General features: G+C 46.1%; 8 protein-coding genes and 1 long non-coding RNA gene across 15 annotated transcripts in view; 5 read left to right on the top strand and 4 right to left on the bottom strand.

Annotated features, from left to right (window-relative positions):
* The window catches only part of LOC146197620 (acetylcholine receptor subunit alpha-like 1), a 12,587-nt gene extending 8,608 nt beyond the window's left edge, over positions 1-3,979 (top strand). Inside the window, exons 5-8 of the mRNA XM_084596502.1 lie at positions 97-381; positions 2,024-2,299; positions 3,156-3,380; positions 3,782-3,979. Of these exons, the coding sequence (XP_084452628.1) occupies positions 97-381; positions 2,024-2,299; positions 3,156-3,380; positions 3,782-3,979 (984 nt within the window). The remainder of the gene's footprint in view (positions 1-96; positions 382-2,023; positions 2,300-3,155; positions 3,381-3,781) is intronic.
* Positions 3,980-12,309: 8,330 nt separating this feature from the next.
* On the bottom strand, positions 12,310-31,384 carry LOC146197621 (uncharacterized). 2 transcript variants are annotated; one of them, XR_014705673.1, is made up of 5 exons: positions 31,216-31,384; positions 26,197-26,285; positions 22,253-22,329; positions 15,111-15,248; positions 12,310-12,591 (listed from the first exon to the last, which is right to left on the bottom strand). It is a non-coding gene; the product is annotated as an uncharacterized LOC146197621 (long non-coding RNA). The 2 variants fall into 2 exon arrangements; XR_014705672.1 differs by lacking the exon at positions 31,216-31,384 and adding an exon at positions 29,176-29,335.
* Positions 31,385-45,690: 14,306 nt separating this feature from the next.
* RpS6 (ribosomal protein S6) lies at positions 45,691-49,921 on the bottom strand. Its single transcript, XM_084599529.1, has 3 exons — positions 49,803-49,921; positions 49,249-49,380; positions 45,691-46,324 (listed from the first exon to the last, which is right to left on the bottom strand). The coding sequence occupies exons 1-3, from the start codon at positions 49,806-49,808 to the stop codon at positions 45,722-45,724; spliced, it is 741 nt and encodes a 246-aa protein (XP_084455655.1). The 5' UTR covers positions 49,809-49,921; the 3' UTR covers positions 45,691-45,721.
* A 165-nt stretch (positions 49,922-50,086) lies between these two features.
* Positions 50,087-99,230, top strand: LOC146197623 (segment polarity protein dishevelled homolog DVL-3-like). Of its 3 annotated transcripts, XM_084599526.1 has the most exons (16): positions 50,087-50,921; positions 55,358-55,427; positions 58,106-58,173; positions 59,607-59,662; positions 60,524-60,571; positions 62,256-62,367; positions 62,515-62,605; positions 68,386-68,455; positions 73,341-73,428; positions 76,525-76,653; positions 77,600-77,883; positions 79,124-79,258; positions 83,454-83,621; positions 85,000-85,194; positions 96,357-96,428; positions 98,622-99,230. In XM_084599526.1, the coding sequence occupies exons 1-16, from the start codon at positions 50,761-50,763 to the stop codon at positions 98,669-98,671; spliced, it is 1,797 nt and encodes a 598-aa protein (XP_084455652.1). In that variant the 5' UTR covers positions 50,087-50,760; the 3' UTR covers positions 98,672-99,230. The 3 variants fall into 3 exon arrangements, with proteins under 3 accessions (XP_084455652.1, XP_084455653.1, XP_084455654.1); XM_084599527.1 differs by lacking the exon at positions 96,357-96,428; XM_084599528.1 differs by lacking the exon at positions 98,622-99,230 and having other exon boundaries at positions 50,737-50,921; positions 96,357-98,598.
* A 1,644-nt stretch (positions 99,231-100,874) lies between these two features.
* LOC146197624 (DNA damage-binding protein 2-like) lies at positions 100,875-152,921 on the top strand. 2 transcript variants are annotated; one of them, XM_084599530.1, is made up of 9 exons: positions 100,876-101,416; positions 106,645-106,845; positions 115,721-115,866; positions 117,805-117,904; positions 122,260-122,443; positions 129,974-130,116; positions 131,510-131,671; positions 147,139-147,184; positions 152,059-152,921. In XM_084599530.1, the coding sequence occupies exons 1-9, from the start codon at positions 101,111-101,113 to the stop codon at positions 152,097-152,099; spliced, it is 1,329 nt and encodes a 442-aa protein (XP_084455656.1). In that variant the 5' UTR covers positions 100,876-101,110; the 3' UTR covers positions 152,100-152,921. The 2 variants fall into 2 exon arrangements, with proteins under 2 accessions (XP_084455657.1, XP_084455656.1); XM_084599531.1 differs by lacking the exons at positions 147,139-147,184; positions 152,059-152,921 and adding an exon at positions 134,654-134,738 and having other exon boundaries at positions 100,875-101,416.
* Positions 152,922-153,065: 144 nt separating this feature from the next.
* heix (UbiA prenyltransferase domain-containing heix) lies at positions 153,066-161,547 on the bottom strand. Of its 2 annotated transcripts, none has more exons than XM_084599532.1 (3): positions 161,077-161,547; positions 159,599-159,691; positions 153,066-154,260 (listed from the first exon to the last, which is right to left on the bottom strand). In XM_084599532.1, the coding sequence occupies exons 1-3, from the start codon at positions 161,150-161,152 to the stop codon at positions 153,347-153,349; spliced, it is 1,083 nt and encodes a 360-aa protein (XP_084455658.1). In that variant the 5' UTR covers positions 161,153-161,547; the 3' UTR covers positions 153,066-153,346. The 2 variants fall into 2 exon arrangements, with proteins under 2 accessions (XP_084455658.1, XP_084455659.1); XM_084599533.1 differs by lacking the exon at positions 161,077-161,547 and adding an exon at positions 160,538-160,998.
* Positions 161,548-163,205: 1,658 nt separating this feature from the next.
* LOC146197626 (peptidyl-prolyl cis-trans isomerase H) lies at positions 163,206-165,441 on the top strand. Its single transcript, XM_084599536.1, has 7 exons — positions 163,206-163,550; positions 163,775-163,839; positions 163,904-163,972; positions 164,034-164,076; positions 164,134-164,226; positions 164,301-164,388; positions 164,462-165,441. The coding sequence occupies exons 1-7, from the start codon at positions 163,467-163,469 to the stop codon at positions 164,569-164,571; spliced, it is 552 nt and encodes a 183-aa protein (XP_084455662.1). The 5' UTR covers positions 163,206-163,466; the 3' UTR covers positions 164,572-165,441.
* Positions 165,442-170,634: 5,193 nt separating this feature from the next.
* On the bottom strand, positions 170,635-280,222 carry Hmgcr (HMG coenzyme A reductase). 2 transcript variants are annotated; one of them, XM_084599534.1, is made up of 21 exons: positions 280,007-280,222; positions 262,396-262,458; positions 214,598-214,787; positions 213,082-213,193; positions 211,241-211,328; positions 204,873-204,957; positions 201,180-201,285; positions 200,915-201,021; positions 200,535-200,654; positions 193,279-193,394; positions 192,181-192,341; positions 187,300-187,499; positions 185,293-185,640; positions 182,706-182,791; positions 182,076-182,253; positions 178,109-178,215; positions 177,797-177,860; positions 176,055-176,195; positions 171,997-172,155; positions 171,114-171,265; positions 170,635-170,797 (listed from the first exon to the last, which is right to left on the bottom strand). In XM_084599534.1, exons 2-21 carry the CDS (start codon positions 262,452-262,454, stop codon positions 170,710-170,712), a joined length of 2,667 nt encoding a protein of 888 aa, XP_084455660.1. In that variant the 5' UTR covers positions 262,455-262,458; positions 280,007-280,222; the 3' UTR covers positions 170,635-170,709. The 2 variants fall into 2 exon arrangements, with proteins under 2 accessions (XP_084455660.1, XP_084455661.1); XM_084599535.1 differs by lacking the exon at positions 262,396-262,458.
* Positions 280,223-280,817: 595 nt separating this feature from the next.
* Positions 280,818-288,358, top strand: part of LOC146197628 (uncharacterized) — a 21,726-nt gene continuing 14,185 nt past the window's right edge. Inside the window, exon 1 of the mRNA XM_084599537.1 lies at positions 280,818-281,249. Within this exon, the coding sequence (XP_084455663.1) occupies positions 280,954-281,249 (296 nt within the window). The 5' untranslated portion in view covers positions 280,818-280,953. The remainder of the gene's footprint in view (positions 281,250-288,358) is intronic.

Consider the following 288,358-nt stretch of genomic DNA (forward strand, 5'->3'; position numbering starts at 1 on the left):
TTTGGGAATTCTCGTAAATTACTAAACCTGAAAACCGAAGGTCGTACCCAAACTACATTTTAAACAGAAGTGAATGGCACTTTCCTTGTCTTGCAGGTGGACCTGAAACACGTGAGCGAAATTCCGGACACGAACATTGTGCCTGTGGGCATCGACCTCACCGAGTTCTACCTCAGCGTCGAATGGGACATTATGGCCGTGCCGGCCATGAGGCGCGAGAAGTTCTACGCATGCTGCGAGCAGCCCTATCCTGATATCACTTTCAACATAACGCTCCGCCGCAAAACTCTCTTCTACACCGTCAACCTCATCATTCCTTGCGTCGGCATCTCCTGCCTATCCGTCCTAGTCTTCTACCTGCCATCCGACTCAGGAGAAAAGGTCTCCCGCTTTCATATACCGCTCTAGAACGATCTCAGAACAAAGGTCTAGTAGACCTGCAGCCATGCGTTAGAACTGCGCGTTCCAAATTATCAAATTATCTAATCGGGAACGGAACACAAGGTTTTATTTCCCCTCTCCGTGTTAACCATGTCAAAATCAACACAGACAAATGGAGAAACAGGTGACACATTTTTCTGTGCTAGTTTTCACAGCCAAAACTGCTGCCTTTTTTTTGCACTTCACTAACAACAAACCAAAAGTGTCTGGATGTCTTCGAGCGCGATGATGTTTTGAGCATAAATTATGTCCCCTACATCGGCGCATAACACGCCCTTCTTTAGAGCTGTCTTGTATATAGACGCTATACTATAATCCGGCAGCACTGTGAACGAATAAAAGAAAACAATGTTGTTGTAGCCTAACCCTCGAACATCAGCGCCATCATAACCGTTTTGACATCGTTAATGAGCAGGAAAAAACTTCTCTCTGCCAGGCAAGAACGCCAGAGGTCAAACTCGGCATTATTGAATGGTGCGGAAATGGAAGACATGCCTTCTGTTGGAAGGCCTTATAGTGAGTAAATTCAATATTTTAGTTTCACGCCGGTCGTCAAGAGATAAAAAACACTTCAGGCCAGAGACTGATCTACAAAATAACTAATATCGTGGATTTCAACACCTCATACCCCGAATACACGGGGTATGAGGTACGCCGTCTTTGAGGACTTCGATGAATTTAAGTCACACGAGGTTCTTATCTACGCCCGAAAGCTAACCTCTAAGTTGGTGCCATAGCTGTGAGCAGGCACGCCCGGTAAACCTTTGTTAACACTTGGAGCGCAGAAACAACGAAAAACAAGTAACCAATTACAATTACTTAATCTGAAATGTAACGGATTGCTATGGCCAGTTATAGAGCTACGAAAATTAGGTGAACAGTTACAGAGAAGCAAAACAATTGCTACTACGTTAGTTTCCGTCTGCCTTTTGTTAGCACATCACAAATGCCCAAGGAGGATAACGCTGCATGGAGCGATTCGCTTAATGCGTAGTGTGTTGCTGTATGCGTGTTTCACTTGGAGTTGTTTTGCGAAGCTTTCCTTCGACACTGTTTCTCCTTCCCTTATGAACACGTCAGTAGCGACACTGAAGGGTGTATCTCGATGTTCACACCAGAGGATAGTGCGTTGCCTCATTATATCGAAACCTTCCGCACCACCTGGAAGTTGAGCAAAGCGCCGCGCTCCGCTCTTAAAGCCCAAGCTCGCATTTCGCTGACAATCCGCTGCGCCGTGGTAGTGGTATGCAATTTGCTAAATGCGAATTGCGGGAACAGGGCCAGTCGGACTTGCATGCACTCAGTCGGCCTCGCCTGTAAGTACGTCTTCCCCGCAGCTCTATGGTCGTTGCTCAAGCACGAAGAAATTCCGCGCTACGTTGTTTGCCACCGAGTTCAGGTTCTCGAAGTTATGCGACTAGCCACAACTTTGTCTGGAGAAAAAAACAAAGAGTAACACGTCACAATTAATTGATTACTGAAAAACGTAATCGGACTGCGAAAAACAGAATTTCTTGCGAGTAATAAATTCTTTGTGACTCGTTACGTGGTCATTTACCACCGCACCTTTGCCTTTGTGCAGGTGTCGTTGTCGATCTCCATCATGCTATCGCTGACGTTCTTCTTCCTGGTGCTGGCCGAAATAATCCCGCCCACGTCCTTGGCCATGCCCCTGCTGGGCAAGTACCTCGTCTTCACCATGATTCTGGTCACAGTGTCGGTGCTAGTGACCATCGCCGTGCTGAACGTGCACTTCCGCTCACCCTCGACGCACCGCATGGCACCATGGGTGCGCCGTCTCTTCGTGCACCTTATGCCAAGGCTGCTGCTCATGAGGCCGCCGCAGTACCGCATCGAGGTGAGCCCTGCTTCCCTCCAGGACATCTGGGTCCCGAGAAAGAAGAGAGTATTTTTTTAGAGGAAAGGTGGAGAGGTCGGCCGGCGGTAAAAAAGACCGTGGTCTGCTACTGCAAACTGGGAAAGGGGGGAAGAGGAAGTAAAAGAGAGGCAGGGGGTGTTAAACACACTGCCCCTAGGCCACGCAGGTACTTTTGTAGAGCTTGGTTAGAACGTAGCATCTGGAAAGTTGTGCAGCATACATCATGTTCCTTTTAACAAGGACGAAACGTACTGGTCGGCGGTTTCTGTGACACCACCTACCTTAAAAAATTAGTTACTTGCAGTCGTGTTTGCTTACATTAAACGTGTGAGACGTCAGCATTGATGTGTGTGTCGTGTGGTTAAACTGTCAAACTTGCCTTATGAACTGGTATGTAGCCTACTTTGACATGGATACCAAGCCTGGCCCTTCGCGACAATTGTAGGAGATGCACTGACATACGCCGCGCTTAAGCGGCATGAACAGCAAAGGGCGACAATATAGCGACATCATCATCAACATCTGTCATCTACTGAGATAAGCCATGCCACACTAGTGCTTTCGCACGTTGCAGCCTACTAGGTTTAGGCACGTTAAACATTTGCAATTTGTTCACCCCTCAGTAGAGCATGTGCCCTGAACCTGTGCAATCCTATCGATTCAGTTATATAAAGCAACTTTGTGCACTATTTTTACACTGATCTGTCCTTTTATGTTGCTCCTTATTTCTTAGATTACGCGGACAAGATTGTCTACTCTCTTTGTTTATTTTACCACTCACTTTCCCCGAGTACTTCCCTTAGAGGGCAACTGAATAGGATTATCTGCCCCGCAGGTTGAAGAGGGGACGGCGGCCAAGCCCCCGCACCAAGGCAACGCCCACTGCGGGCTGCATGTGGACGACCCGGTGATCCTACCGGAGCCGCTGCTGCTGGCGCGGCCCCAGGGGCTGCATCAGGCCGACCCCGTGGGAGACCAGCCGCCTGGGGACCTGGAGCGCGCCATCCACAACGCCATGTTCATCGCTCAGCATATTGACAATAACGACGATTTCGAAAGCGTGGGTATTTTTCATCCCCCCCCCCCCTCCTCCACGCAGAAATGTTTAGCACGTGTTTTGGGAATTTCACCAAACTTTTCTCTTTTCTGCGCAATAAGTGAACTCGTAGCTAGTCCAAGTGAAACAACAGAAAACTGCAAAAAGCGAAAATTAATAAGTATCCCAAATGGGCAAGTTACGTTGCATTATAGGGCGATCGAAGGTCAGATCCTCATTCTGCTCATCCAAATATGAACTAGCTCTTTTATCAATGCACTGATACAGCCATCTCAATGGTCATATTGACATTTGTACCAAAAACAAATGTTCCCTTTGTTTTTACGATTGTGTTTCGCTAAAACAAACATGCGCGCGGGCCTCGACCTAAAACGGTGTTCCCTTCCTTGCTTTCCCCAATGCAGATCCGAGAGGACTGGAAATACGTTGCCATGGTTCTCGATCGACTCTTTCTCTGGATCTTCACTATAGCCTGCGTCGTTGGAACGGCAGGGATTTTCCTCCAGGCTCCTTCGCTCTATGATCAGAACGACCCCATCGATGTCAAGTATTCTCAAGTGGCTCGTCGGATGAAAAAAGATTACCCATGGACCGACGTATGAAGAGAGCCGTGCCGAAGTTTCCGTTTGCAAAGTTCTTTGAAATGCAGCAGGACGTTTTTGCAAAATACCGCACGTGTTTTCTTGCAGCGCGGTGATAAGTTATAATAGAAGTGCGATCGCCTGCCGACGACAGCTAGAAAGAGCAGAAATTCTCTGAATACGGGAGATTTATTATGTACGTGCGAGTACTGACTTTCACAACAGGTCCCTTGTCCTTAACACCAGAAATTGAGAATATGTCTGTACATACCTGCTCAAATAGAGCTTCTTGTGAAATAGTAAATTTCGATGGCTGTCTCTCAAGCTCAAACTTGGCGCGTTTCACCCACACCTATCACAGAACACCGCCTTTAGAAAGAGAACGTAATCTATCGACAGACGAATTAAGCCTTATTGTCGCAAAGAAGCAAAAGAACACAGGAAGAGGTGGTAATTTGTGAGAATGATCTTATAGGCTACGGGGACCGCGCACTTTCGACGAGTGATGCGATAGTCGTGACATCCGCTCCTATCGCATCGAGTGCCCCAAAAGTGGCGTTTCGTCACTTTTCATCACCACTATACACTGCAGGAGAGCATGAATATGTCAGCTCATCAGGCCATACAGATGCAACGTCACAAAGAAAGATAAAGCTATATTTCGTTCTCTATCGCTCGCGCATGCGTCTGTCAAATTGACAGCCTAATTAGGACAAGGAATAAGAAGAACGAAGACCTAAACATATACCCTGCGAGGACCGACAAGATGCAGTGTAGCATCGAATTTTATAGTTAGCAAGCAATTCAGTAACATTCAGCGTGATCACATGTTATTAACTTTACCTGTCTGATGCTCGCTTTCGAAAGTATGTAGACGATCGAAAAACGGGTGCTATTTTTGTAATGAAGTCTAGAGATCATAGCTAGCTGAAATCGTTCCCCTACTTCAGAGAAAAATTACCGCAACAGCTGTCCTTTCTTTTTGTTAGGAGCCAAGCATCGGTCGGATTTTTTGCCAGGACTCGATCCACAGTGCACTTGGTACATGGAACATGGATTGCAAGAAAGCAGTTCCAACGCTGCACATCCTTAGAGAAACTTTCATTACGACGATTTGTTAGTCCGGTTGGCAGCAGCTGTAGCGAAAACAGGAACTGCTTTGAGAATGCACAAAGAATAACGTGAAAAATTGTGTGGGTTCAAGTATGGCTTGGACATAGTGATAGAGCGAACGCTGTGAGTGTTGCAGCGAATTTCTCTGCGGACACCTGCAGATTTAATGTGCCGCCGTCACAATGTTCGAAAGAACCTTCTGACTGTTGTCGTTCGCCTTTACTAACTACCGAGTTATCTGCCTTCTTCTTCTTTTACTTCTTCTTTTCCTTCTTATTCTTTCTCCTCTTCTTCTTCTTTCCTCCTCCAACTCCTGGTCCAGCTCTCGGTCTATACCACGTGACAGTTGCTAGGCAATGGCACACGGGGCCATGCCGACGGCTTGAAACCTTAGCGTAGTGTAGCTTTCGCTTCAAAAGGTCTGATGTGAAGGAGATGGACAGCGGTAGGCGACCTTGCATTGTTTCCTTTGAAGACCTGCACGAATGTACCGGGTATGTTCTGTTTTTTTGTTTTTAGAAATTAGACAGAAAAACTTTATTTAGACGAATAAATACGGGGCATGCAGCCCCCGGTTCCCCGCGCGACCCCATTGCACTCACTGTTAATATAACTAAGGTTCTTAACACTGGCCGCCCTGTCGGTGACGACGGTCTGCGTGGCCCGGTCCTCCGCGCACAACAGGGTCTCCCAGTCCTTCCAGGCCTTAAGTTCTCTAGGCTCCGCGGGGAAGTGCCCGCGTGAAGAGGGAGAATGCGGAATGAAGAGGAAAAGGATGCAGACAGGTGTGAGGAAGGAAAGATGGTAGTGGGATATAGAGTCACCACCAGCATAAAAAAAACTGGTCTATATCGCTGCAGGTCAAAGGCCTCTCCCATATTCCTCAAATTATCCCGGTACTGTGCCAACTGCATCCGCTTGACCTCTGCGAACTCCTCAATCCACTCACTTGACTTTCTGCCTCCCTTTGATGCGCTTATATACGTTCCCTTAATATTAAATTTGTTGCCCTTTTCGACCATCGATTATCCTTTCTTTGTACTACATGCTCTGCCCCTGACCATTTCTTCTTCTTGATTTTCTCTAATATGTCATTAACTCGAGCTATTTCTCTGACTCACTCTGCCCACTTCTTGCCTCTTAACGCTTAGCAAGTACTCGTAGGGAAATACTAGCAGCTTACTGGAATCACTCAAGATGAAAATATATAATTTCATCTTACTGTACTCTAAAATGGGGTGAAATGTGGAGACTAACGAAAACGGCTCTACTTAAGTTGAGGATAACGCAGAAAACAAAAAAGGCAAGTCAAGGCTTATTTATTTTAGATCTGGTGCTATAACTGAGGCTTAAGGCTCACACCAGGTAAGAGGCTGGATTCTCTCAATTATAATTCGCTAATTAACTAAATACATCAATTATTTTTATTTCAATAGATATGTCGCACTTGCAGAATTAGAGCTCGTCCATTGAATAGTAAAACAAAGAAAAATCATTTTAAAATATTGTATCCTGCGTTGCAAGGCCCACAGATGTCAGCCTGATAGGCGGTTTCACACCGTAACACAGCACCGAGCGCGTCCAGCGTAGTTCACTCAGCCTCGGCGCTTTGATGACTGATTGCTAGCGCAATGACTGCGCGCATTGTGTACCGACGCGGTGGCTATCAGCGAGGCCACGGTTGAAGAGAAATTGACAACGAATTGTCGTATGTCCGTACGGATCTCAGGTGAGGCCAGCAGAGCGAGGAAATCTTGGTGGAGCGATCTACATCACACCGGGGAACCAGATCAATACTACGGTGCGATTCCGCTCATCAGGCTGCTATCTGTGGCCGGTGAGCCTTGTAACACGAGCCATAGTTTTTTTTAAGAAAATTTTTTTCTTGCTTGTACGAAGTAATCAAGTGAGGTCACGGGCGCTATTTTGTGGTGCAGAGCATCGCTTCTGCAGTTCCAGCCAAAGCAGACGGCGATAAAGCGAAAAGTTAACTTTTTGCTGTGCTACATGAACAAAACAATGGCGGAATTTGTGACGTAGATGCATTCTCCTTATACTATTTGGATGACGAGATTAAATTCGGCACATACAACAAACCTACTAAAATAAGCGCCTAAGAAGTTAATTAACGTTTATAAGACAACTAAATGAAGCATTCTGCAGCTCTTGGCGGGTGTCTTCCGCAGCCCCGAACATATAGCCCCAGGGCTAAAATAAATGCAAAGCCAGTTTTGTTCTTTTTTATTTTTAATTTTGGACCTTCTGACAAAGAATTACAAGGGTTCAACGCTGCTGAACCAAACATTGAGCTAAAGCATTAGCTGCGGTTGACCGAGCGTTCTTCTCTTTTTCTTCTTACTCAGCCCACATATAAAGCCCCGCTTTAACCAACCCATATGAACGTGCCTTAGTGGCCTATAGGGGTAACGTGAATGATTCTGACAAAACCGTCCCATATGAAATGAGAGACCCAAGTTGACAGCTCCTGCCTACCCGTGTGCACGTGGGGTGTGACGTCACAGCGTCACGTGGGTAAGATGTAACTGCGGCCGGGTCACGCGAAGGCTTGAAAGTGCGAGTATTATTGCTTTCGCAATAAAAAAAAACACCCTGGGTACTAACTCCGACTTGCCGGGCCAGCTTCGCCGGACTTGTAGCCAGCTCATATAATGTACCTCTACCGCGCCATAGCGGGCGATTTCTCACTGACTGCAGATGTATGCTGTAAGTACCATGAAATATACATCGGTTAAATGTGTGCACGTGGGTTATACAGCGCAGAACACGGACAAAATATAGGACACACGAGCACTGAACCTGTTGCGCTGTTTTGCGCTTCGGTCCTGCTCATGGATGTCAAAGGTTAAGAGCTAGTTTGTGAACTAGCCTGAACACTTGCCTTACCGTACAGTAAGGGGGACATTATGGACATTGTAGAGCTTATTCATTAGACTCCGCGTGGACTAAAAACTAATCTTTTTATTTTAGTGGGCTTTACTACATTACCAGAGGGCCGTCGACATGATCAAACGTGAATCCTCGTTCTGTTTCTTTATCGGCAATGTGGCTCCAAATATTGCTCAAAAATACGCATCTGGAAACTCTTTTATCTGTCTTTCACATATTGCAGATGACATTGTTTCCATTTTTATGCATACATCAGGGACACCATTTGTGTATTTGACGACATATAAGAAGTTCACGTGATCCTAGAGACAATATCACGTGCGGCGAAGCCATTAAGAAATATTTAAACATTGGACTCATCATTGATGCTGGCGGCGGATTCGGGATGTGTGTGTTAGTAATGCATTGAGCTTTTCAAGGTTTATGTGTTCTGGTGAAGGAATGCCTGACATTTTTGTGCACTCGAGTTACGCCTCTGCGAATTTCATCGCGAACATAAAATTTGAGCATAGCTGCCGCATGCTATGCATATATTCCAACTCCTATTAATTTACGCGATACACTGAATGAGGGAAGTATTTAAGAAAGCGAAAAAGTAGATGGGTATTGGCTTCAAGCTCGACCCCCCCAAATTCTTGTGCGGGACAGCATGGAGCTCAGTGATGATTTAGCGTCGCACATCTTAGTGTAGCAAGCTTGTGTGGGACAGTGTATTGCTGCCGTGCACTGCACAAGGCAAAGGGCAAGCCAAAAAGTTCGACGAGGCACAAACACGAGCCGTCAGAGAAAACACCTTGAAAAGGGTACAGGACTAAGAAATAACTGAAAGTAAGGAAGTGCTGAAGTTAAGCGTAAAGGAACAGCAACAACAAAAAAAAAGCATCTGTTATGCCACTTTCGTAAAGCGGGCCGTGAAACTAAGGGAGCCAGAAGCCAAGAGCATGGCGACGCGTCGAGAGCACGAATGTGCTCCTCTAGAATGACGCTATACCGACTACATTCGCTCTCGTGACGAGCCTGCAGAGCACACATCCCCTAATCGCCTCATTGCGGAAATCGGCTGCCTTCGAAGTTGGCCATAGAAGATTTTATTAAGATCGCGCAATGCATGGCTGATGTATTTTCTTATAATTATATTAGTCACAGCCTGGTGAGTGGAAAAAAAGGCATCTGCAATTATTTTACTATGAATTGGAGGTTTGTTGCTACAAAAACCAACAAAAAGGCGGTTAGAGTCGAGTGAGGAAAGTTGATAGATGGATAGGGTATAGCGAGGGCTAAGCAATCTGCAACCGGACGGACGAGAATGTGCAAGGAAAACCGCTCGGAAGTGAGTAGACCGTAAAAGGACAAGGATTACCGTGACCGATGAATTCGCAACCAACAGATGGTTGTCGTGAAACCCCAATTAATAAAAGTATTACAAGAGCGGAGTAGCAGCTGCTGCGAAACGCGACGCCTGAAGGGAGACGATAGCGGCGGTGCGTGTCGCGCTGCTGGAACCGCAGGAGAGGGACCGGTGAGCCGAAAGTTGAAGAGAAATGCACTCCGACGTAGTCGCAACAGTTCGCCGTCAACGACAAACTTGCAGTGTAAACAAAGCCTAGCTACAGCGTCGTCGTTCTTCACTGCTCCAGCACACCTTCGTCGTCTCTGAGACTGCGTAACGTAACAATATCAATCACATTGCTACTCAGTCACGATCAAAACATGGTAAAGTGTGACCAGACAAGAGTCACTGAAAGAAACATTATGCAAGCCTTGTAGCAGAGGCACAAAGAAACTGTGTAGCATCAAAACACAAATCAGTCAGCATCTTCTTCAGTATTTTTGTCATCCACCTCGTGCTGTGATTCACGCACATTTCTTGCAGCTGATAGCTCATTCAGTATGCTGTAAGTATAGTATCAGTTCCAAGAGTCAAGCAGCCCTCTTTGGCAGCTAATAATCATTACATTCTTTGCAGTGCATCTTCAGCCCAGTTCTGGTCACCGTAATGGTGTTCACTGTAGCTGGCACAAGCCTATTTTGCAGCCTTATCTCTTCAGTAAGTTCAGCTGTCCAAACGATCTCTCATCTTCGGCGTTCGAGCAGAATGGGACTAGCACTGAGAAAAATTCCACTAGTTCACAAAACGGGTTTTTGGCAGAAGTCTTACTTCGCACCAATGTTAATCTATGGAATATTTGTTGATGTAACAGTTATGCTTTTTCCATATTGGCTTTCTGAAATCTATTTTGACTGCCGGCACACCTACAACTTCTATCAGTAGGCCTAGGTAAGGCTTCAGCACACAACACACGTTTTCGCCTGACAATTAACTATCCCACATTTTGTGTGTGTGTGTGTGTGTGTGTGTGTGTCAGAATTCTTAAGAACACTCTGGTGCACATGCTTGATGAAAAAAACCAGAAGCTTGATGCACTACTTTCTCATTACATTTTCGTCTTTTTGACTAAAACTGCTTCCCAGACAACACACCAGCATTGCAGGGACATAGGTATGAAATAAGATGTAAATGGTGATACCTGGCGGCAAGCAAGACGAAAGTGGAAGGTGGTGGCATAGCATGAGGGCTCCTCTCACGCCATGGCCTATCTTCTTCACAGCAATAGCATAACAACTTGTTTGTGTCCTAGGCTTGCATTATAACTGAGTCAACCCTCAGCATGTAGAGTTTTTGGGTTGCGTCGCCCATGACGCCGTAGGCACAACAAGCACGTGCGCCGCGGGCTCTCGGCGCATGCCCGGTCGTTGCGTGGTATCTGATGGATGGTGGCCGCAGCATAAAGGATTTAGTAAACGGCAGACCCTCGGCGAAATCTGACCCCAGGAAATGACGCATGACTTATAACGTTAGTTCAGCAACACCAAATTAATGGCGCCACCAGCACTGGTAGCGCGCGCGCGTGCCACCGGCGCAGACCAAAGCAGACAGCGGACGGGCAGTGCCTTCTACGCGTGCCGCGTGTTTGTTCGTGAGGATGGACTGCGTATTTTAACGGCTTTCTTGGCCTTCGAAACGGAACTACTGCAGTTTATTTATACCTCAAATGCCCCTGGTGGGGTATTACATGAGGGGTGGGCTGTTACAGTTCATTGGCGAGTCTTTCAATGAATGCTTTGAAGTGTGCTGGATGAGCGAGGTGAACTGCATCGGCAGGAAGGCGATTGCAGTCCTTTGCTGTCTGGACGCAAAAAGCATTTAGATGTGCAGTGGTATTTGCGGATGGCGGGTATACTACTTTATTGTGATTAAGTCGATGGGTTACGCGGTGACAAGGCATGATGGCACAGTTTCCTAGTAATGAATTGTAAAATTTATGAAAAAGGCACAGCCGGGCTATTTTGCGGCGTGATTGGAGGGAAAGGAGATTAGATTTTGTCTTCAAATCAGTAACACTTGAGTGATATGAGTAGTCTGAATGAATGAACCTTGCTGCACGATTTTGGATGGATTCGAGGGTGAGGAAAAGGTTAGACTGGTGAGGGTCCCAAACTGCGCATGCGTATTCCAGTTTGGGACGGACGAGTGTTAAATAGGTCAGCAGTTTGACAGAAGGAGGTGAAAGTCGCAAGTTACGGCGTAAAAAACCAAGCGTGCGATTGGCGTCTTTAGCAATGTTAGAGACGTGAGTAGACCAAGTGAGGGAACGGGTAATGGTTACACCAAGATATTTATAAGAGTCAACTGCGGAAATTTTAGAGCCAAATATATAATACGAAGGTGAAGGAAAGGACTGTCTACAGGACGGCAAAGTGACGAACGTAATTTTGCCGAAAAATGCCGCATTCCAAGCAGTTTATGGCGGACCACGCCGGCCGGTTCCTTGAATTACGCAGCTCGTGAACAGGTGCCGGCGCGCACGTCATGGGCCATCCAGTTTGTGACAGCCCGGCAGCTTTCAGCAAAGGCAAGGTGAGGAATGTTCTTTGCTTGCTTTGCTTAGCGGTTAGTTTTGCGTTGAGCTTTACTGTTGGGGTGTTTTTTATGGCCTTCACCAGCGCACCATTTCTTTCATGTGATGTGTGTTGGGCGGGTAAAACCCAACGAACCCAATTAAAGAAGGCGTTGCCTTCTAGTTAAAAAAAGAATATATGAAATATTTACAACTACGCAACAATTCCTTTCTGTGCTTCAGTACAAAAAATTTTTTTGCACCAGCACTAATCGGAAAGCTCCAAAATGCTAGTATGTGCAGTGTAAACATTTAAAATACATACACGTACTTTGTCCAGTGTAAACATTTAAAATACATGCACGTACTGTGCTTCAGTGCTTGTACGCATGTGTGTTACAAATGAGCACACAAGTGCAAAAACAAGCAAAGTGTATTTACTTCCACACTGACCTCACATGAACAGTGTCCAGAGAGAAAATAGCCCCAGGTAGAAACACGCTGTTCTTCAGGCGAGACCCTTTCATGATTTGAGGTCAGGCCGTCATTCGAGCAGGTTCCAGGCCTTTCAGCTACTGTCCCAAACACTGAACACAAGGTCAGTAAGAGGGGCAAAGAGGAAAAATGTCCAGCAAGGTGTCATGCTACAACAGAAGGCACCAACCATTTGAGCCGGTTTGCACACAAGGCTTCACTTCCATGCCGTTGGACAACCTAACAAAAACAAAGAAAAGAAAAGATCAAAATCGCCAACTTTTGAAATTACTGCGATAGAATAAAGCCTTCTAAAACTGTGGTAGTGCAGCCCAACTTTGGAGCAGCGCAACTTTCCTTCTTGGCCAAATTTAGTTTTCTGCATTGTCATGTAAATCTGACAGAAAAGATTCATTTGTTGCTGAGAAGACGGGACATTGAATAGAACAATTTCCCACCACTCTGTTCAATTAAAACATATGCCAATGATGACAATGACAGGATATCCTCAGCTTGAAGTGAATAGCAGGACGGCCTGTATAGCCTCAGCGATATGCTTAAAAAAGGGGCCTTAGCATCAACACAGTTTCCTTGTGGAAAAGGCCGGTGGATTGCAATACTTTATTTCGTTCTACCTTTTTTCACTCGTGGGAGCTCTGTTTTCAACGAACGTATACTTCGCCACTAGAATGACAATAAACTAGCAGGGACAATTTCAGTTTGTCTTAAGAGTCCCTTCTAGCATAACCCTATAGATACATATAATAAGATAGAAATATCAAATGTTGCACACAGTTCCTGCTTCAAAGACAGACCACGGTGCCAGGGTAACTGGGTCCTTGATACACAGCAGCAAATGCTTCCATGGTTCTTTAAGCCAAGGGCCCACATACCTCCAAGCATGAAAATAGAAAAAACAATGCTTCTGCTGAAAAGACATGACCAACTAATCTTCCAAAACAGACTTTTCACACGGGCTGCTAAGTTCGACCTAACGCCGCCTTGCCTTCCAAACCTACCAGCAAAAAAATGTTCAAAAATCAATTTTTCTTGGATGCCATCGAAATGGCTTCTACATCACAATTCAACCACACAGGCACGATGCTGTGCATTGAAATCGGTGACATAAGCAAAAAAGGCTGATAATGAGCTTTGATTGTCTCATCTAAGTTGTAATGTCAATTAGCAGCTGTTTAATTATAATAAGGTTGCATACTACATTGCGGTATCTCAAAGAACCTAACAATGGCTGAACAGAAGAAGCCAGTGCATCAGAAAATATGCAAATATCGCTCAGTACGATCAATCCTACTGCACTGTCACCTCGACCATAGTCTTTCCTATATTCACTCCACAATGTGCGGATGAACTCATTTCTAAAGTGGAATATCCTAACTATGGCATTATATATAGACAGACTGGCCCATATGTACACGTACATACACGTGATCCTGAAGCACGAACAATGACATTACATAAGCTACACAGGCTGGCCCACATGTACACGCACATATGTGATTTTGAAGCAAGAACAAGGGCGATGGAGAACAGCACTAATATATGTACCATAGTAGGATACAAAGAAAAAAGTGGCAGATGTCACTCGGGCGATACCAATTAAACACCGGGCGATACCATTGGTTGCAGAGCAAAGAAGGCTCTGCCGCCAATGGTACCACCCGATTTTCATGATGCCACAGTCAATCCTTTTAAAGCAATGGTGATCCTATTTTCATCTGCCACACCCTCGGGGGGCGAGCTATCGCGTCTAGGAAGAGCACCGTGCAGCCACATGATGCATTGTAGTCCTCTAAGGGGCAAAGGTCACAAACAGTTGCCACATTTTTCCCAAGATACAGTGTGCAATTCTCGTTTCTCTCAGTGCACTGCAGTATACTCTTCCTGACAGCTTTAAATGGAGCCTGAGATGACTGAGAAGCATATCTGCCTCTCAAAATTCCCCTCCTCTTTAGGCTAGTCGACAGACAAATGCTGGCAATTCATTTTTGAGCTGACAGCAGTGAGGCCAGATTCCAAATTAATGGCAAACTGATTAATAAAACTTCACAAACGTTCGGCCAATCTGTACAGCTTTGCCTAGCCAAGTTTTGCTGGCGTATGTAGTCTCTCTCGAGCCTATGGTTCGTCCTCAGCTCATTTTCGAATGTCTCACTTGAACCCCAAATCTTAATACAGAGAGCAAGACTGGGAAGCACATATATCACGCAGGATTCTCGGTTACGGAGTCTCCACGAGAGCCTAGTCGTAATGAAGATGAAGGGATAAACAGAGAAAGTAGCAAGTGATTTTGCTCTTCTCGCGGTTCACCACGTGGTGTTCGGTTTCTCTGGCCATGGCGACCCCAGGTGAGGCAGTCGGAGAAGATAAACTGTGCCGACAGGGGAAACGAGAGGCACCTTGACAACAGAAGCCGTGAAATAAGGCAAGGAATTAAAAAATATGCAGTAAGAAGCAAAAAGGCTACTTTAAGGTTATTTCACCGAAGTAAACATATTAGCAACAGGAAACAGGACACTAGCTATCCATGCCAGAAGCCTAGCAGTTAGCTTGTTCAATACATTATATGGCCAATTTGCCCATATTAGTTCGACATATGCAGTATAATTTCTGATTAGGCACCAACATACGGGAATAACGACACAGACAGCAAGGAGAAATGACATGCAAGTACAAAGAAAAGTGGTATACACAATGCAAAAATAGAAAAGCGGAACAGAAAAATTCAGCTAGGCACTCACAGCCCAAATGCAAAAAAGCAAAGCCAAGGTGCCTGTGGTAGGCCCAGAAAAGGCCTAATTTGCTCGGGGTCATTTCTGTACAGCAGTGACCTTCTGCACAGGTTTCCCTTGGCTGGCCTCCACAGCTCGATTGACGACCTAAATGACAGAGCAAACAGCAGTGAAGAAGCTTTCTTACTGAAAAACAGATGGGCACTTTGCTGATTCCAAGCAATCACAAGGCCCCAAGCAATAGCGTTTGATTTGAACAAAGAATGAATAGCACTACATATCCCTCTTAGACTGGTGAACATCATGCAATTTTCATTATTAAGTGCCACAGTGCCGGAAGAACCATGTGCAAGGTAATAACTGCTAAAAGCATCTCCTTAAATAAAAAAATATATGCCTATTAATTTACCTGATTAAACATAATTAACCGAGAGTACGCTCTGTTAAGCATGGCTACACATCAGCCTGACGCTTGTGCTGAAGTGCTGACGCACTCAGACCAGCACGCACCTCATTCATGGTGATACTGAGCAACCAAGCATCGGCGAAGCAGTTAAACTCCCACCTAGTCATGTCGTATTACTGCAGAGAGCCTCCGGGTAAGTGCCACAGCTGCGCCTCTACGCAGCGGATCATGCAGAGTGCCTCACTGACCGCGCCTGCACTCTAGCAGCTCAAAGTCAAACACACAAGTGAATGACCTTGGGATTTGCAGGGCAAAGCGTACAATAGAGTACCTCACTAATCGCGACCCCGCTCTGGCAACTCAAGGTCAGGCACGCGAGTGAGCTACCTTCGGAGTTCCAATGCGAAGAGTACAGCCCAACGTTCCAAAAAATCTGGTGCAGTTAAGCTTAATGGCTTGGTGCATCAATCAGCATAAGCTGATAGAGCACTGCTCTGCGGCAATAGCGATGGCAAAGCAATGACTACGTTGACAATTTTTGGGTGTACGCGCCAAGCGCTAGTGGCGCTTTTATGAAGGGCTTTTGTCAACACTGCTCGTTACCACTGCTCCAAAGGAGGGATGACGCTGCTTGTCTTTTTTCCTGTTGTGGCAATACTATAACTGCGACGCTGTTGTTCTGCGCCCCTTACAATGCAAACCTTTGAGTGCCACCATAAATTAATAGTAGATATGTAGATCTACCCACGCCAAAGCCAAGCATTTGGGTGGCTGATTAAAACATTAGTTGTGGTTTAGCTCTGATTAACCCAAGTTGAATTGCGAAAGCAACGGCGGAAGCTTCTTTTGCCTGCTACATTATTCCCCTATCACGCCCTATCAGTGTAAGGTGCTACATTGTTGGGGACACTTAAGCTCATACTTTAAGGGTATGGACGCGAGAGCGTAACCTACCAGTCCACTTATAAAGCCATGCTTCAACCAAATCGTGTGGACGTGCTTGCGTGTCGTAGAGGTAACGAGAATTCAAACGGTTCTAGCAGGCTGACCCTGATATCACCTTCCTATATGAAGAGCGAACCGAGTTGGCAGCTCCTGTCCGTGACATAAGGGTAACGTGAATGAAAATGTCATGGCAGGCTGATTTTTTTATGGAGCCGTAGCTACGCCTCTTCACGGCGTAGCTGTGGCCACCCGATGTCTCGCTTTGGCTGTCGGAGTATTGCTTCCGCAATAAAACAATCCTCCCTCCCGTCCCCTGGCGAATGCGGATTCGAGAAAAGAGAAACGCTTGTCAAGTGGGAGAGGGTCCTGTGTTTTTCTCTGCTGAATTTCTGGACTGAGGCATCCGGTGTGAACACCCGTCTGCGTATTAGCAAACCATATCCCGCAGGAGCACTCGAGTAGACGACGCTTTGGCTCTGAGCAGCGCCACCTGGCGACAAATAGTGTACATATTGTCTAAAACGAATAAGAACGCCTTTAAAGGCCACGCGTTCCCGTCGTTCTTGTGCCGCAATTGATCAACATCACCCATCTATGCACTGATGCCACTGAAACATCTGTTCGACTCCTGTGTTGTAATTTTTTTCTGAATTTTTTTTTTGCGCCACAATTATATTCTGCCTTCAGTGAGTATGTTACCTTTAGGTTGCGTTCAGAGGCACCTTTCAGCAACAGTCGCCGTTTAACTCGCTCAGAGCATCATCTGCTCCAGTGCGCTTACGGGATATGATTTGGCAATACGCCACTCGTGTGTGGCAAATTTCTGGTGGAGCGGAGGTAGTAAATTTCTCGCCAGCACTGCTGTTTCAGTTGGCAAGGGGTTTGCCTTTTTTTTTTCATTTTTTACTGTTCCCCACTCCGGGCATCAGACACATCTACATATACCTTGCAAGCTGCAGCTTTTCCACGCTCAGTCAAAAGTGGCTTAAGGGCTTCATGGCTTCATTTCCTGTTCCTTCACTGGTTATACCAAGAGAATCCCTTACACTTCAACAGATTCCGCTCAAGCAGCAAAAGGCACAAGAACGCTCAATACTGCACTCAGTGACACAAATATAATGACTCGAAGCTGGGGAATCTGCACAGGTGCTGCTGGATGCAAAGAGGAGGCAGACTAAAACAGTGACAGCTGTCAATTCAAACGGTCTGTTTGCGACTGTCATAACCTGAAACTCCCTTTTTTGTCCTATGTGTGACTGGCTGTAGAAAAATGTTTTTGCAGCATAGTCCTCTGCAATGAAATCTTCAAAAACTGCTTTTGAAGCACAGATAATTCATGCAGACTAGCCAGCCACACATAGGACAAAAAAAAAAAAAGGAGCTTCGGGTTATGACAGTCGCAAACAGACCGTTTGAATTGGCAGTCTACTGACTAAATGGCCCCTGCAGCACTGTTTTTGCAGGTGCCTGCAATGATACTCAAGCCAACAGGCAGTAGTCTGTTGATTCGACTAAGCTGTCCACTTTAGAAGCATTCAAGACACTAGGCCACACTTTGGATGCTAGGAATCCTTAGCTAAAGGCTGAGAAATATGAAGGCAGCAGCACAGCCACTAAAAGCTAGTAGTTGAATTAGAAATACTACGGTATCATATTTACTCTCGAATGAACCCACTCGAATAAACAACCCACTTCCCAGTTTTGTCGCCGAGAATTAAAACAAAATTGTTAGTCCTGTTAGCATATTCATCAGTTTAGCGCCATCGTCAGTGCGGTGGACTGTGGCAGCATCTTGGCGCACAGGGAAAGGATATTACTCCAGCGCATCAAGATATTGGGCAGTGATAACATCATGGCTTGTTTGTCTTCTGGCTTTAGCTTCTGCGGTGGAGTTGGGAAGACGAGGTGAGAAATGAGGGTGACTTGCAGGACAAACTTGGCAGAGTTAGTTCCATGACACTGCATGCCTTTGACGGAAGTACCGGCAGTGGTTTTCTGGGCGCACTGCCTGAGCTGCTGCGCGACCAGGCCTGTTATTCAATATGGCTGCTTTATCAAGCCAGGATTGTGGCAGCACTGTCCACTGCCACAAATAGCAACGAACACCTTTCGAAGCGAACATGATGCTAAACACCGCTGTCACAATTGCGCCCGACCGCGCACTTCCGTTGACTGATGCATGTATATAGATGGCCTGAAGACGACGGATGGACATAACTGAAACTTAATTTCGCAAAAAATAACTTTTTTCCCATGTAACAAACCCTTACCCCAAATTTATGTCAATTTTTCTTGAAAAGGTGGGTTCATTACACGAGCATAACTACTGTATGGTAGTTATTAGAAATGCGCCATGCTATGCTGAAATAAAATATAGCCTTGCAGCCATAACACGGCAGCAAGCAATATCTGTTGGTAAGCCATATGACCTAATTCCACTTTCAGCTTAGGCGCCAAGCAAGGCGTAAGACCCAAGGAAGAATTTGCAATCCTGCTGGCCTCAACCAGCATTCCTTTCAAGGTCTTGCTACGTTTAAAACTCCTGCCATGCCGCTGTGGCTTTTGTTGCATCACAGCGTTGCTGTATGAGTTACATGCATCTTCAATGAGTTCACTGCCAAAAGGAGGAAAAAATGGCATTGTACCTTACAGCTGAGACTGCTTTGGTCCGATTCTGATTTAAAGAGAATACCCCAAAGCAATTCAGGCTGCGAAGGACGCTTTAGTGGAGGGATCCGAAAAATTTAGACCACCTCGGGTTCTTCAACATGTACTGACGTCAAAGCTAAGAGCAGCAGTACCACTAAAAGCGGCATTTTAAATACATTAAGAGGAAACCATTACATGCCACAGCACTCTAAGGTATTTCAAAGTGAACATGTCCACGATTTGCAGCATTTGTTTTTAACTCTGCTTTCTAGCTCACAACACAAGTCTGACCACAAAGAGGATAAGAGTAGCCGACAATTTAATGTCAAGAAATCACAGGATTAAAAACTCATAGCATCAGCTTTCTTCGTCTCCTCTCCTCCGACCATGACGTCTCCATTCGCTTGCAGCACTAGTTTGCTTTTGGTTTGGATTGCTAATGGAATGAAGCAAAAAACCGCCAATACTTATAAAGTAGAACTTTGATCATATAAATCTCATGGACATTTGGAGCAACTCAGGAAACAGTAATACTACTGCTTTGACCCGCCGGGGTGGTGCACTGGTAAGACGCCCGACTACTGTGCCGGAGTTCCCGGGTTCGAACCCGACCACGGCGGCTGCGTTTCGATGGAGGCTAAACGAAGAGGCGTCCGTGTGCTGTGCGATGTCAGCGCACGTTAAAGATCCCCAGGTGGTCGAAATTACTCCGTAGCCCTCCACTACGGCTCCTCTTTCTCTCTTTCCACTTTCACTCCCCCTTCCCTGACGGCGCGGTTCAGGTGTCCACAGAGCAAGTGTGACAGATACTGCGCCTTTCCCTTCCTGTGAACCAATTATTATTATTATTACTGCTTTGGAGTAGCTTTGAAGCAATAAAATAAGTTTTGGAGCATTCTGTTCATGTGTTGAAGCATGTTTCTAGGGTCAAAGGTCTTTGATAATTTTAGTTTCTTTTCCCGACATAATAAATCCTCAATTATATTAAATGTTCAACGCTTTTCCGACTATGGATGCATCTCTGAGAAACAAGACAAATGGCTAAACATGTAAATATGATTAAAATGAAGCAGGCTGACCTAAGCAACAGGTTGTAAGAGATTATTAGCAAACAGAACACTTACTTTTGCATTTCATAACAAAACACCAAGTTTTAAAATAAGCTTTTGCTTATGGTAGGTTCCAGAATGGGGTCTACCATTTCAATGTGCTCAAGCAGCGCCACTAGATTAAAGTTTCCGTCAGTAGGCACATTTCTGCTCTCTATTTTATGCACATCCATACTAACTCTACGCCTGCGCTGAGTTAGCGCCTTTCCATTCCTGTGAATCTTTTACTTCTACTACTAATTGGTTCACAGGGAGGGAAAGGCGCCGTAGTATCTGTCACACTTGCTCTGTGAACACCTGAACCGCGCCGTAAGGGAAGGGGGGATTGAAAGTGGAAAGAGAGAAAGGGGAGCCGTAGTGGAGGGCTACGGAGTAATTTCGACCACCTGGGGATCATTAACGTGCGCTGACATCGCACAGCACACGGACGCCACTCGTGTGTTGCGCGATGTCAGCGCACGTTAAAGATAGACACAGTATCTGTCACAGTTGATGGAAGGGAGGAAGGTGGGAGTGAAAGCGGAAAGAGTGAAAGAGGTCACGCAGGGCCTTTGACGTGTGCTGACATCGCACAACACAGGGATGTCTCTCCGCTGAATAATTGGTTCGCAGGACGGGAAATGCGCAGTATTTGTCACTTGTTTATGCGGACACCTGGACCCGTATTCCGAGTTTGCGTCGTTATCGAAAGTGTCGCTATCTCCCTGACCTCGAGTCATCTGATTGGTGGAAACGCCGGAACATGATGTTGCCACTTTTTCCAGTTCCGCAGTGGCAACGCCCAGTTCCGACGTTTCGACCTATCAGATGACTCGAGGTCACGTGAGATAGCGACACTTCGATAACAACGCAAACTCGGAATACGGGCCCTGGACCGCGCAGTAAGGGAAGGGAAGAAGGTGGGAGTGAAAGTGGAAAAAGAGACGGGGTAATTTCGACCACCTGGGGATCTTTAACGTAGGCCGACCTCGCACAGCACACGGACGCCTCTTCGTTTCGCCTCCATCGAAACGCAGCCGCCGGCGGTCGGGATCGAGATCGGGTACTCCAGCACAGTAGTCGGGCGTCTTACCACTGCAACACCGCGGCAGGGCAATGTCTCTCCGTTTAAATTAAGTTTTGAGCTAAGGATTGCACAGTATACCTTTCTGTGGACACCACGGAATCGTGGGCAACCACACATTATTAGGTCAAGGTCACTTGAAGACCAAATTTAGTGCCACGCGAAAACTGGCTCTGAAGACAATGAATCAACTGGCAGTTCGCACCTGCCCTGTCTTTTGTCCCTTGTCGTCCTCGTTTCATTTCACCGTTGTATTCGATTCATGATGGCAGTCATGCAAATAACACTAATGCAAATCATTTAAGGGCGATGAGATTAGCATAATTTGCACACCGCACTACTGGCAATCGCAGCGTTTGCAAGGTGTGCTTAGTGCTCAAAGGTGCTATCGTGGCTTGCGCATTTGTATTATTTTCAGACACACACAAGAGTTTGGAATGCCTAACAATCTCCGCATTACACACAAATTTTCCAAATTTGTATCATCCTGAAATTAGCATCAACCATGCTTATATTATTGAAATTCTATCGCATTTGAAGCTATAAGTGATATGCTGCGCAACCATCTCAAGCTAGGCTTGAAAAAAACGCAGAGCAGTCTGTCACAGCGGATGGATGCCAAGTATGAGGACCGAACAGAATCTGCACTGCTAATCTTCAAGAAAAGGAACTGTGCTACTTTAGCATCTTCTCCATAAAAATAAAACTACAAAAATCCATATCACTGAAAAGTAATTCGTCGTCTTTTGTTAGATTTAAGTAGATCACCATCAGGAACCACTCATAATGTAAATGATAAACATTCCTCACTTGGCGTGTATACAGCAGGACAATTTAACATCAGTACCGACCAGTGTGCCATCATTTCCATAAGTAGAAGGAACTCGGAAGCAGTCACAGTAGTATTAACAAAAAGTGCATTCAAGGCAGCTCTACATTTGTAGCCCAAAAAGTGAACATAGAAGCAATATTAACTTACTTCTGTGAAGTCAGGAAGGGCACCCTTTGCAAGCATGGAATACACCTGGACACCATTGATCTCTATTTCAAAAGATGCTGCAACAAAGATACAAAGTTAGCCTAATTGTTGGCAGTTCCAGTCCTTACAAATGAAGTGGTAAAAACCCATACTGATGAATGCAAGGACACAAAACTGAAAGCACCTCAAGTTAGAACATAAGCTATGAATTTAGTGCTTAAGGCATTGCAATGCAACAGCAAAAACTACAAAGAAAAAGTTAATAATTACCCACTGCCTGAAAAGAACAAGTCTACTGAAACCTACAATGATGCCACGACTATGATATAAGGGCAAGCGCAAATGTGCCCATACATAAGGTGATAGCCTTTAAGCTCTCATCGCTGTCAGCAGGACTGATTGATTTATAGGAAGGGAAGGACATGGTAACGGTCTCACTTGTTTTCTGTGAAACATCAACCGCACCGTAAGGGAAGGGAGGAAGGTAAGAGTGTAAGTGGAAAGAGAGAAAGAGGAGCCGTAGTGGAGGGCTACAGAATAATTTCGACCACCTGGGGATTTTTAACGTGCGCTGACATCGCACAGCACACGGACGCCTCTTGTTTCGCCTCCATCGCTGTCAGCAAGAGCTGTCGGCAGAGGCTGTCCTGTCGGCAGAGGGTGTTACGCTTTCGAGAGGGAGAGCTAAAAAAAAATTGAGAGGGTCTCTTAGATATCTCTTAAGAGGAGAATGGCGAAAGCCTACCCTTCCTATCCTATAATTTGCCTCCCATCGTTAGCCTCTTGTCGGCATTCGTTGCAGTGCTACATATAATTATAATTGTTTACAGGAAAGGAAAGGCGCAGTATGGCACTTTCTCCGGCAAGTGTGAGTTTGGATGGTGCACCATCGCTCCTGTCGCGTGGCATTCCTTGGCGCGCGTTCAATGTGGAATTGCAGATGGCAGGAACGCTAGACAAGATGAGACTTCTTTTATATCTAGTACTTGGTTTACAGGAAAGGAAAGGCGCAGTATCTGTCACACCTCCGGCAAATGTGTTTGGACGGTGCACCATCGCTCCTGTCGCGTGGCGTTCCTTGGCGCGTGTTCAAGTTGCAGATGGCAGGGACGCATTCCGCTTCGGCCAATCAGAACGCCGCAAAAGCGGGACACTTTGTCCACGACAGCATGACCCATTAAAGGCTTTCGCCTTAATATGTTAATAAACCTTATCTCCACCGGGAATCGAACCTCCATTCCTTGGAATCCCCAGCCAAGCGCTTTACCACTGTGCCCCTGGGGCCCTATTCTCGACACACATGGCCGACGTTCGGCGCCATTTTGTTTTCTCTGATTGGTTCTCAGAACAGTCACGTGTTTCAGAATACGTAACCTGATTGTGTGCTTACGTAACCTGGCACCATCCTACTGCACGCGTCACGCCTACGTCACAATTTCAACAAAATGGCGAATTGTCGAGAAGATCGGGCCCCGGATCGTGAAATGCTCTTAATAATTCCCCTTGTCTACCGTGAGGATGATAGCGAGATTCCGCGCGTGAGAGATACTGCGCCATTTCTTTCCTGTAAGCGAATTATAGAACGCCGGTGAACTGATGCGTTCGATGAAATGCTGGTTTTGTTCGACAAGGGGTGCGCGATGTACTACTCCCTTGATGGGGCTGGGACAGGTAGGTCACAGCGTCATTTGAAATTAATTTACAGGATAGAAAAGGGGCAGTATCTGTCATAATTCTCCGCGGACACATGTACCACGCCGTATAGGAAGGTAGGAAGGTGGGAGGGAAAGAAGAGAGGGAGATAGAGGTGCCGTAGTGAAGGGCTGCGACCCACCGCGCTATAATGGCTTTCGCCTCATCGCACTTTAATGGTCCAAAGTGCCCTCTATAATTTTGTCGCTCTTGTTTTCCACGTGCGTTTCCTATGCTGATCTTTATCTTTCCTAATGGCCTTGTGGCATGCTTACAAATGACAACCACAAAGTGGGAAGTGACATGCTAGCTGCTTAAAGGGCATAGAAGGGCATTTTTAGGCCCCACATATCTCAAGCACTTCAACAGGAGATTTGAAATAAGCTGTTATGGCCAAGATATTAATGTGCATGTAAAAAACTACTTGCAGCGATGAAAAACAAACTAAGACAACAGGGGAAGTGAAGGCAACGATTACAACTCCAGATTATTTCATGAAAGCCAATGACAACATGAAATCATCATCATCATCAGCCTGACTATACCCACTGCAGGGCGAAGGCCTCTCCCATATTTCTCCACTTGACCTGGCAACATGAAATATGCATATGCAACACCATGTTTCCAAAACTTTTTGATGTTGCAAAAACCTTCTTAAATCATATTCCTACTCCCAGTGAAAAGAAATCGTCTGCCCTCAAGCAAGCATAAGATGAACCTGCAAGAGGAGCAAGTAAGCCATTCAAACTGAAATAGAATGCAGTAAGCTGCATTTTGGTCTTCAAATGACAAAGAAAAATATTATAATTAACTAAAAATTCAATTTATAGAAATGAGGCTAAAAAAGCTGGTGCGAACCGTATGAATCACTGTAATTTAATCTAACGATAACCTGTATTTTTTTTTTCCTACATGTGAAATGAAAGCCAAATAACAACGACGGTTTTTCCTGGATTCGTCAAGTGCTTTCCTTTGCAAACACTGTTAGCTTAAACGGTGCTCCAAAACTTTAAAGGCTTCTACCATCCTTTTCGCATTGCGATGCAGTTGGAATGGTGCAGTTTCACAAAATAACCCCATCGCGTTTTGCTCATCATGATTGCTTCCCAGCTACCGAAACACCTAAGCACATACATATATTTAGTAAATTGATCCGTGATCTTTGTAAGCATTTACTACGCTTTAAAAAGAGCCTGGTTGTATATTATTTTCCTTTTCTTCTTTTCCTTTTATTACAGTGTGTGCAAATATTTTGTTCTTTTTGTCTAATATGTATTCAATGTTACCCTGATGCCTTTGTTGTTGTTGTTGTTGTTGTTGTGGCTGTAGGAAGAAGGAAAAGAAAATGCACGGGCCTGCTACTGGCTCTGTAGCTGAGCCACCTCCGCTGCCTCATGCAGATAGAAGAGAATATAGAGAAGAAAGAAGAGGAAGAGGGAAAGAAAGACGCTCGCCGCAACAACAGCCGTCGTCCACCACAAGCGGTGGCGTGTGCAATGACGGCCTTGATGCCTTTGTACATGTAGGGGCCAAGGGGTCGTCAAACGCCTTGCACTTTTTTATTCCGCCCTTTTCATTGTTCTGATGAATGTATATATTGTTATTACTATTCGCCGCACTACCAACGGGGTGAAGCGCGCTGTGCAGTGAAATTGAACGTGCCCAGCCCGCAGTTCGAGTATTGAAAACAGCATGTGAATGCAGGCAAGAAATACATGCATACGCGAGAGAACAGCGCGACGCCGTCCATAAATATATACAGAATAACAGTGATGCGCCAACCAGCGTCCAAAGTGGGGCAGCTAGCCAATAGATACGCGTGCCCGATCACAGCCGCGGTATCACGTGAAGTTAGGTGTAAGTGAAACTATGCTACTTAGTTATATTTCGGGAGTGGGGAATTGTCGAATGTCGTCGTGCCTGCCGAAGTGTGTACAAAGTGCATGGGCCCCATTTTTTCATACAATCCAGGTTCGGGGAGGTCTATTTCGGTGACCGCTGGTTGTGTGGGTCGTACCTCGGTGCGATCCCCCGTTCAAATTAACCGGAGCGAGCCGCCCATGTCCGAATTAGCAAACGTCCGACGCCTTAAGACTCAGATAAGCGTCAGCCTGGGCCGTTCTCCTGGTTCAAATTATCCAAATTTACAGAGGTCAAATTTTAACAAATTTTACTTCACATAGTGACTCCATACATGCAACTGCAGTGAGTATTCAAAATGCTAACAAGAGAAGATTTTGCAATATACGTACACTTGCGCCCCACATTGCCGATCACGGTGGCATTTGGAAGTTTGGCGAGGATTAGACGCTTCAGCTCATCGAACTTTGGTCACCCGTTACTGAAAAAGAATATAGCCACTGAATTAAAAGGAGTAAGTATATTATTAAACAAAAATATACTGATACCAGCGGAGAAAAATTATCCTGACGACAAGTGCTCTAAAAAGTAAATTGTAGAACCTCACTGCGAACCAGCTGGAAACAAGCAAAATGTATTTTAATGGTTTGGTTTGGTTTTTGGGGTTTATCGTCCCAAAGCGACTCAGGCTATGAGACATCATAGGGGAGGGCTCCGGAAATTTTGACCACCTGGGGTTCTTTAACGTCATTCACATCTTGGAGCTTTACACCATAAATAATACAACAAGGGTGCCGCGTGAACACAGCTTCAATGTTCCCTTGTTAGAGCTTGAAAATTAGAGCAAATTTTAAAGTAATATCACAAACCATGTGACACTGTTTACAATGACTGTTTCAAACTATTCTAAATTTAAGCAATGATAAACATGAACTGCATAGCTGAACAGGTTAGGTCAACAATTTCTTTTTGTTTTCTTTGCATACATGATTAAAATGAAAAGGCAAGTTTCCTTACTACATTTATTAAGGACCCTGGCCATATTAACCACTTGTACTAAGTGGCGTGGCAGTTCCACATTCCACAAATTCCTTAGTGTTACTGTGAACACTCACGCAAACAAGAAAAATAAGCTGCTGCGCTCAATAGGGCCATCTACTATAGTGGTCTATCGCTGTCTTGCACGAGATTGTAGGTTTAATCTTGGCTGCCTCAGCTAAAACGAGATGAAAATAAGTACATATATGCATGGAGGTTAAGTTTCATAATAAACAATATGAACTATATCAAACCATCAAATATAGAGTGCCTCATATCCTATGTGGCATGTTGCTTTGGCACACAGTTCCATTCCTCGTCCTGTACCACTATATTTTGCCAAAGTAAGAGGAGGTGTCAAGAAAAAAAAAGGGGCACAAAATTAGAGAAAAAGATGTTTCCTGTCAGGGACAAGATATTCTCAGCCGATTACTTTCAATAAAAGTCTCACAAATTTTTCCAAATTGTTCAGCCATGAGACTGCATTTCTGCTTGTGTGCTGAATCCAACACAGTGCACATGTGCATTCCTGAATGCTTTGCAGATATTGGCCTGCAGTGTGTGGCACTGAAATATCTCTACAAGTTTGCCAAGCGGATGGCAGCATTATTGCGATTGTTGCTCATGATATTAATGACAGATGGTGCCAGCTTGCTAGCTGATTCCTTCATGCCACCTTCTTCAACTGATCAAATGGCAGAAGCTGAAAGCGATGCACTTAAAATAAATAATTTCAGAATATGACATGTGCACATGCAAATCATAATGGTAATGACACACAGAAAAAGGCAAGTTGTCATTACATTTGGCATCGTTTGTCATAAATGGAACACGAGATGCAAACAGACAGGCCTACAGAACATAGCTCCATCCACATAACATGAGATGCCGCTCAGTCTGTGCTAGTGCACTGATACGATGACACCATAACTTACCCCTTGGCCAATGCAAAACATGTGTTCAAAATGGAGCGGCACTGTTCATGACATATAGCCTGTATGCAGACTTAATTCTGACTGCATCGGTTACGGACAGTTTCGCTTCCAGTCAGGCCACCATGAAGAATTCCCTTTCTCACTTCATTAACATTTGAAAAAATGTCAGCCCACAGTCATACCAAAAACGTTCGAAATTAATGTGCATAAAATGAAACCATATTCTGCAAGTGAAGATATTAAATAAAAAACAAAGCCAGCCCTGATTTACCATGAATATAAAATTGCATTATTGTGTACTGCAGCCTCTCAATAAGCATCCTAAATTCAACCCTCTCGATTATGTGTGAGTTATACAGGCTACAGCTCTAACTCTATCGGGTATCCATCGTAATTAGGCTTCAAGCAATGCAGCACTAGAAGCGAACAACAAAATGTTCTCAACGAAGTACAGCGGCACATAATTGAGAATATTTAGATGCTGTGTACTACTAGCCTTCCATTTCCTGTCCGGGGCAGTTAATTCGTGACTAAGAAAACGAGAGAATCTGTACGCCCAGAAACATGACTAGTACAAAGCATAGCCACATGTAGCACTTCTAGTCTTCTTTGGCCTGCTCCCTTCTAGTGTTCTCAAAAGAGCCAGCAGCAGAAACTTTTGGTGATTACATCTCGAACAATGAGAACTGGGCCAAGGCGAACACAAAAATCTTTTGAGAGCAGTGCAGATTAGATCGGAGAAATACAAAAGCCTGAACGTTGCTGCTGCACAGGATACATCACGCACCTCTCGAATAGATTTTGCTAGCAACACCAGGGCTCATGCTGCACAACGAAAATTTCCTTTTATTAACGCACGTTCGTTGCAGTGCTCCTGCAAGTGAGGGATTAGATGGTACACCGTTGCTCCTGTCACGTGGCGTTCCTTGGCGCGCATTCATTGCAGTGCTCCTGCAAGTGCGTCTGGGATTGGCGGTACGGCATCACTTCTGTCACGTGGCGTTCTCACAGCCACGTGCCATTTTTATGCAACTTGACTGCCACATGACATGACTGTCACGTGATACTTTCGCATCCAGGTAGAACAAAAGGAAGAAGATGGTTTGCACAGTATGAAGAAGAACTGAACAAGGGTGAATGGGGTACGCCTCAGTTCGCAGATGAGCCAACGTTTCAACAAATGGACTTGTCTTCGTAGTCACGTGACATACTCAATGGTCGTTAATGACACAATGACTTGTGACCATGACTCTGTACTACAGGGTGTTGCACAATTAGACCCGCGCTGTAGAATGCTTCTCCCAGCTAAACCGCGGAATCCTTGCAGTTCAGATTTCGCACAGAAATCGCATTTTGTCGCTAGTATTTTTTAATACTAAATTTGTTTGTGGTACTTGCCTGATTCGATCAGAAGAAGTAAAATATTCCCATCGCCTGCGGCGGCGGCGACGCCAGACGAACCGCTGCCCCAGTGATGGGACTGGTGGCGCCACCTCATGCTGCTTACAACAACTCAAACCTTCTGCCAGAAACGCTCGCCCCCTCTTTTCCTGCTACAGAGTTGTTGTTAGCAGCATGAGGTGGCGCCACCAGTCCCATCGCTGGGGCAGCGGTTCGTCTGGCGTCGCCGCCGCCGCAGGCGATGGGAATATTTTACTTCTTCTGATCGAATCAGGCAAGTACCACAAACAAATTTAGTATTAAAAAATACTAGCGACAAAATGCGATTTCTGTGCGAAATCTGAACTGCAAGGATTCCGCGGTTTAGCTGGGAGAAGCATTCTACAGCGCGGGTCTAATTGTGCAACACCCTGTATTAATCGCTGCCTTTATATACTTCACCACACTACTCTTCGATTGGCTGCTATCACCAGCTGATGGAGTCACATCCAGCGACTTATTTTGCCGGTACTTCCGGTCCCCATATAGCCTAGCTATAGTAAGGCTTTCGCCTTAAGAGGGGACCCTGGCCTTAAACCAAATTTTTCTATTTATGGACAGATTGAGAACCTTTCAGTTTGTGCATTTTAGTATCCCGATTCCAAAACTACGAACACTTAATTTTCATCAACAGCAAACAGTTTTCAATACAGCAAAGGAAGCATGTCTACTGCTTGGAGGAGCCTTGGTAATTAAACACAAGAATTTGTGGAGAATATTTCTATTTCTAAACGTTCTAGAGTCACCAAGGAGTGCAATAAACAAATGAATATTCAGGGATACTTTGGATGGAAGTTACAGCTCGTCAGACTTTAAAGAGAAAAGGTTCGTTTTGGCGACTCACACAAATCATTTATTTCTAAAATTTTCTTGACCAGTTAGAAATCTAAAGATAATGTTATTGCACAGCTGATGCGTTTATCTTTCCAGCCAAAATTCGTCATAGTAATAGCTGATGTAGGGCCAGATATATATCTCCTCCATAGTGCCAAATGTTTCAAAATTGCAGTTTTGAGAAATTGAAGAAAAATGTATTGTCAAAATTTTGAAGCATCAAAGCTAACATCAACTAATTAAAGTGGGTTCTGAATGGCTTCCGATTTCAATGCGCCATTTACAATTGATATAATTATCCTCGAAATAATGAAATTGCCGGCGAACGGAATGCATGATCTAGAGGCCGCCACCAAGACGAGTGCGTTTGCATCGCGACCTCTGCAAAGTTTGCGCTAAGTTCTGGCGAGCGAAAGTCATTCTCACATTCCTGCTGCAATCGCAGTCGGCCTGTAACTAGTGGTATGCACCCTTTGCTCGTCTTGCACAGCATAACATTCAAAAACAAGTTTATTAAGGCGAGAGCCTTTAATGACTCATACTGTCGTGGACAAAGTGTGTCCCGCTTTTGCGGCGGCTGTCGCGTGGCGTTCTTTGACGTGCGTTCAAGTGTGAGATTGCAGATGGCAAGAATGCTATACAAGATGAGACTTCTGCAGGAAAGGCGCAGTATCTGTCACACATTCCGACATAAGTGTGCGTTTGGATGGTACGCCATCGCTCCTGTCGCGTGGCGTTCCTTCGCGCGCGTTTAAGTGTGGGATTGCATATGGCAGGAACGCTAGACAAGAAGTCTACATTAGACAAGAGGAAACTTCTCAGGCATTCGCCTTTCACTACTTTAGTCTATAAAGTGCCTCATAATTTTCTATCCTGCAAATTAACTGTGCTAACGCCTCCTAGACATCTGGGTCTGCTTCTGTTTGCTGTGTGGTGCGGCGTTTGAGGAAACGGCAAATGAAAGGCGCCGCACGGACGCCTGGATCGGACGCTCGGCGGGGTCAGCTCCGTATATGCATGAATCGCCTGGTCACGTCATAACCTGTCATGACGGTACATCGCGCGCCCCTTGAACACAACCAGCCTTTCATTGAACGCATCTAAGTTCACCGGCGTTCTATAATTCGTTTAGAGAAAAGGAAAGGCGCAGCAGCTTTCACTCACGGAATCCCGCTATTTCGACAGGGGTTTTGGATTCTTCGTGTCGCGGGACGCCGTTTCTAGACTGCCGCTACGGCCGGCCGCGGCACTCTTCAGAACAGGATCTATCCAGGCGTTTAAAGCTGGCCTAGGCATCACTTTCTCATCTGCACCATCGCAATTAAGGTCCGTGCCCGGTAGGAACCGCCTCGACAAGATCGTGCCCGCTCCTCGATGTGGCGCTGAGCACGACCAGCTATGCTACGCCGTTATCAAGCCATCGCGGAATCGACGCGAAGCGTCGACCGGCGCTTCGTCATTGATTGCAGATAACCAGATGCGGCGATGAAGCGTCCCCGGCGCGTTTGTCTCCACATTTCATATACTTGTTTAGGCTAATAACGAAGAGCGAATCTGAATAATTTCGCCCTGTGGTTATGACGAAGAAATGGCGCTGCGCCGACTAGGCCTAACCGAGCGACCATCTCAAAATGGCGCCGGACGGCGGGCGATCGACGCCTCCAGCTAACCAAAGCTCGCCATTTTGTGCGGTGAGAAACAAATAGCAGCGCGTGTTTTACACGATTTTGTTCCTTTGTTTTCCGCTTCGGTGGGCACGGTTATGGTCACCAACCGAAATATAGGTATGAATCGCGATCTTTCGATCGAGACCAAGATTATGCTCGCGGAGCACGTATTTCTCGAACAGCTGGCGATCGAAATTTGGCGCGATTGAACCTTAACTTAAAGGGTCACGCGCGCAGATTCTCGTCTTTGGGACGCAATAACGCGCGAACTAGGCTGTATTTATCAACAAAACTTAGGAGGTAGCAGCGGAAAGATCTCAGGGATGACGAAAACGGAAAGATCGAAAATCCAATTTTCTAACTGATATTCGGCCGCGAAGACCCGGGTCCCCCCCCCCCCCCCCCTCTTACGTATAACTACACTCCAGCTCTTTGCTATTCTTACAGTGCATTTGTCTTTATGATCCAACAAAAAAATGTTTTGTGCCACTCTGTCCGTCATAATTTGGGGGATAGGAACCGCGACTTCGTACGGGAGACGAGATATTGACAGGGCTTCGAACAGGAAGGAGACGAGATTAAGTCGTCCTGTCCATTTATCGCATCTCGTCCTGTTTGAAGTCTTCTATGCGAGCGCAACTCGTTTCGCTTGAGGTCAGACGAAGCACAGGCATGCTAGGTCACGTGGATTAAATGGGGGACTGGGCGTGCTGCGTCATAGGACCGTGTAAAAGCAGAAATGTCGCGCCTGCAGTAGCACTCTAAGAAGTTACTTAAGCTGCTTACGTGTACAGAACAGCAAGGTAAATTTAGGGCCCGAATTAATGAGCGGGACGCCGCAAACAATTGTACGTGGCACTCACCCGTACTCAATAACCACTTTCACCGGTGTAGCTCCAGCTGCCATCGTCGATCACAAACCGACGTAAGTTCACAGAGAGATGTCTGCAGAAAACAAACCAACAACCAGGAATATTAAACCTCGATTTCCTGTCTACAGAAAAGCAGCAGCACAGCCCTACCTTGAACGATGGAACGCTTGCCACGTTCACGAAACAGAACGCGAACACGCGAACACGCGCCAAACCAGGGGCCAAACGCGCGCAGCTGACAAGCCTGGATGGATGGGTGGATGAATGCTGATGGCCTTACTCTTTGTATCGGGCGGCAGGCTGCGCCACCTATCCCCCCCCCCCCCCTGCACACACTTGAAGGCAGCTAATTTGCCGATCGGCTTCGTGATTTAACCCCTCCGTCTTAACTCGATCAATCTCCCAACCTCCCCTTGTCATTTGTTTATTTGTCCGCCTTCCCCGGCAAATGCCAACAACTCTTCCGGGAAGGGCAGGAACTATGTGTCGGGCTTCCTCCAAGCTGTTGGACATCAACCATCTAAATTTCGCCCTGTACGTTTTCGACGTTCTCGGAGCACCGGACATGAGCTACCCTATGAGTTGTCGAAATTTTCTTCATGTCCTGTTTTCTTGTATACACGTGTTTTTCCTTGCACTATTTCCTGCCACATTTCTCAGTGTGAAGAAGTCTCCCGGGAAACCACTCTAGAATGTAAAAGAACATGGAAATTGGTTTATAAAAGAGGCACGTAGAGTATCTGTCACACTTCTCGGTTGTCATCATGAACCACGTCGTAAAGCTTCCGAAAAGAAGGCGGGAGCACGTGTCGTACTCAGACTAGCTGAGACATGCGAACTGCCTCTGCGTATTCTTCCCAGTTATTATGCACCCCCATGGAGAGGAGTTTCTCCGTAGAGGTGCACATCGGGAGTCCTAGGGCTCTCTTGATACATCTTCGGATGAGAGAGTCTAATTTCCTTTTTTCATCCGCTCTAAGATTTAGGAAGGGTGTAGCGTAGCACACTCGGCTAAAGATGTAAGCCTGTACTAGCTTCAATAGGCTTCACTCTGTAAGGCATCTGCCCTTAAGGGAGATTCTCCTAAAGATGCCTAAAACTTGCGACGCGTAGTCGTCTAGCTTTTTTATGACGCCGTCATTGTATCCGTTTTCCTGGATAAAGAAGCCCAGGATTGTGATGTGTTCTACTTTAGGAACGGTTTTACCCTCGAGTTTAATTTCGAATTTTGAGTCTGTGTTTCTCCTAAGGAATCTAGGATTGTAGACGAATAGTTCCGATTTTTGCGGTGAGCACGAGAGGCCCCTATCGGCGGTGTAGGCAACCCCCGTGTTCGCTGCCTCCTGCAAACGCTCTTCTATGCTCGCGTCGTTCCCCTGATTAATCCAGAGGTTTACGTCATCCGCGTATATGCTGAAATTTAGACCCTCAATTTTCTTGAGGGCCATGGGGCGTCCTCTCATGGCCACGTTGAAAAGGAAAGGCGATAGGACAAAGCCTTGGTGCTGGTGGTGGTGGTGACAAACGTTTATTGATCCAAAAGGGGTGGATGTATGCATCGGCCGGATCTATGAACATCTAGCCCTTACAGATATTGGGTGGGGTCCCTAGTACGGGACCCCAGTGGCGTCGGCCGCTGCCCGGGCGCGCTCGACCAAGGCGTTTTGGGCCTGCAGGTCATAGCAGGCGAGCAGGGTCGCCTCCCAGTCCTCCCGAGTGGGGTTGGGGTGAGGAGGAATAGCTGGGTTGGATGGGCAAGCCCACACCATGTGGTAGATGTCCGAAGACTTCTCCGCACAGTGCGGACAACTGCCCGTGAAGGAGGGATTAAAATGTTTTAGTGCTGCCGGGCACAGCAGAGTGTTGGTATAAAGACGGAGTAGAAGCCGCTCCTCCGTCTTAGATAGACCTTTACTCGGGCGAGGGTAAAGGCTTTGACAAGATTGATAATAAAGAAAAGAATACGCGGGTTCGAATTCGAGATCCTGATCTAGGGGGTCGAGATGGGAAGTCCGGAAAGAGAGCGCACGGGCGGCGGCGTCGGCTGCCTCATTCCCCTCGAAACCCATATGAGCAGGAGCCCATGCTATTTTCCGGTAAGCGGGGTCCCCGGTGTAGGTGCAATTTTGAAGTAGTCGGTAGGCTAAGTATGGCGCCCAGCCTTGCTCGACGTTCCGACAAGCCCCTGGCGAGTCGGAGATAATTGTTTTAGAATCAGTGTGGGTAGCTGCCAGCGCAATGGCGACCTCCTCCGCGTGGGTTATGTCACGGGCGCGAAATGTAAGCCCGTTAACAGTTTTGGACTGGTGGACTACTGCGGCCGTGTACCATCCCCCATGGTGGGGGCCGGAGGCGTCCACGTAGTAAATGCCGGGTTTCGACACATAATGGCGGCCCAGGGCTTCCGCCCGCGCCAGGCGCCGGCCATTGTGGTCTTCACGTGTCATGTTTTTAAGAAGAGGGCGTACGTGGAGGGCGCATCTCCACTCGAAAGGGAGGCGTACACGATCTTCCATAAGGGTGGTATGTTGGATGTGTAGCCGGGCAAGGAGGCGGCGACCCAACAGTGTCTTAGAAAGACGTGTGTATTGGTTGGTTAAGTGAGCCTCTCGAATCTCCCGGAACGTATTCACCATGCCCAGGCCCAGTAGATGCTGGTTGGAGGTGTTCACGGGGAGATCGAGGGCTCTCTTAAAAATTTTGCGCAGGACGACTTCGAGTGCATCCTCGTCTTGTTTTCGAAGGTGGAGGTAAGGAGTCGAATACAAGATTCGACTGGTCACGAATGCATGCGCCAGCCGCAAGGCGTCTTTGCACCGCAGCCCCCCACGTTTGTTAGAAACCCGGCGGACCATGCGGCCCACCTGGTCCCCCACCTTACGGAGTTTCGCCAAGGTAGTGTCCGACAGTCTATGTTGATGAATGAAGAGCCCCAGTACCCGGACTTCTGTGCGTTCAGGAATTGATCCTGTCTCTAAAAAGAGCTCAATTTCGGCCGTACACTTTGGTGAGGGGCGTATGTGTACAAATTCAGATTTTTGAGGGGAGCATTGAAGGCCGCAGCGGCGAGCATAACGGTCCACTATGGTTGCCGCTTGCTGCAGGTTGGCCTCAATATCTCCAAGAGAACCTTGCGTGGCACAGAGGGATGTCATCGGCATACAGCGCATGCTGCACACCAGCGACAGCACCCAACTGGGCCGGCAGGTGCATCATGGCCAGATTGAATAAGAGAGGAGACAGCACTGCACCCTGTGGTGTTCCTCTGGTTCCAAGTTGGAACAGGCCATGTTCGGTGTCCTGGATTTTAATGTAGGATTGGCGATCTGTCAAAAATTGCCGAATGTATCTGAACGCGTTGCGTCCGCAACCGGTTTGTGAAAGATGAGTGGGTATTACTTCATGAGTAACATTGTCGAAGGCTCCTTTCAAGTCTAAGGCGAGTATGACCCTGTCGTTGTGAGAGCATTCGACCGGGTCAAGAACGTCCCGATTAAGTTGTAGCAAAACATCCTGTGCGGACCTGTACGGGCGAAATCCTAACATGGAGTCTGCGAAGATGTGTTGATTTTCCATGAACTCGGACAACCTGTCACGCACCATCGTCTCCGTTAGTTTGCCCGCACACGAGGTTAGAGAGATGGGGCGAAGGTTGTCCGTGTTGATAGCCTTGCCAGCTTTTGGAATGAAAGTGACCAGAGCAGTCTTCCAATCGATGGGGAGTGGCGCGTCCCCAAGCCAAATTGAATTGATATAATCCAATGAGGACTGGTAGGCCGGGTCGGGTAAGTTAGCTAGTAATTTGACTGTAATTTTGTCCCGACCCGGGGCTGTGCCACGTTTCATTTTCGCCAAGGCCGCCCGCAGATCGTGAAGCTGGAACGGCTGATCCAGCTCAGCGTTTTCAGAACCTGCATAAGAGTGCGCCGGTCCGCGGGGGTCCTGGGTAGTGCACAAGTATTGGTCCCGCAACTTGTGCGCTAGCTGAGTTGTGTTGCCCTGAAAGCTGTGTATGGCACGTTGTAAATGTTTCTGAGTTTCTGTGTGTGTCTGCGTTGGGTCGATAAGAGCGCGGAAGAGCCGCCAGGTGTTCCTGCTGGACATCTCCCGCGCCGCCGTGTTGCAACGATCCACCCAGTTGGCGTCTGCGAGCTGGGCCGCATACTCGGCCGCCTGCTGGGTGAGCTCGGAAATTCGAGCCTTAAGTTTATTTATGCTTTTGTCGGCGCCACCGGCGGACAAGGCAATGCCGCGCTTCCCAGAAGCCTTGCGGCGTGCCCTCGCTCCCTAGCTCTAGAGCGGGGGACTCGATGTCTTGGAACTTTATACAGACTTTTTTGTCCGACAGAAAGTCCTTTACGTAATTGTAAGTTTTCTTGCCTACAACTATGTCGATTAAGCCCGGGAGTATATAGGCTCGTGCTTGACGTTATCGAACGCCTTTGTAAAGTCTAGCCCCAAGATCACTTTAGAATCTTTTGACTTTGCGTCCAAGATATGTTTTAATCTGAGCATCACGTCCTGTGTGCTCAGTCCTGGCCGGAAGCCGATCATTTCATGAGGCCACAAGTCATTTTGTTCCATTTACTTTGTGAGCCTAGCCGGCATAACTCGCTCCATGAGTTTCCCTACACGTGAAGTTAGGGAGATTGGCCTGAGATTTTCAAGTTTGGGGGGACTAGCCCGGCTGCGTTTTAGTAAACCATATCCCGTAGGAGCACTCGAGCAGACGACGCTCTGGCGCGTGATTCCTCTGAGCAAGCGCAGCCCGGCTTTGGGATTAGTACAACGTTCGCCTGCTTCCATTCCTGGGGTAGTTTCCCGTTGGTCCAAACTCCCTTCATGCACTCTGTAAGAGCGATGATGGAGTCATCGCCTAAGTTCCTGAGGATCGTGTTTGTGATACCATCGGGGCCCGGGGCCGATTTAATTTTTACGCTGAAAAGTTCTGCCCTTACCTCAGCCTCCGTAATGGGAGCATCGAGTATCTCGTTCGCCGCTCCCGTGTACGCCGGGAGGGCGCAGGAGGTGGTGTCTCTAATGTACATTTGGTTTAATTTATTCATAAAATTGGCGTCTGTGCCTTCGTACGCGTGTCTAGCTTTAGCCAGCAAGATGCCCGATGGGGTTTTGGACTATGTTGGATCTAGTGGGTGGCGTAGCAGGCCCCATGTCTTGGAAAGGCTCATACCCCTGTCCATTTCATCGCACGTGTCGCACCAATTTTGTTCGCATAATTTAATCGCGTAATTCCCAATTTCTTTGTTGTGTCTAGCTAGCCTTCTGCGACGGTTCCTGTTCCATTTTTGGTTTCTAAGCCTACGTTCTATGTAGTGTTTCGCATCCCACATGTGGAGCAGTTTGCTGTCGGCAATTTCTGGGGCGTCGTCGCCTCTCCAACGTGTCGCTTGAGGATTTTCGCCCATTCCTCGATATCCGTAATTTTGCATCCGGCCTTCTTTTTGTCTCTAATTTGTCGAAAGCTAGCCCATTCCGTAACCTTTGGTTGGTGGTTCCTGCGCGACTTTACGCCTTTTCTAAGGGCAGAGGCCAGGATAAAGTGATCGCTTCCGAAGTTCTGTTCCGTATTTTGCCAGTTTAAATCTAATGCGTTTTTAGAGAAAGTTAGGTCTGGCGAGGTGTCTGCGCTGACGCTACTCCCCACCCTCGACGGACGGCTGGGGTCCGTGTGAATGGTTAGTCCTAGCTCGCGCGCGTCTTCCCATAACTGTCTGCCTTTCACGGCTTGTTTAGCGTACCCCACTCCTGGTGTGCCGCGTTAAAATCTCCTGCTATTAGTAGGGGGCTCATTCCAGCCGCCTTGATCGCTTTGCGAAAGAGGGCTCTGAAGCGCATCTTTCGCTGCCGCGGGGTGGAATATATATTTAGGAGAAAAATGCTGGGTACCTCCTTTCTCCCGGTTAAAATTTCTAGCAAGATTGCCTCTATGTCTTTAGAATTTACATTGTGCTCTATGGCTGCAATGTTTTTCGTAATTAGCGTAACAACGCAGGATTTCGCTCCTCTATCACTAATGAATGACTGATACTTCCTTGCCCGTCTCTTGAAGAGCAATGGCTATCGGTTTTTCATCTATGAGCTTAAGGTATTGCTGCACAAGAGCTCACTTGCGTTGGAAGCCTCGGCAGTTCCACTGCCAGATGAGAGATTCACTTGTTTCTCCTCTAGCCATCTTGAAGCTGTTGGAATTTTTCTTTTATTTTTTTTTTGCCATTCTCCGATGGCAACCAATTCTGCTCTATGTCTCTGGACCTCGACCGTAAGGGCTTGGATCTGGCCTTGAATCTGATTTATTGGACCTATGATCTGAGTCATGAATGCCTCTAATTTTGTCTCAATTTTGGCGTCTATTCTGGCCTCAATTTGGTCTATCCTAGATTCTATATGAGTGAATTTAGCTTCGAACTTAGTTTCTGGTCTCTTCTAGTGCCACCAACGGATTGATGTCCTCCCCTTTGCGTTTCATCGGGGGTGGTCTAGCTGGTTCTACTACCATTACCTCCTCCGAAGACGACGACGGAGTTGGTGCCATGGGAGGCGGCGGGGGGGTCGGCATTGACATAGTTATTGACTGCGATTTTTGTGGGGAGGGAGAGGGGGATCCCTCGTTTTCAGGTTTTTTTAGGCTTATGTAATTCTTGAGTGAGCTTTTAATTAATTCCTCAAGCTCATAAATTCTATCTAAGTTTGTCAATTTCCTTATCTTTCTTATCTTTAGGCTGGGAAGCCCCGCTAGCTAAGCTTACATTTTTTCTGTCTCTGCTGGGGCTCCGCCGCTTGCTCCCGGAGTTGGCCAGGTCCCGGGAGCTTGAGCGCATTCTTCCGTCGCCGTGTCTGGAGCCGGAGCGATCTCTGGTGCTGAATCGCGATCGCGAGCGGTCCCTGCGCTGCTGCTGCGGCTGCTGCTGCTGCTGTGGGTGCCGTCCCATGGTCTCCTCCAGGCTCGGAAAGGAGTGTCTCTGGCGCGGTAACCCTCATTGTTGCCGCGTCTGTCCTTGGGGCGACCCCAGCGGAGATAATCTGGTGTAGGGCTGGATGTTTGCTGCTGCTCGTTTTGCTGCTGCTGTAGGGCGATTTTCTGTTCCTATGCGTTTCGCCTCCATCGAAGAGCAGCCGCCGTCGGTAAGGTTCGAACCTGGTTACTCTGGTTCAGTAACCAAGCGTACTTGACCACTGAGACTGAGTCCCCTCAGCGGGTACAGAAGCGCACCAGCACGCATGTCAGCGGCATGCTTTTCGACGCCTGCCGAAGCGAGCAGTTAAAACCTTGACCTCGAAGCTGTTTGAAGGTCATTGAGAGTGACTTTGGCTTTACCTCGCGTAGTAAAGCTATCCTTTCAAAATTGCGAGAGCACTGCAGAATCTGCACTGAAGAAATGCGAAAGCCTGAGCTGCTGCACAAGGTACATCGAGAGCCCCTTATATAGCGTTTTCTAGCAAGGCCAGGGCTGGTGCCGCACAGTGCCTGACTGACTGAAAAACCTTATTGAGCAGAGATAAGGGAGGGGGATGTGTAGGTAGAGGTCCCTAGTCCGGGTCTCCAGCGGCTGCCGCTGCTATCAGCGCGCGTGTCACGATCGGCCCGTCTGGCTTCTAGTCCAGAGCTGGATAGGGCAGCCTCCCACCCCTCAATAGTTAGCACTGCATTTGGGTCATCGGGTGGATTGTGTGGGCAGGTCCACACCATGTTGTGCAAACCTGCCTTTTCCTCGCAATATTTGCATTTGGGATCGCAGAGCCCGGAGTGCATTGTGTTTAAACGGGCTGGTGTGTTATATGTACCCGTCTGTAGGCGTCGCCATCTAACTTCCTCCGCTTTGGAAAGCCCCTTGGCTGTGGGTGAATATATGGTACTACACCATCGTAGCTGCACTGAAGAAGCATTTAAACCCGCGGCCATCTGAAGTCAGCAGCCGGCTCGATTCCAATGACGAGACTAGTTGGAGGGAGAACTGTAAACTGGCTGCCGACTGCAACTTTGGAACAATGTCTATACGAACACAGCAGCTACTGAGCAGTCAGCCAAAGCAGTGTCGTCGATATCGCTTGTTAACCCGACTATGTTCCCATTAAAGTCATGCTTGGTGACAAAGCCTTACAAGAGCGTCGGTTCGCTGGAAAGGACCTCGCGTTCTAGAAAGCATGTGACGACTCATCGAGACAGTGCACCAGACAAGCTGTTCGCACAACCAGAGCCGCAACACGAAGGTAAGTTTGGAAATACTTGCAAAAGTTCGCCGCTGTTGGCGATAGCTGTGACGAACAAAATACACAGACATGCCGGTTTCAAGAAGTTACGTGCAACTTTTAATTGCTACCGGCGTGGACACCTATAAAAGGCCTGCATCACTATAAAGAAGCAAGGGAAAGCAGCTGTTTTACATAGCCACAGCGCAGATGCTTCAATTACGCAATTTGGGACGTAACAACGTGTCAGCTTCGTCAATACTGTATGACCTTGACACCGTTGCAAACCCCAGCACACGATCTAAGTAACAACTCACTTGATCATGAACCACCGTTTGGTGCAGTTCGAAATGAATTCCGAACCGGAGCGGCGTGTACCCTCACCAGCGAGGACATCTTTCACACAACGTGGCCGGAACAACCCCGAAGACACGTACCTGCTAGGTCATGGTCAGGACAGATGTCAGGGTAGCGCCGGCGTTGACGTTCGGTGAACTGCAAGCTGCCACTTTTAGTTGTTATAGGCAGCAAATCAAGAAGGTGGTGTGAAGTTCGGTGAACTTTCGCGCCATTCGGTTTCCCGTACAGAGCGTACGAACCGAGGTAGATACTTTCAGATGTGCACCTGTCCTCGGTCACGGCGACTACCAATTTGGTGGAACCGCAGAGCGCTTGTTCCCTTTGTGCAGTGTTCAGTGTTGAATGTCATATCGGGGACCGGTGGACGTTTTCTTTTGTATGTATTCTCGTATTGCTACGTGCGCATCTTTCCCTCTACTCATGTGCCTACAGCCTTTGTGGGGTAGCAGGTGTGCGGTGGCTGACCGGTGCGCGATGAAGCGCAATGGGTCATTGAGCTGCAGGTGCTCAAGAGAAGGGCTTGGTCAAGTTGAAATCTCCACATAGCGTTTGAGCCCTCACTGACAACTTTCTGTTTTGTTTTTTTATAAAGACCTTCAGCTATTGTTCACGCGACATACGTTGGTCCCGCATGCACATGTGCGAAAGAAAACAGGGGAAAGCTAAGGTTCGGAATGTGGTGACGTCAGTGTCGTTCGTATGTTTGGTTGGGACCTCTCCTTTCCCAAGTGTTTGTTTAGTTAATATCCTTTCCCCAGGCTTTGATTGGTGAGAAAATTTGCCTGATTGCTTATTGGTTGCTGTTCCCGCCAAAGGCGGAGACAGATGGCTTAAAAGTAAGCGCTCTGGGTTAAACGAGGGCTGATTTCGTCCGACCAACGGATCACTCATGTAAATAGTTTTCTCCTTGCTTGTGTCTTCTTGTTTTATTTATGTGTAAATAAATAGTTAATCTTTCTGTCGTGCCATCAAGTAACGTGATTGTTGCGAGTCTGAATCTTCAATTTATTAACAACATCGATATCGTCAAGTGTTTCCTCACCTGGCCACATAAAGGGGAAACTCAACTGGTGGTTCGGCGCACTCGTGACAGCGACGAAACGACTGTGGAATATCTCAAAGAAAAATATAAAACCTTCTTCTCGGACGACGTTCCGGGACACAACATTCTTGTCTACCTGGGCTCGCTAAGCGATGGTATAAGCAGTTCTTCAAAACAAGGTCATTACCTTTTGCCCTGACATGTTCAGCGGGGGTGAAAATTGACAGATAGCAAGAATAGGGCACCCTTGATCCAACATAACAATTTCTCCTCGCAAAGAATCTGAAGGCCTTTTGTTGGCTCCCTGAAGTTTTGTACTCTCTTAAACCAGCTTTTCGACTGCTTGAACTTGAATCATGTTGGTGATTTTCAGTGAGTATAGTAATGAGTATTTTGAAAGTATGAAGTGTGACAGTGTTTTAGAAGGCCGTATTTGTAAACAATTCATGACCTCATGCAATGCATTCTTCATTAAGAGTAAAACATGCTTTCCAGTTCCGTAAAACTAAATTTACAAAGTGTAAATTTGGGGCTAAATGTAATTAAAAATTAAGATAAAATAATAAAATAACAATAAAACAAAATGAAAAGAATAATAAAATAAAAATTACCTGGAAAATAAGAATTAGGAGCTGACAAAAAAATAGGATAAGTGTTGTGTGTGCGTGTGTGTGTGTGCGTGCGTGTTTTGGTGGGATTATGTATAAATGTCGTTCGTGATAATAAATCTTTAGTTGAAAGTCAGCGCTCGTGTTGTGTGTGTTAACGTCCTCGTTTTTTTCGCTCTGTTAAATAATGGATAACAACCAACTCGCCCAGCTTTCTGTTCTTCTTAAAGGCATATACCTACTATATGTGTCGCATATCTGTGACTGACAGCGAACGGTTACTCGAGCATTAATTCGCACTATTTTCAGTGCATCGTTCACTGCCAGCCCTAGATCTACCAGCTTGCATTGCACATTAGTTTGTTCCTTGTGGGCATAATTGGCTCTTTTGTTTAAATGCAAGCAAAAAATTAACTGGTAGTAATTCTATCTAGCTTGAGTGTAGTGCATAATAAAATTTGGAAAACGACCTCCATAATATGCAATTTTTCACAGGTTTTTTTATAAACGTTAGGAAATAATTAAGGATTACACTAAAGGACAATAATCATATTGCTATTCAACCACAATCAAAACATCGTAAGGTGTGCCTAGACAAGCGTCGCTGAAAGCAACATTACGCAAGCTTTGTAGCAGCGCTTACAAGGACAGCACTCATCCTGTGGTTCTGTTTTGGTGCTTGTCTTTTGCGCTGTTTTCTATTCAATTTGTAGCAGAGCCACAGAGAAACTGTGTGGCAGCAAAACACAAATCAATCCGCATCTTCATGAGTATTTTTGTCACCCACCTCATAACGTGATTTACACAAAGCGTTTCTTGAAGTTGATAGCTCACTCAGTATGTTGTATTATTAGTCGAGTCAGGTAGCCCTCTTTGGCAGCTGGTAATCATAACTAGAGCACTGCACGGGCCTGATTTTCCGGCCCGGGCCCATCGTTTGAAACCCGAGCCCAGCCCAGGCCAGGACGGGTCGAGTTGGGGTCGCCGTCGTGACGTTCTTCCTTGCGCGACGGTATGGACTGAGTTGAGGGGGGAGAGGAGCATCAATTTCGATGGCCCACATCTCCAGGGTTAATAAAAGCAGCTTGAAGAATTTTTGCTTTATGGCGACGATTGATGGGATGCTTATTGCGCGGTTCCTGGTTTCCGTAATCTCTTCATGGGCCCTGTAAGCTCCGCCGTTAAGGGAACAGTTTGACGCGATAGAGCGTTTCACACACACGGACCAAGGTTTCTCAACTTTTTTTTTTTCAATTCTTCATACACTGATACTTGGCATCATCATACAGACTTTCCATTCTCACCAATTTACACCCCTGAACGCATCTTTTTCAATTAGTTGATCAATTACACTGTTAGTACAAGCATATTACTTTCATTCGAGCAATTTGACACCCTTGAGCCACTTTTTCTAACCGCTTAAATTATTCCAGTGATCACTTTTTAATTAGCATCAGCATTTTTTATAAGCATTCCGCCACCTTTGAAGTCTCTTTTTCACCTTCCATTTTTAATTACTAATAATCGATCCATTACACGCTAAACTTTCTTAATTAGCATAGTCAATCATTGGCATTTCGACACCTCTTTCTATTGAATTTTATTTGTCCAGCGGCTTCCGCTCTGCTCGATAATCGCTCCCTAGTGACCACGCAAGATCCCGCCGCGTGCTTTCCCCCAGATGCGCCCCCTCCCAACTTTCATCACCTGCTAAAAACTATGGTAGTCAGGTTGACCTAATAATGTAGTGCTGATAAACACAACTGCAAAGCAGATGCAGTAATTAGAGAGCATACATATGACGTGCCAATAAGTTCGAAGTCACACTTCAACAATTTGGTGCAATTTCATTTCAAAGAAGTGTCTGTAGAAATGTGGTTTTACAAAACCAGTGTAGTTGTACACACACGCACTCCTTTCACTAAGGCTCCAAAGCCACTGAAGTCACAGCATGCTGCCAGCCTCATGCGCCTAACAGAATGTTGAAACAAAAACAGGTAATGTAGCAATTAGTCACCCTACACTGGAAGTTTGACAGGGAGCATCTAAAGTGAACTGTGCAGGCATCTGTCAACATCCAGAGTGCATTTTCAGGTAGCACCTTCATGCTTTGTAGCAAGGTTCGAAACTTTAGGGGAGTGCACTCTAGGGAACCTTGCTGTACAAGCATGAAAAGGGTTACATAAATTAATGCATAACAGCTCCTTGCAGAGTGAAAGACATTTCGCATGCTGCCATTTCATTTGAACAAAAGCACATTTCTTGTACTTCCCTGCACTGTGTAGCAGTGATCAGCTTTTAGCAATGCTTGCTTTGTGGGGCTTAACGTCCCAAAGCGACTCAGGCTGTGAGAGATGCCATAGTTGAGGACTCCGAAAATTTCGACCTCCTGGGGTTAACGTGCATTGGCATCGCACAGCACACGGGCACGTTGCTTTCGGCCTCCATCAAAAAGCAGTCGCTGAGGCCAGGATTCGATCCGTCTTTGGGCACAGTAGTTGAGTGCCGTAACCACTGCGCCACCCCTGCGTAGTGCTTTTAGCAATACATCTCAGCAACTGCTGGCACAGTTCCCAGTGCCATCCACTTCAGTACACACTTAGCACATAAACCAGATATCCGCTAAAGCCATATTTATGGCTTTTTGCAGGGCAGCACATACACAAAACCAGGCCTGACATACCACTTATGATACCAGGCCTTTCTTTCCATGCAGTTTAGCAAGAGCAAACATCTCCATTAGGCTACCCCAAGATCACATCACCAGAGCACCACAGGAGAAAATTGTCTGGAATGAATCAAATGGCAGGCTTGTGGTTACTGGCAGGCTTGTGGTTACTGCAAGCGATATATACTTCAAGCAAAGCAGCCAGAGTCACAGATTCAAAGCCTGGTATTTATTTTAGTGGCCTGCTAGGCCTGGGTGGATGATTGGCTCTGGCCATGGGAAGCAGAGCGGCGGCGGCGGATCTTGTCTGCCCGCTTCTCCTTGGCCTCCTTGGCTCTCTGTGCCAGAAGGCGAGCATAGTCAGCTGCCTCCTCCTTGCGCTTCTGGGTGCGCCTCTTCTTGAGAGCAATACGGCGACGCTTGTGCTGCAGCATAGCCGGAGTGATGAGCCGCTGGATCTTGGGTGCCTTGGAGCGTGCCTTCTTGCCCTCCTTGACAGCTAGAGGGCGGCGCACAACATACTGCCTCACATCATCCTCTTTGGACAGGTTGTACAGCTTGCGGATCTTGCTTGCCCTCTTGGGTCCGAGGCGGCGGGGCAATGTCGTGTCAGTCAAGCCGGGGATCTCCTGCTCACCCTTTTTCTTGACCACCAAGCTGATCACGCTAAGGTTGGAGTCAACAATGCAGCCACGCACAGACTTGCGCTTGCGCTCGCCGGTACGACGCGGCCGGTAGCATGAGTGGCCCTTGGACAGCAGCAGGCGCACACGGCCAGCTGTAAGTACACCTTGCTTCATGGGGAACCCTTGCTTGTCATTGCCTCCAGAGATGCGCACCACATAGCCCTGCAGAATTCATTACACGCCATTGCACACACCATTCAGGCACCACACATGAGATAAATGTCGCAAAAGAATCCAATGCATTAACACAGTCCAAGATCACAAAAAGGAAATAAACCTTGGCTAAAGGTAATTTGCCTAGTATTTTCCAGTTTTCCACATGTCTTGCCTTACCCACATGAAAACAGCACGGAATAGTTTGTACTCGAATATAGCCATTAGCAACATATAGTTATTCACTGCAGTCTCCACTCTATTCTGAACGGGGTCAGTCATTGAAACCGCCACTGAAGCTAAGTGGCAGGCCGTGCGAAGCAAGCTCCTCCTGTGCTTGCCTCACTTTGCTTTGATACGTGGCCACAATCGGTGCAATGGCACTTTGAAGATGAAGACAGCGACCATGTTTAAACTAAGAGTGGACAAACTTAACCAAGACCCTTGCATTGATCCCCCCTAAGCACTTCTTTGGCCTAGCCACACCGACACTCACCAAATTTTGGAATTTCCTCTCCTCAGCAAAAAGCTGCCATCGCAGCTATAGGTGAAAGCCACTGACATACAGCCATGCGGCTGCAATAAAGTGTTGCTGGCCGCCATATTTGTAGTGGCAGATAAAACTCCTGCTTCACAAGCATGCTGTTCTCAAATGCCGCATTTAGACTGCAGCCTTGAATGCGCATAGAATTTTCAGTCAGTAGTTGCTGTGTACAATAGATGCTTGTGCCGTGAATAAATGCCGCTTCAGATGGGCAGCTACGCTAGTTACTGCTATTCAAGCTGAGGTCGACAAGCATGCCCAACGACAATGTGGGCTGAGTTCCGCTCTATTCCAGTAGATCGTGGCCAGTGCTTCTGTGAAACCGGAGAGCCGGATTTGGGAATCATTATTAGCAAGATTCAGCATACCTGCTTACTGGATGCCTGCAGTGTATGCAAGCAGCAGCAGAGGGGATGGTGTGGTCAGCACGCATGTGTAGGAGTCAGCTGGTAAACTGGTATATATTTATGTTAATATGTCTCCACCCTGCTAAATCTCTCTACTGTTACCATATCGGAGTACTTTCCTTTCTTTTTTTACATGGTCGCAGCAGTGGACTCACAAAAAGCCTCTCATTACAGGCAAAAAAAAGTTCATTTTTTACACTGTGTGCCGGAATAGACGTGAAAGTACATAGTAGCTGATTGCTGACAGTCTGCACTTAATATAGTGACAACACAGCACTTAAATTTTATGATAAAGCTTAGGTAGGGAGGCTGCGGTGCCAAGTGATGAGCTTTCACTATTGCCCTAGTGCAAACCCTGATCTTCCATCATTTAGAACAAAAAGGAAAACAACCTGGTTGCCCACAACTTCAAGAATAAAGCATATGTCCTAAGAATAGATTTCAAGGCATAATGCAGGATGAGTTAATATGTTTCCATCCGAATTTCAAGGAAGTGTTGCTGCCCGTCATGTAGTTACTTATCATCCACTTTATGCACAATGTTCGCAGGTAACCCTGAGATTAAAGTCTGAAGCAGCATATCTATATTGGACAGCTGGCAATCAAAGGTTCTGCACAGGAACGCTGACAACGGCGATGCAAAGAGCACCACGGACCTGCCACACAGCCATTGTGCAAGGCCTCCTTCCCTGTATAATGCACTAAAACCACATGGGGCTTCCTGGGTTCTCGGGTGAGATGCTGTTACTGACCACTATCCGAGCTTTGATTATTGTATAGAGAGGAACCCAATCCACAAACATTCCCTGCTGCAACTGTTTCTCGACCTTGGCTCGAGCAGTGCGAACCTGCATACCCTGAATGGTGTTTATAACGCATTTTTATGCAGCTACCATGCACAGTGACTACTGGCCTAATTTTAGATGCATGTGGACTACAAGCAGCAATATGGAAGTGATAAGCAAGCCATCCTAATGCAAAGAAAGGATACTTGCAAAGGAGGAGTGGCAAGTTTTTATGCTATGCACACAGCAAGCATGACGGCTGACAGTGTGACATTGGCGTGGTACATCTGCGCACTAGTGCAAACAAAGTATATTGTGCGTTTTCCCATAAGCCATGAACTCTAACTCTGTACATACAGCTTAATGATTAATGCACCACTATAGAAGGAAACATTAACACTCAAAGCTGAGCAGTAATGTCCTTCAGACTTCGAAAGCCCCGTGTAGTGCTCGTGCAGTACACTACCCTGCAAATGAAGCTAAACACTGCTGCTGGGTACTATGGGGTATGCTGGAGCGTAGAGCCACATCGACAGGCCAGATGGGCATAAGCCCTTTACCAGAAGAGCAAGGGCTGTTTTGTTCTTCATCCGGTGTGTACTGCTCAAGCACTCTTTCACAAGCATGACAAGACTTTACTGGTGCTACCCATACAAATAGTTCTGCCAGTGTTGATGAACAAATCTTATTTCAATATGCAACTTGTGTAAGTATTACAGCGACCATTTACTTTAAGCAAACCTTTTAAGAATAAACTAATATACTCCCCTCGACATATTGTGGATAATGTTTTAATTGAAATACGCTCTTTTGCATGCTGCTTCATACCAGTTCATAACAGTGCCGACTGATTGGTTGCTGTGAAGGTATGACATGCGCACGATTAAAGTTACTAGGAGCCCACCTAAATTTATCTGGCAGCATCCCTTCACAGGCAGCTGCTGAGTTGTGTTTATGTTCAAGTGCAAACCAAAACTATGAAAATTACTGAAGGTTTAACAAGCGAAGTGGCGCTATTTTATATTCACAGGAAATTTATGGCAGTTTGAAGGCCTTCCCAAGTCAGCGTCACGAAGCACCTAACGGTTTAAAACTACACCCTATTCGTTTGCAGCAGCTTTACAGTCTTAATGTATAGCATGGGCTATTTCAGCAGCTTTAGAATTTACACGGGCACAAAAAGAAAAGAAGACTCACCTTCCATTCATCGCCGAGGGAGTCGGCCTCGACTTCCTGGCCCATACGCTTTTCATAGAAGATGCGTACTTTCTTTTCATCGTCAACTTCGATGAGTTTCTGGCACCCGGTGGCTGGATAGGAGATGTTCAGCTACACAATTACGAAAAGCAAAACAGAACGCAGATCATGGTACTGTCAACAAATCTGGAACCAAAATTGAAATGGCAAGAACGCATCAGTCGACGCAACACAAGTTATTACATTTAACGTTCAAGCATTAACAAATACAACAAACACAGCAATAAGTTCGAACTGGCAGATGCAAAATTTGGTCCGTCGCAACAGCAACATTTTCCTTCTGCACTGATTACTGGAAAATAGCAGGCAAGTTAAACCCGACAAGCACACTATTCAGAACAGGCCCGTCCGGCAATCCGAAGAATCACAGCTATTAAGAGTAAAATTGGCATAATATGTCATACTGTTTAAACTACAGCCCTTCTCTTATACCAGTATGACTGATATTTTCAGAAATGAAGATTTATTTCATAAGAAAATTTCAAGAAACTCACCTTCATCTCGCTAACATTCACGCAGAACGCGAACCCAGACACAAAAAGGACTGCTGCTGTGTGCTCATTTGTGAAATCAAGTAGGGGTTATAGCAGATGGCGCTAGCAAAGTTTAAAAACAAGTAGCACATTATTTATAAATGAAGTTGTCTCTGATTAGTCAGATCAATTAAATAAAGCTATAATTTATAAAAATATATACATTTACATTGTATAAATTTAAATAGAACTTTGCGATTTTTAAAGACTGACATTGACTGATTGCGGGAGTGTGCTAGGCGACTGATGTTAGGAAAAGTGTTATGTTCTACTGCTGCATAAATAATTTTAGCACGAAATTAAAGTTCATGTGATGTACTACATGCTGTGCGCGCGAACAAGTCCGAGTTAAAGCTCACTTTATCCGATTTATCCGAGTGGTCGCCGCCGCGGAGGTCGCAACTTTTGTCCCTGGCGGACGCTAGTGACGCTAGTGCAAGTGACAAGACCAACAAGGTTTGCTCCCGTTCGAAGCGCGTGAGTGAGTGCAGCGGTAGAGCGTTGATTATTTATGTTTGAGAGCGTAAAAGACTTTAATAACGCGATTGTTTAAAAGTCAGAGCTAGAATAGCGTGAACTGCGTCTGAACGACATCGGCTTGTATTCTCTCCTCGCTCATCGGCGGCCCGGACATTGCAGCAAGAGTCCGTCCCACAGTGATCGGAGTGCCTGGTGTTGCGGTTGTTTGCACTGCTAGTCTTGACGAGGCGGATGGACGCCACTGCACATGCGGGCTCCAGCTGACAGCTGATGTTGGACGGAAGGGCGACCGTGCTCTCCGTTACGCGCGGGCGCCTTAAGGTGTGGCTTGTGATGGAGCTAGCCGTCGTGGTCTGCGGAGTGGTGTTCACGCACTGCTGAGGCTTATCGCCATATTGGCGTGGAGCTCCTTTGAGATGCTAGTTTAGCGAGTCGCGAGATGGAAGAGACCAAGATCATCTATCACATCGACGACGAGGACACTCCCTACCTCGTCAAGGTCCCTGTGCCACCCGAGCGCGTGACGCTCGCGGACTTCAAAAATGTCCTCAATAGACCCAACTACAAGTTCTTCTTCAAGTCCATGGATGATGATTTCGGGTAAGCGGCTTGAAAACACATGCCGGTCCAAAATGCACGCTTGCGCTTACCCCGCTAATGTTCCTCAGCTTCTGATGCTGATAGACTCGCTTTGCCCTTTCACAGCCGCCGCTGCGTGTGGTGCACTTGAGACAACGCGCAGATACTTGAAGCATGAATCACACTGTCGGTTGCACGGTTTATTCGTATTCAGCGCTAATAAATTGTGCACGTATGCAATGTGTACAGAAAGTGTTGACCAAAGGGCACCCAAAACACTTTCTGAGCATAGCGCAAACCGCTCACCGATATATGTAGAGCACACACTACCTCGAAACCGCACTTTTCTTGAACGGCACTTTCGTGGCGTATTTTCTACATGGTTTGCGCTAGAAAGTAAAAAAAAAAAAAAAAAAAAAAAAAAAAAAAAAAAAAAAGTCTTCCGCGAGTTACATCATCAAAGTGCTGCTTTTGTATATTACCTTGGCTTGTATTGCCATGAGACCTGGTATTTATTCCACAAAGTGAAGTAGTTTAGAACTTTTGCTGTTCTTGCGTGGAGCAATCTAAAATAAAGGCGATCACGTTCAGTCATGACTGACCAAGCAGGTGCAATCTATGGTCACAAATTTTGACATAACTATCATATGATGGCATCAAAAACACCACATTCTGAATAACACGAAATAGATTGCATAAAAGCTACAGGTACGTAGGTCCATCGGTGTTCCATGCACATTTTTGCCATCTTTCTTAGTGGCACTGTCGCTCAAATATGTGGCTGTAGTTAATCCAAACCACAGACTACAGACACTATTTATGGTAGCAAGTAGCAGCCTTGACATGTGCAAGTCATTTATAAGCAGACATTCTGCTTTAATCAAGGACTTGTTGCTACTGTGGAAAGCTTTTTACTTCAGCATGTTTATTTTGAAGATTGGTCAGAACACTAACTTATATTATGCCTTTCATTATTGACTTTGTCACTAATTTTAATGGATCTGTGGTATTTGACCAGCTGCCATTGCAGCTATAGCAGTTTTCAAAGCTAAACCAAACACAGATTTGCTTTATCCATGTGTGGATTTTCGTCAGCTAAGGAGGTGAAAATTGTTGCAGCATATGAATATACTAATAAGTGCAAACATTCATGAATGTAGGGATACATTCTATCTCAATTTTCATCTGAAATAAAATGGAAACAAAATTTAACCAATCCTAACTGCAGTGACTTACACCTTGATGCCAAACCTGTGTGTATAGACCTTTGCATCGGGTGAGGCGAATGTCGAAACGCCTTCTCTCTGATCTATTGCAAACCTGTTCTGCTACTGCTTCCATCATGTTGATATCATGGACAAACAGCAGCCCAGCAAGCAATATGGTGACGCCAAAGGAGCCCTTTTTGCAACAGTTTATGTGCAAAGTTGTTGATGACTGTTGGTAGACAAAAACTATACTGTCTATGGTTACAAACTGAAAAAAAAAATAATAATAAATAAATAAATAAAAATAAAAGTAACCAGTTTTGCTCCGATCACGCAGAGCCTAGTAAACCTGAATCCAACAGTTGTTTATAAGTGCCTATATTAATCACCTCTTCTACTTCGCTTTTACTGTTTGACCACTATTTAAATAAAAAATTGAAAAGATAGTCATCAAAGCAAAGTAGTTCATCAAATCCCACAAACTGCACTGCTTATCCTACAGCGCCAGCGTCGCATCACACTGCTAGTTTTCAGATAAGTTCTTTTCACCTTTTGCTAATTGTAGCTCAGATGCAACAGCCATCTAGCTGCACATTGCATGCAAGAATATTGACCTCTTTTGGTTAAAACCAAATATTGAAAAACGAGTTTGGCATACATTTTTCGGTGTTTATCCCTTTAAACCAAAAAGTCCAACCTCTAGCTGTGACATTGTGAAATACCACTTCCCTTTTACGAATTCATTGGTGGATATCAGTAAAAGTGCATTCTCCCGACTGCTGTCCTAAAGGGCAACTCTGGAAGATTTTTTGAGATTTTCAGTTGTTGATTGAATTGTATTCCTTGGACCTTTCTGTCTCTTTTGGCAATGAATTATTTTTGAAAATAAGTTAGAAAACAAAGCTACAGGAAACTGAAGCCTAAGCTAGGTCTGCACCCAACGCAAGACGTCATGAATTATCAGCGGATGATGTCACACACATTGCCAGGAAAGCTCTCATGCGTGCATTAAATGACTAGAGTGGTGTCTGTAAGCTGCAACTTCAGGTAATGTTTCTGGTACGACTAGAAAAGAGCTCTAATTTTGTTCATTTTCCATGTAGTGAATAATAATGGGCAGGTAGCCTTGATGTCATAAATACAAGGTTGGCAGTAGAAATATGTTGAGGTCATGAAACTGAATTTTTAGAAGTCACTTGCAATGATACAAAATGGCTCCTGTCTTTAAACTGTGGCATACAAATACTGAAATATGAAGAGGTATAGTTATTATATTAAGTGTTGACCAGTAGGAAAGTAGAAATCTTTTCAGTTTGTCACTTAGTGTTTGGATAGCTTTGGGCTCCTTGCATTTGTTTACTTGTTCATGTGTCAAAAAGCTGCATGTCTTGATATTCAGTGAAGTGATTTTGGGGTACATTACACTGGTGCTTGTTTATCTGTCAAAGGTAAAAATGCATGAAACTCAGTAGCCTCCAAGAAACTGAAACTGGCTCCTTTTGCCACTTGCATCCAGGCATCAAAAAATATAGTAGTTAAACTCAGTAGTGTTCATTACGCATCGAATATTTACACTACTGTTCACTGCTTCTCCAAATATCCTTACAAAAGTATACATCCAAAATATTCAAATACCATCGGTGTTGCTGTGGCTCGGTGCTACACCTTGGTAGTTTGTGGTTGTATTGTGAAACTAACTGTATGTGTGTTCTCTATAGTTACACACATAGGTTCCAGGCTATGCAGTGTAGCTGTAATAAAAACTGGTCCTCCTCAGTCACATGGCTTCAATAACTATGTAGCCACCGGTGCCTTCTTGCTTATCTCCATTTAAATGTCCATATGTGAAAATACTAGAAGTCATCTATAGCAACCATAGTTCTTCATAACAAAAGTAATAAAATTTCCATAAAGAAAGGTGAGGCAAGGAGACACGGCCTCCCCAGTACTATTCGCCATTTGCTTAGAAGTATTTAGAGACTTGGGAGCAGATAGGGTTAAGGGTTGATTTGTGATCTGCAAGTAATCTGCAATTTGCTGATCACATTGCTTTCAGGGGATGAATTGCAAAGAACAAATCATGACCTAGGCAGAATAAGCAGAAAGGTAGGTCTAAAATTTAATTTGCAGAAGACTAAGGTAATGTTCAATAGCCTCGGAAAGGAATAGCAGTTTACAATAGAGAGCGAAGCACTGGAAGTGGTAGGCGGATATGTATACTTAGGACAGGTAGTAACCACAGGTCTGGACAGTGGAAGGGAAGTAACTAGGAGAATAAGATTGAGAGGGAGTGCATTTGGCAAGCACTCACTGATCACGCCTAGCAGCTTGCCAGTACCGCTCAAGAGGAAAGTATATAACAGTTGCATCTTACCGATGCTCACCTGTGGGGCTGAGATATAGAGGTTAACAAAAAAGGGTTCTGCCTAAGTTGAGGGAAATGCAGAGAGCTATGGAACGGGAAATGATATGTGTTATGTTAAAAGGTAGGAAGCGTGCAGAGTAGGTCAGAGAAATAACTCTAGTTATGATATTCCATTTGGTTAGTTTATGGGGTTGGACGTCCCAAAATGACTTAGGTTATGAGAGACGCCGTAATGGAGGGCTCTAAAAATTTTGACCACCTGGTGTTCTTAACGTGCACTGTCATCACGCAGCACATGGGCACCTAGCTTTTCGCCTCCATCGAAAAGCAGCCGCCGTGGCAGGTATTCGATCCTGCATCCTTGGGCACAGTAGTCGAGCACCCTAACTACTGCACCACCGCGGCGGGTGACATTCTAGTTGGAATAAAGAAGAAGAAGAAATGGATGAAATGGATATGGGCAGGGCATGCAGCGCAAAGAGGGGATAACCGGTGTTCACTCAAGGTAGTGAATTGGATTCCGCGGGAAGGAAAATGTAGCAGAGGTGGCAGAAAATTAAGTGGGCAGAGTGAGGTTAAGGAGTTTGAAGGAGTCAAATGGATGCAACTAGTATAGACCTTTCCGCGAGCCTCAATGAAACTGGTTTGACTGAGCTGTGGGGCGGGTTCGGTGGAAGAATTCTCAATTTTCACTGTGTTATTAGCACAATCCAGCATCCAATATAGCAGCTGCCATGACCACTTTTGTGGAAAGATCTATAGGACCGGTTTAATTAGAGGGATATAGGAGAGACCTTTGCCCTGCGATGGGCATAGTCCAGCTGATGATGAAATATATTGTTCATGTTTTTCATGTCTCTGTTGTTCTGTTCGTGTCATTGCAGTGTGGTCAAGGAAGAAATCGTTGAGGATGACTGCCGGTTGCCTTGCTTCAATGGCCGGGTAGTTTCATGGGTGAGTGATGTGCTATTCATAATATACAGTAAAGTCTTGCTAATTCACTTTTGAAGAGACCAAGAAAAATACACAAATTATCCCAAAGTTCAAATTATCGAATGTCCCTAAAGAGCAGGAAACTATTTACATCACGGTAATTTTATCTAATGATAATAATTGGCTCACAGAAAGGGAAAGGCGCAGCATCTGTCACATTTGGTCCCGTGGACACCTGAACTGTGCTGTAAGGGAAGAGAGGAAGGTGGGAGTGAAAGTGGATAGAAAGAGGCGCCGTAGGGGAGGGCTGCGGAGTAATTTCGACCATCTGGGGATCTTTAACATGCACTGACATCGCACATCACACCGATGGCTCTTCGTTTCGCCTCCACCGAAATCGAACCCGAGTACTCCGGCACAGTAGTTGGGCATCCTACCCACTGCATCATTGCGGCAGGGCAATTTTTTGGTTTTTGTCTAGTGACCCGCAGAAATATGGGTGTCTACATTTTAGATGACAGCTAAGTTAAAATGATGTATCATGGTTTAACCGAGTGCTTTTCTTTGAATGCACAATCCAGAATGTTGAAAAATTATTTCAGAATTGTCAGTGTCTGCACGGGCCCTTTTTCAGTTCAAAGTTGTAACATTGATGCCTCTCAAATTTCGAGGATACTTCACCACACTGTGCCATGAAGAAGCACGTACGACGAAGCATCCTCAAAACGAGACTAGTGAGTGTAATCAAGGCGTAGTAAAGCACATGGATGTATGAGATAAATATATGTAGTTTTTTTAATAGACTTGTGCCATCCCAAAATAAAACTGAAACACCAGTGACATGCAAAGCATAAACGGCATAACTGGCCGATGCATGTGCCAGAACGTATCAGTGGGCTATCTTTGGACCATCGGGGACTTCAGATCATCGTCGCGCACGGCGGACACCATTGTTGTAAGTCATTCAGGTTCAGAGAGCTCTATTTGGATGACCGCTGGCTAGACGATCATATCTCAACAGTTGTGAGCCTACTCATGTCCGAAGTAACGAGCACCCATCATTGTAGAGTTTATGGGCGTCGGCTGGGGCTGCATTTTTAGCTGGAATTATTCATCTCATTGAAGTTTGTTTGCACTATAGTAATGCAAATCTATTTAATTTCTAGCTTCAGAAATGCATATTATGTCCTCCGAAAACCATACACTGTGGTGACCGACTTCGTGGCAAAGGTTATGCTACATATTCAACTATTCGGTCGTTTCAGCTTGTATAGGTGGCACGGCAGCAGTATGGCATGGTGAAAGAGCCAGTAATAGCACCGCAGCCATGTTGTGTGTGTCTTGACAAGTGGGGCTGTTTTTTAACGTGTCATCAGCAGTATGTCATCATAAATAAGAGGCGTTGCAAGAGAGTGGCTGCACTATAGACTTGAAATAAATATTCATTGACATGAGCATGCATGGAATCACTAGTCTAAGTGCTGCGATACTCTCATCAGTGATAATGCATGTACTAAACTTGCCACAGTAAGATGCAACAAACACTTCAAACTGTAGTTTCTCTGCAATTTACTCTTTTGTGACATATTTCTGCCCAGCTATCATGTATATTTATTTGTTGCTGCCCACATACCAAGTGTGTAATGGTTAGTCTGCTGCGTGTTAGTCACATATGCTCTAATAGTCCGGCCAAGCGAACCTAATCAGGGCTTTGGGCCCCTTTGCTTGGTGGCAAGAACAATATCCATGCTTTGTTGAACATCGGTTTGCACATTATGGAATAGCAAAAGATTAGTCGCATCTTTTATGCTCCAAACCACTGCAGTCGGCCACACCATGAACAGCAGTCACCAGCTCCCTGCTGCAATAAGAGGCCGCTAGTGTATGCTATTGTTTGAAGCAGCAGCCAAAGGGTCATTTAAGCTTAATGGAACAGCTTAAATCGCCACTTGAAGTGTATTTTTCACTAGCAGGAGAAAAGTGCCTTAATCGAGTGAGAGGAAGACATTTGTCAAGAAATGTATGCGCTTACTCAGGCTCATTGTGCAATTCATATCGCTATATAGCAGAGATGGTACAGCCAGAAAGGCACGGTCGTGTATTTTTTTCATTTTTAATTATGTTTCAATAAACCACTTGATTATGAATCACAGTCGACTAAAGCTGAATGACAATCGTAAATGAGCGAAAAAAAGAATTCCTTCTCTTGCATGTCCACCTTGAATGACATTACCAATATGCTGCATATCATCTGTGTTTAAGCACTGCTGTGCTTTTGTCCAGCTGTGGCAGCATGATATTGAGCCCCCATCTAATGCGATTTGCGAGCATGAATGCATTGAAGACGTGGCTCATGGCGTCAACAAAATATGTCGTTGAGAAATCGCGCTGGTCGTCGGGTCGAAACGTCTTATAGTCCGGCCAAGCAAACCTAATCGGGGCTTTGGGCCCCTTTGCTCGGGGGCAGGAACAATATCCATGCTTTGTTGAACATTGGTTTGCACATTATGGAATAGCAAAAGATTAGTCGCATCTTTTATGCTCCAAACCACTGCAGTCGGCCACACCATGAACAGCAGTCACCAGCTCCCTGCTGCAATAAGAGGCCGCTTGGTGGCACCACCATTGCTGGAACAGCTGGCCAGTAGAAATAGCGAGTGCGCTTGACACTTACCTTGATGATGCCTTTTGAATTGCAGCTCGTTGCAGCAGATGGGAGTAGCATTGTCTCTGAGGGAACCGAAACACACCGACAGCGTCCATTTCCGTGAGTAACTTAGTTTTTTCCACGTAGTTTTATTTAAGATTGTGAAACCTAATGTGATCACAAACAACTCCTGGCAAAGGCATAGAAAGTTGTTTCATGGTAAAGGTGCTAACTCTTCATTCGGTATTCAGATATCTTCATTCGGTATTTAAATTAAGGTGTAGATATAGATATTAACATTCATTATAGATTTAGAGCATATGCTATGTACTGGTGGTGACAAAGTTTAAGAGGCCAATGACTAGCAACTTATTGTTTGTATAATAGCTTTTGAGTACATAGTTTGCTCAGGAAGTTTGTGCTTTTTATCGCTGAAGTTTCCCTAGTTTCATTAGCATTGATTTAAAATAGTGGGCTACTGCAATGCTGGCTCTAAGTTATTGATCCAGCCTGACCTTATCAGCTAACTACAATTAAAACTCGATTTAACAAAGTTGAGGGGAGCCGCAAATTACTTCGTTAAATTGAGTGTGGCATTTTTCAGTCACTTAATTCAATACATTCGATTATATGGTGCAATGGTAGCCACAAAGCTACCATAGTATCATTTTAGCTAAGTGTAATTGCGGCCTGCAGAAACTACCGACTCCACTAGCGCATATGAAAAGAAACAGCAAAACTTGTTATTTCATCAAGAGCCTCAGGGAACTACAAGTTTATCTCCCAGCAAAGAAGTAGGTGATCTTTGCTTGCCTGCTCTTTGTAAGCAGCATCCACACAAATTCCTCTTACGTTTGAAGTGCTTCCAGTACGTCTTTTTTTCCCCTCGTGTGTTTTGGCAAACTGCCGCAGCAGATGAAGGGCATCCACCACTTCACCCACCATTTGGTGAATTTAATTCTAACTTAGAACTCTGGTTTAGACTGCACAGTTTGGTAAAAGTGGGACGAAGGCGCTCTGCGATCTTGATGTTGACTTGCTATCAATACATTTTTCGTCGTTTTTTTACTAAAGAGAACAAAAGGGACGCTTTTTTACATCATTTTTCAAAAGAAGGTTTATAACATTGTTAAGCACCATGAAATCGGTATCATTATTTTGAGTGAGTCAAGGCGTTGGACCCTATGGGCGTCTGAATGAGAATCAGGATATCTTTGTTAATTCCAGAGTCTCATTAAATTGCGTTTGATTAAATCGAGTTTTGACTACACCTTTTTCTATTTAGTGTACATGGTTTATTATAAATTTCACGTTCTGCTAATGACTATACAACATTTCCTCTTAGCTTTCTGCCTACATTGTTGTGCACAACAGCAACTCATTCGTAGATGTTTGACAGTTTCATTTTGTTTCTTATAAACACGTCAGACTGACACGTTTTTGTTAGCAAATAACTATTACACTTCCTCCCGCATTTTTTTTTAAAGTGTACGTAAGAGGTTTGCATGATTTGCCATGTTGTTGCGTTGCACTAACTTCAAATGCATTTGCAGGGATGTAGCAGAGACCAGCTTTACAGAATCAGAGTCTGCCATCAGCTCCCATAAAGGTAAAATAACAGGTCCCTGTCAGATGCTTTTTTACCTAGTAAAGGTTGCTTTTCAGAGTCTTCATATAGTTTCGATGTGTTGCTCTCTTTTCGTCTTCGAGTCAGTCCACAAAGCTCTTGTTTCTGTTTTTGTTATTTCCTTTGTTCTTGTTTTCGATATTCCAGAACTTGGTCACTGTAAGTTTCTCTGGGTTCTTTTCCTTCCTTTCTTTTTCTTTTTGCTGCATTTACATGGCTTCCTTTTAATATCTACGTGGAACTGGCAGAAAGCATGTATCGAAACACAGTTATGCTTATGAAGGTAGGATGCCTGATGAATGGAGCGTAGTGTAGCAGTGCACATGTGGTACATCTGTACATTGTGAACTGGAGGTTTAGGATCGTTCAGAAACTTGTTATTTGTCGCTTTGCAAATTCTTTAAAGTCAAAATTATTTGTTGCAAAAATTACACAAACAGCATGCAGAACTGTACTGCCACCATGCTGTTTACGTTGAGGGTTATCTTCAGTCCAAAAAAACTGGGGTGACATAAAAACTTCCTTCGGAGTTACTAGTAGCACAAAAAATTATCAGTGGGCATAAGAATGAAAAAATAAACAAACACCCTGTAGCACTCAAGATGAATAACAGGCAAAACATTTACCCTTTTTAAAGCTTGGAATTTAAGAAAATAGGATTAAAAGTTTTGGAATACCGTTCAAGGAGCATTCCAACAAAAATATGACTTTTCTTTTGTTAACTTACAGGATTGGTCCTAACCAAGTGTTGTTTCGTTTATGAACCCGGTTAATGTCAGTATTTCCATAGTGCTTAGCAGATAGTGCTACCATTCTCTTTGTTTACCAAAACTGCCCCTGCAGAGCACCACCACCACCACCAACGGGGACCAGGGCGTCATCGAGACAAAGGTGGGTAAGCAGAACAAGCAAGGATTCTGCCCTTTGTCTTAGTTAAGCAGGAATTTCTTAGAAGTGGCACTCTACATGTTTGGAGGGAAGAATTAGCTATACCTGAGTGAACGTTGCTGTAAGCATAAAGTGAAGTTTTGAAGTTGGTTCTTATGAAAATTTGCACCTGTGGTGCCCCATCAGGGATGTTGTACAGCCTATATCAAAAGTTAACAGCTCAGAGGGTTTGGTTATAAGCTGTATAATATGACATCTATAATAATCGTGGAAGTCCTAGCCATTGGAGAGGGTAGAACGAAAAATCTTTCCGTCGGCAAGTATGGAAGCCTGGGAATGCATTATGAGCCACATATTATTGCTCAGAAGTAGGCCCCCTGGGCTGTAAACTTTTGATAAAGGCTATACATTGCTGCGGAGGTTGATTATTCCAGAGGTGCTTCATCGGAGATGGTACAGCGAAGGCTTGACTACACAACGTTAAGGAAAGTGACTGAGGCTTTATACAGAGGATATTTACAACATTTACAGCAGAGATACTATGTGGAACTGGCTAACGAGGAGATGTTCTCTCCTCGGCATAGCCGAAGATGCAGAGCATCTAGACTTAACTCAGAACAACTGACTGGTCCCTTGGGCTTGGTTTTAAGCCCTCGGGGTCCAGCCCCTACTTCAGAAATGTCCAATCGTCACGAACGTCAAGATTATTGGTTCATGGCTACATTCACAACAAAAGGAAATCTGCTCTCCACAGATACATGCACAAAAATGCCAAATTCATTACAAATTTTACAAAGGTGAAAAGAGTCCAGCTAAAAGCATTCGACTGCCAAATGGTGAGGAACGCCCATACCTTCGACAGTTCGAGTGTAACTTTCTTTCACTGCACGAAAAAAAAAAGAATGTAAACCACACAAAATTTCACCTGCTGCCTACATTCACCGTAAACCTTGCGCTTCTTAAGACCATAAAAGCTAAAGGGCAGCATTGTTTCCCATTGTGGACTGCCGCTATCTCGAACCCACCGCTTTTCCTAGAAATTTCAAAGTATGTGACCCTTGGCTTAGTAGGGGCACAAAGAAAAGAGCGCTCAAACGGTCCTGCTGCACGCACCTGTCTCTGTGAGTACGCCTCCTTTGCTTGCTGCTCGCCACCACAGCTTTCCCTGGCACCGGATGATACCTGTTTTTTTGGATGCAGTGTTTTCGTGAAGAGACCTGCGACGGTTGTGTCATGTTGGCTCTTGTGTCCAGCCTGTGACCACCCTCGCTGAGTGGCAGTCTCCATGGCACTCAGCACTCTAATAGCTTTTCATGCCTCATCTGGCAATAGGCAGTGCCTCTCTGTCTAGCTCCCATCAGCCTGATTTTATGCTACGAGTAAGATTGCCATGACACGCTGGGTGCATAGCCGCTTGCTTTTCCAAGCCTTCTGCACTAATCAACTGTGACCTCGTCGGTCCCTTACAGTTATTTTTGTGAGGACTCTTGTGAGAAACCTTATGAGCATGCAAAGTGTGACACTGTGTGTCACATGGTGGTTAATTAATACACTAAGGTAAAAAAATTGTGTGTATGCATCAGGGAGTTAAAGTTGCTTTATTATTTGTGCTTACAGCTACCATTTGAAATAGAACCCACTGAGCATTGTGCGGGAAATTGGGTGTGATTCTGTTTGTTTTCTGCAGCTGGTCGTTCCAATGGACATGCAGCAGCTAAGCCCGGGGCCGCCTCGGTACTAACCACAAGTGACATAGAGACCACAAGCTTCCTTGATTCAGAGGATGAGACTACAAGTCGGTATGTTCTGTCAGCCTAGCACAGTTCACAAAGCTCTGAAACAGGCACTTTAAGTTAAAATGCAAGCCTCATTGACCGGTGTACTTTTTGGCGAGACGTGCCTCACATTTACAACTTACTAACTCCTCTGCTGCTTTATCCTACCAGGATCTCGACGACTACAGAAGAGAGCAGCGTTTCGCGCATCTATGCGAGGCACCGACGTAGGCGACGCAAGAAGATGCCACCCATGAGCAGGGTAAGGAGACCTCTATCTCTTGTGCTTGCTTTGTGCATTATTGCCTAGTGTGTCAGTGTGTAGGCGATTTCGATTATTTGATGATGCGTAGATTAAATTCAGGATGCCTTTTTTTGCTGCTTTTGCAAACTGTTTATTAATAATTAAACTAATAAGTGATGTTACATGTGTCCATACATTGCGGAGTCCATCTTTCTTCTCCTCTCGGTCCTCTTCCTCCCCAGGGTTGCTCCTTCTTCTTCGTCAGGATGTCTAGACAACTCTTCTATTTTTTCCACTGAGCTTGCTCGCTGTGCATCGTGCGGTGGCGGCTCACTAACAATTGTAAGGTCAGTTTATTGAAAGTTCGGGCAAATGAACGAAACATGCCATATGATCGGGGTGTAAATTAAATAATCTTGCTCTATATTAATAGGATAGGTATATTGGAAGCAGTCAAGTGGGGAAACTCTGATTCGAATTTGGTACAAAAAGTGGCACAAAAGTATCAGCGAAAAGGTATTAAAAAATCGTGAAGGAAGAGGCCAAAATCACAGTTGCATTGTTTAGAGAAAGCTTGTATTCTGTTAGCTGTGATCTCTTTTTTTGTTTCCTCTCAACTGATTTTCATTTCCGGCAGACGGATGCATGAAAACTTATGTGATCAGAAAATTTTTTTTTATGAAATAGTTTAACGTTGGTTTGGCATGATGTAACCATTGCAGTATCAAGCACTCTTGACAACAGGTCTTTTATTGGGCTGGAAGAATCCTTGTTGTTGGATATCAGTTGTCAGTCCTTTTGAGCTGCCTAATGTAGCCGTACTGCTATAGTCAGATATGACTGAAAAAGGGAGCAGGTGTCCCTCAAAAGATATCAGCCCTTCAGCCAGTGCAGTTGAGTGACCCTCTTGATGCCGTGGCTGATCCATTTAAGCCGTGATGAACCTCCTTTTATTCGCCGTACCCTGCACTCCTAGTAGTAGCAGGTCCGAGGGGATTGTTCACGGGAATGGCATTGGCGTCAGGTAGAGGGCCTTTGATGGGCAAAAGCCACATTTGCATTTGCTTGAGTTGTATCCAACTGCAGCAGATTGGCTTCCATTGAGAAAGCATGGGGTAAATGCAGACAGAATAAACTTGCAAAAAGCATCTTAAAGGGGGAAGTGGCAATCAGATCGCTAAAATCACAAAGTTCAATTTAGGAAACCTACCTTTTCAGCATATACAGCACTCTTTCTTTGTTGTAATAAAATATTTCACTCAAAAACAAATTGTAAGGGCTCCGACTAAATGTATAGACAGCACAGTGTACATGGGCAATTTATGGTAGTTTAGAACTTTCGAACTTGTTTTCTCAAGGTTTGTTTTGAGCTTATCACCTTGCTCATGGAAAGCACAGCACCGCAATGAATGCATGGATTTGAAAGCCATTTGTTTTGTTGTAATCACTGACATATTCAGGCAGTCTCATATCTATGGTTTAGGCTCGCATTTTTTTAATAACTAGTAATTAGGCCGTAATGCATTCTAACCAGAAGAAAGTGCACACTATACCCTTTAAAAGGATAAAAGGATAGTTAAAGAGGATACCGGTAAGCTGTCTAAGGAGACGAAAGATTTGATTAAGAAACGGCAGAGTATGAAAGCTTCCAATCCAACAGACCAGATCGAATTGGCCGAGATATCAAAGCTAATCAATAAGCGCAAGGTAGCCGATATAAGGAAGTATAACATGGAGAAAATTGAGCATGCTGTAAAGAACGGGGGAAGCCTTAAAGCGGTAAAGAAGAAATTGGGCATAGGCAAAAACCAGATGTATGCGATAAGGGACAAGGCGGGCAACGTCATCACTAATATGGACAAGATAGTCAAAGTAGCCGAGGAGTTCTATACAGATCTCTACAGTAGCCAAAGTAGTCAGGACCGTAGTGAGATTGGCGGTAGGGAAAAACAGTCAGACGTTCCACCAGTGACGAAGGACGAGGTCAAGAAAGCACTAGAAACTATGAAAAGGGGGAAATCAGCTGGAGAGGATCAGATAACTACAGATTTGCTGAAGGACGGGGGGGATATCGTGCTAGAAAAACTGGCCACCCTGTATACGCAGTGCCTGGTGTCATCGACGGTACCGGAAGCATGGAAGAATGCAAACATTATCCTCATTCACAAGAAAGGGGACTCTAAGGACCTTAAAAATTACAGACCAATCAGCTTACTGTCTGTTACGTATAAGGTATTTACTAAGGTAATCGCCAATAGAATCAGGACAACCTTAGACTGCAATCAAGCAAAGGATCAAGCAGGGTTTCGGAAACGGTACTCTACTATCGATCATATCCATACCATCAATCAGGTGATAGAAAAATGCTCAGAATATAACCAGCCCTTATACATAGCATTCATTGATTACGAAAAAGCATTTGACTCAGTTGAAACCTCGGCGGTGATGCAGGCATTGCGAAATCAGGGGGTAGACGAGCCGTACGTGAAAGTGCTGGAAGATATATATAGTGGCTGCACAGCAACCATAGTTCTACATAAAGAAAGCAATAAAATCCCCATAAAGAAAGGTGTTAGGCAAGGAGACACAATCTCCCCAGTACTATTCACAGCTTGTTTAGAGGAAGTATTCAGAGACTTGGAATGGGAGCAGTTAGGGATAAGGGTAGATGGAGAATACCTCAGTAATCTGCGATTTGCTGATGACATTGCCTTGCTAAGCAACTCGGGGTATGAACTGCAAATAATGATTGATGACCTAGACAGAAAAAGTAGAATGGTAGGCTTGAAAATCAATATGCAGAAGACTAAGGTAATGTTCAACAGCCTCGGGAAGGAACAGCAGTTTACATTAGGTAGCGAAATACTGGAAATAGTAGGCGAATATGTCTACTTAGGACAGGTAGTAACTGCAGATCCAGACCATGAAAAGGAAATATCAAGAAGAATAAGATTGGGATGGAGCGCATTTGGCAAGCACTCGCAGATTATGACTAGCAGCTTACCGGTATCGCTCAAGAGGAAAGTGTACAACAGTTGCATCTTGCCTGTACTCACCTATGGGGCTGAAACGTGGAGGCTAACCAAGAGAGTTCTACTTAAGTTGAGGACAACCCAGAGGGCTATGGAACGAAAAATGGTAGGGGTAACGTTAAGAGATAGAAAGCGTGCAGAGTGGGTCAGAGAAATAACTCAAGTTAATGACATTCTAGTGGAAATTAAGAAGAAGAAATGGACATGGGCAGGACATGTAGTGCGAAGAGAGGATAACCGATGGTCGCTGAGAGTAACAAACTGGATTCCAAGGGAAGGAAAGCGTAGCAGGGGGAGGCAGAAAGTTAGGTGGGCGGATGAGATTCAGAAGTTCGCAGGGGTCAAGTGGATGCAGCTAGCACAGAACCGGGTTAAGTGGAGAAATATGGGAGAGGCCTTCGCCCTGCAGTGGGTATAATCAGGCTGATGATGATGATGATGATGATACCCTTTAAAGAAGAACACAGAAATTAAAAAAGGAATTGAGATTAAAGAATATTAATACCATATACAGACTCGTAGCCAATTTTGTTATGCTAGGCTTTCCATGGGCAGGCAACATGTGAATATGCAAAAGCTTAGATAAGATAAAAAGTACTGAAGATATCACTTTAAAACCTTATATCTGACAGTCCAATCTATTTTCAAGGGAGTGTACATTTGTATCGCTCCAAGTTGAAAAATAAGATTGCTTGTCTCAGGTTCCCTCATCACGGCTGCATTGGAGGCTACACTTTGTAGATTAGTAAGAAAGAAATCCATCAACGAATTAGCAATGAGGGGAAGGGCAGAAGAATTCAGGAATCGCTACAGAACAGATAAGCTTTAACCGAGGATGATGACCTTAGCGTAGAAGCAATCAACAATAATTTCAGAGATACCATTACTGAGTGCACGGTAGAAGTAGGTGGTAGGATAGTTAAGGAGGATACCAGTAAACTCTCTAAGGGGACAAAATATTTGATTAAGAAACGCCAAAGTCTGAAAGCTTCAAACCCAACAGACAGGATAGAACTGGCAGAGATATCAAAGCTAATCAATAAGTGTTAAGTGGCCAACGTTGGGAAGTATAACATGGGGAAAATTGAGCATGTTTTTAAGAAGGGGGCATCATTAAAGTGGTGAAGAGAAAATTGGACACAGGCAAAAATCAGATGTATACACTAAGGGACAAGGCGGGCAATGTCATCACGAATATGGACAGGATAGTCCCGCCAGTGAAGAAGGACGAGATTAAAAAAGCTTTAGAAACTATAAAAAGGGGGAAAGCAGCTAGGGAGGATCAGGTAACTACAGATTCGTTGAAGACCGGTGGGGATATCATGCTAGGAAAACTGGCTACCCTGTATACGCAATGCCTGGTGTCATCGACTGTACGGGAGTAATGGAAGAACACTAACATTATCTTAATTCATAAGAAAGGGGACGCTAAGGACTTGAAAGATTACTGGACAATCTTAGACTTCAATCAAACAAGAGATCAAGCAGGTTTTCGGAAAGGGTACTCTACTATCGATCATATCCGTACCATCTACCAGGTGATAGAAAAATGCTCGGAATATAACCAGCCCTTATACTACATAGCATGCATTGATTACGAGAAAGCATTTGACTCAAGAAACCTTCATGGTCATACAGGCATTGCGAAATTAGGGTGTAGACGAGCCATATGTGAAAGTACTGCAAGATATCTATAGCGGCTGCACAGCAACCATAGTTCTGCATGAAGAAAGTAATAAAATTCCCATAAAGAAAGGCGTTAGGCAAGGAGACACGATCTCCCCAGTACTTTTCACAGCTTGCTTAGAGGAAGTATTCAGAGACTTGGCATTGGAGAATTTTGGGATAAGGGTCGATGGAGAATACCTCAGTAATCTGCGATCCGCTGGTGGCATTGCCTTGCTAAGTAACTCAGAGGATGAACTGCAAAGAATGATTGATGACTTATACAGGAACAGCAGAAAAGTAGGCTTGAAAATCAATATGCAGAAGAATAAGGTAAATTTTAACAGCCTAGGAAAAGAACAGCAGTTAACAGTAGGTAGCGAAGCACTGGAAGTGATAGGCAAATATGTCTACTTTGGACAGGTAGTAACTGCAGATCCATATCATGAAAGGGAAATAACTAGGAGAATAAGATTGAAATGGAGCGCATTTGGCAAGTATTCGCTGGTTATGACTAGCAGCTTAGCGGTATCGCTCAAGGGGAAAGTATCTTACCTGTACTCACGTATGGGGCTGAAATGTGGAGGCTAACAGAAAGGGTTCTACTTAAGTTGAGGACAGTGCAGAGGGCTATAGAACGAAAAATGGTAGGTGTAACGTAAGAGATAGAAAGCGCGCAGAGTGGGTCAGAGAAATAACTCAAGTTACTGACATTCTAGTGGAAATCTAAAAGAAGAAATGGGCATGGGCAGTAATGCGTAGAGAGGACAACCGATGGTCGCTTAGGCTAACAAATTGGATTCCAAGGGAAGGAAAGCGTAGCAGGGGGCAGCAGAAAGTTAGATGGGCAGATGAGGTTAAGAAGTTTGCAGGGGTAAAGTGGGTGCAGCTAGCACAGGACTGGGTTAATTGGAGGAGTATAGGAGAGGCCTTCACCCTGCGGAGGGTATAGTCTGGCTGAAGATGAAGATGATGATGCTGATACTTTGTAGTGATTATTTTTAGGCAAGGATGGCTTTGTGTGAGCTTGCACCTTTCATTTTTGACTCAGTATAACACAGATATTTCATCCCCTAATGAATCTGCCTTTTTTTTTTTCAGACGTCCTCCATTAGTAGCATCACCGACAGCACACTGTCACTAAACATCATCACAGTCACGCTGAACCTAGGTAAGTGCAGTGTCAGCCTTTGGCACTTGTACAATCCGCCTTTTGCGCGAGTTTTCTGCGCATGCGCGAAGTCGTAGCGGCGACCGATGGAAACACATTGAGCGGCGTCGACGGCGTTTCTCGGCGCCGCCAGTGCACGGGGGCTGGCGGCACCGGGCGGCATGGTGGCCGTCACAGGCTTGGCAAAGCGATGCCAACCACATCTGCCGCGTACGGTTGCCACTCTCTAAGCGCGCCAAGATGCAAGACGCGGTTTTTCAGGTTTCCTTCGCCGAGCCGCGGCCAACAACGATGTGAAGCTACAATTATGGCCACCAAGCGTCAAGATGTGAATGGCCGACCTTAGCTACCTACTGCGTACTCTCGACTGTGCGAAAAACACTTCGTTGCAGGTATGTATGCATCTAAAGGAAATGTGCATAATGAAAAGTATCTACCGGAGTTTGCACCAAGCCTGTAACCCACCAGTGATAGCCGCGATGAGCATTTGTCCGGCGCGTCTGATGGCGACGTATTTTGTCGTTTGTTTTCTTTATGTGCGAAGGGGCCGGGTAGCGCAGATATCACAGGTGGCTGTGTGCGCTAGACCGTAATATTTAGCATGTTTTATCGCGACTGCCGCCTGACTAAAAAGAAAAGAAAAATTGGGCGTTTGTTGTGATGCACCGCCGTTCGCAAGCCGAGTGGTTGAGCTGGTCATGAGGCTCGCGAACGGCAGTACATTAAAACGCCGTATTTTTTTTTTCTTGTTAGGCAGTCACGATAAAACATGCTAAATATTACGGCCTAGCGCACAGAGCCGCCTGTGATATCTAAGCTACCTAGCCCTTTCGCACATAATGAAAAGAAAGGACAAAATACATCGCATTCAGGCCCTGGCGCAACTAAAGCAACCACGCACCGAAAAAATCCTCATTGCAGCTATCCCTGGTGCGCTACAGCCTGGGTGAAAACTCCAGTAGGTACATTTCATCATGCATATTTCGTTTAGATGCATACATACCTGTAGTATCTGTGTTTTTGCCGCTCGGAGCATATGACGCACTTGACACTCTTGCACAACGCACAGTATTTTTTTTTTAATTAAAGGCTCGCCTTCGTGCACGCCAAAGCATCCGGATTTTGTTCCTTTGGTGTACGCAATCAGATGCACTTCGTTAGGGAGCTTGATAATCGTCGTCTACGTCCAACCGTTTGCACCGGCAAGGAAACCGCCCGGTACAATAAATGAGTCTCCTGGAGGGTTCATGCTCGTTCACTTGCAGAGTGGATCGCTCTGGACGTAGAACAGGGTTGGTTCCTGACCGAGATGCGCATCCGATATGTAGGAGATTCACATGCGTCACCAAGTTGTTGATTCCGCAGAAATCGCGGCGGAGGCAGAAATGAACGTTGGAGATCCTTTCACAACAGAATGACCATTCTCTGCGCACCGAGAACCTTTTCACCACTGCGACCACATCCGTTCTGACTCCTGAGGCCAGAAACCGGCTACAGCTCTGAATCATCCATTGCCAGAAAAATGCAGCGCGTTTCCTGCAGGTGTGCATTCCGGCCGGGACAATGCCCTTTTCACGGGGTGTGTATATGTGCCTCTTTGCCGATCTTCGTGGATGAAATCCTATAGCTGCACGGTTGTCGATGACGCGAGGAGGAAGCGACGCCCATTGCACCATGCCGGCGCCGCGGTGACCGCATTGTGCTCGGTAACTCAAGACACCCCGCGCATATGCACCGCTCAAAGTCACAGGAGACGATTCCACCTAGCTCTGCAGCATCAACAAACCCCTGGCTGCTTTGCCCTTTGAGATCCCTCTCTCTCTCTCTCTCTCTCTCTCTGCCCCCACGCTCTCCTGTCTGCCGAAAACCTGCACGCTGAGAGCGTCTCATTCTGTCACGTCGAACACGGCCCGCGCTACACGCTCTTACAATACGAAGATAGCATATGCGTACGTGCGTTATGAGTGGATTGTGAAAAAGCTCTACCTTCCCCCATACTGCGTGAACATGATGTTCTGCAATCACTGTCACTACTTTCCGCTCCGAGGCCAAAAAAGGGGGGAAGCTTTCGCTTTCTACCAGCGTTGGCGTGGCTATTTCGTATGGTGCGCTTTCGCGTCGTCTGCTACACTGCCGCTCAATGTGTTTCCTGCCCGCTCCCGCATGATGGCGCCACATCCTCGCGCAAAAGGCGGATTCTGAATGCGCAAAAAGTAGAGCAGAAGGCTGCTAGCATCACTTTGGTTGAAGAAGGCACATGCATAGTGACTATCGAGGTTTTTCTGAAAGCAAAGAGTGGCAAATACGTGCTCACGAACACATACGCAAGGAAAAAGATATGAGTAAGAGGGGACATGGGTCTTAAAGATAATTTTGTTATTTACTGCACAAATTTAGACTTCACAGAATTGGTAAGCTTTTTCTGCTAATTTGAAATAGGCAAAAATGTTCCTCCTAGGGTAATTAGTTCTTAAGATATTAGAGAACTATTGCTATTGTCTGCTCAAGCAATAGGAAAAAAAGATCGTCAACAGAAATCAATTTTTAATACAGAGGTATATACTATAAAGTGAAAGGAATGTAGTGTTGGTAGCACATTTTTTATTTTCACCTGTAAATTATTTTGTATATTTTTTTGAAATTCATATATAGTTGCCATGGCTGTGAGCGCCAAATTCAGTGGGCTGCTAATTGTCTAATATTAACTCAATTTAAAACTGCTTCCAACACTGCGTTCCTTGCATCTTGTTGTATCTACCTGTATGTTAAAAATAAGTTTCTGATGAGCATTCTTTCTCTATTGTTTCAGTACGCAATAGCAATAATCTTCTACTGCCCCTAGAACTAATTGTCCTAGAAGGGAAATTTTTGAATATTTTAAATTACCAGAAAAAGACCTAACAATTCTGTTTGGCTTCACAGAACTCGGGCAGTAAATAATGAACCAAGTTTTAAGACCCACGTCCCCCTAACAACTTGGTTATGCAGTGGTTTTCTAATTTACTGCTCTACTTTTGCTGCTTGCATTCCTGCGGTAACATTCTAGATTAAAGTATTTTTTTTTTTTGAACTAAGGGCTGCTTAAAACGCATTTTCTCACATTCTGGGCCAAAGGAGCTTTTGATCCTCGTTGAACTAGATGTGCATTGATCTTTTCTTTCAAGTGTATTTGAGGCAAGCAAACGTTACGCAGACCATTTTGAAGCGCAATATGTTTTTTATTGTGGGCAAATAATGTTTACGTCTGCTGTCAGTGGTGATATTCATGAGCAGTTATTCTCGTGAAAGGCAAAAAATGTTTGGTATGCTTTTGTTTTATTTTTCCTTAGTATCAATCACTTCTATGGTTATTACCTTTATCACTTGTTATGAGGTTATTGCAGTTGTTGTTAGACATGTTTCTTTTTAATGAATAGTGTTTGTGTAACATGTACCGTAGAATCTTGGAGATGTAATCATAGTTGATACCAGTGTAGTTATGGTAATGAATTTATAGAATTTCTTGTCTGAAGTAAACTGTGTTAAGTGTGCAGAATTTCGGGTGACCACTTGGTACGAGCACAGAAGCATCAGCATGAGGCTTTTATTCGTTTTTGGTCATTGAATCTCGAGTAATGTGAATATTTTTAAAGGATATGTCGATGGCAGGATATAGGGCAATGCAAGGTTGTCTGCAGAGGTCAATTTGCTTCGGAGTAAGGTCACCCGCAACAGTAAATAACTGCCTGCATACCTGAATTGCACGAATGACCATCCGGTGAGCGACACACAACACAGAGAAAAAGGCAGGTGGCTAGGCCTGCTAGGCTGCTGCATATTAAACCGCAGCTTTGTCGGGGAGCTAGGAGTCGGCTCTAGATATGGTGTAGTGATGATAGCTACTGTCCTTTGGACATACACACAAGAAGGGCTGTTCCTGTATTATGTGCGTTATTCTGAAATATGTGCTATATTGAAATTCGTAGTTCTGAAATATTTTTACATCGAAAGTACTGTAAATTTAGTGGGGATTTTTAAAGTATTCGTAATGCTGAAAATTTCGTTAATGTGGTGTTCATAATAAGAATTGACTGTAGTGCTTTGTTTTACACCGTCAAGAACGTCGAAAAATTGCCCCAAATCGTAAGTTCTTGCGTGGACATTTTCATAGTGCAGTACAGTAGCAGTTGTGCCTCTTCACAAATGGCTCTGCTGGGTTTTGAGGTCCTCGCAACACGATTGTTCAATGTGCTTACTGAAAGAGCAGAAGAAGCACATGGATGCAAAAGAGAGACATATGCGTAGACATTAGAACGTTGTGAATGGCTTTTGTGTGCACCTGATGGCAGTGGTGGGTGGTATGAATTTAAGAGAAGTGAAACTGAAACTATGTTGCGGTTTTCTGTTTTGGCAGAAAGGGAATTTTCACCATCGCCACGCCTGCCATAGCATGCACACCCTGTTCTATGCAGTTATCATTGGGAAGTGTACGTAGATGGTTGCTGGCTTCTCTGGTTGTACCTCGATGTCACCCTTCATCCAAATGAACTGATGCGAGCCTGCTATATCTGAACTAATGGGCATCCGATGCCATAGACATAATGGGCGTCAACCGGGACTATAAGTGCAAGAATAGTTTTGCATCACATCATGCAATGACTTGTGCATTTTTTTTCGTCTTCCTACTGTTAAATTGATCATATCTATGCTGGTGGAAACGTAGGCTCATGCTGTTGCACATTGCTGATGTAAGCAGTTTATTTCCAGAAGCCACGAACTGTCTTGGAATGGGAACACAATCGGGGTAGCATGGCTGGAATAGTTAACAGTGCGACACTTTTGCATATTGCACTTTTTGTTACTAGTGCAGTCTTTTTTTCCTCATGTCTGTGTGCTATGTTTTCAGACACAGTCAACTTCCTAGGCATCAGCATTGTAGGCCAGTCGAACAAAGGAGGAGACGGAGGCATCTATGTGGGCTCCATCATGAAAGGGTGAGTGCAGTTTAACTTTTCTGCAGGCTACTTTCTCTTGTGTTGCGAAGGGCAAACTGCATTCAGCAGTGACAGAGGAAAAAACCAGAACCAGCAGTGAGAGGAGCTGGCATAGGATTCTCATCTTATTTCTGATGTGCAGAATTATTTACTCTTGAAACAGACGGCCGCTCTCTTCAAAGCACCATTGCTTCCGATGTGGCTCACATTGAAACAAAGTGGCCCGGGCACCTTGAGGCAATGCTTGGCACGGCCTGCCACTTTGCTTCAGTGCTGGGCCAGGTCGGATGCATTGGAGCTGTGAACAAAGCGACCACCCGCTTGAATGTTCACACTAGCAGTGGACGACCCTGTACTTATGCTGGTGCCTGTCTGCGTTAGTTGAAAAATCCTCAGTTCTCCAAAAACACAATACAGTGAAACCTCATTATAACGAACGGTTAAAAAATCGGAAAATAGTTCGCTCTATCCATAATTCGTAATATAAAATTTCGTAAAAAATACGCGCAAGAGCAGCGAAATTCAATCAGAGAAGGCACAGCAACTCGGAGGGTGCCTACTTGGGTCACGTCCATTTATTTACGCGCAAAGAACTGCGTTATCGCGGCCTGCTTTTTTGTGTTGATCGCATTTTGTTTCACGCCCTGTTTCACAGTTTGCAAACACTCAACAAGGGCAAACCCACTGCTCTCAATAGCACTGCAGTGGCGGCGCAGTAAATCCAATGCAGCAAGCGCTTCTTGTGAAGTCTGAATGTTCTCATCATCTGCAGGGTCAGCCTGAGCTTCGTCTGCGGGATGTTCAGAAACTTCCACAGCGATTTCGGCGTCCGTCAGTACAGCCGTGGTCGCCACGATGTCGTCGCCGCTTACAAAGTCCTCTACACTCATTATTGCGGGCATTTCACCAACAAAACACGAAAAATCGAGCTCGCAGAGCTCTGCTCCTGCTTCGTCGGGATCGTCCCCATCGTCACTTGATGCGCGGACCTCTGCTGGAACAAACCCTGCGTGCCAAAAGCAGTTGGCAATCGTTTCGCCTTTCACGCTGTCCGATGCCGCTTCAATGCTCCCAGCAAGTCGATCTTCAAGTCCTGCTTCATAAGAAGCTTCACGAGAAGAGTGTTAATCAATCTCCTCTTGTAAACTGCCTTGAAGGCCCCTATTTTATCTTGAGCTTGGTCTCAAGATAAAATCAGATAAACGTCAGTGCTGCTCTTTTTTTCACGTTCACCGCCATCACAGCACTATGCACACTCGCGCACCACACTCGACACGACGACCGACGCAGCCACCGCTGAACACTACGGCGGCCACGCCGCGACGCCGCTGCTAACACTAAAAACGCGAAAGACGCAAAAACCAAAAAGGCAAAAGCAACATTCAATCACGCCGCTGTCAGCGATTGTGAGATGCGAACGATTTCTTATGGCCTCCGAGATCACCTCCGCGCTCACAAACAGGCACGCGGGCTGATCTCGGAGGCCATGGATTTCTTGGGCTGTCACCTCCCAATGCCGTCGTGGCATCTGTGGCGCTGTCAGCGCCTGCGAGGTAGTCCTGAACGTTTGCTGCGCCGCACAACACATATGTAGTGCAAGGAAGCCTGCCTCCTGCTATTAAAGTGAGGTAGTGCTTGGCGTCACGAAGTTCGTAATATCCGTTTTATGCCGAACCGCGTTCGCTATGGGAAGTTAAAAATACCTGTGTTTGACAAAATAATTTCGGAAGAGTTCGATATATTCAATAATTCGTAATATGCATGTTCGTTATATCGAGGTATGACTGTACTGTCGAACTTGAATATATTGAACTCGAAGGGGGTTGCAAAGTTATCTATATATAAGTCAATAAATTCCATATACTATATTAAAAAAGTTGTAACAAAAAGCTTATTTATCATCCAGATGCAATAATATTTTATACCTGGGTTGCATGCAGTCTGCTAGCATGCTTGAAAGGCACCACTCGCTAGGTGTTGCTAGGATTAATATGCTTCGCGTCGAAGCCACAGCAGATGCTGCTTTGGAACTAGCCACAGCCTGTCATAGGATGTCTAATCAGTTGTCGTATTGTGGGTATAATACCTAACAGTTCACAGAATTGAAGGTACTGTTGTCTTCATCACGTATTAATGATGTTACACGAAGAATGCGTACAAAAGGCTAAAGGCCACACTCAAGCACAGCCCACATTTATCTCAGCATGCCACTAATGGCTGACTAATAGCGACTAATGGCCAAGGCCATGCAGCCAACACATCTTCACTCACGAAAGTGAATCAAAGAGTGCCATTAAGAGAAATGTCATTTGCATGGCATTTCTCAAAGGGACATTCAGTGAGTTCAATATAGCCAACAATTCAGCATGTCAGGGTTCAACATTTCTGGGCTCAGCTGTAGCGCAGGAAACATTCTTAGTAAGTTGCTTGTGTTATGTTAGGATGTAAAATCAAATAAATCTGTTTTATTTGCTCTCACACTCAAGTTGTGTTTTTGTTTTTTTGAGAACCATAATCGTTTCACATTGAGACAAGTGTAACAATCATCACTGTATGATTCAGAACTGTTGAAATGTGTAAGACAGTCTCTAAACCAAAATTAGATTAAGTACACGTAATGGGTAAGAAAAAAGGAAGGTAATTACCAATGGCAATTGTGTCCTTGCTTCTTGAACTAAAAAAAAAAATGTGGTTTAGCCCTGGTTAACCCTAGTTAAATTGTGAAAGCAACGGCGCGGCGGAAGCTCCTTTTGCCTGCTACATTATTCCTTTATTACGCCCTATCCGTGTAAGGTGCTACATTATTGGGGACGCTTACGCTCATCCTTTAAGAGCATGACGCCAGAGCTTATGCTACCAGCCCACATATAAATTAGAAGGGTTCAGTGCTGCTGAACCGAATGTGGTGCGAAAGCATTAGCTGCAGGTGACCGAGCGCTCTTCGTCATCTTCTTCGTCTTCTTCTTCTTCGTCTCAGTCTTCTTTACGGCTGTTCAAGGTCAAACGTGGCCCTTCCCGGGACTATGTGACGGGATGAAACCTGCCGTAGTATTGCTATCGCAATAAAACATGATGAGTACTTCTTGTGGTTTGCAGAGGTGCTGTTGCCTTGGATGGTCGTATCGAGCCGGGTGACATGATCCTCCAAGTTAATGACATCAACTTTGAGAACATGAGTAATGACGATGCTGTCCGGGTGCTTCGTGAGACCGTCCAAAAGCCTGGGTGAGCATTCAATGAATTTATAGCATTTTATCTATTGGAAACTTAAATGGCCCTTTTCTGCTGACTGTTTTTGTTTACTTCATGGTATTGGATACTGACAGACACATTACTGCCTTCTCGTTTTCTCCTGCTGACACTTGCGGGCAGTTGGTTGTCTCCTAGTTGTCTTTCGTTGTCTGTCTTGCTACACTGAATGCCACACAGAAATAGAAAAGTCAACTCACAACGTGCTCACACCGTCAGCACCAAAAGAAAATAAATTCTGGCACAGGATATCATGACCCCATGCTGTAAAAATGCAGGACTGCAGTACGAAAACTTCTGAGGTTTGATTCAAGCTGGTTTGAACTCCAACAATATGGCTTTCATATGGTAGAACCTACATATGAGACTCTTAAAACTCACGGTGGGCTCTCAAAAATCATCTTTTGGACCTTAAATTGCCAAAATCTTGCTTATGAACGCAAATAATTGCTGTAGTGAAGCCAAGGCTACTTTTTAAGTTCTTATCAACAGCTAGAATATTGAGCAGCACTAAACTTTTTTTTTTGAGCCCCAAAAAGTTTCGATTGCTCCACTGGTTTGGTATTTTGAAACATTGAGACAAGAGTTCTACCCTGAAGTCATTGGAATCCCATTGTTGCTAATGCCTTTTACTGCTCACCACCTAGTCTGTATTGCTTTCCCTTATTTCCAGAGTACCAACATGACAAAAGTGTGTCTTTGCAGCGATGTTGAAACATGCAATAGAAGTAGCTAAGTGAACCGAGGCTGGTTGTTACCTAGGAAACGTGTACTTAAGTAGCACATTTAGAAAGCAGGCATGCATCGATTCTCCAGTTCAAAAAGAAAAAAAATGAGTGACACCAATATAGATGTCCCCCTTTATGCGGGTCATGGTCAAGCACTCTGGTGTGCTGTTCTTGACACCCACTGCTCCTTGCAGACCCATCAAGCTAGTGGTGGCCAAATGCTGGGACCCAAACCCCAAGGGCTACTTCACCATCCCACGCACGGAGCCTGTGCGCCCCATCGACCCGGGGGCCTGGGTGGCCCATACCGAGGCCGCGCGAGGCTCCTCTTCGGCTGTGGGCCACTCGCGCCTGTCGTTGGCCCCAGGGCCCTCCCTGCGCCAGCCGCTTCTCTATGATGGGCCTCTGAGGCCGCCTTCAGTCTCTACCCTCACCTCCACGTCCTCCTCAGTCACTTCATCTGTGCCTGAGTCCGAGAGTGAGTACCTGCTGCCTTAAAACCAAAGTAACCTAACCTAACTTGAGCACACAATGCTCATTTTGCAATGGAAACTATTATTAAGAGCATATTTGTTTGTTGGCATAACATGAAGGACAGACAGGGAAGGGGCGGGTGACAGTTATTGTGGCATTATGGATATTTTTGGCATCCTTCATATGCGGGGGCATGAATTAGTTCATGTGCCATTCGCGCCTGTGCGTATAGAGGGTACCAAGCAGTGGTGCAGCATATGGCGCATTCAGAAGGGGCACTCAGAATCCCAAACAGATAGTTTTAGCACACCTGGGGCTGAATTACACATCACATCGCAGATACTGTTACAAATCTGCCTGAAACTAATCGCCTAGCCCCACTCATATTGGTCGATTCTGACCGGTGACCCATCACCAGTAGGACCGAGGGCTGATTGACTGGCTTGTGATAGTTTTTGTAATGTGATCATTGTGTAATTTGGCTCCTGTACTGCTAGTATGGCCAATATGGTAATGTGTCGGCATTGCTTCTTTGCCATATTTGCTTAGCCGCATTTGCCTTGTTATTAGTCTGGTTTTTGCATGCTGAACTCTTCTCTCACATGTTGCATGGGCGTGGTAACCAGCAGTCAATATTTTATTATTATTATTATTATTATTATTATTATTATTATTATTATTATTATTATTATCATTATTATTATTATTATTATTATTATTATTATTATTATTATTATTATTATTATTATTATTATTATTATTATTATTACACAGCCACCCTGTGCATATGCCATTCTCATATTGAGGACAATCTTTCATGAACTCTCTAGGGGACACCACATCTTGTGAAGAAGGTCAATTCTTTGCTGGGAGCATGAGCTGGATTCACATGGCTTTCAACATTGACTGCATTCACGCCTTCGTCAGCCAACGATAGCTATGGAATCTGCACCTGCATTCTCTCGTGTTTGAGTAGCTGTTGGTGATTCTAAAATTTTTCATGCATCTGTTGAGTGTAAAATTTGTAAAATGCTGAAAGATGGCGTTTTGCTGATCATTCTAGGAGTAGATTTAAACAAACATTGCTCGGTTTTCTTTTTTTTTTTTTTATTTATGACATAAAGGCACTCTTGTGTACAATTTCTGCTACATACCTGTCATGGTGTAACATGGTGTATAGTTGAAAGCAAGTCAGATTGCTCTGTTTTATGCTGAGCTCTGACCAGGGGCAACGTTCCATGCAGGGCAACTACAGGAGCCACCTTTGACTGTGGAAACTGACATGGAGACCATTGTGAAGGCCATGGCTGCTCCCGATTCAGGCCTGGATGTGCGAGATCGCATGTGGCTCAAGATCACCATCCCAAAGGCCTTCATAGGTCAGCAGTTGTGGGAAAAGATTACTAAAAGAGCACTTAGTGGCCAACATGTCTTTGCATGTAACTAAACACGGTAGCATGGGTTGTTAACTCGACCCCGCGTCAATTCAGGAAGTCAGACAATTTGAACTAGGAGTGCGATTCTGGCCGGCAGCCATTTAAGTCTATGGTGCTAGACATTCGTTAATTTGAACAATGGACAAGGCTCGCACCGGTTTATCCAGAGAGGGCGTCACATCGTTCGTTAATTTGAACAATGGACAAGGCTCGCACCGGTTTATCCAGAGAGGGCGTCACATCGGGTGCGACGTGCGAGGCTAGCGATCGCCCAAGACTTCTCAAAACTTGAAACGCATCAAACAGATGCTTGCGCACCCCAGGTGTGCATGCTGTGGCAGGTGAAACAAAAATCGGAAGTCTCCCATTGCTACTGTATTGTCCAGCTGAATAGTTTTCTTCACTTTTCTTAAATTCATACCTTCTTGTTGCTGTCATTGGGCACGCCTACACATATTTTTCTCTTTTTCATCCATGGGCTTCCTCTGCTCTTCGAATACGCTGAACTGTTGTGTTTTGAAGACTGCTGTGCGATCAAGCATCTTCAAAACGGAATAGAATGGACTGTGTGGGGACACATTCTCAAAACACAGCAAGACCACTGCTACTGTGTTGCAGTGCGAAAAATATTGCGGAGAAACTTAATGATTATGGAGCTACTCTTCGACATTCCTGACAGTGTGCGCAATCCAAAGCACTTGACGAAATCGCTGTTGACAAATTTTCTACCCCGCCGTTGTGGTGCAGTGGTTAGGGCGCTCAACTACAGTGGAACTCCATTCATGCATTTTTCGCTAGACCATGGAGAAAAAAACGGAACAGCTTGGAAAACACAACAATGAGGAAAGTTCTGAAAGTGAATGAAAACAGTGTAGCTTTGATTTGAAACTATTTATTAAGCTTAAAAACAAAAAACTTTAAAAAATCGAGAGTGGTGGATTGCCATTTATTTTGCTCACTGAAAACCACCATGTGTTTCTGAACAGCCTGGAAGAGCGTATTGGTGTCAGCGTTGATTTGAGGTGTGACATACCTGCGGAGGATGTACAGAGCTGCGACGACTTCTCCAAAGCTCGGTCCTGTCAACCTCTCGGAATCAAGCAGCTCATGCTCCTCGTCATTAAAGTCAGCAGCGTCATTTGTGACCTAATTAGCAACGATCTCAGCAATGCTCTTGCACCCTGATGTCACGGCGGCGGCATCCACGGCGACGTAGTCGTCATATGTGACTCCTGTGGGCACCCAGCGCTTTCATAGCCTCAGCTAGCTTTTGATCACAAGATGCTACTTCTGACTCTTCAGCCTCTGTGACAGTTCCCAATTCCCCACCTATGCACAAGCCACACAGAGCGAAGCAGTGCTGTGCTGTTGACGCGCTCGCTGCAGTCCATGCTGAAGCAACTTGGTGCATAGCGTCAAGTACTGAAGTGGCCATAGGTTGCTGCCAGTGATTAGTCCATCCGAGACAGTTCTTCACAATGCATTTCTTGCAGGCATGTTTTAAGTTCATTATTATGCCAGCATCCAACGGCTGCAAATGGCTTGTAGTGTTAGATGGGAAGAACACAAGGTTCATGTTCTGAAGAAACAGCGGGTCTTTCGGGTGGGCAGCACAATTGTCCAGAAAAAAAGAGAACACTTCTGCACTAGGAACCCACCTTGATATCAAAGTACCAAAGATATTCTTTGAACAAAGAACCCGTCATCCATGCACGACTGTTGCTTCTGTACTGACATGGCCGCAAGCGAGTGCTCTTCAAGACCCATGGGTTCTGATATTTTCTAATTACCCCCGAGCCATCCATGTTACACCAAAGAAGCACTGTCAATCCGTCTTTGCTGCATTTGCCTCCATGGCATGTTTCATCCTTCAGGCTAATGACTGATGGTTTCACCTGAAAGTAAAGGCTCGTGTCGTCAGCGTTATAAATGTTTCGAGGCTCATACCCCTCAACTGTTGCGGACAGGGTGGCATTCTAATCATGGACTGTTTCTAAGTTGACATTTTGCTGCTTCTCCGCTTACCATCTTATAAGCGATGCCGTACCTCTTATGAAAACGGTCAATCTAGCCATTCGACGCCACATAGTCGGTGATGCCCAATCTGTCGGACATCGCCTTCTCACACAGAATTCTCCCATTGAAGTTGACACCGGCAGTGCGAGCTTGCTTAAACCAGATAAGAAGAGCCTCGTCGAGGTTTGCATACTTGGCACCATAAGCGTGCTTAGCCTTCGGGCTTAAGAGCGCAGCATTCCCCTTTATTTCGGCATGCTTCAAGATGATGCTGTTAAGCGTAGAGGGGGGCAGTCCAAAGTCTTTCGCAATATCCACTCTTTCCCACTCTGGCTGCCTGTCGACTGCGTTGGGTATGGCTAGCTTTTCGTCAAGGGGAAGGGCTTTCCACATGCACGACGCTATTGATGTCATCAAAGCATGACGAAGACGTTGAAAGTTACAAGTTTGATGGTGGCGGAAAAAAAAATGTGGGTTTGACCAGGAGGCACTGGTTCGACGTTCACGAGGTGTATGGTATGAACATCTAGTGCCAGCCTCTCCAACTTGCGGGTGGCTTCTTGCCGCCAGTTCTATAGCCAAGCCTGGTCGACTTGCCAAAAGCCAAAATGGAAGCTGGCACGCGTTGCTTAGGCAGATTCGGGGATCCAGGTTGCACCGTATTATACGGAACCGTTTTCACAGCTACAACGTAAAGCTGGGTTCCCAATACATTTCATCCTATGGAAGCTATGCCGGGACCATATGAAAACGATGTAACAGCCGAGAAAATGCAGCTGTGAGGAATGTAACAGTGGGGTTCTACTGTATTATGCCCAAGGATGCAGGATCGATTCCCGGTCGCGGCGGCCGCTTTTCGATGGAGGCGAAAAGCAAGGCGCCCATGTGCTGTGCGATGTCAGTGCATGTTAAAGAACCCCAGATGGTCAACATCTCGCTGGAAGCCTGATGTTGATAGCGCTGAATAACGAGTCCAAAACTGCAAATTGAGGCTTAAATTATGTTGCAAGGCGGAAATGTGACGTGATAAAATTGGGGAAAAAATTGTTCATATTATATGAGAGGTTTTACGGTATTAAGCTATTTAATAAGTTTCTTCAGTTTCAGTATATTTGGGTTTGACTCTGTATGAGGGAAGAAGGAATCTAAAGGTTGTACAAAATAGCAGTTAATGAAAAAGGGTTGTTTTTCATACTGTGTAGTGGGTAATGAAGGAGTGAAGGTGTTAAAGAGCCTGCCAATTACTTCAAAAGTGGCTATAAAACGAGTGCAATATTCAGAGTAAATGCCATTGAGCATGCAGGCCGCATACCGGTCCTCAAAGTTAAGCTAAAGATTGCAAGTAATTCTCAAAAATTTCCCATTTTCATGCAACCACCAGTGCCAATCTTTCGCATAAATTCTGTCATTGAAGATCATAAGGCATGCAATGATGTAGTAGCAAGGGGCTGCCGCTAGCTTGCAAAAATCTGCTATAAGCTTGGTAAACAAAGCTGCAAAGATGTGCACAGTCAGCAGGAAACTACATACAGCACATCTCTGCTTCCTTTCTCTCCTCTGTTGTCTAGCGGGGTTGATGAGCAGCAACTGAGCTGTGTTTGGTGGGTGATGCTGACTGCTCTCATGTGCTGAATACGGTCCCGTCCTGTAGTCTATATTTTTTTCACTTCTTCCGGTGTATACATTCGAAGACAATTTTCAATTGCTGACACCTTTGGTGTTACCTGTGCCAGGCTGGAAATTCTTGCAGGGGGATGATAGGCGACTGAAAATCAATAAATATTTAAACTTCTCATATCAACATTATGGAATCGTTACTAAGTGTGCGTGAAAATTCATAACTTCAAACACCAACCAAATGTGCTAGTTATTCTGTTCTTATATGATTTGAAAACTGTTGTAGCATAAATGTTAGCAAATAGTACTGTTGAGAAGAAACTGCAAAGGATGCTCTTACTGCCAGAGCAATAGCTATTGCCTGCCTATTTACCAAAGGACTCTGATCAAATCAGTCTGTCTGTCTTGGCATTTTATGCCGCCTCCTACTGTGTGTAATGGTGCATACCGGCAATATTATTAGGGTTGCAACCATTGTATAGTAGTAAATCTTTTGTCACTGCAGGTGTGGATGTGGTGGACTGGCTCGCGACACATGTGCAAGGCTTCCAAGATCGCAAAGAAGCAAAAAAGTTTGCCAACCAACTTCTCAAGGCGGGCCTCATACGGCACACCGTCAACAAGCTTTCCTTCTCCGAGCAGTGCTACTATGTGTTCAGCGACCTTTCCCTTGGTGAGACCTTTTTCCTCGCATCCAGGTCAAGAGCCAGTCATTGTGATGGCATTGGAGAAAAAGTGCGCCCAACTACCACTAACACAGCAGCTTGTCATTCTGGAAGTTGGCTGCTTTTTTTTTTATGGCTTATTGCAGGGGTCATTTATAAACTCCTCAGGGGAACCCCAGCGGATTTCAAAAAGTGCTGGGCAACTCTACCTATGAATGAAAGAAATTAGATTATGTTTTGCGTTAGTATTTATTAAGAATGAGCATTCAAAGTAACAGGACTTTCTTTGCAGAGCTTTCCGGTCAGAAAAACAAAAACAGGACTTTCTTTGCAGAGCTTTCCAGTCAGAAAAACAAAATGTTGGCTGTGCTCAGCACTTTGGACTACTACGCAGTTCAGTGCCAGGATTGACCTTGGACCGTCTTGCAGAGAACTCTGTTCGCTACACTGCTGGTCGCACAGAATCGTTGAGCACATGCCCAGCATGTTGAGAAAAGCCTCGGAAGCAGTGAATTTCCTCAATAAGATGAAGGGACATCATTTTTCACACAAAGCTTCTGTTTGAAAGTACTGATTCAAGTGTCAGTGCTGCGGAATAATGAAAAAAAGGCTTTGTTGGTAAGCAGGGTCAGTTGGACATGATGATGCCACTTTGGCTGCCATGCTTCCCTTGATCCCTCCATGTTGACAGGCTTAGTGTGAAGTTAAAAAATATTTGTTCATATGGCTGACAAAAAAAAAAAAAAAAATGAAAAGAAACTGACCCTGAAACTAAAGTACAGTCTTTTTGCAACACACTGGATGGCATGACTTGCCGAGTGCCTCGCTGCAGTGGCTCAGTCGTTACGGCGCTCGACTACTGTGCCCAAGGATGCAGGATCGAATCCCGGTCACAGCGGCCGCTTTTTGATGGAGGCGAAAAGCAAGTCACCCATGTACTATGTGATGTCAGTGCACGTTAAAGAACCCTAGGTGGTCAAAATTTCGGGAGCCCTCCACTGCCCTACCCCACAAACCAAACCAAACTGTTACTTGACAAGTGGCCCATATTCTTGGGGCATTTATTCCTGTAGTCTCGGCGGGGTAAACATTGAGGTGTCCATTTGACTCACCGTTCACTCCGATTACCATCACGCGAGAAAACTTGATGTCTGGGAATGCGCAGCAGAGTTTTTCATTGCGTAGACATCTAATTGCACTGAAAGGTATTGCTTACGCCTCCTGCATTCTAAAGGATGAATGAATGGGTTAACGCAGGAATGCAAAAACTTGAAAAGGGAAGGGGAAATGAGAGAGAGGAGCCAGGCATTTCACTGTGGTTGGTTGCTGTTCATCACGTGAAAGCACTGCACGGCCATGCTTCATGCGACCATATCTTCTGTGCAGACATGTGCTCACTGCGATTGCAAGAGGAAGAGGAGGAGGGTGGAACGGGGGGCATGGTGCCGCCCTGGGGATGCTTAGGGCCACTCCTGCCGGCAGGGTACGTGTGCGGAAGCACTGCAGCGCCGAGCGCTGCAGAGACACAGCTAGCCTCCTACGTCAACTACGCCCGTGAGGGAAGCACCCATTCGGGATCTGGTGAGCGCTTTGCCTCCTCCCAACTCTGTCTCTAAGAACTGGGGCTACAGTCAAGCCAGACTCTTCGGAGCTTGTCGCCACCAAGCTCAGAGTGCTTATGAATGTTGGCAAGTCAGTTGTAATAAACAGAGCTCTCACACCTGCGTCATTCTTTTCACTGCTTCCTAGCAGTATACACTTGTCGTCGTCTCACCCTGTGTGAAACCATGTCAAGGCATAATGGTAAAACAACATTTATTGCATTTACTGCATTTAAACAAGAGTAAACATAATTTTTTGCCAGAGGGCTTCATTGACATGCTGATTTGTAGTCATTTCCACCTGGGTTACAAGCTTGCAGTCCACACTTAAGAAGACATCAAACTGGGGGATGATTTCATTTTAAGGGGACAGAACACTGGAATTTCAGCATCGAATTTCTTTTACGCAATGGAGAGATTGCTGTCTAATGTGCTCGATTCCATATCAGTAAATGCATGCGCCCATTTTTGTGTAGCCCGATGCTGGAAACCGTAAGCAGCTATGCGATGACGACTGGTGGTCGACGAAAAGGATGTACCAAAAGCAAATATAAATTTCACTTGCCAGTAAGTAATTAGACATTTTTAGCGCAGAGCAGCATCCTTTTCAGTTTCCGCACTCAAGGCTGTTGCAGCATGCCTTGTCGACGAAAGCTCTAGTGGCTGCTATTACCGCTTCATCCACGGAATTCAAACACTGTGGCACCATCTAGTGACAGAAGCTGAAAGCATAACACTCACAATGTGAAAGGAAGGGTGTTTTTTATTTAAAGACGCACTATGGAAAGCGCAAAATATAATATGACAAGCACTCCTAGAAGAAAAAAAAAAAGTGCACTTAAGAAAATCAGTGATATTTTGCAGACATGTAGTCACGTGGGGTATTACAGTGATAGTAAGGTTTCTCCGCAAGATGGCACCTCGTACAGCCACTTTTCTTTGATATTGTAGTGCTCAAGCTATACCATAGGAGGCAAAATCTTTTCATTTTCACCATAACCTCATGACATATTTTGGCCAGTGTTCTTTCTTTTAATTTAATTTGGGAAGCTCCAATATTTTTAAGGCAATAATGAGCATTAACTCAAAGTATAACTCCTTGGAACAAAACCAACGTTTTATTCATTTTAAAATACAGCGTTTTTTTTTTAATTCGCGGGCAGAGAGTTTGTCGCTTGGCGATGTCACATGAAACTATTTCCTTAAACCATGACGTCACGGGTGAGTTGACTGGCAAGGCTTGCTAGAAGCTGCCATTCGCTGTGGCCACTGCAGCCATGATATCATGGACACACTTCAGGTAGCTGCAAAAGTCTGTTCGTGGGCTGCCCTGTGCGGGCTGTTGTTACATAGCTCGCCGCCCTTCTCGGTTAGGCGGCCATTGCCCATCAAGTACAACAACCGAAGTGACGCAGTGATCGGCAGAACGAAGCTGCATTTACCAATATCTTATTTATATAACGTGGTTTCGGGAGTACCGGAGTGTCGTCCAACGAGGCATCAACAGCATGGTCAAACACTGCACAATGGCAGCACCTCCTCGACCGCCGTAAACACCGCCGCTGTGGCCCCCCCTCCCACAACACGTGCGCGAACGACACGGCGGATCGTTAGTGCCGATGTCCGAAATAAAGCGTGCTAAAATTTGTTGGCGTCTGGAATACGGAGCCGAATACCAAGTATGAAGCCCTCGTGAGGATCGCTGACCAGCAGCAAATTGCTGGTAAGAGTGATAGCCGTGATACAAGCAAGTTTCTGCTCAAGCCAGCTGCTGCTGGTGCATTTCGGCTCATCCGATCTGCTTGTACTAGCTCAGCGATTAATGCGTCGCCAGAGTTAATCCTATGATTATTTTACTATGGCAGGATAGGATTTACGATAAGGCAGTTTCATAAGTAGACGATTTACGACGCCATTGATCAGTTCCAAAATGCCGACCGCCGTGGCTTCGAAGCGAAACAATTTAGGCTTAGTGACGGCTAGGGACGGTCACGCACGGCGCCGTCGTTCGCCGCGCTCGCGCGCCTCACCACCGCGGTAATTGTGTAACATACCTCAGCCTGCTTGTGGCATCCCGTGCTGCAAGTGTTGCAAACTCGTGTACTTTCATAGCTAAGGCCACGCATTTTTTGACGTTCTGCTCAGCAACAAGCTATTCAAATGATACTAAGGTCACCAAGCTCGGTTTGCAATAACCGTGGTTAGTAGTGTAACAATGGTTTGGTCCGCCTTGTAACATGGGCTAACAGCGGGTTCGCGTAACCGCAGTTACACTAACCATGGGGGCTGCTCGAACTGGCGAGCAAGGACAGGTTGGGGTTGACACAAGTACACCAGCGAGCGAGCGCGCGGCAACCGGAAGTTCGTCGAAGTGACGTATTTCTGGGCGGAGCTTTGAACTTGCTTGTTTTCTTCATTTTTTTATGACTCCCTTCGGCGTAGGAGTTGAGAGGGAAAATTGGAAGGGCCATTTTTAATTACCGATATCTCTGGTGTTGCAGAAGCTAGACTGAAAATTTTTGCGGGAGAAGGATGGGTGGTTCAATATCTATCAGTGTTATGGCGTTGCTTACTCTTCTTGGTGGCCATTTCTGTGGACCTTTAACCTGCCAACAAAGCAACTCCAATACTTCTAAATGCCACTCATAATACAGCGTGTCCACCACATGTTGGGAGAGGAGTACAGTTGAACCCGGATATATCGAACTCGAAGGGGATCGCGAAATAGTTTGATATATCGAAAATCCGATATACAGATATTGGCTTGTGACGGCACTTACGATGCGAAAAAAACGATACCGTATTTGTCGCGTAATCAACCCACTCGCATAATGAACCCACCCTCCACTTTTGCACCCGAGAATTTGAAAAAAAAAAAAATGCGTAAAGGCCAGCTTGCTCACATGCAAGTGATTGAGCGATCGCAGCGACGAGCGGCAGCGACAGAGCGAAAAATTTCAAACTTGTTGAAACTGCGTCCCTCTCGCCACTCGAGCCACCGCGGTCGCTCAAAACAAGGTTTCTGAGCCGCGAGCGTTTTCGCTTGCATGTCGATGGCGCGCGTCACCCCGTTTCAGTGCTCTCATCCACAGCTCATTTCTTGGCAGCGTGCCAAGATGCTGCACAGCAATAACGTCCGGGCGCATTTATCTTTTGATAGCTCCTGCAGTGGCCGGGAGCGAACTTGGCAGAGTGCCCGTGATGGCTTGATTACACAAGCCACGCCGCGCTTGGGGCGGGCGTCATGATCGCAGCAGCTGACCGCGTGCTTTCCTTGATTCATACATCCTTGCAAATTACGAGCGCTGCGACGGAGAACAACGAGAGAGTAATGACAAGGACAGGCGCTTACTCGTTGTTACTCTCTCGTTGTTGTTCTCCGTCGCAGCGCTCGTAATTTGCAATCATGTACCAACTAGCTCAACTTTCCGTATTACTGCAATTCATACATCCAGGATAAACGACTCCCGCAAAAAAAAAAAAAAAAAAAAAAACTGCCGCCGCTTAACGTCCGAATAACACAACGATAAGAAAGAATGACTCTCAAAAACAAAAACAAAAAAAAGAGACAGCTGCCGCTTCTTAACGTCCGCAGGCGCCATAGCCACGTCAGCCGCCGCACGCAGAGGGTTCACAACACCCACTGGAGAAAGCGACCGACGTCTGTCTGAAAACGGGCTGAGCTGGCTTGGCGCATGTGTAGCGCGTGCTGAAGGAGAGAGATAGCTCGGCAAAAGAATGGGCACTCCCACGCACATGGCTTGCAAACGTCATGCGTTGGTGCGCGGGAAACGATAACTGCAGATGCGTGCGCCTTTGGGGAATGGGCGCGGAGCTGCCCAGACCAGCCATCGCCGAACTGTTCCTTCTCATTCCTTCCGCGCATGGCTTGAAAACGTCACGCGGCAAACGGCCAAGAGTGATGCGATCGTCTTTGGGGAAGGCACACTTCCAGTGCGTGGTGTGGAGTTCGATATATCGAACGATCGGGGAAATTAAGTTCGATATATGACGCAGCTTTCCTATACTTTTACATGGGATTTTCAAGGGGATATTTCGTGAGTACGATATAACCAAAATTCGATATATCCGGGTTCGATATAGCCGGGTTCGACTGTACTAGTAGAAGCATTTCCATAGAAAAAGACTTGGCATAGAAAATAAAATTTCCTTCCTTTTTTACTGACTGCTGCCAGATTTCAAGTAAACGCATAGCGTTGTTCTCTTGACAACACCTACTTTCTTGCTATTGCTCTCCTCCTTCCTTCTCGCTATCCTCACCAGTCCCTTTTCTCTCCCGCCGGCCGCAGCTCAGGTGCGCCTGTTATGCTTAAGCTATTAGACAGCAATTGCTGATGCTGGCAACATTCTTTTCTCTTTCATTTTGATTTTTTTAAATAAACCACTACCACTATTATGATAAAAATATATTCGCAACACAGAATAGGCTTAGACACAAGCGCAAGGGACAAACAAAAAAGGGCACATGCTACGCACTCTGAACTTTATTTTAAAAGGTTTGCCAATTAAATGCAAACAAAGCTCGTGGCATAAAGGCCAATCACAGTTGTACAAAAAGGCTATTTCATTGTCAAGCAAAGGTAACGACGACGTGCTGACGCGGTTGTGAAATGCTGTCATTACCTTTGCTTGAGAATGAAATGGCCTTTTTGGACAACTCCGATTGGACTTCATACCACGAGCGTTATTTGTATTTAGGCGGCAAACCTTTTCAAATAAAATTCAATTGGGAGTGTAGCACCTACTTGTCTTGTTTGTTCCTTACATGTCTTTTGCGGTATGAATTTTTTGGACCATGGATTGCAACCAACCACCGTGCTTTTGCTGTTACCACCATCACCAGCATGTGCATTGATGCTTCCTGTGTGTGTCAGATTCGTTTTTCTACGCCTGTCATTTATTGTGAGATAGATCTCATCTTACTCCCATCATTATACAGTGAAACCTCGTTATAACGAACAGTTAAAAAATCGTAAAATAGTTCGCTCTATCCATAATTTGTAATATAAAGTTTCGTAGAAAATACACACAAGAGCAGCGAAATTCAATCAGAAGGCACAGTAACTTGGAGGGTGCCTACTTGGGTCACGTCCATTTATTTACGCGCAAAGAACTGCGTTATCGCGGCCTGCTTTTTTGTGTTGATCGTGTTCCATATCACACCCTGTTCCACAGTTTGCAAACACTCAACAAGGGCAAACCCACTGCTCTCAGTGGCGGCACAGTAAATCCAATGCAGCAAGCGCTTCTTGTGAAGTCGTAATGTTCTCATCGTCTGCAGGGTCAGCCTGAGCTTCATCTGCGGGATGTTCAGAAACTTCCACAGCGATTTCGGCGTCCGTCAGTACAGCCGTGGTCGCCGCGATGTCGTCGCCGCCTACAAAGTCCTCTACAGTCATTGTTGTGGCCATGTCACCAACAAAACGCGAAAAATCGTTCCAGGTTCATCGAGCTCGCGGAGTTCGCGGAGATCTGCTTCTGCTTCGTTAGGATCGTTCCCATCATCATTTGATGCACAGGCCTCTGCTGGAACAAAACCTCCGTGCCGAAAGCAGTTGGCAATCGTTTCGCCTTTCACGCTGTCCGATGCCGCTTCAATGCTCCCAGCAAGTCGCTCTTGTCCTGCTTCATAAGAAGCTTCACGAGAAGAGTGTCAGTCTCCTCTTGTAAACTGCCTTGAAGGCCCTGATTTTATCTTGAGCTTGGTCTTTAACGTCAGTGCTGCTCTTTTTTTCACGTTCACCGCCATCACAGCACTATGCACACCCGCGCACCACACTCGACACGACGACCGACGCAGGTGCTAACACTAAAAACGCAAAAGACGCAAAAACCAAAAAACCAAAAGCAACATTCGACCGCTGCCGCCGCAGGCGCTGTCGGCGATTGTGAGATTCGAACGATTTCTTATGGCCTCCGAGATTACCTCCCTCGGAGGCCATAAATTTCTTTGGCTGTCAACTCCCAATGCCGTCGTGGCATCTGTGACGCTGTCAGCGCCTGCGAGGTAGTCCTGAACGTTTGCTGCGCCTCACAACACACATGTAGTGCAACGAAGCCTGCCTCCTGCTATTAAAGTGAGGTAGTGCTTGGCGTCGCGAAGTTCGTAATATCCGTTTTATGCCGAACCGTGTTCGCTATGGGAAGTTAAAAATGCATGTGTTTGACAAAATAATTTCGGAAGAGTTCGATGTATTCAATAAGTCGTAATATGCGTGTTCGTTATATCGAGGTTTGACTGTAATAATAACCCCGCGCAGTGCACATGATACAATTTTCTTTTCTTGAGATTTTGATGTTACTTCTAAGTGCCTATGTGCCATTCTAAGTACAGAAAGGTAGTTTTTATATGCTCAAGCAAACCACAAATGCATTGATATCTATGCAGCCTTACTATTTGTTTAACCTTTGTTTATCTGATATTATTGTCATGGCGCGTACTCTATGTCATCACTTTTTCACAGTGCTGTGGAAGTTAGGAGACCTCTTCGGTGCATCACGGTGCATCATCTACACATTGTCTGCTCGCAGCATATGCGGATGTGATTTGAAAAAGAGTAACGAATATACAGTTGAACCCGGATAATTCAAATTTTGGTTAAATCGAACTCATGGAATATTCCCTTGAAGATCCCATGTAAAAGTACAGGAAAGCTGCATCGCATATCGAACTGAGTTTTATCGGTCGTCGAACTCCGCACCACGCACTGGAAGGTGTGCCTCGCCTTCCCCAATGACGATCGCATCACCCTCAGTTGTTTGCTGCGTGACGTTTTCAAGCCACGTGCGGAAAGAATGAGAGGGAACAGTTCGGCGACGGCTAGGGCAGCGCCGCACCCTTTCCTCAAAGGCGCGCACATTTGCGGTGATCGTTTGCCGCGCGCCAGCAGGTGACGTTTGCAAGCTATATGCGTGAAGGAACGAGAGGGAACTGGTTTGGCAATGGCTGATACGGAGCAGACACAGCCAATGCAGCCGTGGTGTTCGGGAGAGGGGAAAAATGTGATAGAGCGAAGCACGAGTAATTCCCATTCTTCTGCCAAGCTTTTTCTCTCCTTCCTCTCTCATTCCCGGTTTTCGTTCACAGCAGCACGCATTACGCATGCGCCGACAAGCCAGCTCAGTCCATGGCAGACAGAACGTCAGACACTTTGTCCAGTGCATATTGTGAATCCCCAGCGTGCAGCGGCTGCACATCTTGTGTCGTCGTGCTGAACGTGCGTAAGCTATGGCTGCGACATTGTAAAGCGTTGTTTTTTGTTTTGTTTTTTCTTTGCGAGAGCCATCCATTTTTGTTGTCATGCTGAAAGTGCGGCATAGCATAAATTATGTCGGCTGCAAATGCTAAGAAATGACAATTTTTTTTTTTTTTGTGAGAGTCGGTCATCTTGCATCTATGAATCAACGAAAGCATGTGGTCGACTGCGATCATGACACCGGCTTTTAGCATTGTTTGCTTCAAACGGCATTTGCAGCTAGCACGCTTTCCAATGATTGCACGAGAGTTGTCCATCCTTGCATCTATGAATCTACAAAAGAATGCGGTCAGCTGCGATCATGACACTGGCTTTTAGCATTGTTTGCTTCAAATGGCATTTGCAGCTTTCACGCTTTCCAATGATTTTAATTTTGTGGCAGTAGACTACGCGTGGACGACGGTTGTTACCAACGCGTGTCTTTCTCTCTTTCTTTTTTTCTTTCTTCTCTATTTTCTCCTCTGCCCGCACGAGGCAGTGGAGGTGGCTCAACTACAGAGCTAGTAGCAGGCCCATGCATTTTCTTGTTCTTCTTCCTACAGTCGCAACAGTGGACTACGCCCGCACCAAGCACAGCGTGATAAATTGAATCAGGCTTTTGCAATCAAGCCATCACGGGCACTCAGTCAATTTCGCTCCCCGCCACCATGGGTGCTAACATCAAAGTATAATGAAAAAATAAACACACCATACCATTATCGCTGCACAGCATCTTGACTCGCTGCCAGTAAATGAGCTGTGGATGCTGCGGCCGAAACGGAGGGACGTGCCACCGACTGGATGTTTCACATGCAAGTGAAAACGCTTGCAATTTTTGTCGCGGCGACGCAAAAACCTGTTTTCAGTTGTCATGGTGGGTCTGGCGACGCAGTTCCAACAAGTTGGAAATTTTTCGCTCTGTCGCTGCCGCTTATCACTGAGTTCACTCAATCACTTGCATGTGAACTGGCCTTGACACTTTCGTTTCCAAATTCTCAGGGGCAAAAGTAGATGGTGGGTTCGTTATGCGAGTGAGTTGATTATGCGACAAATGCGGTATAATTTCCATGATCACAAGTGGTGTCTCAAGCTGATTTCTGTATATCGATATATCGAACTATTTCGCGATCCCCTTCGAGTTCGATATATTCGGGTTCGACTGTATATAGGCACTGCTTATGTACCAAACCCTAGACAAATGTTTGGAACTTTAGAATACCATTTTGCCTGACATTGTGCTGCTTTTAATGTCCATGCTTTAGTTCATTGTATGCAAACGAAGCTGTGATGGTGACGACGACGATGATGATGATGATCATTCCATTTATAATGGGTGGGCATGTGATAGTGCTCCAGCCAAAACGGTAGACGAAAAAAGAAAGTGAACTTCAGCCTAATGGTGCCATCTGGTCATTCGGACAAGAACTTTTCTTTTTTCAATGAACCGACTTTCTTCTTTAGTCCTGGGAGAAGCAGAATCACGCCCAGAATAAAAAATACAGGAAGTTTAATGTTTGTGAATGTTGCTGTAGTTGAGATGAGGCAAAACGAATGCCCGATGCGCCATTTTTGGCCAGTGAACTACAGAAGATCCTAATAACAACTAGGAATTGATTCCGAAGCGAGATGTCCCGCTTCAAGGCATGGCGCCATGTTGGAAGTGTGGTTCAGCATACACAACCGTCGCAAACACTGAACTCAAGAAATAGCATATGTTACGCAAGTTTTTGTTAAGGTTTGACTTAATAAAGCATTTCACGAACGCATGCTTTAAAGCATGCTATTCCTAAGGCTCATCTGGCAATTTATACTGGCACTGCATTCTCCAGCGTCAGAACGTCTCCTCTGCAGTCATCGCAACTTTATTAGTGCTGCAAGGAACTACTGAGCTGGAGTATAAATGTTTGTAGATGACGTGCTGCATCTGAACATGTGGGCAGGCTCTGACCTGTCTATGGCTCTTTGATGCTTTTTAAATGTTTTTAAACCAGGTTCATTGACTCCACTTTTCAGTTACAAATGCATAAATCTTGGTTTCACACCGCAGCATTTGCTAATTTTGTTACCTATTTTTTTGTGGACCACTTGCCACCTTGATCCAACATAATGTATTCTGCTTGTTGGAAAGTGGAATATTTTACAGCTGTTTGCTTGTGCCAGAATTGCCAAAAATATCAGCTTGAGTGACTACCCGGCACATTGCAGAGATAAAACATGAAGCCATATTCCAGCATCTTAAATTTTCATTAGATTATGCCTGCTGCAGTAAGTGTAGCAATGTCTTTAGCGATGTCATCTTCTACCATAGAGGATCGTATTAACCCACTCATCATGACTTGTGTTTGTAGAGCTAGTGCATCTTGTCTAGAAGTATGCACATGGTATCAAATTCTTGGCCGCAAAGCATACGTGATTGAAAAAAAATAGTTGCAAATTGAATCGAATATATTAAAGCCATTCTAAGTATTTTGTGATCATTTTGAATATTGTTATTACTAGTTCAAACTCAAGACAAATGGTAGTAAGGGGAAAGGTTGGGCAAGCTGAATCCGATTCGTGATATAGTTATTGTCAAAAATGAGGACCGAGGTGGGAGAGACACAACACAAGCGCTTGTGTTGTGTCTTTCTTTCTTGTTGGTCCTCGTTTTTGGCGCTAACTACATCATGAACCAAGACAAATGTTTTCCTCAAAACACAGCTGTGGAATGAAACATTGGTGTTAAATTTTGCTTTCAACCATAACCATTTTTATACTATACCAGTGAAGCCTATAAGGCATGAATTTATTTTAATAGTAAACATTGTTTACATTTCTTTCGATAGCGTCTGCATTCAGCAAAAAAATTCCAGTTACAAGGCAGCCATGACATATCTGCAGATTATCTTCTTACGCAATGAATGGCTCTGGCAGGCTGTATCTATTATCTCTGGACCTAGGGTACTATATCGGGCATTGCTGGTAGAATGCAACTATAGACAGCTTGTGAAGTGGATGCAAGAGCAGCAAGCAAAGCTGCAGCACGAGCCTCACATGACCATCCCTTCCATGCTCTTGTCCAACATTTGAAGACACACTGTCAGCTTTTTGAGTGTCACCCAAAATGCACCATTCATGATGACATGCTGCCTGTTTTGTCCTTGCATACTGGTTTTCCTTGATGAACCCAGTGATTCTTATTGTAGTGATTTGAAACTACAGGGTTGTTGTCATTCACACTCACAGCCAACTGTCATAGCATGGTGCATTGATGTGATGTGTGTTGCTGCTCTTAGTTTTCTGACCCACAAGCGGCGACTTGGCTGCAGGCTCATTGATTTTATGCAAGCCCTAATAATGTTGTTCTTGGGCTTTTGCTGCATGCTGGCAGCCAGTGATGTGAGAAAAGGGCAAGTTGATTCTTGTTACAATTGCAGGATATTTCCATTTTAAAATCTTACAGTGCTTTGCTATGAGTGCAGATAAACAGGAAATTCAGAATTCCAGAGTGTTAAGAGGTTCAGACTGAAAGTGTAAAGTGAATCGAATCAAATAACTGATGCTGTTTCAAAAACTATTCAAAGTTTCAAATATTCGCGCCTCCCTAGGTTTGCCAGAACCGCAGATGCCTTCACTGTGTAAATAAATACTTTTGTATCCGTTACAAAACTCTCGGAACACTTCTTTTTTTCCTTGTCGCCAGTTAATCTACTTAACGTTAACTTCACTAAGCATTTAGTGATAGGCATCCCTCCACATGAAGACGTGATAACTATTTAGTATTATTAAGGTATGTTACCAGTCTCCAGAACTCTAGTAACCTTCTCATCATAGACTTGGCAAGTTTCCTGCTAGCTGCTGTTTGGCAGAGGTCTTGTGTAATGCCTGGTGTGTGGCGGTAATGCAGGGGGCAGTGGTGGACCACCCGCGGAGCCTAGCCGCAGCGTGGACGGTGCGGAGGGCTCCCAAGAACTGACCGGTAGTAGGCAGTCCTTCCGCATGGCCATGGGCAACCCCTGCGAACTTTTTGTTGATGTCATGTGACATGTGCATGAGCATGCCCCAGTATGTCCCATGCCATGCAAGTACACCAGATAGGCTTCTCAAAGACATACTGTATTCTCTAGAAAGTTGCAATACTTTACATGAAGCGCTATTACTGCCGCCATTTAGTTCCTCCTAGTATACATAGTACTTCTCATTACAGCTGCTCACAGAGGCTGTGTGCTGCAGAACTTTTTTACATTGGTCTACTTCAGAGGCCAAGCTCTGTTATCGTTTTATGCTTGCAGAATCAGTGCTGTTCGAGGAGACTCAAAGATAGCATGACAAGTAATGTGTATGCAATGCCTCCTGCATTTAAAGGTTTACAAATTAAGTCTGTAGTTGTGTACAGTGCTTCAGCCATCTGCCATCTATGGCTACAAAGTGGTCTTGATGACTGCTGATAAAGATTTAGGCATGTGCATGCAGAACATAGGAACAGTTGTTCCTATGTTGTGAAAAAGAAATAGGAGGTGCCTGCCGTGTACAAAGATTTTGTGTGTTGAACACGTGTGCTACTCACCCAGAGCTTCTCGTGCTGTCCGCAATTTATTGTGCATATATTTTTCGTTTGGTCTAAGTACAGGTTGTGGAGTTTGAGAACTCATTCCCAGGCCGTTTCCATACCTTAGTTCATAGCTGGTGTACTGAGAAAGTGAACAGTGAGCTGCCAAACATTTGGTTCTTTAAGGGGTAATTGCTATTGTTCTCAGTGGCCTTCCATTTAAGAAAAAGAAAGAAAAAGATTATTTGTACTGTACAAAACACAGCTAGAAACTATGTGCAACAAATCAGATTTCAGCTGATTCCTGTTGTGTTTTGGCAAGTTTGAACTGGTCTTTTGAGTCAGATGGCTGACACTAATTGCAAGTTGTCAAGCATGTACATTTTCTAAATGACTGTTTCTAATGCTGAGGCAAGCAGCATATTCATCCGCATTTGAACAAACTCTCGCTATTTTTCACACAGGTTTCATAGGGCCTGCGCTTGCGATTTAGGGCAACTGAAGAGGTTTTAGAATTCGGCAAGGTGAATGGGGTCGAATGCTTGAAACTTGCAGGTAAAGCATATGAACTGTTTGTGCTATCTTTTGAAATGGTGACATAGGTAATCGCCTAATAAAGCAATGCCGGCATTCAGGCTTTTCTGCAATGCACTGCAACAGGCTGGGGGTTGCTTGAAGGAAGAAAACCGATGCCACTGAAGGCAAAGCCCACAAAGAATTGTTTGGTGGCATCAGGCGACGCAGGGCAGCATGTGCATGAAGGCAATAGAAATCTGAAAATTTGGTAGCAAAGGCAATCACCACGAGTTTCTCCTTACTGATTGGGACATCACTATGGTTTCGGCAGACACTTACTTCACCATTTTAAATGCTGCCACAGAACTGCTTGGCACTCTTTACCTAGAAGCTTCACATGCTGGAATCTTTGAATCTTGTTGAATTCTCAGAGAACCATTTCAAGGCTTTTTAAATCCTCCTGATGCACTTTTGTATACTGCAAACTCTAGTTCAATAGCAATGCAATATATACTCGAACAGCTAGTGGATGGCTAACAAGCAGGTTGCTGTAAGGGTGGGACTTGGAAGCCCTGGTTAGGCATCACAGCAAAACACGTTGGTGCCCACCCTTGTCACAAGTGCGTGAGAGTTGACTCCTGTAGCCACGCATGCAAGCAGGCTTGAAGTGCATGGCTACAGTGCTCTGCTAACTTGCCCAATTGCTGTTAGGCAAGAACAAGACAACTGTTGCCATTGGTGGCACCATCACTAGCCTTGGTGAAGTGGCCACATTCTCTCATTTAGTGCCAAGTACCTGCAACCAGACTGCATTTAGCATTTCAGGTTTTCACACAGCTATGGTTGTGCTGTGGTGTGCTGCCACTCAAAGAGAAATAAAACTTTAAAGACTATGTTCCTCTGTGTGATGTTTATTATGCATGCATTAGTTACATTAACCCTGTATGATTGGTGTAGCACTTTTACAAAGCCCTTGCTTTGCTCTGGCACTAACCTGCTTGTTTTTATTCGGTGCCAACTACAGTCCTGCATGCCTGACCTGTCTGCTCGGGCACATTGCACGCTCTTTGGGGTCCTCCCTAACCGAATCCCTTGCCTGCTTTGCAGTGGAAGAGGATGGCTTGGAGTATCAGTACTCAGACAAGGGCTTGGTCTAACGCCTTAGCCATCACGTGGAGCCAGGGGCAGCACTAGACCATCATCACAGGACTGTGGCAAAACTGACACCTCTTCTGGCAGCCAGCACATGTTTGAGCCCAATGACCTCCCACTGTTTTGCTGTCTTTTCCATGCACAGCAGCGGGGCAGCCCAGGCGTTTTTTTTTTTTTTTTTTTTTTTTTTTTTTTTTCTAGAGTCCTCAACTGGCTGCAAGTGGCCATAGCAAATCATCACTGGGCAGTGGTTGTGACTCTGTGGTGGATTACGGCACTCGTCGTATTGCACCCGTGCTGTGCTGATGCAGCCAGCCGTGCGTGTGTGTGTGTGCATGTTTGTGCCAGCTAGTATGTGGGGACATTCCAACTGGCACAATTACTACTCTCGCCATAATGTCTGTTGACCATTGTCTGGTGCCCATTTGAATGAATGCTGCAGACCGACAATTTTAATGTGACTGTTTTTAACGAGTGACCTTTTATGCAATGCTCATCACAGAACATGAATAAAAGGTTAACACCCTGTACATATGCTCTGGTCATATAATATTGACACACCGCTGCCCATCTTCTAGTGCCACCAAGTGGCCGAATGTCTTGGCGCATGGCTGAGCGTCGTCCTCCTCTGTCTCGAGTTTCGCTTGATTAAAAAAGAAGGCAGCTCGCTTGTTCTCCTGTTTGCTACGTGTGTTGGTGACAATATGGTCTTCAGCAGGCTTCTTCACATGCACCACAAGTGATAGGATTCTCCAAAGAGAAACTGAACCACCAAAAATTTCACGCGTTAATTCTTGCGCATGAGATGAAGTGGTTCAGAGTGGACCTCATGTTGTACACACTCTTATCTAGAGGTCTAGGCAATAGGCACGTGCCAGTCATAGTTAACTGCACCTTCTAGAATTTCAAGAATGCTTGGTAACCTTATCATAGTCTGAAATTTGAAATCAGGAGAGCATGGGGTCTGCTACGCAGGAAGAGCTATTATGTATATCTTAGTGCGAATGCTCTACTTCACAAGGTCTAACTGGCTCACCGAATCTGTACCTCTCCAGATTGGCCCGAGTTGGAAGCACTACTCTGGGTTCACTGTTAAGATGGATGGGTGAGATCAGAATCCAGCCTTCCAGGACCTTTGCGTTGAAGGTTAGACTCGCTGCCCAGGATACATAGCATGAAGTAGCATGGTTAAAATGGGGCTTTATATCTATGTTACTCGTGGAAACTTGGGCAACATGCATAACAGTGCTCCTCGCAAATGTGCCTCTGGCAGAGGGTGGAGAGAAGGCGGTGACAGCGTAAAGTAATCTGCCATCTACCAAGATGTGCTTAGTATAATGTGCTTTCGCGTATTAACTAGGTTTAGCCATGTTAAATCTCTGCAATCTCTTTTTTGTGTGTGTGTGTTTTTAAAGTATGGCAAATTCCAATAGTTTTATTTTCCAAGAATTACTGCATTACAGTATGGCTAATGTTTTGTGTGTGTTTTCGAGATGGCAGTCAATGAAGGAACAGTGTGGTGACAAAGGACAGGACAGCTCAACTCCACTTTGCTGCATATTAATCAATGTTGAAGCTGCACGTGCACTTTTTAATGGGTTCACAAGGTTAATGGGGTCAGGCTGCTGACTGAAGGAAATTTAAAGCTGTGATTTGGTATCGCAGCTGACCAAATTGAACTTATTACAAAAAATAAGTAAATAAAAGAGGCACCTTTTAGGTGGGACTTCTAGATCTCAGGCTAGAGGAGAGAGTATATTCTGCATCACTTGATGCTTCAGGGGAACAAGCTGTCATCGCATACCGGTGCAGTTGCAGCAGTGGACTACAAGGTAAGTACAGAGATGCAGCAGCTTTCAATGTAGTCATAGTAATAATTGCCCACAGCTTCATTAAAACTGCCAGGGATGTGCAGATTTTGTAGACGTTTTTGATACACTGTCGGCGATTAAACTGCTTCCTAACGCTTCTTTTTGGAAAATTAAAATGTGCCGAATTACCGACGCTTATCTGCGATTAGCATATTGAGCGTGCATAATATATTTTTTTTTTCCCCTTTCATTTCCCTTCATGCGGGACCTATATTTGTTTATCAACAGTGACGGAAACTGCCTAGAGCATATTTTTTTGTCAGCCGCATTCGCAGGGTATTCAAGCATGGGCACTTGGCCTTGAGCTTGCGGCCGCCTAGCAACCTCGGGACGCGCGTGTATTGCGCAAGTTGTCCTCGACTAGCCCGCGCGGTTGGTGGTTGGCGCGCACCGCGCACGCTGGTGGCCATTCGCGTCGAATGGCGTGTTTGTACTTGTCCGCGAAAGCAGAAAGCACGTGGAGGTGGGCAGGTCGCTAGTTTCGTCGGTTTCATCATCTGGTCTTTGTGTCGGAGTATTGGCCCTAGTGCGCTGTGTGTACGTTGTTTTAGTGAGCGCAACTGGCGCAGCACCATGGAAGAGGCTGGAGCAAGTCGTCGCCCAAGGCGGCACCGACGACGCGCCATAGTAGGCGACGAAGAAGCAACAGCACCAACCGCGCGTCGTCGGCCGCCAGTCGCAGTTTCTGCGAGTGCGAAAAAGAGTGCTGGTAAAAAACACGATGCCAGAGGAGACAGTGTTGATAACAGTTCCAAGAAAGGTGCTGTCAGAAGAAAGCTGAATGTTTACTCTAATGCTGCGCAAAAGAAGAACAATCTTGTTCAGTGCTTGAATAACAGCTTGCTCCGAGACAGATCTAGCGACCAGCTCCTGGGCAAGGTGAGCACTTCAACTTTTTTCGCGCGCTGGTTTCGCCGGTCTTAACTATACATATACGCTGTGCGCGTTCAACTCATCTTGAGTCTTTTTCGGCGAGTCCCCCCCCCCCCCCCCCCCCCTTTTATTTTTTTCATCGCAATAAATGATGAAGGATATGAGAGAAAGTACAGTTTAAGGACACAGATACCTGGTCGACTCAGGCGAGCCGGACGTCAACGACTGCTAGGCACTTAGGACGAGAGGAACGGGATGTGGTTGATAGACAGTGCGGCCGGCAAGAGGCAGTTAGTGATCTGTATCATAGTACTATGCTGCAGGTGCTGCTCTATGTGTTGCGAATAGCTAGATAATGTTTAAAGGCTGTGGAAGCGATCAGTTGAGGATATGTTCAATAAAGCGATCAGAAGGGCAGATATTGAGTGGTTTATACGTGTTCAGTGCATCTGTTCTCCAATAAGCACTTTTCAGGGACTTTTGTTTGGTTCCCTACACACAAAAAAGAAAAGTTATGGAATTACACACTGTATTGTGTTTTACTAGCAACACCACGTTTTTGATTAGTTTGTGACCTATTGTGGTATGGAACAGCTAGACAGCTATATATGTAAGAAGTTACAATTCAATTTGATCTTATTATAGGATGAGGGTAGTGGGTGATATGTGATGGTTTCCTTCCTCTGCTTGTGTTCCTATACAGACAGGCCGAGGGACTGGCATTGGCAGCACAGCATGTCCTAACCACAGCGCTGTTTTCGTTTTCTAAGTGAATATAAAGGGGGCGATACTCCACACTTCGTGCAGGACTAAAAGATTTTGTTCTTCCTTTCATGTGTTCCACCCACTACTATTCGATAATCTGGCTTAATCTTACATTACCCTAATTGTAAATTTTTCATTAGGTGCCTACCTTTCTAAAGGCTGTAGTTATGCATCATATCACTGTTCTTGATAGCATATATGTATTTTCTCAATTACCGTCTTTCTCTCCCACATTCTTTGGTTGCCAAATGGTCACTCACATTGAGTGGCACGCCTTCCGCTGCACTATCTTCCTATTCCTTTGAATATTAAGATGCCCGAACGTCCAGCATCTTCGTGTTGCTTTCTTCCAGTAGCCAGCTATTGCATAGGTTTCCTCCCACCGCCCGATCCAAGCCCCAAATTCTCCGTTTATGGCATCGCCATGAGTGCCAGTGTTCTTTCTGCTTCCGACACTAAACCACTCAACGTACCTACCGAATCTTTACTCTGGGCGCCATGATAGTCATCCACTGCACTTCCTTCATTGTAGTGCGCTTTGCAACAGTCTCAACTCTGCATTGCATTGCCAGTCTCCATGGTCTTTCTTCAGATACCTCTTAGGCACAAATCCCACCCTAACTTCCACTTTAGCTAAAGCACATTCCCAAGGGACTTCGACCCCTCCCCTTCGACCAGCTTGCTTCTATCTATTCGCTGCCCCCTCTTACCCCTTTCTATCTGTCCTGCACGAGCAAACTTCACCCGGATCTAGACTGCCCTTTCACTCTACAGGACCGCGAAGTGGATTGGCTGCTTGTGATACCCATTCGGCTCTCGGCGGGAATAGAGTTACATGCAACCTCCTGCACCATGCCAAAGAATTCCTCCTCCAGACTTCCAATGAAACCTGGGACAGCAGTGGCCTCCTTGGCTCCCCGACCTCCTCCATCCTAACTATGATTCCTAAGCTGAGCAACCCTCCCTCTCTAACCTCCGCCCTATCTCTTTGACATCATGCATGGGTAAAACCCTTGAGAAGATGGCTCTGACTCGCCTCTCTCATTTTCTCAAGATGAGAGATGAGTTCATTTCTCATTCTCTCATTTGACTTCCAAAATAATGTCAGTGCTCAGGACATGTTCCCACTTCTCTTTCACGCTCCTCCACACAAACTTGTGCTCTCGTAACCATTGATGTCCGCAAGGCTTTAGATGGCGTTTGGCACGACTACATCTTGTCACAACTTTCTTCTCTTGCTAGTGACTTCCGCATTTTATTTCCTTCCTCTTTAAACGAGTGCTCACTTTCGAGTAGATACCCATTTGGCCTACCCCCATCAGCTCACACAGAGCATTTCCCAAGGTGTAGTTCTCACCTTTACCTTGTTAAATCCGGCTATGGCCTCTCTTGCTTCCTAACTAACATAAATTCTCGACCTTCGCCACATCTTTTACGCCAACAGCATCATTCTCTGGTGTTCGCTCAGCTCTCCAGGTCACGTGCAGAATACCGTGCAACATGCCCTAGACCTCATTGACGCCTTTTTCACCAATGCTGATCTTTCTCCTGCTCCGGGAAATTATGAGCTTCTGCTTCTCAGCCACTCTTTTTACCAGTATACTGCTAACGCCCTAATCTCCTTCCATTTCTCTGGTACTGCTTTTTTGATTGTCACCAAGTGCACAGTTCTTGGCTTGCTTTTTGCATCCAGTCCAGAACATGCAAACCCTCCACCGCACCATTGCCACCTGCCGCTTGGCAACCCACTTCCTGCAGCGTCTGGTCATTCAACACTCGGATCTCCATGAGGCTTCTAGCAAACCTATCCCATTGACTCTTCCACTGCCCAGCTGCCCAGCAGTTGGCTCCTACCCCTTGCCTTCCATCACCATCTGGCTCGACTGACTTGGTGCTGAAGGGAAAGAACAGTGTCAGACAGCTAGCCTTCACTGTAAAGCCACAATTTTGTCCGCGAGTATAGTCACCCAGGCAGTCGACATGCTCAGACTGTAAATTTTGACCTTATGTACTACTGCTTCTTCACATTTACTTTTAAATAGGGAACATAAACGCCACACTGAAAAATAGCCTCCTGTCTTCGCCTTTTTCACCACAAAAGCCATTGTCAAGAAGGAATACACACACATACGCATGCACTAAGCGTCCCAGCCAAATGTAACCAAGGTTTTAAAAAAAAACAGTATGTCTTAGCCCCAGTTAAACAAACCAAGGGTTGTTTGCGATCTGCATCATTGCGAGCTGCATGGCATAGTTTGCAGTAATATTTTTGTTCTTCATGCTTCAATAAATAATATAGACTAATTAGATAACTAATTATTGGCTTCAGGGCCAGAGTGTCACTACAGAAGTTGTAGTTTTAAAAAACAGCTTACTAAAATATTTGCAGCAAGCTACCATTTCCTTAAAGTAAGTTTTATTGGCATTAAACTACAATCATACAATAAAAAAAGCATAATAGTGGTGCCACTTTAACGTTCCGGGACATGGCTCACAGAACAGAATATACTTATTTTTAAATTTCTTTTTCTGAAGTGCTTTCCCCGATGAGGCGCTGTGTGTGCGCACTGAGGCTAAGATGTGAGCCAGCGGCTGGTCACGTGATAGCTCATTGAAGGCTGATATAAAGTTATGTAAATAGTACTGAATTGCAAAGGATGATTGATGACCTAGACAGGAAAAGTAGAAAGGTAGGCTTGAAAATCAATATGCAGAGGACTAAGGTAATGTTCAATAGTCTAGGGAAGGAATAGCAGTTTACTTTAGGTAGCGAAGCACTGGAAGTGGTAGGCAAATATGTCTACTTAGGACAGGTAGTAACCGCAGATCCGGACCATAAAGGGGAAATAACAAGGAGAGTAAGACTGGGATGGAGCGCATTTGGCAAGCACTCCCAGAATATGACTAGCAGCTTACCAGTATCGCTCAAGAGGAAAGTATACAACAGTTGCATCTTACTTGTACTTACCTGTAGGGCTGAAACTTGGAGGCTAACAAAGAGGGTTCTACTTAAGTTGAGGACAATGCAGAGGGCTATGGAAAGAAAAATGGTAGGGATAATGTTAAGAGATAGGAAACGTGCAGAGTGGGTCAGAGAAATAACTCAAGTCACTGACATTCTAGTGGAAATCAAGAAGGAAAAATGGCCATGGACAGGACAAGTAGCGCGAAGAAATGATAACCAATAGTCGCTTAGGGCAACAAACTGGATTCCAAGGGAAGGAAAGCGTAGCAGGGGGCGGCGGAAAGTTAGGTGGGAGGATTAGGTTAAGAAGTTCGCAGGGGTCAAGCGGATGCAGTGAGCACAGGACCGGGTTATTTGGAGGAATATGGGAGGGGCCTTCGCCTTGCAGTGGGTATAGTCAGGCTGAGGATGATGATGATGATGATGAAATAGTATGTAGATGGAAACAGGGCTGCTAGCCATTTTTCGAGACAATCTACAACTGTTGTATTGACACTGTGTTCCTCAGGTCATTAATTTGAATGTTATAGCTAATTATTCTTTACTAACTAATCAGCTTTGCAAACGAAAAAAATACTGCAGGCTAGACGAGGCGACTTTGAACGACCCTCAGTTGGTTTCACTTGGCGAGGACACTGAATGTTCTTTAAAAGCTTGGTTGAATTTAGTTGGGACACCTCTGGAGCCCAATTTAGAAAATTGACTTTGCCTGTCGTCACCATATCATTTCTTTGATTGGCTCTCTGATGTGTCAGCCAGCGTCACATGCTTTGAACTTGTGTTGAAAACAATCAGTTTAGGAAGCCACTTTTTTTTTTTCATTTATGTCAAAATGACAAAACCTGGAAAACTGATTCTTGGCATGGGCATTTTTGATGGCCAACCGGTCTTGAAATTGGAAGTTCAATGCCACATTGCTTTGACATCAACACAGAAAGAGGCTTCTTAAATGACTGTTGTTTACCACAAGTTTGAAGCATGTGACTCTGATTGAGATTTTTTAGAGCTAATCAGAGAGGCAGTATAGCGATGACAGGTGAAGGTGAGATGGTACGTTTCATTTCATTTGAAGCAAAAAGTCCCGCTTCTATATATACATATAACAGTCATTGAATTAAAATTTTCAGATGACCTAACTTATAGGAGATGAATTCCAAGCTTGGTATTTCTGGCATGCAATTCCTAGCGATGCAAAGAAACTTGTCCTTTGTATTGTTTACCTTGTACTTGCATGCTCACTAAAACTGAAAACTTTTGTGAATCATTTCTTCTTTATGCGCTCATATTTCATAATTGGCCAGTGACCCAAGCGGTCCTTGGAAGCTGGGGTTTCTCATCCCGGCTGCTTTTATTTTATGTGCACTAAAGTATTTTGTACTCGCTCTATTACTCTTTAGATTGGACTTGTTTGTTCTTGTGTTATCGAACTGTTTCGTCATTTTATGCCATTAAATGGAGTAGCAAATGGTGTCTTTCTGATTGATCTTTGCATATGCTTGTTCAGTTGAAAAGGCGTCTTCTGGCCCGAGGAGTACTGGACTTTGTGCGTGATACTGGGCCTGTGCCGCAGTTCAAGGAGTCCGCACGAGTGACATGCCTCCAGTGGCACCCTACACGTCCACACCTGCTTGCTGTGGGGTCGAAGAATGGCGAAATTATTCTGTGGAATGCTTGGGACCCCAAAAAACAGGCTGCCACACCACCGGTACGAAGGAAACATTTCATATTAAACTGGAACCTTGTTGTTGATGCATTCAAAAAGATCTCAAAAACTATGTAACCTGGGAAAGTGTGTGACCCAAAACATCTGATTTTGAAAAGTCTATCTGTTGAATGAGATACAACAGCTCTAGCACAAGGTTTGAACAGCTCGATTTCTAGTGCTTGCACAATCTAGCCCACATTTACAATTTACATGGCGCAGAATAGACTTCGCTGCCCGTCTGGCTCACCAAAAGAAATGGCGGAATTGCCAGAATCTTAGCCAGGGTTGCCAGGTTTGGCTACTTTGCGTCAAATTGGCTACTTTTGGGCAGGTTGGCAAGCAAGTTCAGAAGATTTACCCCATCAGTGTGTTTGAGAAGTTAGAAAAGCTTTTAGACTCGAGCTTCACGAAGTCAGGGTTGAGAAAGCTGTTTTTATCGTGTGGTGTAGCCTAGCTCTTGGTTAGAGTTATCAAGCCTTAATTTGCAACATGATAAAAACAGCCTGCTGAACTTTGATTTGCGGACCTCAAGTCTATATTTTTAAGCCTTCAGGATGCAGACCTAAAAGTACTGTTTGCCGAATTTGTGCAAGATAGCTTGGATAGCGAGAAAGATACTGTGAAAGAGCTTTTATTTTTTTTTTATTATTTTCGTTTCTGCAAATCGCAAATGTGACCTCCAAAGACATTTGCCAAATGCTACTTCACTAGTGCAAAAATTGATACCATCAGTATGCAGTCCATCCTTAGGCCGTGTGCAATGAAAGCGCTCAAAGACATGCTACTTGAAATATTTGGTTACCCTCAAAGCCAATTCGAATGAGAGTTGAGGTACTTGCAGCTAGAATGTTAGTTCCAAAGCAACTACACTTGATTTTTGGACAATTAGCTTTACAATTACAGAGATCCTTCTGGTTGCTGCCAAACCCATGATTCATCTTCAGGAGGAGCCTTGAAGGTCTTTGTTTTGCCTGTATCAAAAGGTGACACGGCTGGAGCAAGTATTTTCAACTGTCACATTAAAAAAAAAACTGTGCTGAGGGACAGAATGTCCAATGATCTTGTTGTATATTCATTTCGAGTATCAAGTTTGACGTGCAGTTGAGGAAGGCCACAAGCTTAGTGTTACAGTCCCACAAAAAATCAGCGAGAAGGTGAGCTTATCTATTTATAGAGGGCCGTTAACATCACACCTGAGCCTGCACAGTTTTAGCACACTTAATTTGGACATAATTTTTAGGCGTGGATCTATTTGCTTGAGTTGTGTAGGTATCGCAGAGCCAAATATATGTTTTAGTTTCACTGTGATTGGATGCAATTTATTTTCTTGAGTTTATAGGTATGGTAGTTTTGAAGAAGTTTTGTCAGCTATGTTTGCTGTCGTAATTCCTATCTATGGTTTGTCTGTGCATGGCCATTTGAATAAAAACTGAATTTGAACAAGTAATGTTTATTTGTTGTTTTTAGTGAAACCATGGCTCCTTTCTGGTTACTTTGTACTCTTCTAGACCTGGTTGGCTACTTTTCTAGTTTTTCTGGTGACTTTTTGTTTCTTGCACCTGGTAACCCTAAATTCTCAGGCTCATTATTTTGGGAGGCTTTGTCCCCTTGCATGAGTGCGCTTCAGGGAAGCTACTACGGTGCCTGACTGACGTAGCATTCTTTTCGTGCTACATTTGTCAGATCAGTCACAACTCACATGCCATGAATAGCTTTAAACCTTCCCACGCACAACCTGGCAGCTTCCACAAATAGCATGAATGCGCAGATATACAAGCTGAGTGGAGAATCCGGTGCCTGCAGCGAATCGAGTGCGGGATCTCGACCGGAGGCACAAAGAGTAGTAGAGAGAGTGCAAGGTCCTGGAGCAAGCGGCTAATGTGAAGAAGAGGAAAGCATGCCGATAGCGAGTATGCATTGTCAGCTGATCAAACGTGATGCGCAAAGTTAGGCGGAATGTGCATAATAAAACAGGTGTAAAACCACTAGAAAAATCATATAAGTCATAAAAGCCAGCCAAAGTAAAGCAAAATAAATTGGTACTACTTTCATGCAATGCGATGCAGCAAAATTATGGAGGGCACTTAACCTCGGCCTTTAAGGGCATGAGCCCACATATAAAGCCCCGCTTTAACCAAACCATAGAACATGCCTGCGTGTCCTAGCGGTAGCGTGAATTCAATCTTCGTGGCAGGATGATTTTGATATCATCCTCTCGTATGAAAGGAGAGGCCCGAGTTGGCAGCTCCTGCGAAATGTAATGTCAGGCAACCCTATGTCCAGTTAGTGCTTGGCAATGTCAGCTGCTAGCTGCTGCCTACCAGTGCCATGCTCGTGATTTTTCGCTCACAATGCCAATGCCGGTGAATGGATGCTGGTGCCTATACCGGATTTTCGGCAAACAGGGCCTTTAACGCTATCATGTTAGAAAGGGAAAAGCATCATCCTAAAGTCGCATTCTGCTTATGCAGTGCGTCACAGCAGACCATCCAAGCATCTTTCAGTCTGTATTCATTTTTGTAGTGAAAGCTACACTGCACTGCCCTTGCGCTACCGGTGCCTGAAAGACCACCAACTCGAGCCTCTTCTTTCATGTGGGAAGGTGACTTTTGAATGAGCCTGCCATGACATTTGAATTCACATTACCCCAATGCCATGCAGGCACGTTCATACGGCTTAGTTAAAGCGAAGCTTTATATGCGGGCTGGTAGCCCGCATTGGTCACCCCTCTCCTTTTCACGCCGGCGGGGAGAAGAGTAGAAGGGTAGTTTACGCACTGCGAATGCACGTGCCACCGCGGAGAGCTGACCGAGTGGAGAAGGAAAGCGTCTGCCGGTATCGCATGCTCCCAGCATTAAAGTGGATTCCGCCTAGAAAGCCGGTGAACTTTGATGCGTTAACGGAACGCTGGTTGTGTTCAATGCAACATTCATTTGCCCGCAGCCAAAGTTTTCGTTCCACATTTGGTTCAGCAGCGTTGAACCCTTCTATTTTTTTTTATGCTTTGCCCCTTTTTGGGCCTAGATGCTGCGGGCAAGCCACCTTGATGACAGACTGATGCTATATTCGAGCATACCATTTTGGCATTAAGAACTTTTGTGCATTCATTACTCGTCTTTGTGTTGCATGGCCCAGGGTTTCACCCACTCGTATGTGGCGCATATGCACTTGGCAGCTAAACACCATATTGCTTGAAGACAACCTTGTTGAACACAATATACATTGAATGCCTGCAGTCACCTGGACTCTCATCTTCTTTCCTTTTTTTTTCTTTTTTTCATTTTATTGGACGGGAAGGGCCACGTTTGACCTTGAACAGCTGCGGAGAAAAAGAAGAGGAAGAAGAAGAACGCTTGGGACAGCTAATGCTTTTGCTCCACATTCGGTTCAGCAGCTTTGAATCCTTCTCATTTATGTGTGGGCTGGTAGCTTACGCTCTCGCGTCATACTCTTAAAGGATGAGCTTAAGTGTCCCCAATAATGTAGCATCTTACACTGATAGGGCGTGATAGGCGAATAATGTAGCAGGCAAAAGAAGCTTCCGCCGTTGCTACCGCAATTCAACTAGGGTTAACCAGAGTCAAACCACAACCAATTTTTTTTTTTTACCCATGAGCGTTAGTAATCTCATTATTCATGTTAAAAAAAATTGTCCGACAGCATCGGTATTGGTGGAGCCGACCATATGAAGCCTCACAGCCTCGAAAATTCATGAGCATGCCTCTGGCAGGTGGCAGTTCGCAAGTGACATACCAGGGCACAGATTCTTCGGCGGGTTGTGCGACATCACCGAACCACTTAGCATGGTCAAGTTGGAAAGGGCTGCTAATTTGGACAGCATCTTTCATGTGAAAGGGCAAGGTAGAAATTGCACCCACTGGATCCGTGGACTCTGAGTTAGACATGCTACTCTTGGGTCATGCAGGAACGTTCGTGCTGCTTGGTTAAGAGAGACCTTTAAATCGATGTCAGGTGGCCTTTCACACAATGTGACAGGAGGTGTAAAGCACTGTCGTGGTTTGGTACACAATTCAACAATCATTCCACAGTACAGTAAATAATTTGGAAACGACCATAAATGCCTGTAATTTCTTTACATAGGCGATAACATAGTCATGTATATAGCATGCTGTAGAAGACTGCTGCTCTCGCACATATGCTGCGTGATTCTCTTTGATCATCTGCGAATTTTGAACGCGACAACATTAAAGGCCCAGTGCACTAAAAATCCGGTATCGGCGCCGGAGTTATTGTTGGCATTAGTGTTATGAGCGAAAAATCATGAGCTGGTGCTGCAAGGTCGTAGTGTAGGGTTGTGTAGGGAGCTGGCACGAGCTGCCAGCTCGGGCCTATCCTTTCATATGGGAGGGTGATGTCATAATCAGCCTGCCAGGACCCTTTCATTCACAATACCCATAGGCCACATTTTTTTCTTTATTGTCTATGGGTGCAAAAGTTACCCATAGGCCACATAGGCACTTTCATACGGTTTGGTTAAAGTGAGCTTTAATGTGGGCTAGTAGCTTTTGCTATCGCATCATATCCTTAAAGGCGGAGTTTAAGTGTTCCCCATATTTTTTTGCCCCTGACCAGCATGGATTTATGAGAGACTTTTCCCACCAGTTGCAATTATATTAATTTGCTTGTTACTGGCCTACATATCAACATGAGCACTAACTTATAAACCAATTGCATCTTTTTTGGGCTTTGCCAAAGCATTTGCTCATATCGCAAATTGTTAATATCTAATGTTTCTGCGCCTATACTAGAGTCTCTAACTTTCTTATGAACTCGTTAACGTTTTTTTTTTTTCTAATTGCTAGCAGTTCATTGTTGTCAACAATTATTCTTCTCTTCCCTCTGACGTCACATCAGATGTGCCACAAAGAAGTGTCCTCGATCTTCATAATTTACACTAATGATCTACCAAAAAACATCTAATCTTGGTTGCACATATTTGCTGATGATTGCTTTATTTATTGACCAATCTAAAGATCTGACAATCTTTCTCATCAAAGTGACCTTGACCACATTGACAAGTGCAGGTTCAATCCTGACCATTGGGACCACTTTTCGATGGAGGCAGAAAGCAAGGCACCCTTGTACGTGCGCTGTTGATGTGCATTAAAAAACCTAAGTGGTCGAAACTTCCAGAACCCTCCACTATGGTATTTGTCATAGCCAAAGCCGCTTTGGGATATTGAACCCTGTAAACCAAACCAAACATTAACAACTGGTCCAAAACATGGCTTAATGACTGTGCACAATTCTAAATGTAACATTATTTCTTACCCGAAAATTTTCTAATTCACATTTTTTTTTTACTACATTATTAGCAACATGTTGGCTCAGTTAAGTACCCAGGCCTCCATATCACACCAAATCTTTCTTGGGTTAGTCTTATACATATCGGCCATTTCTGCAGATGCTTCAAGGTCATTAGGTTTTCTCCGCTGTAGCATTCAAGGAACTGCTCCTCAAGTGCATAAGCAAGCCTTTTTAACTTTGTTCAGGCTGCAGCTAGGGTACCTCACCAAAAATACTCGCTTGACAAGTTAGAAGCAATTCAGATCAGAGCTTGTCATATTATTTTGAGAAATTATTATTGCGAGCACAGAGTAACCATGACTAAAGCTCGAACTTTACACTCCAGTTGATAAAAATTTGTTGTGGCATTTTCTCTTTTATAAACACACCTATAAAATAAAACTTAGTCCACATTTGCAACATTCCTGCAGTTTCACCCTCATTTACGGCAGTACACATACCTTTAGCCCCTTAACTGTTTTAAACGAGCTCTGTAGAGCCTTTCCCAAACTGTTTTGGACGAGTGTAGCTTGTTCCCATAGGATAGTTTTTCACCTTGAGCATTTAGATGGCATCACTAACATTTTATTGCTTTTATTCTACCACTTGAACACTCATTATATGGCAGCTTGGATTATAAAAATGACATTTGGGCAAGGCTATGCATGAATTGCTGGCCAGCTGCATGGAAAAAGAGCTTTTCTTCATCGCCTTCGTCATCCAAACATGATGATTCAGACGCGAAGATCTACATTGTTTCGGGAAGTGAACATTACAGTGATGACATTGATATGAGCAATTCTTCCGATGAAGATTGCAGCTCAGATGAGAAATAGTGAGCTATAAACTTCATTATACTAATTTGACTTAGTTTCTGATTCAGTTATTTTGTACTTCATTTCTTTAGAAGAACAATTGAAGTTAAGATCAAAAATAATAATAATAATAATAATAAGCAGTTTTAGAAATTTTTTGGCAGAACGAAAAGGTTAAGGAGTTAACTATTCGCTACTCCCGATGTCATCTGTTTGTGGAACGGTCTGCGGAGCCGCATCGCTCTGCAATGTAATCATGACACATTCTGCGAACATGTCGTGGAGCACTTCATCGATAATGTTAACACTCAGCATATTACTTGGTTGTTCTTGCGTGTGCCTTCTTTTTTTTTGTGGGGGGGGGGGATAAGCATAAAAGCCTCTTGCAAACAGAGAGCATTGAAGCCACAAAGAAGCATTCCACTAGGATGAAGGTTCCGCGTCATTTTTTGGGGAAGTGTTATACATCAGATAGTGGGGGTCTTCTATCGTCCGCTGCATGCTGCCATCACTATGCCATGTCAAGGAGAGATAAGTAATGCCAACATGCACTTTGGTACTCATTTAATTAGTACTTCCATAATTAGAACTTCCCTATAGTTAGACTCATGCTCGTTAACATACACTCATAAGGTGCCACATAATGTGAAAGACCTTACTTAACGCATCTAAATCCGCACTTTTACTGCAGCTGTACAAGCGTACTATCAGGGTCTGGCTGGCAGCCAAAGGTCATGTGTTTGAATTCCAACTGACATTTACGAAAATTTTTGTTTACAGAAAATGAAATTACTTTGTAAAGTTGTCATTTCAGACTTAGGAACCTTTATGTCACATGAAAAGTCCTAGTTTAAATTATTTTCATTCCAGGCATCCCTGCATGATGCGAGTTTCTCAGCACAAGCATGACATCACATAGGTTTCTTGGCAAAGGCTTGATGTGGGCTTCTCAAAATTATGCCGATGCCATTTTTTTGCACTGAATGGGAGCTTTAATGTTATTGCTTTAAGGTACCAGCCGGGAAATTATGTTATCTGGGAACCTATTAAGTGTAACTTAGTGGCACATTTTTATTGCCTGTGATTTTAATCATATGAACGGGGAGTATAATAGTGAGACACAGATAAAGTTTATGAAGGCAAAACATTCTACCAGTTGCATGCCACCAATAAATGTAGTGAAACACAAAGATAAGGAAGGATTCAAAATGCACGGAACCTTTTACTCCAAGGCATTTTTAGAACTTTTCTTTTTGTGTGTGTGGAGCTCTACAAGATGCAAAGAAGCTTCCAGCTCTCTCTCGGTGGACATTTCTTGTTCTTAAAGGCCCACTGTCCGCCCTCCGGTCGAAAATATTTTCTTCCCCGGTGACTGTGAGACTTCGCCCCCAGAACGCAAGGCCGCAAAATGTTTTTGAAAAGAGTAACTAATAACGCAGTTACAGCCACCGCAATCACCCGATTCTGTCGTGTTTCTCTCCTCCTGTTCCCTCGCAAAGGTTTTTCACTCTCCTGCCCGGTCGTTTAGCCTCCGCAAGACAAATTCCCCTTCCTCCTCCGCGTTTGGCGGGAGGTGGTGCGTGGCACTCCGCGGGCGCAAAACGGGCGAGGGAGCGCGCACCACTGGATTCAGTCTGGCCGTGGCGAGGGAAAAGCGCGCAGCGAGCGGTAGACACCCATCCTTCACCCTCAGACAGCGAGACGGACTAATGGATGTCGTTTTCGACTATGACGTCATCCTTGCGGCTCGTAGGGAAAGGAGGAAGCTGGTTTCCTGACGGGGAAGATGAGAGAGTTTTGATTTGTATTTTTGCTGCTTTGCGGCGTGAGTATTGCTGTAGCATTTTGCACAGACTATCTCCGGTACCTGATCGAAGCACTGGGCTCCTTTGCTTAAAAGGTCCTTCCCTGGACAGTGGCCCTTTAAGCTGTCATGTTAGCTTGCTGCACTCATGCTCTGTACGGAAACTTTATACAGTATGCAATGTACTTTGTTTTCATTATTTGTGGCTTCATAAAAGTCGGATTTGTTTTTGCATTTTGTTTTATCTATATTTCTAACGTTACTGCTTTTTCTCTATGTTATAGTGATGCCCATAGCAAGTGCGCTTGACACATGCATAAATAAAGAAATGGATAGAAGTAAAAGGTTGTCTCACTAAACTGCATTTTTGTTCATGCATTTTTATTTTGGAGTAGAAAGGCGATCTTTAGGCAAAGCATGTAGGCTGTAAGCATAGCTACAGTGGGTTAGTTTTCTTCTAAGAATGGAATATCTTAAACAAGGGGGTTCATCACCTAGCAGCCATCATAAGGCCGAGTAATTTCAGTAGTTTTTGCGTGTAAGGACTGTATTAAATGAATCAAATTAATGGCAGATATACTGAAGTCTTTTGTGCATTTTACAAGCATGAAATGCTCACAAGCAGCATTCCTAGACTTCAAGAATCACCTTAAGCGACAGCAGAGGGAGTTTCACAGCTAAAGTTGATAGGCCCATTTGAAGGGCCGTCAATATTTGTAATAAAGAAATTAACCTTTGAGAAAAGTTTTTGTTTTAAAACTGAGCATGTTAGAGGCATTGGCCCTCATATCAAACTGCTGCAAGAACTCTGGTAGCAATGTCATAATTTGTTTTCATAGTGCAAGCCGGTGCTAAGCTTCTATAGCAAAGTTTGTTCCAAAGCATTAGGTACGGGAAGCGGGCGGGGAGATATTTTGTGATTTTTGCTGACTCTGAACTCTCCATGCAGACAGGCAGTGGGTCGGCCGTGGCAGCCATGAAGTTCCACCCTGATAATGCGACCCAAATGTACACTGCCACTCTGCTCAGCAAAGTGATGCTGCAGGACTTTGGAGGTGCAGAGAACCAAGTGTTCTGGGACACAGAGTCCGAGAGGTGAGCAGGCCTCCTTCCAGTGTTTGCAGTTGTCTTGTCAAGGTAGAATCCGCAAAGCCAGTGATCATCCAAATAGACCTCACAGAATCTGAATGCTATGAAGCAGAGTTGCCCACGCATCTTAGGAGTGCAAGCTATGGCAGGTGCTATGAAGATTGGAAGTCCCCTATTGCCAGAATAAGCCCCATAGAATAATTTCAGTTCTGTTTCCCTTAAATTCACCCCACCCTGCCATTTCGAACGTAACTTTGCGCGTCACTGGTCTTTTATTTTAATTTTGGGATGGCGTCACGTCGTTTGAGTTTGCCAAACCATTGGCTTTTGAGGATGCTGGTGAAGTGACAAAACCATTTGTGAGGAGGCACCGCTGCTACTGCGTCGCAGCTGTGAAAAGGGCCACAGAGGCACTTTCAATTCTGAGGCAATTCTTCGGTATCTCTGACAGTGCAAGCAAAGCAAAGCACTCGAAGTATTCTTGTGCTCACTCAGTTTTATTTTAAATGTAAAGACTTATTCCAGGTGTTCATTAGATAAAATTACTGCAGTGTGAACTGTATTTGGCTGTTTTTTTGAGCCATTTGATAATTTGAACTTTCAGCTAATTTCAATTGGTTTGGTTTATGGGGTTTAACGTCCCAAAATGATTCAGGCTATAAGGGACACCTAAATGGAGGGCTCCGGAAATTTCGACCACCTGGGGTTCTTTAGCATGCACTGACATTGCACAGCACATGGGTGCCTTGCTTTTCACCTCCATCGAAAGACGGCCACCGCGGCCGGGGTTCGATCCCGCATCCTTGGGTACAGTAGTTGAGCGCCCTAGCCATTGCAACATCGCGGCGGGCTAATTTTAATAATTTTCTGTTCCACTGAAAGCCGACTTAAGGAGATTTTACTGCAGTTCAAGTGCAGGCATGTTTTGGTTGAGTAACAAATCATATGCTAGACACTGAAGTTGCACTGTGAATTGTCAAATAAAAAAAAATGATGGCTATTAAGAAGAGATTTAGTTTAGGGCTTCAATATTAATAACTAAGAAAGCATGTCTGAGCCTCATGCTAAATATACATAGAAGAGTAAACATGAGAACTGATATTCTCATGCTTTTGCTTTTTTTGTTTTTTTCCAGAAGAAATGCAAAAGCATACACCTTTTCGATTTCACTTATATCCTACATGAGAAAAAGGGAAATTTCCTTCCCTCTGTTTTAATGCACAGTGTTAAGGCTCCTGTTCTGGCTTTTCTGTGTACCATTCATGGTAGGTGACAGAGGCTTCAGGCACACAGCAGACAGTTTTTGACTCATGCAATGCTTTTGCATTATGAGCCTTCTTTCTTTTTTCTTTTTTAGTTTTGCTGTGCTGCTTACGCCTTAATTTCGTACATTGCATTTGTTTGCCTATTTTATATTTTAAAGCATGATGAGAAAACTGCATGTTGATATGGGACTTAAAGGGACTATGAAATGCATAAAGCTATGTTGAGTAAAGTGGATGAGCGATAGGTATTCCCTCACTAGTCACCCTATTGCAAGAACAGTTATTAGATTTAAATGATTGTGCAAAGTATACATTGGTATGTGCTTAATTTTGAAAAGCAAGTGTTATCTGGGAACCTGGCTTGCAGCAACAGGGACCTCTAACAGATCTAGTGACACTGTTTTCTGAAAAAAGCTAAAGGGATTTTTTTCTGACAGCAGATTGCAAATAATATGTATAAAAAATGGTCATAAACTCTCATCACCTTGCACGAGCAACTTTTTGACTAGTGACTGATATGAGTTGTGCATAATATTTTTGATGTATGCCTGTAGTGGAGTACACTGGGCATACATATTTTTACATTTGGTAGCCCTACTAGAAGCAAATGACGAGCTTTCTCTAATGAAGCTCTATCAGATGCGGTTGCTTATATGAATGCCCTTTTACCCCTTTTCAGAGTGTGGTTCACCTCACTGGATGTACTTCACGAAAGGAAGATGGTGTTGGCTGGAGACAACATGGGTTGCGCTTATGCGTTCAGCACTACTGGCGAACTGGTGCGTGGTGGTGGAGGGTGTTGGAAAGTAAACACAACAAACCCAGTCTATTCACTTAGTGTGCAGTGATACGAACTCTGCAAGACTTGACAAGGGGAGACAGTACTATGAAACCTTATTTTTTAAAAATGTTGAATTATATCAGAGATATCATTCAAGCAGCATAATTTTGAAAGATGACTCTTCTGAAAGAAGTTACATAGGGATTTATTGGTGGTTCCAGAGCATAAAACTGTTGAATACCTTTTTTTTTTTCGCACATGGTCTTTAAGAGCTTCTTTTGTAGTGCTTGCAGAATTCAGTGTGCATTTGCATTGACCTTAAAAGCAATGAAACTTGACAATGCATCCAGTCCGTCGACTAAGTATCTCCTCCTTGCATCAGTGCACTGCAGGGAAGCAGCCACGATGTTTTTGCATTTTATGTTCTGTTTCCGAGACTTATAGCCATCATAGTTCTCATATGATTCAATCTCCTACTCTGATGAAGCTGCTGTGTTTCTGCTCTTGCTTTTGCATCCCCCACAGGTACTGCCCTCTTGCATGTTAGCAACTTTCCACACTTTTTTTATTCCCTTCCTCACTGCAGCTATAGGCACTCCAGAGAAGCCATCACGGTGGGGAACTGTTGCTTCCTTTAAAATTCTCATGTTGTATGCCTCCAGGCTTGGCCTATCATATATTTGAACATGTGGAAACGGTTTAATAAACAGCCGAAATTCGGGAAAATAGAAAATATTGACTCTAGCAGCTCTCTTGTAGCAATTTAGTAGTAGCAGTGCCATTAGTAATGCTTACTGTAGCTCACTACAGTAGTGCTTAATTGTACGAAGTGTACAGCCATAAACAAAAGTTTGCAAGATGCAGCTTCATGGAAAAAAAAAAATTTTTTTCTGTGTGGCCAGGTGAAAGAGCTCAGTGAAGAGTTAATGAGGTCAGTGCCTGCTTGATCCACTATAACCAAAGCCTGGCAAAACGAGGAAACTCAAAAATATTCTTTCTTTTTTCTCTCTAAAAGTTACGTTCTGTAAACTACTTCTCATGCCTTTATATACAATTAACTCTAGTAGATGCATTGTCTCCCTGCAGTCCACACTGTAACACCCAGAAACCTTCTCTTATGTCCCACTTGAGAGTTGGGAGATGAAAGAAACTGGTCTGAGTGTGCAGCAGGTTTGAAGTCTATCTGAATTCTACAAGTTTTGCTTTCTATCTATGTCGGGTGCTTTATTATATATATTTTTCAATTTTAACAGGTTTAAAGCTTTTTAACATCAACAGAAGAAAGAAACACAATAAATGCTTAGTGGAGCTCAATAAATAGATGCTTAACTAATTAACTTTTTCGTTTTATAACTCAGGGAGAAGATTGATGCAAAATTGAAGGCCATCACATAGAATGGGTGCCTAGATTTTCTCATTTTCTTAATCGGCTGTTGTGTCTGAAATATGGAATGTTAGAAATATGCATTTCAAATCTCTTCAAGTTTTCTTTTCTGTATTGCATATTTATAAAATACTGTCGCTGCTCATAGTATCATTGACAAAATTGAATCTACTTACTCTATATCATCAAACACATAGGAGTCATCTGTATTTTATGCACAATGTCAGTTAAGAAAATTTAGGATTGCTCACCTTGATGTTGCTGGTTTTCAATTCCGCAGTATAATCTTGCCCTTTAAAGTAAAGAATTAAAACAGTGTTTAGTTAGCTTACTGTATTGTTTAGGTAATCTTAAATTATTGAGCTTTACCATGTATGTCATGTTCGCTGCTGTATAATCCTTTAACATATTAGAACAGGCTGCACATATTAAGGACTGGTTATTCTGGCCAGCTGTACCACAGAACAGCTCAACTTTTTATGTCCTCAGAGCAAAAGCATAGTGGAGAGGAATGGGATAAGGACATTAATGGTGATCATTCAAATAGTAGTAAAATCTTGTTAAGTTTCATTAAATACTAAATAACAAAAGTTAATTATGTTACCAGTGCATGCTGTCGACGATAGGTGATTCTAATCACTTGATGATTCGGGAATAAACAGCATAGAATTTAGGAACTAGTCTGGTACGCTGGAACATCTATTTTATCACAATGGTTGCAGTGACATTACAGTAAAACCCACTATAACAATATTGAAGTGCCATGGAAATACAATTGTTATAACCGAGTTAAGTAAAAAAAAAAAAAGAACATTGCGAACTTGAGAAAGTAAATTTAATGAGGGAAAAGTGGCTCACACTCTTTACTTATTCCCAGGCAGAAATCGGTAACCATGGAGCTTTAACTGTCTCACGGCAGTCTTGTTGATATCTCTCTACAAGGCGTCCAACTGTAGCAAGTATCCGTGTGAAAGATTTTAGCACAAACGAAGTCCCAGTATGGAATTGATCGTTCTTGGTGCTTCCTGATGTGGTTTGGCTGGCGTGGTTGCATTGCAGTAAAACCTCGTCAATTCGAAGTCATTGAAACTGAGAAAAATGTTAGGATTAACCTAACCTTACATTTGATTGGATTGATCGAAGCGTGGCCTTGTGCTAGAGCATCCGCCTCGTATTCGGGAGGTACAGGTTTGATCCCTGGTGCCGCCGGATACCCACCGGTTTTTCATGGGTATAAGCTATCCTCCGGCCTGGTGCTCGACTCTTTTGGGGTGAAATGCTTGGGAAAGGGTTCATGGCCCAAATAGTTGCGCCAATGGGACAAGTGACTCATTCCACCATCGGACAACCATAAGTCGGCCTCGCTTGGCAGGAGCCCTTATGTGGCCCTTTTTTTAGAACTGCTGCAGCTGTGGCTCAAAGGGAGCACTGCAGATGAGGCTCAACGGAAGTACCTTTTCAAGACAAATATGAACCACCTTTGCAGGCTGCGAGGTTCGAAACTGGGTTTGGGCGCAACAGGGTTTACGGAGCTTCTCCCAAGCGCACACCCCTAGAAAAGCTGAGCGCCAGGCCTGGGGACGTTTATACCTAGTGATTAGAGCACCCATCTTGGCTGCGGGAGGTGGTTAGTTCGAAACCCACCGCCGGACACCCACCGGTAAAAATGGGTACAAGCGTCCCCGGGCCTGGCGCCCGGCTCTCATAGGGGTGTGCGCTTGGAAGAGGGTCTGCAAACCCCGCGCCAATTCAATTCAATTGCAATTTCACTGTGGCACCAATTTCCACCGTGGTTGTGTCGCTTTCATTGCCGCTGCCTAGCAACAACCTCCTCGCCATCTAGTGTGTATACGACCAGAACATTTCGGCGTGTGTAGACAGGCCACTAGTGCGCATGCACGGAAACTGGAGAAGAGCGACAGGTGTGCAGCGCGTGACATCAGAGCGCATAGCAGCAGCAAAGAGAGAATGAGTGTAAGAAGGCGAAGAGAGAGCAGCCTTGTGCCGTGTCGTGCATGCTGCCAGGTAGGTAGGAGGGGAGAAAGCAGCTGGTGAGCGTAGCAACGCTGTATAAAAAGCAGTTGGTTCATCGGTGCCACCGTGTTTGGAGCAATGGAAAGCGAGTCAGAAAGGCTTAAAACACGCCAGGCTTATGCGTTGGAATGAAAACAGGCAAAGGCAACGAGCCGAAGAGACCTAGCTAGGTAGCCACACTAACCTAGACGTGCAATCAAGATTAACCAAGGCTAACCAAGCTATGCCTTAGCTTTCACTACGTATATCCTGGCATAGTCGAGCTAAGCAACAGCCAATTTTTTTTTTTACCGAGTTTTCAGTCACGTAAGTGCGACTAAATTTAAGTGGAAAATTATGGGGCCGCAGAAATTCTTTGCATTGTCTGGGATTTCGAATTTAGTGAGTTCAAATTATCGAGGTTTTACTGTATTGTGAGTCTGTTAGGGTTGGTGCTTAGTGACCTGATTTAATTGTTGTAACCGATATTCTACTATGAGAGCATAGCTATATACGGTTTATTTTACCATAGAATACATGATAAAGCTGGTTGTGCCGCGATTGTTCATTGTTATGTCAAGTATGGTAAAAAATCATAAACGAAACAAGGGCAGACGAGCCGTCTGCCCTTCTTTCGTTTATGATTTTTTCACTTGGTGATTGACTTGGTAAGGTAGATTTATTAAGGTTATACTGGCAGTGCAGTTGTAGTTAGAATAAAATGAGCTGCTTTATCTTTAAATGCTTTCTTGTTAATGCATTAAAATCATCCTTTTAGGGTGCCAAATTAAAGCTGCATATTTACTTATATATTGTACAAAAAGAAATTTGTTTATCCTTTGATGGTGCTGGGCTACTCACTTTGAGCATTTCATGCTCACGCCTACTCTCAATGGGCTTTTTTGACTGAAAGTGTGTGCAAAAAAAAAATGATGCTGAACATTTGTGGGTTGCAGTTGTGGCCTCAGCCAAACCGCCTGCACAAGGGCAAGGTGAAGTACCTCGAGTTCGTGGGCCAAGGTTCAGATTTGCTGGTGACTGCTTCTGTGGACCACACAGTGCGCATCTGGGATGTGCGAAAGCTTAACAGCCCAAAGGACTTCCTCATAGAGCTGCCACACGCTCAGGGAGTGAACTCTGGTGAGTCTCATTCAGTGGACTGCACTGCTGGCTGGAACATTTGGCCAAATTAATTAAAGTTGGCTGCGTCAACACGTACCGTCTGTTGCAGAAGTTTGCGGCCCAACGCGCCGGGCAGAGGAGCAGTATCGCTCCCGAGAGGCGGCGCTGCGCCCGCCGGCGCTGCCTGGTGACGTAGCTATAAAGAGTGAGGAGGCTTGTTCTCTTCTCCTCATCCTGCGGCTGAGAGCACAGATGTGCGATATCAACCGCGGGATGAGGAGAAGAGAACAAGCCTCCTCACTCTTTATAGCTACGTCACCAGGCAGCGCCGGCGGGCGCAGCGCCGCCTCTCGGGAGCGATACTGCTCCTCTGCCCGGCGCGTTGGGCCGCATACTTCTGCAACAGACGGTACATGCATGGCGGTCAACTAATGGGACAATGAAGACCCATTAAGATTGGTGTATATCAGTGGATTACCATGATTTAATCCTGAAGAGACTACTTTCACTGAAAGCTCAGCTTTGTAAAGCAAATAAAAAAAGAAAAAAGGCTGGTTCTGCAAGCAAACTCCAACAAAGCAAAGTGCTTTTTCGTTTCCAAACACCACCCACTTTCAACCAGGAATCATGAATACCCTTATACTCATGATATTCTTATCGGTGTCACAAGTTTGACTCAGTTGTCAGCAAAAAGATATTATGTTCGATTCTGAACTCAGTATTTCTCTGAAATAAAAAGCAAAACAGTGGAATTTTACTATAGAATGAAAATTGATTGAGTTCTCCTCAGTGTTCATTTAACTTGTCACTGTCATGCAGGCTATTCATTTTACGACACGGTGATTATCTGTGGGATTTTGGTTCATAGTGAACAGCCATGCTGCTTGAAGACGCAAGATGTTTGAGTGTCTGCACGCCCATACCCATGCAGTCATTTTTGGTTTTTGTTTACCACTTGTGTATTGTTTTTCCCTTATGCCCTCCAGTCTTTCAATGAAATCTGTTTTTAGATGGTGCTTTGTCTTGCCTGTGTCATATGGCCCAAAGATATAGTGCAGTAAAATGTTTTTATCTTCTTTTGCTTCCAAGTTCTGCAGCTGTCCACCATTATAGATTCTTTCTCACGGTTATAGTTCCTTTCCCATGTTAGCTACTGTGCTCTAGTATGGGCAACAACTAAAACAAATATGAACAAGCTTTTAGTCTTGCAAAGAAAAATTATTCGTCTCATCGTAAACTTAGAGCCAACGTCAAATATGCAACCCATAATAACATCACTTAATATGATCTATGTGGATAATATTTATGAATATCGCTTGTTACAATTAACTTATTTCGATTCGACAGGTATGGGTCATTTCTTGGTAAAACTTGCATCTCTTGAACACAGCACAGCAATAGTAAGCACTAGATGCACTGACACGTGGTCTCTACCACATTTTAGAACAGACTACAAATTACAATCCTTGGCTCATAATCTTCCAGTTTTTCTCAACAAATATAAAGACACTGTTGGTTTTAGTCCTAAGCAGTTGAGAACCTACTTCATGCAAATATAAGCAAGGAAGAAGAAGCGCCTGAGCTGATACGTGTCCGCTTAGAGCTCTGTGTTTTTATCTTGTTTCGCCTATTAACTGTCGTTTGTGTGGGTAGGACAGTGCCCTCCGTAAGAACGAATGACGAAGACGCCCCTGTGGAGCGATTTCCGACTCGGTGGGCCCTTTCTCAAGTAAGAAAGTCCAACCGGATCCCTCAGGCGCAGGCTAGGCTTAGCTCGGCGTTGCCGAGCGAGGCTGGGCTACGCGCCTGCATGGATTCTGCTCCGCCGACGACAGGTGTGCGGATTTCCGCTGTGTTACAACCTGGCGCAACATCCACGTCCACGCAATCATCAACGCCTACATGCCCCCAGTCTGCTTCGTCTTCGGATGGAACGACTTCGGCTTGTCCCATGGATTGCACCGCCGCCTCGGTGCCTGTAACCCTCCCTCAAGGAACTGTGCCCGTCGCACCGATTCAGTCTTCCCTTCCAAGGCCAACTACAGCGTGTCAGCCCCTGACACCACCACAGATGCCGCCAGTGAGTCGAGCCTCGCTTCCACTTGCTGCTAACTCGTTCCGCGTCACCATCAAGCCTACATTGCGCTTTGATATAACGACTATCCCTCCTCGGTGTGTCCAAGCCACAATTGACCAAGTTCTAGGTTCTACTAACTACTGTGGATTTGTCGTCCATCGCCCATCGAACACCATTACGGTGAACTTGCCATCCTTGGTGGACGCCCAGAAAATGTGTGCAGTTACTCAAATTCCCCTGGATGCGAATGAGCATGTCCCAGTGCAAATATATTTTGCCTCTGGCCCTGACACCTCCGCTGCGTCGTTTACCATGTTGACAGCAGAAGTCCTTCTGAGGAGGTGCGAGCAAACATTCGCTGTTCAACTCACTCAGTGTTGCAAGCACGGCCTCTGGGGCGCAGGGGTTCATACCTACTCACTCTACAAGGCCCGCTGACTTTGCCTGAGTACCTAACCTATTATGGTGCGATTATCAAACCACAGCCCTTCCGACCTCGTCGTATATTTTGTTATCACTGCCATAAAGAAGGGCACATGCAAAATACCTGCCCTAATCCGGCAGCTGTGGCCGACATGAATGAACCAATAGCGCTTTGTGCCCTATGCAAATCGGCGGACCATGACATGCGCTCCCCCGCTTGTCCAAAGAAGAAGAGAACGAGGCCGTCGCGCAAGCCGCCTGGAAAAGAAGATATTCCTACAAGTAATCGCTTCGCTGCTCTTACATGTGAAGAAACCGACTTCCCTGCACTTCCTTTACTTGACCCACCTGCTCATCATGCGTCTTCTCAGCATGGTTCATACGCACAAGCGACCCACCCTCGTGGATCAAATGGTACACCAAAACGGCCAGTGCACCAATCACATGTGGATGCCGCAGATGAAGACGCTGTTTTAGACAATGCCATTGCAGAGGCTCGCCAACGTCTAGACGAACTCACCCAGCTCCGAGAACAGCGTCGCTCTCACCCCTCTCGAAGAACTATAATACCTCGTGATAAGATTTCAAATGAATCACCTCGATTAAGCAACAAACCACAATCACGTGCAGACAACACGTTAATCCCGAATACCCCGACAGTGGATAAAATATTAGCCCTTATGGAGCAGGTGACCTCCCTCATCGTAGAAGCTCTTCGGCCTCGCAATGGATAATGCACTGTCTCTGGTGGTGCAGTGGAATTGTCGAGGCTTTGCGAATAAGGCCTCTGAAGTGAACATCCGTCTTCGCGACAAAAAGCTAAAGGCGTGGGCCTTCTTACTTCAAGAGCATAACTCACTTCCTCGCCTTTCAGGATTCTGCGCTTACCATTCACCTTCCATTCCTGATCGCCGTTGCATCACCTCTTCCCACAGCCCAGGTAAATCTGCAATTTATATTCACACTTCAGTTCCCCACACACCGATCGACCTTTCACGCTGGTGTAACACACGCCAAGAGGTGGTAGCACTCCTAGTTAAGCCTGTACGCACGCCACTTATACTAGTTTCCTTTTATGGCCGTCCTGGTTCCGCATCTCCTAATCTTGGATGGGTTCGTTTTCTGCGTTCTACCTACTCGGGTATCTCTATTCTAGTCGGTGGAGACTTCAATGGTGCACACACCTCATGGGGTTACCCATCGGATTCTCCCAGGGGTGCACACATCCAGGGAAGCTTTTCAGATAATTCTTTTCACCTTTTAAACCACCCGCATACCTCTACCCGTCCACGAGGTGGGCCTTATTCACCTGATTTGACTTGGTGGTTAGGCCCTGGTAGCCCTCATTGGGCTGTTGAACCAGATACCTGGGGTAGTGATCACAGTCCTATCTTTATCTCTCTCACTCCTTCGCGGATACGTAAAATACGCCGTAGCGTACGAATAACATCTTGGGACTCTGTACGCGCAGACAATCGCTTATCTGATTTCACCCCATCATCAGCATTGTCTACTCTCTCTGCTGTTCTTGCGTCCCACACGATTACCACCACTGTAAATGAAGACGAGCCAAACCCGGACATCCACCTCCTGAATCTTTGGGCTCTGCGTCGCCAGGCAGATCATTATGCTGCTCGTAACCCCGATGACCCATCGGCTATCCCCGCTCTTCACCGGGCTACCGCGCGTGCGAGGCGGTATGAAAAGCGTCTAGGAAGGCAACGTTGGGCTTCATGGTGTGAGCGCCTGTCCTCCAAGCAGAGTAATCGACAACTTTGGAGAGTGTTTCACGCCATGGAGCGCTCTTCTCAAGTTTCTGATTACACAGAGAGCATTCGCCTTGCTATGAATGTAGATGAGGACACATTTGCAAAACAGGCGGCCAGACAGTTTTTTCCCCACTATGATTCCACCTCAACTTCTCCACCTTGCTTACCGGTTACCGAACCCCCCGATGAGATTACTTCTGACCTAACCATGGCAGAGCTGCTGGCCTCCATTGAACGCCTCAAATCTAACTCTGCTCCCGGCCACGACGGCATACCTAACTCCTTATTCCGCAACTTGGAAGGGACTGCTTTGCAGGCCCTGCTTGATGCATTCAATGACGTGTGGCATTCTGGTGTCATGCCGGACGAGTGGAAGCATTCTATTGTTGTTCCAATACCGAAGTCAGGTCATCCTCCAGTATCTCTCTCGGCCCTTCGTCCAATTTCCCTGACGCCAACAATCTGCAAGCTTTACGAAAACATTCTCGCCACTCGCTTATCGTGGTGGTTGGAATCCCATGATTGTTATCCAGAATCCCAAATTGGCTTCCGCCCGCATATAGGAACGGAGGACGGTCTTGCTACTTTGGCTGCTGACGTGCTTCACCACTCTCCGCACAGTCATCTTGTTAGAACTGTGATCGCTACAGATATAACAAAGGCATATGATAACATCCTTCACTCAGCCATTCTTGCCTCCCTACAAACTCTTGGTCTTCCTCACAGGTTTCTCCTCGCCATTCACGCCTTTCTAACAAATAGAACATTCAGTGTGCGTGTCCATGGAAAGCCCTTTGGTCACTTCCCCTCAAACAGAGGAGTGCCCCAGGGCTCCGTTCTCGCCCCTACTTTATTTAATGTGGCCTTCATTCCACTTATTCGAGCCCTAGAGGCCATCCCTTCTATACGGGTGCTTGCGTATGCCGATGATATAACCTTATGGTGCTGTCACCCAGATACGTCTGTCCATCAGGCGGCCCTCCAGCATGCGCTGGATGTATTGACATTTCGCCTCCCTCCTTTGGGCCTAACTCTTTCGCATACAAAATCTTGTTTCATTCGAATTGGAAATAAAGCTGGCTTACGGAAAGCTCCCAATATAAATTTTATGATAGATAATATCCCAATTCCTCAGGTACAAACCGTTCGCATTCTTGGTCTTCTTCTACATTCCTCTGGGACTGGCACACCGTGGCTGACAGCCATCCGTAAGACCGCTCACGCTACTTTAGGTCTCATTCGTCGCATAGCTATGCGCTCTGGCGGCGCGCGTGCTCACACGGCCCGCCAGCTTGTTCGCTCTGTCCTCCAGCCACGTATAATATACCAGGCACAGTTTCAACGTCTCACCCGCAGACAGTGGGACTCCCTTGAGGCCATCAATCGTGAGGCTATGCGTGCAATAATGTACCTCCCCCGCCTAACACCCATACCCGTACTTCAGGAGTATGCCCAGCTAAATACGCTCACTGAACTCGTTGATCAGCGGATGGCAAGCAGAGCTCGCAAGCAGTCTTTACAACTACATCATTTAAAGACACTACCTCCATGGTCGTACTGCCAGCTCACGGACAATCGCCCCACTGCTTCCTCGTCGGTATTATCCGCACATCTGCCTGAAGGGTGCATATTATATACCGATGCATCACATACTGCAGAGCGAGGAGTTACTGCCGTGTATAGTCCCTCTCATCCGCATCTCAACACTCACGTGACATATACCGCAGATACGTGCACCCCTCTGGCACTGGAACTCCAAGCAATTTACAATGCTATACATTCCCTCCCACCAGTTCCTACATTCAATGCAGTTCATCTTTACACAGACTCTCTCACTGCCCTTAAACAGCTTAAGGCCGTTCGACGCACATTCCAAATAACACAGTCCATACATTTGCTATGTTCAAAGTACCCATGTCCTATTCGCATACACTGGATTCGCGGCCATGCTCGCGATCCACATAACATACAAGCAGATGCTATGACGCATATAAACACATCAGACGATCCACCACCTTCCCCTCTTCCCCAGATCCGTTCCTGTCCCACGTTTCCGATTCGCAAGTTCTGCGCCACCGAACACGCGCTCTCATTCCTCCGTGTTCGCACCCTCTCCCCCGTAGTCTTACTCGGCAGGAGGAGGTGACAGTGCGCCAGATCCGGGCAGGGGCGGCTCTGACCCCATCTGTTCGACATCGATGGCGGGAAAAAGACCTACCAGTGACTGACAGGTGCCCTCACTGTGACACTCCACCTGACGTCTGCGATGTGCGCCACTTGTTGTGGACATGTCCATCAACAACGCCCATCAGGCAACGGATAATCATGAAGGTGGGCCTACGGTGGAATCGCGATAGTGATTATGACCAATGGACAATCGCTATACTGCCAACCTTCTCGAATTCATAAGCACAACTGGACTGCACTCCTTCTTTTAACTTTCTATCTCCTGCATCCCATTCCCCCTTTCTCGACTTATGCCTTGTGGCAAACTCTTCGAAAAAAAAAAAAAAAAAATATAAGCTATCCATACATGTGTTCTTACTTTATATATTGTACTCTCCTTTACGAACTTTCTGCTTTGTTGAGCTTTTTTCATTGATTTTATTATTGATCAACTTCTTTATTTTTTGTCGTGCTGCAGTGACGTATGCATTGTATAACACTTTTGGATGCCATAGTCAAATTGTTAGTGAACTTCTGGAATTTGCTGTTTGCTTCTGCTATGTTGTGTACTGGTTTCCTGGGCCGTCAAGCTGTTTGTACAGCTTTTAGCCCAGGCAACCATCCACTTGTTGGAAAATAAATTTGATTTGATTTGATATTTTCCCACTGTGAATGGTTATTGTGGACACAATGTTATTGTAATTCATGATTAAAAAATATATGACAGGTAACATTCCATAAAAATGTTGCCAAATGTACACCCAATTGCCTAATTCTCCTGTACTCATTTCTTAGCTTTGGAAAATGAAAGGCTATCAAATTTTATTGTATCAAAATGCTATACAACCTTTGGCAAGAATATACAGCTCTCCAGATTTCCTTCTGGGCCATGCTGTGTGGCTTGACTATGCTTTGCCAGTGTTCTAAATAAGTTGAACATGAGAATGCAGCTCAGAATTTGAGAATTGCTGGAGGCCTACTGTACTGCTCAGAACCAAATGCTCAGAGCCAGTCCCAAGATCTACCTTAGCCGAGGGATGTTCATTTCTTGTACTCACAGCCGCTTGACGAGTGTTGCAGTGTTACTAGACTGCTTATCTGATGCCCATGCAGCTTACTTAAGCCCATCAGACCGAAGCTCGCTGCTGACCACTGACCAGAAGAATGAGCTGCGGGTGTACCGAGGGCCTGCCTGGCAGGAGCCACTGGTGATTGCCCACCCACACCGCCAGTTCCAGCACCTCACACCAATTCAGGTGTGTATGTGGATTTTTTTGTGCAGTGCATACCTATCACAGGTCTTCAAATCTTCGTCGCATTATAATCCTAGTTGATGACCGTGGTGACTGCATTCCCACTTTCAATGTCTTTATTCTTCGGAAATTCCATCTGGCTTTCCCAATCATTTTCTGTATCATCTTTTGTCCAACTCCACGGAAGCCCTTTACGACCTTTGACTATATGCCATAATGGTCAGCACCACCACTTTCAGTGTAAAGACATCGCTCTCTCCGGCGACACGTTGGATCCCACTTTCCCATTCAGCTGTATTGAGTGCAGTGCAGCGGCGGAATGTCTGGAAGCGAATGCTACGGCTATTGCATGGAATTCTGCAAATTTGATGTTTCTTGATGAGGCGATGCTATAAATTGTGAATAGATCAATACCATTGAGTGGGACCCATCATTTACCCTCTAGGTGGAAATGGCATTACAGGGTGGTATAAAGGGTGTCTCCACACTGAAAGCAGGAACAAGAGCATCAAGGCATGTTACCGTTGACATATGGAGCACCAGAGCCACCACCTGACATCAAAAAGTGCACCAAATGTTTTGCACACACTGGCTGCTAATGACCCTGTCTATTTTATAGTGGAACACTGGTGTTTTCAACAAAAAATGAGAATAGTTCAATGCTGCTGAGCCGAATGTGGAGCGAAAGCATCAGCTGCGGGTGACCGAGTAGCGTTCTTCGTCTTCTTTGCGGCTGTTCAAGGTCATTTGTGACTGCGGCCACGGACTACGCGACGGGCCGAAACCTGTCGTAATGTTGCTCTTGCAACAAAAATACAGAACTGTGAACCTGAATCAGTTATTTCAGTAGCTACTGAGTCTAGTTGCGTATAGCTCAGTTGAAAATTTTCTGTTCCTTAGCTTTCTTTTCTTAGCTTTCTTAGCTAAGCTTTTCTTAGCTTTTCGCTCACCTGCTAGCATGAAGGATGCTTGTAACCCTAGAAGAAGAAATAGACCTGGTAGGCATGTAATATGGAGGACAAATTGCCGATATTTGGTAACATGATGGATTCGAGGTGAAAATAAACATAGGAGGTGTAAGAGAACTGGTGGCCAGAGGATATGAGCAGCGTATAAACAACGTGGGAGGCGCAAGACACAAGATAAACATGCTGGTGTATCTCACTTGTGTCTAGTTAGTCACACAGTGTTCACACAGTGTTTAGCTGTATTGCACCAATCAGGCCTAACTGCCACCATAAGTCAGGTCAAGAAATTCGCAACTGCAGCTGGCACTATTGGTAGTACTCATTGAAGATAAGTGGGAAAGCCCCTAACCCTGCATTGGACACAACTGTACATCCATGCAGTTGCAAGGTGAGTCCCCACAAGTTTCAAGCATTTTTTGCTGTTGCAGGCCAGCTGGCATCCATTGGAGAACCTCATTGTTGTGGGACGTTACCCAGACAAAAACTTCTGTGCCACTGACACCGTGCGGGGCATCGACGTCTTTGACGGTGACACAGGAGAGTCCTTTGGGAAGGTGCAAGGCTCCCTGGATGTGCCAGGCATCTGCTCGGTTAGTGCTACTCCTGACATTTCACGTGCCTGTAGCTTAGTACAGTCAGTCAACGTTAGATCGAACTGAAATATATAGAATGATTGCTTATATCGAGCTGTCAGATTATTTCTTTGAATATCCCATGCAAAAATATAGCAGTGTTCATATTTATCAAAGTCCTATTCGATGGAATAATTTATATATTGAACTGCATACTAGCCCCTAGAAAGTGCCGCTTCTCCTAAGGGAGCTCTCACTATCACATTTGGTGCATAGAGCTGGGTTGGCTGCATGGCCTTGGGCACCTGCTGGCAGTGTTAGCACTGTAAAACCTCATGGTATCATGCACATCCAGCGCGCTTGAGGCTGGGCTTTGATCTAGCACGCTTGTTTTCAGTGCGACACTGCTGTGTGGGGAAGCCAGCCTAGCTGACTGAACGCTTGTGGCTGCTCTTGCGTGGCCTGCGCTGTAGAAAACACGGAAATTGGCTGCACCTTAATTTTCATGGAGGTAATCGTGCTTTTATATTTGTACTGGGAGCAGAGTAAAATCTTGGTGATACGAATCCGGTTGATACGAATTTCCAGATGATACGAATTTGCGAAATTTCCCGGCCAGAGTGCATTGTGTACAATGTGCAAAATGCCGGATGGTCCGTACACTCTCCCGCGCAACTACAGATGATCTGAGCACGTGAACTGCGACCACAACCTTGAGCACTACGCACTGCCCGCACATTGTTGACTCCACAATTGCCAGCCGCTCTGTATGTACGCATCACGAGCAGTTTGTGGTAACGCGTGTTCTGCACCCCGCTGACGTCACGATTTTCTGTCGGGCTCACGCCGCGAATAGAGTCACTCGATAATTTTCAGAGTACCGCGAAGGTCCCATCGCGTACTAGCAACCATGACCGGCGCGGCCATGAAGCTTCCAACTGCTCGAGGACTATATTCAAGCCAAATGTAGAGGGCATTTTGAAAGCAGCATGGACATTTGCCTGTGCATTGCATTGAAGAGCATCGTAGACACTTTAGAAACGGTATATAGAATTAGCAAACTGTGAACGGTAAGCTTGTGTGGAAGGCTGAGCGGCGTTCTGCATGAGGATCATTCCAGTGCTCATGCAGGACTGGAATGCTCTATCGATTAATCCGACAAAAAGCTCTATCGATTAATCCGACACTTTGCTATTCTGTTGTGATTTTCATGGTATCGTTATCACTCGCACTTTCTTGCCTTCCTCGATTACCGCCGTAAATGATCACATTGAGTGATTATTTATGGCGATGAAGATGCTAACAAACTGTATGTCGTCGTACGTGTGCACACACTTTGACGCAAGCTCACTCGTGCTTGCTTGTTAAACACCTTTATTGATGTAATCAATTATCACTGTTAATTCACTAAGCATTGTTGCTCGTTTTCAGTCAATTGAGGTCGTTTAAGTCATCGTTTGACTTATTGGTCGTTTCGTATTCATGATGAGTCATACTTAGTCATTGAAATCATTATCACTCATTGCCAAGTTTTACTCGTTTCTACTTAGTTACAGCCATTCAAGTCGTTTCACATATTCGTCCTTTTGTATTCATGATGAGTCATACCTAGTCATTGTAGTCATTACCACTCATAGCTAAGCATTTTTACTCATTTCCAATCAGTTGCGGTCATTTCAAGTCGTTTCACATATTGGTCGTTTTGTAGTCATGATGGGTCATGCCAAGTCACTGTACCATTACCACATTTCCAATCAGTTGCAGTCATTACAAGTCGTTTGTCATATTGGTCATTTCATAATCATTGCAGTCATGTTACTCATTTCCAAACAGTTCCGAGCATTTCAAGTTGTCGTTTGACATATTTGTTTTGTAGTCATGATGAGTCATACCTACTCACTCGTCATTTCCACTCAAAGCTAAGCAATTTTACTCGTTTCCAATCAGTTGTGGTCAATTCAAGCCATCGTTTGTCGTATTGGTTGTTTCATATTCATTAGCAGTCATGATGAGTTATGTCGTCATTGTAGTCAATACCATAATCGCAAAGCATTTTACTCATTTCCAATCAGTTGCGGTCATTACAAGTCGTAGTTTGACATACTGGTCATTGCAAGTCATTATTAATCATCATTATTAGTCATTATCATTAGTCATTAACCATATCGATGTCTATAACTTTTTTTCATTACCTACCTCATGAATCGTTTTTATTCTTCATCTCCCTCCACACAAGTCCGCTATTTGCTAGCAACACAAGCGCACAGATCATGCGCACACATTTTCGCTATACCAGCAAGCCTAGAAAGGCTTTAATCTTAAAAATCTTTCCGGTCGCATGCAGATTTCTGCAGCCGAAGGCTCTGTAGCCCGGCATTATGCCGCCAAGTACTTCTTACTAGAAAAAAAAAGCACGAGCAACAAAACACGGACGCAAAATACAGCAATCTCCGCACACGCTGTGCGGTGAAAGGCGTCCACGCTGTGACTGTTTGGAAGCTGAATGGCGAAGGCGGGCCGCGGCGCACCACGTGACCCATGCTGACATCGGTGGCACAGTGGCGCGAGAAAAAGAATCACGGTACTCTGAAAATTATTGAGTGACTCTAGTTGCGAAAAGCTTTCAGCGGCGTGTGGTCCTAAACTACAGACGTCGCAACCGCCGTAGCTGGCGGTGGCGTACGGGGCGGGTGCGCACGGACCGGACATATCGCTGGCTCTGCGATTGCGATCTGCGAGCAGTTTACGGCGCCGCGCGGCTAAAACAGCCAACTAGGGAGGGCTGGGAGGTGGCCCTGTCCAGCTCGGACCTGGAGGCCCAGCGTGCCCTGGTCCAGAGAGCTCGGGCAGCGGCGGTGGCCAATGGAGTCCCGGAATAGGGTCTGTCACTCAGGTCCACAACCATACACACCTCCTTTTCCCAAATCATTTCATTGTAAATAAATGTTTTCTCCTCCTCTCGCATGTCGCCGCCCCCATTCATTCTGTACGCGGAGGCAGGCGGACCGCACATCGCCGGCATGGTTTGCAGCGGCGCGTGGCTGTGAGTAGTAGTCGGCAGCGTGTGCGCACGGGCCGCGCATCGTAGACTTCGCGACCGTGCGTCGCCGACGTCGTGATTGAGTGTCGCGCGTGTGCGCCGCGAGTGGCGAGCTGTGACCGCGCGACCGTAATAAACCTTCTGGGACGTAAACATATATGCGCGACTGCTGCATACTTAATTTCGTTCGTTTTGATGAAACGAATTTTTTTGTGATGCTATAGTGGTGTTTCGTGAAGCGCCTGTAGATCACCATCTTGCCACCGAGCAGTGCGGACGTGTTTCGCATGGGCTCCGGAGATTTGCGCATCACTGGGCGAACATACGGACCTAAAGGACCCGGAAACTTCTTACCGAGGTCAGTAAGGGTGCCTAGTACCCTCCCGTCACCTTTCTTGGGAGGAACCACCAATTTTAGCCCGTTTTCGGGTACCTTTGCTTTCGAGCCGCATATGGTCGAGCTAGGCCTATTTTTAGTCCTAGCACAACTAAGGAACCCACTGCTGGTGCCGGTCTACGTCTAGCCAATCGAGTCAGTACACCGTGCAAGGGGAAGATATTCCTCCTGAAGAATATCACAACCCCGATTTATGAACCCACGCCTTCGAGGCCCAGGACCGGGTGCACCCGAAGAAAACAAACGCTACATCAGCGTGTGATATTACACCCAAAGACGGCACCGGCAATACCGTCAAACTGGAGACGTCTTCCCCGAAGCGTCGACCAATCTGGAAGAGGAAACCGCTTCCACGCCTGCTGGCAGAGGACTATATAGTGATATTCAGACCCAAAGGAGGACTTGACCTCCGCTCCCAAACCGCCAACAACCTACTGCAGAAGGTCTGCCAGGGCTGCGAAGTAGACTTCGCCACTGCCAGAAAGCAAGACCAAGTATGCATAAACCCGACCAATAATTCATTCACCGTGAGCTTCCCGTTGCGAGAGAGAGCCAGCAAGTATGTCAACCTTCAAAACTTGCAAATAGAAGACCAAATGTACCAGGTCAGCGTTTACGTGGCGGCCCCGGACGAAGCCGTCAAGGTGATCGTCTACAACGCACTGGACGACCAAACCCACGAGGAAATCCTCAAGGACATCACTGAGTGATGTCCTTGAGGATTTCCTCGTGGGTTTCCTCGTGGATTCCCTGAGGGACTGCCAGGTTGCCAACACCAGGCGGCTAGGCATGGCATCGGCACTGTTATCTTCACCGGGACCAACAGAGTGCCCAGGCAAATCCGATTCTACGGAGGGCTCTACACGTGCTACCCTCTCAGAGCAAAAGTGGAAGCCTGTTTTAATTGCCGACAAGCTGGCCACAGGGCTGAAGTTTGACCAAGAGAAAGGACGAACTTATGCGGCCTCTGCAGGAAGGAGCACCTGGCAAAAAAAGAACCAGATTTCACACCGACATGCATCCTATGCAGTGGAGACCACTACATACACTGGAACGAAGAAATGCAAGGGGTGCGTTTTGAGAGACCCGGGAACCCCCAGCAAGGAAAAAAAACAGCCACCGTTTTCAACGAAGCGCGGCTGCACGGACAACCACTTCATCACAACCAGAGACAACACGAAGCCCCGGAGCAGATCCAAGTCTATTGACTAGAGAAACCAGAGGAGCCGAGGCCGATCCGACTCCTTCCCGCCCCTACCGAGAGCTGAGAGCAAAGAGGGCCCTCCTAAACAGGTGTACCGGAAATTGCAGTACAACTCCCAAGACAGAGACAGAGGGTAAATGGCGGAGCTCAGGCCAATAATTCACCAGTAAAACGAGGCGATCGGTGAAGTTAAGACGGTGATTTCAAACCAGAAAAGAAATCTCCACCCCTCCCCACACAAAAGGAGACTCCGAGCCCTTCGATAGAATATACTCCATGGGACCCAAACAACTCGGTACCCGCATCTGCGAGGTCCTCGCAAGCCACTTCACCACAGCGTAACAGCCCCCCGGCTAAAAAGCGAACCAGGGAAATGACTACAGAGTCGGAGAACCCCACCCTCAAAGACATAATTCAACTCATACAAAGCTCGAACGCTAGCTTGGAAGAGAAGATCACGAAAACCGCTGAGAAAAACAGAGCCGATATAAAAGGCCAGATAGTTGGGCTTTCCATGCAGCTAAACAGCCGCATGGACTCCCTTGAAGCACGGCTCAGCCAAACGGAGGCTACAGTGGCCATTATGCAAATCCAGCTCAAGAACCATGTGGAAATCCTTGCAGGCTCAACAACTTCCGAACCCAACCCATCTGAATCTACAAGCCACAACATCTGATGACTGGAGGTGGGATCTGGATCTACAAGCTACAACATCTGGTGATTCGAGGTGGATCAGAATCTGCAAGCCACAACATCTGGTGATCGGAGGTGGCATCTCAAGCAACAAGCAGGCGCAACAATCGGCCAACAAGAGAGCAGCTCGGAACATCGATCGCATGTGTGGGTGAGTGCTTGGCTTTTCTTCTGATGTGGACCAGGTTCTAGAACAGGGTTAGATTTTAGAACTGGTAAAAAGAGTGTGGAAACGCCTTTAGGTTTGGTAGTTTGCACAGTTGTTTTGGAAGTAGCCGACACTCGGAGCGATCATGGACCTACAAAAGCTGCAGAAACCGGAACTGTTGCAATTGTGTGAGGAATTGGGAATTGATAAAAGTGGTTTGGCACGAAAACCTTTGATTATAAAGGCAATCACTGATTTGGGAACCGATGATGAGGAGCTCAGTGAAGCATGGAACCTCATCGCCCAAAAAAAGGAGGAGCAGCTCAGACAGCAGAAAGAGCGGGAAAAAGAGGAAAAGGCGCGTGAACTTGAGAGGGAAAAAGAGGAAAAGAAGCGTGAAATTGAGAGAGAAGCAAAAAGGCTGGAGCTAGAAGTTGAGCTCCGGAAATTAGAACTAGAGTTGAGCAAGAGGTCGGGCAATTGTCCCCAGCTAGCGGTACCTCTTCTCAACAAGGAGGCAGGTTTCAAGATGTCAAAGTACATGCAGCCATATGTGATATCAGGGGATATCGGTCTGTATCTGGTTAACTTTGAGCGAACATGCGAAAAACTGTCCTTCCAGCGAGACACGTGGTCTCAGAGATTACTGACGGTTCTGCCCTGCGAGGCAGCGGAGGTTGTCGCGCGGCTTAGCAAGGAGGACGCGGACAACTACGAGAAGGTCAAGGCTTGCCTTCTGAAAAAGTATAGGCTTAGCGCCGAGGCGTTCAGACAACGTTTTCGGAAAGCTAGTAAGACCAGGGACGAGAGTTACCCTGAATTCCTGTACAATTTAAGAGTCAATTTGGGCGAGTGGCTAAAGAGCACTGATTCCTACAGTGAGAGGGATGCTGTAGTCGAGCGAATTCTTTTGGAGCAGTTTTATAACTGCCTCCCAGAAAAAGAAAGAAATTGGTTACAGGACCGAGGCGACATTAAGTCGGCAACTGAAGCTGCCGAACTCATTGAGGACTATGCTTCGCGCCGACAATTCAGCAACCCAGTAGTGGTTAGGCCCCGCAATTCCAAGTCGAGTGTGAATAACCGTCAGAAAAGGCACTTTGCTAGATTTGCAAACGAAGAAAGGAAGGCTTCTTCAGGCAAACGCCCTAGAAAGGACGGCAGTGAGAAAAGTGAGGAAGTGACCAACGCGCAGAACACAAAGAATAAGCTTGAGGCTAGGAAGCCGCTCACATGCTTTAGGTGTAATGAGCAGGGTCACATTGCCGTCAACTGCCGGAAAGAAAAGATTGCTTTCTCGTATGTCAGTGACTGCGATGAAAACATGCAGCTTTTGGAACCCTACCTGCATGACCTAGTAGTCAACGGGAAGCCGTGCAAGGTACTGCGCGATTCGGCCGCAACGATGGATGTTGTCCATCCGGCGTATGTGTCGCCTTCCGACTATACAGGACAGTGTGCGTGGATCCGCCAGGTAGTGGAGGAACAGAGTGTGTGCTTGCCAATCGCGAACGTGGTCATCGAGGGCCCTTTCGGCAAGTTAACAACCGAGGCTGCCGTTTCAGGAAAGCTTCCTAAGTGCTATCCGTATTTGTTCTCCAACAAATCGGATATGCTACTGCGAAAGAGGGGCATCCTTTTCGGAGACAGAGTTGTGCCAGCCTTAACACGTTCAAAGGCGCGAGAACTAGCTACACTGCTAATTCCAGAAAAATCCACCGCGGAGGAAACGACAGCTAAAACAGTGGTCGATGCGGAAGACAGTGGGTCAGAAAACTTTGAGAGCAAGGCATCTCAAATAAGTCAACTTGAAAGTGATCTTGATGAGACGCGGAATGAGGACGTCCTTGGGAGTAACCTCTTGCCGCCAGCGTCTAGTAATCTAACGAGACTTTTAAGTGAAAACCGAGAGGACTTAGCTATGGAGCAAACCGTGGTAAATCTAACGTTAAACCTTCCCGAGGAGATGGGGGATTTGCCTCAGCGGAAAAGGAAGCAACGCTCAGGAGCTTCTCAAAAAGACGGAGCAGAGATTAGAACTAAAGAAATCCCAGCTGTCCGATCTGGGCAAAATAATAACAGAGTTTGAGGCCTGCTTCGTGGACAGGCCAGGCAGGACTGATTTGACTGAGCACGATATTGAGCTGACTTCAGACGTGCCAGTGCGATCAAGGTGCTACCGATTTTCTCCAAGGCAAAGAGAAATTCTGGATAGGGAAGTAACTCGCATGCTGGAGTTGGGAGTAATAAAACCCTCGGAAAGCGATTATGCTTCGCCTATGATCTTAGTAGAAGCTCCAGGTAAAGACCCTAGGCCTGTGGTAGACTACCGAAAGCTAAATTCTCTCACCAGGGATCAAGTGTATCCTATTCCGAATATTGAGGAGAGAGTAGAACAGGTCAGTAGAGCGGCATATGTGACTACGCTGGACCTTACTCGAGGATACTGGCAAGTACCGCTCACTGAACGCGCCAGCAGATACGCGGCTTTCGTCACTCCGACGGGCAGCTACCAGCCAACAATGATGAGTTTCGGGCTCAAAAATGCTCCATTTTGTTTTTCCCGACTCATGGATAGGGTTTTAAAGGGGTGTGAAACATTCGCGGTGCCTTATTTAGACGACATTGCGGTTTTTTCCGACTCATGGGCGGACCATATGGTACATCTAAGAGCTGTACTGAGCCTTTTGCGTCAAGCTGGACTAACCGTAAAGGCCGAGAAATGTTGCCTGGCAAGGGCGACCGTGGACTACTTGGGTCACAATGTAGGTCAGGGTTTCCGGAAACCCAGCGAGATTAAGATTTCTGCGGTAGCAGACTATCCGCGGCCGAGCACGAAAACGGAAATTCGAGCATTCCTAGGTCTGACTGGGTACTACAATCACTACATCCCTAACTATTCAGCTTTGGCTAGCCCTCTGACCGACGCTCTCCGCAAGACAGAACCGACAAATGTAGTCTGGGACGAACAAAAGGAAGCCTCCTTCGTAAACCTGAAGGCTGTGCTGATTAGCCGTCCGGTATTGCGAGCTCCAGACTATGCCCGAGAATTCACGGTCCAGTGTGATGCCAGTGATCGAGGGCTAGGTGCTGTTCTCTGCCAGAGAGATGACGACGGTAATGAGCACCCCGTGCTCTACCTGAGCAGAAAACTGAGTTCTAGAGAGAGGGCTTATTGCGCGTCAGAGAAAGAGTGCGCTTGCATTGTATGGGCCATTCAAAAATTGCAGTGCTATCTTGGAGGGGCCAAATTCATCGTAGAGACGGACCATTGTCCCCTGGCTTGGCTGCAAACTGCGACATCGAAGAACAGTCGCCTTCTTAGGTGGAGCTTGATTTTACAGCAGTACAATTTTGACATAAGATACAAAAAGGGGAAATTAAATGGGAATGCGGACGCGCTTAGCCGCTCTTTCTAAGCGGTCCGAGATGTTCCTCACCATGTATCCAAATTGATAATCAGGTTTTTTTTTTTTTTTCGTGCGCTTGTATATGTGTGGCTATGTAAAGCAGCACGTTTGGTTTTCTAGGAATACGTGGGTCCTGAACGTCTTGAGAGTGGGCTTTTCTCGAACAACAATGGCAGTTTTCTTTTAACCTGGTCTCTTCAGACGGGAGCCGAGTGCTTGCTTCGACATGTGGTTGAGTTTCAGACAGCTCGAGCAATTTGACCTTCAACAATCAAGACAACGCGACAAGCAACAGCGAGCTTCAAGCGTTCACGTGCAGGCCATTAAGTCGTCTCTTCATGCAGCAGCGGCGACTGCTGCCCTCCGTGACTCTTCTGGCGGGGGAGGAGGCTGTTACGACCGTGCATCCGCATTTGCGCGCTCTATTGTTCGCCTGTGGGCATGGAAAAGTATTGTGAATATGTGGTGATGGTCCAATGGCTCTAAGTGAGCCTGTTTCCAGGAATCCTGTTTTGTAAGCCTGTTTTGCTTTGTGGACAACCTGCTTGTACATATTTCACCAACTTCGAAGATTCAATCCTACTTCAACCCCGAGTCTCTGCACGCTACCAAGTGAAGGCCGGGTCGACGTAGCCCCAGCGTCACGCGCTCGGGCAGAGCTCCAATATGCAGAAAAACCTTAAGGAAATCAGAGTATAACAGTGGAACTGCAGGGGTTTCCACCAAAAGCGGGAGAACCTGCAGCACCACATCCAGAATGTGAGTGTCTCGGAAATCCCGGACGTCGTCACATTTCAGGAAACCAACACCAAGGTAAAGCTTAGAAATTATAAAACCTATGAAAACTCGCGCGCAGCCTTTTTGGCCCATAGAAATGTAACGGCTGTTGAGCACAAAATTAATACGAAGGACGCAGACTGCCTCCTCGTGGAACTCATACCGACAAAAAGAGGAAATGCAAGTCTCTTTATTCTAAACGTATATAGTGCGCCGAAATTGCAACACCCCCCAGTAATAGAAGCCATAGGCAAAGCTCCCAAAATTAGTGGATGCAGACCACTGATTATTGTGGGTGACTTCAACGCCAGACACGTGACCTGGGGGTACAAAATTAACAAGAAAGGCACGGCAATCTGGAACTACATCCAGGACGAAGGTCTAACACTGCTAAACGACACGCTACAACCTACACGAATAGGCAACAGCATGCAAGCTGACACTAGCCCGGATCTCACGCTTTGTAAGAACGTGGGAAACGGGCAGTGGAAAAACACAGCGTGTAGCCTAGGCAGCGACCATTACATTATTGAAACTTCAATCCCGGCAACGTCGCTCAAGAAAAAGGGAAGGAAAGAAATCAAAATCACAGACTGGGATAAATTCTAGCTCGTTTGAATGCAAAACAAAGCGAGTAAAATAGAGAACCTCAAAGATTGGTTAAAACTGCTAGAAAAACATGTTGAAACTGTGACCGAGGCAGTACGGGTCACGGCGGAAACGCAGCCCGTGGACAACAGACTACTACACATGTGGCAGGCGCATGAAAGCCTCCAGCAGCGGTGGATGAAACAAAAGAATAATAGGCGTTTAAAACTTAAAATTGCGCGCCTCGTCAAAGACATGGAATCGCATGCGCAAGAATTGCTTAAACAACAATGGAGCCAAACGTGCGACCAAATGAGCGGCAAGCTCGGACTCAAAGACACATGCTCACACACACATGCTCAGACACATGCTCAAAGGCACCTGCTTAGACACCTCCTAGACACGGAGAACTGCAAATCGACGCACGACAAAAACATTAGTCGAATCATATACACGCACTCACTTGAGGACAACAGACTCCTCGAATCGCTCAGAGACAAGTACCTAGTCACGTCCGTGTCAAAAGAACTCCTGAAATACAGCAGGTCGCCAAATCCAGAAATGGACGAGAAGATCACCGTAGCGGAGGTAAGGGCGGTGCTGCACCAGCTGCGCACTTCCTCAGCAGCGGGAGCTGACGGGGTAACCAATAAGCTAATTAGGAATCTTGACAACACCTCGATCGAAGAATCACCAAACTTTTCAACAACTGCTGGGAAAAAGGGAACTGCCGGCCTTCTGGAGGCCCGTGAAAGTTACCTTCATCCCAAAGCCGGGCAAGAGCCTGAAAATTCAAAACCTGAGGCCCATATCCATCACATCGTGCCTAAGCAAATTCCTAGAACACGTCATCCTAGACCGCATACAAATACCATATGGACAAACACAAACTCTTCTCTAATACCATGATAGGCTTTAGACCACATCTTTCCACGCAGGACATCATGCTCCGGCTGTCGGAGGACATGGTAAGCGCAGGGCATAACAAAGGGACGAGAGCAATCTTGGCCCTCGACTTAAAAGGCTTTCGACAATGTCAAACACGAGGCCATAACGGCAGCACTTTCAAACTTGGACGGAGGCGAACGTACCCACAACCATATCAAAGCCTTCACCCCGCCGGGGTGGCGCAGTGGTTACGGCGCTCGACTACTGTTCCTAAGGACGCAGGATCGAATCCCGGCCTCGGCGGCATCTTTTCGATGGAGGCGAAAAGCAAGGCGCCCGTGTGCTGTGCGATGTCAGTGCACGTTAAAGAACCCCAGGTGGTCGAAATTTCCGGAGTCCTCCACTACGGCGTCTCTCATAGCCTGAGTTGCTTTGGGACGTTAAACCCCACAAACCAACCAACCAACCATATCAAAGCCTTCCTATCCAATAGGATGGCGGAGATACATTTCGGGCAGCTCAAACTCAAATCGGACACCTTCAAACTGGGCAGCAAAGGCACCCCGCAAGGATCGGTTCTCTCACCCATTTTTTGATATCACACTCATACCAATGACTCGACTCCTAGAGCGAGTTCCGAACCTGTCGCACTCCCTCTACGCGGACGACATCGTGCTATGGACGACTAGAGGGAGTGATGGCGACATAAAGCAGACGCTGCAAGCGGTAGCTGACATTGTCTCGGAGCAGGCGGAGGCGATAGGCCTCTCCTGCTCTCCGATAAAGTCGGAGCTCTTGGTCATGCACTACAAACTGAAAGAATCTGCAAGAACAACTCCTATCCCCATAGAGATCTACGTAAACAACACCTTAGTCCCCGAAGTTCAAACAATTCGAATATTAAGCATGCACCTTCAAAGCAATGGCAAAAACACAGCGACAATCAACAACCTCACGGCATGCATAAACCAGATGAACCGTCTTATTCAACGCATCGCCATCAAGCATGCGGGAATGAAGGAGGCAGACCTCAGACAACTGTTCCAGGCCTTCATGCTGAGTCGCTTTGTATATCCCCTTTTGTACCTCAACCTTTCTAAAGCAGAGAAGGAAAAGATCAACTGCTTAATAAGACAAACGTACAAGGCAGTCCTACATCTGCCGAGATTCACACCAACCACGAAAATCTTAAAAATGGGCATACATAACACACTCTAAGAGCAAATCGAAGTGCACAAGATCGGCCAATACGAGAGATTGTCCAACGCACCTACAGGGAGACACACTCTCCAGGAACTAAAAATATCTTTTGAAACAACTAAAACGAACAAAAGATCCGTACCCCGAGATATATTCAAATTCACTGGATACTTAATTGTTTACCTTGTGCAAATGAGACTTTCAAGAACAACTCAGCTGGCATGAAGGCTTACGTATGCCAGGTGGAGAGTTTAGTGGCCTGATTTCCGAGTGTGGATCTTGGTGCAATGTGAGGCATGTAGCTGTAGTATGGAATGTGATATCGGGAGGTGTGCGGTGATGGACACTCAAACATGAGTCTTATGATTACAGTGAACATAGTGCCAACAGATTTAGATTGTGGCTATGTCTCACTGTCCTGGTGGGATTCTTCTTACTCATTCCTTCCCAGGTTTGAACAGCTTTGCAGTAAGCCTCAATGTTAACTAAAGCTAGGAAAAGGATGATAATAACTAGGCAGTAGACAGTAAAGCTAAAGTTTATTTGCTATGGTATGTGGCTTTTAGTGTCCTGCATCATGTTCTTGTGAATTTTACTAGTTATGCATGGTTTCGCAAGACATGCGCAGAGTGCAGCAGAAGTCAGATTTTGCAGCGAGTGGTCAGATAACATAAGCATGATATAAACAGGGGATCTGATGCAAAGAAAAATGCAGTACTGATGTACGGGCAGCAGTGTTACAGTAGGTAAGATTCTAGAGCGTCTCGTGATGGGCGGTAACACTTCAGTTCGTTAAAGCAAGGAGCTCTCTGATTAATGCCTTATCATTGAGCACTTGCTTTCTCACTGCCTCCCCCATGCTTGCGTCAAACTGGTTCAGTGAAATCATTTTGGCAGCTGCACTTGCCTAGCTGTCTTTGAACTGAACGGCCTTTTCACAAGCTGCTAGTAGACTTGCTACGGTGGCTTATTGGTTACGGTGCTCAACTGCTGAACCCATGGACGTGGGATCAAATTCTGGCTGCAGCACCCACTCTTTGATGGAAGCAAAAGGCAAGGCGCCTGTGTACTGTGCGATCTCAGTGTACATTAAAGAACTCCAGGCATCGAAATTTTCGGATCCCTTTGCTACGGTGTCCTTCATAGCCTTGCTCACTTTGGGGCATTCAGCTCCGTAACCTACACAAGCTACTAGTGGCAAATGCAAATAAATATACTGCTGCTTCTAAGAAGGCAATAAGGAGCAGTTATTATTTCAAGGTGATTAGATGGGCGCTATCGAACCAGAGACACAGAGACGAAAGCATGGAATCGGCACCTTTTTCACAACTCATTTATTGGGAAGGAAACAAAGCTGTGTCAGTAAGCCTTCGCTCTCACTGTCGAAGAGGGAAATTGGCTATCATTGCAGATTTTGATCTTCATTTCTTTTTCTTTCTGTTCAATGCCTTTCATAAATAATGAGCTTCATTTCCTTCCCAATAAATCAGTTGTGAAAAAGGCACCAGTCCCGTGTTTTCTTCTCTGTGTCTGTATTCGATAGCGCCCACCTAATCATCATGAACAGCCTACAACTTGCCCAACTTTCCCTTCTGTTGGGGAATATTCTTTCAGCTTTAGTCTCACTGTTGCTGCTTTCATGTGTAAAAATCACGTTAATCAATCAAGGCTGCAGACATTAAGTGCTCATAAGCAGGCATAAAATACTCTGTTAAGCTAAGCATCACATGTACGCATGCTCATTTCACTGTGGCAGGCGCTTCACCGCGAGGTTCTTGTCATTAACACTTTTTGCATGCTGTATATGGCCACCTTAAACAGGGAGCATTTTTTAGGCAGTATTGGTGTCCAAAAACACTCGAAAATATTCTCAGTGGCATTAAAACTGTAAAATTCGATCACTGCAACTTTGCAAAGGGCCTTGCTCAATTGCCCGACAGCCACTTTGAATGCTGCACTAGCCACCCTAGCTTGCTCAGCGCTGCCGTTGCTGTCATTGCGGTGCGAAAATTGCGCTGCTACCATGGGCGCACAAATAGTCTCCTTTGTTGTCATGTTTTATACGTCGAGTGAACAATACATCGAACTATTCCCTTTGAGTTCAGTATATTCGGGATTCACTGTACATCACTTAAAAGTGCAAGATTCCTATTTCACTTGGTTAAATCAATTTTCCAGGCTTAATTACCATATTATTGGCCACCAAATAAAATTTGGCTCGGAAACTAATGTTCCTCTTAAATATTCAAATCATAGTTATACTGTATGTCTGTCCCAATATTTTGTACACTTTTTCTCTCTATTTAAATGCAGTGAATGTGACAAGTAGCACTGCTTTTATTGTTAATTATTGTTTCTCGGCTTTCTTGTTCTGAGTCACTCCAGCATGGCAAAGTGCGTAATGATGGTAACTAATTGTAACCCTTTATATAATACCCCTTTTTAAAGGCCGTTAAGAGAAATAAACCAAACTAAATTAAGTGCCATCAATTTTGCTGCAACTTACTATTTTAATTGTCTCAGACTTGTGTTGTCCTCTTATATTGCTGTTGCTCAGAGGACACATGCACAGCTACAGCTCTTCAACCTGCTTCATGGCCTTAAAGGGCCCATGAAAAACTGTTTACTAGAATGATAAAACTCTCACTAGTAATAGGCATCCCATCAGTCCTCTCTGCAACGGAAAAATCTTTAAGCTAGCTTCATTAGCACCGAACATATGGGCAATCGAAAATGATGTGCCTCCTCTCTCCCTTCAACCCAACCCACACCGGCGCATGTGGTCAAAAGAAGAAAACAAGTTGTGACAGTGTCCCACCCCGCTTGCCTAACTTGGGAGAGTCCAATGAGCGGGCGAGCCCAGCAGCCCCACTGATGTCAGTGGAGAGGCTAGCGCATGGCAATGTTTTGCCGAAATCGGCTGCGAGCAGTCGCCAGGACCACTTTTTAAAGATTATTTTCAAATTATCGGCTCCACGTAGGTTTCAGATCTGACTCACAAAGACCACTTTTTTGAATTGCTTACATTAGAATTTTACCTTGAACAGCATTTCAGAGGCCTTTTAAGGATAGCTAGTTGTGCAGTTATATTAAGGTGCTTTTGAAATGCCTACTGACTTCTTCTTGTTTTCCTTTTACAGCTCACAGCTTTCAGCTGCTCAGGAGAGATTTTGGCTGCTGGTGTAGGTGAGTGGATTCTTAGAACCTGTGCGGTGACATTTTCATTAGGCAGTGGATGTGGGCATGCAGTATAGCGTTGTTGATATGTTCCCGGATAATACGATTTCCTGATAAGTATTTAAAAATTTCGCCATTCCTGATTGCGTGATAGACAGTGGCCACCTGAGCGTACGAACGAGCCAAGCCTGTATGCATGCAACATCAAGCAAAAGGACCAGTGGTAGTCAGTCACCATTGCGGCTTTTTCACAATGTGTCAGTGCAGTAAGGCACTGAAAACAATGATGCACAAGGCTTGACTGTGGGGCTAAAGGGCCAACTTTTGAACTGTTCCAATTTCAATAAAATTTTCAGGGATGGCTGATGGCTTATCTTTCAATGATTAAAATAGTATATTATAAGTTTCGTCACCGTAGCACAAATGCAAGAAAGTTGTAGCTGTCATAAATCTATTGTGTCAGCTTAGGAAAACTATCATTTCAAAAAGCATGAAGATGTATTTCTGCTTTAACTTCTAGGCAGTCCATTGTGCAGGATAAGGCCAATTTCAGGTTCTTTGTGACATTTTGTAGCGAAAGCTATACTAGGCTAGTCAGTAGCACATTTCAGGTAGTCTGCGCTAGTCTCTTCTGCGCATGCACTGCAACCATGGCAACCAGCTGCATCGATTCACAGGTGTTCTCTGTGCGCCATCGCTGGTCTCCGCATAGCGCCGCGCATAACGTCATCACTTAGCAGTGTGCCTCATTGCACATGCGCAGTGCTTCGAGCCGCGTGCCGCTGCCTTGCTGGTATCTGCACAGCACCGTCGTCCGTGACGTGATCACTTAGCTATGCACCTCACTGAATATGCGCTATGCTCTTATAAGCTGCGGAGTGGCCGCTTGCCTCGCTAGATGGCGCAGTGGAAGAAGATGCAGCTGGTGGCCACTTGAATAGTAAGCGGCATCTTCAAAGCCTACAGGAAGCTGCTTCTTCAGACATCTTATAGTAGCGCGAAAAAACACACACAAGACAGGGTACAAGTCGTCCTGTACCCTGTCTTGTGTGTGTTTTTTCGCTATAAGATGTCTACGCTACTATAAGATGTCTAAAGTTCTGCACCAACTAGGCCGACAACACATCTTACTGAAGCTGCTTCTACCGACCTGAAGTCATTGCCCAGCATGAGGCTGCCCGTCTAAGTAAGAGTGAAGTGTGGAGAGCTAAGCGCGTGTTGGATATGCTCAAGGTATGTGAAGAACGTCTAACTAAGTGTCAGCGTGAAAAGGCGGTACATTTAAAAAAAGCCCGGGTGGTCAAAATTTAAGACGAAGAAAAAATTTACGCTTGCAATTTCTTTCCGCGCTTTGGAATCGAGACCTAGCTATTAACCCTTCACCATATCTGTCGCTTTTATCATCGAGGCATAGGCGCCATCATCATCCTAATTCGCTGACGCCGTACTTCGCACGAACTGATTTATTCAAGTTTTCATTTTTTCCTCGCACAGTAACCGACTGGAATGATTCATTATTGCCTTTCTCCACACTTTGATGTTTATTACTTTTGTTATTATTGTTTTTTGCCATGTTTCCACCCTGCTTGGACCTGTACAAGGTTCGCAGTATTGAATAAAGAAAGAAAGAAAGAAAGACATTAAACTCCACAAATCAATCAATCTAGTCCAGAAACCACCTTGAAAGCAGCCTTTGTCGAATGAATTTGGGAACGGTAGGCTGTGCTCTTGCAAAAAGTGCGAACTGATAAAAATGAGTCGAAAAGATTTCAGAACATTCTATTCAAATTTAGGGCTTAGATTAATAAATCATAGCGGCCTGATGCACATCGTTGGTTTGTCCTTTTCAACACGACACTGCTCTGTGGAGGTTTTTTCAGCTCTACAGCTCTCTAGCGCCCTTGTCTGCGCTTGTTAAATGCTTCCCTTGGATGCTTGTTGGGTGTGCCTTTTTGTCTAGGAGCACTTTGGTTAGCCAGGCTCCCAGTAGTGTGAAAACAGCATTCGGAGGTTACATGCTATGTTTCAGTCAATCCAAGCTTCTATTTTGGTGAGCCATGCAATCCGCTGTTGCTAAGGCTCAAAATTTGCATTTTCTTTCTAGCTGTCTGCTATACTCATGATAGCAGGTCCTTATCAGCTATAGAGCATGGAAAACAAGCATTCTAGCTTGGGGATACACTGTGCGTTCAGTCTCTTGCCCGCCATGCGGCTGAGTCTTGAAATCAGCATTCATAGGTTCTTTTGGTGGCGAGTGCACCCCATCTCTCAAAAAACTTGGTAAGGAATTTCTTTAGTACATGCACAATCCAAAACAACAAACATTTTTTGTTGTTTTTTTAATTAAAATTGTAATTTTAGCTCCGCCTCTTAACTCCCCTGTCTGGCCAAGCAAAGCTAGCACACCAAGCACTGCATCCGAGGTGCCTGCGTGCCTGTGGGATAAGTCATGATACTGGCACCTGCCAAAGCAGTACCAGTTTATCTACATGAATGTGGCATGAGTTTTTCAAATAATCTGCTTCAGGAAATACCTCATATTATATTTGGAACAGTACTTAAGCAAGCTCACCCACTGTACTTTTTAGATGCAAGGGAAGGGCAACTCCTTGATGACTCTAGCCATCAAGGCAAAGCACACAGCATGTATTGGCGAGAGAGGATTGTTGCAACGAAGGTACAGGCCGTTATTAAGAAACAAGATTAAGATATGAAAAAGTTGCAAGGTATAGCAAACGAAAAAGTAAAGAGTGGGGGGAGCAGATAGAATTAGAACTGAGGTGCGTGAAATGCAAGACAAGAAGCGGCATGCAGTGTTTAGGGCTGAATGTTCTGAAGCTGCTCAGGCTATGAGGGGATGCCTAGTGGAAGACTCCAGATTTATTTGACCACTTCGGGGTCCTTAAGAGGGTGTACACGCATCGCACAGCACATGAGCACCTCTTATGTTTCGCTACGAGCAGGTTTGAACCCGGGTGCTGGTGGTCACTGTTGTGCAATAGGCCGCATGCATTAAGTGGGAGGCTTCCTATGGCATATTGCAGACTCATTGTTCTCCGTTTGCAGAATTTAATATATTCTGCCACAGAAAATTAGGGGCCCATTTTACCTGCCTCAAAATTTCCCAGTCACACCCCACCCTAAATGGGTCCAGACTTTGAAAATGATGTTCATAAATTGGCTGTGGAACATATAGTTGCAGTGAAAGCCATGTCTGTGAAATTTTATGCTCATTTTCCAAGTCTATGCAGTTTGCACTTGAGCTCAAAGCTGGATTGAAATTTTGCCTAGTGTGGTTTGCGTGCTTACTTTCTTGCACTTGTGTAGCTTTTTTTTCATCTAAAAGATGATGAGCCTGAAGTGTTGCTTGAGAGTAGAAAATTTTACACAACCTTGACTAGGAAAATGCTTGTTAAGCAAAACATTATGATTTTGTTTTTCTCTTTGGTGCAATAACATTGCCACTCATGAATGGTTTTTAGTTATAAAATGATTTTACAAATTGACTTAGGTTGTTTATTTTAGTCAAGCTTTTGTAAGAGGCATTGACATCTATCAAAATATTTGTTTTCATACACCACATAGTTGCCTAAAAAAAGTCCGATAAACCCTAAAGACTGCAGTGTTGAGATAACTGCAAATAAAAACCTCAGAACACTAGAACCTTTATGCTTGACATATGACCATGAGAAAGAATTGAAGTTGCAAGTACTAATTGTGATATAGTTTTTAAAAACTAAAGATGTGTTCCATTAGAAGTTTGCAAAATACCGCTTTATTTCTTTGCAAAACGAAAAAAAAAAAAAATGCAAATAAAGCCTGTGTAAACTCTCATATCTCAGGTAGGTGGTCAGTTATGGCTGCCGGTAGATAGCGCAACCCTCTTTGTAGCTTCTTTTGTGAAACTCTCATATCTTCGCTCGTAACTGCGAAAAATGATAAAAACATTTTGTGAAAATTGCGAATACCAAAGTATAATATATATTGTCAAAGCTAGAGAAATGCTTAATCAATTTATCATTAAATTGCAATATATAACAGTGGAACTTCTTTTATCAAATAGTGTCTCACCCCACCTATATCAGCTATGTACATATATCAGTTGCTCTTTGTTGCCACCAAACCTTATTCTTTTTACCATAACATTCAGGGTCCCATTCTGCGGAAAGCTCATTGTTGTCAGCATCGTTGTGTAGAGAAATCCACAATTGGTCAAAAGGATCATGAAATCACACAAAATTGAAATTAATTGAAACATCAGATAAATTGCGATTATAAGATAACATGACTCAAATGTCATTATGCCGTGTAAGAATGCGCTGGAAAGAGCATTAGGGTAATTAGATGCTTATTGAACCTGTGATGCTTGGATATCGCACAAGTCACACACGCTGTTTCGAAGCTATCAAGCTTTGCTAGTTCGATTCGGTTAAAGGGATGGCTTGTGTGTCTAGTGGGAAATGAAAAACATGAAAACTGTCCATGCCTAGTGAAGGGGCCTATTAAAACTATTGTCATACTTCTATGGCAAAGTTAAATGTTTCCAAAATTTCTTCCTCCATCTGCCATAGTACTGGCAGCTTATATAGTGTAGAAAAGGCAAATGCCTTTAGAACTCTTTCAAAAGCACTCTTTATTGACTTTATGGGTAAAGATGAGCACTAAGAATGGAAACATTACAAATGTAAGCCTTCTGGCATACTGGAGACACTTAAGTGCATGGCAGGGTGTGTACTTTGAAATGACCATGGACTCTGAAAGGGCGACAGAAAAGGCAGGCACAGTACCATACATTCTATATAAGTTACTGGTAAACTATTAATTTACACAATTGCATTACAATCGTTAGCTGACCTGCTACTCTCTCCTTTGTGTCATTTCAGGTTTCCACACAGTGCTCTTTCAAGCAGCATCAGAGGAGTGAATGCCTGCTGCGAAAAAACAGACCTCAGGGATATATTTTGGTGTTCATTTTAAGGCGAAAGCCTTTAATAGCTCACGCTGTCATGGACAAGATGTGTCCCGCTTTTGCGGTGGCTCTGATTGGTCGAGACGGGATGGCGTCATAGAGGTCTCGACCAATCGAAGAGCACCACCACAGTATGCGACCAACAAAAGAAGTCTCATCTTCTCTAGCGTTCCTGCCATCTGCAATCCCACACTTCAACGCGCGCCAAGGAACGCCATGCGACAGGAGCGATGGTGTATTGTCCAAATGCACATTTGTCGGAGAAAGTGTGACAGATACTGCGCCTTTCCTTTCCTGTAAACCAATTATAATTATATGTAGCACTGCAACGAACGCCGATAAAAGACAAACAATGAGAGGTAAACGATAGGAGAGGAAGAGTAGGCTTTCATCATTCTTTTCTTAAGAGACGTCTAAGAGACACTCTAAATTGTGTATGCCTTTGCCACGTCTGTAGCCACCACGGTGCGTACAAGGTGGCTACGAGGCGACACATGCACGACCTCTTCAGATAGTATAGCCAATCCAGTTTCTGTGCCAACGCTTGTACGGAATCTAATTTGCCGAGCATATGGTATTAAGGGGAGATGCGGGTCGAAAAGCCTTTAATGGTTCATACTGTCGTGGACAAATTGTGTCCCGCTTTTGTGGCGGCTGTCGCGTGGCGTTCCTTGGCGCACGTTCAAGTGTGAGATTGCAGATAGCAGGAACGCTAGACAAGATGAGACCTCTCAGGCTTTCGCCTTTCACTACTTTAGTTGCTAAAGTCCCTCGTAATTTTTTTTTAATGCTTTTTGAGTGTCAGTCATCAGTTAACCCACTGTAAATATCATTATTTCTTACACATGCAGTACCCATGTATTATTTTACCGCAGTTACCCTTAAAAAAATAAATGTTTTATATAACAATGATGGCAAACCTAGAAATCACATTTTTTATTGTCCGCAGTAGAAAAAAAAAAGAAAAAGCTGCCAGACCAGGCAGCAGCTGTACCTACAAAAGTCACTTTTTAAAGTCCTAAAGCCTAGTCCATCAAAGGCAGAAAATAACTGCACCGAAAACTCTTGTGGGGGAAGAGGGAGGGCAACAGTACACTTTGATATGTTGTGTGCACACAGCAGCAGGAATTGTGGCCCGCTATGCTGTCCAATGGCCACACATTGTAGGCTCCGAGACAGAGTATTTGTGTTGTGTGCATCACCTAGTGCAGACCTGGCAGGTAGTCTGCTAGGACGACAGCCAAAATGTAGAACAGGCCAAAGTAGATGTTGAGACGTGCCGTATGCTGTGGCAGACGAGCTAGGCGTCCATCGCGGAACTGCCGCTCCAGGTTGAACGCACTGGGCAGTGTGATGAGTGGCAGGAGAAGCCAACGTGCACGAGCTGCGAGCAGTGCGAACAGCAGGTAGGGCACGAAGAGCAAGAGCGCATACAGCACGTGAGATCCTGTGGGCCCCAGCAAGAGGGCCAAAGTGACAGCACCAGCATGAGCATCCTGCTGCCGATCACGAGCGTTGTTGGCATGAAGGATCGCTTCAGTGTTCATGGCAAGCGGCATCGCATACCAGAGCGGAGCTGGATCCATCCGACCAGCCTGTGCAACAAAGGAGTACAGCACACAGACAGGCCCAAAGGTCACCAGCACCAAAAGGTCCCCAAGGGCAATATACTTGAGGCCTAGACCTCCGGTGTATAAAAAGGAGCTCGAGAGGCCGCCAAAGTACACCAGCGCCAGGTGTTCCATGCGTGCTTCGGAGCAGCCAGCCAGTAGTATGAAACCTAGGCAGCCAAGGGTGTACAAGAGGGCACCCAGGTGGACCACCTCGTTCGGCGTGAGGCGCCGGTCAACCAGGGTTCGGTCATCACTGCTCGTGCGGCTGTCGACTCCTCGCATGTAATCGAAGTAGGTGTTGACGACATTGCCGGCAGCGTGCACAGACAGGGCTGTCACACAGCTGGCCACAAACACAAGTGGGCTAAAGTGCTGCACTACACGGTAGGCGAGGGCAGCACCCAGTGCAACAGGAGCGAGGGAAGCACTGAAGGACCATGGCCGCAGGGCAAGCAGGTAGGCAGAGAGACGAGACTGGCCTGCCATGGCCCCTCCAGGCATGCCTGTCGGAGGAGAGACCAAAGAAAAGTTAATGCGTGCAGCCTCTTGACAGTGACACAAATGCACAGAGCATTCATATTGCTATAAACACGCTTTCAAGAGCAATAGCAATACCTTAGTCATTTTCATTGCTTCAGCTTCTTGGGGCTTTTACTGCAAAAACATTACTGAACACGGTCTAACTTAATCAATAATCTTGTAGCTTGCATGACTGCGAGGCTGGCATTGGCCAACCTATCATAGCAACAGTCCACACGTAGCAAAGCCATGTATAGCATAGTGCACCGCTGCCAACCCAGGGTCACCTTGGTGGACAAAGGCCAGGGTGGACATGACCTTTGGGTATCGGTGCCAACTACTAGATGTCACCCCTTGAGAATCTGATTGGTGGCAGCAGTCATGCGGTCTAGCAATACTAGAGAAGTTGCTTTTGCCCAGATTAATCGGTCTATGACAGGATGGAAAGTGAGCTATGTCCGTCTGACATGTCTGAGGCAGAGTTGCACCGGTTAAGAAAATAAAGATTGATGGCTGTCTGATTGCTTGCACGGTCGTTTCGCATGACAAAGGGTAGCTACGCATCAGCACACATAGCAAAACCAAATCACGCAAAGATAAGCCAGGAACAACGCCAAATAGTTAACACAAGCAAAGCCATGAGCCAACAAGGTTAAACACATGCTTTCAGAAGTCCACTTGGTTTTTACTACATAAAACCGTACCACTTTTTCTGTCCGACCCTTATCACCCAAGCTTCCCATCTATGGCTGCAACATTATGCCTGCAACATTCCAAATCTGGCCACAATATTGGTGGTCTTATCAAATGTACAGAATAATGTTATAATGCCCCCACCCCCCATTTACTTACAAGGTATAAAGGTACAACAAAATATATGGTAGAACAAATACTAACATTCAAGTTATAACCAGACAAATATTGCGGTCCATCCCTCAAGGTTACCTGCCGTACAAAAGTGGCCTTTAAGATGATCACCACTAATTTTGTAGCGAAAATCAAAAATCTATTATGCAAGACAGTTTGCTGTTATATACTATTAATAGGAGTGATTAGAAGTCATCTGCCCCTTGTTCTGTGGACTCGTGACGATGACCTTCATATGGTCATGTCCGGCAAGCACACACCCACAATGGGCTTCTAGGTAACCATGCATCATCAAAAAAAATATTTTGGGGCTTCTGTTTTGCTCATTCACTGTTTGGAAGCTTCAGTTAGCATTCTCCCATTAAAAAGCATGAGACATTCCTCCATTTTCAATCTGCTATGTGTTGGGCTACGAGTCAATCAATGCAACGGGAACTTCTGATTCAGCCGACAAATTCGGGCTGGCACTACTCCATCCAAATGCAACAGATTAACCAAACCTGGCCAGAAAATGCTAGCTCTGTACAAAAAAAGTGCAAACAAGCCAGCGTGGTACAACTCTGAGTATTCTCGTGGTTGCTTCATGTGACAACACTCACTTTGTTGATTTTCCCTCGGACAAGCGATGCTTGGCACAAATTTGCTCTACCATGCAAGATGAGAGTTGGCGACAGCTTATGGTGTTGACTCGTGGAAGACTGGTCGCTACGTCTGCACTAACTCGCTAAAGATGACAATCAAAAAATTTTATATGCCTTCGATAGAAGTGTGGCATGTCAAATGAAGGAACTTACTTATGGAATCATGTTTTCCTGACTTCCTCCGCATAACAATGTAAAGCGCCTGATCTTAACTGTACTTATTTCTAGAAAAACAATCATTCACAATGTGTGGCAGTGTCTGCATTTGAAAGAATACTGTGAAGACTGGAGTTATCATTCAGCATTACAGGCTCGGCATTCAGAAGCTTCTTTCTCTCCCTTGCCTATTCTCCCAAATACGCCAGTAGATTATGGTGTGACTGCTATTACTGCTCGTTTTTCAGGGGCGAAAATGGAAAAAATAAAAGGGTTCTCTTTTGATGCCGCATCATTACAAAATGCAAGAAAGACTTTTTCTTTCTTTTTGTGCAAAATTTGCTAATGACTTTGAGAGTGCATGTCGTGTCAGCCACCAACGCCCTTGTTCCAACACATTAACAGAAAGGAAGAAGTCCAAAACACTAACAAATCTAACTTTTATTCACAGCACAAGCCTAAACACTGAATTTCTATATGCATTTGCTTGCCCCTGTGCCTCCACAGTTTATGTTTGGCTTAGCAGTTTGTGACCCAGCACTTACACACTTTATTAATAAACAGTGTGCATGTTCAATCCACTGGCTTTGGGCACCTTGTGTTGTGCTGAATGTTACAAATAGGGAAAGCCTTAGACCATCAGCAGAGTTATTTCAAGCCCCTTGGATTCAGCTGTGTTTCAAGCATTCCTATGCACATGCAGACTGACACCATGGAAGGGGTCGCTGCTGAGCAGGTATGGGACCACGCAGTGCAGTCAAGCACCGAAACTGCAAGGGCCACTTAGGCTAGTTTCCACAACTACAGCACAAGACACAGTGACTGCCAGGATTTGTATTTCTGGCTTCTCCTTTGTAGCGGGTGGTCCTTACACAAACAATTAGCTGGGGTTTAAGTTAAATCTGGTAGGTTGCGTAAGCAAAGCCGACGTAGCTTCTCTTTCTGTTCTTCTTCTTTTTCCTCTTTTCCTTATTCTTTTTCTTCTGCGGTGCAGTGTGGCTACCGAATGGGTTTACCCGACAGCTTGAAGAGGGGCCCCATCTGCGGTCACTCAAAAAAACGTGGTTACCGGCCGGGTTTACGCGATGGGCTGAAACCTCACATAGTATTGCTTATGCAACAAAAAAAAAAATTTAAAAATCTTCCGCAAGTGTTCTAGCCTAATTATGTAGGTGACCACACAGTCTATCTATACACCTTCACGGAGATTTCCTTCCATAACGCAAGTCATTGCTAGTTGCTTTCACAGCTGCTTGCACATCCCCAATTATATCGGCTGTCTCTCCTGTGCCCACATCCCCGGCAGCTAAATGGGCATCAAGCAGTCGTCGAGGCGGAAATCAAAGTGCCTGTTCAAGAGTAATCCGGCCTGATGCTGTGGTTGGAGCATTGGACAAAACAGGACATGTTTTGTGGTCTCTTCTGCTTGCATGCCGTCTGCCACACTTCGCCCACCAAAGCTTTGTCTTCAGCACCCCAGCGCGGGCCTCGAAAAGCAGTGAGCTCCCGATGGAGTTGTCAGAGAACTGCTCCTGATTGGTCTTCACCTTGCCGGTGCGATATATGTGAAGGGTCGACTTCCTTTCGGCGGTCGCCTTCCACCATTCCGTCTCAGCTGCTGAAACCTGTTCACGCAGTTTGCCGCAGCTCAGGCTTGTGCCCTTCACATCGCACAAAGCCGACAAGGGGACTTCAAATTTGGTTGCTAGTCCACGCACTCTCTTCCATCTTGAGGATACTCCGCAGTACAGGAGGTAGTGTTGTACTCGACACACCCAGTGCTTCTGGACCAAGGCCTCGGAAATGGATTTCAAAACCAAGCTTTGCCACCTCCTCCCAGGCCTCGAATGAGGTACACCCGATGTCCCTCTGCACCGCCTCATTGGATGTCGATCGATGAGTGCCAAGAGCCTGTCTTCCCACCTAACGTTTTTGCCGCTTCATAAACTCCTGGGTAGCCGACGACAGACACAGCACCGCACTGATGAAAGTGAGTCCAGGAACCCTCACTGCCTTCCATAGGCCCCAAATGGCCCATGGCGCACGTGCCTTCAGTACCCAATAGCCTTGCAGTGCTCTCTCACAGATCCGTTTTTCTTGCACGATGATGAAATTCACACTTGAGGCACGCTGAGCTCCCAAGTATCGGTATGGACGACACTGATGGGATCACCCTGCCCTGCAGCCTTAGTTGTTGCCCATACTTCTCTGCCTTGGGGGACCCCCAGGTCATTATTGCACTCTTCCTGGCACTGAACTGCAGTGCCAGATGATTGACTCATGCACTACACACATCTAGGAGCTGTTGCAGCACCTCTCTTGAATCCACCACTAATTCAATATCATCTGCATTGAACAGAAGAGCAGGACGCTTTTGGGACTTGACCTCGCCTTCAATCATATAGGACAAGTCAAACCCTGCTCCGCATATCTCCAGGTCACGTTCCAAGTCACTCAGCATCCACATGAACAAAAGTGGGGATAGAGGGCATTTCTGTTTCAGGCCACATTCTTCTGACTGAAGGCACTGCCACTCTACCATCACAGATGCTGCTGTGTACAACTCTCGCAGCCGATCCACCACTTTCAGGGGCAGACCTTTTTCAAGTAGTTTCCGTTAAAGCAGGGCATGGTCGATTTCATCATATGCTTTTTCTACATCCAGAAAAGCTGTCCACAGTTGACGTCCTTCTATGTGTGCTATTTCAACGCGCTGCGTAAGCACAAACAGATTGTCTTCCAGACGACATGCAAAGCGAAAGCCGTTCTGGAGCTCATAAAGGTTCTCTCCCTTTGTGCCTGAGCTTTGATGCGACGATGTAGCACTTGGGCGAAGACCCTGCAAAATACTTGGGTAACTGTGATTGGCTTGTACGATGTGCCGTCACTGCAGTCTCCAGTTCCTTTCTACAGAAAAAACATACGGCCTGCAAGCTAGGCACTTTTACAAGTTTTGCACTTTTACAAGTTTTGCACTTTTGCCAGAGCGGGTGGGCTCTCCAGCACTACAGTGTAGGCACGCAGGACAAGATTGCACTAAACGTGCCTTTGAGCTTCATTCCTGTAATGATATTTCTTAGCACTGAACAGGAAACGGCTGTAAATCAGGAGTTTAATAACATCTATGAACATTGTTCGCCCTTTGCAACAGCAGTCAAATTGTATTGTTGGGCCAGTATATGACCAGACATTTGTCTCAAAAGCCTATATGACACCACATATAGAGTCGTAGAAACTTAATTAGCTTGGTTAGCAGGAAAAAAATACCTGCATTTGTGTAATTGTCTGAGGAATATATGTGGATTAGCTTGCTCATCTGCACAATTTTCCTCATGCACAGCATCGAACATGCGAGTAAGTGTTGTAGCATCTACATATTTACTAAAAATAGTGTCATGAAAACATTGTCACCCGTGCTAACCGTGTCAGTCGTGAAGGGGAAGGAAAGGAAGATTGTGCGGAGTGCGCGTGGTTCTGGGCCGCCGCTGCTTTGCCTGATCGAGCTCCTGTCCTCAGGCTCCTGCGCCTCAGCGCCCCGACCCCGTCCTTTAACCTTGTCCTTCTGGACTGCCGTCCGGGTAGCGAAAGAACCCGTGACAATACTACCAAAATGTGTGATGGCCATGCAATACAAACATGCTACTGTAAATTTACTTACTTGTGGATTCTTTGCTGCTCTCACTCATTTTAGCTTGATGGCTATGGTTGCATACTTCTTTCCGGTGTGCAACTTGTGAAGAACGGTAGGGAGCTGCAAACACAAGATTCACATCTTTTTTTGGAAATTTCCAGGTACTGCCACAGACCTCACACGCTTTTCTACACAGTCATTGAGGTAAGCAAGCAGATAAGTTTAAAGTGATAGCATGGATAATTTGCACCATCTCCAGGCAGTGTTACTTTAACAGATGCGTGGTGTGTTGGACACTATTCCCAAGGCGATCTACTCCGTACAAGGTGTCCACTGATGGGGTCAGTTTGTGGCTCTCCCTTCCGATTTCAAACAGCATGAAAAGAAACTCTAATCTGATGTAATAGTCAGCCTTTTAGCAGGCAGGCAAACTCAAACCGCAGAAGATTTGTCCCAAAAAACTACCTCTGTCACTGGATACATCTGTCAATCAGCCAAAGGAAGTTCTGACAACACAGAGTGTATTTATGGGCTTGTTTTTGTTTTGTTTGTTTTCTTTCGGCGGTGGTTCGCAGCAAGCCAAAATGCTTGCATGCAGCTCGATTCTAAGCTGCAGACCTGCCAGAACGCGAGCGTAATTCGCGAAACCAACTCTAAAAAACCAAATACTATATTCTCGTTTAGCAGTTAGTTAAACAATAAACACTACTACATCTAGCAATAACAAAACCGCGTCGTGTTTAATGCAAATTTCAAGCAGACCATGTTTTTAAACATTTTACAAAAGATGTATTTCCACGTTCAGCATAAAGTTTAATGCTATAAAAACTGGAGTCCCGCCTACCAAGCAGCTAAAGGGTGCCGCTGGCCTGCAGATATCGCCCCGAAAGTTATCATCGCACCGATTCATCAGCACCTTCCGCGCGCTAATAACGTCAGGAGATTGTATAAAAAGATCGGACTTACACAGAGTACAATTCAAGCCCTTTCTGCTTTCTCTGGTTCTTGCTGATGGTGGCGCCGCTACAACTACTGAATGAATAAGTGCGGTGGCCTAAACCTTCAAGAGAGGTACGGGAAATAACTTCACGCTATAATCAGCTATAATCTATGCGCGTGATCACCAAGAAAAACAATCTAGTAGATTTCGTACGGAGATCGGCGAACGCAACTCCAATCGTCTCCAGGCACTCATGGCTTGTTCCTTCCGAAGCGCACTCCCTGCCCCTTTAAAGAGGCGCCTGTAGTAGCTCGTCCGCGCCCGGCTTAACTTCACGCATAGCGACCTTTTGCGGGCGACGCGTCTACTCAGGTGCGTGTGCGGTGGTCTCGTACTCGTGACGTGACCAGCGACGAGCATCGTGCCATGCACGTTGTTCGAGTGATCGATTATGCAGATACATGAGTGGCGCGTTTTGATACGTCGCTGCTAGGGGTGAGCGGGCACCGAAGCCAACCAGAGGCGGCAGAGGTGCCGGCCCGATGGGCACGTCGGAAAGGCTTACCTTGCAGCGCATAGCCGCTACCGGTCGTCAGTGCTTGTGTCGACAGGACCCCTGTCGCGCTCGGGAAGTCCACCATTGGACGACCCGTAAATGTAGCGAACTGCGGCACATAAGTCGACACACTACTATCCGCGCGGCTGTGCGCCGTTCGTCCGCTTATCCTGGACGGCACTGGATAAAATGCACGATGGTGTACGAATCCGCCTCGTCCCCCTGCAAACGCGGCGATCTGCTCTCCGCGGCTACCACTTCCCGGCGCGCTGCTATTTCCACGGAGGACGTCAGTTTTAATTTTTGAGGCAGTGACGTCATAATAAATGAAGCGCGCTGTTTCTTGGCTTTTGTTCAAGCACTGGTCAATTACGGGAGCAGATGGCAGGCCAAATGCTGTATATGCTAGGCCATTAACAGGGCAGCAGAATTCACATGAATAACCTAAACGGCATAAACGCAGAGTAACGAGAAGGTAACTGAAATCCGTGCCTCCTTTCTATTGGTCCACAAGTTATCACGCAACGCCTACGCATTTTGAACACTAGCGCCGACTTCTTATTCAGTAACGCACCGAGTGGTAGGAGCGTGAAACAGAAGGGCAGCGATGGGATGTTGCCGATGTTGCCGTCTGCTACTCTTTGCCGTTCCGTTGACTGTACTAAATTATTCTTTGATAATTTGCTCACCACGCTGTGATATTTGTGCTTGTCGGTGTGATTTGGCGCTTCAGGCCAACTCCAGGATACTCAGCCTTGAATGGTTCGGCTGGTTCGTTCTGTTCTCATGAAACAGTGGGCAGTTAAAATTCAACACAGTTTGTGTTTTTCGTGCTTCACCAACTCTCTTCAAATAAAATTTTATTTGTCATTATTGCTTCAGTTTTTCCCAACATTGAAGTGACAGGTCGTTATGGGAAACAGTCAAATAATTAAGCTACATTTTGTCAAATGTACAGTGACCATTTCCAGCGCCGCCTCCAGAGGAGGCGATGCCATTTCGCATATTCGATCACCCGCGGATTAAATTCTTACAATATTTATAAAAGCTATTTTATGCTGCGAGGCACGTTACCTCAGTAAAAAAAAAAAAAAATGTCCGAAATCCGTGGGTTTATAATTTGCAGATTTGTGACTTTTTTAAATCACTATATATATATATATATATATATATATATATATATATATATATATATATATATATATATATATATATATATATATATATATGAAGGAAAGAAGCGGTCACTGCATGTTTACTTTACTTTAAATGTTTACTTTTAAGAAAGGATTGTTTATGAAGTTATTCTGTGTAGCTTTAATTTTGCCTCCTTTACAACTGAACCCTCATTTGCCCTTAATTGATCTGCATATATATATATATATATATTATAAGAAGTCTAGTTTTGGTATAGTGCCTAGTTTTGGCAATGCCGACAGTGGAACGTGAGGGCCGGGTCCGAGTGGTCGCGAGCACCCGACCATCTCCTACTCGATCTTGCATTGATACGCGCATATTATTTGCATTATTAGTATCTAAACAATTTACCCCTCAGTGAAAACGAAGTGAAGCGGTCGCTGCAGGTAGTACAATACAAGGAGACACTGGTTTTTGCAATGTGGTTTTTGTGATCGTTGCGTAATTCGTCCTCCGATATGTCCACTCGCCACGCTCATTCTACGGCCGATCGTGCATGCACATTCCATGGATCGTGTTCAACCAGTGATCGTTGTATATGATGAACAGAGCATGCTGTTTGAGTGTTCTACACAAGTGTGTGGATGATTCAATGCTTATTGCTTGCTACATTTCTTTTCGTTCAGCCTATTTAGAATAACAAAAACATCGAAACCAAAACCAAAACGAAGTGATACCGGTGATACTCATAATGATCAGGATGACGTCGAATGGGCGCAATGTTTACTTTTAAGAAAGGATTGTTTATGAAGCTATTCTGTGTAGCTTTAATTTTGCCTCCTTTACAACTGAAAGTACAAGATTTATATTTTTATATCTCCTAATTACCCTAATTACGGTGACTATAGTACGATGATCACGGTACTCCTAGCTCCTAATCGCCTTCTCCCTCAACCCAATCCGCCCTTTCTCTCCTTTGTTGGAGAGATGTTTTAATGGCAACAGGAGATGTCCGCTGTGGGTAGCATAATACAGTAACTCTAGGTCCACGGCGTCTGACTATGGTCCCTGGAAAGAGTTGCAAGTCTTTCCAGGCACCATAGTCTGACGGCGTGCCGTTCCACGGAAAGCAACAGTGCTCGTGACGTCAGTTAGCCAAGTTAGCGCCGTTTCGCGTCGTTTGTATCGTGGTGGTTTGTCTACAGCCTGCACATTGGTAGCTTTAGAATTTGAAGAGTTGTTTCTTTGATATCATAATAGCAATGGCAAACTGGAATCAACTTCAGCAGCAGCTTAGGCATCAAAACAACCCCGTAGTGTTTTTTGACATTACCATCGGTTCCACGGTGCGTATTTCATGGTATCGCTGGCACGTTTGCTGATGGAGCGCATACTGCTTTGTCGTTCTTGTAGTTTTGCGCTTATGCGTGATGATTGAAGCGTGATGCTTTGTGGTTGATGAACGAAGGTCGTACTCACTGAGCCTTTCAGTGCCGTGCTTGCAACTTCGCAATAACTTTAATAAAATGGCAACGCACCAACATTTCTTGTTGCCTTTTGTGTTTTTCAGGAGGTTGGGCGAATGAAGATGGAGCTTTTTGCCGACGTGGTTCCCAGGACAACAGAAAACTTCAGGTAATCAGAAATAAGTGGGCCGTTGACGTTTGCGACTGGTTTTTATCTTAGGTACGATTCGCAGGCAATTCTGCACTGGGGAGTATAAGAAGGACGGGGTGCCGATTGGTTACAAAGGTTCCACATTTCATCGGTAAGCGTCTCTGGATGGTGGCAGGGGCCACTAGTTTACGTCTCGATATGCTTAATCGCAGCGTCATCAAGGACTTCATGATTCAAGGCGGGGACTTTGTCAACGTAAGTGGCCTACCTTTCGTCGTTCTTTGATTCAAACGCTTGCGATTCTGATCTTAGGGTGATGGCATGGGATTGACGAGTATCTACGGTGGAGCCTTTCCCGATGAAAACTTCCAGATGAAGCACGATGCGGCTGGCCTGCTTTCTATGGTACTGAGTTTGGATTCTTCAATGTAGTGTCAGCAAAGTGCCACAGCATGTGTCATTTATGCTCATCCATGCAGGCCAATAGTGGCAAGGATACCAACGGCTGCCAATTCTTTATTACATGTGCTCGATGTGATTTTCTGGACGGGAAACACGTTGTGTTCGGTAAGCATAGAAAAGTGATTTTGTTCTTAATTTTTTTGTCCGCGTTCAGCGGTAACATAAATTTCAAACGCAGGTCGCATTCTCGATGGCTTACTGGTCATGAGGAAGATCGAAAATGTTCCCATTGGACCGAACAACAAGCCGAAAATTCCTGTTATTATCTCTCAGTGTGGTGAAATGTAGATGCCCTTGTCAGCAGAAACTTGTAAATATACAATTTTACAACAAGATCATATGCCACAAGTGCCTTGCCCTTAAACCATGAACAAGTGTTCATTGCATGGAATGACCTACAATGTTTCCATATGTCATGCTCCTAAAACAAGGGCTGCTGTGATTGGCTTTGTTGCATTTCACACTCTTGAGATGGTGTCAATGTACTTTGCTGTCCCAACACATCTGACCCATTGTGAAAAACTCCTGGATAGTGTAAACTGCATAAGACCCTGCGTCTGAATCAGCGTCCTGTACTTGGTTCAACCAGTGTGTAATGTTGCCATATGAAGGGACTAGCCAAGTTACTGTCTAATGTTACCTTCTGTGATCTATTGCCATGTTTGCAGCATGTGCTCAGATGCTTGCAGAGAGATCAAACATGCTAGGGCATTGAAGACAGACTAGGGGTCAATAACACAGTTCAGGTTGCAGACTGTTCTCACACTTTATAAATGTGCACACAGCTGTAGCAAATTTTCTGTGCACCTCCCACAAGTTAGCTTTTAACTAAGGCCTTGCAGCTATGTGCTACTTGTAGGGATGCAATAGCTCAAGTAGGATTTGTAGCAATTTTCGGAGCAGCAAAATCTATGTTTGTAACAGCTCAGAGGAAAAAAGTATACTGCACTTTGCAGCATGAATTCAAATTTTGCAGCCGTTAAACATGGAAGAAACCTTACTTTCGGCACAAAAAATGAAAAGATGTCAATATAGAACCGTATAAGTGTGATCCAAAGGAAATCTAGCAAGGGCCACCTATCACCGGCGCCGCGTGTACCTATATTGTAAATGAGCAGTTTGTATTGCAAGGCATGCTATCACACTAAAAAAGAAAAAGAATTTATCAAACTTTAAGGACCGAAAAAAAATAGAAAAAGCTAAAGAATATGCATTTCTTTTTTCATTTTTTTTTTAAATCTAGCACGGTTTGACAATCTTAATCACGGGATCTTATCTTGCTCGCAAGACTCATAAGCAATGTTTTACTGTCTGCGAAATCCACAGCTTGTGTCGTGAAAGGGAAGCTCCAGAAGAGCTCAATTTGAAGCTGTGACTGCGATCAGCCTGTGACCAAAAGCGAGCCCAGTACAAAAGCAAAACAGACAGAATGTTGATTCAAAAGCAGGCAGAAAAAAGACAAAGAAAAACAGCAACCAAAAGGCGAAAGGGCAAATGCCGAAAGCAGATCAAAGAGCAAGTCGTAAGCAAAGAAAACTGACGAGCGTGCACATCTTCAGCCCTTGATTTACGCTTTCTGTGGGCTGGTGATGACTAGGTGGTTTTAGAAATATTTTAATTAAGGGAAAGCAGGCTATGGATATTAGGTTATATATTTCGTGCACAGAGCAGGATGTTCCAGCATCCATAAATATTAATTTTGGCAGTCTTGACCTCCACTGCGGCGTCATGAAATTCAATGCTGCTGCGCGTTTCCTAACCTGCAGACGCCCGAAATAACTTTCACATGTACCACCTTAGCACTAACACAGAAGCCATAACTGATGCACCTCCTGCACCATCTGACGACGGGAAAGTGAGCCTATCAATGAGACAGCATAAGAACAACCTTGCTGTTCATGAATGGCCCAGCAAAATACTGAAAACTTCCAAGAGCCGCATAAAAATTCTACAGCTACACCCATTAAAAACATGCAGTGCCTAAAACACAGTGTTGAAGTATTGCTCCAAAATCGCATGTACCACAACGGCCCTCTTCTCAGTGTGAAACTGTACCAGTGGTGCCAATCGTTAATGGCCCCTTTGCGTTACGGAGATGCTTCACATACCACACGAGCTGTGACCTGTGCGGTGAAGCACCCTCAAACCGCAACGTTTCGGCTTAAGAGTGGAAGAGGCACTTAGATGCATGAGAAAAAGCTATGAGTAGGCATTGGAGTGGCGTCATGCCATCTCAAAGTAAAAACTAATTAAAATGGCATTCATATGTGCTGCAGTGTCCGAAACATGACTGGCCATATTACGGCCACAGGAAGTCGTCCCCAAGTATGGCAAATTTTATGCTTATGGCGCAGAAATATTCAGCTATATCAAAATGGCACAATTGGCACTGCTGTTGCACCTCTGTGCTTGACCATAAGCCAAGATTAGCTGGCCTAACTTCTCGTGCTGGTATGACAAACGGTGAATAAAAATTATTTCCTTTATCAAGGAAGTTCATTCAGCACAAAGGCTTGTCACTGTACTGAACTATTCTGTGGATTTTGCCTTTATGCCTCCTCCACTTCAACTTCGCATCTTTGTTTCAAAACTTTAAATGCTTGCCCACTGTCATTTACCTGTGCGGTTTTTATATGGGCATTATATAATTTTTCGAACCTAAAGCTGAAGTCAGATCTAGCGCATTTTTTGTACCCTAAGAAAAGGGAAAACCTTTTTGCTTTCTCATGCATTGCACTGCACGGCATAGAAGATTGATTAAAAAAATACCTGCTGTGGCTCGGTGATTAGTGCGGTAAACAAGGGCGTGAATTCGATCCCAGCTGTGATAGCCACTTTTTGGTAAAGGCAGAAAGCAAGACGCCCATGTAGGTACCCTCAGTGGTTAGAGCGCTTGGCTGCTGCACCCAAGGATGCGGGATGAAATCCCAGCCGCACAAGCCTCTTTTCGATAGAAGTGAAAAGCCAGGTTCCTCTGTGCTGTGTAATGTTGGTGCACATTAAAGAACCCTAGGTGGTAAAAATTTCTGAAGGCCTCCATTACACAATCCCTCAGCCTGGGTAGATTTGGATGTTAAACCCTATAGCAAAATCAAGCCAGATAAATGGAGTATAGTTCAGATAACGACGACAGGTTTAGAGAGTATTACAGGACAAGCCTGTTTTCAAGTGATATTTGGCAATAAGGGATGATGTAGTGGAGAGGCTTGGTAGTTTCTACCACCTGCAGTTCACACTCATGTTGCACAGTGTATAGACGCTTTGTGTTCTGCCTCCATTGAGATATGGCCATAGTCGCCTGGATCAAACCCACTTCCTTATGAACAGCACTTGAGTGCCCTAACCAGTAACCGATGAGCCACTGCAGCAGGTCAGAGAAGGTTACAGTGAGAAGTGCAGTCCTGTTTGGTCCAAAGAAGCACACTTGCTGCATGTTTACGCTTTTTCTCTCGGCCACAAGCGCACACAGAAGAGTTCCAGTACTGCCTAGCCTTCCAAACAAGCTGGGTGCTTACCACTACTGTTGCAAGAAGAGTCTACAATAGGTGCCATGCAGTAGTATCGGAAGCTAGGTTCTGCACAGTGGGAGCACTGGTCAAATGTTGGTAAAGCCTGGTTGGGCTAGTGGTGCTCAACCACCAAGATAAAAACCACTCTGACCTGCAGCAGCCACTGGAGGCCTCCTCCACAAGGGTTAGATTGCAGGGAAGAAAATAGTACTACCGCGGACAAAAGCCAGGACCACGCAAACAGCAACCAAAGCGCATAACTTTTGTATCAGCTAGAAGCCTCGGACCATACCTGTCGATGTGAAAGTTGGACTTTCGTTCTTTCATGTGTGCTAGAGAAATAAGGTGATTCGTTCACATCTTGCTTCCAGTCCAAAATCGTCACATGTGCTATCCAGATACTTTTATCCCCGACAGTACATAACAGAGGTTACGAGGGTGTGTGTACACTGCCTGAGGAAGGATGGTAGATAGGTTTGAAGTGTGATCTCTATTGAACAGCAAAGACTACCAGCTATGACGCTGATATCTTGTAGTAACCTACAACCACTCAATACATACGAGCACTGGGTACAAGTGGCTAGCAGCACCAATTGATTGGGAAACCTGAAAGGTGCTGTCGACTGTCTTCAGATGGTGAAATGCTTTTTTGGAGGTTGGCAGAAAGATGGATTGTTATGTATATGCTACTATATGGAGAGCTGTCAGGTAGGGCTTTGGGGGTGTTTAAAAGCATCATTTCGAAGAAAAGGGTAGGAGCGGTAATACAGTCGAACCCAGATATATCGAATTTTGGTTATATCGAACTCACGGAATATCCCCTTGAAAATCCCATGTGAAAGTATAGGAAAGCCGCGTCATATATCGAACTTAATTTCATCGGTCGTTCGATATATCAAACTCCGCACCACGCACTGGAAAGTGTGCCTTCCCCAAAGACGATCGCATCACCCTTGGCCGTTTGCCGCGTGACGTTTTCAAGCCACGCGCGGAAGGAATGAAAGGGGACAGTTCGGCGACGGCTGGTCTGGGCAGTGCCGCGCCCATTCCCCAAAGGCGCGCATCTGCAGTTATTGCTTCCCGCGCACCAACCCATGATGTTTGCAAGCCATGTGCGTGGGTGTGCCCATCCTTTTGCCGAGCCATCTCTCCTTCAGCACGCGCTACGCATGCGCCAAGCCAGCTCAGCCCGTTTTCAGACAGGCGTCGGACGCTTTCTCCAGCATGTGTTGCTAACCCTCTGCGCGCGGCGGCTGACGTGGCTATGGCGCCTGCGGACGTTAAAAAGCGGCAGCGTTTTTTTTTTTTTGTTGTTTTTGTTTTTTGCTTGCTTTCTTTTCTTCCGAGTCATCCTTTCTTATCGTTGTGCTGTTCGGACGTTAAGAAGCGGCAGATTTTTGGTGGAGTCGGTCAGCTGCTAAGATCATGACGCCCGCGTCTCAAGCGTGGCGTGATAAATCGAACCAGGCTTGTGCAATCAAGCCATCACGGGCACTCTGCCAAGTTCGCAAGCTCGTTCCCCGCGCGCCAGGACGTTATCGCTGCGCAGCATCTTGGCACGCTGCCAAGAAACGAGCTGCGGATGAGACGACCCAAACGGAGTGCGACATGCAAGCGAAAACACTGGCGATTTCTGCCGCGGCGACACAGCAACCTTGTTTTCAGCTGCTGCGGTGGCTCGAGCAGCGAGAGGGACGCAGTTCCAACAAGTTTGAAATTTTTTGCTCTGTCGCAGCCGCTCGTCGCTGAGGTCGCTCAATCGCTTGCATGTGAGCGAGCTGGCCTTCACGCATTTTTTTTTTTTTTTTTTCAAATTTTCGGTGCAGAAGTGGAGGGTGGGTTCATTATGCGAGTGGGTTAATTACGCGACAAATACGGTATCGTTTTTTCGCATCGTAAGTGCCGTCACAAGCAGATTTCTGTATATCGAATTATCGATATATCGAACTATTTCGCGATCCCCTTCGAGTTCGATATATCCGGGTTCGACTGTATTGCATGATGTGTGGTCGTTTAGAAAAGTGTGTGTTATACTAACCGAGAACAGTCCATCACACTGAAGTGCAGCAACCACGTAGTGAATGCAACAGTCTGGATAAGAGGTAGCTGGAGAAGGAGGCGAGAACAACTGTGACTTTCAGCTGCCCCTTATCCCGACTGTTGCATTCGCTATGTGGCTGCTGCACTTTAGGGTGCCCTGATGGACTGTTCTCGGTAGTATAACACACACTTTCCTAAACAACCACAAATCTTACACTGTTAATGCTCCTACCCTTTTCTCTGTAATGTCTCTTTCAAACGCCCCCAAAGCTCTACCCGGGAGCTACTCAGAGGCGAGAAAGACTGTCACTTGCGTAAGAATGGACAGAGGTCTTGCCTTTTTATTTTGAACTGCATTTTACCCTTCGGGGAAATATGGCTTGCTGCACTGCATGTCACTTGGAAGTGGTCTAAGCTAGCGGAAAATGGCTTTTGTTCATGTCTGTATGCAAAGTTGGCACTACATGCTTTTTTTTTTTTTCTTCACGCACCGGACGAGGTTTCAGCGAAGCTTTTGGAAGCATCATATAGTAGTAGTAGCACTCATTTTTGCACCTTGCATCTGTGCATTGCAAGCAAAAAATAAAGTTTGAGGCAGTTTATGCCTTACTGCAAAGAAGGATTACTGTAAAGAAGGACTAAGGGAAGCTTTTGGAAACTATGTCCAGTAGTGCTCATTTTTGTGTCTTATTTTCTACACAGTCATGCAAAGGAGTCAGGTGGCATGGGTTCGAAGGTGGAGTAGTTTAGTGTGCTGTGTAAAACTTTACAGTGCCATTTCATCCCTGGACAGCAACCAGAGTGATCTGTGCTCCCATTTTATTCAACAAGCTCAGCACTTGTTGACGAGTCGTAGTTGCCAGTGTTGCAGCATATGCTAGTGTGGGGCGAGTAGTCCTCCAATGGTCTTGGGGCTTGTTGGAGACTCGTCATCTGCTGTTGACTGAGCCACGTTAACACTTGACCTGGGCAAAGTGGAGGCAATCACACTACAATTGTGCTCAATAAATGTGCTATTGACACAGAAGTGAGAAACATGCTCAGGTATGAACAGAGTTGCCACTGGATAACTGATAAAAGAAGTAAAGATTGAAGTGAAACGTAGCCAAGCCTAGTTGCATCTATTATCTATGGTACTAAATTTGGTGCAGCCTTCATATATAAGTACAATAAAAGCTCGTTATATAGACGTTCAAGGGACCAGAAGGTTTGAATTATCCGCACAGGGGACACCCTGTCGGCAAACGGAGTCCACACGATAAGAAATAATCTAGCACGCACCTGTTATGCCTCATGTGAGACTTGACTAGATGTCCTGCTGCCAGGGCTGACAGCAGGGAGAGTTCACCAGCCAGCACAGTGGCACACACCACTCGTGCCAGGGTGCAGGCATGTGCACCAGGCTGCTCACTTGAGCCTCGCACACCAAGGAGCTGCAAAAGGTGGTGGCTGGTAAATGCAAGTCTCCTTCACTATCGCAGGGGTGGACACATTTGGTGCCACATGTCCATTATTCACTGCACAGTGTGATCAGCAATATATGTAGCAATATTACTTGTAGTTTGTGTCAATCATGTAAGAAGGTGGGAGTCATTCAAGGTCGCATCATCAGCAGCAAAAATAGACTCAAAATAAATACATATACAGGCAGGAATGCTTGTCCCTGTCTAAAGGAGGGTACAACTAAAATTCAGCTGCAAATGTGCCCTCAAAAGAGGCTGTCCTGCCGATGGCATTGGCTAGTTCTCATGTCGCGGTTACGTCTCCCAATGTGAAATCTCATAAATGGCAGGTGCATTTGTAAAATGGGATTCATCGCAATGTCATAAAATTCGGTCAATGCACTGACTTCTGAAGGGCCACCTGGGAGAGGTATTTGCTACTGCCTCCATGGGCTATGTATTCCTTTTTATCATCTGGGCTTGTATAGTATTTCTACAGTATAGCTGTAGCTATACTAGCATAGTATAGTGCACAGCTGTAGTACATTTCTCTCGCAAGGACTGTAGAGGACATTACCACCACCAACAGGTCGAACTAAACACCACAGTATGGTGCTGTGCCTACACCGTATACATGAGCGTCTTGCAATATTGAATATAATACCTGTTCATATCAACTTCAATGACTTTAAAAGGGTGGTTTTTAAACTGAGGTTACATACCTCAAGCATGGTTCCTTGTGGCTGCAGCACTGTTCCTCCACCGACGGTACCAATCTCGATGGAAGGCATGGTGCAGCTGATGTACAAGTCTTGGCCCGTTGCACCACAGGCCTCGACCAGTGTCAGACAATTCGAACTTGTCACATTCTGTGCTGGGTCCTAGAAGGCAATGTTCGTGCACAGGTCATCAAATGCCACGACTTTCAGTGTTGCTCAATCAGACCTGCTGTACGAGCAACTTCTTCAGCAACCTACAAAGTGGACACTACTACTATGGTGCTGAACGGTCCTGGGTTCACAAATAAGGAGATGCTACAATGATTGGACTGTGCGTCTAAGATAAGAGATGCGAACGGAGTGGTATAGCCTCTATATAACCAAAAGCACCAGAAAACTGAAAATTGTGCAACCGCAGGTAAGCCAACGTACACAAGAGCTACTAAAGGCCAGGCAGGCAAAAGGCTCCAAGCAACTAATGCTAAATGGAAAATCCCAAGGAGAAACGGTGAACTGCATGAAACACGTTGGCCCTTGCTGAATGAAGAGTATGTAATGCAGACTTTTATTGCATGTTCAGTTTATTTAGAACGACTGCCAGTACAGTTTCCATGGGTACAGTAATCTCTAGGTGGCAGTTGAGCCAGGAACCGGCTATCTTCAATGTTCTTTCCAGAGGATGAGAAGCTTCTGTGCAAGGCAACACTGCCTTGTTCAAAAGATGAAAATGATTGGTCTGCAACTTATGGGTGCAGCTGGTTGGCGGAATGAGCCCGAGTCGAGTACTGATGACACCGTTTGGAAATTTAAAGCAGTTGTTCCAGCAGTGAAATGTTCGGCCTATTTGCAAATGTCTTTGTTATAGGACTATAGACACCTAATTTTTTGGTTATCATTTGTAATGATGCCTAGGACATTACTGTACTCTGATCATGTCACATTCGCCTACAACTGCTGAATAATTTATAATCTAATTTCTTTTCTCACCTGTTTCGGCTTCAACAGCCGAGCGATGGCTGTGACATCACAGTCAAGTCTAGGTCATGCGAGGGATGAAAATACAGCGATATAATCATTGCTGTGCCATTTGATTTCACTACAGTGATAAAGCCAGCCTGCCTCAAGGACAGGAATCACTACAAGCGAAGAATGAGCAATTATATCGCCTTTTTTCATGCCGGGCATCAAGACATGATTGTGACGTCACAGCCATCCCTCGGATGTCGAAACCGGAACTGGTGAGAAAAGAAAATTAAATTATATAGTGGTTGTAGGCAAAAGCTGTGTGCGGATCGATATACAGGAATGACTTACGCATCATTAACAAGAAGAAAAATGCCACCAAACATTGGTGTGCATGGCTAAAATCACGGTTTAGTCAAAAATAAAATAAAAATGTCTTCCAATTTCTGTTTGGATTCAGCAATAAAGTAACTTCTCACCAAGTTTGGTTATCTGCATGGTAGAACACAGTAAAATGAATCATCTCAAATGGTGGGGCGCATATCCACCGCAGAAAAGAAAAGGCATATTATGGGTCAATGGCAACTGCCGATTGCCTAGTAAACCGAAATGCAGCATGTGAACTTCAAGCGCTGTTTTACGCCATCAGGCGCTTGGCTAACTGTTAACCAGAGTGTTCAACAAGCTGGAGGTAGTTTATGAAGCCCAGACGAAGAGGCATGCAACTAAGGCAAGCATTTTAAGAGGACAGACAAGCTACTGTGAAGCTGAAAAAAAAAAGATTCGAAGCAATCGCCACAGAGCAGCATCGTGTTGAAATTTTTCTAAGTTTGCACTTTTTGCAACAACACAGTTGTTAGGGAAACTATCATTTCCAAACTCTTTCCCCAACAGCTTTCAAGGTGGTTTCTGGAGTAAAATTTTGTCGGCAACAAGGAAGGTACTTCTTGGATCCCTAAATATTCTCTAAGAGAAAAAATGTTCAGATTAATGACTAAGATTAAGAACAAAAATCATTTATTTTTAAAGCGCCGAGATTTTTGCAAAAATGGCCTTATCCTACGGATGAACTACCTAGAAGGTATAATACCAAACTATTAGTATACAGTCGTGCCCCGTTAATATGACCCCCGTTAATATGGACGACCCGAATTATGGACAGTTTTTCTGGGGACGAAACCTTTTCAATGTATTTATGCCTCGTTAATATGGAAACTCGCTGTCCGGACAATGGACAAGGGAAGAACGCACGCCCCACTTGGGTCCATGTATTTTTGTCTCGTTAATATGTACAGTGCTTGAAAAAAAGCAGAGTAGTCCGAACGCAAGTTAAAGAAAGGCACGCCGCCCGCGAACCCACGCGACAGCCGATATGGCAGGATGCCTGAACCAGTCCTGTGGGGTTGGAAAGAACCAAAGCCTGCGTGCAGCCGTACTAAGGGAGGGGGGGGGGGGGGAGCGGAACGTACACAGAAAACCGAGGGTCAGCGTAAGAAAGACCCCGAAAGGGGGGAACTAGGAGATTTCTGGGTGCAGCGGAAGTGCCGCCGCAGTCGGGAAAACAGCAACATGTGGTTGCAATAAATTCTGCTGAACGTGAACAGAGAGGCCGGTAAAAGCGCAAGAAAGAACTGACAGGAAGAAAGACAAGTGTCTACAGTGGCGGTGGGAATTGAAGTTTTCTTTCCCAAAGCGCAATGTGTGTTCCATGGAGCCGTTAACGCTTTTCGGTGAGTTAGGACACACTCACAAAGTAGAGCGACAAAAAAAAAAAAGGCGACGTACGAACACGCAACCGGGACCGGGCGTCCCGTCCTGGACGCGCTTCCCTCTCATGCTCCTGGTTTTCGTCCCTGTTGCGCTGCCGAACTGACAATCTTTGCACACTAGGCGGTCCGTATGTCGGCTTCGCTTTAAGTCAACGATATGCGGCCTTGACAAGGTCTGAGCCCGTCGTAGTCGGCTACCCGTCGTTCTAAACTGTACTTCAGCTTGCAGTGTTTGTTTTATGGGAACACATAAAAATGGCGCCAAGAAGATAGGATGTTCGATAGCCCTCTGCATAGCAGCTTGCCAACTTGACTCCCTTGCTTCCTTACAGAAACAGTACAAGGCAAAAAAAGAAAGTATCAGAACGGAAAGGCAGAAAGGTTAACTAGGCAAAAAAGTGCACAGCATCAGGAGCCTGTAGCCCCCAACTTGAGTCTGGCTTTTGGCAAGGCGGTAGTTAAACGCAAAAGAACAGAGCTGAACGTAGACGCGAAGAAATCTGTGAATACAAGCGGCAAAAGCCATCTCACTCAATCCAAGCTGCGAGGGACTAGTATCGACAGCTCAGCTGTTTTCTCGCCTCAGGAGAATCTTAAGCAGCTACTTAGCGGCTACTTTGCTCAGTCAAGAGGCCATTTTGGAAGTGGCGGTGAGTAGAGAATCAGACGCTGATTCATCGGCCAGTAAGGAGTTCGTGCTCGAAAGTTCGACCAACACAAAGCCCAACATCACGGGTGTCATGGTAAGCGAGTCGTTTCAGACTGCACTAAAATTTTTTAAGACAACAATGACAAGGATAATGCACTCAAAATTGCCGGTGTTCTGTGGAATTTTGAGTCCAGTGCACACAGTTATGTACAACAGCAGTCGTTAATTACAATTCTCTTTTCTCAATAAAATCCTTTTTGTTTTTATTCAATGCTCGTTATTATGGATGACTCGCTTTATGGACAGTTTTGGTCGGAAACCAAACTGTCCATATTAACGAGGCACAACTGTATCTTCATTATTCTTGAAACAATAGTTTTCCCAAGCTGACATACTTAAATGCTAGATATACAGCTATTACTTTTTTTTCTATTTGGGCCAAGGTGATGAAATTTAGATTTTATTCCGATAAGAGGAAGATAAGTGAACCTTGAAAATTTTATCAAAAATTTTTGAAGCAGTTCAAAAGTTTAGCCTACCACCTCTACTCAAAGGGGCAGACAGTGGTTCACCTGTGTCGCAACAAAAAAAGTTGGCTTGAGTTGTCCTCGATGAGCAGCTGGAAGGCAGCCAATACAAGTTGCATAAGTAAGGATGAGTAGGGCAACACTGTCTCTTACCTGGCCAGTAGCAATGAAGATGGCTGTGACGATGTTGGCCGCCTGGGCATTGAAGCCACCCACACTGCCCGCCATGGCTGACCCAACGAGATTCTTGCTGATGTTGACCTCGATCAGAGACTTCACATTCGTTTTCAGGACCTGCATAGTGGGTTCAGCCCCAATGGCTTACATCCTTTTACCGAGGCTATAATGAAACTATGACAGCCTCATTCCCACAGCTCTGGAAAAGGTACTAGTGCACAGTTGTTTATTTAAATGCACTCAACAATTATGCTAGCCCACTTGTGGCAATGAGGCTCTATCACACAATCACATCATGCGATCATGTGGCACATAACATAGCAACCACAGTGAAAGCACGCGTTCCCTAAAAATGGCAACTCCCATCTCACTACTGCTAATAAATGCAAAAAAGGATGTGGCTAATTGAATAACCTGTGAAGAAGCCTTTATCTGAAGTAGGCATTCTGGTTGCTGGTGACGAGAAAAAGAGTGACACTTGAGTCCTGTTAGCATATGTATACATACTAGCAGGCCTGCTACAGTTGGACTTGTGTATAATGATGGCTCTCAATAACATTCTAGTAAACATACCACATTTTCTGGTCTATAAGTTGTGCCTTTACATACATCGTACCCCCCCAGCAAGCAGCTGGTTTTTTGTACCAAAAAAAAAAAAAAAATATCGCATTTGTTCATTGATTAAGCAGAATGAAAATGTCTTGAAAAAGCTTTTGAAAATGCGCAGATGATCCTTAAGCTCCAGCCATTTCGTTCGCTAGACCAGAGCATTGTTGCAGCTTTGCTTCTGTCCCAGATCATTTTCTCATTCATGCTTGTCCTTGGTGTCCAGCTCTCACTCTCTTGCACCTACTGAATGACATGCATCCTTCAACTCACAGGCAGCATCATGTTAAGCAAGGAGAACATGTGACATGTCCTAAGTCAAGTGACGAAATTGTGCTGTGTTGTGTTTTATGGCGCATAAGCAACTCAGGCTATCATGCGCCAAGCACAAGGTATATTGTGTAGTTTTTTTTTTTGTTTTTTTTGAGGAATGAAGTGTTACGATATCATAGTTTGTTTAGAAAAAATGTTTCTTTTAAGAAACTAAAAACACATGAAATGCCTATAATTGCATTTTCTCCTAGGAGAAGTGATGGATGGAGTGGTATCTGTTTGGTGTAAAATTGAGTAAAATGCTCTTTCCCTAGTTTTTCGAGTTTTTTACATGAAATTAAAATGTGGTTTATCGTCAGTCCCTGTCCACAGTCTTCACATATTAGTTATCTTCTTTCTTGAGAATGAAACTATGAGTAAGATGCATGTGTCCAATTCGAAGGTGACATAATATTACCTCCGTGAAGCGTTTCTGGTGACTGCATGACTTCCATTCTTCAACGTGTAGTTTGGTGTTTATTTCATTTTTCCATGAGAGACGAAATTAATGCCAAAATCGAAATGATAACATGAATAGACTGGATGCAGCAGCAGGAAGGTTATGTGATTCTATCCATGTGCTAGGATTTAAGAAAACTTAACTTTTATGTTTCACACATCTATTTTATGCTCCAACATACTTATATGATCATGGCAAAAGATGACACTCAGTGGCACATCGTCTTTGGCTAAATATAAGTTGCACTGTTGTATGACATGCAGCAATGAAAATTTCAGGGGAAAAAATGCAACTGCACACTGAGCAAATATGGTACTTAGAGCAAATATATATCACTTGCCTCTCTCACTACCCGAGCGGGTACTGTGGCTTCGCAGACGACAGACTTGCCCCTGCCTTCAATCCTGCGGAACAAGAACAAGAAAGTTACTTTCGACTGTGTAATGTTCTTTTGCACTTCCCACTACGGCAGGGCCCCAATCAAACTATTAACTGTTACTTCACTCGAAATTTCCTGAGCATTAATCGTGAGAGCTCTACTCGTCCAGCGCATCTACTTGAAGCATCGATTCTCTGGTCTTGATGGTAGCCACAGGACAGCAAGGCATCTACTTCATTTGTTTCAGGCTACCAGAGTAGCAAACGGGCTCACCAGTTCAGTGCAGTTGGCTTCTTGTCGGTGCAGTAGTTGCCACTGACGCTGATCACTTCCAGGGCCGGGAACACCTCCTGTAGTCTGCGGAGGGCCACCTCTGCACCCTGCAAGAGCAGTCAGCGGCATCATACACTCATTAACAGAATAGTATTTTCCACTCTGGTAAAAAAAGAAATTGTTGTATTGCATCTGTATTGGCTAATACACACAGAAGCTACGCTGCATTGTGTTGTCCAGCTTTTGTCTAGTCCCTCATCACCTTGATAAATTGCCATAAGGAACCTTGTAGTTCAGGTAAAGTTTAAACAAAGCTACGGAGTACTATGCTGAAGCTTTCCTGCAGAAAAAAAAAAAAAAAAAAAAACTTCTGTTTCTTTGCGGTGCTGGAATGCTGCATTTACTTGATTGCAAGCAGACCTGTTTTATAAATTTGAATCTTTAAGTCAGGGGGGTTGACAAACAACTGAAACCCAAGCAAGGCACCAAATATCAGAGGTGCTATGGCATGGTTACAATTCAAGGCTTACAGGATGTGGTGATACAGAGCACCTGTTCAAAAATATTTTTCCACACAAGTCGCTCATGGGAGAGGAGATAGTTGATAAAAGAATTGTAGCACCAATCGTGGTCGTAATGACACTAGTCTTAACAGCAGCATTTCTCAGGTGTATTGATAGTTGAGGCAGTTGATAGAAGAGCAGACATCAATATTGCATTTATCCACTCTATTTGAGCAATGAGCAGCGGCCAGCATAACCAGCGTTTTGTTGAACACATATGACCATCGGTTTTACTTGGCTGTTATTCTTCATCGATGCTCACGAGCATGGCACATTCAATGAGCATTATGCGCTTGTTCATGGTCTGACATGCGAAAGAAACCACTGCACAGCAGGCCACAAGTTTAACATATTTGGAACAAGCCTTTCAAGGACTTGCTCCATCTCCGAGTGCAAGAAATGGCTGGCAGCAGAAGGGCACAGAATAAAAAGGGTTTGAACTTGAGTGCTTGTGTGTGTCCCTTTCTTTTGTCATCTTTTGTGTGCGTGTGTGTGTGTGTGTGTGCACGCACAATTTTTCAGACATACAAGAGAGCAAATACATGCGCACATTCACAAGCTCTAGTGTGCTGAATTTTGCTTACATTTGTGGCAAAACTTTATTTTTCAGTGAAGGAAAGAAATGTGAGCAGATTTTTTTTTTTTTAACCAAGATTTCAGTTTTTTTATAAGATAAAGTAAATGTCAAAAATTGCACTTTTAAACATCTTGTTCGTTCTTGTCATATCCTGAAAAAAAAAAAAAAAAAGCCAACTACCGTAATGTTTTCCATAAAATTTCTTCCTTTCTCTTTCCTTATTTTTAAGCCACAATTCTCATTCATATTGAGTTGGTGCTTTACATTTTACAGGGTCTAAAATTGGTTTACAGGTGTTGCGAGTAAGTCCTGCATGTGTTTAAAAACCGCATCAAGTTTAACTTGTATGAAGTGGCTCTATCTGGCGGCCATTTAATTTGGTAACACTACACTCCACCATCTCTGTTCAAGCGCGCAGGTTTCTTGAACCTAAGTGGGCTTACTTTTGATCACCAAGCATATTCCATATACACAAGAGGAAGTGGTGTCTGAGGCTAACTGATACAGGTGCACCTCCGTTATTGACCATGGGAGCACCATCCCTGCAGAAAGCTGCTCGAGGCTTTGTGTGCTTCAACTCTCCAATATTGACGGTTGCATTTCATGCATATCGTGCAGCTTCAAGAGGACAGTTTCAAATAAAAAAGTATGGAAGCGATGCAGTAAATATACTGGAATAAAAAAAAAAAAAGAAAACCTGGGGTACACCGTAGCGATTTCTCTTTCGAAGGCTTTTTGCCTGCATGGGTGGGTGACAGAAACCAACAAGAGAAGTATTGGCCAGCAGATAGGCAGAGGAATTTCTCTGTTAAAATTCACTATTAAGTGCACATCTTGTGCTGTAGTAGAGCCCTGAAAAGACATGTGCTTTGTTGTGCTGCTGAACAACGTACTAGACATCACAGGCCCTCAATTTTAAATGTTCGGCATCATTATCTTTTTCCCATTCAGTTTTTATTTTTTTCCTAATGTTTTTATATAAAAATAAATTTCCATTTCATCTTACTTGAATGGTTTTGTTGCGAAATTGTAAACACTAAACGAAATATTAAAAGAACTGCCACTGCCGAAATTTACTTCGACACAAGGAATTTTCAGCATCATTCCTTGCCACATGCTTTATGATGTTTCATAGTTTTTCTTTCTTCCTGTATTAAACAAATGGGAGCGGGATGCTTGCAAGCCATCCTTCAGCAGATGACGAGGCACTGAAAAACCTTAACGCTAGGCTAAATCTTTCTAGGTTGAAGAAAGAAGTGAGCAAGATGAGTTGCAGTCATTTGCTTTGGATTTTTTCTATGCACAGCAGAAATTTTATTGTGATCATCATTTCAGTGCATCTGAACATCCTTGACATAATGAAGCATTTCACGGTGGGCCTTATTCCAGTAGTATTCCATGTGTGTGCACAACCCCATCAAATGCCAATCCACAAGGCATGCCCTCTAGAATGATGTCCAAGTTCACTGTGCATGTGTTCTTCCATGAAATGTGTTCTCTCAATTTATGATGGATAATTATTGTGCCATAATCTGTCACTATGTAGATAAAGAAAAAGCACACATGCAGTGAGCTAGTCTCCTTCAGGACCCATCTAGCAGATTAGCGCAATGTGCCCTCCTAGCGTACTACCCTTGATGACATCAAATGGTCCAGGAAGTCTCCCACACAAAACAGAAAGCGAACATGATTTTTTTAGCGTTGACCGCGCATCGGGGTGTTCCTGGGTGAATCTCTAACAGTCCTACGTTGCTCACGTGGAAGAACTAAGGTCTTCATGTCACGGTGAGGTTTGCACACTTGGAGAAAAACAGAATTTATCTCTTTTTCACAGTGTGCAAGTGCTGCCATGGATGTAAGAAAAGTTGGTGAGCCCTATTAAGTGGATCAGGAGTGCAAAAAGAGCCCGAGTGGTGGTTGTGTGTAGTTTGGCACTTTTGGCATGGGCAGCTCCACGCACTGTTGTGTTGCAGATGTTTGCAAAGTGTGGGATTTCAAGGGATGATAGAGTTGTGTGACTGCAGCAGAAGTGACTGCAACACTGGTGATGAAGACACAAGTGCGGACGAGGAATCCAGCGTCTAATAAATTTTCGCCGTGAAATGTGTCTAAGGGTATGCCTTTCTTTTTTACTATTATGAGATACGAGTAGGCAGAGGAGGTCAATTTACATTCAAGTTGATACTTGGGCATTCCCACGAACATAAAGTGTTTTTTTTCCTCAGGTCATTAATTTAACATACCTGGCATTAAATTTGGAACTAGGCTATTGAAACAATGCGATTTTTTTCCTTGGTGATCAAGACAATGACAGTAAGATTCACTACTAAGCCTGCTAACAACCAGAAGAAGCCAGCTTTTCAGTGGCCTTCGAGCAGTGCGGAGCGCACGAATGAAGAGGATGGCTACGAATGTGGAAAGATGGCACAGCCTGCTATGAACAACGAGGCAGGGCACAGAAAAAGGCGAGTGGAGTAGAAAAAGTAAAAACGCGTGAACGGGCACAGAACTGGCAGAACAAGACGTGCAGGCAGTGACTGCATGGCTATGAGAGATACTGCCGCTGCTGCGTGGGTGACTGTGTGCATTGAAGGGTTGGAGGCCTAGCTGCGCTCGGCTATGATGTTGCACGCATTTCTAAACAGTTGCTTTATATTAATGACATCGACGTGCCTATTGCCTCCACATTCCTGCATGACATCTCGGTTTTTTTTCAAGCCCTTGGTTGTAGCTGGTTTGAATAGGCCAGCACGTTACATGCGCGTAGGTACAGTACTGCCACCCAAAAGCCCTTTCATGTCAAAAGGGTCAAAGTATAGCCACTTGCCTTGGATAGCATGTTCATGCCCATGGCATCTCCAGTGACCGAGACAAAGCGTATGAAGAGGTACCGTGCCGCTATGCTGGTGTGGAGTTTCTGGAGTCTGGCAAACCGGCTGGTCCCGTCGAATGCCACCTTAAGCTGTGCAAAATGCTCTGGGTTCTGCAGCCACCGCATCACCTCCCTGGAATGCAAACGCCATAAGCTCTGCAAGAGGCTTCCCAGAAGACTGTCCATATGTACTACCTATACAAGCGGGAAGGAATGCAACAGAGTTATTCCCATCACTTCCGAGTGAAACCGGAGCTGTTTCTAGATGGCACTATGCCGCTACTGCAACACTTCTAGTGTTTTAAGGCAGCAGAAAGGAAGTGTGGGTGTGGCGGAGGGAGGCAGTTTAAACGAAAGAGTTTTGCATCTTGCTAAAAGGACAGCTGATACACTGTGTTTTACAATAGTTTCCAGCCCATCACATTTGCTGTAGGGCCACACAGAACAGCTCTAACTATATGACAAGCATTTAATAAAGCTTTGAGGAGGGAAGACCAGAGCTATTGCACTCCAGAGGCATGGACACCTAGAGAGAGATGCCATTTGTTGCAAGCGTGAATGTGAAGCATGAAGAAAGCCACTCACGCTGCTTGCTGTGCTGTGGGTAGCTTGACAACAGGCCCACGAGTCATACCATCCTGGACCACGCTGCTGAAGGCACCACCAGACATCTGCAAGAAAAAAAAATTGGGGGACACTTAAGCTCTACCCTCAAAATTGTGATGCGACAGTTTTAATGGCTCCCATTTTCCAGCTCCACTTGCAGATCCTTGTTTACATCCATGCACTTTGCTACTCGCTTAATCAGCAATCTTTAATTGGTGATTATTATTCCAAACATCTACATTAGCACACAGCCTTAAGGTACTGCATTATGTGAAAGGCCACCTAACATAGATATAAATCCCTGCATATATATGCGTGACCGAGAGGCAGCGTGTCTAACTGTGGATCCAAGGGTCCTGGAAGAGTGGATTCCGATCTCGCCCTCCCATCTCAAAGGTGAAGCCCAAGTTGGCAGTGCCTGCCAACTTGGCTGTGTTATGTGGTCTTACGACGTCACACAACCAGTCGATGTACGCCATGTCACTTGTCAGAGTTATGCCCACATTTTTTTCACTTACAACACCGACCGACAAAGCAGGATTTTCTGAAGAATGCGGCCTTCATTGTTATTGTGTTAAAAGCACTGCACATGTGAGAGACTACAACACTACGACTGCATGCATAGTTCACAATGCTTGAATGAAAAAAAAAAAAATGAAGCCGGCCAGTAAAATGCCAGCAATGCCCACAACAAATGCCTGCAAAATGATAAGCACCAAAGCTTCGAGTCTTTTGTATTTTTTCTAGCAGAATTTTAAAATCTCTCCCCAGGTGCTAAAAGAAACATTATATTTACAAATGTAAGGCCAGTATTATAATATGCTTGTGTAGCATGGGACCCTTTCTCGGGTACACTCACTGACAAGTTAGAGTACAGAAACGCGCTGCAAAGTTTGTGACAGGGAATTATAATTTTCATATAAAGAGCTCAAAACTTCGCAACTGTATTGGGTGGAAGACATTGGCAACCCGAAGAAAAATCTGCAGGCTGAAGTTCTCGCACAGCATTTACAATGATTGTACCGGTATTAATAAAAGCACTTATCTAAAGCAGCCATATTACATTTTGGAAAGACTAGACAATACGAAAAAGATTAAGAGTTATCAATGCCACATTAATGTATTTAAGTATTCGTTTTTCCCTAACACAATTCTGGACTGGAATAAGCTTCCGAATGATGTAGTTTGTGCACCTGATTTCCGAAGTGCTGTTGAGTTGATGATCTAATGTATTTCTTCCAGGTCTCGTGCCTTTATCCGCGCTGTGCCGATGTACATATGTTATGTTATCACTGACACTACTTGTAAATTCATTTAGTCTTTTTTAAACGTGTTGTGTTACTTTGCTGACATGTTTCCCAATATCCTCTTCGCATGTGTTATTGTAGGTAGTTATATCCTCCTTATAATAATGCCCTTGCAAGTACCTACAGTGCCCTCATGGGCACTGTAGGTACTTGCAATAAATAAATAAAGAAATAAGCGTGCTAAAAGCTATAAATGCTAAGCAACTGTCTTCCTTGCTATGAAGTTCTAAATAAGAATCTTGTAATACGATTCTCACAGGCACTGAAAATTAATTTAATTTCCAAAAATCATTATCCAAAACAGGCTAATAAAGGCCACGAATGATGCAGAATTGGTATAGAATTTACTTTTTTTATAACGATTTGAACTAATCTGTCACATTGTGCTGGACTTTCCGTTCTTCAGTGTACAGAACCAAGCTTTTCTGAAACTAGCGGTTAGCTCCGCACCAACAACAAAGCTGTTAAGACTGCACCTAGAACTTGGCCCTTTGTTAACTGCTCCCATATAATCACCCCCGCTAGACATCTCATCAAATCTAAGCATGCGGAGATGCTATTGTGACACAAAATGCTGCCAAGGTCACCACTGCGGACTGTCCCTACGAATGTGTGTAGAGTGTTTGACTCAAGATCCAAGGGTCCTGAAAGGTTGATTCTCATTTCACCTTCTCAACTCAAATGAACTATATGCCCGAGCTGGCAGCTCCAGTCATGTGGTCTAAAAACAATCCACCGAGTATGTATGTATAGTTCCCAGCCATGCCACCTGCCAACTACCGCCTGCCAGCCACATGCTTGTGAGTTACTGCTCGCAATGCCGGCAATGCTGGATTTTCCGGGGAACGGGGCCTTTAACATTATTGCGTTAAAAAGGTTCGAGTAAGAGCACTGAACTGTCAGCATGTGGACTAAAAACTTAACACTTTACAAAGTTCAGCCACGTTAAAAAAGGTTAATAAACTAGTGCAGTGATATCTGACTTATTGTGGCTAAATTTCTTAGCACAATGCTAGAAAGCATCAAGCCACTTACTTCAAAGTTACCTGCTGCTTACATACAGTAGAACCACTGTGATACAGCCACGGCTGATATGAATTTTAATGTGACAAGAGTGCTCCAGTGATTTGCAGAAGATACCCACTACAAAATATTTTGTTGGTGCACCTACTTTCTGTGACAAATAGGCTAGAACGCTGTCCCATACTGCTTAATTCCACAACTACTGTAACATTGAGGACAGGGCGGGGCAGGCTTACAGACAGGGCGCGGCAACCCCGGTTGGTGCTGGCAACCAAGCATCCCTCTGTGGTGGCCATGGGCACGTGGTACTGCTGGCCATCCAGCAGCAGGGGGCCTGCTATGCCCACGGGTACGGGCAGGAAGCCAACCACATTCTCACAGCAGGCTCCCTGCACGGCCGTGTAGTCATAGCCGTGGAAGGGCAGGCCCTCTAGGGGTGACGCCCCTTGCCGCTCCAGCAGGCGCCGCCGCAGGGAGACGCCCCGCATGGCGCTGCCCACTGCCTGCTCAAGGCGGTAGGCTGCCAGCCGTTGGGCCTCGCACAGCCGAAGCACTTCCTCATCGGTCAGGCTCCGAGCACCGTCCTGCATGCACACCTTTCACTCACACATTGCAAACACACACAGTTAATGTGCAGACAGGAAGGGGCAAACGCCCAATTAGAAAATCAGATACCTTTCTGCCCACTCCCCAACCCATCCCCATCATAGTCCCAGAGCTGGTGTACCAATACGTATACTAGAACTGAATTTACCCTATGACTCATGCCCAGAGACCAAGCCTGAACCACACAGTGTCAGCCTGCTTCTGTACCCGACTTGCCACATGATTAAAGGCCAGTTTAGTATTACACGAGTCTTTGTTTTATCACATTTTACATAAAGTAGACTCTCATTACTGAAACTTCTAAGAACCACAGATATTTGTTTGATTTATTAAAAGTGTGCCCTAGCATTACCTAAGATTAAATATGGTTTGCTTTACTACTATATCTGTGCATACAATTAGTATACTAGAGCCTTTCTTTATGCACAAACATAGCTACAACAAGTGCAATATGATATATATGGTTGGAAGGCACTGATATGTTTACTCCATCAGCAGTCACCAATTGGTTATGTTGTTGAGAAAGTTAGCAGTAGTGCACTTGTTTCTCGGAAGATTAAAACCCCGTTAATTAATGGCTTCTAATTTATCTTAGGCCTTATCATTGCCTGTTAATAAAGGACTTAAAAAAACAGTTTTGCAATGCAGTAAATTTAATTGATAAAAAAGGGTAATGACTGTCTACTTCTGAGTGAAAAATATGCGCCAATGTTTAATTTTTGCAATTTTGTCATGCTGTATCACACGTCCGTTGTAGGGAATGTCAAAGCTGAACTGCACCCAAATTGTAAGGCCTTTCATGGCCTCCTTCACAAATGTGACGCAGTAGTGATGGAGCTTCCTTATAAACGGCAGCACTCATGTAAGGGTGACTTCACCACAAACAGAATGAGCAGGTTGCGATGAGCACCCTTTTTCAGCATACAGGAAGAATGAAAATTTGCTCCTTCATAGCAAAATGCCTTCTAAATATAACAAAGCAATGTCAGTGCACATTAAAAAACCCCAGGTGGTCAAAATTTTCAGAACCCTCCACTACGATGTCCCTCATAGCCCGAGTTGGTTTGGGACATTAAACCCTACAAACCGAACCAAACCAAAAATAGCCAAGACCAGCAATGCATGAAAGATGAAACTATGTGACGATAGGGTGCCTTTGCATGATCGCTTGGAGCAATGGCTAGACCTAGACAGGGTACAACTGCTTGAGTTTGCAGCTTACGCATCGCTGCAATCCTATCTTGCCCACTGCTCTTTTGCATGCTGGAAGCGTTTGAGTACAACAAAAAGCTCGAATTATGCGGCTGTAATATTCAATAATATTATGCCCGGCCAACTGATTTCTAAAATTTGCTTGAAACAAACAACCAAAAGTGTGAATTATTCGAGCCGTACCAAGGTACCCTTCAGTGTTAACCCTTTGCAGGCATTTAAGTAGGCAAATAGGATCACAAATAACATGGCAGAAATGCTGTTGCTCCTTTTTACCCTCTCCTGAAAGGAAAAAACTGAATTGCTTTGCTTTAATCTGCTGATGTTTCAATTAATGAGTTGTGTTAGCATTGTGCACAACTGTGTTCTAGTGAAACTTTAAAGTCTCTTACAAACTTCACCTGATTTGTTTCATGAGCACCAACCTGTCCATGCAGCACAGCGACACACTCGTCCAAACTGCGGGGCTCTGGATCAGGTTCTTCTTGGGGGTTGTCTTCTGTCTGGCAGCCCTTATCCACCATGTCCCAGCAGTCATCAGCCCCCAGGACAAAATCCACACGGGGCTCGGTTGGACAAGCAGGCTGAGTAGAAGGTGTGCTGGGGCGGCTCCCAACATCTGCCCCTGCAAGATGGTGGTGTAACACATCTGTCTGTGCAGTTATCTCCAGGGCCTGACGTCTTTAAGTAAAACAGTAAAAGGCTCAACAAAAGAATCGCAAATATTAGACTAGGCTGCACCAGTGGACATATACAAATAGACAGCAAAAGAGTACTAACTGCAAAAACACAGTAGACCAGATCAATATAATACAAGTAACAGTGGAGAACTGCACTAAAAAACATCTATAAGTGAAAAAAATAATACAAGTAACAGTGGAGAACTGCACTAAAAAACATCTATAAGTGAAAAAAAAAAAAAGGCATCATGTAGTTTACAACGTGTAATGGTCCAGTAATCAATCATAACCGTAATACCTCATTGTTCATGATGCCATGCTTATTCTCTGCACAAGCTACACTGTAATATCTGACCGCATGTGCAGTAATGCTGGTGGAATTTTTTTGAACTGTCGCAGCAAGTGTCAAATTTCGAAATAGAATATATGAGAATGTACATGCAGGAGTAACTCTGGCACCAATCTGTGCATCCCTCATTGTAGAAAGGAAAGACTGGAAGGCACATGGCCCTTGCACAGATGCTGCAACGCTGAACAGGCATGTGTTGTGTATTGTTCACCAGTTCTTGGTGCTGGCAGAATGCTGTGGTCAAACAAATTGTTGCATTGCAATCTACAGTAACAACTACATACATTTTTTTTTTTTATGCACATTTTATTTTCACCAACGAAGGGATACATGGCGAAAAAGGAAGACAGAAGAAAAAGCTGCATAGCAGCAGCTTGACTATGCTTCTGCCACCCAGGCAACAGTGACACGCTGTTTGGTATAAAATTTTCTTCCATTATTGTAGAAAGAAACTCATTACACTGTCATATACAGATGCAAAATACAAATATTATGTAATTGTATGTAAAATACATATTGAATATTATACAATGAGTAAAATAAATATTATAGGCTGATTCTCAATGAGGGGAAAAAAAAAAAGTTGCCAGGGACAAAAGGCTTTTTCCTCCTCAAACTAGAAGCCAAGCAATAAGAATGGTGCATCACTCTTGTTCGGCAGGTAGTGTGGCCGCAAAATAATGCAGGATGCACTGTAGCACGTTTTTCCAAAACAAGAAAAAGCAGCTACACTAGACTGCCTGTACTGAAAATTTTTCTGATCGCCTGAAAAAATGTGGGGCTACTCTCCAATGCTGCTCCTAATAACCGTGTTTGACGGAAGGAAAGCATGTGTGCAGGCCACAGCAGTTATATATTTCATGATCCTCACAACAATTTCATAGTGATTTAGTCTTCACTGGTATGAGTGCGAGCAACGGTACAAGGCAGAGAGAGTGATTAATGAGGATGTTAAGTGCGCGCCCTAATCGTAGACAGAAAAAAAAAAAAAAAAAAAAAAAAAAGCGAACGAATGGAAAGACTGCGACGTGTGTGTGTGTTTACGTTTGTGTGTGGTGCGGGCGGAGTCTGTCTTTGGACTCTATCTTACATTCTGTGTGTATGTGTGTGCGTGCAAACGGAGCGGCCGTGGCTAACGCCTCCCTGTGAAAGGTCCGAACTTGGGAGGAAGTCTGCAGGCTGGCGCCGCACGGACGGCCAGTGATGTCGGCTGAAGAAAAGCCTCGCTCCCGAGAGGACACCCGATCCTCCCTCAACCACCCCCAGCCGTGCCTGCGAGTTGTTTTCCAGGAATCCGGCGTCAGCTCGGGAGAGGAGTGAAATTTGAAGAAATAAAAGAAGAAGAAAAGAACCTGATATTTAACTGGACTGGAATTCACTCTAATTGCAGAATACATAATTTATTTATACTATTATACACATTGCAGCACAACTTCAGTCAGGGTGCGGCCTCTCGTCACGGAACCCGAAACGAGTCTCCCGTTTGCCGTGTCGCTCGGATTCCTCGAAGCTTCTCCCCCTCTCCGGGTTCTGCTCTTCCCCCGTCGTCCGGCGTCAGCGTAGCAGCAAGCTCCCGCCGAATTCCTGGAAAACAACTCGCAGGCACGGCTGGGGGTGGTTGAGGCAGGATCGGGTGTCCTCTCGGGAGCGACGCTTTTCTTCAGCCGACATCGCTGGCCGTCCGTGCGGCGCCAGCCCGCAGACTTCCTCTCAAGTTCGGACCTTTCACAGGGAGGCGTTAGCCATGGCCGCTCCGTTTGCACGCACACACATACACACAGAATGTAAGATGGAGTCCAAAGAGAGACTCCGCCCGCACCACACACAAACGTAAACACACACACACACGTCGCAGTCTTTCCATTCGTTTGCCTTTTTTTTTTGTTTTCTGTCCACGATTAGGGCGCGCACTTAACAGAGGACCTAGTTGTTCATTGCAGGAACTAGGCCGTAGCACTCTCTCTAGATCAGGAGAACAGTGGAAAAGAAGGGAGCGCTCAGAAAAAGAAGGGAGCACATGATGGGAGCACTTGGGCTCAGGTGTGGCACTCGGTGATAGGAGAAAAAAAGTATTTAGTTCAGGTGCTGTCTCTGAACAGCATTCTACTACTACAGTTTACACTGATACATCGTTAAAGTGATCATAGTTTTTTCATCCATCCTTTGCTCTGCCCCTTCAGCCCTACTACACTGCTCTCTACTTCCAACAGCCTACTTTGCCTCCACTTGCTAGCCACCTTGCCCCAACACTTGCTTTCCTTGCCTCAGATTGCTTGCTCTGTGTAAATTTGTAGCACATGCGCGATGGGCTCCTAAGTATTTTGCCATTTCTCATACTTCTGGGTTCTCCTTTCGTATTTTCTTACCAGCCCTTCTCTCGGTTTTATTTTGCATTTTATTTTTTGTGCGTCCTTCCTTTGTTGTCTTGTTTGTTGCTCTGCTTCACTCTTTGGAAATAAACATTCAGCAAAAAGCTAGGACTCATCCATGTTCCACTGCTTCACGTCTCCTTGTTGCACCGCTATTTACCCATCACTACGTTAATCCAACCAACCAGGACTGCCACCAGTTTGCTGCAACATGACCCAGGTGAGTGCCACTCCTTCCATTCAATGTTGCTCCAGTGACCGCAGGTGACGTTGCCTGCTCAGTGAAATACCGCCCCCTCTCCCAATACCCCTGGTTTTTGCACAACACCCAAACAAGTGGAAGCAAGCTCCGAGCATCAGTTATTTCATTTGCAGAAAACCCTTGCAAGGCTGCTGCAGTGCAATGGCTCCTCTCAATGCAGTTCTAATTAGTAGCTTTGGAGCAGCAAAATGAGTTTTGGAGCATGTTTCTAGGTCAAATGCTTTTAATAATTGCAATTTTCTATTCCTGAAATATAAAAAGAAAGCATTTTGATTCTTTTTTTTTTTAACTTCTTTACTTTTCTTTTTAACTTCAATGCTTGGCTGACTGTGCATGCATCTTTGACAAGGCAAGACGAAATGCCAAAACATGTACAGATGCTCTAAATACTATCACAGCTAACCTGAGCAACAATTGGAACAACACTAGCAAAAGGAATTGTTTTTTCTACACTTCACATCTGAAGATCAAGCCGGATTGAAAGCTTTTAACCACTTGATAGATTCAAACGTGCAGTTCACCAAAGTGCTTTGATGTGTTTAAGCACCACCCCTAGTTCGGAGTTCACATCAATGAGCAGCACGTTTATGCCCTCTCTCTTGTATGCATCCTTTTCAATCTTGTGCTTGTGTCGATCAATACCTGAGCACTGGTCAGTGTTGCCTGTACGGGGGACTAACAGCACTCAAGGGCAGCATTTTCTTCTCTTCAGATTATTTACTTCAATAGCTTGTGCCAGTGGCTCCTCATGTTTTTGCTTTAGCGATGCTGGGGATACCTTAAGTTCAACAAGTTAGCGATATGCCCTGTATGGCTTTCCATCACTCTTGTGAATATTTATAGTGATATCCACATTTGTGACATCGCCCTATAAAGTTTCAAGTATGCTTTTGCCTCATGCAGGTTTGGCACATTTGTTCTTAACAAAGAGGCTCAATGGTGAAGTATGTGCTTGTTTACAAAGCAGGATCATTAGAACAACTCAAGTAGTTCACTACAGACAGAAAAGCTTCCTATGTCCACTGAGTGGTAAAACCAGGTTCTGCTATTAATGGCAAAACATTAAGGTTTGGAGCAGTTCTGGAGCAATATTGCATTTTGGAGCAGGGTGGAGCAGGGAAAGCAGTTTGGAACAGAATGGAGAAAATGGAGCAGCACTTCCACCCCTGTGTCTTCCTGGACCTCTACCGGCAGATAGTGATCTCTGATGTCTGACCACCATAAATTAGTGAACTAAGCTGTAATATCTTTGATCAGTCAAGTGGAAATCTAAAGGGACATCGAGGAATACTGCATGGAATTTTAATTTTCAGTGAAAATCAACTGTTTGGCTCTTTGTAGCCCTGTTGGCATTTTTTTTTGGTGGAAAAGGCACATTCAGTGCTGAGAAAATTGTTTTTAAAGACGTGACAATATGCGACACATTTTCGCTCACCATTCAATTCAAACTGGTGATATATATAGTGGAAAGGGCTTTGCCATCATTTTTTTTAACTGAACGGCTGTGTAGCTTAGCCTTGGTGAGAGTCTGCTCGTGAAAACAGTTACAATTCAATTCTTATAGTTTTCAGTGAAGGTAGCCCTCAGTGCCTCCTTAAGGTTTCCATGAGGTGTACCCTGCCTGGCAGGCGATAGTGAGTGCTCACCAGCAGTCGAATCCCCGAGGCAGGGCTTCTCTTCCCACGGGTGGCTCTGCTGGGCCAAGTGCAGCTCCAACTCCTCCCGGTTCTCAAAGAAGATGTACTTGATGGCCAGCGCTGATGCCAGCACAAGCAACACCAGCTGCTCGGGGCTCACCGCCAGCCATCTGCATGCACAGAAACGACAAGAGATACTACCGTGAACAACTGCACTTTCATGGTCAAGCTGAAGCAGGTCTGCTTCAGAGAAATACTGATCTATGATGAGTCCGGGAGTAGGCACTAACATGCAGGGGAGTCATTTCAGAGCATACTGTGTGTGATGACACTGCATCACCTATCTCAGAAGAACCCTTATGGCTGTATACCACTGAGGCCAAACAGTCACGGGTGTGCAATCTTTGCTCAAAAGTGACAGTTTGATGCTATGAGCGAGAACATGTGTGCATGGGATGTCACAAAGTGTTTTGTTTTACAAAACAATGAGCACAGTTAATGCTTCCTCACTGTTAACATTATTCACACATAGTAACCTATATCTGCAAGGTCAGCATAAACTCTCAAAAACAGTGGGTCACAGAAAAGATTGTTGAACAACATGAGTGCTATCGGACATAGCAGCAATGCAAGTACATACCACAGGTTCAAAAACTGAGAACCAAGCCTATGCTGCCTTATGTTTAGCCAAGCCACAATGAAATAAGGGCTAGTGGTCATGTGCTGCAGACCTTAAATCTCGGAATTGGAAATGCTGCATACTGTCAGTCAAATGAAATGGTACACAAACACAAGAAAACAAAAATAGTAGCTGCTGGAGAGGAAATACAGGCATAATCCACTACCATTATCGCATAGAGACCTTTATGCCACTGATGTGAAAAACATGCACCCCAGTATTTGAACATTGTCAGCTAAAGACTAATTTTGCTGTTCCCATTTCAGCTATCTGGCTTACATTTTCTGCAGTACATTTCCTTCCTACTTGAAACAGCACACATGCTATAAGAGAAGCGCTTGACCTAAACCTCATGAGCCCAAATCAAAAGGCATGCGTCCTTCGGCATGCCTGAACAGGAGAACAACTTGGTCAGCAGAGATGCCCACCTCTGGAAGTAAGGACCCCAGGCAAATGTGTCAGATGCAATGGGATCTGGGCCATGCGATTCTGGATTGCCAGCCATCCACCGGCTGTGTGTGTGCACGAGCATGAGCCCAGCTGACTGCACAAAGGAATACAATAATGAAATCATTGGAAAAAAAAAAGACAGAGCCTCGTAAAAAAAAACGAAAAGAGAAAAGCACACACAGGACACACTACTGCAAAGGCTAAAAATAAACCTAGGAACAATTAGCACCACTAGATTTTCTTTCATGAAGACTGATAATACAGGATAAATGACAGTGACATGCATACTGCAAAACAGAGCGTATATGTAAAGACCGGCTTATGGTTTCTATGTTTCAAAAGTCCGCCAGACTTTCGCTGCTGTTTATATCAGAACGTCTTTTGTTGTTGTTTTCTTTGGGGAATATTTTTTGGCATTAATTTTTTTTCGAAGTGTCTAAAGGTACGTCCGACGTATCCATTCGATTCTCGTAAAGATACGGCGGACGTCGATATACAGGCTCATGGCTATATGCACGTCGAACGCGGCCACATTCGCTTGCTACGCGTGAATGGATCTCATCCTCTATGATATCAGCTAGCCGCGACTCTCGATGAGGTGCTACGAAGAGTGCATCCGTTCTAACATAGATCACGGTCTTCACTTAGGGTTGTGTACGGCAAACATCGCTGTCAAGCACATAGCTGCAGGCGATATGCTACGTACTGCACCAGCTCCACCAGCTGGCATCGAGATACGCACATTCACGAGCAGCTTTCGCTTCGCACTAAACTATCACCTCGATCTGCCCGTAATGCGAGCGAGCTATTCCTAGCATTTACGCTGTCTTAGGTGCTGCATCGACCTCCGAAGATCTAGCGCCGGCACAACACACACACCTCGCCGTGCAGCTGAACATTCGGCAGTCCAAAGTATTTATGCGAAATGGCATTATGCTCGTTCCTCACATGCAGACCGAGGAAACAGGATGTTTTTAGCTAAATTCTTTGTGTAAATTCTACCTCAGAGCCGTGGCAGAAGACATGCCGAATCTACTAGAGGCCTGCACATCGACTCGTCGAGGCGAAGACCTACTGCACCGCACCGCAAGAGTGCACAACCGGAAAGCCGGAAGCGTGAATGATCCGAATTCCCTGTGAACAGCAATGTTCTTTGGTATATAGGGGAAGACTAGACTAAAGTGCTTAGGCTGCATCTTTTTCTTGTCGTTGAAGTTAGTGTACATGTAGTTTAAACCCCCGCATGCTCGAGGTTAGCGTGACCCGACTGAACGGCCGCGCAGCTTTGAAATGATCGGGATCGATATGCATGCATCGCCGGACTTAGGTACGCGGTAGAAAATGTGCGCTGCACATTTCGTTGAAGAAGCTGACTCTTGGAATTTTGCAGAGTGTGCCATGCAAGTGATCGTTGCTACAACCACGCATCCATGTTCCCACGGCTGGCCTACCCCGATGCGCATAAATGTTCAACCGTGGACGTATCAATGATCGAAGAGAGGACAGATTTTCACAATACTGGGCGCGAAATCGATAGCTACCAGTGCTCAGTGTTAGAGAAATTCTGCCTTGATCATGCGCAATTCAGTGTTTCAGGTGTGGTCAGTAGCTATATAAGTTTGAACAGTTCGCCTTTCAAGTCAGCGGCGCCAGCGATGGATCGGCGGAGCGATTTTCCACGCTACACCGCTGTCTTGCTAGAAAGCCTATCTAGGCGGCGTTTGACATTCAGCTGCTTTTTGTTGGCCCCGTAATTGAAAGCAACGCCTTCAGAAACGCGTTAAATGTTCAAAATGTATTCTCTTCAACAGTTTCACTCCAGGCTGTCAAAGCAGGCGGACGTTGATAAAACAGTTGAGCACTCCAGTCTTTAAAAATCTGTACAATCACCTTCAGTTTGTAAAATTATTGGAATAGGTTACTTTCCGATCGCTGGGACATAGACCCTCATGACAGCGCTGTCACGTGAATAAGGACCACACCAGGCCGAAAGCTTGTCTCATATAACATAGCTAACCAAGGTATACCTTACAGCATTGTGTTGATTTTTATGGTGCCTAAGCGACTAATGCTGCCATGCACCAAGAACAAGGTTTAATGTATTTATTTTGTGTGTAATGACTAAAATGTTCTTTAGGATGTAGCTTGTTTAGGAAGATTTTAGGAAACCAAAAATGCAGGAAATTTGCACGTCTCTCCTAGGATCATGCTGGGATGGAAAGGGATCTGTTGCATATTGTACAAAATGTTTCCTCTTTTCTCGACTCTGGCGCACGTGTAAGATATGGTTTATTGTTAGTTCATCTCCACACTCCTTGCATATTGGTTTGTCCTCTTTCATAAGTATGAAGCTGTGTGTGAGGTTTGGGTATGTGTTTTGTGAAGATGACCTAAAATGTCCTCCATGTTGTGTTTTTGATTACTGCATGATTTCCATTCCTTAATGACAGGTTTGACAAGTATAGTTTATAGTTTATTTCAATGTTTCAAAAATCCTGCCATGTCACTCTCACTTTTCTTTGTACAAGCTTCTTGGTATCTTCATGCAGCACATTCACCCTCTGTAATTTAGCATTGCGTCAAGGTAGCCTGGTTATTTCTTTTCATCACCTTTCAAGACTACTGTCCCGATTTCATAAAGTTTCTGACGACAGGAACTCCTTGGAAGTCATAGAAATAAATGAGATCCACAATCATGAGCTATCTAGGGTATGCATATACATGTCCATCGCTCAGTGGAATGGCGTCAGTACGCTGTTAGAACAGGTCTTGAGATAACAACAACCATTGTCTGAGGTGGTCCTTTAATGGGCATTGAAATGCTATGTAACTACAGGTACTGATAGAACTCTTGATCATGTTATGTGATGATGCGATCCTTGCATGAATATAGGTATACATTTCAGAATCTGCAGTGCACCACTTGACCATTTGCCACCAGTTTGTGTGAAAATGTATTTTTCATGCATGTTAACCAGTATTTAACAGATGACCCCTGTGCACAAGCCAAAAGTGCCACGAGCCAAATGTCACGAGGCCACACGACATGGCAGGAGCTGTTAAGCCAAGCTTACAAAGTTATATTTGAAATATTTCAGCTTCAACGTTTCAGCTCCAATTAAGAAAGGTTGAGGCTTACAGAGGTCTATGCCAGGTTGTCTATCACCTAACAGGGCAGCCTACGACCGTATGCTAATGAGTGTATCTGAGGTAACAGAAACATGAATTAAGAAATTAGTAATAATGTTTGTAGCAAAGGGCATGTAAATTAACGAGAATCCACAGTGGGATCTGCAGACAAGAACTATTAACGCTGGCACACCATACCCTTACAGGTGGAGATTAGGAGTCTCCTAATTTTTTGTCTGCTCAAAGCTTGTCATTTCCTTCGTTCTTCCAGATGAGGAAGATGTGAAAATGATAGCATCCAAAATGCCAGAGACCATCGTTAACAAGGATGCTGATCCCAACAGCATAAAAAGGAATTTCAGAAAAGATGGGTGACTAGTAATGCTGGCAACAGTTGAAACTAAGTGGAAAGGCATGAAATTGAAATGCAACATATGCAGAGATATGTTGCGAGACGACCAGTCTGTGGTGTGTGACATCTGTCTCCGTTAGTTTCATCAAGTGATTGGCCAAAGCAGATGGGGCTTGTGGTCTTGTGATAAGTGCAGTGTAGTAGCATAGATGCAACCTTGCCCATTAATAATTCGAGTGGAGTAAGTGCATTGTTTTGTTTTGTTCATGGTTTCCATGAAAACATTACGAGAAATTTCTTCCTAGAGAATGTTTGCTGAAATGTGAATATAATGTGCAATAAAACTAGTGTTTTCTTGCCATTTACTTTTCCTTGTATACATTAGTTCTGTGAAGGAAACCACAGGCTAGAAGGAAATGTAATGGCATGCATTTTGATACTTGGCCCCGTTGTGCTGGCTCAGTAGTTAGAGTGCTTGGCTGCTGAACCCAAAGATGCAGATTTGGTTCCAGCCACAGCAGGGGCATTCAATAGAGGCGAAACAATAGGCCGTCATGCACCGTGCGGTGTCAGTGCATGTAAAAGAACCCCAGATGGTCGAAATTATACCGGAGCCCTCAACTATTGTGTTCCTCATAGCCGTAGTTATTTTGGGATGCTAAACCAGATATATATCACATCATACTCTGAGTAAGATGCTATTCATGGTCAGTTAATCATAAACTAAATGATCAATTTTTTTCTGCATGGTACAGCAGCTGTTGTACAATTTTACTTTAGCCTTCATGAAGAATATCACACTGGCTCCGCATGGCCTTCTGTTGACCCTTGATATGCGTCACAATCACACACCCGAGTATGTATTTGTCTAAAGGCATCTATGCATGCAAGGAGGGGACCGTTACTTTCCACTTGTCAGAACTGAAATGCATGATCCACATCATTTCTGTAATTCAACTGCTTGCTATTTGAACTGTCCAGCATTGATGCAAGTTTCAAAGAACTGCAATTAGCAAATTAATCTAAGCAGCAAACCATGCCAAGAACTGCTTCGGTTTCATCTTTAGCAACTGTTTGGGAACTAAAATTAGCCAAATGTTGCAAAACATAGATGAGAGGTTACAAAATCTAAGAAACAATGCAGCCTACCTGTGGCATGTAGGGTTTCACATCCTAAAGTGACATATGTAGCTATGAAGAATACCGTAGTGGAGAGCTCCAGACTAATTTGACTGCCCGGGCTTTGTACTTTGCATTGACATCTTGCAGAAAACAGAAGCATTTGCATTTCACCTGCACCAAAGTGCGACTGCCATCACTGGTATTAAACATCACGACCTTGGGGCAAGTAGCCTAACGTGCCACTAAGATGTCGCAGCATGTACGTACATGCTATACATGTCAACCTTTCTAGCATTAAAGCTGTCACGTGCATGGCAGATATTCATGTTCAGCTTTGGACTGACAAGTTTAAAAGTGTACTATTTGTGTTTGTCTAGCATGAAAAACAAAGGAAACTAAGGAAAAACGAAAAAAAAAAATGAACATAATATGTTGAAAAAGCACTAGTCATTAACACATAAAGCATATGCGTTCCTTTATTAATGATAAAGTGGCCTTCAACAATAGTACAAATCCTGAACATTTAGAAAGGTGCTCTGCCAGGCAGCTATTTTACAGAAACCTGAACCATTTCACCTGTAGTAATGCGCATTCCGGCGGTGTGGGCTGGGCACTTATTTTTCGGTCCACTCCAACATGCGAAAACTGCATCATGTGCATTCCCATTTTCCGAGTTTTGAGCTCTGTAGTACAGGCTAACAAATTGTCGATGACTTATTTTCGTCTGATTGTTGCACAGCGCGTGTAAATAAATTACCACTGCACCTAATAAACACTGACATGCACGTGCAACATCGCCGATCATAAACGGACACACTGATGTCCGTCCGGACATCGGCGCACTCATCACAGCACTCTTCGTAGTCTCACACAGCACTCTAGTAGGACGTAATCCGTAATCACAGCATCTCACGGTAAGCACAAACCACACCTCCAGTTGTACAACAAACACGAATGACGCGATGCTTGGGCTAGAGACACGCCGGTGGTGCCCAGCTTTTTCAGCGCCGCTTGTACTACGTAGAACTTGCAGCACCAAACCTCAATGCGTGCATAAAGCGATGCGTTACGTGACGCATCTCATCACAGATGGAAGTGAGGAAACTTTGAAGAATCAAAACTACATAATTACATAACGACCGTCGTAGACGTTAATCCACATAATAATGAGGACCAAATGAGCGGGCGTGCGGGCCGCGGGCTGGCCAACACCGCGATTACATGTGCTTGCGCTTGCCACCCTGCCGCGGTCCAACTCACGCAAACCTATCATCATGCCATCACGTAGTATATCACCCATTCTAGGCACTATTCTTGCCACTGTACTATTCTTTGTAATTTCACATTTCACGCATGCAGTATGTAGTACATACTTCTTGCACCTCGCACGTACACCTCATACCAACTTCGATTTGGCTACATATGGCTACTATGTTGTTGCTACTACAACCACATCTGGGGATCTCGGATCCGTCCGGCTTTCCCGACGGATCCCAAGGCCCATATCGGAGAAAAATGCGTTGGGTCCGTCGGAAGAACCGTACCGATCGGGTCCGTCCGCCGTACCTCTGAAAAATATTTCCCGGATCCGTCGGACGGATCCCGAAGAAAAACGCACCGGGTCCGTCGGACGTACCTTTAAGACCATTGATCGGGTCCGTCCGACGTACCTTTAGCCACAGCCATTTTTTTTTACGCCAAAATATATCAAGTTCCCGTGCAAGCAGAGGCAATGAGCTTATCTTAACCTTTTATTTTTTTTATGTACAAGCATCTCGTAACAGTAATTAGCGTAAGAATGATTGCATTAGCAGAATTTTTGCAAGAGGAAGTCATGTAGTTTTAAAAAATTAAAGAAGTCAAAGTTAAATGATATGGCTGTGAGGCAAAAATGTAAATGACAGTTTGCTTCTAAATACTTTGTCATCATAATCTCAGTGAACTTGGTGTTGAAGAGCCCATCATGCAGTTCGTGAACTGACGGCAGCAATGAAACTACCGTTTGATTGTTCCACAAACCAGAATATGACGCTTTCATGCTTTTTATGTTTGGTGCTCCATGAGTTGTTCAGCGAGGTGGAGCCTACAGCAACAGTATGGACAAGTTTGCATAGCGGTGGCTCAAAACTCTCAAACACAATATATTAAATTCAAAAGACACTGTTTGCTCCCTGCGTTCCTGGTTGCTACATTTTCTTAATTTTCTCCAGTGGCGTACTGAAAATGTTATAGAATGGCCAGCTTTGTTGTGACGTCCCATGTCAGAAGTAGATACTTTTACCAGTTGAAACAGAACTTCAAAGAATGGCTTTGGTGCAGTTTCATTCTTCAATTCTGGTTGAGAATGAAAAGTCGAACTCCCTCTCAAAATGCAGTTACTTTTATAGGCAAGATCAGGGGACGCATAACAAAAAAAAAAAGCTCTCTGGAGTTTTTTTGCTGCACTGCCTAAGGATTCCTGACATGTTATCTATTTTTCCATGCATTTCTTCTTTTTTTTTTTTGCCATGCAATGTCAGTGCATGTTCAGACTCAATGTGGTGCTTTGGAACATTAAACTCTGCAACAATTTTTTTTTTTATCCTGTACACTTTCTTTCACACCCTCTTCTCTGCAGCAAAGGCCTCTCACCATAATCATCTTGACCCTCTGGAGGACAGGATTTGGCTTCTGCTCTTCTTCTTGTTGCAAGACCCTGGCTAGTGTGCTTAGCTGCCACACGGGGCGACCCTCCTCCCTGTCTCGTGACAGCTGAAAGTAACAAAAATTATTAGACACCAGTCAAACACCGACCTGACTGTGCAAGCTGTTGTGTAGAAGGAAACCTTATCAGCCTAATAAGCTAGCTGTGTAGCATGCATACTATGCATTTATTAAACTAGTTCAACTCCAATGGGAGGTTTAAGAAACTGATCAAAAACTAACCTAGCACAATCTTACTGTTTCTCGGACAGTTCTACAGTATAAGTTGCACCCGAGTGTAGTTTATTAGTCACGGCACTTTCTCTTACCTCTAGGACCAGAGATAAACAAGCTGGGAAAAATGTCATGAAGACAACGTAGTTGACCAATGCCGACATGCAAGCAAAACAACAGAGCTCTTCCAGCCGCTTTACACCTGCAAGAGACAAGAGACGTTTCAGACTCTCACACTTCTGAACAGCATCAGGCATAAAATGCTGCACCACTTGATGTTGGTGGCGCACGGGCAAAATGCAAACGCAGATGGTATAACACAAAATCATGAAGAAGCTGTTTAATGTGGTGGATACCCACCTGACAGCGTGCCAACGCCAATAACCAGCGTCTCAACAATGGTGTCCAGAGTGATGGTAGGGCCCAGCACAGCCATACCACGGGCTATGTTCTCTCGCACCTCCTCCTGCATAAGCAACACAGTTTGTGGCGCTTTACTCACATGTAACCCTCACCTAATGCATGGCACGCCACTCAAAGGTACAAAGTGTAAAATCGCTGTTGGGCTCGCAGAACTACTACACAAGTTGCTAACATAATTGCAAAAACAGCATTGTTCAATGCATTCATCAAACTGAGGTAAAGCTGTCATCTGCCACAAGTGCGGGACGACACCTTTTAACATACAACTTCATGCAGAACTAACCCTCGCGGCAAAACAGCATAAAATTTCAGCACTCATAAAGGTGCACTAGAATGTGATGGAGCAGTATTTGACTCTTGCTCTTCATCTATTGTATATGCCTGCATATTTAAGTGCAATATCATGCCAGGCAAAAATCTAACTGGCCAAACTGGTTTAAAGGCAGAATCTCTGGTTCATTCCCAGTTGATTACAACTGGAACTCAACTGGCAACCAAAAATAGACTCAACTGAGAATCGTACCTTAAAGGGCAATTCTGGTGGTTTTTACATCACTTTGAGTTTTTGATCGCTTCATATTCCTCGATGTGTCCCAGCTCCACACAAAAAACCACGTTTCAAAATTGTTAAAGGACAAACAGCAAACCGAAACCGAAACTGCTTTCATGGCCAGAAACGACGTTTCAGTCGAAGAAACGGTGACGTCACATACTGTATTGAAAAAGCATTCGCATTCACACATGGATGTTGGAAATAATGTGTGGAAATTATGACGGAGTACATAAAATGTCTGAGATAGCCTAATACAAGCCTAAAAATTTCATGATTGTGTGGGCAGTGGCCAGTAACACCGGTGAACTGTTTGTGACGTCACAAACGCAGTGTTGCCCACAGAAATTTTCTCAACTGAAGCTACGAAAACTGCACATTTTAAAATCGTGTTGCGCGTGAATGAATTATCGCACAATGACAAAATTTGGTAGATTGCATGTAGGCGTAGAGGACAACCTACAGTAAAACTTTTACCAGGGTATTAGAATGTTGAAAAACCTCCGGAGTTGCCCTTTAAGCAAATTTGCCCAGTTAAAATTTTCACCAGGCATCATCCCATAGGCCTTATGCAAAACTGCTGCCATCTATCAGAGAAAAGGAAAACCGATGGAACGGCATCATGACAGAGGATGCTGTGGCCACTTCCTACTCTGCTCTAGCTTGAAGCTTGTTTTATGATAGCTTATGTGCAGCAAATGCTCACATGGCAAGCGCATATAATTGTTTTCCTGGCAAATTACGGCTGCAAAAATGAATAAAAAATAGTCAGTTGGCCTATCCTTGCTGGTTTGAAGCTGCAGTGGATGTCCAAGTTTCGATCATAAGCGGCGAACAGTTTATGTACGCATTTTTTTAAAGGCTGCTACGAGCGTCATTCACATTCGATACAAGTTGAAACTATGGTACCAGTTGGAGGCCTTCCTTATGATCCGTATTCATTTTAGCACTCGTACACAGCACACGGGCCTCTAGCATTTTGCCACCATCAAAATGTGACCCCCGCGGCCTGCCTGACTCGAACCAGCCATTCTTCAAGGTTCATAGCCGAGCCCCATAACCACTGAGCCACTTTCATTAAAGAGAAGTGACCAAGAATTGTTCATAATTAGAGTTTATTGTTTCCAGGTATTATATGCTTTTAAATTCAGGAGATAAAAATCTGGCAATATTTTTCAACTTGATAACAGGAGAGAATCGGGTTTTTTGTGGAAACAGCTACCATTAGCTGGGCACAACAATGTCAACACCACATTTGCTAGCCAGAGGTAGTGTACAGTTGCATCGTGCCTAGAGTCCATGACTTCAACACTTGCTTGGTTCTGCTTCCAGCAAGCACTGCTCATTAAACTCCTCGCAAAGCGAGTCTACATCGTCGGCCATGGAAATCAATAGAGGTTGGTAGTCATCAAATGACCGACTCAGCAGTAGAGTAGTTCCGCTGGCACAGTTTCTTTTCAGAAATCGGGGAAAATTAAGTGAACATGTTTGGGGTGCAAAATTATATAAAATCAGGTTTTACCACAAACTGAACAACACTATTTATAGTGTAAATTAAACTTTGCACTACTGCTCTCATTTGTGGGCAGTGTTGACAGGTGCTCTAGCACAACAACAAATTCACCACTTGCAAGCAAGCCGTCGCTCCACAAATAAACTTTCCATGATTTTACACTGAACAAGCACAAAAAGTGAAACATGTTGCGACAAGAGAAATGATTGACATTGTGTAGCACAAATTCTTCTTGCAATGGATGCTCAGTGTACCCACTTGCACTCGCCTATATTTCTGTCTTTGCTGTATTTTCATCATCGACCTGTATTTACGTCACTGGACAACAAACTAATCATGCGTGAAACCGTTGAGTCGTAAAGCAGTAGCAGCGGCAACTGAGAAAAACTGCGGCCTGCACCAAAACAGCAGACCATGACTGCCCCTAGTGAAGACAATAATTGCAGCACTTTGCATTTAATCGCTGTAAAAAAGAATGCTTTTTACAATATTTTCTTTATTCTAAAAAAAAAAATGCTTTTGTTTTATCTATTTCATGACCTAGCGATAGAAATGTGCCGCACAATGTTGTCGATCAACATGAGGTGACGGTGCTGCAACAGTTGTGTCGCAGATGGCGATGATTGTGGACGGATGATAAACACAAATGCGCTCGAATCAAGTGCCCTTACTTTCCCTGAGCATCATTGTGCCCCCTCTGTGTACAGCAAGGCAAGGAGAAATATACATGAACACCCTTAGCAACAACAAACTCGAGCACGCGTGATGCCAGTATACAGATCAGTGTTTCACTATCAGGGGCTATCCAACAAGCTCGAGCACGCGTGATGCCAGTATACAGATCAGTGTTTCACTATCAGGGGCTATCCTCCAACATGGTAGATTGCAAGCAGCGGCTGCTAGATGGCAGCGCATTCTGCATACCGCCTATATATTCATAAATCCACCTTTTTCACAAGATGTGGCACCCTCTGGGGAGTGGTTGAAAATTTGTCTGCTACTGGTTGAAAGCCCCCTATGGAGACGCCACTGCCTCCGAAACTGTAATGTGTGTACTTGACAGCTACCGCTATCTATCACGTGCACCTGTCATGAATACGAACTACTCATGCCCCCCCTTTGTGATCAGCTCCAGCTTCCCCGACTGCGGAGGCCAAGAACTGGTTCATTTTCAACCAAGGAAGGTGTGCGCATGCGCAGATCTACCTTGTGAAAAAGACGGATAATCAAAATTAGCTAAATTTACTCACCTTGCAAGTTCAGTGCCAGTTCATAAGCTTTATCAACCATTTTCAGCTCACAAGCATTACGAGGGCAATATTTTTCTGCAGTAAGATGCATAATACTGAGATAGCACCAAAAATGGTGCTCTATGAGAAATAAAGCAATACTGCAAGTTCTGAAGGGGTGCAAAAATGATGCTGTTATTGAATACATGCTAGAAGAATATAAGATGTGAGTTACATCTTTGTGAATTTGCATCTCGAAACATTATTTGAATTTTGCTGGATTCATTGTGCAGTGTAAAGTCTATCTTGAAAGCACTTAAAAGGTGTGCCTCACAAACCTGCGAGCTGGAGCTGAGGGCAAACTGGGCCAGGAGACCAGCCTTGGATAGGTCAATAAGAAGCAAGAAGAATGGCAGTGCCTCTCTGCAAAGAAAAGAGTCATACAAATCAAGAGGGTACGCAGAGCGACAGGAGGTCTTAATATTGGATATAGGAGCAGTCCAAATGCATGTTAAGGCAAGCTGCCACTACAACACGGCTCCCCCTTGCACTCTGTTTGTGACAGTAAGACTTGCTGTTGGGCTGGCTGAAATTCTAACATAATGTTGCACCAACAAAAGTTCAGTTTATTTCACGCTGGTTCATCATAGTTTCTGATAAGCACAGCCAACACGTTTAGCAATGTGCTTAAATAAGGAAGTAGCTACCGAACTTTTCTCTTCTTTCACCTGTCTTATTTGGTCAGATCACTGTAATCGCAGCCAGCAGACGCTGGAATGCAAATGTGGCATGGCACTTCAATGGCTCTGCCGCATCTACAGTGGACAGGAAACAACCCTGGTTGATCGCCCACACTTCTGCCACAGAAACATCACTGCACAATGCAACGGTTTTCCTTGCGGACCACCGGGCGTTATATTCGCGCTTTCCCCCATTTTTAACACCGCGTTCGTCGTAGAGTACGAGCCTGCCGCGCCGCTACGCGCCCGGTTCCAGGGTTTCCAGGGTGTCGGCGCCAGAACGGGAAAAAGAAAGAAAGAAATCACGGTTCGCACAACCGGGGAAAAAAAAAAAAATACAGTAGCAGCGCGAGGAAGGAAAGCGGCCGTCGAGGAAATGCGACCGTGGTAAATGCCGACAACGACGAAGTGGCAACAGGGAGGGAGCGAGCGCCTCGGCCTTCTTAGTCGCACTTGGGCACAACGCGTAAACTGTGCTCAGATTCGGTCTCGGCGGAGGCAGCGCCCAGACCTGAAAGGTATGGAGCCGAACTCCGGAGGGTCGCAAGTGCGCCCTTGACATTTAACCCGCTTCGCCGGCGACGCTCAAGATGCGCGGAAAGGGAAGGGGGAGAGGGCTTGTTGACCGCATCCTACCTAAACATCCTACCAACTTCTCTTTCCCACTCTCATTTGTGCTTGTCTGCTTCTACCCTCAGGCTTATCTTATCTTATAGCTTATATAGGTATAGCATCTGGGGAAGAAAAGTTTTATCGCGCTTCCCGGCATTCGATTATGACAATCGATGAATTTTTACGGCGCTAGGGCAACTTGGCGAGAGCGCCATTCAGTTCGCTCATTTCCCAAAGCATTTCACACCGGAGAGGCCGAGCATTTCTGACCTCGCACTTTACATGCTTAGAATTAGGGAGCCTACATGTACCGGTTTTTGTGTAGGCTCCCTAGTTTAAATTATCTGACACAAAATCGCTGCGTTGATGCACTCGCTGGTAGATATACCCGAGCAAGTGTTTGAGAACGCGGGCAGCAGCTAGACCACATCCCACAGTCGAAGTTGACGTTCCTAATTGTACGTTTGCGCGAGCCGCTTCGCAAGTCTGCACGTCTTCGGTAGCTTCTCATGCCATCCTAAGTCACACGTCCCAACCTCACCCCGTGCGCTTCTGAAGGTAACAGCGGCGGCAGAAAGTTAGGTGGCCAGATGAAATTGAGAAATGGATGCAGCTAGCACAGGACCGGGTTCTAACGTTGCCCTCACTTGTATGCCTCTGATGTCTCTCTCTCTCTCTCTAGCGCGCAGTATTTCTCTGTCTATCCTCTTATTCAGTCACAGACCCACGCCTTGAAGGGCCGCTGTCCAGGGACGGACCTTTTAAGCAAAGGAGCCCAATGTTTCGATCAGGTACCGGAGATAGTCTGCGCAGCAGCAAAAATACAAATCAAAGCTCTCTCATCCTCCCTGTCGGGAAACCAGCTTCCTCCTTTCTCTACGAGCCGCAAGGATGACGTCGTAGTCTAAAACGACGTCCATTGGTCCGTCTAGCTGTCTGAGGGTGAAGAATGGGTGTCTGCGCTCTCTGTGCGCTTTTCCCTCGCCACGGCCGGACTGAATCCAGCGGCGCACGCTCCCTCGCCCGCTTTTTTTTTCTTTTTTGCCACGCCCACTCAGAATTCCCATCGGGACCCATAGCATCTATTCAGGACTGCAGCCCTTCGCCAGGCACACAGCACCGTAACCGAAGTGTTACAGCGCACAAACGAGATATCTGAAATAGACAGGCACCTTCTAAAATTATGGGATCGGCGCGCGAAGCTCGTTCGCCGTTGGAAGAGCCAAAAGTTGAACCGACACCTCCGAGTCCGTATAGCCGCGCTCACGGAAGAGGCCCAAACATACGCCGCGCAACGCTCGCACCAGAACGGGCAACAGTTCTGCGAGGCACTCTGGGCACATCTCGAACCTGGGCAATTCTCAGAAACCTAATAGATCCGACCAAGTTTAAGTCCGAAGCGACCCGCTCTCTCAAGCGAATTTCCCACCTGTTCCCGGGCGACGATGCAGATCTTCTCACAGCGCTTGGCGACAGATATATAGGCGCTGCGACTACAACACCCAGCGAGATTAACTATTAGGGCACACCGAATCGAGCTTTGGATGCCCCCATAACGACGGCAGAAGTATACGCTGCGGCGCGATCCTGCGTTCGTAATACGGCGGCTGGTGCGAACAAAATCACGAACGCCATAATACGCAACCTCAGCAAGGACCAAATTAAGGATCTAATTAAGTACATTAACGATGAGCTCTGGGGAAAAAACGTCATCCCTCAAGTGTGGAAACACTCCGAAATCATCGTCATTGCGAAGCCAGTGAAGCTGCCCACAATCGAGGCGCTCCGTCCTGTCTCGCTCACGTCCTGTCTGGGCAAACTATACGAGCGGGTGATTCAAACTAGTCTTCAAAACTATACTGAAGACAACAACCTCTTCCCTTCTTCCATGATCGGCTTCCGATCCGGGCTATCAACCCAAGGCGCCTTCCTTCTACTCAAGGAGGAAGGCCTGGCGCACATTACCAGCGGAGGGGAGCACATTGTGATGGCACTTGATTTCAAGGGCGCATTTGACAACGTGTGTCACGATGCCATCCTAAGAAAACTAAGCAACCTTAATTTCGGGGAACGCGTCTTCAACTACGTTCAAAATTTCCTGTCAAAACGAACGGCTACAATCGGCATGGGCGACACACGCTCGGACACCCAGGTCATGCCGCACAAAGGTACGCCTCAGGGCTCGATAATCTACCCCCTCCTTTTAAATACAGCCATGATTGGTGTGGCCAGAAGCCTTCAAACCGTTCCAAGCATTGGATTTACACTGTATGCCGATGATATAACTATATGGACTACCAAAGGCTCTCTGGCGGCCAAGATCATCCGCATAGAAGGACGTTGCTACAAGTCACCAGGAGATATTCAGGTTCTCCTACACAGCGTCCCCGTCCGAGAAGTCCGACAAATCCGCATCCTCGGCTTATGGCTCCAGAGCAACATAAAAGCTACCCACGCCATCAAGTTGCTATCGACCGCAACGCAGCAAGTCGCGAAAATGATCAGAAGAGTGGTACGCAACCGGACAGGCATGCGGGAGGAGGACACACTACGCCTCATCCAAGCACTCGTGGTAAGCCGCATTTCATATGGCCTACCATATCTAACATTAATTCGACAAGAACTCAACAAAGTAAATGTCATCTTACGTACTCCATACAAACATGCACTTGGCCTTCCTACCTATACTTCAAACGCCAAACTCGAGGCTCTTGGAGTACACAACTCATACGAGGAGATTCAGGAGACTCCCAAGCAGCCTGTCGGCTCCTACTTGCAGGAAGAGTACCCAAGAAACTTATAGGCTTAACCACCAACTCGCTGAGCGCCAATTCCTCCCTAAAACATCAGATCACGTGGGTGCCTGGTCACGCGGGATTAGAGGGCAACGAGGTCGCGGACGCACTAGCTCAAGGACATACCAACCGAGCGGGCTCCAACGCCGACTCAAATTCTCTTCCCGAAGTTTCCGCCACTTACAGCACACGATTCCACTTCCTGAGACAGCATTGACAGCACTTTCCCCCTCCACACAAGAAGCTAAATGCTCAGGAAGTTCGGGACTGGAGGCAACTCCAGGCAGATACATTCCCCAATCTCCACAAACACAGCATAAGTTTTCCCAGCGCCATAAAGGTGACTGTCCATGGTGCGACGATAGGCCCGACACATACCACATCACATGGGGATGCAAGGGCCCGAAACCCTCGGACATCAAAACATATAAAACGAAGGAGCAATGGGAGACCTCTCTGCTCAGCTCGGAGCTAGAACTGCAGCGCGCACTCGTTGCACAGGCTAGAGCGGCAGCCAAGGCCAGTGTAGTTTTGAAATGAAAACACCGACCATTGTAATTTTTCCTCGAGTCTTTCATTTTCCAGGCTAATAAACGTTTTCTACTACTACTACACCTCCCGCCAAACGCGGTGGAGGAAGGGGAATTTGCCTTGCGGAGGCTAAACGACCGGGCAGGAGAGAGAAAAACCTTTGCGAGGGAACAGGAGGAGAGAAACACGACAGAATCGGGTGATTACGGTGGCTGTAACTGCGTTATTAGTTACTCTTTTCAAAAACATTTTGCGCCCTTGCGTTCAGGGGGCGAAGTCTCACAGTCACCGGGGAACAAAATATTTTTGACTGGAGAGTGGACAGTTGGCCTTAACAGTGAAAAAAATTACGGGAAATGGTTAAAACTTTCAAAAGAATCTGAAACGACAACTTTTTGCATCCTTTATTTACACTCTATGGCATCCAACTCTCCCAGTACGCACTTAACCACTACAGCACACATCTTCCACACCCACTTCCCGGCGGCGGTTAGAGCGGCATTTCGAGCTGCCCTATCTTCTTTCGCCGTAGAGCTAGTAGTTTTGTGGTCTTCCCTCCCGCGACTAGGACACTGGAGCGTCGTCATCCGAATGAAGCTCTGAGCTAAAGTGAGCTAGAATCGATGGTGGTGATGGTAGCTGTACCCTTTGCAACGGGTCGCCAGCGCCTCGCGACGCGGCGGAGCCAAACAGTTCTATAATAAATAAATTAAAAAAAAAACACACACACAAATAACCACGACCTAAACGTCCCATCCATCAGCCTGCTCGTCGGTAACAGTCGCTGAAGCCCTCCGCACCGCACCGCGGCGCCACCAACATTCCAAGCGTTTCTTCGTGTACTCCCCCACAGACCGGTTGGCCTCCGCCGAAGCTTCACCATCGTCGCTGAAACCCAGGGCAGTAAGGAGTGCCGATGCCCCCGTGGAAGGAGACAGAGCCGGGCACTCCAGGACCACGTGGCTGATTGTCTCTTCCTCTGCTCCACAAAGGGCGCGCCCCACGCGTGTGCGTAACACTCCGCAGCGGGCCTCAGCCAGCAGGCCGCTGCCACAGGAGTCGTCATACCAACTCTCCCTGCCGATTGTGGTTTTAGCGGCACAGTAGAAAGCTAAAGTGGACTTCGCCGTCACTCCACTGAGCCACTCCTTCGTTTCTGCCGCCCGCACTTACTCCTTGATCTCCCGCGTCATCCTCATCTGCTCCACACTGGTGGCTCAAAGGGAGCGGGTGTAAGACTGCGCCTCGCCGTGCGGTGTCTCTGGGTACTGACTATGTAGTGGAGTCAATTCAAGCTCCGAAAATCTCTTTTAAAGAATTTGCACCACCACCACCCGCGCCACCGCCGGAGTTTCCTTCGACCCTACCTCTAGCGCGTTGATGTATTTTCTCTCAACGCCCTCTCCAACCCTGTGCTGAAAGGCAGCCTCAAACTGGTCGTCGAAACAAGGTTAGTTACAGTAAGTTACAGCAAGAGGCAGCGATCCCAATGGGTAGAGGTAAAAGTGTCAAACAGGACCGCGATTTACTACGATTTAGGCAGCCAAGAACCGCCCTCCAGTGGCGGCGACAACTACATGCAACGCAGCACTGAGAAAGAGTGACGCAGAACTGTGGGACGCTAGGACCATGGCTGTGGCGTATAGATGCACGTACGGGAGACGGGTTGGTTGCTATGCGCGCACTCTGTGCCAAGCGCCCCGCCACTCGGCTGGCTGAAATGAGATTTTTGATGAAGGGACACAGCACTTAGAGAGGGTATCCGTAAATACAAAGCTGCAAGAAGCCGGCCCATATGGGTACCGCTGAAAACAAATCGCGTGACTATCCCACCGAGACACGATTTGGCAATCAGTGGGTTGAACTCGCGACCTGGCGCGGAAACCCAACAAGCACAATCCGCAGCGCCCTCAGTTCACCGCTTTTGGCACTCATGGAACGAGACAGAACGTGTGTATAAGGCACTGACAAGCACATGCGGCGGACATACGGAGAGAATCAGTTGCGGTTCGCAGCGCCGCCACTCACTTGAGTTCAGACAGGTCGCCTTCGAGGAGATTCACCACGCTGCTGCTGAACACGAAGCTGGAGAAGATTGTGAAAATGGTTGCTATTCCTGCAAGTGAACAGTACAAGAGGAGTTTATTAGAGAAAAGACAACTACAATCTGTCAGAGATGGCGAAGAGAAACAAAGGTCCGAAACTACTAAAACATGCAGCCGCGGAAATTCATGGTTACCTGCTCATGCTATCGAACCGGGAAATAAGCACAGACCACGGCGTTTCTCGCATTTAAATTAATCGCTATAGGCGTCCCTACGCATTTCATTTACATTCTTTTCAGAGAAATAAAGCAGTTTGATGTGCAATCCGGTAGGCTGATCGTGGTCACAATAACACGTTGCCCTTGATTCACGTGTGAAAGCTTGAATCAGTACAGCGGAATGACAGAATGGAATAACAATTATGTATCCATGGCGAGAGGTAAGGCGCACCAAATGGATGAGCGCCTTCAGCGCCTTCTCTCAGCGTCCGCATATCCACCCTTTGCTTTTGCTCCTTCCCTCACGGAGCGGTTCAGGCGTCCACTTCTCCCCAGAAAACAAACCAAGGCGTCCTTCGCCAATCAAGTAGACAGGGTGTGATTTCGTTCCACGGCAGCCTCGCTATATCTGATTTTTAAGTGTTAGTTGTCCGGCAAAGCGGTCTTTCAACTTTTGTCTGAGCTATTATACAGAAGAAGTGCATGATGAGTGACAGGTCATCAATTGTGTGATTTGTTTTTTTTAGTATATACGTACTGCGAAATATAACGTTTACGATACAAGCCAATCTTAAACACTGTTGCGCAGCGTGAATTAGTCCACATGGTTTAATCTGTTCACGCATCAGCCAGTGAATGAGCCCTCGACTGGTCAGTCGAACCTAATTAACATCTGCATAGGGTTACTACTGTTACGTCCGCCATGCTTTCGGCACGCGAACACGTGTAGCACATTGCGGAGAATGAGATGCACTGTTGTGGATTTCCAAAGGGGAAATTTTTCTCAGTGCTCCTTTACTTTTCTTTGAACAAACCATTCTTAGACTTCGCGCTCAGCTCAGTATAGATGCAAGCAAATGATCTTACGGGAAAAGAGAAGATGTCGCAACTGTCGCGCTCACCCGAGTCGCAATTGGAGGGACACCGAAATAGGCGGCTGACCTTTAAACTGCAACGGCATCGCGCAACGCACGGGCGCTTCCTAAATACAACTATGCAACGCTAACGTTTGCCGTATGGGCCAAACGAGAAGATCCATCTCACCCAGACCACGGACGAGGTGTGTGCCCGACACCAGGCGACTCAGTGCCAATTAACATTATTTTAGAGGAGTTGTCAAAGCTAGAAAAACTTTTCTACTTTGTACGCTTCCAGTAACTTTGTTCGTGAACCAATTCAATAGGCGGCATGAATTAATAAAATATTGTGAGCGCGGTCTGTCACCCCTTTCATAAGTATATACCGATCACCATCATTGCTCGCGTCTGTTCTGAGGATCACACGATGTGGACCAGCTGGTCATGGTTTAATGACGTTTGTTGAAGGCAATATATCTACTTAGCGCATGCAACCTGCGTGGAACTGGATTCCACCAACAAAGCAAAAGGCAGCTCACTTGCAAAAGTTGACTGCTCTCAAAATTATGGCGACATAAACAGCGGTGCGAGGTTGCAGTTAAGCGAAAACTGATCGCTTGTCATATGACTTGCGATGTAATACCTCAAATAAGCCGTTAGAAGAGCAGCACGCCAGTACATGTTCGCGCGGTCATAGACAAAGGATGCAATACAAAGCTCGCGAGCATGTAGGGCGTTGCCGCACTCACCTATGAGGTACTTGGAGCCCAGCTTGTAGAGCACCCGGAACTGATGATACACGTACAGCAGGGCCATGCAGCGCGTCACAGTCATCACGACCACGTCCATACCTTTGTCCTCCTGAGGCGACAGCCGTTTAACAGAAATGCCGGCCATATAAGCACAACTTTTCGCGCTCGACAATGGCATGAGTGACGTTTATCTATTTTTACTTAAATTTTTGTTATGCTCTATTGGCCACTCTTTTTATTTTTTTAAGGGAAAAGTTCTTCAGCAAAATTAACGTACGTCATTAGCATCCAGATTGAAGCCATCAGGATATAATTTAAATAAGAAAAACGACTCGATGACTGTGTATTTAACCGGGTACAAAACGGACGAAGTGTAGCACACCCCAGGATGTAAAACGGGATAACGAATAGCATTGCCACGAGGCTGAAACGATAATCCTGTTTCTGATTGCCTTTGAAAACAAGCCTCCGGCGTAAAGCCGGGTAACCGGCATAACTGTGACCGGGTGACCGTCATAAGCAAGGCAGTTGCCAAGTGGTCGGCACCGGCAATTGAAAGGGGGAAAAGAAATGATCGGATTAAAGGACCAGGTAAACATCCTCAAAATTCGTGGAATGCGTTTCTACATTATCCATTGTGCTTAATCAACTGCTGATGACTAGCAGATAAAACACGCCAGTCAGCATGAAGGCCAGCTGGTGATACACTTGCGGGCGCGTACGGGAAACTCCAGCTGTGCTTTCCCCTGTGGACCCATAAAACAGCCCAAGCCGCCTGACAAAAAACATACCGTTTCGTGTGTGCCATTTCCTACTCCACATTAGTTTCAACTAAATAACTGCAAGAGCGTAAGCAATAGACGGCTCGTTATCTATACAGGAAACAGGTTTCGGTGAATTAAATTCATAGATACCGCCAGCACAGTACGCGCTGTCGGAGCTGTACGGGATGGTTCGAACAAAACGCTGAATGGGTCGATAGCCCAGCTGATACATATCCCCGGATTTATGCATGGCGACAGACACTCGTTGTATTAAAAGGAGGCTTTGCGCGAGGAACACAGGCACGTGAAAACGACACGGCTACCCTCGTTATCTTACACATACTCACTGACATACAGTCGTCGTAAGCTACCACATTATGTGAAAGACCACCCGACACAGATGTAAATCCCCGTTTTAGCCAACCCGTATGAATGAGCCTGCGTGGCCAACTTGGCCGCCTGCCACTAGCCAACTACAACATGCCAGATGTATGCTCGCAATTTTTCCTTCACAACGTTGACTACTACAACGCCGACGCGAAGTTTTCTCTTCAACTGGTGTCGCGCCAATACGGGTTTTGTTATGAGCCGCGCTCCATGGCTGGCTTTGCATTGCTATGCAGCGTTCCAAGTCAAGTGAAGGGAGGAACTCCGCAATTCTGAAAACTGGCATGTGGGTCCTAAAGGGGTCCGTCCAGTACGCGTGCACCACCCGGAAGCGAAGACTGTGGGCGCAAAAAAGAGCGCACCTCCTTCATCTGGCAGTGCGGCGACCATCCGCAGAGCTTGCTGCCGGCCAGGAAGGCGGAGCCCATGGAGAGCAGGCAGATAGTGAGCGTGAGGAAGCCCACGATCACCTCCCACGGGTGCGACGCGCACACGCGCCCGTGCGCGTAGAACAGCCGCGCCAGCATTGCCCCCGGGCTGCAGCGCTGGGCCCTGCGCAGCAAAGAGGAGAAAGTCAACAACATGCACAGCTATACACGCTCAAGTCCACAACTCTCTCTCACCACACACGCGCTAGGCCCCACAGTCCCCAAGGCGCTAGGGCTACGCGCACACGCATGTCACGCGGTTCGACTCCACAGAAAATGGAGCGAGCGACGCGCAGATCAGCTATTTAACCAGGAGCGGCACCACCGGCAGCGTCAAAGCGATTTGTTGCCCGCACAGTCAGCGCGTTAAACCACAGGGCCGGAATATATTGCCAGTAACAGCTGGTTCGGCGGTCGGTAACCCCTTACGCGTATATGCGTCCGTCCCCCTCTAGATCACAAAAAGCGTCACTGCCTGTCTCAGTGTAGCTGACTTTTGCGGGGGAGAGGTCTGAAGGACATTCAGATGACGTCGACTACCTCGTTGCGGGTCCTAACTTTAATAGGTGATCGCTATTTGCTTCCAGAGGAAAACACGGGCGGAACAAAACACACAAAGAAAACTAAGTCGCAACAGCTCGTGTCAAAGTCACAGCTGCCACTAAAGCTTTGCAAGGCCTAGAAAAAAAAATAAAGAAACGGTGCGGGAAAGACGCAAAGAAACATAAAAGCACCGTCACAACAGGTGGAGTTGCAGTACTATACGGCAATACCAACACGCAAGTTACTAGACAGATCTACAGGTCAGCATACCAGCGACCTACAGAGCCGGCCCACTGATTACCATGACGCGTTCTGGCCTGCGAACTTGATTCCATACAACAAACAGCGCGGCGCTCGGGTTGCTCCTAGCGGGAGCGAACCGCGCGCTGAACGACACGTGCCGCGAAGGCAAGCATGGCCGGAGGTCGCTGGATTGCGTTTCGCGCAGCCAGGACTGGTTACACGTAAGCAGGTGAGACCTTGCAGCAGAGAAGAATGGGACCCTGCTGCCTCTTCCATGGCCGAACAAGCGCTTGCTTTGGAGTCACACGTTCTGAGGACACATCTTCGTCCCGGGACCGCAAACATGTCCTTGGCGTGAGCTTCTGTGGAAGCCGTGGTTTAATTAACCCACCCTCGCCTCCTGAAATCGTGGGAAGCGTGGGCAGAGGCGCCCTCGGTGGTCGCCATAAGGTGATAAATAACACTGCTCGAAACAACGAAGTCGTGACCTCGAGCACTTTTCGCGCCCAGAGAAATGCAGTCCAATTAGTTCCCGCTGTATCTGTACGCAGCAGAAAGCATTTCAGGCGACCCACCATAGATTATGGTGATGTTGATAGCGTAATTCAGTGACGGCAATAATGACGGATAAGTCGTAATCTTACTTGTCCGTCAAAGCATGATTGCTGACATAGAGATTACAAGATCAGGCAGTGACAAGCCCGAACCTTACTGAGATAACCCTTTCGGTGCATTTCTTTTATTCATTTCTCAGGCTCGATGTGTGGACATTAAAAAGAAATGTTCCCCGCGAAAGCTGAGGACAAGAAATCTCGAAAAACGGCCCTTAAATTTATTCTGCGTTAGAAACTGCTCATACGTGTGCAGAATCGACAGAACTCATGGCGCAACACAGTAAAGGTGCCGAAACTTCGCGAGCCCTGTGCCGCCACCGTTCAGCTCTCTCTCAGTTTCCGCTTCGCATCACGGAAACATCAGCAGCAGCCTGACAGCACCGGGAAGAGGCCTTGCCGACACTCCGCCAACCTCGTCCTGTGCCAGCTGCTTTTATACAATCCCCGTGTAGACGTCAATTTAATCCACCTACCCAACTTTCTACTGCCACCTGCTACGCTCGTACTCTCTTGGTCACCCTAGAGGCCAAAGGTTATCTTGCCTTCGCATTACACAAGTCCTGGCCATGTCCATTCCTCCTTGATTTCGACTAGAGTGTCAGGAGGTTGCGTTCGCTCCTCAGCCCACTATGCACGCTTCCTGTATTTCAAAGTTGCACCTATCATTTTACGCTCCACAGCTCTGTGCGTCGTCCTCAATTTGAAGAGGTCCTGATTCGTGACATGGTCGTCCGCCGTACCGCGGTTTTGTAGATATCCATGGACCTTACTGCTTCCCGATCCATTACAAGAAATGACTGTATTGAGCGGATATTATTCAAAAATTGCAGACACTGCAGTCCACCGAGCTAACTTTTGCACCACTCTCCGGGGCGAACCCCGGAAACTACACAGACGATGCCAGCAGCACGAACGATAACCGCAACGACGACAGAACACTGGATGAAACATACAAGCATGTGACGTATATAAACACAGATATAGCTTTAAAATAAAGGGGAAGTTGGGCGCACTTTATCTGCTGTATTCTGTGGTGTAATGCGTTGCTGCACTTCGCGTACCAGGGCATAGCGAAGGTTCGTATGCTTTAGGTACCCAATTTGCCGTCTTAATTTTTTTATTACAACTTTGCAAAAAGGGTTCTCTGCTTAGGCTTGTGATCGCTTACCGAGTTTAACGTCAATTATTTCCGAACTATTGTATACACCAAAGACCCGCGTACATGACAGCGCTTCTTCGGCGTCGCGTCAGCGCCTCGTCTACAAGCGTCGTCGCTCGGCGCGCGCCAGAGAGGGTGCCCAAATACATGACGGCGTATGAACTGGCGTGGAATCCTGGAAGTTCGAACAATTGTCCCCCATCTGTAGCTAAAATCTTCCTATTCAGCGACGACAGGCACTTACTGGGGAGGGTGGGGAGGCAAGGGGAACAAAGGAGCAGGCATGCACGCGGACAAAAGAGCAGCTCTTTCTTCCGCGGAAACGCTCACGCGTGGTTTGTCATTGTTCCCCGCCTGCGAATCATTTCCGGCATCGACGCTGACATCTGGCACCGCCAGATACCTGCGTCTTTCAGCGTCGCCTCGCTTCAAGGGCGAGAATCGCTCCTCCGGCGACGCCGATAGCCGAGACGCTGACGCTGCGCCGAAGAAACGCTGCTATGTGGTTCGGCCTTAAGAAGAGCCACAAAAACAAATGCTGATGGGAAGGAAATCTCACAGCACCTGTAGCTGCTGGCTATTTAAAAATCGGCATGAGAAGCATTGATGCAATGACAATCACAGAAAAAAACCTTCTTGCTTTACTGACCATATATTTTTCGCGGCGAGCAACAGCTACTGCCTTAGCAAAGTTTTAAATGCACACTCCAGGGAAACAGTGGTAGCGGGTTTGACTGCGATCGCAGCAGGGGCTTTTTTATATATCTTTTTCTTCCCGAAAGCAGTTCCCAGCACGCTAAACTTGAGGTAAAGAAAACATTGAGAGAAAGTTTACCGCAGAACTCCTTGCTATGTGAAAGGTACAGTTGTATTACTTACTCACCCAGAATTCATGGCAGAACGAGGTGTAGAAGCACGCAAAGTGAGAGAAAAAAAAAAGTCAAGAACAGAAAAAGGGTTGAGGCGGAGCCCTCACGGTCCGCTAGCCAGCGTTTCACAAGTGGACCTATCTGCGCCCAGACGAAGAATGCAGGTCGGCAAACAGATATTTCGTTTCATTTTATTATAACTGAAAAGAAAACATGCCCTCATGTCAAACCAATGCAAAATACTAACAGTATGTTACTACGAATCAACGATTATACTCCGTGTGTCGTCGCTTACAAGCAGTTATACATTTGCTTTTTGCGTGCACTGAAAATCCAAGCCCGCTTCCGTTGCACACTTGAAGTTGAAAATGGATAATGTGATTCGCACTTATAGACTACTGCACGTGCAAGCTAGCTGCCAACGCTAGCTAACTGAATGATGGATCTACGTCTATGGCGCTGCGATGCATATGAGGGCCCACGCGTCTATGATTTTGTGAAGACAAGGTGTAGTGCTTGCAAATGCCAGACATTATAGCAGAAGTGCGCTATCTTGGTTTCGTTCCATCTTCGGTCCAGTGAATAACTCTTCAGAGAACACAACGATAGAAGCTGCCTCCTTCAAAAGTATTACAGTTGTCTATTTCGTGCCTAGATAGTATATACTCGGAAACACTTTTTCTTGGCAATGGTGGGCGCAAAGGCAGGGACTTTAAACGTGTCACTCCGCCATGCAGTTCGACCGCGTGGCTTCTGGTCTGCATAGAAGTTGCAGATCATTTCCATTGTTTGCTTCGACAGCCAGCGTTTTTTGAACATGGCTCGAATCTTGTCTGGTGAAAACGCTTCCAACACTTGCGGAGTGGACGAATGAAAACAATCGGAACGCGCGCGACAGACATAAGACGAGAAAACCCGGTGGAACAAAGAAAGTGTTTTAGGCATAACAGATTCATTTCGGAAAATCGGTTCCATGATAAAAAAAATATACCGCAAATAACTGGTGCTATGACTTCAATTTGTTTTTGGAGAAACTGCTCATGTAACTAGGTACTATATTCAGCTAGGTAGGAAGATGATGCGTTTCTGCTCCGTAGCTTCGGCTTCATTGCCAAGAAAAAGTGTCCCCGAGTATAGTGCTGACGATGCTATTTCACGCTTCAATGGCCGAGTCAACGCTGTATCAAGCCCGCCGCCATGCTCTTCGCGCCAGTATGAATGGATAGTGGAGATAAGCAAGGGAGCGTGCACGTAACATGGGAGCATGATAACCTGACTCTTTAAGAAAGATATATCGCCCCACACCGTAGCACATGAAAAAGGCAAGCTGTTTAGCCACCACCACGCGACAATTATTCGATATTTTATCACGCCATCAAGGCAAAGCAGGCGATTATTCCAACTCCGGCTCACTAATGGCAATTTCCACTGGTCGATTGGAGCTAGGGGCCCGAATCTGAATAGAACGGCCTAAACCCTTAACAGAGCGAACGAACCTTGGTCGACCAGCGGAACACGCAGTGTACACGGTGGAAGTAATGGTGAGCCGGCTCCAGAAGTTGAAGTCGCATCAGTGCCGAACTGCGTTGTGACTAATAGGCGAGAGTGCGCTTTCCTATGCATGATTTTAACTCTGTGGACGTTTTTCGACAGACTCGCGCAAAAAAAAAAAAAAAAATGATGCTCCTTTGCCGATATCTCTAAAACCACAAAAAAAAAAAGAAAAAGAAAAGTCCCACAATCTTCAGAACAGACGATATCGCCGACTAGAAATTCCGGCGAGATCCGACTGGTCGGCAGATCGAGCGAGAGCACCCCCGAGTTGCTCCAAACAACCAGTGGAATACGCGCAACTTATCCCGATCGACCAGTGGCTTTGGTTTGTGACACCTGGATGTCACAAACCGGTGACGCGGCCTCTAGGTCTTCGACATTGTTACAAAAGTTTCAAATGACGCTGAACACTGTAGCGAAGGCTCACTGTTGGGTCGGTGCACCGTGTTTATACCACGGCGGTAAACGGGCCGAGTGTGGATCTGTTCCAGGCCAGTGCGGTAGGGCAACACGGATGACACAGACGAGGAGGACCTCCTACAAACGTGTGAGCATATCTACAATCATTGTAATGACAGCGACGAGTCCACCAACGTCATCTTCTATTTGACTGACGTCTCCAACTTGTGGTTCCTGAGGCTGATATTTCTCCCTGGACGGTTCTCAAAACTAGTCTCAGCGAGGTTTTCGGCCACCCCACTAAACGGAAACTTCGCGCCGAACTATGGCTGCGTTCTCAGGCCCAGCAGAAAAATGAAAACAATACGGCATAGCCAAAAACTCACACAATATGCGTCTGTTGCAGCAGATCTCCAATCGCAGTGGGCTCCAAGTGTGTGGTCATCAGCCTGGCGCACCTAGCACGGCCGTGACGTGATTTGAAGCCACCCGACGGACGACCACTGTTGACTCTGTTATTTCGCATCCGCATAGTTGAGCATATATCCTAGCAGTCGACATCCAGAGGTGCCACAATGCACGCGTGACCTTCACTCGCCGCTCCTCTCAGTGGTATACGTGCGTTCACCGCAGTAGCGGACAGGGACTGCTGCAGCCTTGAGTGGCTTTCGCGCAACGAACAAACGGGGTCACAGTCGGCCACTCGTTTGAGCCGTGTTTGCGCAACCAGCTCCGCCCGTAACGGCAAACGCCACACACACGATTTTTATCCGGGAAGAGGCACAACAGGCACGGAGCGGACCGGAAGGACGGATGCTCTGTCCGACTATCATCAAAACAGCCTCTTTCCTAGGGTGACACTCGCAGTGCGAGGGGATTTCTCGTACAATGCACTCGCCCGCCCTGTTTGCCGGCCCGTCAAGCTTGTCATTCGCTTTACGGCGCCGGCGAGACTCTTGTTCTATAACACTCCGCTTGTTATCCTGCGCCCATGTTCAGCGGGATAGCCACGGCGGTCTATAAGGCTCTCTCCCAAAGATAGACTTGTTTCTATTCGAAGCAGACCGCGACTTCGTTACACGCAGCTCCTCCTCGCAAGCGAAGCCGTGTTTGTAAACTCGGCAAACCCAGATTGACTGCTGCTTTGAGACAGAGATATCGAGGCTATCGTGAATCCCGAGCCCAGACGACTTGAGATAAGGCGTCTGGGAGAGCGCCGAGACCGACCTCTTCCGATTCCCTCGCTACAAGTGATGGCAGCGTGATGCACGTCACGTTCACATGCGCGCACCTGCACGCGCGAATACATATAAAGTCACAGCAATGCTTGAATTACCGGAGAACTGATGACGTGCATATACCACTAACACCGATTAAAGCGCATGAAACATTTTTTGTTGATCAATGTGAAAAAAATCTGAAATCATGGAGACAACAGATTAGAAACCAGAAGAAAGAACAACCACACGCCGCCATTGGGAACCGAGCGAGAGCCCGTGGGTTCTCCATACAGAGACCCACTGCAGCGCACGGACGAAAAATGCCCGCAAAGGTCGGACCAGGGCCGACATAAATTGTCACGAACCCTAGTGATCTTCTTTTGTTGCCCGGTCTTATCCCTTTGTGTGTACAGCACAGATCTTGTCTTCTCTGTTTGTTTAAGCTCAGTGTCACCGAGACGCGGCTTTATCATTTTCTTTGTCACGCAAAATGCACCTCGATGTCTCGCGAATGATTTCAGGCACCCACGTTCGTTTCCGCAATGTTCCAGGTTGTTCTAGTCCTTTCTTGCTACTTTATCTTGATATTTCTTCATCAACTTCAAGTTGACCACTGGCCCGACCGTGGTGGTGCAGTGGTTAGGGCGCTCGACTACTAGGCCCAAGGATGCGGGATCGAATTCCGGCCGCTTTTCGATGGAGGCAAGCTAGGCGCTCGTGTGCTGTCAGTGCACGTTAAAGAACCCCAGGTGGTCGAAGTTTCCCGAGCCCTTCATGCGGAGTCTCTCATAACCTTAGTTGCTTGGGGACGTTAAACTCCATAAACCTAAACCATCGAATTGAACGCTGATGAGTGCAGCGAACCCTTTTGCTGATATCGTTGCCGAAGAGTTAGTTATTTTGAGGGCGCATGTCAGGTCAATAGAGTTAATTTTACTGCAATCCCCCAGTCTCTTCGTTTGTGGCGTTTAGAGTTGTCGTGACATCTAGTGGAGGTTCTGCCTTCAATGTTTAAAACTCCCCTACAAGCCGTGGCAAAGCCCTCAACGCGTCGCACCGGAGTACCACCCAACGGTACGCTGAGCCAGCAGCAATCAATAAAAGTTACAAACAAACATTCGCGGCAAAAAGTGGGATATTCAGTCATGAACATGGGGAAATTAGGAGAAATCCGGGTGTTGCATTCTACCGGCCACAGGCCGGCCGCTATGCGATGATAACCAGGCAGATTCGCAGAGTGAAAAGACACTTTATTTCCGGCTCGGAAACATATAGAGATGAAAAGAAAGGAGGGGAAGAAGGGAAGAGGAACCATCGACGCATGCGCTCGTTATCTGCAGCATTGTTGTCTGCAGCATTTTCTTCCCCTAATAGCCGTAGCGCTCCACTGGCTTTCTGGTTCTTGTAGACCGGCGTAGCTCAGGAACAGGCCCTTCGGGAAGGTCGTGAGCCTCGTCTGTCGGGGGCCCTAAGGTCGTAGAAGGCGATTCTGCAGGGAAGTGGCGTGGGTTCGAATCCCATCCTCGTCGCCACTGTTGCGTTCTACCGGCCACAGGCCGGCAGCTACGTGATGATAACCAGGCAGATTCGCAGAGCGAAAAGACGACGCTTTATTTCCGGCTCCGAAATATATAGAGAAGAAAAGAAAGGAGGGGAAGAAGGAAAGAGGGACCATCGAAGCATGCGCTGGTTATCTGCAGCACCGGGAACAAGTGCGACGTAGACAAAACAGTTGTTTTCTTTGCGTATTAGAGAAGGGGGGAAAAACGACAGAAGCAATGTTGTCCTGAGGTTTAAACAAAGATGAAAGAAAAAAATTAATCCTTTCCTCAACATGATTCGAAAGCAAGACCGTATGACGGCCAGGAAAAAGGAACTATGAATAAAAGCGCAGCAGCATCCAACACATAACGTAAAGTTTCTTCGGTACTTTACGCGCTTAGGTTGGCATTCCGAAGGTCAACAGTGAACAGGCCATCTAGCCGGTGCCGACAACGGCCCGTGATAGAAGCCCATTAGCTTCTTTAACTCGCTGTTTCTGGCCTAGGACTGTTTTGCGAACGTTCTCCACCAGCAGCGAGAACAGAGGAATAAACATGGGGTACTTACGGAAGAAACGAGAAAAGAAAGGAAGCTCGAGGTCCTTCTCAGTACTCAGATAGGATACACTGCACCAAGTGCATCGCTTACAGCCACGAAGCCCAGTTAAACTTCCAAATGAACGCGTCGCTGCTTTCCGACAAGGCCTGGAGATATGGCGTGATGCGTACTTGACGTGCTCCCTCTGTGCCTGTGAATTTTCCAGCGAGTTAATTGCTCGAGTTGGACGGACGTTTTCCGACTACAGCTGGCCACGAGTGTCTGGATGGGCACAAATCACTCCACTCTTCAAGACAACAGCGAACAGTATGCACTTGTCGCCCATGTGCCTTTCTCTTTCTCCGTCTTTTATTTTTCTCCGCTGCTTCTACCAGAAATAGCTGCGGTTACCGCTATCTAAGGGAAAGTGCCATTCAGGATGAATGAGTTTTGGGAAATACCCTATGCAGCCATTACACATCCACAGAACGTAACGTATATCAACGAGGTTACCTTAGCGTTCCTTTCTCTTCAAGCGCTCTTCGATAACACGTATAATCTGTCATCCGGCACATCAGCACACGTATGCAGTACATGTGTACAACTGCGCGCTTAATTAAGGCCAGTAAGTGGCCAAAGGCCAAATCACACACACACACACACACACACACACACACACACACACACACACACACACACACACACACACACACACACACACACACACACACACACACACACACACACACACACACACACACACACACACACACACACACACACACACACACACACACACACACACACACACACACACACACACACACACACACACACACACACACACACACACACACACAACATGCGCGCAGACCGAATTCTCTCCCGCATCGTTACGACGGACCCCAGAGGCCGCGACCCAATGTAACAATGGTGAATTGAATTTACCCAGTGGGTGGACTATGGTAGGGCGAGAACATATCCCCTGCTGCTCCGCGGCACTGCGCATGCGCCGCTGTCATTGCAGTTGATTTATGGGCTAAAATTATATCACACGTCACGAATTACGTACGACACTATCCACGAATCGTTCAGCGAATACTGCCCTCCTAATTTTTGTGCAGGAAAAATTCGGGCAGGGGAAAGGGAGAAAGGGGGGGGGGGGCATCGAGAAAGCGGCGCCAACTGCTTTAGCGAGTTCCTCGGTATCCGCCGCCTTCCGACCGAGAGCCTTGCAAGAGAACGGGAAGAGTACAGAGGGGAAGGGGGTGGGCGCACTGCCCTGGATAGCGGCCGCAATGCGCGAAGTAGACGCCAGAAGGGAGAGTGGGGGAGAGAGAGGGCGGCCAATTGCGCAAGGCGATCGCCAGGACCACACCACCACTATCGTGTCTGTCCCAGAGAAGGCGACAGGCGCCCACCTTCAGATGCTATTTTCGGGAAAAAAGAAAGAAGCCGTAGCATGGGAAGGCTGTACTGTCGATTTCCATGTTTACACGTGTCTCGAGTCCGTGTCGTCGCCACCAACGAGGCGGAACGATTGCCGCGAGGCAAGTGAAGCACGGTTCACACACACTGAAGCAAGCGCGCCGTGAATAAAAAAAGAAAAAAAAATCGGGCCACAAGTGTGCGCTGATTCGCCAGCTGCCGCCACTTCGCAAACGCACCCCATCCCCCACTTCCATCGCGCTTTTGAGGAAACCTAAGACGGAGAAAGCATGTCTGCACTCAAGCAAGGTCGATTTTTATATACATTTTACGCATTCTAACAGAACGGTGTCACCGCGCGAATCTCAACATCGATCTGCCCGTGCAGAAGCTGGAGATACGTGTTGCCAATGTGATGCTAAGAACGGCTAGAAAGTGCGCCGCAGATTAGTCAGCCCCCGTCTGGCCCCGCACGATACAGATGATGAGGGCGTCAACCTTTCTCCAAAGTGACAGCGAACCCTGCCATACCGTCCGCTGCAAGCAGTGACGTGATACAAGGCCTGGCACTTAGCACCAAATGTCGGCGTGGCACACACACGACATGCCCGTAAGTACGAGAAAGCGCCAATGTTTCATCATGTTCTGCACTGATGAGTTAAAAACCATGAAAGCAGGAGGGGCAGAGTAGAAAAAGTTGATCCAACAACTTATTGGAATAAAAAGGCGCTACGAAGCAAAGCTCTCAGCATCCATAGCGGCTTTCGCTTTTCAGAAGGCTGCATCAGCAGTGCGCGAAAGGTACAATCGCGGACTTGTATCTTCACGATTTTATGGCCAAGCACAATATGGTGACCGGCTTTGCAAGACATGCCCACGGCGCTGGAGAAAGCCGCGCAAGCCACAGAGCACGAGAGCGGGTGACAAGAGACACTGCATCGGGAGGTCATCGCTCCAGCGAGCAAGAAAGCACCTGGGCGCCGAAAGCGAGCGAGGATGCCGTAAAGGGACCGGCCTGCACGTAGCCTGGGCACGTCAACTGGGACGCCGCCGACCGTCGACGTGACTGTAAACGCGGCCGCGAAATCTGATATATGCGCGCAAGTAGGCGGGTGTCGTGAGGTGCGCTGCTCCGCTCCGACCACCGGCGTGCGTGGACGGCAACGAACGGGCATGCGTTGTTGCCTGGCGTTGTCCGAAAACGGAGCCGTAGATGGCCAATTTACGGCGGCGGCCCGCGGCATAATTCGCGAGAGAAACTGGTAGCGTGTTCGCCTCTGGTCGTACGAACAGCCGAGTAATGTGAAATGGTGCTCACTCACTGTTACCAGTCAAACAATGACTACTGAGTATTATCGAGAGTTGATGTTAAGCACGAAATGTATGTGTTTTTTTGTTTTTTTTTTTTTTTGCTTTTGCAGTCCTGGAGTCGCACATTATATGCAATATTTAAACTGGTCTAGGACAGTTACGCCACGCAACCCTCTGCGCTGGTCGATGCAAGTGGTGTCGATAGTAATGAGAGCGTCCGCCCTTCCAATCACCAACCTCGTGCCGAACAAAGTGCTGCCTGGACTGCAGTGGTTAGTCTAAAACAGAGCCTCGAGTAGGAACTGAATGTCATTACAATGCCTCCTCATTGCCAAGCAAAACCGCATCATGTCAAAAAGGTGCCACAGCACACTGTCCGGACCACTACATTTCGTCCCTGTCTTCAGCACCTTGGCTTGCGAGCAACGAGATCGCAGCAGCACGCACATACACATCCAGCTACGTGCAGCAGCCGGCGACCCAATTTTTGACGTGAATGCACAGCTTTCAAAGGGCCCCGCAGTGCGTTCATTCTTTTAGCGTATAGCACATGAAATGGCATACCATCGAGACGGGAAATTGCACTGCACATTCTGCATCGTGTTTTCCCTGCGGTTTGCGGACAGAGTTCGTTACAGTTTGCCGAGAATGGGAACTAAAAAGCATTTCGAGCTTAATTACATTTTGTGCCCAAACTTGGCTTCCATTCGTATTGCTTCAACCGGTATTTATTTGTGAAGAGAAAGCCAGCATGTTTGTAGATGCAGAGTCAGGCGTGCATCGCGTGTTGGGCCGCGGTGTATTCATCCTTCATTCAGGCGCTCCTGCTTCACAACCACAATACGCGAATTAAAATATCAATTTTGCCAATTTCATAAAATATGAAGAGATTTCCTGAAAGGAGCCTTAGTTGGCACTGCGAACAGCGGCTTTTAGAGACAGATCCAGGGTCTAAGAGCGGAACTGCTTATCTTTCTTTGCGTCCGAAAGAGGAACCCGTATGTATATATACTACATCCAGCACCTTTCTAGACATGTTTTCAGGCAACTGAACTTATCGCAGTAGATGTCAAAATCCAGCCATAAAGTCTGCCACAGTTTACTGCTGGACATCCGTTAATACTTGAGGCAAAACGCAGGCTTCGTGCATCAATCTCAAACATAATTAAGACAACGGCGGCGATGACGAACCGGTGAAGCGAGGGGCCGCTACCATCGACGAGAGGCGCCATTTTGCCTGACGCAAACTACTTCTCCAACTAAGCGCCACAACTCGAAGCGTTCGTTTTTGGCCTTATTCCCTGTTTTCCGCCATTCGCACTTGCACAAAAAGACGCGCGCGAACAAGGAAAGAGTGTGCGAGTAGGACAGACAGGCTTCAGCCGTCGACGGTGTATCGCTCAGATACGGTGGCGGCGCAGCAAAGCCGAGAGGGAGGGGGGTAATATCAAGTCTGCTATCTCGTAATCAAGATTAGAGAACCTTCGCAAAATATTCTCTACTGATGTTATATTGACCGAAAAGAGATTGCCGTTACTAGTCCATGTTGTCACGCGCACTTTGGGAAGAGGCACCCCCGGCCGGGACACATGATTCAACTCCGATTGCGTTTCAAAGTCTCTGTCCTTTTACTTACGTAGCCTTATCAAAACCACTGCGAAACTGCAAAGCGTGCATCTAAAGGAAAGTGATATATTGAAGAGAAAGTGAAAATCTGCATCGGCGCACTCATAGAATGCCAAAAGTCGTTACATGTGCACTGAAAGCCGTTGAGGGTGACTCCTGGACAGTCTGCACAAGTGAATAATGAGCGGCCTATAGAAAGCCCCATGAACGTTGTCTGGACACGGGTACTCGTGACCATTGCGACGAGTGCGAACGCAGCCTCCACGCAACACATTCGGTGTGCTCAGTTCTCGGAACGCTCGTGCACAGTCACAGCGGGAAGACAAATGTAGTTCCATGCTTAACCTCCCTCTGCCCCGCCCCATTGAATATCTCTTCGCCACTACGAGCATCTGAATTGCCGGGCTCCAACCTTCACCAAGTGCCATGACGAGCCAGTGCCCGATATCACGAATGGCCAAGCAAACAGGATCGGCGAACAAGGCCAACACTAGTGCAGGGTGAACCGCAGCCGTTACACAGGTTGAGGACTCGCAGAATCCAGCCATGAAAGCAGGACAGCTGTGGCAGTCGGGCTTCCGCGTACAACAAAACCGCGCCGAAAATCCGCATCCTACAACGAGGCCGGTCGACAAAGCCCGTTGGGAAGAAGCGGCGGCCCGCCGAGGAGCGTGAGGCTGCGGACACATCGTCGTCGACTGCGTATGCCGCCCTTCGCGCTGAAGACCCAGGTGCCCAAGGGAGGCGGTCGCCAGGTCACAAGCAGCAAAAAAAAAGCGGTGTCGAGAAAGTAGAAGAATGCAGCTGCGGCGTACCTGGCGCAGTGGCGTAGAGCGCGGCGCACAGCAGCCCAGGCGGCCTCTTCGAGCTTGTGCACGACGGTGTCGGGGCAGTGCGGCGGCGGCGGCGCGTCGCCCATGGTGCTCGCTCCCAGCGCGGGGGGTCAGCCGAGCTTCATGGCGCTCGGACGGCGAGGAAACTGGTCGCCGCGGAAGGAAGGCCGCCGCTTTCGCCCCGAGAGAAATGGGGGCCCCTTCCGCGTGCGCTCCTCCGTCGAGGGAAGAGGCCCGTCGCGGAAGCAGTCGCCCCCCCTCCGCCCGCGACCAAACAGTGGCGCGTGTGAACGACCCCGTTTCCCGGTCGGCCGCCGATCTAGGCCACGGCGCGGCGGCCCTGACATTGGCCCGAGGGTCTCTGGGTCAGCCCGCCTTCCTGCTGCGGGACTTGGCCGCCGTCTTTGGCAAAGAAACGCCTTTTCGAGCGTGCCTCTCTCCCCCACTCTTCGAGTCACGCGACTCGCCCATGAAACCGGGCGCGGACAGCAAAGGGATCTCTTTCCAGGATCGTGCGAATCGGGGCCCGGCCGTGGCTGGCCCTCGGCACCACGCACACAAAGGTGACAGCTTCTGCACTCGCTCTCTAGCCGCGCCAAGGGCGTTCGCGGAGGAATGCCACATTCACTCGATACTCGGTGGCACAGAGCGGCGCTCTCCGAGCATTGAGGACGCACCGGCGACCCGATGTGGCACGTCCGCAGATGGACACGCGTCGTCAGCAGCATCGGAGCAAGAAAGCGCGGACGATGACGCTCCGCACCAGAGCCCATCCGCACACTATGTTGCTTCCCAGGCGCATCCATTGTCATTGCGCGTCGTCCATCTGCCATACATTCGGTGGAGGGCAACGGACGGGGTTTCCCCCGAGGAGATGAGGAAGCGTGCCCATTGCTCCACTTCGTGAGGGTGAAGATCCTGGTGTCCGCGAGTCGGCAGCACAGAATGAGTAGCGTGTAACTGGCTGCATTGTGCGCCGCCCAGACCTCGCCCGCTCCACCGAACAGGTTTGCGTCCGTTCTGGCGATGAAAAGCAAATCAGTTCTCAGCATATCGACGGGCAATCTGAGCCCGGACGGCTGCGTAAGCAACGCGAGCGATCGGCAAGACGTTGCGTGCGCTCGACAACGTATTTATTTATTAGCGGCAATTTACTTTGTCAAAGCGACCTCATACGCTCGCAAGAAAAAAAGAAAAAGAGAGAGAAGGCAGACAGACTGATTAAGATTCTACGAGCTAGAAACAGAACGACGAGCCTCAATGGTAACGGTGTTTGGCGAAGTCACACGCCACAAATGTAAAATTGTGTAAACGGCGCCAGACGGGAAACCGATTCGAACGGCCGCTACATGTTTTGTCACGATGAAACCACCCAACGGGAGGATTGGAGAAATGAGTCAATGCACTTTCCAAACAGTGGACAAGACAGAAGTGATTAAACAAAGAACCATCCAGACATGTACAGGTACACACGAGGTATATAGTAGCTGTCGGCCACCAAAACAGCTGTTCCGAGATTGTTTTGGTTTTACAACGAAGGCGTCCTGGTAATTGCGCGGCGAGCACCGATTTATATGACACGCGAGAGACATCTAAAGGTTGCCGTGTAGCACTGGCAAATAAAAGGATTTTTCAATTTCGGATGCACGTGGCCCTCTGGCCTTAGTCACTGCTGTTGAGTGACGAAGCCGGTGCTCTGAAGCGCACGTGGGACCACTGGATCCATAAATTTAATACAAAAACTCTAGAGGGAAAGCTTCCCGTTCAGCCAATGCATTCGAGCGGTGACCGCGTGATTGCCGCCATCATCAAACTGTTTGATGGTTGCCAGATGACTTTTGCGTGCTAAACCTGGCCAATGCACGAGGTTTGAAACTGGCAACATAGATCGTTGGAAGATGGCGGCGCGCAGCTATCCAACGGCTGCAGTAGAGTAGCTGCTGTAAACAACGGCAAAATCTTCGCGTCCGGAACTTTTGTGATGGTATGTTGCGTCGCGTATCTGCTGTAAGGTCTTATAGGAGTCAAGATTGTTCTGTGTTGTTATCTTAAGGCCAGCTAGCCCTGTGATTGTTACGTGCTTAGCGTGCATTTCGTCCGTCGAGCACACAGGCATCTCACCCTCTTCCTGGCTTATTCTAGATGGCCAGCGCTCCGCACAGCAAACGTCAAAGAGTGATCGCATGTGTGTTTACTATTCACTTTACCTGACCTGTGTTCTTTTATAAATGACGGTTGAGAATGCTGTGTTCTGGCCTAAATGAGACGGGGATAAACCCGTAGCGTTGAACCAGTCCGGCTGTTCTCGCAAGAAAATCGGCGAATAAAAATAAAACGTTCAGTTCGCTTGCTGCCATTTATCTCGGGATGTTTTCGTTCGCACGCCTTGCTGTCCATAGTTCTGGTATATCTCTCGTCGTGGAAAGAAAAACCTGCCATGAAATTTCCAAATGTAAATTCAATGCGGCGCGTTTGCTCACATGTGCGTGAGGCGATATGGCGAATCTTTTTGGAGCTTTGGCCTTCCATACCACGCGTGAAAGTTCCATCAAGATGCATGAAGGCGCAAGCGCCTCTTTGTTACGAGCAGCTTCTTACTTTGAATGCTTTGATCTTGCAATTTGAAGCTGAAAAGACAGTCGAAAACCAACTTTCAAACCGAGACTCGGAGCGTCTCCTCGAGAACATGATCCACAGTTGTCCTACATCAACTCTTTATAATAGGCCCCAAACATTGTCTCAAAAGTGTTTTGAAAACTTGAAAAAGCCCGTGAAAATTTTGTACAGCTGCGTTATCTATACCGCAGTTTTTAAATCTCCAATCGCTCATTTTTGACATCGCGGGGAAAAACTATGCTGGCCACAGTGATCAGTTTGATAATGGCGGTACTACATGTGGGAATTTCTTTTTCGTCTCAGCTTTACCCCCCTGATTGGATCATCGCGTTCGCACCGCAGCTAACAGTTAGCCATAGGTATGACTGGCGTTGGCTATGGCTAGCTTGTGATTTGAGTGAGTGGCAGCTCGCTGCTTTCGTCTGATCTTTCCGTCATGCTGACGTCCAGCCGAGTGAAATGTGAAACGGAAGCTTATGAAATACAGTGCTATGACTGCTCGCTGAAGGATGGCAGGTGCGGCACTAAACGGCGCTTTGGGCATTCAAGGGATGCAAAAAAGAAAACAAAATCCCTATGCGATCTGACAGCCAGAGATCAATAAGAGCGTTTAGAGACAAGCTGGCACGACACACAATGAGTATTTTTACTGAATTCGAATGCCTGCGCAGGGCTCCTACTCGCGACCTGAGTGGCTGAAAGAACGTGCAGGAGCAGGCACACCATTAGAAAAAAAAAAAAAAAAAGGAGAGAGAGAGAGAGCGAGAGACGCCATTGCAAACGGCCAGCCTGCAGGAAAGTTGAAACGTCCTTTAGCTTGAACCTCAACTTTAGAGAATGAAAGAAAACCGATGGAATCATCGATACGAGAAGCCCAGACAGGCAGCCCTCTCTCATCACACAACTTCGGAATTCTCGGTTCCAAGCAAAAAAGAAAAAAAAAAGGGGGGAGGGGGGGGTGATTAACCGGCTTGGCGCGAAGAAACTACAATAACATTTCTGTCTGGATCGCCAATCTCTTCCTATTCTGATTGCATTTGCTTTCACTGACCAATCTACTTAAATACAAATTCTGTTCCAAGTGATCCTTATTTCTTCTCGTAAACACTCCTTTGATTCCTTCTGCTGAGTCATTCTTAGCTCGGCTGCTTTTTCATTCATTCATTCCCTTCGAGGTGGAGAGGACGTGACAGGCTTCATAGAGACGCCGATGCCGGACATACTTCGACTTCATGAAACCTTTGGTGCCACCGCATTAAAAAAAAGCGCGCCGAATTCAATTTTCAGATTTCGGCGTTGACCCAAAAAGGATATGAGCGCCATAGCTCGCTGTAATTGTTAGAGGCTCACTCAGACGTAAAAGACCATGCCCGGAGCGTGGTGCACTAATGTTTAGCCGGTTTCACATGCAGGCGAAAACGCTGGCGACTTCTGCCGTGCAACGCAGACAGCTGCTTTGAGCTGTCGCGGTGGCGTGAGCGATGCGGTTCGCACGGCGTTGGAACTTTTTCCCTCTGTCGCTGCCGCTCGTCGCTGAGTTCGCCCAATCGCTGGCATGTGAACCAGCAGCCTTTTCATTTAAGGAGCGCAGTTGGTTACCTTACACGCGTGTGCAGTCCGAGGGGAGGTCGACACCGATTGTCAGCGAGAAACCAACTAGACGGTCTGCTCGCCGCAAGTCGTGTGGCGCTGGCGTCGCCTTTACCACTCAGGTAAGCAGGCTCTTCCGCTGACACTTGAAATCAGTCACATTCATAAACGGCACGAGGAAGCGTCACGCTCTAGCTACCGCGACCGTTAGGAAGCAGATCCATCACCGCCAACGCACTGACCACATGATACCCCACCGTCTCGCTCAATCCAACCAAGCAGACAACCTAACCTCCACAACGACCAGGTTTCTGGCGGGCTTCACTGCAGGCGCTGCAAGGGATTAATCGGCGACGACCTTGGTTTAGGAAAACCATGAGTAGGCACATTCCCTTGCTCTCGGACGACCGCATAAAGGTGCGGAAGGAAAATGCACCCAATAAAGCGCCACTATGGGCTATGGAACGAAAAATGGTAGAAGTAATATTAAGAGATAGGAAGCGTGCAGAGTGGGTCAAAGAAATAACTCAAGTTACCTACATTCTAGTGGAAATTAAGAAGAAGAAATGGGTATGGGCAGGGCATGTAGTGCGAAGAGAGGATAATCGATGGTAGCTTAGGGTAACGAACTGGATTCCAAGGGAAGGAAAGCGCAGCAGGGGGCGGCAGAAAGTTAGGTGGGCGGATGAGGTTAAGAAGTTCGCGGGGGTCAAGTGGATGCAGCTAGCACAGAACCGGGTTAAGTGTAGAAATATGGGAGAGGCCTTCGCCCTGCAGTGGGTATAGTCAGGCTGATGATGATGATGATGATGAATAATAACTGCAGAGTTTCACCATGCAAAACAGTGATAAGAAGTGATCACCATGGGCAGAGCCGCACAGACTGTGGTTGCGTTAAAATGAGAACATCATCAAATCTGGCGGCATCTTTTGTTACTGAAACGCAAGACATTACTGCACATGAATCAACACGTAGTTTTCGCCCACGACTAAAACTGATTTTTTTCCTATCTGAGTTTCAGTTTCAGCAGCGTAACGATGGCCAAGACAAGGTCTATTATTTGGGAGCGTTCCTCGAACCAAAAGCGTGCCGACACCGATTGTAAATATTGGAACTTCTGAGTAAAACCAAAATAACAGAAATGAGATAAAAAGTTTTTATTTTTATTTTTGCAAAAAGAACGGACTATTTGTTTTCCCTGTAACTTTTCTTTAGCGGCCTGTCTTGATCTTGTAAACCTGGAAGCTGGAGGGATTGTCCGGGCCTTTGCCTAGGCTTAATCGCGTGGTTTTGAGCGCGGGGAGCGGCGGGTCAGCGGTGTCTTCGTCTCGTTATTTGCAAGTGCCTGTGCACAACTTGAACATTGAATATAGCAAAGAACTGTATTATCATGCTTGAGATGTTTTTGCATATCTGTGTTGGTTTTGATAAAGTTTCAGCAAGGCTGTGAAAGCAGGTTGGAGACTGTAATGTGTGCACGCCTCCTCAGCCGAGGGGTGTGGCTTTCATCTTGCAGATGCACACTCACGCCCTGTTGTTGCCTTTTAACCGATAGTGTCCCCCTATTCTAAAACTCCCTCACCTGCACTGTAGCAGAATTTGCTTGATCAGCTGCTACTGCCGGCGGGCTGATGCGTAACTGTCACATTTAGATGGTTAGCACGGTTATATTAAACACTGTAATCACGCTAAAATTGTACTTTTAATGTGCTGTTTTAAACGAGCCATGCATCGGTGGTCTGCTGTAGTCGACGCTGCAATGTATGTAACAAGTAAACACTCGTATACATAAAGGCGTGACGGACCCGAGTAAGGTTCGCAGGTGTTTCGGCTTTCACTCTTTGAGCAAGCGCCCATCGCACCTCCATAACTACTTGCGTTTTTGCCCACACCGATGTCATATAGGGTTAGTGGTATACATGACGCACGAAGGAGGCAACCACACGAAAACAATGGGAGCAAAAATAGAAATAGCGTTTCACAGGCGCCATTTCTGACCCACTTGTTTTCCCGTGATCGTGTCCTTCATGCCGTTAAACTTTATAGCTTCCACCGACGTCTGCCAGTCAAATGAAACGCAAGCACTGAACGGAACATGGATACTGAACTATAACGCAGTTTATTTTTACATCGAGTGTGCAGTAACATCCCTTCGGGTAAGAGTTAACGAACCTCGCCTGAACTTTCTGTCCATGATAGCATTTCTGCGTTCTTGCACTTGCGTCGCGCATTCACGCCGTTAGCTTTTTATTATTATTATTATTATTATTATTATTATTATTATTATTATTATTATTATTATTATTATTATTATTATTATTATTATTGCGTTTGATGGCACATCACTTGTTCGCAAGCGTCGTGACCCTTTTACAGTCCAAGCAGTCTCGCCGCGTTTTGTTTGCAGGCGCTACGCTAAGGTCAATTTATCACCAGGTCATGTGTATGAAGAACCCGCGGCGGCCGAATAGAGACTGGCCACTCAGTTCAAGGTTTCATTTCATCTATTTACGAGGGGGCGGCAGAAAGTTATGTGGGCGGATGAGGTTAAGAAGTTCGCAGGGGTCAAGTGAATGAAGCTAGCACAGAACTGGGTTAAGTGGAGAAATATGGGAGAGGCCTTCGCCCTGCAGTGGGCATAGTCAGGCTGATGATGATGATGATGATTTACGTAGCGGCGCATCAGTTTGTATAAGAGGTAGTTAACAAAGCACGTCTTTCGATTTAACACGGCTTTAGTTGGCATCAATCATTTAACCTTTTCAGTTGGAACGAGACCACTCTAAGGTGATATCAGTAACAAGCCGTACCTTCATATATCGCGCGAAGACGAGAAAAACGACGACAGTGGCAGCACGGTGCGTGGATAAGTCGGCTAACCCTACTCAACACCGCTACGAGTTGACTTAATTGATCGACAAAATATTAGACAAGTTGAATCGCCTTAACAATTACGGGGCACCGTTCTGACTTAGTCGCATTGGCCTTGTCTTTCGTCGTTAAAGAAAAAAAAAAAAAAGTAGAATCCGCGCCAAGCAAAGGTAATTATGACGTCATTTTTGTTTGTTATATGCACTAAAATTTAATATCACCCAGGGCGGTGCACGAAACAAAGGCCTCGCTCGGACGTCATGCTGGAGCCCTATTCGAGTTTCGCTACCAGTTTATTCGATCGTCTTTGCACTGACGTCAAATTTAGGTCGAAGTGACACCAGGAATGAGAGAACAAAGCGACAAAATCGCTCTTTCTTCACTTCTTGTGATTCCGCGGTTCTTGAGGCCGGCTGGCTTGATAACTGTAGTGAATTCAGACGACGAATGGGTGATAATACCCCAGCTTTTTCACACCTTGTGATGTAGACTTAGCGTCGACGTTATATTATGTCAGAAACAAGCCATACAGGTCCCGATACAGTCGCTGACTCTGGGACCTCCTTCTGTATGTATATATGCTGGAATGTGCACAACGCTGATATAATAAAATTGAAATTGAAAGCAGTTCAAATCTAAACACGCGAAAAAATATATATATTTTGAAATGTTTACCGGTCATGCGCGTGTGATCTGTGCTTGCATGCGGCGCGACTGAACACAGGCGATACGGGCATTCAAGAGCATGCGTGGTGATCCCTATTGTAAAGTATTATCCATTATTACCAGGAATAAAAAAGCCAAAAAAAATTACATGTACTCTTTTAAACGTCGCAACGCATTGAGCCATAATCGTCATGAGCCTGATTACAACCATTGCAAAGGCTCCCTCAGATTCCTTTAATCCACACGATCCGAGCCGCACACCTACCTTTCTGCTATGCTAACGGTTGCCTTCCCTATACCCTTTGCGATCATCGGTTATCCTGCCTTGGCATTACATGTCCTGCTCATGCCCATTTCTTCTTGGTTTCCACTAGAATGTCATTAACGCGCGTTTGTTCCATGTCCCTTCCGCAAGCTTTCTACTTTTCAACGTTACACTACTTCCTTTTTATAACTCTGCGTTTTCCTCAATCCAAGCTGAACCCTTTTCGTTATATCCTACGTTTCTGACTGGTCAGTACTGATAAGATAACAGCTGTTCGTTCTCTCGAAAGATATCTAAACTGCTATTTATGACCCGAGAGTACTTCCCAACTGTGCCCCATCCTAATCTTACAGTTCTAACCATTTCACTTTTATAGTTCGGATCTGCGGTCATTTTCACAAGTAGACGGATTCACTTATACTACTTAGAGAGCCTCGCTATACATATAATAAACTGCTGCTGTCTTCCAAGAATGTTGAAAATTAGTTGTCTGGACATTATTTTTAGGCTCTGCCTGTCTAGGTCATTTATCATCCCTTGAAGTTCAGTCCCTCAGCGGACACCATGCATGGGCGAAATGAAAATCACTGAGTTATTCTCTATTAATAGCTATATCCCTAACTGTTCCTAATGCAGGTATCTGAATAAAACGCACTCAATACCTGTCGGTAAATGTGAGGTAAAAACTCGCGCTAAGACTCACAATGGCGCCTATATGCGACTTTATACCGTACAATCAGGAACGTATAAAGAACTGCGTGCAGCGGCGTCATGCATCCACACAGTACTCGTACTCCTATGCATGAACCAGCCGGGATGTCGCCTAGTGAAGAAACGACACAAAAGGAAGCTAAAGAATGCTGCAGCACTGGATGGGCGGCGGCTCATAGCGGCAAGCAGACATACGTGACGTCATGCAAGTTTCACTGCAACTGCTCGCTTTCGCTGAGAGCAAACGAGGGCGCCGTCGTGTTTAGTCACGCGTAAAGCTCTCACGTCAACCTACAGGGTCGATCAGATCCAGGTGGTACTCGAATCTCAGAGACGGTGACGATGCACTAGCCGGATCCATTAAGTAAAGGATGGACACCAGGCGCTCGAGACATTATAGGGCGCATAGGGCGCATAGACATTATCATCGAGACATTATAGGGCGCGCCAACTGATCTCAACTGACCCAGACGGACCCGCAACTGGCGTTGGGAAGCCGCGTATTTTTTTCTTTACTGAACCAACAGGTAAAAAGCCGCGGTGACTCGTCGCCACTAGCCATGCTTTCAACAGTTAAATTATAAACGAACTAACAATTGTGGACGCAGCTAAACAGCCACCACAGCTGTGCCGCGTCCGCGCTACACAGCGGCGTTCAGCGCGCCGACACGTGGGAAAAGGAGAAGTACATTCGGTGCAACCGGGTTATGCAAAAGAGGCTCGTATTAGTCGAGGACCGGAAGAGAGCCGCAGCGAAGATCTGTTTTGTGCGTGCGTGCGCGAACGACAGGTTGTTCAGGTGGTCGAGAAAACCACTTCCGCCCCGCAGGGAAACGGGTCCGCGGGCGAAAGTGGGCCGACAGCAGCAGCGGGGCGGGAACCGCCTTCCGCTGTCCCCGAATCTCGGCGATGAGACTGTTACATGCGCGCGCGAACACACGTAATTTGCAGTAGTGATGCTAGCACCATCCCTAATCGCTTCCGCCGAAGCACGCCTGAATGCGTCATACCATCGCAAGTAGTTGGGTGCAGCCGTTATAGCCACTGCCAGATAGTTTGTCAGTGCAGGTCCAGATCACAAGGTTTTCTATCACAGGTGATTATTGGGTCTTCATGGACCGCTGCTTCTTTGCCAAGCAGCGTGGTAGCAGTCTTGCAGGAGTAGAACTTCATAGAAATAGCAATGCTCCGTTCAGCACCGATTAGGCAAGGATATAGCGGTTCTTCGGCGGGGCTATCTGCAATTCTCTGATATTACCAGCGACAGCGTTATAGGGTCCCATTTGAAATCCTCGTTTGCGACTCGTTTAATCCCTATTCTTTAATCTGTGCATCTATTATTCTACACATACCACAGTACTTGAAAGACCACCCGACGAACGAGACTCCGTGGTCTACACTTGTGAGGAAAGCCGGCTCCAGGCGGGTAACAACTTTACTCCTCAAAACGCACCGTGCGCAATGAGGAAGGAGCCTGTCGGAGGGACGATACCACAGCACAGCGCCTTGTGTTCGTGCTTTCTTGTGTCTCTGTGTTCCGTCCTTAGCGCTGTTCCTTAAATATGCAAAACCAACTAGCCCGCCAACTCGCTCTTGTCAATGAAAATTTGAATGAAAAGACCTGTAACAGTAATCGTTTTTCTAACACGGGATATCATATATAGAGCCGCTGTACGCGCGGACAGACATCTCTGCGTAAGGAAAAGGCTTCGTGAAATCAATGCGCTCAGTAACTGAGAAAGCGCACAAAAATGCACGGCGCGCTTCATTGCGCGTCGAATGTGAGTTGTAAGAGTCAGCGCCTCAAAAAAGGTGCAAGTAACTGCATTTCGTTTTCGTTATGCAGAGTGAGCATTGGCGGCACTTGAAGAAACGACGATATTAGCAAACAACTAGTACCCCGTCGCCGCTGCCCGCTAGTTACAACAATATAGGCGAAACATTTGTGCTTACAGCGTTATGCGCGAAGTAGTCCCTATCAACCTAATCCTCCTCCTTGTGTCAGGAATCGAAATCACGGCAGTGGTCAGGAAAAAGGGGCCGCAGTACAAAATTATCACGCGCTCCTTCGAAGAAGTGGTCAACCTTCGGTTTCACGGGATCACTGCAATCTTTGACTATTGCGAGTGATTTATCGCTGCGGTGAAATGATCCTAGGAGAGACCACTGATCGGTGATTTTTAACACCGAATAAGTACTATACCAGAAAACGAAGGAAAAACACGCCACATACCAAAAACCAAAGAAACCAATACGAAGCTTGCGCGGGAAGATCGAGGGAGGGCACAAGCGGAAGCGGTTTGGTAACTGGGGTTCAACGTCCCAAATCGACTCGGGCTATGAGAGATGCCCTAGTGGAGGAGTTAGGTTTCGAAGCCGCTCTCCACGCTGTCACCCGCCGTGCTCGTCCAGAGGGCGACGGTCTGTTCAGCTGCTGACATTCGAAAGGGTTCTCCTCTCACCCGCCGTGCTCGGTTGAGCTGACCGGCGGTCTGTTGAGTTGTACCTGCTGGGCACCTTGGAGTACTACCCGGAGTCGAACCAGGTTTACAACATCTTTATTGTACTGGTCTCTCCTCTTTTGAAGTTACCCCTCACAGCTTGTTAAATAGACTCCCTAAACAAAGCCTCTATCACTGCGCCAATAGGGACGCAGTAAACTCTCTGGGCGGGGCCAATAGGCTCCAGCACAGTTCCTCCTCACTCCAGTCATCCTGTACGCACAACATCACGCGTGCACATTCCAGAGTTCAAATCCGCCGCCGTGGTCACGTACGTCCTTGCCGGACAGCCCGAGTCCCGTGGGAATCAGCTTCCTGGCCTCCGCGGCTCCTTTACACAAGAGCCCAGCGCGCGCACACACACAAACACACACCTCCACACACCGTGGATGATCTGCGGTTCGAATAGTGCTGCTGGCCTTGCCGACGCGGGACATCCGGAGTCGTCTTGCGGGCGGGGTTGCGTCGGCGACTTGAAATCCGCGCCAGCCAGGCGATCCGCGATCCAGGGTCACGGGAAATGAACGAAAAGTCACGCACCGCGCTCCGGCCCTCAAGTGCACGCCCCGCAGCTGCGCTCGCGACGAGCAGGCGCCAGTCCAGAAGCCGACGGTGTAGTATGTCGCGTTGATGAGCACAACAGGAGGGCTCCGGAAATTTCGACCACCTGGTGTTCTTTAGAGTCGACTGACATCGCACAGCACACGGGCACGTTTGCGCTTCGCCTCCATCGAAAAGCGACCGCCCCGAGCACAAGCAGAAGTGTGCAAGAAGGGAACCCGCTGGGGGCAATTCGACGCTCGACTAGCCTAACGATGCAGCCTCCTCAGACGTCGTTATCAGTTCATGGTGGAAAAAGACCAATAATGCGACAGTCTCGCACTGAGATCGACTCACGCGTATACCCTCAGACCAAGGAATCAGGCAACGTCTTTCCGCGGGCTGTGAAGATCATGGAGGAAGAAAAAAAAAAAAAAAAAGGCGCTGCGAAGCGCTATATACCAGTGTGCGTGTGATCCCTCTGACAGTCTGACAGTTAACATAGTCAACTGAGTTTGACGCCACAGCAGTGTATACAGTAACAGTCCGATAAAAACAAACAGCTGGGTTGTTGTGCTCAGCCTTCCCACTAAACGACCTGCGCCAAAGGTACACAGCTGCGGTGCACATAGTAAATTACACGCCAAGTAGGAACAGATAGTGTGTATGAAAGTCGACCAAAATGAGACCCTTTGCAAAACTCTGGAAGTCAGCTTCTCTGCCCAGCAATAACCCCTTCACCATGGCGGCAAAACCTGTTTTCGGGGCAGAAGTTGGGTGCAGCGCAGAATACTTCTGTGTCAAGCCTGATGTCATGCATGAACCTGAGGAGCAGAATTCCCTCACTTTTGAAAACGAGGAGGAAGCATACAGGCGGAAGAGGAGACATGAATGGTACTTGCCAGCAATTGGCTTCCCCGATGGCCTCTTGATACCATAATTGCGGCAGCCACAACAGGCAGATGTGTGCAGGAAATGGACGCGGCCATTATTGTCACAAAAGACGCCTCCTGCACTGCACCCAGCGTTCACTGATTGTGTTACGGAAGCGTACACGTGTAGCATTTTGACGCGGCGTCGGTTCTGTGAGCGAGAAACGATGGGCATGCCCCTTGCAGGTGACATGGCGGGCACTGATCGGTCACGCGCGAGGGTTCCTTGGCACCACGAGGCCACATGCAGAGTCAACCACGCTTGGACCAGACAAGCTACTCGCACCTTCCTCGTGACGCGGCAGTGACTGCGTGGTAAGGGATTAATGATTAAATGAGCAGCAAAGTAAAGTACGCGAATGTGGTGGATCCGCCAGGCAAGCCACTGACGTAAGGCCCCCTTTCTGCACACGAGCGTCGCGACGACGTACAACCGCGCTGTGCTCGAGGCGCTATAAAACATGACAGGTCAAAATTCCACCCTATTCCTGAACCAAGGTGTTTAAGCGTTCGTTCCCCACATCACAAAAAGAAGGCAATAAATAAGAATGGAAAAAATATACATATCGCAGACAGTCGGAGCAGGCAGGCCGCCAACTGCTGCAATGGGTCACACTGGACTTCGATTCGCACTATTCGGGTGACAGCGCGCCGCAGGAGAAAAGTTCGCAGAAAAAAATGGAATTGCTTTTCAGGTCGTAAATATTGACCAGTTACGCCTACAATTTATTAATTAGTTTAGTAAGTTACGTAGGGTAAGTGTGCGGGCTATTTGGTGTTCCATTATGTATTAATACCAGCGCAACACCGCAAAATACACGACTAAGACACGAGGACACTCAAGCATTGAACTTCCAACTGATATTTATTGGGTGAAATATGTTTTTGACAAAGTGACAAGATAACAAGTTTTCTGATGTTGTTGGGAAATCATTATATAAGTAGCATTTCATCCAAAAAATGACAGTTGGATGTGGTTTGTGGGGTTTAAACAACAGTTCAAAACGACTCAGGCTGAGAGACGCCTTAGTGGACTCCGGGGTTCTTTATCGTGCACTGACATCGCACAGCACACGGGCGTCTTGCTTTTTGCCTTCAGCAAAAAACGGCCGCCGCGACCGGGATTCGATCCCGCATCCTTTGAGCCCAGTAGTCGAGAGCCCTAACCACTGCACCACCACGACGGGGCAAATGTCAGCTGGAAGTTCAGGGCTTGTGTGTCCCCCGTGTCTTTGTCGTGTATTTTGCGGTGTTTCGCTGATATAAATACATAATAAAATAAGAACCACAAAATTAAGTTTCCAGTGCTGCCACCATATCACGTGACCCAAATATACAAATGCGAAGTGAATTTCGCTCTCTCAACGTTAGAGGAAGAGACTGGCCTGTGGCATGTGCCCACTTCTCGCAAGAGCATTTCGAAGACCTTCGAATCCACAGCTATCGATTCAAAGGCCAATTTAACGCAGCTAAACAACGCACAAGCCATCGCAAACGTGTTGTAGAGAGGGAGCGCGACGAATGGGCCTAATCCAGTCACGCTCGAGGAGCAAGGCGCGCTGGACAATCCCCAAACCATTCCCCCTCTCCCTGAGTGGAGTCGAGACATTAGAGAGATTTAGCATACCGTGATCCGCGATCCGCTACCGTGATCCGCCACCGCGCGTTTCATTGCGCATGCTCAGATCACTTTCATGCCGATAGATGGCGCCACGAACTTAATGTCGGCACATTGACCTGGCGCATCGGAACCAATCAGCTTGTACGCCCCGCCCACGAGCGGTAGAGTGTCACGGTGGGGGATCGCGGATCACGGTATGCTAAATCTCTATATTTCCGGATTTCGATCACCGCGCACTGGGTGCGCCCCAAAACCGGCGCGGTGCCCTGTGCACCACGGCGGTTGCACCCTAAGAAAATTCAACATCGAGGGCAAAATGCACCCCGCAGGTGCATGCCTATAGTGACACCTTTCTTCTAGAGCGTCTGCTGCAATCTCGCCAAACTCCGTGCCCCACACACACCGTTGAAGAAAGCAACAACATCAACGGTACGAGACATCATTTGGCAATGTCTGAAGAGAACTGAATGATGTCATGGGAGCGGCTGCACGGTCGATTATGACATAGAGTGTATTTTCTGCTATGCCAAATATTGCGGCCACGGCTTGTTCGCTACTTTTGTTTCCCGCATACCATAAATGAGTTAAATCCAGTCATTACGCGCACAATCGTGATTATTCAAAAACAAGAAATGAAAGAACGTGTTCTTCAGCCGCCTTCTCTGGGTAAGGGCCCCGCTGAGCTTGAAAGAGCCGTTCCGATCACACTGTAGCACCCAGAAATGCTTTCGGAACTGCATATAAATCACACAATTCACGTCTCAAAGGCACATGTCGTACGTTACACGCTTTACGTGTCAAAGGTTCTGCACAGCTGCTATGTTAAGCAGGGAATCGTAAACAGCCGCTCGCTGTCGTTGAGGCGCCAGATGATCGGCCCGATGAAAAAACTGGTAGTTCGGGCATTCACCGTGTTTACGCTGTGTGAGGTCGACTGTCATACCGTCTTCGTAACCAGATTATCTCGACATCAGTTTATCGATTGCGGCAACCATCCGTACTATTTTTCTCCATCGCGCGTCAGTCTGCGTGCACACGCCATGCCAGACGCGAGCACATCGAGCAGGGCAAAGTGGCTTCTCTGCAGTGCGCGTCCCGCAGTGGTTGCCGGGATTGCACCCCTGCGAACCACCAATTTTCTGGGTGCGTGACGGGGCCGCGAAAAACTGCCCCGGCAAGGGGCGCTTCCGGTGATCGCGGACAGCGGGTACGCACCAGTGCGGTTGATTGAGGATAGATGGTGCGCACCAGGGCGCCCGGAGCGCACTGGTGCGGGCGATCGAGGATGCTATTAGAAAGGAGAACTTCGCTCTGCTCGTTCCCTTCGAATAATGCGAGAGATGCATTTTGAGAACGAGACCTTTCAGTTGGGAAACAAGCCTTGTGTTAGCATAGATTCACACGTAGTTCCCGCACGCGCAGGCCACGAGAAGAGGGTTTCAGGCATTTTATAAAGTGAGGATAAAGCGGATTAAGTGCAGCGCTGGCACAGTGGGCAGAGAAATAGTGTTTTGAGGGAGACTCGTTACCAGTCTTTTTGCGTGTTTGCACTTTCCCTCTAAAATGGGACCCGAGTCGCTTCCTTTGTCCAGTTCATGTAAACGCAGCCGTAAGCGGGGAAGGTTCTTGCGCGCTTACAACTGACACACGTCCAACAAAAACAAACGATACCGGCTCCACGTGTGCTACTAACGCTTGCCCAAATCAAGATGATTCACTTCGGGTGCGATTGATATTACTGCAACGAATAAACTTTCCATTTTTTACTGTTTACTGTAGGCTGATTGCTCGCATGCCTCCAAAATTATTGGTGCCGACGATGGCACCCTGACGCCGCCTCGGTGTCTGACGGGTGAATCTCTCCACGGCGATCAAGTATGCGTATGCCGCCTAACAGCGACGCAACCATTTCAAGTTCGAATTGAGGATCTCGAATGCCCTCGACTCAACACCGTCATTTGATACTGCCCCTATGCCAGATTCATTATACACCTCTACCCCATTCAGCCACCAGCAACACGTTCTCCGGTTCCATTTTCCATCGCATCGGATCAGCCTCATGCGCAATGGGCTTCTCACGAACAAAGTCACGGCGCTACGTACCGCAAATGGCAACGCCGATCAAGCACACAATCAGAATTAAAAAATCATGCGAGCACAAAACTGACCTGCGTCGGAAGGATCGCGCGAAGGCCACCAGCTGGGCGACCATCGTCGCCGCTGTGCTCGGAGGACAATGTGCGCGCAGTCTGTCCGTGTCGTCCGGGTGGCGTCGTCACACACGCTGCGCGGCGTCACCCTCCCCAGCACGCACGCGCACACACACACACACCAGCGTGCGGGCCCGCGGTGTCAATCGCGAGCAGGAACAAGGAAAGGTCCGCTTGGTCCAGCCACGGTCCCGGGGAACCCCTCTGGAGTGAGCGCCGGCCTTCCACCGCCAGTCGCCGTTCAAACAGAGGAGGACTTCATCACGAATGCCTCCTCTCCCTCATCCACCACTGCCCTTTCCCCCATGTATGCATACACGCGCTCCAACGTCAGACGCAGCCACTCATAAGCGCAGCCATGCTCGGGCGCTCGCCGAAAGCTGACAGATTCAAATGTCAGACGACATTCGGAATTCTTACGCGGTCACCCAAGTAGCCTGTGCGGCCCATGGAAGAACTGGTGAATACATAACGTTATTAGGCACGGCCACAATTGTGGGCCTGTTCCGCGCGTAACCTTCGAAGGGAAGTTCCAGTCACCCTGTTCCCCGAATACGTACGTGACGGCGATCATAACCGCCGATCGTGGGGGTCATCTCTACAACAACCAGAACGTCCCCGCATCATACGCGCGAAGTCGCCCATTGTGCAGGTAGCCAGGTAGCCAGGAAGACTGCTGCAAAGTGCCCACACCCTTGGCAGGCAGCACAATAGCGAGTTTTAGAACAGGTTAGTGCATAATAGGGGCGCGAGTGCTCATTCCCAGAATGCTGCGATGAAAGGTGCGAGTACGTCCCCCTATGCGTTTTAACCATGTCCTCTTTCAGTTCCATCATGACGTTTGCAAGTGCACTGACCCCTCCATCGCTATTTGCCCCTTCAACTTTTTGTGTCAGGTGCGCGAGTGCACCCATGTGGGGGCACGATGGACCGCCATGGTTTTCTTTTGTGTTTTGTTGTCCGCATGTTTCCAAAGTGGAAAGTGTCATGTTTTGCTATGTATAGCTTTGGTGGAACGAGTTTTCAAAATCCGTTGAGGGGAAGACCAGCGTGTTGTTCTGTTGTAAGGCTTGATGCCCAGGTGCACCTTTGGATCTTCGAAGAGCAGCAGTCTCTCATGTCCTTACCGTGGCTTTCCAGTCCTTCACACATCTTCAAGAATCTTCGCACATGGCCAATCCGGCAGGTATATATATATATATATATATATATATATATACACCTTTTTCATCGGCTAATATGGTCCGAGACTACTGGCCGATACTGAAGCTATGCGGTTCAGTTGCAGTTTGCAGGTCCACAGACTTTTGTCCCCGATAGTAAACCTGCACGAATTCATCCGGCAAGTATATATATATATGAACCGCATAGCTTCAGTATCGGCCAGTAGTCTCGGACCATATTAGCCGATGAAAAAGTCTTGCAGAGAAGCTGACTTAGAGTTCCGCAAACTGTCCATTCGTTTACATCGCGTTTCTAAATCAAAATCGCCAGACGTGAGGTCCAGAGACCTTTGCCTCAGATAGTACATCTAGAAGTTCAACAACATTCTTTTTCGCATCACTTTCTTCTTGCAGTTATGCTCTCTGGTTAACAACGAGACACATCAGCACCAAGCGATCATGGGAGCAGAAACTCTCGTAATGAACGTCAACCACTGAACATTGGGGACGAAAAGGTATACCGGCATACACACAAGGCGACATCACCCGCGCCTGCATCGATGAAAGCTCCAGTGCACATGCGCTATGCTTTCTGAGCCCACCACCTCGACCGCATGATGAAGCCATGGATGACCCGATTTCAAAAAACTTTCTCTGCGCACGCTCGACCGACAACCTTGCATTCTTTTCGTTATTTTTCACTGGCTCACCTTCAAGTTTTGATTTCACCGTGCCTCGAAATGGAGGCCAACCCGCAGCAAGAGGCGGACATCGTAGACGATTACACCCGTCGCTGCGGCCTTCAGTGCTTCCCGTCCAAATATGAATTTGTGGATGATACGTCCCTCACAAACGTGCACCACCAAAATAGATCTCTCCCTTAACAGTGGGCCCATACCAAACACGAAGCGATCCGAGTACTGGGGCTCTTTATAAAAGAAAATCGCAGAGCCGCCACAACACTAGCCAAACAGTGTAAGGTGAGAGACCGACCAGGTATGCTGCATGGCCCGCCAGATTTCGATCAAGCGCGGGCGGTTGCGATGCGAATAGCCTTGCGGCTGGCGCATGCATCAACCTGCTCAAATTTGACGAGAATGCACTCGAAGTCATTTTCAGTAAAATATACAACAAATGTGCCTTTGACCTCCAGATCAGCCCCTCCAAACAGCGCCTACTTGGCCAGGGGGAGGGAAGAAGCACACTTGATGAACCACTACAGGAGACTGTCTAAAACGCCGTCGGGTCGCCGCATATCCTTGCCCCAATACACGTCCATCGCTCAATGCATGCGGAAGAGTGGAGATATGCCCTGCACGTCCGCCCTCTTCTGGCCAACATGACACGAGATGACCATAGCGGCAGACGCCTAACACAGGCGGAAGCCTTACTGGGTAGCCACTACGGACACAAACACGGAGTCTTCTACATGGACGACTCCGGCCCGCACTACGGGGGTTAGTACACGCTCGCTGTCGTCCACCAAAACACTGCAGTACGGACTCAATTTTCATGCACACAACATTACACATGCGGACGAGGTTGTCAATGCGATAGCCGTCGCAGGTCAGCTAGGACTCACGGGTGATCATCACCGACTCGAGGGATGCCTGCCGCAATATCGAGCAGGGGTGCAACCGTACCTAGCCTAGAGAATGGATTTGGTGAAGCCACCGCATCCACTAGTGCTGTCTCGAAGCACTGAGAAGAATTTGAGCCTGTTCAAGCAGCGGTTCGAGCTGTTCCTGCAGGCAACAGAGTCGACGAAAGAACCGAGGTCTGAGACGGGGTCACAAGCGAATTTGTTACCTTACTCAGTTTTTCAGAGGGTCAAAGCCAAGTCTGATTTAAGAGCGCAAGCTCCTCCATTCTGCGATCGTACAGCGGTGACGTCATCAAACATATCGGCGTCGCTACGCTTCAAGTGATGGTGAATGACCGAAGCGGCTACTTTGACTTCTTTGTCCTTTAGAAGGGTAATATGTCAGCCCATTCTCGGACTTTCAGCGTGCGAACTGTTAGGACTGGTGTCACGTTCCGTGAGCGCTGTGTGCACAAACATCACTGACCGAGTGGTGAACGAATTTCCCGAGTTGTTTCAGGGCATCGACTGCCTAGCACTCCAGTACCACATGATCCTACGTAAAGGTGCAACATCGGTGGTCCAACCGTTACGACGGCCGGTGCCCCTGGCATTGCTTCAGCTCCATCGAGAAGTGCTCGACCGCATGGAATGTGAAGGAATCGCGGCTAAAGTCAGCGAACCGACGGTCTGGGTGAGCCTATTTGTTGTAGAAAGAAAAAAGGATGGCAAATGCGCGCGTGAGTTGCGCACAAATGAATGCCTGAAGCGAGAGCATTATCAAATGCCGAAAATATGTTGAGGATGAGCTTACCGCGAAGCCAATTTTTTCTCTCGCCTCGACGCCTACTCGCGCTTTCATCAAACTCCTTTATGAAGTGTTTGATGTAGCTCTAGGTGTACGAATTTATGTCGATCTATTGTTATGGGGGAGCATAAGGGAAAAGTACGATGCCAGACTCCGCACAGCCTTGCTCTTAGCCGCCAGTAAAGCCGGCCTAACGCTTAATCCTGCCAAGTGTAAACTCGGTAAGGCTGTTTCTGGGGCTAGTTGGTAGATTTTGTGCATTTTTTGGCGAAGCCTGATGCGCTAAAAAAGGCAGGGACGTGAGAGACACACAGGACACAGCGCTAACTTGCAACTCCATTTTCTTCACGGCGCAGAAGCATACACATATAAAGAAGATAGTGCGTCAAAATAACAAAGAAAGAAGACACTCATCGCATGCACATGCCTTTATCATCGAGAAACGTGATTTCTTTATCCGACAGACTAATCGATGGAGTACTAACGCACTCTGCTGCTTTCTTGCGAATCATGTGTGCCTCGATTATTTCACGCGTGTATTTATCTTTGCTCTTTGCCTCCACAGTGCATTCGCTGAACAATGGCTTGCAAGTTTTACTAGGGCAACCATGATAATGTTCCGACGGGTTACCATTTCTTGGTTGGGTCACATTACGCTTGTGTTCTGCAAGTCTTTCATTTAAACAAGTGCCAGTTTGCTCTATTTATACTAGACCACTAGTTAAAAGAATACAGTATACCACCCCTTGTACACATTCTACAAACTTATTTCTATATGCCTTTCGATGCATCCCTTTGAGCGGCTTGGAACCGGGTTTGTGATACTTGATAATTTTGACACCTTTCCTTGGGAAGAGAAAACCAATCTCACATTTACCTTTTTTTGCCACCCTCTTGAGTCTATATGCGAAATTCCGTGCATATACGGAGTCACTGCTGTCTTTCTATTCGGGGGTCTGTTTAGAACTGATTCTCCGACATTTCTACATAAAACTTTCTGCCACCGAAACGAGCAGGTCTTTGGGATAACCAGCGGCATACAGGCGACTGGCCTGATCGCTAAGGCTGATGGTTATCAAGAGAGGACTTGCTTGTTGACTATTGCCCTTTTGGCAAGCTTTGTATGGGATGATGACTGACGAGTGGTTCGTTAGCCCTAGAACTGCAATTTGTTGTCAGCCGGTAGCTCGTGAGTTATTTCAAGTGGATGAAAATGCCGGCTAAAAATGTTTAAAAGGGATGTAAAGTCCCGTCCAAGGCAAGCTAGGTTATTGTCAATAAAATTAAAACATCATCCACGTAACAAAAAACTCTTAAGACCTTAAAATCTTGTAGATGGGTGGCAATCAACCTGTCACAGTGGGCTAAAAACAAGTCTCTAAGAATTAGTGCTGTACAACACCTTATGCAGACACCCTGCTTCTGTAAAAACACACCACTGTTCCACTCAGCATAGGTCGAATTCAGAAACAACTTTAACATTTCCATGAACCCTGCCACCGATACACCAAACGCATTCTGGAACGCCACAGAGCCAAAGCAATCGATACTGTCCTCCACACAAGCAAGCAGATGGTCATGAAGGAGATAATAATACAGGTACTTTATGTCTAGAGACATCCCTGTCATGCGCTTGGTGGAATTATTTGTTAAAAATTCTCCTACACTTTCAAAATTCTTTGCTGCAAACGGATCATTGATTTCCAAGAGATTTAACTTTTCTTGTAGAAAAATAGCCACCATTTTCTGCCACGAATCACATTAAAAGATAATTACCCCTAGAGGGAACCCCACTTTGTGGGATTTCGCTGTGAAGAGGACCTGCAAACTGTTCCTTTCACTATTTTCAATGAGCTTCGCAAGCTGGCCAAGGTTCAACCTATTCCAGGGAAAGAGGACTGCTGGCGGAAGGACGCTGTAGTGCACTCAGGTCAAGAGTGTGGCGGTCATTGTGCCAACCTCCAGACCGAATGCCTCCTTCGTGGCGCGAGGAGATCGAAGTGCTCTAACATGACACCATTGCCGACTTTCTACCGAGCGCATTTGAATCTGGAAGCTCGTCGAGAAGCGGTGCTAGCTTCTCCGTGACGATGTTAAGCAGCTAGGGTCGATGAGACAATCGATAATGCCCCTGCCGCGAGCATTTGTGGATAATAAAGATGTAATATAGATACATCATATGGATCAGTAGCAAGCGTGGTAGCCTAAGAACTGCATAGCCGACGAACTGTTTTGTACTTACCTGACAGGGATACGACGGAACGGCATAACCAGATGCGGACAAACCTGACGCCTAGTGGGCACTGATCTGCGCATGCGCTGCTGATAGCTGACGATAGATGTGTACGGTAGCGTACGCATCCTTGGAAACTGTGGAGCGTTAGGCAGATGCTAGAAACACGGCCGTGCTATAGAGCTGGTCTCTTCCGTCTCGAGGGCAAACAGATCCTGACAGGCTGCCCGCGCACTTTCTGACCAGCGTTATTAGATCTTATAGCAACTAGGGAGCTCTGAACAAAAGCCCAGCAATCCTGCGGCCAGCTAGATCCGGAGGTTTCAAACGGAACCGCCGCCTATTAGCCAGACATTTAGCTTTCGGTGACGCTTCCCTTGCCATAATCGTGTTTCGAGCAGCGCGCTGAACAGTTCTGAGCCCCGCCGGGGTGGTGCAGTGGTAAGACGCCCGACTACTGTGCCGGAGTACCCGGGTTCGAACCCGACCTCGGCGGCTGCGTTTCGATGGAGGCGAGACGAAGAGGCGTCGTGTGCTGTGCGATGTCAGCGCACGTTAAAGATCCCCAGGTGGTCGAAATTACTCCGCAGCCCTCCACTACGGCTCCTCTTTCTCTCTTTCGATCCACTTTCATTCCTCTCTTCCTCCCTTTCCTTACGGCGCGGTTGCGGTGTCCACAGAAAACAAGTGAGACAGTTACCGCGCCTTTCCCTTCCTATAAATAAATCAGTTTAAATCAGTTCTGACAAACATTGCGAACCTCTCAGTCTTCTACTAAGCGAAGTGTCAGATTTCGATGCTTATGACCTAGTTAGTAGGAGTACCGTAAAGAGTTCGACGAAACCTGGCTTCGATTTCGTGCGTTGTGGCAACTATATAAAACACAGTCACAAGTGTAGCGCCCGGTAACGACAAAAATTCTAGAGGGCGCTTTGGACTACTAAAGTGCGATGAGGCGAAATCCATTATAAGCGCGGCAAATCGTAGTCCTCCGCTAAGGCACCTCTATCTCCTTCAATTCTCCGCTTTCACTCCCACCTTGCTCCCTTCCTTTACGGCGTGGTACATGTCTCCGCGGAGAATTGCCCCGCCGGGGTGGTGCAGTGGTAAGACGCCCGACTACTGTGCCGGAGTACCCGGGTTCGAACCCGACCTCGGCGGCTGCGTTTCGATGGAGGCGAAACAAGAGGCGCCCGTGTGCTGTGCGATGTCAGCGCACGTTCAAGGCCCACTGTCCACCCTCCGGTCGAAAATATTTTCTTCCCCGGTGACTGTGAGACTGCATCCTTAGAACGCAAGGCCGCAAAATGTTTTTGAAAAGAGTAACTAATAACGCAGTTACAGCCACCGCAATCACCCGATTCTGTCATGCCTCTCTCCTTCCATTCCCTAGCAAAGGTTTTTCACTCTCCTGCCCGAGGTCGTCTAGCCTCCGCAATACAAATTCCCCTTCCTCCACCGCGTTTGGCGGGAGGTGGGGCGTGGCTCTCCGCGAGCGCGAAAAAAAAAAAAGAAACGGTCGAGGGAGCGCGCTGTTACGACCAAGCATCCGCAATTGCGCGCTCTATTGTTCGCCTGTGGGCATGGATAAGTTTTGTGAATATGTGGTGATGGTCCAATGGCTCTAAGTGAGCCTGTTTCCAGGAATCCTGATTTGTAAGCATGTTTTGCTTTGTGGACAACCTGCAAATGCCAAATTGACCTTGTCAAGAGAACGTCTGGAAAAACACAAAGAAACGTCCCCCTGCGGGAAATAGCAGGAAGTGCTTTCTTTCTTTTGTTCACCCTTCCAGTCGAGAAGTGCTATCCTCCAGTGATGAATGCCTCCTATCCAAAGGAGACGACAGAGTGACATGTCCGCTGACGTGCAGGACAAGAAAGGAGCATGACTCATACGGCCATTAAGTGATTTCCCGGGAATGCAGGAAAGATTTGCAATTGTCGAAAAGGGACCATGTTGGGAGCCCTATGCGGCGCCACGTGCACTCGGGTTTCTGAGAAGTAAAACCCCTTGTCAGAACCAGCCTGTGGTTTCTTTGCTGAAGAATAGAAATGTACCTCCTCTCCTCGCCGTTCCCAAGCTTTTCCCGCCAACAAGTGATCACGCCCAACGAATGAATGCCGGACCAGTCAGTGCTTCAGACCATCAGTGCAGTGATGTGTTCGATTGGATGCCGATACCTGAGGGGCGTGCCCTGGATTTGGTTGGTCAACATCTTCAGAGAGGGGCTGGACATAGGGGGGTTTTAAGGACGCTGCAGAGCACGAAATGTCGCTCTGGGCCCTGGGTAAACGGCTCATCCAGTCGCTTCTCGCTATGAACTCTTAACGCTTGCCATTTTGCTGATGTACCCTTCTTTTTCGTGTAAATAATCTTGTAAATAAGTTTCTCAAAGTGCCATTAAACCTGCTTGTACATATTTCACCAACTTCGAAGATTCAATCCTACTTCAACCCCGAGTCTCTGCACGCTACCAAGTGAAGGCCGGGTCGACGTAGCCCCAGCGTCACGACAACTGGTGGCAGCGGTGGGATCTGAATCTACAAGCACAACATCTGGTGATTGGAGGTGGATCTGAAGCTACAAGCCACAACATCTGGTGATCGGAGGTGGCATCTCAAGCAACAAGCAGGCGCAACAATCGGCCAACAAGAGAGCAGCTCGGAACATCGATCGCATGTGTGGGTGAGTGCTTGGCTTTTCTTCTGATGTGGACCAGGTTCTAGAACAGGGTTAGATTTTAAGAACTGGTAAAAAGTGTTGAAACGCCTTTAGGTTTGGTAGTTTGCACTGTTGTTTTGGAAGTAGCCGACACTCGGAGCGATCATGGACCTACAAAAGCTGCAGAAACCGGAACTGTTGCTATTGTGTGAGGAATTGGGAATTAATACAAGTGGTTTGGCACGAAAACCCTTGATTATAAAGGCAATCACTGATCTGGGAACCGATGATGAGGAGCTCAGTGAAGCATGGAACCTCATCGGGCAAAAAAAGGAACAGCTCAGACAGCAGAAAGAGGAAAGGGAGCGCGAACGTCAGAGGGAAAAAGAGGAAAGGGAGCGCGAACGTCAGAGGGAAAAAGAGGAAAGAGAGCGTGAACTTGAGAGGGAAAAAGAGGAAAGGGAGCACGAACGTGAGAAGCTTGAGAGAGAAGCAAAAAAGCGGGAGCTAGAAATTGAGCTCCGGAAATTAGAAGTAGAGTTGAGCAAGAGGTCGGGCAATTGTCCCCAGCTAGCGGTACCTCTTCTCAACAAGGAGGCAGATTTCAAGATGTCAAAGTACATGCAGCCATATGTGATATCAGGGGATATCGGTCTGTATCTGGGTAACTTTGAGCGAACTTGCGAAGAACTGTCCTTCCAGCGAGACACGTGGTCTCAGAGATTATTGACGGTTCTGCCCTGCGAGGCAGCGGAGGTTGTCGCGCGGCTAAACAAGGAGGACGCGGACAACTACGAGAAGGTCAAAGCTTGCCTTCTGATTTTCGGAGACAGAGATGTGCAGGCCTTAACACGTTCAAAGGCGCGAGAACTAGCTACACTGCTCATTTCAGAAAAATCAACAGCGGAGGAAACGGCAGTTAAAACAGTGGTAAATGCGGAAAATAGCGGGCCAGAAAACTTTGAGAGCGAGGCATCTCAGATAAGTCAACTAGAAAGTGAGCTTGATAAGACACGGAATGAGGACGTTCTAGAGAGTAACCTCTTGCCGCCGGTGTCTAGTAATCTCACGAGACTTCTAAGTGGAACCCGAGAGGACTTAGCTATGGAGCAAGCCAATGATTCCAAGAATAAGCTCGAAGTACAGTGGGAAGGACCTGCTAAAGTCGTTGCAGAGCTTTCTGACACTAACTACGCAGTGAAAATCCCCGATAGGCGTAAAGCAGGGCGCATTTATCATTGCAATCTTATGAAGCCTTATGAGCAGAGGGAAACCATGGTAAATCTAACGTTAAACCTTCCTGAGGAGATTGGGGATAACTTGATTTGCCTCAGCGGAAAAGGAAGCAACGCTCAGGAGCTTCTCAAAAAGACGGAGCAGAGAGGGGAACTAAAGAAATCCCAGCTGTCCGATCTGGGCGAGATAATAACAGAGTTTGAGGCCTGCTTCGTGGACAGGCCAGGCAGAACTGATTTGACTGAGCACGATATTGAGCTGACTTCAGACGTGCCAGTGCGATCAAGGTGCTACCGATTCTCTCCAAGGCAAAGAGAAATTCTGGATAGGGAAGTAACTCGCATGCTGGAATTGGGAGTAATAAAACCCTCGGAAAGCGATTATGCTTCGCCTATGATCTTAGTAGAAGCTCCAGGTAAAGACCCCAGGCCTGTGGTAGACTACCGAAAGCTAAATCCTCTCACCAGGGATCAAGTGTATCCTATTCCGAATATTGAGGAGAGAGTAGAACAGGTCAGTAGAGCGGCATATGTGACTACGCTGGACCTTACTCGAGGATACTGGCAAGTACCGCTCACTGAACGCGCCAGCAGATACGCGGCTTTCGTTACTCCGACGGGCAGCTACCAGCCAACAATGATGAGTTTCGGGCTCAAAAATGCTCCATTTTGTTTTTCCCGACTCATGGATAGGGTTTTAAAGGGGTGTGAAACATTCGCGGTGCCTTATTTAGACGACATTGCGGTTTTTTCCGACTCATGGGCGGACCATATGGTACATCTAAGAGCTGTACTGAGCCTTTTGCGTCAGGCTGGACTAACCGTAAAGGCCGAGAAATGTTGCCTGGCAAGGGCGACCGTGGACTACTTGGGTCACAATGTAGGTCAAGGTTTCAGGAAACCCAGCGAGATTAAGATTTCTGCGGTAGCAGACTATCCGCGGCCGAGCACGAAGACGGAAATTCGAGCATTCCTAGGTCTGACTGGGTACTACAATCACTACATCCCTAACTATTCAGCTTTGGCTAGCCCTCTGACCGACGCTCTCCGCAAGACAGAACCGACAAATGTAGTCTGGGACGAACAAAAGGAAGCCTCCTTCGTAAACCTGAAGGCTGTGCTGATTAGCCGTCCGGTATTGCGAGCTCCAGACTATGGCCAAGAATTCACGGTCCAGTGTGATGCCAGTGATCGAGGGTTAGGTGCTGTTCTCTGCCAGAGAGATGACGACGGTAATGAGCACCCCGTGCTCTACTTGAGCAGAAAACTGAGTTCTAGAGAGAGGGCTTATTGCGCGTCAGAGAAAGAATGCGCTTGCATTGTATGGGCCATTCAAAAATTGCAGTGCTATCTTGGAGGGGCCAAATTCACCGTAGAGACGGACCATTGTCCCCTGGCTTGGCTGCAAACTGCGACATCGAAGAACAGTCGCCTTCTTAGGTGGAGCTTGATTTTACAGCAGTACAATTTTGAAATAAGATACAAAAAGGGGAAGTTAAATGGGAATGCGGACGCGCTTAGCCGCTCTTTCTAAGCGGTCCGAGAAGTTCCTCACCATGTATCGAAATTGATAATCAGGTTTTTTTTTTTCCGTGCGCTTGTATATGTGTGACTATGTAAAGCAGCACGTTTGGTTTTCTAGGAATACGTGGGTCCTGAACGTCTTGAGAGTGGGCTTTTCTCGAACAACAATGGCAGTTTTCTTTTGACCTGGTCTCTTCAGACGGGAGCCGAGTGCTTGTTTAGACATGTGGTTGAGTTTCAGACAGCTCGAGCAATTTGGCCTACAACAATCAAGACAACGCGACAAGCAACAGCGAGCTTCAAGCGTTCACGTGCAGGCCATTAAGTCGTCTCTTCATGCAGCAGCTGCGACTGCTGCCCTCCGAGTCTCTTCTGGCGGGGGAGGAGGCTGTTACGACCAAGCATCCGCAATTGCGCGCTCTATTGTTCGCCTGTGGGCATGGATAAGTTTTGTGAATATGTGGTGATGGTCCAATGGCTCTAAGTGAGCCTGTTTCCAGGAATCCTGATTTGTAAGCATGTTTTGCTTTGTGGACAACCTGCAAATGCCAAATTGACCTTGTCAAGAGAACGTCTGGAAAAACACAAAGAAACGTCCCCCTGCGGGAAATAGCAGGAAGTGCTTTCTTTCTTTTGTTCACCCTTCCAGTCGAGAAGTGCTATCCTCCAGTGATGAATGCCTCCTATCCAAAGGAGACGACAGAGTGACATGTCCGCTGACGTGCAGGACAAGAAAGGAGCATGACTCATACGGCCATTAAGTGATTTCCCGGGAATGCAGGAAAGATTTGCAATTGTCGAAAAGGGACCATGTTGGGAGCCCTATGCGGCGCCACGTGCACTCGGGTTTCTGAGAAGTAAAACCCCTTGTCAGAACCAGCCTGTGGTTTCTTTGCTGAAGAATAGAAATGTACCTCCTCTCCTCGCCGTTCCCAAGCTTTTCCCGCCAACAAGTGATCACGCCCAACGAATGAATGCCGGACCAGTCAGTGCTTCAGACCATCAGTGCAGTGATGTGTTCGATTGGATGCCGATACCTGAGGGGCGTGCCCTGGATTTGGTTGGTCAACATCTTCAGAGAGGGGCTGGACATAGGGGGGTTTTAAGGACGCTGCAGAGCACGAAATGTCGCTCTGGGCCCTGGGTAAACGGCTCATCCAGTCGCTTCTCGCTATGAACTCTTAACGCTTGCCATTTTGCTGATGTACCCTTCTTTTTCGTGTAAATAATCTTGTAAATAAGTTTCTCAAAGTGCCATTAAACCTGCTTGTACATATTTCACCAACTTCGAAGATTCAATCCTACTTCAACCCCGAGTCTCTGCACGCTACCAAGTGAAGGCCGGGTCGACGTAGCCCCAGCGTCACGACAGCGCGCCGCTGGATTCAGCCTGGCCGTGGCGAGGGAAAAGCGCGCTGCGAGCGGTAGACACCCATCCTTCTCCCGTCAGTCAGCGAGACGGACCAATTGACGTCGTTCCCGGTACGTACGTCATTATCGTGGCCCGTCGAGCCAGCGCAGGAAACGGGGAGTCTGGCTTCCCGGAGAAGAGCATGAGATAGCTTTGAATTGTATTTTCGATGCTTTGCGGCGCGCGTGTCACTGTAGCATTTTGCACAGACTATCTCCGGTACCTGATCGAAACACTGGGCTCCTTTGCTTAAAAGGGCCTTCCCTGGACAGTGGCCCTTTAAAGATCCCCAGGTGGTCGAAATTACTGTAGCCCGCCACTACGGATCCTCTCTCTATTTCCACTTTCACTCCCACCTTTCCCTTACGGCGCGGTTGAGGTGTCCACAGAAAACAAGTGAGACAGTTACCGCGCCTTTCCATTCCTATAAATAAATCAATCCGTGGAGAATTGTGACCGATACTGCACCTTTTCTATCCTGTAAATCAATTTCAAACGTTGCTGATGTCTGCTCTACTAACGCCTCCTAGACATCTGGGTCTGCTTCTGTTTGCTGTGTGTGCGGCGTTCGAGGAAGCGGCAAATGAAAGGCGCCGCACGGATGCTTGGATCGGACGCCCGGCGGGGTCGGCTTCGTATATGCACGAGTCCTTGTTGGCGCGCCCCTTGTTCAACACTACCAGCCTTTAGGAGGGAGTGGGAGGTGGTGAAGGGTGGCAGTTCCTGGCCCTGCGGGGCTGGGACGGTAGGTCAACGCCGCATGCGGTGGGGGCTAGCCAGCCACAGAATTTGATCTGTTGTAGGCCGTCATTGCACCCGCCACCGCTTCGGTGGTGGTGGATGACGGCTGTTGTTGTGGCGCGCGTCTTTCTCTCCTTTTTTCTTTCTTGTCTATTTTTTTCTTCTGTCCGCACGAGGCAGCGGAGGTGGCTCAGCTACAGAGCCAGTAGCAAGCCCGTGCATTTTATTTTCTTTCTTCCTACAGCCAAAACAACAACTACCAGCCTTTCATTGAATAAATCAAAGTTCACCGACGTTCTATAATTCGTTTACAGGAAAGAAAAGGCGCAATATCTGCCACTCGCAGAATCCCGCTATCATCCTCACGGTATAGAGAAGGGGAATTATGAGGAGCGTTTCACTATTTCAGACCTGTCCCTGAAAGATTGTACGTTTGAACCGCGTCTTATCTCGGAGTCCCTCGCTTCCAATCACAATCTTTCCTTTAACCTCCCTGTATTATCTTTTCTCCACCGTTTTGGCCAATATTTCCCTGCACATTGCAGGATAGAACCCAATTCCTCGCTACGATACTCCCTAGCACTTCCACCATTTCGCCTCCAAACGCCGATCTTTTCTCAATATTTCCGCCCCCTTTTCCTACATCCACATTGTCTAATATTGAGGGTATTTTCACTGGTGTACTTATATGTGCAATCAAGAATTTTCTTGTTCTTGTCGGATTTGCCTACACAAGCCTATAAGTACAAACACGAATGTTAGATCCTTTGGATGACACTCGGTCTATTCATCACCTGCATTGTATTAATTTTGTAAATAAATATGTTTTGTCTTGGGAAAAAAAAAATCAGGGGCGTGGCGCAGTTGGTAAAGCACTGGGCTGGGGATCCAAAGGATGGAGGTTTTTCCCAGCCACCCAGCCCTCTCGACTTGAGCTGCCTGAACGCTTTTCTTGTGTTGCTGCGTGGACTTTCAAAGGTTTTTGCGGCTCCACAGCAGTGTCCAGGCAGAGAACGGGAGGGATTTTGTCCCCGTCCTGCGCAGCATGGGCTGCCCTATTGAACTCCCCTCTTCACCCCACCGCACCACTGCTTCGAACAATACACGCCCCGACAATTGGACAAGAGCCTTCCCTATCTTGCCTATACTTGGTCTCACAAGATGTTTAAAACGCCTTAAAACGAAAGCCATCCATAGTGGCCGTTTGACAGGCTTCGTCCCCTGTGAAATTAGACAACGTCAGCAGTGACCTTTCACGTACACATGATACTGCTTGACGCATCTTGGTAATCGGGCAAGGGTATAACGACACGCGGTGAGGAGACCGCGGTTTGCGCGCCTCTTCCAGAACACAGCGCTGGCTGCAGCGGGAGCGGCGTGATGTAACCTGCGAAGTTCGGCTGGGAGCAGCCAATATTTTTCCTCTTGAGCGACGAGGAAAAGTTGCTCCTCCTCCCACAGACACGACGCCACGATGTTTACCAGGCACCGTTTGTCCCTTAGACAAACTGGCGCTGAAGTCAAACAGGGCAAACGGCCTCCGTCCGTGAGCGTATATATGTGTGCGCGTGCGCGCGTGCTTGCAGGAAGAGCCGCTGCTTGCATTTTCTTTTCGTCTTTTCGAAGACGGCGCCGCCGTTTGATCTCGGCGTAACGACGGCTTATTTAGTATAAGCGGAAGTGCCTGTCTTCACTCGGTTTCCGCAACAACACGTTTTTCGTCACTGCGTCAACTATCCTCACACAAGACCGTTTGGTTGCCAGGTGAATAGCAGTGCTCCTGATATCAACCAGGAGATCAGGTTTCTGGGAACGAAGAGGGAAAATCTGGACTTTTGGCCATGATGCCTATCGAAAGAGTGTATAAGGGGGGGGGGGGGGGGGGTTACAGAACCCCCCTCCCTCTCTTCCTCCGCAATTGTTGGCCGCTCGATAACAACTCGCAACACTTCCCGAGGAAGGCCTGCACGGTAGCAGCCGTTCTGAAGGGAATGGCAGTCGGTGACGCCGAATCCGCGTCACATCGCTTCACTCACTTCATCGCACTAACTTACGGATTTCGCAAGTTAACGGCGGTCGAGGCGACACCATGTATACTGCTCTTTTGTTGCTTTCACATATAGATTAGAAAAGACCAATTACGGTGAAAGTGGTCTCTTTTTGCCTTCACGCTGCCGTATATATTCTATCGAATTCGACACAGACCAATTTCAATTTTTCCGAGTTGAGCAGAGCAATAAAAGCTTAAACACCGTGTCTGTGCAGAGCCAGCATCTTTCCGACTTCCACGTGTCATAAAGCTAGCAAGTTGTCAAAAAAAAAAAAAAGGGGGGGGGGGAATAAACCTCGCAACAAAATTCAGTTAGGGATATAGAAATTGCTATGAAAAATTAAAAGGTCCTGCAAACGTGTCACGCTATGATCTTCACACAATACGGCCTCAAGGTTACACAGTGTGCACGACAGGGATAAAAGAGTGCGCAATTAAGCACATGAGACACTTTCAACGGATTGCAGAGCTTCCCAGTGCGCGCCGGCTTTGATATCTGTGCTATAATATTACGGAACCTACTCCGGCGACCAAACTCTTCACTCGGTTAATGAAAATTAGGAAGCTCTTCATACACATGTTAGTACACGCTACTGGCACGCTCGCCCATGAACACGAACTATTCCCGCTTCTCTATGGAATGCGTGAGAAATTTTCAAGCGCCGAATTGTGTGCCTACAGCTGCAAATAAGATTCTATAAGTGCGCACACCTGGAAAGCAAGCGCGCCAGTTAAGCAGCGCTATGTCTGTCCCGAGAGCAACTATGCCGCCTACCACCATATATAATCGTCTAGATAATTCGCGCAGCAGACGTGGCGCTGCACTTCATGCGCTGCCCTAATCGGCCCTCGATGCGTGGCGTACACTCGGATCCTGTAACGCCTGGCCTTGTCACTTTCCAACTACCACCTGCCGAAGGCACGCTCGCCATCATTTTACCCATTACGACAGCGACGGATTTCCAAGAGAGAGAGAGAGAGAGAGGCTGTTAACTTTATAGCGTTAATAATTAACGAGGCGATCATGAAACCTGTTGTGAGAAGGCTGCCATAGCGCTCGGATTTACTTTCGGCGATTTACTGTGGTGTTTACTGGAATTAATGTTTTCTCCCTAACATCCTGTATGGAGAAGCTCAAGGAGCATTTCGTACAGACGAGACGTAACGCATGGAAGGAAGGGGATTATATCCCAACAAAATTACAGGTTTCAGACCGGGCTTGTCCATGCAGGATGTAATGTTAGAAATTCAACATCGAATAACAGAAAAAGAGACAAAGTACACCAGGGCAATCGTTGAGTTAGACCTGACAAAACATTCGATAATGTCAAGCGTAAGGCGATCCTTGAAAACTTACAAGAAATCGGGGAGGGGAGAAAAATGTTGAGCTACGTTAAGAACTTCCTGACGGACAGGTAAGCTATAGTATACAAACAGAGGAAGGTAAACTATACAAGTAACATTAAAATGGACAGCTAGGGAACCCGCGAGGATTGGTCTTCTCTCTCCTATTATTATTTGATATTGCAATGACTGGACTGCTAAAGAAACTGAACGAAATCTCGGGCCTGAGAAACAAGCGGCAGAAGCAAGCGGCAGTGACGGGCATATAGAAGGTATCCTCCAAGGGGCAGGGGAGCTGGTGGAAGAGTACGTAACCCCGAGAGGTCTGATATGGTCACCAAAGAAGTCGGAACTTTTCATTTACCAACCACCGATGAGCCGAATAGGAAAAGCTCAAACCCAAATAGAAATAACAACTATCCCTATAACGAGAGTAGAAAAAAATACGAATACTAGGCATGTGGCCCCAAAGCAATGGACGCTACAGTGAAATCATCAAAAGACAAGAAAAAAGCACGCAGGAAAGTAATTAGACGCATCGGCAACCTGAAAACAGGAATGAAAGAGGCTAACTTACTGAGGCTGGTGCAAGCTTTCGTGATCAGCAGAACAGCATAGGCGACCCCATATCTGCATCACACTAAGTGCGAAAAGGAGAAGGAAGCATTAGAAAAAGTATTAATGCGGCTTGGGACTTCAACACTGCACACTCACCGAAAGACTCATGAAGCCAGCAGGATCTCACCATACGAAGTACTCACCAGAACACTAACAGAGAGGAGGAGGAGGAAAAAAAGCAGGGAGGTTAACAGGTAAAAGAAACCGGTTTGCTACCAGACAGAGAGGTCTGCAAACAGAGAGTCGTACTATATCCTATGAGGGCTAAAGGGGCACAAAAAACAGACATATCGATAGACATCAGGAAAAGGCTGAAAATCCCTCCAATATCCCCCCCCCCCCCCCCCCCTTCCTTCAAAGGAAAAAAAAAGCATGCATCCACGACATCATAAGAATAGAAAATCAAAAGAGCCGAGGCTCTACAAAAGCGCTAGGGCGGTCGTACGGATGTGGTCTACGTCGACGCAGCAGAGTACGTGAACTGTCCAGCTATGGTGACAGTATAGTAGCAAATCAAAAAACCAAAAGATTAAAGCTATAACCGCTCCTTACGCACGAACTCTGCAGAAACGGCGGAAGAAATGGCCATAGCACCATAGAAATGCCTTGAAGGAGAAAACAAAGCGATGGCGCAAAGCGCTCGCGTGAAGCTCCCACCTGCTAACCAATGCAGCTGGCAGGTGCTGTTAAGAACATTCCCCCACATCCGCCTGCTAACCAAGGCTACCTGGCAAGTGGTGCTAAGGAGATTCCCCTATCTCCGACCGCCAACCAAGGCAGCTGGTAGGTGGACCGAAAGATAAAATTCCATTTCCACTTATAGGTAAGAGAGAGAAGAGCTGGACTAAGAATGTGGAGTTTTCATCTGCGAACAGTGGCCGGTGGTGTTAGACGGACTTCCCACTTACAACCGTGGCAGGCGGAGAGTGGCAAATCTCCGGCGCCACTTGGGCGGGCCAATATTATTTTTTCTTTTCACTCGGCGGGCAAAAATGTATGTGGAGGAGATGAGGGCGATCCCAAGACTAAGGATGACTAAAATTACTAAAAATTACTAAGCAAGAATCGATTACAGCGATCACGTGTAGAAGTGTAATAACCTTCGAATAAAGAGAGGAATAGATCGGAAAATGAAAAAGAAAAAAGACATTATATCGCATCGCATGGAGCCCTTGTGGAGGGTATACAAGCAGGTGGGTGTCGCCTCTGGATGGTGGATACTCCGCAACAGGGTGCCACCATTTTCACCAAATACCAATGATAATGCTGGCGGAGTAGAAAACGAAGCCATGAACTACAGAGCCGGTTTAGAATAAACACTTCCACATTATTTTGTAAACGCGCACTACACATACCCTCGGAACACGAATAGTGAAAACTTGACAGCGCCACCAGTCTTCTGCAGCCACAGTAAAGCAAGAGCATGCACACCTCACATGCACCTCAGGTTGGGCTGACAAACTAGGATGCCCAACTACGAATACACGGTGTCGCAAACTATATATGAAGAGCAGCGCCTTACACGCCACTAGGGTGAGGAAAGAAGCAAAACGTGTGTGTTCGTCCCGCTCCTCGGGATGAACATCCAACGCCTCGATCCATCAGGCCGGAGCTGCCGTATGCGACGCAGGCCAGGCTTAGCCAACAGACAGACATTGCCGCCTTCGTAACCCGTCGCTAATGCATCCGGCAGCGTAAGCCTGCACCACAGAAGCACACATCGCAGCCTGAGCGCCGCGGTGGAAGACTTTTAATCACCGAAAGGAGCGCCGTGGCTGCCATGGGAATCGCGACTTCTCAAGACGCGATGGAGCCATCAATCATGCCGTCCTTGGGGACTTTCTTTCCGTGACGCCGAACATGGCGCCGCCGCTGCGTGTGTCTCCGATGTGTACACGCAGCGTCACTACTCTCGCCTGCCTGCGTCATCATGACCTTACGTGGTGGTAAAACGCTACGGTCCACACGGCGTGGCCGCGGGAAGGTCGCGAACGGGAGCGCGCGCGTGGCCACCATGGAACGCCTCGGTGGCGAGGAAAACAAAAGAACAGTGCCCTTTCCGAAGCAGAATGCATAGCCAAGCGTCCGCGCTGCTCCATATGGACGACCTGAAGCAACCACGGACACTACAGGATACTGAAAGGCCGCGGATCGCTGCGAGCGTTAGTCACGGGCGCTACGACGACGAAGTAAGCTGCATTCATTCGCCGGACGTGCGTAAGGTCCTGGTACAAAGTCATTGCACGGGTCGCTGATTTCGAGAACGTCAGTGGGACCTTGTCCTCCGCACGTCATCAAGAAAGGTTGTCTACTGATTGTCTGATTGTCTACGAGAATGAAGGAACAAAGGATTGCACGAAGGTATCGGCAAATGCCGCCACCGATGACTACAATAACGATATTACAAGCATACACATTTCTTTTTGCACGAGGTGGGGTACATGCAGTGCATATCAAAAGCGGGCTTTCGGGATTTATATGCTGTTTTGTGATGTTCAGTGCACAGATCGTGACCCCGTTCGTGGCTGCTCGCAAGAACTCTTGCGAATGGGTCACCGACTGCCGATATCCAAAGTCCTGCGAGACAAGCTACCTGTTATGCATGCGGCGCCGGAGGCTGTAGCGACAGGCAAGCGGTCTAGAAAGGGGAGGGATAATTTTTTTTTCGTTTCGACGACACAATGTTACCCTAGCCCTCAACAAGGGTCTTCAGTCCATGACCCCTGGGGCCCGCTCCACCAGCTCCCGCTGCTTCTGCGGAGCCAGATGGGCAGCGCGGACTCCCAATCGCAGAAAATGAAAGATGGGAATGGGGATAGCCGGAATGTTAGGGCACGGGCAGATGGCGCGGTGCAGGGTTGGGTATATTTAGCAGAATGGGGTATACGGCCTGTAGAGGAAGCTGGGGCGGGGTAAGAGCTGGTTTGGAGCAGGCTAATAACACCGTAATTAAATTATTTTAGTTGTTTTTAGTGTGTATAACATGATTTAATTTTCTGGCCCAGTATTTTTATAACCTAAAATACGTATAAGAAGTACTTTGACAGAGAAAGTGATCAATTACGCTTTTATTGGTGCATGATTATAGAGGAGATATGCCGAAAGAGAACGCATATATACGGTAATGAGTACGCGCCAGGTGAAGCCCTAGAACTAACCCACCTATATTTCGTCTCGTAAGATGCTTACAGCACTGCGAAAAGCAGGGACGCCCTAGACCAATCAGGACCATGTGCATTATAATAGGTGATTATACTCCTACGTACCTCTCGCCCTTTGCAATTGTGCTCCCACTGTTGCCCCCTTAATGAGTAGGAGCACAATTACCTATTATAGTTCGCAAGATACTGATTGGTCCAGGGCGCCCCTGCCTATCGCTGTGCTGCCGCATCTTGTGAGGTATACCTAGACCACGTAAGAGGAGAATGAGGGCTTATGGCCTAGTATGTAACTCACCTAACAAACTATCTAGGCTGATGTGCAAAATGGTTAATAAAGGCACCTCGAAAACAAACCGATGTAAGGCGAAGCACAACGACAAATTCACATCCTATGACAGTGACGCAGTCTATGAGATTCCTCTATCTCGTGGTGCCTCTTATGTTTGGCAGTCAGATATCAACATTCAATTACTGGAACATGCCGGCAGCATCGACAAGTACAGTACACGGTAGCAAGAACACATGTCAAAATGCGGATACATTCCACAATTTGGATAATGCTAGAATCTGAAGAATTATAATCGGCACCTCATGCGCGACTCGTGAGATATATGAAGCATATATCATACATAAGAACCGATCAACATGCGTAAGCACGACATCGCCAACATTAACGAAAAAGAATGACTACCTGGATAAGTAACGACGACCGGGGCGACAAAAATTATGTTTGCATTGCTTTCTTGCTTTTGTTTGTATTGTATTTTATTTGTTTTTATGGCATATAGGTAACTAAGGCCATCATGCGCCAAAACAAGGTTGAGTGCGTGCTGTGTTAGAAAGACCATTGTTTACAGTTTTGTAACAGTTTGTTTAGAATGTTGATTTCATTGAAAAAAAAATTGAGAACAAGAAAATTCGACAAGGGCATTTTCTCCGAGGAGAAGGTTTGGGTGGAGTGGGATGTGTCCATTAGAGAGAGCTACGAAATGCATTTTTCTTATTTCCTCGAGTTTTGTGCATGATACCAAAAAGATGTGATTGATTCTGAGCTCATCTCCACATGCTTCGCATGTAGGTTTTTCTTGCTGCAGGAGTAAAACGTTTTGCGTGAGGTGTGTGTGCGTGTGTGCGTGTGTGCGTGCGTGCGTGCGTGCGTGTGCGTGTGTGTGTGTGTGTGTGTGTGTGTGTGTGTGTGTGTGTGTGTGTGTGTGTGTGTGTGTGTGTGTGTGTGTGTGTGTGTGTGTGTGTGTGTGTGTGTGTGTGTGTGTGTGTGTGTGTGTGTGTGTGTGTGTGTGTGTGTGTGTGTGTGTGTGTGTGTGTGTGTGTGTGTGTGTGTGTGTGTGTGTGTGTGTGTGTGTGTGTGTGTGTGTGTGTGTGTGTGTGTGTGTGTGTGTGTGTGTGTGTGTGTGTGTGTGTGTGTGTGTGTGTGTGTGTGTGTGTGTGTGTGTGTGTGTGTGTGTGTGTGTGTGTGTGTGTGTGTGTGTGTGTGTGTGTGTGTGTGTGTGTGTGTGTGTGTGTGTGTGTGTGTGTGTGTGTGTCCGATGCGGAGACGACATAGGATCACTTCGACAAACCGCTGTTGATGGCTGCATTACTTCCATTCTCCAATTATAGGCTTAATGAGGTGTAGTTTATTGTTCACCTCATTGTCCCACGAAGTCTGCTATTTCGTTTTTAGTTTACTCCGTATAATCCTCATGCAATCTTTGCGAGGAATGTTGATTTGTTTTATTGTACCGCTACGGGCACGTGCAGCACATCCATCGGCTTTCTCGTTTCCTCTAATATATGGCTAGGGACCCAGCAAAACGTTATTACCTGTCCTTGCTTGTAATCTTTTACTGCGTTGTTTATGATATCTCCAATTAAGGGATCCGCTGCATTTTTGGGCTGCTGCGCTGCGATTATATACACTTAAAGCGTCGGAATATATAACAATGCGTTTAATATTTTCCTTTAGTACTGTTTCTGCGGCCAGTCATCATCATCATCATCATCAGCCTGATTATACCCACTGCAGGGCGAAGGCCTCTCCCATATTTCTCCACTTAACCCGGTTCTGTGCTAGCTGCATCCACTTGACCCCTGCGAACTTCTTAATCTCATCCGCCCACCTAACTTTCTGCCGCCCCCTGCTACGCTTTCCTTCCCTTGGAATCCAGTTTGTTACCCTCAGCGACCATCGGTTATCCTCTCTTCGCACTACATGTCCTGCCCATGTCCATTTCTTCTTCTTAATTTCCACTAGAATGTCGGTAACTTGAGTTATTTCTCTGACCCACTCTGCGGCCAGTGAGACGGCGTAACTTTCAGCAGTAAATATTGAAGAGCACTGAGGCAATCGCACTATTTTCTCTCAACTTTCCTGTATTATTGCACTTCCATCGTAATCTGCTGTCTTTGATCCATATCTGTAAAGTGTCTTGTATGTTTTGTATTTTTCATCTAGTGAAAGAAACTCTTGCAATATGTGTTCTTGGGGAGTTTGCTTTTTATGAAAGCGTGCCAGTCATACATAGGGGGGAAACTGTCCCATGGTGGCAGTGGATTCGGTCTATGGGCAATATTGCGAAGTGCATCTAGTAATTCTCTGCATTTTTCTTCAAATCAGAGAACCATTGGTTGAGTGCTCGGGGTTTACTGCTGAATAGAGTTCTGGACTGCGATGTAGTAATAATAGGATAACAGAGGTGTTTCGGAATAGATCTTATTTTATGTAGTATGTACACGTAAGCAAGGTTCTTCTGTCGGTAAGGGACGGTTCATTCGTTTCGACATAGAGACTATTTATGAGTGATGTTCTGTAAGCCCCTGTTGAGAGACGGAGGCCTGTATTGCCTATTGGGTCGAGTCGTTTCAAGTACGATGGTCTGGCTGAGTCGTGCACTATGCTTCCATAGTCTAAACTGGAGTGTATCACAGAACGATAAATCCGAAGAAGACATGTCCTGTCAGAGTCCCATCATTTTCGTGAGAACATGTTAAGGATATTTAAGGCCCGATAAGGTGTCATCACATGGGGGTGTGCGGGCCCCCCAAACTCGCACACATACACACATAACACCCGGAGGCGCAGTGAGATGCCACTCTGAGATTATCACTCTTTCTTCTTTTCTCCTCTGATATCGAAAAGGGGATTTTTCTCTTTGCTATATCAGTGTGCGTGTAGCTGTCACCTTCATCACCTCGATAGATAACACAATGAAAATACCTCGACAGTTGTTGATGAATTCCCGTCGACGTTGTGAGCGAAAAATTTACAAGCATGGCAGACGTTACTTGGCTGGTGACGTGGTCAGGCTGACCGGAAATGTGACGTCACGAGGTACGCATGGCATCGAGTTGGAAGGAGCTGCCCAATTCGGGTGGCTGCTTTCAGGTAAGACGCGCAGTGGTTACGGCGCTCGGCTACTGTTCCCAAGGACGCGGGATCGAATTCCGGCCTCGGCGACCACTTTTTATAGAGGCGAAAAGCAAGGCGCCCGTGTGCTGTGCGATGTCAGTGCTGGTCGAAATTTCTGGAGTCCTCCACTACGGCGTCTCTCATAGCCTGAGTCGCTTTGGGACGTTAAACCCCACAAACCAAACCAAACCAAAAAGCAAATCGAACCCAGCTTGTATTTCGAGTCGACACGCAAGCACGTCCGCAGAGCTTCATATCATGTCTCATCGTATTGCACATAATATGGTAGCTTACGACTGAATGCTGATCACGTCTGGGATCAAGGAGGCCCAAAATAAAGCATTCATAGTTAAGCGAGTAACAAAATACATGTACGCGCGTAAGGACGTACCCGCTAGGTGAGTCGCAATTCGTACCCTTAGGGAGCTTAAGCCTCCCCCGTAATTTTTATCAGCTATAGCATTCTATAGAGCACCCATTATCGCAAAGTGTCCGTCGCTGGCGTGTCAAGCCTCGGTGGAGAGGAGGGAAATTGGAGAAAGAGAAAAATCCCCTTTCCAATTTTAGAGGAGAAGAGAAAAAAGAGTGACAATAGTGGGAGGGCTTTCAAACTGCGGTTTCTGTATTGGTTGTGAAGATTGGAAAGCGTAACGGCTTATCACACAGTGACTAATGGACACCGGCAACTCGCCACGGCTGGTCTGTCGCGTGGGGAAGAGGAGGTCACACATGCTAACGCATCGCTGCGTGAATCGCATTGCTCCTCTGTGATCATCACGTTATTGCAGATTTACTTTATACAACTTCGAACGACAGAGCCCATTTTAAAGGCGTATACGTCGCTTCGGAGAACGCAGGGGTTTGACTACACTTGCCACCGTTCGGAACGTTTGCTAGGACTAACCAGGGCGTGAAAATTGGCCACCACCCAGCACAATGACATAACTTCCGCTTCATGCACCGGTTGGGGAGAAACTGATGCGGAGACTGCGTGCACGAATTTCCGTCTTTCTTACGGTGCACGCTATTATGTGCGCGAACAGGGTTATATGCGGTGCATTAGCTATCTGACCACTGTGCACGCAGCCTCGGAGCCTGTCGTCGAAGGCGATAACAAAGCCAAAGATTTGGAACAGGCTTCGGGCTATACAACGCGAGAGAACGAATGCGATAGTATTGGTGCGCACAAAGGGCTACTTCCGCAGAGATGGACAGCCTGTAAAAGAGAAAGAAACTGTGCCGAGATAATTATCCAGATGGCGAAGCTTCTTCCAGACAGCCGACTTTCTTATCAAGGGGCTTCGGAAATGGGGCCATCTCTACAAAATCTCTGATATCTCGCCGGGCGGCTAATCTATTTGTAGCTTGCAGCTGCCCTTCGCTATATTACGGCTTCCACTGTATACGGGATAGGAACGGCGTAATGAAGACACCTTAGTTCCACCCTCCACTTGTCTGTACGGCGGCTTGCGTAAGCTGGGATACGAAATCGGTTTTCCTGCTTTCCGCTGCTGTTCCTGATGGTACAGCACTCGGCCTACATTTCGGGCCTCCCACTATGTGTAAGATATCGCGGGGAGAGCCCGAACGAGCGCTCACACGCACACAACGGCTCGCGGTGCGCGCACTCACTCGGGTAGCGGGCCTTAATAGATTACACGGCCCGATATGCTCAAGGTAGAGCCGCGTTCAGAGCCGGTTAGGAGGCAGCAGCCCATCCCGCGGGCAGGCTGTTTTTAACCACGCAGACATCTCGCTAGAGTGACAAAACGGCGATAACCATTACGGGAGAAACGCTTCGCCAAAACAGAACGCCGAAAAATTGCAAATGAGGTAGGACGCCCCTCGGCGAGTTACGCGGGTATGCAGCACTTCCTGCCACTCTCTCGAGGGCTCACTTCGGAAACGGGCACTTCGCAGGTTGCAACTGGCTTTCCCTATGATACGCCCTCACTTCCCTGACTTCCTTCATATGTGTGTCATAACGAGTCTCGTTGCCCTTCCAGCGTTATATATACTTTGTCTCAAAGCATCGCTGGCATAGCGTCAAGGCAACGTCGTCTTCCGGGAGGCTTTCCGAACCAAGGAAAAAGAAATAATGCGCCCACGTGACCGCAAGAGTGCTAAACGACGTCACACGTTCCGGAAACACGCATCTGCGCTAAGGAAAAAAAAAGGCAACCACGAGCCCGTTTCCGCAAAAAAAGATTTCCGTGTCGTGTGGATGAATATGGTGCTGTGGCACGAGGCGGAGACGCAGAGTGCCGCACGAAAATGTTCCTCGTTGTGGCGAGCTTCGCGGTGCCTACTCGGGCAGTATAACTACGCGATATATATAGGAAAAAGATGGATTCTTTGAGCTTTTTTGAGAAAACACGTTCGGAGAAGTCGGACGTGGTGTAGAAAGGGAGAATGTATTGACGTGTTGGTTGAGGGCCTGGCCCTCCGACGAAAGCCGGTCCCGCGGCCGACACAATACATTCTCCGTTTCTACACCACGCCTGACTTTTTTCGAGCTTACATATATATGCCCGAAAAATGAAACCCTCGCTCACAGCACATCTCCACATTTCACACCGCAGTAGGTTTTAACCGCTGCTAATGCTCTGTGGCTTGTGAGAACATATGACGCACAAATGAAACCATGCTTAAAACGTTATCAATATAGTGTTTGTGGACTATTGAGGAACTGATCTCAGCAAAGGGACTGTGTAATTGCTCTTGTTGCAGACACTGCTGCGAGCCACATAGCGTTTTTTTTTTTTTTTTTTCTTTTTTTTTTCTTTTTTTTGCAGATAAACGCATTCCTCCTTTCCACGCCAACGACTTTGTAAAGCACATATAGGTGCCGCTGCCTAGCCTTCTGAGCAATCACTTTTGTGGTTCTTTCACCCGAACTCCTGCGCAGTTGACACGAGCAACTTAGACGATATCGTGAATGACTAACTGTGTGTTTTGTTCCTTTCTAAGCAATAAATAACGAGGCAAGCGACGAAATAGGCATCATATTTTTTTCGTTCGATCATATTCGAATCATACCAACCAGCTGGGATAGGCATGCTCTAATAAGGCCAGTCATGCAGACAATTTTCACAAAACTGTCCACGCTGGAGATGTGCTCGTTATGGCCGTTACTGATGTGTATACTCATGAATGATTGCGGACAAATAGCGCCGCATATTTAGAGATCATGTACAGTCGTGAGCAAAAGTGGCATACAACACTCAGCCGGTGGCGGAGCTCTAGAAAACTGCATGCATGCCAACTTTATCTAGCAACAGCTATCTTAAATCGAGACAGTAGTGGCTGTGCCCCATTTTATCCACATGCATGTGCCGACGTCGCTGTCACGCTGTCGCTACATGGCATTTAGATGCAGTTCTCTCCAGCTGTGCCACTGGCTGAGTGTTGTACTAAACCCCTTTTGCTCACGACTGTACATTAATATTCCGGGCAAAGTACCTTGAGCCAAATAAATGCTGCGGTGGTGTGGTCGGCACTCGAAAAGCACTGGCACTCAGCGGCTCTTTTTATCTCGTTATTGTGATGATGCCCATGTAAAAACGGTCCTAAGTAATATTTTACCATAGAATTCCGACAACAAAGCCTGAATGTGCCGCTGAACCCCTTTTTTCGTGAATGTGCCAATTCTCCTTAGATCAGCTCACGGCGCCGCCCCAGATGGCGTCAAAATCCCTACTCCTGCGAGATGTTTAGCCTGCGTACATTTGTAGGCACGAAGCCCGAAAAGCCCCTCGGGTGGTATCCTCCGTACAGGGAAGAGGAAAGGGCGACGCACAACAACGCAGCACGCGGTCGCAGATGAATACTGCACGGGCTGCAGCTCTTGTGACTGGATGGGACAAAAGTGCTTGGTCCGCGAAACGTTTCTTTTTTTGTCCTCGCAGATCTCCGCAACCAAACAGGAAAGTTATCCATACAAACGGTTCTGCAGGAGGCATAACGATTGTTGACAAAAAAGCTAAATTTGTTTGAAAAAGGAAAAATAAGGCGCGGGCACCAAAAGTAAGCAAATTTCCTCACTTTTCCTTGCGTTCGTGCACCGTAATTCGAGTTTATCTTCGTGCTTGTTGTATACCACGTATCGCAGCTAACTTGAGCCAAGGGCTGAAAATATAATACTACATGTATACTCAGTATCAGACACGGAAAGCACTTGCATACTGCTGGCAGGCACCATGCGCATCGCGGACATTTTTTTTTTTGTCTTTAATTAATTAAGGTTACCAAAATTACTAAATATTGTTTTGATAATAAAGGAAATTCGCAGAGTTCGAGAGCGCCTTTAGAACACCCCATTCCATTATTTGAGAAACAAGACATTTAGTCATTTGGCGCGAATTGCTACTGTTCGATCGTCTATAGCGACTTGCGTATGGGTGTTTCACATATATTTTTTTCGTTGTTTTCTTTTTCTTTTAACTTTCGTTTTACGTGCGGTCGTCGAATTTGCTGTTGAACTGGGTGCGCATGCTCAGATCATTCAGCACAGTATATTGCTGTTGGCTGTCTGTGCAAACGGGCTGGTTATGTCTGACTGTCTGCTTGATTCGCATTTGTGGTGTGCTTTTTCTGCTGTGTATCTTATTTTATACTGTATGCCCTGCTCCGGCCTAGGGACTTATTGAAGGCTGGCAGTAACTCTGAAATAAATAAATAAATAAATAAATAAATAAATAAATAAATAAATAAATAAATAAATAAATAAATAAAAATACGGAAACCATCCCGTGTATCCTCTTCGCTCGCTCCAGAGAAAGCCCGCAGTGTTCGCGCGCCAAAATCGCGACGTATGTGTACACTTCGGCTCCCAGTGAAGGATGAGGCTAACTGACACGAAGGGCCGAAGTTGAGGGCGCACGAGTACGCTGCGCTACTGTACCTGTCTCCCACAAAAAAAGAAAAGAGTAACACGCGCTTGTACCAACAACACTATCCGGTGAGTGCCGTGACGGCCGCAGCTGTGATACGCGCCACTCCTCGCTGCAGCTGTGCGACCGCTAAAACTTGGGGGACGCGTCCCTGCGTGCCCTGAGGGTTGGGTGTCTGACGCGGGATTCAGGAGTCCCGGTGAGTTCCTCTCCCATCTCAAAGGAGCTACCCGAGTTGGCCATGTCATGTGGTCTCGCGACGTCACACCGACCAGTCTGCACGCGGTCATGTCGCTTGCCAAATACCACCTGCCATAGGCACGCTAGTGATTTTTTTGCTCACAGCGCCAACGCCGAGAACGATGGATTTTCTGGAAAATGGGGACTCAAACGCTATTGCATTTCAAAACCTTGTATTCTCTCTCATCTCTCTCTCTCTCTCTATATATATATATATATATATATATATATATATATATATATATATATATATATATATATATAGTCGCGGCTCCGCACAGCTGCTGGAAGCCCTGCGCAGAGATGTCAACAAGATTTCCGTGAAGCAGTCAAAGCTTACTAATTAAGAGTTTCGGCCTCCAAACAAGTGAAAACTAAGCTACTTGCCCCTCAATAAATTTTCAAATTTTTCGTGTTTTCTTTGTTTCAGGTTAGCCACTCGGGACCAGCACACCACACATTACCCTCGCCTGTGTCGTTGCACAGCTTTCGCATCATGGACAGGTGTAACAATAGCGGTTTGTGCACCGCGGTAGCGTGCGTTCGACTGTCCAGTCCAAGGGTGCGGGAACGAATCCCGGCGGCAGCGGCCGCTTTTCAATGGAGGCGAAAAGCAAGCCGCCCATACGCTGTGCGATGTCAGTGCACGTTAATGAACCCCTGGTGGTATAAATATGCGAAATATGCGTCTATGGCGGAACATGGTTATGGCGGAGGCGGTATATCCACCTCTGTTGCGGAGGCGGCTCAGCGTCACGGCCATCGTTTTTACTGTCACTACTACTACCTGCGATACATAAGTGATGCGGGAGGAATCTGTCTTTGGACTCCATCTTACTACATGTCACTACTGCGAATCCGATCCGGCGACCTGCTCGTGGTCGCCCCTGAAGGTTGAGTGGGCCAAGGCGGTTACGGCTGGCTGCCAGGCTTTGCTCAATCACTGACAGCCGGCGGTCAGTACGGGTGCAGCCGGGGTCCATACTGAGCGATGGCATATTCCCGGGGAGTTGTCAGTATACTCCCTTGGCATTGTGAGCGTGCCATGCCCACGCTAGCCCGTTGCCGGTTGCGGCGGCAAGTCCCGAGTGGGTTTGGGCAGGGCGCGTGGAACCCGGTAAACAGAGTTCAACCAGTACCAGAGTCAGTTGGTAGGCCAAGTGAACGGCGGCGTAGCTGCTGAGTACGAAAGGAAACGTAGCTAACTGATTTCGGATGCTGAACTCAAACCAGCATATGGAGCGGTTGGCAGGAACGCCCTGCCCGCTGCTAGGGGAACGGTGGCGTAGTCGCGGAGTACGAGAGGAAACGCAGCTAGCCGACTCTGTATGCTGGACCTAAACTTCCCATCTTGCCAAGAGGCATCACTCAGCCGCAAACGCGTTGGTTTCCGTTGCCGAAGAGAACGGGGCCTCGCGGAAGCCTGGCGGCTGAGGCGAACGCCTGAGTTCTGGGGAACTCACTTTTAGGCTCGAAAGAGAGACAAGTCGGTGAAAAGTAGCCAAACTAGGAGTTAGTAAAACCAGAGTTGAAGCTCCTGTCGGGCGAAAACCAGGAAAGAGTACCCACCAGTGTGCGTCAGAGACCAAAATCTGGCCACTTGCCTAGTACCTTGGAGTCGGAATGAACACTTCTTACGACGGCGAAATTCACCTCTTTAGTATCTTGAGTAGGGTCGGGTTGGGGAACCTGGCTTGGGGGATGGGGAACCTCAAAAGTGGCTTCACGTTAGAGGACCTGTCTCAAGGCAATTGTGGTGGAATGATCTTGAGGCGGATGGCCGCACATTCGGCAAGAGCAAGTGATCGCCCTCTAAAGAGGCCCGAAAGGGCTCATTTCCGACCTCATTCCTATAACCCATTCCTTATTCCCTCTTTCAAATTCCCTTTATCCCATCCCATTCCTCTACATCCCAGAGGAGATAACGAGAGTCTCCCCGAGCCCGCTACCTCGGCTGTGGGTAGCTTTACTATCATTCCCCTTTTCATTTGTTAAGTTCCACATCAAAGATATCTTGTCCGGATAGAACTCTTATCTCGCCAATCGGCAAATCTTTCTCTACCCGCGATACAGCAGTGGTGCGGGAGGAGCCTGCCTTTGGACTCCAATCCACTCAAATGTCACTATTTAAGTCTCGAAGATGGCGATCAGCAACTTAACTAAAGGCAGACTCTGATCCCGTTGCACACATGCTCACGGATATAAGAGAAGATCGCTTCTTGAGAGATATAGAACTGATATGGGCCCCAGATCAGGCGGGAAATCTGAAAATGAGGCTGCCCACGAACACGCTCCAGAATTAGCCGAGCGGTGACGCAAAAAAAAAAAAAAAAAAAGTCAGGAAACGTTCGGTCCAAGGATCCGCGAGTCCCAAACTTCTTTGCTTAAGTAAAGTTTTATCCATCCATCCATCCATCGGAACCCTTCGGTGAGCCACTCACATCACACAGCGAACTCCCTGCACACTACAAAGAAATCAAACATCGCATAAAACACTACCCACGCTGCGATGGCGCACATGATAAGGCACTCGACTGCTGCACCCTTCGGTCCACAACACAGAATGGACATAACACGATCGCTAGCTTCTACTAACTCCAATGCTAACTTCCACTTTTTTTTTTATTTTATTCAGGGCAGTAGGTGATGGCGTGAAACGTGCTCACGGGTCGTTTAAATTATTTTTTTTGTGCGTGCCTTTGTTCTTATCACTGCATTGACACATCATGTGGTTGACACGACCACCCTGTTTGTTTATTTATAAAGCTGTCAGCGCCGCAAATAAAATTCTTTGTGTGAATGTTGGCGCTCATGCTGTATCCCTTCTTCGTTGTGCGCTGTGGAACCTCAAGCTGATTACCCACCAGCCCGAAACCTGAGCCTTCTAAGTTGTACCTCAGGATGCGGGATCGAATCGCAGCCGTGGCAGCCGCTTTTCGATGGAGGCGAAAAGGAAGGTACCCGCGTGCTGTGAGATGTCAGTGCAGGTTAAAGGAGCCCAGGTGGTCGAAATATGCGTCTCTCATAGCCAGAGTCGCTTTGGGACGTTATACCCCATAAAGCCACAAACCAAAATAGCGGTATGTGTGTACTGGCGTGCATCGGAACGGGCAAACTAAAAGGCGCACCTCGATCCGACTGCCGATATGTGAACGCTTGTATGGCACGCCGCCAGCAACTTTCGCCGCCGCTCGAAGCTTTGAAGGGCAACAGCCTCGGAAGGACAGGGTCACCGCCGCCACCTTGCTGCAGCACTGACCTGCGCCGAGGTTACGGCGCACGGCATGCACTGTTTCGAATTGACGGTTTCCAACGGTGCGGAAATGTTATGATCACGGTTTAACAATAAATTCTCACTCAGTGACTGCTTAACCATGCCTCATGCATACGCGAGCCGACGGTATAGAGTGAAAATAACGCTTTGCCGAATTACGCCTTTTTTTCCCAGCACTTCGCTATTGTTGGCGGAAGTCAGTGCTGCCTTCCCCAGCTTTCAGCGGGTCAGCAGGAACGGCGCGCGAACGGTGGGCCCGTTCCGTGGAGTACTGCGGCAACATTTTTCAGTGCTTTGGACATCGTGTTTCAGAACCCTGTAGTGACTACAAACGGCAACGTCAAGTGTTGCCACTGCACTCCAGGGAGTGTCACTGCTCAAGAGCGGCACACTTCTCGGAGGAGCCAGTCCTGTCCGTCAAACTGATGCGGAAAAGTAGGTCATTGCCGTTCGCAAATCTCCGTTGACGCGTCCATCGAAAACTGGGATACACATCGACAAGAGCCTTCCCCTTGAACCAGAAGCAAATAAAACGATCTCCACGCCAGCGCTGGACGTCGGGGCTGCTGTCTTTTGCTGGGCGCCGTCCTACTTCCCGTAAACCGGGCAATTCGGGTAAGGAATGACAGCCCCCGCCGGTTAACCAACGGCTAACAATAACGAATACAAGCTTTCCCTTGACCCATAGAGATCGGGTTATCGGGAAGAAACAAATAAAAACCGAATTTTTCACCCAATTCTGAGCATACAGCACTAACGACTGCAATGACACTCTGGCCAAACCTGCCAATTGCATCAAGAGAATTTATCATCGTTTTGTACTTTGCAAAGCAGTGTGAAAAATGGGTGATACAACGATAAAAACTTCCTGCGATAAGTCCACAGTGTAATCGGTGCAAGCACAGAGCACAGCAGTTCATCGCCTTCCACGCACCATGACCTAGCCATGATGATGATAAGCTCTTTATTTACTCCCAAAGAAGGGGAACCAGCCGAAAGACTAGTTGCACTGCTTAGAGGTCACCAGGGATCCCCTGGGACTATGCGACCTGCAATGCGCGCAAAATGAGCTGGCGCTGTTGGGCTAACTCGGTGGTCGCTGTTCGGGCGAGAAGCAGACGCGGCAATTTGACGACGCACTGATGATGGCGATGCATGCCGCGGCAGGATAAATCAACGATAAACGGCAGAATGGGATGACACCGCTATCATGTTACGCAGTGTCTGTTGCTGCCTGCTATGCCCTACTTGCATATCAACGTCTGTCTTTATGCGCGTTTAGTTAGTCCCGCAGAGGCAACCCTGTTCAGCTGGAAACAGTTGTTTAGACTTCGATGCAATGGTAAATCGATAACGTAGACATGAAGATGCTTGATTTAGTTCGTCGGACGCCGCAGCGCCGGCAAAATCGAAAAAGGTTATGCGTGATGACAGGTGTGTGTGTGTGTGTGTTTTTTTTTTTTTTTCCTGCGGTTAATGAGTTCAACATACGTTTTTAATATAGCAAGTTGAACACCCAGGAAAAGGTCGAATATACACAGCAGCTATCCCAGCCCCTTTGAGCCCACTTACCAAAACGAGCGCATAAATGCACCTTTTTCTTTAAAAAGAAGAAAAAAATTAGCATACTAAACTAAAATTTTGTGGGATATGACCTTATCACGCAAGGCAACCCATTCTTACGATAATTACGGCGTTTTAAGTTTACTAAGGGTGTGAAATATATAGTAAAGGCGGATTAGAACCCCACATCAAAATGTGCCGCGCCTTTTATACCCTCCCACATATCACCCTCAGTTAGTTAGTTTTTTTTTTTTTTTGTTTTTTTTTTTTTTTCGAACGCCCAGAAATCCAGAGCGTTATCACTGTGACCGGCGTAGGCCGTCAAAAACAAAGAGCATCGAGAAGATATATTCCAGCAAGCTGAGCTAGATTACCTGACTCACAAACACTTCAAATCAATGTATTCTCGACGAACCGTTTGTTGTCCCTTTATAACGAATTTCGAAAAGATAGGCTTACCAATTACGCCGAATGAAACTATTTAGAACAAATTTCTGATATTACGTAAGCGCAGAAAATGATAAACGGCGACAAACAAGACATCTCAGTTCGCGGGGAAATGCAACATGTCACTTTCGTTCACCGCATATTATACAATATAATTTATCTTAACAAGAATGATTCAACAAGAGTATGTCGGGGTAGTTGGTGATTGTCTGCAGTGTGTCGTGTATTTTAGCGCATTTTCCCATGCCTTCTATAAGGACTATTTGGTTGCCGCAGGCCGAACAATGTCCCCTCCCCCCCTTCATTATTTATCTGTACAGCCTCAAGAAGTACGAAATCGCACAAAAATCATCTATCCATAATGCATAAATCACTGCACTTTTCGTATTTTTGTGTAGAACGTTGATGCAGCAAAGCACTATCAATTAGTGTGTTGCGATTAGATCTCCAGTGTACAGAGAGAATTTAATTCTGTCTTTATTCAACTCGCACACTTTAAAACAACAACGACATACCAAATTTTTCCGCGGTGTGGAAGTGGTTTACCCTCTGTTCTAAGAATACGAAGAAACGAAACCACGACTCACCAAAGCTTGTCCAGGTGGTTCCTGAAGCGGGTCGTCAAAATTCAACGACGGAGCGGCGACAGCCTGCAGAGGCAGTTTCTTTAGGAAATTGGCAGACGTGAAGCGATTTTCTTTGCTCCAGACAACAAGGCACATCACGAAGAGCAATGCGATGCTTCGCTGCTGCGACGATAGGTCCGAAGCAACATGCTCGTCTCTTGAAGTGAATCACCGTAACACAGTCGCCGCGCCGGTTCAATGAAACGTCATTCGGCTAACAGCGGGCTATGCGTACCAAGCGTGCTCGCCCAAGAGGTTTCTGCTAAAGACGCTAGACGAATTGTGGTGCGGTGATTAGAGTTGCGAAAACCGGACAAGCTTGCTGGAACAGGGCAGCCCGGGGTAGAGGAAGAAGCGATGAGGAGGTAGGTCACTGCATGAGGTAAAGTCGACGCAATAACAAGAGGCTTCTTTAGCGTGTTTGTAGATGGCGCGGCAAGCTATTCAAATTTTGTTAAGGCTTGATGAAGCTAAAAAACTATGACAAGTTTTATAACTTAATAACCCTCAGTAATACAACTTGACATTTATGTGCTTAAATATGAGAAACAATACTTCGAATCATTGCATTGTTCTTAAGCTGCTTCAAAAAATTTATTTAAATAAATCTTAACAACGACAACATTTTGCTTTATAAAATTTTGTACACAGCAAGCATATTTTGTTTTATTTTTGCCTAAATTTATGACTGCGTTTTTTTTTTCACTTTAAAGTTGAGTTTTGATGATGATGACAAAATGTGGCAAATCATAACAAAGTTACCGGTTGCCGTCGAAATAACAGTCTTTGCGCTGCAAGCGAAATCTGCGGATCAGCTCGTGACAGCATGGACGCTGTTTCCTGCGTTAACATTTCGTTTGGCAGGACAGTTCGCACGTTTGCTGCGTGACACTTGATTGGTGTAGCAAATGGAGAAGCGAGGGACCATGTTCACCACACTGTTTGCGGCTGCTTGTTGGCTGAGTGTCTCAGCTGCAGCAAAAAATGCGAAGACAGTTGCGGAGACGACGACGCCTTCTCCGCTGACAGTGCATGAACAAGTTGTAACCTCAGCTGTAAATGCCACCCGAAGGAATAGTACGACCGCCACCTTCTTCAACATTGCAGGCATGGAACAGGCGAATGGCGTCGTTCTGCGAGCTTTCTACGTGATCGTGGGCGTCATGATGATCATCCTCGTTTATTTCGTCGTTCGAATAGTGAGGTATGTATGTGACATGCAGAGTCCGGTGTTTACTGCTGGTGTCGCAGGTAACACGTCACCTGTCTTTAGCTCTGAGAGCACCCAGTTATTATGCGCCCAAGAACTAAACACTAGGTAAAACTTTTTAGCATATGTGCTAAGTCGCTGGAGTGAACACAGGGCTCGTCGCCTCTTCTTTAATACTGGGTGCTGCGCTAGCGAACGTAATCCATGCCGTTAAACAAAGGTGGTGCTTTGGTCGCCCAACTCCTAGTCATTTATGTATGTCTATTAGAATGACCCGCTGAATGCACCGCGTATCACACTGATTTGTTTGTTTATTGTAAGCTGTCTTTATCTTCTGAAAAGTTTTTTTAGACAACACACTACGCTGTTGAATCAGAAAGCGTGCGGATAGCTAAATCACTGTGTGTTAAATGGTTGAAGCTATTCCGAACCCTCCACTACGGCGTCATTCATAACCCGACTCTACTTCGGACATTAAACCCCATAAGCCAAACATATTCTCCTTGTGACCACTCGCTGTTAATGTTTGCAGGATGTGGAATCACATTTGCCTCGTGACGGATGTTGCAGGAGTGGAATCGCTGCTCCATTTGCTCCATTTTCTCCTTTCTGCTCCAAGCTGCTTTTCCTGCCCCATACTGCTCCAAAATATCACCAAACTGGCTGTCTCGATGTTCTGCCATCAAATTTATCAGTACACGGATTATTGCTATTAATGATATTTCTTAAAAAAAAAGTTATTCGACGCATTTTATTAAGTGACAGTGAGAAGCACATTGGTGCAGTGGCATGCTGCGAGCTCCGTGTACACGCTCTAGGCGCCGCTTTAGTCGAAACAAAGGCAGCCCGAAGGTGGCAGTTATAATGCACCCCGCTCTGAGCTTAATGCTTATAAAAGTTTCATAAACAAGAAAAGCATAGAGCATAACATATTTGTAGAAAAAAATTTAAAACAATACACAAGCGATTAGAGAGAAATAATTAAGAAAAAATGTTTCGTGCATTTGACATTTTTTCCAAGCCTTTTGAATTGCCGGTGGTGAGAGAAGTGAGCGAAGCAGTCATTGCGGGTGTCTCGAGCTATTGGGACAGTTGTCCTAGTGCAGAACAACTTGAGCCGTTCTAAGGGTGCAGCTGGGAAAACAAGCAGGCACTTCACCACCACGCCCCTTTGTTAGTGCAAAGCATGTCAAGCCTAGGTCACACAAAAGCATACTTGAACAGTAAGAGCGTGACACAACAAAGGTGCCATTCACTCCACATATTCTCAAGAGTGTTGGAGAGCCACGCAGGGCCTATTGCCAACATGTTTAAATTAACAAAACACCTATGTCGCTTAGGTGAAAACATGAGGACTCACTGGCAGAAGGCTATAAAGCAGAAGAATCGGGAAGAAAGGGCTACCTTTGAGTGCTGACTATCTTTCCTGAAGTTACAACTGACCAGTGCCTGGAAATTTTCAGCATAGGCATAGGATCAGAAAGCATATGCACAAGGAGAGCGGAGATGGGCTGGTCATTGATGTGAACTCCGAATTAGTGGTGGTGCTTGAGCACATCAAAGTGATAGGCTCCACGTTTCACTCGATCATGTCGAAATAGACTTACTTTAGCGATGAAGTATAAAAGCAAGCATTCAGTTTGCTGCTAGTCCTTTCCAAATTGTTCCTCAGGTCAGTCGTGTTACTTTAAGGGTCAGCAAACCATTGCATGCTGAATAGAAAGGAGTAAAATCGGGTATTTTTTTATCAGAAACAAAACTTGCACTTATTAAAAGCGTTTGACCTTAGAAACGTGCTGCAAACTCATTTTATTGCTCCAAAATGGCTTTACTACTGTTCCCTGAGCTTCTCCAAAATGCCCAAGCCTGCTTCCCCACGAATGTTGATACACGCTGTTCATAATTTAGTTGTTGTCATGATCAGTGCAGTTACATGCTGTGCGAGACATAACGTAGGGATCATACCTAGGTCTGGCAGTGGCGCTTCTGTTAATGTCGTATCACATAAGCCAGGCCGGCGCACCGGGGTCCACACCCAAACTTTCTGTCCAGGATGGTATGTGACGTGTTGATGACAGAGATTGTAGCGGCATGCATCCGTGCTCTACTGTTGCTGAATGTGAATGCAGGCAATTTGACGTGCTTCCTCAGCGTGCTGAGCAAACTGCTCGGCGTCTGGCGTGAGCGTATAATCATCATCATTTGATCATGTGTTAGCATTCTTCATACTGATTTTCAAGTCTGCAATTCTGATTTGCCCTTTATGTAGTATCTGTTGCATGATAAAGCATATGGCTGATGGGAGCCTTGATTCACTAGCTAACGCTGTCATCATCATCCACAGAACATGAGGGTCATGCGTACAAAGATGCATTTTTTTCATACCAAACTAATGACACCAGTGGTCTCTTATTGGAACCTTTAGGCCAATCCCATCCAATTACCATTGTCAGTGAAATTTGATTCTGTAGATTTTTCTGCCTTTGTCGACATTTTTCCGTCAGCAGAAGAAATACTTATTGCCAAAGAAATTGGGTTTAAGATCTCCCCGCCAGTCAGTTCAAACTGATGACATTCTGCTCAAAACGAGTTTGAAGTGAATGGCAATGTAGTTACGTCTCTGAGATTATGCAAGAATCAGTGACATTGCTGGCATTTCTGTTCTCCATGCGAGTGGTCTCTTTGGGATTAGAACTTACATAGCCACCAGCTCACCACAGTGACCGTGTAATTTGTTGGTTCATTATAAACCAACCACCTAAAACCACATTTCAAAGAAGCTTAAATGCAGTAAGGGGCACAAGTTGAGATTTCTGTGTGCACGGAAGAGCAACTGGCACTGGAAATTAATGTGGGACCTTGTGCTATGATGTGCCTCAGAGCCCACATTGTTGGCTTTGCTGATGGAACTCAGGTGGAACTCTTTCTTCCTGGGCATGCCTGCAGAAATAGAAATGGGAAAACTATTAAGTAGACACTAGTCAGGCTCTTAATGAAATATGCAGATGTTGTTTTGAATCTACACACTAAATCAGACACCAGTGCTTCAAAAATTGATACGTGAAAATGGTAGTATTTATCTTTAACATGTATAGCAAGTTAAGTTGATTGTTATGCTATGCTGCTGAGAGAAAATAGAAAAAAGAAATTCCCCGAGACAACCCGCTGGCTTGGCCGCGCTGAAGTGTCATACACAGGTGGCATTTGGTGATGAGGTTTGCTTTATACTATGTTTGTGTTGGGTACTCACCTGAACCAGTGAGAATTTGTTGAAAGTTCGCATTATATTTATTTCTATTTTATTTTACAATTTTGTGAGCCGTCCTGTAGCAGCCAAAATAGGAGACTACAGAGTACACATTGTATATGCAGACAGGCGCATGCAGGATATATATTGAACTGCGATGGTGAATAAACAGATACAACGCATTGCACCAGCAGCAAGGCATGGGCAAATTTCTACAAACTCTTGTGCATATTACAAAAAATGCTTAAGCAGATCAAAAGTATCCAGACACAATATATTACATCGGTAGCAAGGCATGCGCAGAGTTATAGAAGCTCTTGTGTATTTGTCAGAGAAAACTGGGTGTTGTCTTGATGCACATAGCAGAAACGAAGCTAACACTCACTGCAGTCACAGACAGCAGAGCAATGCGAAGAGCAAGTTGCCCGTGGGTTGTGCGATGTCAGTACTCATTAAAAAGCCCCAGGTGGTCGAAATTTCTGGAGCCCTCCACTACCACGCTTCTCATAGCCTAAGTCGCTTTGTTAAACCTCATAAACCAAAGCAAATGTTGAATTGGCCTTCCGAGGGGACAGTCCATTCCATTTGAATATGGTTCTCGGAAAAAAAATAATGTCGATATATGTGCATTTTATCTGCATTGGGGAATTATAACTGTTCTGTTGTGCTTTCCTTATATGGGCTGCATGGTATTGACCTGTATGTAGGCATTGAAAGCTAATCTTGTATTGTTGTTAATGATATTAAACAGCACCTTTAGTCGTTGCACCTTACAACATTGCTCAGGCTGAAGAAAGCCCAATCTAATGAGAACAAGAACAGACTAATGTGAGATGCTAAGTGGGCTCCCCAACGTTCAGACCTGAGAGGTGGTGCTGCTGCCACCACTGTTGAGAAACAGTCATTTTTGGTCCAGCATCATAGCATACTGTGCTGCTTTTAATGAACTCTCACCAGTTAAGGTGGATGTCTAACCTAAACGCAGTGTAAAACAAAAAAAAGTTAGGCATGTTTAAGCATAGTTAATTGAATGGTGTTGCAAAAGCGGTACAACATTCTGGCTGAACAATATGCTTTAACAAGCTTTCGTTTACGGTCTGCCTCCCGCTTCACAGCCCGTCTTCTGGTGTTTCAGCAGCTTGTACCATCTTCGTTTTGTCATGTTCTCTCTTCATTTCGTGTCGCTTGGTCACACCTTCAGTATCGCTCCACTTCAATGTCACCGCTTCAGTGTCCTAGTTGTGATGGCAATGGCTGGCCGAGCTTCAATCACACAAGTGTTCAATGCTTTCACACTAAATATTGCTGTCTATTTCCACCGCTGTATGAAGTTTGAGACTGAACAAGCAATTGCTTCAGCTGAGACAATGTTTGTCCTCATTCTTTTTTTTTTTCTGTTCTCTTTGGGGGAATAAACATCCAGTATTCCTTAATAACCCAAGAAAGAAAGCATCCTTCCAAAACTTGAAACACAATGGCAGATTCATTACCTGAACAATAAATATCCAATGCAGTCAGCAACAAACGGAAATTGGATTTAGTGCTTGCATCGGTTTTCATTCAACCAGACAGGGCAAACAAGTGCGATGCCTTATAGTGAAACAAATTAAGATCATTTTTCTTCCTTTCATTGAAGCATATCTGCATGGAAGTGCTTATTTACTAGAGATACATTATCTTCAGCAGTGATTCATTTATGAAGTGCTATAGAAGATTCTGGGACCATGCAGTTGGCTGACATGCCTTACTTGCCTGCCACAGTGGCTTTGGTGATCACTTATTCAGCCCAATGTAATGAGTTCGAATCCTGGCCATGGTGGCCACATGTTTGTGGAGACAAAGTGCAAAAGCATCATTGCAGTATGTAATGTTAGTCCTATTATTAAAGAACCCCGCATAGTTGAGGTCTAGAACCCTTCATTGTGACATATATCATAGCAAGGTATTCAACCTTGCTTACGTTACCACGCCAAAGTTTCTGCTCCTCTTTGTGTATGTTAGAATTGGCCTGGAAACAGGTGTTCTAAAATATTGTCTTTATCAATATTTGATGCATTGCATAGTTTTGATAGTGCATCTTTCTTTTTTTTTTTTTTTTTTGCTGTGGTTCACTTATTGTGCACTTGTCTCATTTTTTGTGTTATCCTCAGAGCAGAGATTGAAATTCACTTATCTTATTTATTTATTTTTTTAGTTTTTAGATTTAATTCCTAATCATGAGGCATAGCTTGATTCTCTGCCTTAAGGGTGTGGCATCAGTTTATTCCTTTGGATCCGCTCCATAGTTTATATCTCAAAGGCGCACTATGATTTTGCATGCTTAACCAAGCTCAAATCGCTGTGTGTTGGAGCATGTATCGCATCTTGAAATGTAGTTCGATTTTTTGGCATTGGCCTAGTTTGCTTTTTCTCGGCATACGGTGACACATGACAGATTTTAAACAGGATTGTAGTGGCAGTTGAATAAGATACACAGGGCCCAGTGCGACAGTCAGTTGCTCCGGGTCAGAATTTTTTTTCATGATATCAATAGCGAAGAATGAGAAGACAACTTTGAAAGCTCTGGCTTAGTTTAGACAGTGGCACAGACGCATAATGACTTGGACCGTTAACAACTAGCCAAATGTGAACAAATTTTCATTTTCTATTTGCTCTGCAAAAGGTGCGCATGATTGCTAAATGTTCCTAATATTTTATCTCTATCTGGTAGGGCTTCTGCGATCTTTCGTAAAAATATCCTGCTAACTGTGCAGAAGCAGAACTGAGATAGGAATCGAGTGTGTACCTGAGTGATGGTGTGAGCGTGGCGCTCCTGAAAGCTGTTAGACATTTTAACCAAAGCTGTCAGAACTGTAGGTAGGCCACTCGCCGCGGCTTCCGCTGCTGCTTCAAGCACGGCCGAGGTGCACGCTTGGTTTTTTGCTCTTGTCCGGCCCACACACCTAATTTTATGGCAAAAGGATGTGCAAGCGATTCGCACGGCATGGTCTTGTAACCATCATTAACGCTCACAGGGACGAAATCTTGTCCATACACACAGAGTGATTTCTGCTAATAACCATCCCAAGCCTTGCTGAGATGATAAGACTTTTAGTAAGTCACCTGCATTTTTACTGCAGATGGATAGCAACAAGTGTCTCCTAACCAATATTAATGCAATGACAGCAAATGCCCCTTTCTCCAGAAAATCCAAGGCCAGCACGACTGGCATTGTCTAAAAATAGCGGACATCGCTCCGGCAGGTGTTCGCTGGCAGATAACATAGCTAAGTCAGTCGGTTATATGATGTAATGATACTGCTTGCTGTCACAAAGTTGGGGGGCAGGTGCTGACTCGAGTTTCTTGTTTGTGGTTGGAAGATGGGATAGGAATCATCCTTCCTGGGCCTTTTGGGGACACAGTCAGGCACGCTACTCCTAGGCCATACAGGCACATTTTTGCGGCTTGGTTAAAGTAGAGCTTAATATCAATGTTGGGTGGCCACTTACTGCCAGCAGCTGGATGACATGGTAGATTAAGGCGGTATCTTAAGAAGAATATGTGAGGTATTGGGGCACAAGTTAAGGAATTGGTAATTAAGCGTGCAGAATCTCTATATACACAACAATGAACAGCAAGGTGAGCCATGGACGAGAGCGATTTATGATGTCGCATCACACCCTTGTAATACTGAGCTTAAATGCCCCAAAATATTTTCTCATTTGGTTATCTTGTTAACTACTGGATGACTAGATGTGCAGATTTTTTGTGCTGACAGTTACATGGAACTTGCGATAACTTGATGCAGATGCAATGTAGGGAAAAACCAGTGATTATTAAGCTAGGAAAAAACAGTGTACTCAAGTTTCTTCAAAGA

Source organism: Amblyomma maculatum, chromosome 3 (genome assembly GCF_055883805.1).
Source record: "Amblyomma maculatum isolate TAMU_Amacu chromosome 3, ASM5588380v1, whole genome shotgun sequence".
NCBI lineage: Eukaryota > Metazoa > Arthropoda > Arachnida > Ixodida > Ixodidae > Amblyomma > Amblyomma maculatum.

Coding starts and splice junctions, on each gene's coding strand:
- RpS6 (XM_084599529.1), bottom strand. Junction 46,325..49,248: donor CCCTCGGCGATGAATGGAAG/GTGAGTCTTCTT, acceptor TGAATTCTGCAG/GGCTATGTGGTGCGCATCTC.
- LOC146197623 (XM_084599528.1), top strand. CDS start 50,761: ATGGAAGAGACCAAGATCATCTATCACATCGACGACGAGGACACTCCC. Junction 58,174..59,606: donor CACCGACAGCGTCCATTTCC/GTGAGTAACTTA, acceptor ATGCATTTGCAG/GGATGTAGCAGAGACCAGCT. Junction 59,663..60,523: donor TGCCATCAGCTCCCATAAAG/GTAAAATAACAG, acceptor CTGCCCCTGCAG/AGCACCACCACCACCACCAA.
- LOC146197624 (XM_084599530.1), top strand. CDS start 101,111: ATGGAAGAGGCTGGAGCAAGTCGTCGCCCAAGGCGGCACCGACGACGC. Junction 101,417..106,644: donor GCGACCAGCTCCTGGGCAAG/GTGAGCACTTCA, acceptor ATGCTTGTTCAG/TTGAAAAGGCGTCTTCTGGC. Junction 122,444..129,973: donor CGCTCAGGGAGTGAACTCTG/GTGAGTCTCATT, acceptor ATGCCCATGCAG/CTTACTTAAGCCCATCAGAC.
- heix (XM_084599532.1), bottom strand. CDS start 161,152: ATGGTGGACTTCCCGAGCGCGACAGGGGTCCTGTCGACACAAGCACTG. Junction 159,692..161,076: donor TAGCGGCTATGCGCTGCAAG/GTAAGCCTTTCC, acceptor TTGTGTTTGCAG/CTCCCTACCGTTCTTCACAA. Junction 154,261..159,598: donor GAGCAGCAAAGAATCCACAA/GTAAGTAAATTT, acceptor CTCCTCCGACAG/GCATGCCTGGAGGGGCCATG.
- LOC146197626 (XM_084599536.1), top strand. CDS start 163,467: ATGGCAAACTGGAATCAACTTCAGCAGCAGCTTAGGCATCAAAACAAC. Junction 163,551..163,774: donor ACATTACCATCGGTTCCACG/GTGCGTATTTCA, acceptor TGTGTTTTTCAG/GAGGTTGGGCGAATGAAGAT. Junction 164,389..164,461: donor CGGGAAACACGTTGTGTTCG/GTAAGCATAGAA, acceptor TTTCAAACGCAG/GTCGCATTCTCGATGGCTTA.
- Hmgcr (XM_084599534.1), bottom strand. CDS start 262,454: ATGCAGATATGGGGTCGCCTATGCTGTTCTGCTGATCACGAAAGCTTG. Junction 172,156..176,054: donor TCTTCATTGCTACTGGCCAG/GTAAGAGACAGT, acceptor ATTGCCTTCTAG/GACCCAGCACAGAATGTGAC. Junction 170,798..171,113: donor TCTCACATGAGGCATAACAG/GTGCGTGCTAGA, acceptor CACTTTGCCCAG/GTCAAGTGTTAACGTGGCTC.